Consider the following 229477-nt stretch of genomic DNA (forward strand, 5'->3'; position numbering starts at 1 on the left):
TAGGATTGTTTTTAACATCCCTGAAATTAGGATACTCCTTACAATCGACAGTGGTAAAGTAATTTGGTGAAGTGACAGAAAGCACTTCCCTTTTTACTGGTGCATTGGGAATTTTCTGGCAGTCTAGTGGTCAGGTGCTTTCACTGCAGAGGACCCAGGTTCAATCCCTGGTTGGGGAACTAACATCCGGCAAACCCCTTCATGTGGCTAAAAGAAGAGGAAAAAAGAACACTAGTGCATCTATCCTAGTCCCCAGAGAAACACATGCTCATTTTTCAAATTCTGTGATAAACTTTTACCCCTCTCACTCATTTCCCCGCCATTCATTCTTCAGTAAGAGCATCTGGGCCTCATGCCTGATTCTCCACACAATTGGGAGGAGATAAGAAGAGTGTTGAAAGGGCCCCTCCTTTTGAGAAAGTTATAATTTAGTTCCAGACATAAGTGCATACACAACCAACCATGCAAAGCGCTAAATCAGTGGTGTGGCCAGAAGTGGTGGAGAAAATCAAGATGGAGCCATGAAGTGGAACAGAGGAACAGAGCCGGGAGGCAGACAGCCTCGTTGCTGGTTTGGCACAATGACCCAAGGAAGTGCATTCCCACCTGCAGCATGAGGGGCCTGGGGTGCATCAGAGTGAGCCATGGTGTGCTCCAGAGCACCGAATCCAAGGGGAAGCTTCAAGAGAAAAGGGTTCCACAGCAGGAGGTGGAACGGGAAGCAGGGCATTGAGAAATGCCGCTATATTCCTTTCTCAAAGATTCCTAACACAGCTTAGAATATCATAGGGTAATGTAAAATTAGTTCACTGCAGAAACAGACTCCCAGACTTACGGAACAAACTTCTGGTTGCCCGGGGGTAGGAACAGGGGGAAGGGATAGGGAGTTTGGAATCGACATGTACGTACTGCTATATTTAAAATGAGTAACCAGCTAGGACCTACTGTACAGCGCAGGGAACTCTGCTCAAAGTTATGCAGCAGCCTGGATGGGAGAGGAGTTTGAGGGAGAAAGGATACATGTATATGTATGGCTGAGTCCCTTTGCAGCCCACCTGAAGCTATTACAACATTGTTAATCGGCTATGTTGTTGCTTAGTCGCGAAGCCGTGTCTGACTCTCGCGCGACTTTGTGGACGCTAGCCTGCCAGGCTGCTCTGTCCATGGGATTTCCCAGGCAAGAATACTGGAGTGGGTTGCTGTTTCCTTCTCCAGGTGATTTCCCTGGTCCAGGGTTTGAATCCGAGTCTCCTGCATTGGCAGGTAGATTCTTTACCACTAAACCACCAGGGAAGCATTAATTGGCTCTACACCAATATAAAAGTTTAAAAAAGAAGAAGTTCCCGACATAGAAGTTCTACAGTGAAGGAGTTACTCTGATCGTCTTTCGTTCAGTTTAGTTCAGTAGCTCAGTTGTGTCCAACTCTTTGAGACCCCATGGACTGCAGCATGGCAGGCTTAATAATAGTACATATAAAAATAGATAAGTAATAAGATAAAACTACTATGTATAAAAATAGATCTACAAGAAGGACTTCCTGCCTAGCGCAGGGAAGGGTAGTCATTATCTTATAATAACCTCAAATGGAGTATAATCTGCAGACACACTGAATCACAGTGCTGTACACCTGAAACAATGTTGTAAATCCTTCAATGAAACAAAACAAAACAAAAAACAAATGTTACTTATATAAAAAGAAACATTAAGTACCTTTAGTGTACTTAATAGAGGGTCATGTGCTGTGCTGTGCTTAGTCACTCAGTCATGCTGAACTCTTTGCTACCCCATGGACTGTAGCCCACCAAGCTCCTCTGACCATGGGGATTCTCCAGGCAAGAATTCTGGAGTGGGTTGCCATGCACTCCTCCAGGGGATCTTCCTAACCCAGGGGTTGAACCCAGGTCTCCCACATTGCAGGCAGATTCTTTACCATCTGAGCCACCAGGGAAGCCCGAGAATACTGGAGTGGGTAGCCTATCCCTTCTCCATGGGATCTACCGTTTGAGCTACTGGGAAGACCTACAGAGAAGACTGGGTGTTAACAAACAGATGCAGTAAAATGGCTGGTCACTGAGCTAGAGAAAAAGTACCCCAAGGAGACTGTGCATGGCATTGAAGGCTTCCCACAGAGGAACCATCAGAAACAGATCCTGAGTTTCACGTGCTGTGAAGGAGAGGTGTTTATATCCAAGTGCCTGGAACAGAAGCAGAAGGCAGGTGTGAATATCTAAGTGCCTGGAACAGAAGCAGAAGGCGAACATTCTGGAAAGGAAAAAGAGTATGAATAAAGGGGAAACAGCATGGGCGTGCATAAGGAGCTTGTAGCAGCTAGAGGGCAAGACACATCGTGATGAAGGGAGGAAACGAGGATTAATGAGTTAGGTTGGGACCAGACCATGAAGGGTCTAACTGCTGAGTTACACCCTAACAACAGCAACAATGGAAAGAGGTGACTTAATTATCTCTCGTGATAAGAAGTCGACTCCTCCTGTTCCTGCACTTGGCTATTCCTCGTCATTCTGGCTTCTCATCCTTAAGCTATTGCCTCATGTCAGTAGATGGCATCCATGAACCAGGCATCTTTCTCATGGGTGATATGCCTTATCCTTGAACAGGGGCATTTGAAGATATCCAATAAGCAAAGGAAGCCAGGCTTTTTTTCTTTTTTTACAGAAAGAAGTGATATGATCCATAGGTCTTTTTTATAAGGTCACTGGGCTGCAATGTAAAGGCAAGAATGGGATAAGAGAGACCAGAGGCAGCAGATGGTCTAGAATTAAAATTATCTAACAAGTATTGCACGCTGACACCAGTTTCCTAGCAAGACTTGGCAGAAAGAAGCTCTTCTCTTGAAAAAGTGCATTCCGTTCTTCATGGAAGACAATTCTCCCAGGCAGCCCCCAAAGACTTGCTTTCCCTCTAGTTGTAAGTTTAGTTACATGGCCACCCCCAGCACAAGCAAGGCAGAGACACTGAGTGTCCGGTGAAGAAGAATGCAATCATCTTAACACTACTCAGGATGTAGCCACTTCAGCTGGGCTGTGTCCTCAGTGGAATATTAGTCTTTTATGCCATTGAGCCGAGAGATATGGTGGTTTTTGATGGCCACAGTTGGATCCCTTTTCTGGTACATGTGGACACCAATGACCAGTAACAAGGGAAGACAAAATGGCCTCATGGGTGAGGAATGAGATTTAAGGCTCAACCATGGCAATTTTTGGAAGAGAGGGCGTATTGGCAATTACTGATGAAACTCAGCCTTTCATCTCTCCAGAGATTAATAATGACTTATATCTGCTCATATGTGATAAACTGTCAAAAGCACAGGAAAAAATGCTGAGTGTCTCATGAAATAAGTTAAAAAAACAAACAAACAAAATTTTCATCAAGGGTGGGGAAAAAAAAGACAATTCAGTGGAAAGATTTATTGAGAGACTTCCCACCCCACCCCTGCCCACTACCAAGAAGGATCACTCTCCCCTAAATATTTCACTCATGTTATACCCAGGAGGTCAACAGAAGATCATTTTTCTCCAAGAAAGGCTGTGATTGAAAGGCTGGGGAGTATTCAGCCCCCCAAAATGGATGCATGTGGAAGATGTTCCACTGGGGATACAAATTTGACAAAGAAAACATGGAAAGGTGGGGAACTGCCACTCTCTGGACATCTCCAGAAACTAATTTCATACCAAAGGAAGGCTGATAAAATGAAATTCATGAAAACCCAGGGAGAAAGTGTCTCTCCCACCCCAGAGCCCCTGAAAGCCAAGGGAACACTGGATTCTTGGGTGTTGGCAGTAGACGTTAGGAAGATAGTCGAGGAGCTCAGAGAAAAACAAATAGGATGCTGTGCCAAGAAGCTTCAAATGTGGACACAGCCCAGGAGGGATGAGAGAGCCTCAAAATTCCGAAAACATAATAAAAACAAGGGATAAAATGTTCCCACCTAAAGAAACCAACATGGCACAAGAAAGGCTGCAAATTTCCACGGAATAAAAGTAGGAGAACATTACTGAAGATGGCTGCTTAGGAGTGGGACCAGTTGGCTGGAATCCAGAAGACTAAGTCCCACCTGAGCTGAGCCTTTTGACATTCTAAAGCCATCATAAAGGGCTCTTTGGGGTCTCATCAGAAGAAGTCCTGATGTGGATTGGTCTGTGGTTCGGGGTGGTACCACATGACCAAAGGCAGCAGAGTCCCCAACGCCTCTCCCAGGCGCCGTCCATCACTCTAATGCTGCCCAAGCTTTAGCCTCAGCATCCAGGTCAGTAATGAAGGTGAACCCAGCGAGGACACTTGTCCATCCCCTCCGTGGCCCCTCCAAGAGGCCCCAGCTGATAACTGTGTCTGTCCTCCTCTGCCCAAGTCACACCTGCACAGACGCCTTTCATCAGCCCAGCTTCAGGTAGCAGTTTAAACCTTTTAAGGCCGCCTGTCAAGCACCCACTAAGTAGATTTCCTTTTATCACGGCTCACAGGGAGTGACTGGATAGTATAATTATGGGGCAGAAGAATGGTGCATCTTGATTTGTCTTTGAGGATTTGCCAAGGGCCCCACAAGGGCTAAATCTGTGATCCCCTGAAAGGAAATCTAAGGAAGAACCTGCCAAATAAATCTTCCAGGTGCTCTGCAGGCAAATGGATTTGAAATGGGTCTTTTCTGCCCTTTGTCATTGCAGAACTCAAGGGTATTTGGGGGTGGACAAAGCTGCAGGGTGCATCCTCATAGGAGGAGTTTGAGGGAAGCAAAGGAAGGCGTGTTTTCCAAATTGCCTGGAGTCAGGGCACAGCCAGGTTGGGAAGCCCTTTGGATGTGGGATGATGCATGAAATAACTGCATGGAGCCAGACCTCTGATCTCCTCAGACTTTCTGGGACATTACCAGTGCCCTGTTTATGCAGACACCTTCCAGTGCTTATAAGGTGGGTTCCAGCGAGGCGGTGCAAACAAGCCTTTTGGTCTCAGACTTCAGGGCACCAGATGCAAACCTATTTGATGCAGCAGATAGCCTCTCTGAAGATGCTTGAGTGATGCTTGAAAATGCTCTTAGCTGGTGCTTGAGATGCTTAAGTGGAATCCAGTGTTGGCTGGAATATGTGGAAACAGAAAGGGGCACAAGTAGGATGTGTTCAGAAATGAGCAAAGACACGATCTCTTCATGTCCTGGGGCTTCTGTAGTAAAGTACCACAGTCTGGGTGACTTCAAACAACAGAGGCCCCCTCAAAGTTCTGGGGGCCAGAAGTCCAAAGTCAAAGCCTTGGCAGGACCTTGCTTCTCCAGAGCCTATGGGAGAGGATCGTTCCTTGGCTCTTCCGGCTCCTGGTGGCTCCAGATGTCCCTTTGCTTGTGGCAGCATCTCTCCAGCTTCTGCCTCTGTCTTTCCACAACCGTGTTCCCAGTATGTTGGTCTGTGTTCAAATTTTCGTCTTCTTATAAGGTTGCTGGTCATCTTGCCTTAGGGTCCATCTTAATCCTCACCTTAATGACCTCACCTTAACCTGATTACATCTGCAAAGACCCCGTTTCCAAATAAAGTCACATTCACAGGCACTGGGGGTAGGACTCCAGCATGTCTCTTGGGGGAGCATAATTAACCCATACCTCATGGATCTGTGAAAAAGCAAAGTTGCTATTCACATGATTTATTGAATCTATTGTCATTTCAAGTTTGAGTTTATCCTCTAACAGAAGCAAAGACTTTTTTGTTTTCGGCTTTAATTCTAAAAGGAGATGATCTGGTATAATGTAATATAACGTATAGTAAACTCAGGCATAATGAAATTGTAATATAAGTTGAAAAGGCTGTCTGTCTAAGGGGCAGGGAAGCTGCTGAGGACCCCACTATCACAGAAAGTGTTCTGAGAAGTGGGAGAGGATTGGGAAGCAGGAGAAAACTAATCAGTGAAGCTTAGTGAATTGAAATTCCCCAATACCTTGGGCAGATCATAGCATGACTTGTTGATGAGGCAGTATGGTTGGAGGAAAATTAGCAAAGCAGCACAGGCTTATATTGCATGCGCGCTTCGTTGCTCAGTAGTGCCGACTCTTTCCCATCAGGCTGCTTTGTCGGTGGAATTCTCCAGGAAGAACACTGGAGTGGGTAACCATTCCCTTCTCCAGGGTATCTTCCCAGGGCTCAAACCCACATATCCTGCATTGCTGGTGGATTCTTTACCATCTGAGCCAGTTTAGAGTGTGTAGTCCTAACATTTCCAGAAGATCCTTGTGGTCGGAGAATGTTGGGTGCTTACAGAACTAGGGGTGCTGAGAAGAGAAATGAAGTGAGAGCAGGTCTGTGGGGTTCTCCCCAGGGGCACCCAGGGAGGGGCACTACCAAAGTAGTGCCTGGGTGCACATCACACATGGGCTAAGGGGGCAGGACCATGTAAACCAGGTTGCCCAGGGATTCATCACAGCCATGCATCCTCTCTTCACCTGCCCTTGGATCTGGTCTACATGTGATAAAGTTCTATTGATTACAATTCTTCATTGAACTCTGTAGAAGGCTCTCTTAGCTGGCATTTGTAATATTTCTAAGGTTTCAGGAAAAGCGGCTAATGCTAGCAGTATTGAATTAACCACCTGGAGGAGAAAGCACATGAAAATCAATACGGATGGTGATTCTGCAAGCCAGGTTGAGCACCAAGGGATGAATCTGGAAGAGAAGTATGATGGCTATCTATAAGCTTGCTTCAGGAGCCTAAAGATGCTGTGAATGGTCTGCTTTCAAAAATAAATCCTGTGAGCTCATCTGAACCTACCATAAACCGATTTTGACACATATTACATAATTTTCAAAATTGGTATTCAGCACTGTAGCATAGTCACATAATCCAATTAATACAACGTGAAAAGCTGTACAGAGAAAAAAATCTCCTTCCTACCTTTTCTCTTTCTGGTCAATTCTTATCCTTTCCAGCAAAGAACATTGTAGTAGTTTTTTATTTATTCCTCCATGGAATTCTTACAAATTTTCCAGCTAACATAGATATGCAATTCTGTTTTCCTTTATTTTTTTACATCAAAGTAGCATGCTATACGGGCTTCCCTGGTAGGCCAAATGGTAAAGAATCTCCTTGCAATGCAGGAGACCTGGGTTCGGTTCCTAGGTTGGGAAGATCCCCTGCAGAAGGGAATGGCTACTCACTCTAGTATTCTTGCCTGGAGAATTCCATGGACAGAGCTGCCTGGCGGGCTACAGTCTATGAGGTTGTGAAGAGTCGGACACGACTGACTAACACACCACGTAGCACGCGATATGCTTTTTCCTACCACCATTTGTACAGGTATAAAATGGGGTATATGGGATTTCCCAGGTGGCTCTAGTGGTAGAGAAACCACCTGCCAACGCAAGAAACATAACCGACATGGGTGCAATCCCAGGAAGATCCCCTAGAGAAAGGCATGGCAAACCACTCCAGTATTCTGGCTTGGAGAACCCCGGGAGAGGAGCCTGGCAGGCTGGCAAGGAGTCAGACACGACTAAAGTGACTTGGCAAAGTGGGCTATATACACGCTTATTCATTACGCTGTTGTCTGCAAAAGCAAAAATTTGGAAATAATTTTTGTATCCAACAAATGGGGACTAGTTAAATGATGGAATATCTCCATTATGAAGTAATGCATAGTAATGCAAAAAACATATGTATTTACATGGAAAGATCTATAGGATATATTAAGTAAATAATTTAAGATACAAACAATATATGTAGTATGTATTCAGGGTAAGAAAAAAGGAAACAAAAATATTTTGCATTTTTGCATCAGAATAAAAAATAATCTGGAAGGATTCACTAGAAACGAATAACGTCTTTACTCACAGATGCTGAAGGAAGTATAATGATCAGAGATGGGGAAGGGGATAAAACTTTCCAATATTTATTGTTACAGTATTTTAATTTTTGAATCATGCAAATGTGTTTTCTCTTTAAAATAAGAAATACAATTAAAAGAAATTAATTAGATGCACATCCCTAGCATCTGATAATTATACTACAAGGAATTACCCTACAAATATTTCTCACACGTGTTCAAAGATATCTGCAAAGAAGTTCACTATAGGATAATTTCAACAGCAAAAGGCTGGAAATGACCTAAATGGATATTAAATGTAAACTGGTTAAGTGAATTAAGTTACATTCAAATAATGAAATATTATGCAGATATCCCAGAGAATGTGGAACATTTATTGATATGGAAAACTCTCCAAGATATATAAATTAAAAAATGTGATATAAAAAAGCATTGTGCTCCAATTTTTGGTAAAATAAATTTGATATACACACATCCTCCCAGGTATCCTGTATTTTTATTCAAAGGAACTTGATGTTCTGTGTTGTGTGTGTGTGTGTGTTTACACATGGAAAATTCCTGGAAGCAGAAATATAAGAAGTTGCTCACGGCAGTGGCTTCTGGCACGGAAGTGAGAATATGTGAAGAAGGCAGATCACCTATTTTTCATTGTAATGATTTTGACCTACATGACTTCTACTATGTGCATTTTTAAATTAAAAATATTTTAAAATAAATCAACAAACAAAAGTATATTTGTAGAAAAAAACATTGCAACTATAAAACAAACCACTGAGAAAGCTTTTTATGTACTTATACAGAAGTTTCCAAGATACATTGTGAAACCATGTAGTTTTAATTTTAACTGCTTCAGGGTTTCCCATACTTTGTGTTACCTATCACTTCTACTTGGTGATCAACCCATACCAATGTTCATTACTTTGGGCTTGAACATGTCACATCCCTGCCTTTCAAATCGAGGGTGCCTGTTTTTTGTTCTGCTCTGTCTTTCCCCATCTTCCCTTGCGGCTCACCTAGTAAAAGAATCCACTGGCAGTGCGGGAGACTTGGGTTCAACCCCTGGGTTGGGAATATCCCCTGGTGAAGAAAATGGCAAGCCACTCTAGTGTTCTTGCCTGGAAAACCCCAAGGACAGAGAAGCCTGGAAAGCTACAGTTCCTGGGGTTGCAGGGTCAGACACGACTTTCTTTCCCCACCTCTAAGACTTGATATTAGTCTTTGGGGTTGAAATCCTAACTCCTACTGGCTTGTGAACATGAGCGACTTAACTGCTTTGGGCCTCAGATTCTCTACCCATAAAAGAAAAATCGAACACATTACAATGATGCTGTAAGAGTTTGAAATAACCAGCACATGCGGACCCAAGAGTAGGCATTTTTCAAGATGGTGGCTGTTACCATCATTCATAGTCCATGGGGTGTGGCAATGGGAACTGTAAACAGGAGGAACCACACCCTGGTTTTCCGCCAGGAGAAGCAAGCTTTGTGTGTCATGGCCAAGGCTATTCCAAGGACCCAAGATTCCCGTGGTGAGGTCCAGTGTCTGGCTGGTGTTTTGGGCCACAATAGCCTTGGGTCTATATTTCAGAGAAGCAGCTACCAACAATAGTTCAGAATTCAATATTCTCTGGGTGCAGCTCCTCTTAGGGAAGCTTATTTTCATTTTTAAGCATAAATTGTGTCTACTGATTCCCCCTCTCCCCACCAAGATGCCTCTTGTTGCCATCTGTTGCCCTCAGTCCACTAGGCTTATTTATGTTTATCTCTATTTATAACAATGTTTTTCAAAAGAGGAAGTGAGGACGCCCGTGTCTTTCTTCACTTTTCCAGTCTTTGAAAGGAAAAGCTGCCTCCCCGTGTTCTCTCTGTTTCATCAGCTCTGGGTTAATTGGTCTCACTGATTATCTAGTTGGCTTTCTGCCTTGATGCATTTATAGGGTCTTTTATTATTGACTTTGGAGATCCTTGTAAGGTACTCCAAAAGAGCATTTTAAAATAGTCTCTAGAGGGCAATTTACATTTTAACTGCTCTTTCATTACCCCCCTCAACACTCTCATATAGTTCCCTTTTCTAGAATTAAATAACCACATGATAGCTTTTGGGCTCCATGTCTCTTTCAGATGTTGAACTTGGCCCTGTTTTGGTCTTTATTTATATAGTGATTCAGTTAGAATTTCATGATCGTTCCCATTCTTCATCCTCATCTTTCTCCTAGTGTGTGTTTTCAGGTTATATGGCATCTTGATAAATCAAGGGCCAGATAGTGTCATCTTGGTCTTTTTTTTTTTTTTCTTTGAGAATTCCTCTGAGAATCACTGACACTGTGGTAAGAGACTGTGCTCAAGGAGTCGTGAGAATGTGGTAGGAGTGAAAGAGAAGTCTCCAATAACTAATCCAGGATTTAAGACCGAAGCTTTGTCTACCTCTTGGGTTTTATTTTAGAGGTCACAATGCTTTGGAGATCATTACCCTAGAGATACGACTTTCTAGGAGACTCAGTGGTAAAGAATTTGCCTGCCAATCCAGGAGACACAAGTTCAATCACTGGATCATGAAGATTCCCTGGAGGAGGAAATGGCAACTCACTCCAGTATTCTTATCTGGAAAATCCATGGACAGAAGAGCCTGGTGGGCTACAGTCCACAGGGTTGCAAAGAGCTGGACACGACTTAGTGACTGAGCATGCATGCATTATAGAAATACAGACTTGGATTTCAGGTTGTCTCTTGCCACTTTCCTATCATACTTTTATAAATCTCAGTGGGGGACCTGCCAACTTGCCTTTTTCTCTCTCTTCACTTTATCCACACTCATCTTCCCTAAGGATGGCCCCAACTTTATTCTGAAGCCAGAAATTCAATGAATAGCAAGAATTTCTGGTGAAATATTCCTAGTAGAAAATAGCACTTCACATGTCCAATATTAATGCTTCTGAAGCTGTAAGTAAAAGAGGACGCTGTCTTTACCCACCATCAACACACACACATTTTTCCATGTTATGTCCCCAATACCTTTAAGACTATTCTGGCAGAGTGTACACTAGGCTTAATCTTATGTGGCCTAAAGTAAAGATCTTTTCTTTTTTTAATTTTTGTGTGCTTTACTTAAAGGAGGAATTCTACACCCTTTTTCTCTTTCTACTTTAAAAATATACCAAGAAGTCCCAAGGGGATCTACAACTTCCCCAAGAACCAGCTTATACTCAACTCATTCCATGAAGGGGCAGCCTCATGGGTACACAGCAGATGAGTTGTAGCGGAGGAAATAAGCACATTTCCCACTGGAAGAGAGAAAACCTAATGTCAGTAAAGAAAGTGGAATTGTGCACTTAAGAGAGATCTTCAACAAGTGAATAAACAGATAGCAGTCAGGTATATTTCACCTCTCAAACTGAGAAATTGAAAAATGATATAACTCAATACTGGTGATGATGTAAAATTAGAAGCACTCACATTCTTCCCGTGAGAGAGTAAGTTGAAACAGTCTGAAGGCAAAGTTATCAGTAGTATATATCAGAAGCCTTAAGATCTGCAATCGAAACTTGATTTAGCAATTTCACCTTCAGAAATTTATTTTAAGAAAAAAAAAAAAAGAACTAACAGAGAATCTCCCCTTTTGGAATTTCATGATAGCAATGAGTATGAGTAAAAAAATTAGTGATACCTTAGAGACCGAATAATAGGAAACTGGTTAAATGGATTATGGTATGTAAGAATGATATTGTAGATGAAAGTGAAGTTGAAAGTGAAGTCGCTCAGTCGTGTCCGACTCTTTGCGACCCATGGACTCTTTGCGGCCCACCAAGCTCCTCTGTCCATGGGATTCTCCAGGCAAGAATAGTGGAGTGGGTTGCCATTTCCTTCTCCAGGGGATCTTCCCGACCCAGGGGTCGAACCCAGGTCTCCCACATTGCAGGCAGACGCTTTAACCTCTGCACCACCAGGGAAGCCCTTAAATACAAGAATACAGTCTCTCAGAAAACCTCCTATAAAGACACAGAACTTCAGATCCAAGTACTAACATCAAAGATTTCAAGGGAGGAAAGGAAGCCAGGTTGAAAGAAGAAGGGGGAGGAGGCAGGAAAGGGGGCGGAAAGGGGTGGCCTTACAGACGTCTCCTGCCACCTACAGATACCCAGGCATTATGGGACGTTTCCCTGGGCCTCCAGAGAAGGGAGGACTGGAACTTGGCCCTACCAGAAATCAGAACAGACCAGAACCAGAATTCGAGTTCTCTGCCAAGAGGAGGTGATCAGTCTCCAACCCTCAGCTCAGGCTGTGGGCCCTTCGACCAGATTCCTGCATCCAGGACCGGAGGACTAGAAAAACAGGGAAGAATAGAAAGGGAGAGGGAAGAGGAGGGAAGAGAAGAGAGGTCGATAAAGTCTCTTGTTCCTTACTGGTCGGGGCACTCTGGCCAGTTGTCCACATCAGGAGGAGACCAGGGACAAAACGGTCCCAGTTGCAGCTGCTGGGTCAGGCAAGCTGGCCCCTGAGTACCCCGAGTGGTCAGGATGTCAGTCTCAGAGAACAAGAGTCCCCGCCAGAGTCGCCATTTGTTGCAGGAAGGCGGAGCCCTTCCAGGGCCTGAAACTGGGCTTTTGTCTAACACTCAGAAATGAATTGTCCAAGGAGACACATGTGCTGACAAAGCAAGAGATTTTATTGGGAAAGAGCACCCGGGTGGAGAGCAGCAGGGTAAGGAAACCCAGGAGAATTGCTCTGTTGCGTGGCTTGTAATGTCGGGTTTTATGGTGATGGGCTGGTAGATGAAAAGGGGCTTAGAAAGATGTTCTTGATATATAAGAAACATTGAAAAAACTTTATAAAGAGTCAGTTCAGTTCAGTCACTCAGTCGTGTCCGACTCTTTGTGACTCCATGAATTGCAGCACGCCAGGCTTCCCTGTCCATCACCAGCTCCCAAAATTTACTCAAACTCATGTCCATTGAGTCGGTGATGCCATCCAGCTATCTCATCCTCTGTTGTCCCCTTCTCCTCCTGCCCCCAATCCCTCCCAGCATCAGGGTCTTTTCCAGTGAGTCAACTCTTCACGTGAGGTGGCCAAAGTATTGGAGTTTCAGCTTTAGCATCAGTCCTTATAAAGAATATTAGCTGACAGTTATCACAATCCCCACCCCCACCCCCCAGAAAAAAAAGGCAAAGTACCTTCCAGGTAGTGTTCGTGGTAAAGAACTTGCCTGCCAATACAGCAGACAAAAGAGATGTGGGTTCAATCCCTGGATCGGAAAGATCCCCTGGAGGAAGGCATGGCAACCCACTCCAGTATTGTTGCCTGGAGAATCACTTGGACAGAGGAGACTAGCAGGCTATAGTCCATACCACACGCTAAAAAGCAAGCCAAAACAAACACTGGAGAAACTTGTTGATCAGGAAAAGCCAAGTTTATTAGATTTATTTCAATAAGGATGAATACAGAGTCTTGGTAATATAGCAGGAAGGGGAAGCTAGAGGAGGAAATGTAAGTGCTTTATGTCAGAGCTGAGTGATTGATTACAAGATGGGTCTTACCAGGTAGGGAGCTGGTGGGGACTGAATGATTTATAACAGCTTTGGATTGATGGGCACAGTAAGTTCTTGAAGCAAACATTGTTGAGCAAACTGTTGATCTTGATAAGTAAGCCAGTATTTTCTGGAGCAAATAGCAGTTTATTTTTGCCTAGTCCCAGTATGGTTTGGCACAGAAACAGGAAAATATGTTGTACCCATCATTGTTTATCCTAGAGACAAGAAAGTACATTAGTTTCAGCTGTCAATAGCAGCTCTCTTTTTGTTAGAAATGTTATTCATTATTTATGTTTCAATCTCACTAGAAAAAGTCTAGGAAGATAATTACATATAAACTAAAGGTGGTTGTCTCTGGGTGGAGGAGTTACAGGTGTTCTTCTAGTTTCTTTTATTTTGTTTATCTGTATTTTCTAGATTTTATCAATGAACATAGACTCAGAAAAAAAGTATATGTTTAATTCATATTGAGCCAGGTAATTGAGGACTAGAGTATCCAGTATTGCCTTCATGTCAAAACTTCTAAGGTATTTCTAGACACAACACCAAATCAAGGCAGAATTTTGTTGCCAAGTTGAGAAAATTGGCTAAATCACTATCTAATCACAACCATGCAATTCAATACGCATTAGACAACTTTTAATCTTTTCAAACAGACAGAATAGCACTATACAGACTGTATTAGAAGGATCCATTTTCCAGATGTATATTGAAAGCATATTTTAACAAACCCAGACATGCGTTTCTGACCTAGACTCTGCTATCACTCCATTTTCAGGAGGATGACAAAGTGAGGGGTCAGGGGCTCCAAGGAATTGAAAAGTAAGATCCAAGGTGAACCAGAAGGCTAGAATATGTCTCATGCGTCTCCAGTCAACCACTGATAAATTTTTAAAAAAGTTATTGGCGTATAGTTGATTTTTTGGCACGTCTAATACTTGCTGAGTGCTGGACAGGAGAGGCATGGCATAAAAATTGAATAACCTATGTTCCAGTCCCTGAAAGAGCTTAGTTTTCAGTGGGAGCTACGAGGAGTGATTGACACACAGGGAGCAATTTCAAGTAGCTACAAAATGGCATATAAGCAAGCCCCAGGTGGACCAGGGCTTGATTTTACACTTGTCTATTATATTTGTGTTATGCATCTTATATGATCTAGACTCCAAGTCCTATAACAAATTTATTGATTTGAAGGCTTGGATATTGAGGTATTCGAGTTAAAGATGGGTTAAGCTCAAACTTTAAAAAATTTCCATACTTTCTATTGAAAATCTTTTCAAAACTTCAGTCTACTTTACTTTCTGAGTAGATAAATGCAGCTCAATGAAGCTAACTGCAGGGCCCACAATAATTTACTCTGCATTTAGAAGGAGATTTCATTCAATACAGATAAGAAAGATAGGAGACTGGTATGGATAGGAACTCCTGGATAGCCTGAAATTTCCCTGGTGGCTCAAATGGTAAAGAATCTGCCTGCAACGTGGGAGACCCAGGTTTGATCCCTGGGTTGAGAAGATCCCCTGGAGAAGGGAATGGCAACCCACTTCAGTATCCTTGCCTGGAGAATCCCGTGGACAGAGGATCCTGGTGAACTTCAGTCCATGGGGTTGAAAATGAGCAACACACACACACAACTTTCTTTAAAGGAGCCCTACCTTCTCGACTCCACACATGAATTCCTAGTATCTGTGTGCTTTCTGGTGATCATCTCTTTCTATTAACAACCACAGTGAAAGCTTCCAAGAGACTGAAGATACCAACTGGCTGAAATGTCATTCCACTTGAAATAGCACTTTATTATTCATAAATACTCTTCACCAGGGATTCCATCCTCTTGTAACAGAGCAGGACCCTATGGCCCTTGCCCAGGACAAGCCTTTCCTTGTATCCTCTGCTTTAGCTCCTTTCTGAAGTATCTGTTGTGTTGTCGCTGTTGTTGCTTCTTAGTCACTAAGTCACGTCCAACTCTTTTGTGACCCCATGAACTGTAGCCTGCCAGGCTCCTCTGTCCATGGGATTTCCCAGGCATGAAAATTGGTGTGGGTTGCCATTTCCTTCTTCAGGAGGTCTTCCCAACCCAGCGATCAAACCTGGCTTTCCTGCATTGGCCGGTGGATTCTTTACCACTGAGCCACTGGGGAAGAACCTATTGAATAGTTACTAGTATTTGATGCAAATTTCCTGAGTTGTTCTGCAGATGTGAAACCTGCCCCCGCCCCACCCCCCACCAAATGGAAGATATTAACTACTTGATGACCCTGAGCACAGAACTCCAAGCCTCCTGAAGCCTAAGGGTTGATAAAGTTAGCCCTGTGACCCCGCCCTGTAAACTCACCATCAGCCAATCAGAGAACTGGACACAAGTTGATCACACACCCTGCTACCCTCCCTCTACCACCTGCCACCACCTGGCTTTTAAAAATGCTTTGCCCCTGCAATGAACCTTTCTCTGCTCCAAGCTTCATCATTTGGATTTGTTTAGTCTCATAGGCAAGTGGACTTAGTAACCTACTCCCAATCCCACCAAGAGGAAATTGAGACTCAAAAGGGGCCTTGCATCAAATCACATAGTAAACTAGTGATGGACCTATGATTCAAATTCTGACTTTGGTTTTTAATCCTCAGCTTCTTACCTCTCCAAACTGACACCCATGTCTTTCCCCACAAGGCGAAACTTACTGAGGACTCCGGGGGCCTTAGCTACTAGACATAAAAGTAAAACAGACACAGCGCACATCTTTGAAGTGTACGAGATGCTCTCGTTTCAAGTCCGCCTTCTGGAAATCTCTCTGGAGCAGGGCTCCATTCTCCTCAATGCCAAGCACAGTGATTGCCACTTGCATGCCCCTTGGTCTCATCATAGCAAATGGGGAAGGAAACAGGTACAGAGAGGTGAAGACCCAAGCGCCCAGCTCTTGGTCAACCTGCACAGTAGACCCTCTGCTTTCAAACAATGGGTGAGCCAGCTATTGATCTAACTGGCTATGAGCAACAACAACAAACTTGGCTAATGTATCGTGTAGGTTGTTTTTGGCTACTCAACACAATAAACAATAAACACCCTCAGACAGTCTCAAATGTGTTATAGGACAGGAAATGTAAGATCAGAACCAACTTTAGGGTTTGACAGCTCAGCAGCTCTGGACCCATCAAGGACCCGGGCTCCCTCCACTCTTGCCACATTTCAGTGTACTATTGCCTTTGCCTGAGGCTTGCCCCTCATGGTCACCAGAGAGCAGCAGCCCTTCCAGACTGCACACCCACATCCCAGCACCAGAGGCAGTGACTTGGGGAGTCACTTCCTATAGAATGTTTCTAAGAATCTCCTGAACAAACCTCCTCACAGTACTGGGGGAAACTTGGTCAACAGCCCATTCTGAAACCAACCACAGCCAGGAGGACAGGCTTAGACCATTTATGATTCACCCTTGAACCTGAGGTTAGAACCATTCTCACCTGAGTCACAGGAAGATGAGGAGGGAGTGGGTGGGTGGGGAGGAGGGAGTGGATGGGTGCGGAGGAGGGAGGGATGGGGAAGTAGACTCCTGAGCCCATCAGATCGGCCAGAGGAAGACAGGGGTGGTCAGGATGGAGAGATGACCCCCAACAGCATCTTCTCTGAGCTCCAAGCTGCTTCTCCTGCCAAGACTCCCCTGGGGCAAGGGTCTGATCTCTTCCAAAGTGAAGATAAGACTTTGGGTAGCACAGAGAGCTCAGGGTACTGCTAAGAACGCTGCACCATTCAGCAACGCGAATGCTCACAGAGGCACTCCTCGGGTGCTGTGTTGACCCCAGGTCAATCTTCCTGAGGATTCTGGAGACCTTAATCCAGAGTCAGTGACATGATGGTAAGGGTGGGAGTTTCAGGTCAGGAAGGCTGATAGGGTGAGGCCATTGAGAGCCAAGAGTCTTTTCAGTGCAGGGGAGCCAGTATTCTAAGGTGCTAATCACACCTGCGCTGTCACTGCTGACCCACCCCAGGTACAATACAGGTAGGAAACTGAAATGAGACCCAGGAAGGAACATCAGTATATTTTTTTTCACCTGACTCATGGACTACGATAGGATTTCTAGCCTTGCTAAAATAAAAATCCATTTTTTAGATGGCTGGGTCAAATGCTTTTTGCTTTTCCTTCTGTTATTCCTCTATTATTTTTTCTTTTCTCTTTTTTTAATTGAAATGTAGTTGATTATGGGCTTCCCCAGAGGCTCAGTGGGTAACGAATCTGCCTGCCAATGCAGGAGAGGCAAGAGGTGATGGTTCAATCCCTGTATTGCAAAGATCCCCTGGGGAAGGAAATAGAACCCACTCCAGTATTCTTGCCTAGAAAATCCCATGGACAGAGGAGTCTGGTGGGGTACAATCCACAGGGTCACAAAGAGTCGGACGCGACCGAGTGCTCACACCATTCCACGCCTAGTTGATTTACAACATTGTGTTAGTTTCAAGTGTTCAGCACAGTACTTCAGTTATATGTACATTCTTTTTCAGATTCTTTTCCATTATAGGTTGTTACAATATACTGAGTAGAGTTTCCTGTGCTATGCATAGGTGCTGGCTGGTAATCTATTACACTAGTGTGTCTGCTCCCTGGAGGAGGGCATGGCAACCCATTACAGTATTCTTGCCTGCAGAAGCCCCATGGACAGAGGAGCCAGTGGAGCATCAGACTAAGCACGGCACAGCACAGTATATCTGCTAATCCCATCCTTCTAATTTATACCTCTTCCCTACACTTTCGGTAATCATAACTTGTTTTCTGTGGGTCTTTTTCTATGCCTGTGGGTCTATTTCTGTTTTGTAAATAATGTCATTTGCATCTTTACTTTTTTTTTCAGAGTCCATATATAAGTGATATCACATGACATTTGTCTTTGACTGGGCTTACTTCACTTAGTATAATCATTTCTGGTCTACCCATGTTGCTGCAAATGGCATTGTTTTAATCTTTTTATTACATGTTTTTTGGCTGTGCCATGTGGCTTGTGGGACCTTCATTCCCCAACAAGGGATTGAACACGGACCACGGCAGTGAAAGCGCCAAGGCTTAACACCTGGACAGCCAGAGAATTCCCTATTTCATTTTTTAAAAAATTATATTTGCTTTTGATTTTTAAGAAGAATGAACATATTTTCTTTTGTAATGGGAAAATCAAATGACGTTTGGAAAAAAGAAGTATTTCATACTCATTTCAAACAGCATAGGAAATCCCCACCTTCAATAAGATGTCTGATGATCGATTTTGTACTATTTGAAAATAAACCAGCTTTATTTGAATTAGTCAATACCAATCAAGACCAGAAAACAAATTTATAACTAGTTCAGATGCATGAGGAAAACACTCAGAAATGTCTTCATTAAAAAGGAATTTTACATTATTAAGGCTTGAAAGCAAGTCCTGCTATTTTATCACCACAATTAAAGGTCTTGAGAAAAATCAAGTGACCATCATTGGGAGTGTTTTTATAAAGTGAAATGTTTGATCTTTTATAAAAGCTAGGCTTCTTTGCTAAATTAGTTAACTCTCCAGCTTATAAAATGGGATAGCCAGGTGGTCAGGAAAGAAAGACAAGTTCAAACATCAGTCAGATATTTTATATTTTAAGCATATACATAGTCAATATTGCAAATCTCTATACATAAATACCATAGATGACTGTATCCTTAAAATTATATTTTGCCAAAAAACAGATTGCTTGTATAGCAATAGATTAACCCAAGCTCTACAGTGAGGCAATTTTTAATTTTCTTTTTGGTTGAGGAGGGGAACGTTGGATCCATTTCCTTAAGGAACATTAAGTAAGACTATGCACACTTTGGGTCATACCAAATCACAAAATGAAAGGATCCTGAAACTAAGCTGGGAGGAGAATATTGACAAAGAGGGAGGATGATGCATTCATAGGAGGGCATGTGTTGTTTGGATTACATGCCAAGAGCTGTGGATAGAAACCAATGGGCTGCATGTGCTGGGAGGGTCCCAGAGCCAAGATGTGAACACTTCAGTCCTCACATCAGAACCACTGGGCTGCATGTGCTGGGAGGGTCCCAGAGCCAAGATGTGAACACTTCAGTCCTCACATCAGAACCAGGATGCTTCCCATGCACACTTTTTCTAATGTTCCAGAGGCTTTTAAATGTTATTCTTAAAAATAAGGAAGTGATCCCTTGGGAATCATTGAACTTACTTTTAACCATGAGTTAATTCTGCTCATTCCAAGAAGTCACCAGCGTCTTGGTTCCCTCTGCTGCTGAACCGGCCTCCTGGCCCTTGGATATAGGAGCCACAGACCTACCTACTGGATGTCCCCTGCCCCTAGACCAACTTAATTTCAGACACCAACTCTCACTGTTTTCTCCTGATGGAAAACTGGACACGACTGAGCGACTGAACTGAACTGAGACCTGTATCTTCCTGACACTGCCTCCTTTTTCATTCTGTTTGTCCAGACCTTGCTGATTTCTAGGATCTTAGATCTTCAGGGTCCATTCCAGATGTGATCCATTCTACGACCATTCTAAGATGCTTGGTCTTGTCTTTCTGCAGAGTGGCCAGTGGGTACAGGTGTTATGAAGAGCTTCCGTTGTTTCATTTGACAAATGCTAGGAAATTCAGCCCAGGAAAACTCATTCTTGGCCTGGCCTCTTTCTAATGAAAAGATCAAGCATTTCCATGGCCCCACCAGCAAGATAAGTGAACACTGAAGACAGTATCATTTCTTGGGAAGATGAAACTAGTTTGAGATCTGTGATCAAATAACCCAATGGAGTGTGGGTTTCACTTTTCAACTCATGAGCTTGGTGCCAGGTAACTGTATCGTTTGTTCAAAACAAGACAGCCATACTCATACTGGTAACTCTGAAGTGTCAGGGAATGAAGGTGTGCAATAGAAGGAACTCTATGCTGGACCAATCTAGATTTTACTGATCCAGCTCATCTTTTATAGCTGTTAAAATCTTATCCAATACACTCTCAGGGCAACCTGAGAGGCCGGCAGGACTGAGAAGATGGGTAAATTCAACACAGTTGTTCTGAATGTGATTCTTATTTCTCCCACTGCCTCACATTATGCTAACCCACCAAAAAAAAAGCGATGTGAAAACCAAAGGAAAGAAATAAATCTAGAGTAAAATAGAATCTCAACCTAAGTAAATCCCCTCTTACTGCCACTGAGATGCTTTTTGAGGTATTGATATGCATGCCAGACCAATAACAAGGGTCACTTCCCATCCCAACACTCTGGAGTTCAGGGTCAAACTGCAGACCTTCAATACTCCCTGAGTTGATTCTGAGGACACCTGAGGACCTTTCCACACTGTGGCTGGGAGACGAAAGGCTGTGTACAGGACAAGGTTATGGCCAAAACCCAGGGAGACTGAAGCACGTGGAGAAAAATCTCTTTGGAAAAGAATCATCATAAGGCAATATTATTTTAAAATACTCCGATAAACCTCATCATAGATGTTAAAGCTTTAAATCAATAGTCGGTTGCATCATATGATAATCTGCTGCTGCAGTAAAAAGATATCCCTGGGTTGAGTACCAGGAAATGCATCCATCTAGAACTCCCTCCCTCTGTTAAATGGTTACGGTGGGGTCATATAACTGCTCCAACCCCACCCCTGTGCCCTAATATGGTTATTGATATAAAACTAAGTCAACCACAGAAGGAACAGCTGGAACCAACAATATTGATTTAGTTTGGCTTGTTTGTTTTTAAAGGCTGTGTTTAAAGACTTGTCAATTGCTGGATTCTGAATATCCAGTGTCCTCAGGGTTCAAAACCTCTTCTGTGGGGGGTACTCTGCCTGGGAAGCTACTCCACCTGGGGGAGCTTCTCTGCCAGGGCATCCTGCCATTTTCACTGTGGCTCACCGGCTGTGCTTCTCAGGTATACCTCAAGAACAGGACATCTCTGGGTCTCGGGAAGGTAAACGGCTTCTTAGATCATTGTACTTATGCTGTGATGTGCAGGGAAGGATCTCTGAGGATAACAGAATTTCACACTAATGAAAAGGCCTTTGGGATCATTTAAGCTTTCATCTCCCAAGAGACCAGCATAGCGCTTTTCCCTATTGTCAGAAGGATTGTTTCCTCATTAGTTCGCCTTTTCAAACATCTCCAGGGACAAAGTTAGCAGGGAGTCCTGCAAAGGTTCCCTTAGAGGAGGAAATGAATCCATTCTTCCTGCTTTTGAATGAAAGGTCTCAGGCTTATAAGATGCCCCACTGAGAAATGGCATCTTCCTCTCTGGGCTAAAGGGGACCCCCTGCTTCTTCCCCTCTGCTCTGATCACTGGGTCCCCTTTCTCTCCAGAGATCCCTGGAGGCAGGTAGGTCCAGATATTGCTTGAGTTAGAACCTCATGATGTTTCTACAGGAAAGCCCCGTGCTGTCCTGCCCTCACTGAGCAGCGAGCCAAGTCCTGGGGCTTTTGGGCACTTGGGAGCCTCAGCCTCCATCAACAGGCAACACAGAAGGGAGGATTGTTGAAGGTGAGGGTCTGCGGTGGGTGGACTTTCTCCCAGGGCATTCATGGCAAGAGGGAGCTGACGACTAGTTCATTTTTCTTCATTTCCTCTGCACAGTTCCCTGTGCTCAGGCAGGGTAAGCTTTTAAGGAGGTGAAACTCAAGGAGAATGACTACAGAGTGAAATATTAGGTAAAAAACAGCTTCCTCTTTTTCACTGGGCATTTGAATCAGACGGTAGGAAAATTTACCCAGATGCACGTGTATTTTTTCTTCGAGTTTAAACCACATGGTTTCCCAATCAGAAAGGCCCATGGACTTTCTTCCTAAGGTTCCACGATCAAGCCACCTCCTAAATGTATCTCTCGTGCATCAGAGGCTGCAGCTGAATCAGAGAGCACCCGGCTCACAGACCCACATCCGGGAACAACTTGAAGAAACTGGAGAGTCATTTTTGGTCAGCTGTTGGTATTTTGCTATGAAGATGGCAGCTACGTGACATCACTGGTTCGAGACTTAGATCGTAAGAGGAAAGATCTATCTAGAAGATTCCCAGGGAACACTGAGCCTCATACAAAGTTCTTCTTAGCCTTGTGCATCCATCCCCCCACCCCACCCCCTACTCCCATCTGCTTTCTCAGAGACCAAAATTCAATTGTGGATAAACATAGTCAAACCCAGGCATGTAATCCCCAATGAAACCACTCCCACAAGCAAGCAAACCCCATGGCTGGTAGACCCCGCGGGCCTTTTGGCATCAACACTCCACCTCTCCCCTCCCCTTCCCAGTCACCCCAGTTTGAAATGGCATGCCAATTTCCCTTCCTGGCAAGGCCTAGACAAATCAGCATCAAGCCAGGTATGTGATCACATCAGACTGTGCCCAGCTGTCTGAAATAGTTTTCCAATCTGGCCTTCAGTGCCCGAAGTGACAAAAGTGCCAGAAAGTGGTGAGTGACTGGAGGTGTGTCTGCCAGGTGCCCAGACCCACATCTGCCCCACCCACTCTCTGTCCCCCCTAACACAGCTGTGCACCTCTTTCTAATAAGAACTAAGATGGCGTTTGGCCTTGGAGTTACTGACAGAGAAGGGTGGACAAGAACAGTGTGTTGCAGAATTCTAATGCATCTGAGGAGATATTTCAATATTGGCAAAAGGGGCCAGTGACAATCCCACAGACGGGGTTCCCGGGGCACCAACCCCAAACACACGGACCCCAGTCCAGGTCGGAAAGGCTGACAGCTTGACCGTTTCTCTCATTTCTGCTTGCGGGATTCCTGCCTGACCAGAGGGGGATGGCGCTGACTCTGGTCAACGCCAGCAGGCTGGGGGTTCCAAGGATGGCCTGATGGAGACAGAAGTTTCCAGAGGCGGCGTGGAAGAGGAGTGTGTGAAGCCGGAGTCCTTGGGGCGACGGTGGAGTCCTTCTGCAGCGGCGATGGGGCGAGACGGCCAAGCTCAGGATCGGCTGAGGCGTTTGGCCACGTCCGCGTAGGCCAGCTCGATCTCGCTGTCGGCCGCGCAGGTGTTGGTGAACTCATCCCGGGCGTAGGCGTTCTTGAGGTACCGCCACAGACCCGTCATCTCAGCCGGGAAATCGTAGTTGCGGTACTTCTTGGCCACAATCTGCAAGAGAGATGGTGTTAAAGCGTGAAATAGATCACCGGGAAGTGTCGGTGATGTGGCAGCGTGAAATAGATCACCGGAAAGTGTTGGTCATGTGGCCCCGTGTGTGCACAGCGGGAAGACCCTCCATGTGTCCCCAGGGGCCAGCAGCAAGACACTTGTGGGGCAAGGTGACTGTGCGGCCTTTTTAATGCAACACTGTTTTAATTACCATGTGCTATTTATTTGTGTTGTATTATATTTTACCAAGCAACTATAATTTGTCCTCTGATCTAGTAATTCCTCTTGTAGGTATTCCTTTTCTTAGGAAATATCATGAGTGTACAAGAAGATTTAGTTTCTTGTAAATAGGACTGCAGGACTATTTGGAAATAGCAAAAAAAAATTTAAAAAGGTATACAATACAAATGTCCAACAACACACGAAGGGATAAATACGTTGCCATATATACATGCAGTGGTGTACTGGAGAGCCATGAAAAATGAGGTTGCAGAGGAAATTCCAGGGACTTGAAAAACGCTTCAAGAGACTATTCAGTTGGAAGTACAATATAAAGCATTAGGAGAAATATGTATGATGAACAGAAGTATAGACACCAATCTGTTAGCAGAAGATACATCTGACATAATTATAGACAACTTTTTTCTTCCCCCATCCAGCCTTATCTACAGAAGGGAATACAAAGCAAAAAACATGCAAGTTAGATGCCAGAATGCATATGGAGCTTCAGGGTATGTGGAGGTGAACAGACGGTGATTCCTGTTCTCTCCCTGGTCTGCCCCACTCGGGGCTATGGACCTGAGCCTTCTGGGGAAGTGGTGTTTGTATTGAAAGACAATAGCATAGTGGTTAAAAGTGTGGGCTCTGGATCCCAGATGACTGGATCTGTAATCGTGACCCCATTACTTGACAATGGTGTGATCTTGGACGAGCTGCTTAACTTCTCTGAGCCCCAAATTCTTTTTCTCTAAAATGGAGATAATAAGATGACCTATCTGGGAGTAGTGAATTAGTTAATATACATAAAAGTGATCTGGGGGAGGTGCTGGCTTTAAGTGCTCAAGAAACATTATCTAATGTCAGAATTCATTGAGACCCATCACATCTTCTTTATCCATTCATCTGTCAATGGACATTTAGTTTGTTTCCATGTCTTGGCTATCGTATAGTTAGAGTTTTGACCGTTCCAAACTCTTCCCTTTGCCCCCTGCCCTGAAGAAGGAACTACAAGGTACATATTGCCTCCCTAGTTCTTAGGTACTTAGCACTTCTTTATATTAAATTCTCTCGGTTAATATAACTGGTTTGGGCAGGTCAGTACTGAAGCCACCTGGCAGTGTCTGTCCATCTAGGATAGGTGTGGCCAGTGAGCACAAGTGATGGGTTCAGGGTCCTTGGACAGAGCCCTCTCTTCACTGCAAGATGAAGGGGCCTTGGGCTTGCCCACAGCCTTAAGAAGAGGTTGTCTTGGGTCAGGAGAAAAATCTATGCAGGGGTGGAGGCTCCAATGAGGGAAGCAGCTTGAAACTGCCAGAGAGAATGAAAAAACCCCACAGAATATAAATTGGTGCAGCCACTGTGGAAAACATATGAAAGTTTCTCAAAAAACTAAAAACAAAACCACCATATGATTTGGTAATTCCACTCCTGAGTACATATCTTAAAAAAAAAGAGAGAATACAAATTTGAAAAGATACATGCACCCCAATGTTCACAGAAGTACTGTTTACAATAGCCAAGACATGGGAGCAACCTAAATGTCTACCAACAGGGGAATGGATAAAGAAGATGTGATACCTATACACAAGGGAATACTACTCGGGCATGAAAAAGAATGAAATTCTGCCATTTGCAACAACGTGGGTGGACTTACAGAGCATTATGCTAAGTGAAATAAGTCAGACAGAGAGAGACAGATAACGTATGTTACAATTTATATGTGGAATCTAAAAAAGAAAACTAAACACAGAGAACAGACTAGTGGTTACCAGAAGGGAAGGGCACAACAGAGGTAGGAGATTAAGAGGCACAAAAAACTGCTAGGTATAACATAAGCTCTAAGTGTGTATTGTATAATACAGAGAATATAGTCGGTATTTTACAGTAACTATACATGGAGTATGGACTTCCCTGGTGGTTCAGATGGTAAAGAATCTGCCTGCAATGCAGGTTTGATCCCTGGGTAGGGAAGATACCTTGGAGAAGGGAATGGCAACCCACTTCAGTATTCTTGCCTGGAGAATTCCATGGGCAGAGAGAGGAGCCTGGTGGGCTCCTCCTCCTTCGTGGGGTCACAAAGAGTTGGACACGACTGAGTCACTTCCATACCACCATACATGGAGTATAGCCTTTAAAAATTGTGAATTACTGTTGTACCCCTGTAACTTATATTGTACATGAACTATACTCCAATTTTTAAGATGGAGAAAAGGAAAGAAAAAGAGCCATAATAAGGTCAAGACATCTATTTAAAAAAACTGATCCCTGGGGTGGCCTTGAGTGTCTCGGTGCTGGAATTTATTTTCAGGTTTTTAAAGGATATAATTTGAACTGGGAAACAACAGAGACTCAACATATGAATTTATATTTGTGTTTATATGTATAGCTCCCTTCCTGTTAGCTTCAGGGGCTGAACAGGTCCCTGTGCCACGTGAGGCTCTGGGGGTGGTGGGGAACAAGGGTCTTGGGGGAGACGACAAGAGTCCCACATGCCCCTCCCTGCCCAGATCCATACACCCTGAGCTTGACCAGAGCTGGTTCTTTCCTCACATGTTGGCTCGAGGCGGGAGATGAGAATAGGAGGCAGCCAGACAATGAAAGTTCAAACCAGGCTGTCAGCGAGCAGCAGGGCCAGAGCAACTTGGCCTGCAAGGATGCAGATAATGCTGAAGGAAAGCCAATGAAAGAGAGAGAGGGAACGCGCGCAGGAGAAGCTCTGACGTCTGCAGGAACCTCCATGCTCATGTTCTGAATTTGCTTTCATATGAAAACAGTTAGCTCCCCCAGCCCAGATTAAGTCTTGGCATCTGCAGCCAAACTGGAGGTCTGACTTGGCTCTCCTTTCATGCTTTCTGCACTTTAGAGGCTTGCCAGGGCTCTGGGCTCTGATAAGCTGGATCAGCAGAAATCCAAGGAGATGGGAAGCGAGGCCCAGCCTTTGTCCCTTTGTAGGTCATCCTCCCTCTGATCTCCAGCTCCTCCAAGTGAATGACGCACTGAACATCATCCAAGGATGGGCGTAACTGGGAGTCTAGGGCTGGAAGGAACTGGAGGAACCGGAGGATGAAGCATGGGGCCTGGGAGGTCCATTTGTCCACCTAATTGGACACATGATTCTTGAGTGGGTGGTCCAACCATGTGTGACTGAGAGACGGGGAGGAAGAGAGGGGAAGAGGTGAGAAGGAAAATAATCATCCACACCTCTTTTTTCAGACATAAGAAAAATTACTTCCCCAAAGAGTAAACAACTTGTCCCAGCTCCTCCTGGTGCTGTCTCTTGGACAGCAAGGAGATCAAACCAGTAGGTCCTAAAGGAAATCAATCCTGAATATTCATTGGAAGGACTGATGCTGAAGCACCAATGATTTGGTCACTTGATTCGAACAGCCGACCCATTGGAAAAGACCCTGGTGCTGGGAAAGATCGAGGGCAGGAGGAGAAGGGGACAACAGAGGATGGGATGGTTGGATGGCACCACTGACTTAATGGACAGGACTTTGAGCAAACACCGGGAGATAGTAAAGGACAGGGAAGTCCGGCATGCTGCAGTCCATGGGGTTGCAAAGAGTCAAACATGACTGAGTGGCTCATCAACAGCAGAACTTGAGTCTCTGGACTTCTAGAATGGTGTTCTTCCCATGACTTCTGATAGTGTTACTGATAAAATCATATCACCCATAATGGTGCCACTTCGTCCTCAGGAAAAGAGAATAAAGGATGTTTTGAAGGTGGGGTGAGTGTGCGATTATTAGTAACTTCAAAGACATACAGCTTGGCCAGACTTAGCAATCACTATCGGCTTGGCCCTGAACCCCAAAGTGTCTTCGTATGAATGGATTGCATTTGCTCTGCCCATCAGCCCTGGCAAGCATGATTCCCTCCCAGGCTCCAGCCCTGATGCATCCCTTGGGAGCACCAGGGCAAGCACAGCTTATGTTTCAACTTCAACTGGTATGTGCTCTGAATGAAGGGTTCTGATTTCCAGCTCAGGACATCAGCCGAAAACCAACAGGCAGATATCCAACTGATAAATGACTGCATCTGATTCTCCTTAGTGACAGGTGGAAAGAAACTGAGCCTCACAAGCTAGGTGATCAAATGGTCAACCAATGAGTGTTAATTAAAGAGCCACCATGTACCCACCATTATGCTTGGAGAAGATCTATCATCACAGAGCTTTTTGTCTAACTGAGACAGTAAGATATCACCAGATGTAGAAATATAGAGCAGTCTAGCTCTATGATCCCACTGTCTTCTTCTCTGGATTGATGAGGGTCAGAAAAGGATGTGCTAGAAAACAAACTTATGGTTATCAAAGGGGAGAGTGGGGGCAGGGGAGATAAATTAGGAGTTTGGAATTAACATATACACACTACTATATATATATATTAATAAAATATCTAAACAACAAGGCCCTACTGTATAGCACAGGGAACTGTATTCTAATATCTTATACTAACCTATAATGGAAAAGAATCTGAAAAACAACATATATACATGTATATGTTATAGTTGCTGTTATTTAGTTGCTCAGTCATGTCTGACTCTTTGTGACCCCATGGACTGTAGCCCACCAGGCTCCTCTGTCCATGGGATTTCCCAGGCAAGAATATTGGAGTGGGTGGTCATCTCCTTCTCCAGAGGATCTTCCCAACCCAGGGATCGAACCCAGGTCTCCTTCATTGCCACCAGGGAAGCCCAGTTTAGAGAAATTCAGGGTACAAAACTGCTGTCTTCAAATGAGATGAAGAGAGCAGCCCTGTTCTGTGTTGCTCCAGAGAACCAAGCAAGCAGGGAGGCAGGTTTAGGCTCCATGTAAGGTAGGATGGCTCTTAATAACTAGAGCCGTCAAAAATGGTAGGGCTGGCTTAATAGGCAGAGGGCTCTGTGTCATCAGAAACATGCAGTCACAGCTGCACTGAAGCCTGTCACAGACACACAGGAAGGGGTCCACTTTGGGATGAGAGATTGGGATGACTCAGAATTCCCCTCTTTTTTCCATTTCTTGGATCCTAAGGCTGGATAGGAAAGATTACGCTCTGTGTCAGCCACGATTGGGAAGTGCAATGGTAGCAAAAATGATTATCATTTCTTGCAACCTCCGGCTTTTTAACTAGTAGAAGAGGAAGATGCTGTCTGCCTGCCCCAAGGAATGGTTATAGGAAATCAGAAGGTGGGTCTGCCCACAAAGAAAACACGTATATGAGATCACACTTAATAGAGGTCATGAGGTAGTGGGTAGCCAGTGAAAACCTATGATGAAAAGGTAAGGAAGAGGTCTTTGGAGTGACAAGACTATATGTAACTACATATAATAGGATTGCTGTTGTTTCGTCGCTAAGTCATATCCCACTCTTTTGTGACTCCAAGGACTGTAGCCCACCAGGGTCCTCTGTCCGTGGGATTTCCCAGGCAAGAGTACTGGAGTGGGTTGCCATTTCCTTCTCCAGGGGATCTTCCGGTCCCAGGGTTGAACTCATGTCTCCTGCACTGGCAGCAGATTCTCTACCACTGAGCCACCAGAGAAGCCTTTACAACATGGCAGGCATCTTCAGGCCACATTTAGTCTCCCAACAGCCCTGGTTCAGCAACACATGCCTGTGTTACTGGAGCTCAGAGGGGCCAGCATGCAGCAGAGGTTGACTTTGTGTCCCTGTTCACGAGATTTTCAAACTCCGATTCTCCATCAGCAGGCGGCCCTGTCCTTGTCTCATCCTCGCAAGAGACCCGGGCCTTCGATGGAACCGGATCTGGGGGGCACCCGCAGGTAGAGCGCTCTTACCTTGACCACATGGAGCTTGGGCAACAGGTTGCAGTCGGCCAGGGTCAGTTCGTCCCCATCCAGGAACTTGCGCCGGGAGCCCTTTTCATCATCCCCGCGAGTGTCCGCATCGATCTCTTCCGGCAGAGGGGTGTTCAGGTAGTCGTCCAGCTTCTTCAGAGCCTTGGTCAGGCCTCGCTCAAGGGCTGGCATGGAACAGCAAGGGGAGTGTCTTTAGTCAGCCTCCTTGCCACTGGATGCAGCCACGGGGACTTCAGGGTAAAGGAGCTTATCCAGAACCCTGTCTTATTAGTGCCCCACACACTAAAGAGCCTCTTGATGAAAGTGAAAGAGGAGAGTGAAAAGTTTGGCTTAAAACTCAACAGTCAGAAAACTAAGATCATGGCATCCGGTCCCATCACTTCATGGCAAATAGATGGGGAAACAATGGAAACAGTGAGAGACTTTATTTTGGAGGGGCTTCAAAATCACTGCAGATGGTGACTGCAGCCATGAAATTAAAAGATGCTTGCTCCCTGGAAGAAAAGTTATGACCAACCTAGACAGCATATTCAAAAGCAGAGACATTACTTTGCCAACAAACGTCCATCTAGTCAAGGCTATGGTTTTTCCAGTAGTCATGTATGGATGTGAGACTTGGCCTATCTTTAAAGCTGAGCACCGAAGAATTGATGCTTTTGAACTGTGCTATTGGAGAAGACTCTTGAGAGTCCCTTGGACTGCAAGGAGATCCAACCAATCCATCCTAAAGGAAATCAGTCCTGAATATTCATTGGAAAGACTCATGCTGAAGCTGAAACTCCAACACTTTCGTCACCTGATGGGAATAACTGACTCATTTGAAAAAACCTTGATGCTGGGAATGATTGAAGGCAGTTGAAGAAGGGGACGACAGAGGATGAGATGGTTGGATGGCATCACTGACTCAATGGACATGAGTTTGAGCAAGCTCCGAGAGTTGGTAATGGACAGGGAAGCCTGGCATGCTGCAGTCCATGGGGTCACAAAGAGTCAGACACGACTGAGCGACTGAACTGAACTGAACACACACCAAAGAGATCTGACAGCCAGTACACGATGCCATAGGGGAGCATTAAACAGCCTGAAAAAGCGAACCTTAAACAAACAGTGAAAGTGAAAGTGAAGCCGCTCAGTCCTGTCTGACTCTTTGTGACCCCATGGACTGTCGCCCACCAAGCTCCTCCATCCATGGGATTCTCCAGGCAAGAATACTGGAGTAGGTTGCCATTTCCTTCTCCAGGGGATCTTCCCAACCCAGGGATCGAACCCAGGTCTCCTGCATTGCAGGCAGACGCTTTAACCTCTGAGCCACCAGGGAAGCCCAGTGGGAGTATTAAACAGCCTGAAAAAGCGAACCTTAACCAAACAGTAAACACTTGCTAGTCCATTTTAAAAAAAGATAACATAAATACAGAAATACAACCATCAGGATATCAATCAAAGCCTTTATAGTTCTCATCTCCAGCAGATACTGCAGTAATTATCAATTTTCATTTTCTTATCTTGCTTAACCAAATTTTGCCAATATTCTGCAATTAATCCACATACTAATTTTGTAGGAAGAAAAGGCTATCAAATAAGGAAATAACAGCTATATAGACATCCTAGAACAGAGATAGGCACCAGATTTGTGGGAAGACTTAGCCTTGGCTAACCCAATCTAAGAAAGAGAGGGGTCAAGGCTTCCAGGAAGACAGGACATAGGACAGTGAGTACTCATGTCCAGGGTTGCCCCAGAGAGCCAGTGGATATTAAGGAGGCATCCTTGAGTTTAATTTAGAGGAGCTGTTCTAAAGTGTTAGCCTCTGAGTTGTGCCTGACTCGTTGCAATGCCATGGACTGTAGCTCTCCAGGCTTCTCTGTCCATGGAATTCTCCAAGCAAGTATACTGGAATGGGGAGCCATTCCCTTCTCCAAGGGATTTTCCTGACCCAGGGATGGAACCCAGGCCTCCTGCATTGCAGGCAGATTCTTTACTGCCTGAGCCATCAGGGAAGCCCACAGCAGTCTAAAATGGAAGGGCAAATAAAACAGGCAGTGGGCTCCCCCAGAAATGTGCAACCCTGGATGCATGGAAACCTGCCCCTCAAGGAGGGAACATCCAAGGGAAGATAATACAGCAGAAGACTTTTCCAGCCTTGCCCCAGTGATTATCTGGCCAATAATTCATTTACATATAACAGCAGAAGAGAGACTTCCCTGGAAGAAAATTTCTTGAACTGAATAAAAAGGAAAACACAATGTATATATATTAAAGAACAGAACAAAATACTCAAAGGAGCAGCGATAGGATGTCACCATCACTCAGAGTCATTCTCTAGCCTGGAAACTGTCTACCTAGGCTCCGAGAACCAAGCCAGAGGAGACGGCTAGCCAAGTCACTGGCCACCGCATCTGCGTTATCAGTCCCAGCACTCCACCCGCCCCCCCCCCCCCACCCCACCCCCAGGGCTGCTTTTCCAGACTCTGGTTTAGAGCATGACACTGAGATGATGGCAATCAGTTCGGATGTTAATTCCAGCAGATGAAAGGGAGGAGTTGCCCCCAAAGGAAGAGCCCAGAGGGTTGTGCTCTTGTTCAGATTTTTCCCAAATGTGCCTTCTGTCAGCCCCTCCTCACATAATCCACGTCTGTCTTTTCATAGCGAGCCTTTGTCTGAGACAATGAAATGACACCAGCCCAAGATACGGCCACTGAACACTTGCTGGAATGTTTGAAAACAGGCTGGAGGTTGGACGTGGTTTCTCAACACTTCCTTCTCCCTGGTGTGGCACTTGAACTTGGACTTCACCATCTGCTTTGTGTTTCCAGTTTGGGAGAAAAGACTGAGTGGGGCTGGGAAAAATGCTTGTAGTCCCCTTAGTAATTGTCTAGACTGGGATGGGACTGCAGGCCTATTCAGCGCACCAGCAGAGGGCGGATGCTCAACAGTACTTCTTAGCACCCCACCCAACCCCCACCCAAAAAGCTGTGATTTATATTGTGCCTGTTTGCTTCCACAAATCCTGCTGCCCCTTTCAGTTATGGAGATGATAACAAAATCTTGCTTCTAATGGAGAAAGGAACAATCTGATTGAATTCCTGTTGAAGTGTGATGAGCTGATACCATCTGAGGAAAAGAGACATGGATGGGGTAGGAGGCATTGCAAGTTTTAACTCCAAAAGCCCCCTGTCCTCCTGAGCTGGTACCTGCCTGAGTGCCCAGTCTTGGAAACATCGTGAAATTTGGTAAGAGAGTCTTAAAACAGCAACTGAAGCTCATTAGGGAGATGATTCTGGAGAAATTTAAACTCTCTCTCCAGCAATTTCTCAAGGTGGATGGGTTAAGTTTGAGAATGGCCAAGGTCATTGCCTCAGTCACTCAGTCGTGTCCGACTCTTTGCGACCCCATGGACTGAAGCACGCCAGGCTACCCTGTCCATCACCAACTCCCAGAGCTTGCTCAAACTCATGTGCATCGAGTCGGTAATACCATCCAACCATCTCATCCTCTGTCGTCCCCTTCTCCTCCTTACGTCACAACTATGACCTCATTGCCTAAGTCACAACCATGACCCACCAAGTAATACACCACGTCCGGATGCTCTGAGGACGCCCTGTGTGTGTCAGCTGCATCACTCCTGTTTGTGGGTTTTCGATCAGGAATGTGAAGGTCAGAAATGGAGATAATCATGGTAGAGAGGAGATGAAGCAGCAGAGAGGGCCCACGTGACAGAACTAATCTTGTGTTTAAATTCTGAGCCCACCCAGGGGTAAGTCTTAGGGCTTCCCAGGTAGCACAGTGGTAAAGAATCCTCCTGCCAATGCAGGAGACACAAGAGAGGTGGGTTCAATCCTTGGGTCCAGAAGATCCCCTGCAGTAGAAAATGGCAATCCACTCTAGTACTCCTGCTTGGAGAATTCCATGGACAGAGCAGCCTGGCGGGCTTCACGTTTGTGCGGGGTTGCACAAAGTCAGATAAATGACTGAACACACACACATACTTGAGGATGAATTTACTGTGATGCTGCTGAGGCTAACGCTCCAAGGCCTTGAACATGACTTTTCAAATTCTCTATTTATTGTATTGACTTTCTACTCCACAAACTCTGGAAATGTCCCTGATGCTGGCACTTTTGAAGTGTGAGCGTGGGCAAGTTCCTCAACCCCTCTGAGTATCACTTTTCTCATCTCAACTATGGGACTAAAGATCTCTTATAAGGCCAGTGGGAGGAGTAACTCAGCCAATGCAAGGAAATGAAAGTGCGTCATACGATACCTGGCTCCTATCAGGATATCAGTTAATGACGTTGCTGCCATTGTGTTAGCAAACCGGGCAATCATCCTGCTCTCCATCCCTCAGTCCACACCCTTGGTCAGTATGACACGAAGTGGTGAAGTGAAAGTCACTCGGTCATGTCCGACTCTTTGCAACCCCATGGACTATGCAGTCCATGGATTTCTCCAGGCCAGAATACTGGAGTGGGCAGCCTATCCCTTCTCCAGAGGATCTTCCTGACCCAGAAATTGGAGGCAGATTCTTTACCAACTGAGCTATTGGTCAGTATATCCCTCAATAATCCAAGGTACAGCAGACCACGAGACAGCCTAAGCTCCAATTCTGAGCCCCAGTACCTAGAGGAAGAAATTAACAGCTTGGAGCCTGGCTTCTCTCACTGACTGAATGTCCAGCCACAGTCCTGTCCCCTAGCCTCCCTTGGGATCCTTCTCGGTGACAAGCCGTGTTGAGAGGCAGGGCCGGGGGGAGCTAGACACACATGCTTGCATGCCAACACGGTGCTGTGTTACCGAATGACAAAGGCCAGTACCGATATGCTCTCTGCCAGTTCTTTGCCCTTCTATCTGCCAACTCATTCATTCCCCTGACTCTGGCTCAATCTGGCCTCTATAGAGTTTAATGATCTTTTTTGGCTGACGGCACCCAGGTTGTGAAACCATTGCTGCTGAACTTTCTGCTCTAGTGAGAGTGAAGGGGATGTGAAAGAAAGCAGAGCGACAAGATGATGTTAATTCCTTCCGTGTTGGCATCTGAAACTCTCCTTCCAAAAGACTTCCTTTGAGAGGAGGAAAGGGGGAGCAGAAGGGAGGAGGGAGGGATCCCTTCCACAGCAGCAAGCCAGCCTGAAGCCAGGAGGAGACCCCAAAACCCCCCGACCACTAACGTCCCAGGCACTTGATGGATCTCCAATCCTTGAACGGCTTTCTTCCCCTCTCCACCCCGCCCTTCCTGTAAAGATTTATTCCGTACCACACACAAACGCACTGGGTAAAATATGTGATGAGGAAACAAGGGGAATAGTTCATAAATATTCTCAGCCATATGCAAACAATCTCAAATTTATTTTTCTCTTTCTTAAGGAGGGGAAAAAAAAATCCACCCATTCCATGATCACTTCCAGATTCATTGAGGTTGATATTACATAAGACCCAATATTGTTTTCTCGTTGTAGAGAAATAATGACTTGGAAACTGCAATTTGAGCTAAGAAAATAATATACTCTTACCCGGGCATGGAGGCTGAATGGAGACCAGGGAGCCAAGACTCAGCCTCCAATGAGCTCTTGCAAGCGCAGCTCAGCCCTGCCTTGAGGCGTGCTTTGCTGACATGCTTTATGCAGCAGGGGTACCGAGGAGCAAAAAGGGTTGTGCAGACCCCTGGGGGCTCAAAATTCACTTGGAGCCACGCAGATGTCACAGGTGAAAGGACTGTGGGCCCAAATTCCTCTGTCCTCAGTCTCTCATATGCGGATTTTCTCTGGCATGTGAGCTTGCAGACAGAGGAGAGCCAGGGGTCCACCTCTGACTGTCGTCTGCAGCCTGAATGGGGGTCTGTTCACCTCTGCCGTGGAGAAGACGGTGGTCACTGGAAGCTGGTCCCACGCCCCCGTACCTGCGCCCTGCTGCGCTTCCTTCACCGCTCGAAGCCTATTCCCCAGCAACAGTAAGAAAAACGCTGCTGTTCTGAAGTGGACCAGGGGTGTTTACACCACCGATCATATGAGCACACAGCGAAGCTACCGAGATGAGAGCTATCATTCATTTCCATTGAACAGATAAAGAAATTGAGTCTCAGTCTCACCCAAGGCACACTGGCCTGTGCCAGCAGGTTGTTCAAACGACTCCTGGGATGTACCACAAAGAACATACCTGGTTTTGTTTTTAACCACTCTGGTCTTCCTTACAAGCTCCCAACCCCCTTGGGTAATGGGAAAACCACAGCATTAATTTAGTCCATTCTGGATTAGAACCTAGTTGATGTAATAATCAAAATAGTCCCTCTAGAGCATTCTCAGTCTCTTTTGCATAAAAATGCTCAGTTTCTCAGACAGCCTCCCTCTCCCTGGCTCTTCCCCCTGAGTTAATGCGGAGGGTGGGGGAGGAGACAGAAGTTCTGGGGTCTGCTGGGTGGAAGGCTGGGGCTACCTACCACAGGGGCTGTCTCTTCTCAGTGATGCTGCCCCTTCGCGTCCTTCCAGACTTAGTGGGGATAGTGACCTTCCAGTGGCGGTAACAGATGAGATGCTAGCCTCTATCCAGAACTTTCCTTGAGATGGATACCCGAGCATAGCACCCTGAGAGGCTCTCTAGACACATCTCTAGCTCCCTCTCCTCCTTCATCCCCCAAACGTCTCTCTCATTTCCATTTCCTATGTCAGAGATTTCACCAACCACAGAGCAGCAAGCCCCTCCGAGAGTTGATTCCTCCAGGCCTAGTTCTTAACGTGCTAACTTTGAGAAATAAAGGCCATTTAGAACATTTTAAGACAATAGCTTGGCTTACAAGGCTACTCTCTTTTGCAAATGCTATTTTGAGTAACAGAAGCTAAATACTGAATTTTTTTTCTCTTTCTTAGAATTCCTTCTATAGAACCCTAATCTCTCTTGAAGCTGATACCTAGGACATATTAAAATCATGTACCCAGGAAGACAAAGAGAAAAATGTTTTCAAAATAGCAGTCCTATTATATGACTTAGGAGCAAAACCAGGATTTAAAACAGGGGCTGTCGGATTCCAAAACTTAAACTTCTACTATGCAAGGCCATCTCTGGGTGCCAAGGATGGGCCCACGGCTGCTTGGGGGTCCATTCAGACTTCCATCTTCCCACTATGCTGGGGATATTCTCATATCCCCTTATCCTCTGACAAGCGAGTGGCTGTCAGGGTACCATTCCTCATGTCCTAGCTTCAGCAGTGTGTGTATGCTCAGTCATGTCCAACTCTCATGCGACCCCATGGACTGTAGCCCGCCAGTCCATGGAATTCTCCAGGCCCGAATACTGGAGTAGGTAGCCATTCCCTTCTCCAGGGGATCTTCCCAAGCCAGGGGTTGACCCCGTATCTCCCACACTGCGGGCAGATTCTTTACCATCTGAGCCTGAATGAAGGTTTTACTTCTCATCTTGTCATTTGAGAGCATGTTGATATAAAGGATGAAAAAAGAAATATGCAGCTGTGGTCTGAGGCACACCACAGCAGAGATGCTTCTGACTATCACATACTCTTGGAGAGAAAATACAAAGATGGCAACACCTTGTTGATAGTTTTAAGCATGAATGAAAACGTGGTGGGAATAAGAAAAAAATAAAATAGACTGTTCTATCGCTTCTCCCTTGCCTTTTGGAGGAAGCAGGTTTTCTTTAGAAACTAAGAGAGGTCAGATTGCTCCTGCGAGATGCCCAAGGGCCAAAGATCAAGGAGAGAGGAGGGGGCTGGAACAGCAGAATGGTCCAGGAGAGTTGTGAGGGGTGGGGCAAGAGGAGGTACAGGCCAGATGGGCAGAAACGTGGATGCTATCATAAAGAATGCAACTTTGAGGAGAGACAAAGATATTCTAAGGGGTGTTTAGGACTTTCAGCTTTTGATGGACAGTGTAATTCCTTCCCGCTAAAAATATCCTACGTAAGGATCCACATTCATACCTGGAAGATCCATACTCTTCCAGGTTTGGGGATTAGAGTCGTGTAGCTTGTTTCTGTTGCAAAAGTCCTTAAAGAGAGTAAGATTGCCCAGTTATACTGGGGTTACATGAGTATGGATGACCCCACAGAGGTAAAATTATAAAACAGGCAGAAACTGGGGGCCATACGCTCTGATCCACAGTGACCTTTCTAGAACACAGAGAAGGTAAGAGGTGGCTGATCCCCACGCTCTCTTGTCTCTTAAAGCTGTATCAATGGGACTTCCCTGGTGGTCCTGTGGCTAAGACTCTGCATTCCCAACGCAGGGGTCCTGGTTCCATCCTTGGTCGAGAAATAGATCCCACATGCCACAGCAAAGACTGAAGGTCCCCTGTGCCACAACTGTGACCTGGCACAGTCACACACACATACCTACATGCATATTCATCATAGGTGTATATGTATGAGGCTTTCCAGGCGGTGCTAGTGGCAGAGAACTCGCCGGCCAATGCAGGAGACTGAAGAGACACGAGTTCAATCCCTGGGTTGGGAAGATCCCCTAGAGGAGGGCAAGGCAGCCCACTCCAGTATTCTTGCTTGGAGAATCCCACGGACAGAGGAGCCTGGTGGGCTGCATTCCATAGTGTCCCAAAGAGTCAGACACGACTGAAGTGGCTTGGCACTGGCATGTATATATCAGTTGTATCTATGGAGGGTCCTTAGGCCACACTGAGCTGGAAATGGCATCAGGGCTGGCTTTCCTTCATGCTTGGTGGGCCCTCTCTGCTGTGCCTGGGCTGTCTGTTGGCAGGTCACTGGTATCATCAGGGAAGGGACAGACAGAGTATGGGTCAGAGGGTGTCAGACAACCCCATACCAGGCTCCCCGAGAAGGCTTGCCATAACAGGCAGAAGCAGGATGCCCAGCATTCTAGTGTTCAGGAGACCTGAGCAGGTTCGCATCCTGCCACTGGTTCTACAGAATCCAATGCATGGTGGGACTTAGAGATCATCATTATTATTATTATCATTATTACAGCTGTAGAATGTAAGTTCATGAAAACGTGGAGCAAGGAGAGACTGAGTGAAACATTAAGAGCAACAGATCAACTCGAGGCTGAAGCGGGGTGTCTGAAGTGATGCTCATCCAATCACCCCAGAACTTCCCAGGTCCAAGGAGAGTTAGGGGAGCTCAGAGGGCGAAGCCCACTCCCGCATTCCCCTACATGCTCAGGACCCCAAGTCGCCTGGGATCATCTCCTTGGGTTTAGCCTTGTTCTCTCCGGGTGTGAAATTTTCTTGGCCTGATAGTCTGGGGAATCCACATTTACTTTGGCATCAGACCAGGGAAGAGTGGACTTGGCCTCACGGAGAGGAAGATGCTGTCAAATCGGCTCCATCTGCAACAGGCTCATAGGTGGGAAACAGTTCCCGGGCCCTCGTCTCTAGGTGCTGGTGACAACAGGTAGAAAGATAGTGGTTTATGGGAAAGCACCGGCAACTTCAGCAGACCCCTGCCGTTCCCTTGTGTGGCATCAGCTGGGCTTGCGAAGAGTCTGCGGCTCAGGCTGCCAGGAGTATTATTTCCCAGTTCTAGGAAGGACTGGGGCCTTGAATGGGAGAGGTGAAATGACAGACTCCTATGGTTCTTCCAATAAAAGGCCAGTGAATAACTGTCTACCCCCAAGGCAGGATTCAGCTCTAACCACGATGGTGGACTGGGATCCAGGACATCATTGCAGGCTTCCTACCTCCCTTTGGCGGAGAGAATCACCTAGTGAATGGGGCATTTTTTGATAGATTTCTAAAGAATGCCAAAGGCTTGTCCTTGAGAAGAGACAGACCCTCCATATAGCTTCCTCCTCAAGCTCTGTAGGGGATCATTGTGAGTTATACAGCTCCACAAATCAACTTTATGTTTGCCCTTTGTTCCGAAGTATTATTCCCAATAACAATAAACAAAGACAACAAATACTTTTCTTTAAGAAATACAAGTCTTTGCCAATTACTGTTCATTGTTCAGTTGCTAAGTCGTATTCGACTCTTAGAGACCTCATGGACTGCAGCAAGCCAGGCTTCCCTGTCTTTCACTATCTCCTCGAGTTAGCTCAAACAAATTATTTATTAGGGTGTGTTTAAAACATAGGCATGGTAGAGCATTTAGGACAATCCAACATGCCTTTCATAAGCTATGATTTAAAAGTATGAAGGGAGGTATGGATCACAGAGACAATTCCAGATTCAAATCATCTGCTGCGTCTCCTAAAAGCCACCGTAAATTTGAAGAGAAGGATTATCACTTAGCTCTTCACATATAGGTTTCCTTGTGTGAACACAGTCTGTACCATGTAAACATCCCAGATGTTTATTTATGAACAGGAGGAGAGAGACAGAGAAACACTGAATGGAGAGAGAGCCAGCCGAAGAGGAGAACTGCGGGAATTCACCAGGGAGGGGGAAAAACTAGCTGGAGCCGCCCGCAGAGAATGTGGTCCCCATTAGGGAGCCTGGCCCAGACGTTTGTGATGGGGATGTGGCGCCCCCTTCTGGCCGCTCCTTCAGCAAAGAAAACTCCCGCAACTTGTAAAGCGAACTTTGTATGTGTGTTTTCTATTAGGCTTTCCAGAAACTCATAAATGGTTGTAAACCCCATTGTGCTAATAGGAAGAGCAACATAAATGCTGACTGAAGCTATTAATGCTGGTTGTAGTTTATGCGGTGGACTGAATCAGGCTGAAAACGGGGAGTATTTTTACGGTGACTTTTCTAACAGGTTATTTTTAAGTATCAGCCCACAGCTTCGGTGGGGTGCTGATGTTCAGACATTTGGAATGAACTCCTCAAGGGGGAGTCAACTTTATCGGTCATCTGTTCATCTTTAGACCTAGAGACTTTGTTTTTCAACTTTCAAACCTCTCCAAACAGGCTGAAATTATTTAACCGCCCTCTGCCTTCTTCATCCTCAAATAGCAACATCTTTTACATAAGATCCATTAGCAATTTAAAAACGGCCAGAGTGCCATCATAGCTCTCTATTTAAATATTTGTTGGTTCTAGTCATTTTGTGACTATCCTATAATAGGTTACATAGTTGGTCGAGTCTTCGATTTGTCAAATAGGTTTCTATGGAGCGCCCTCTATGGGCAAGGTTTGGAACTCTTAGCCCCCCAAGGATTGCTGAATTAGGACTTCAGCAGTGAAGCTGGGATTGTTGGGCATTTACAGCGACATATACGCGGTAGTTGTTCAATCAGTATCTGCCGTTTTATGAGTTGATTTGATCCCAGTTTCCTAAATGACCTACCCAACCCTTATTCAACAACTCAGTCTGAAAAAAGTGGAAACCCTTGTTCAACAACCCAGTTGAACATTTTCCATAACGGACTATATTAAAGATAGTGTGCGCAGACCACAGGACCGGTTGCCTAGGTTGGTATCCCGGATAGGCCACGTACTAGCTTAACCTCTTGTGTCTCAGTTTCCTCATCTGCAAAACAGATCACAGCACGGTATACCTTACAGGGTGGCCGTGAATAACACCTGCAGAAGTCTCGGGCTGGTGCTTGGCATGTAGTCAGTGGTTGTTACGTTCCACGTGTGATAATGCTGACATATAAGGGCCAAAGCTACAAAACACCTAATAAATTCTTAGAGTTGGGAGGAAAAGGACTGCCAGATAAATGCTGTGCTTGACCGGTCCTTTGCCCTGAGGAAGTCACACCGGATGAACGAGGTAGAGCTCCTTTCTGCGTGTTCAGCTGGTCCTTTCACTCTGACTCGGCTGCCATCACCACAGCTGCAGAAGAGAAAGCCTTCTCCTTAGCAGTCATGCAACGAGGCAAACTTAAGAGGTTAAGCTGAGGCGGGGGTTGTGGATGACTGACACTTTTGCAGAAGTTCCCAGATTCTGCACAGTTATACCCTCCCCTCCCTTAACTCAGAGCAGATCTCTGGGTGCCCACTGCTGTCCCCCAATATGGATTACATTAGGGGAAGAAACTCTCCCCTGGGTATTATAACTTTTACTAAACAGCTTTTACTACACGAAGTACAGTACACTACAAGAAGTCTTACATCTTCTAAAGTTTGAACCAAGAGTGTCTCAGATTAAGTGTGCAATTTTATACTTCTGTTTCCTAAAATCTAAGTGGGGTAATGATTCAGATTTAGTCAAGCCCAAGGGAGAATTTGAAATAGTATGCCTTTTTTTTTTTTGGCATGGCTAGATCAGATATTTTCACTGCAGTTTTTTTTGTTTTTTAATCATCTTAAGTTGAAAGTAGATTATATGCAAGAGTTCACTTTTACCGTCTTTGTTACCAAGAGAACCCAGATTTGTTCAGAGTAGCAACAAGCTGGGTCACAATTATTTTTTTTCCAGACCCCCAGACTAGGGGAAGCCAAATGATCAAGTTCTTCCCAATGATATACAAGTGGAAATTGACGGATATGCTTCGAGAAAGAAAAGACAAGACACTGCTGGCACTGCCTGGAACTCAGATGTAACGTCTGAAAGTGGAGCAACTATCTCGTGACACGCGGATGCGAGTCACACACTCAAGATTGAGAATCAGATGCTCCAAGGAGCTGGACCCATGACTTCTTAAAGAACTACAACTGCCTGGAACTCTCTCCTCTCTGGATTTTTTGTGATGTGAGAAAGGCAAACACCTATTAAAAAGTAAACATTTATACAAATTGCTTATATTAGAGCAGAGCATGGCATATAGGAAAATGCTACATAGGTTTTTCACTATGTAAACATGGCATAAATATTTGATTAGCTTCTGTGATCAGGTTTCTATTATATGCAGCCAAATACAACCATTGCCAGTATACATATTGCCAATATTTCATTATTACATTATTATTTTAGCACCTGGGCAGTGCCTGGTACTGAACATGTGTTCGTTGTAAGAACGAACTATTCAGTGGGGTTTGAGGAAAGATGAGAGGCCCTAAAACGTAACTCTATACATCTCCTATGCTTATGCAACAGGCCTCCTGTCCTCAGAGAACCTATGACGGTTGCTTTCTCTGCGTGATGAGAGAGCTTGGTTTCTGGAGGATGGATGCCGGGATTCCATTTGTTTGGCCTGGCGGGCCCTCCGGCAACATCATCAGAGCCAAACGAGAAGCAGAGGCCACCACCAACCTGCACCCCTCTGCCAAGTGACACAGGCAGAATGGAGACCAGGGCCAGACCTGGGCAGAGTGCTGAGAAAGCTCGCTTTGCCATCCCCACCACGGAAACAAAACACGGATAACTGTGGACGCAAATGCCAATGGGCATGTGACCATCAGAGTCAGACCTGGGTGCAGGGGCCTGAGAAATCATGAAGTGGGATGCTCTCCCCTGGAACTTTCAGGAGTGGAAGGGGTTCTGGACAGGGGCACAGGTAAACCCATGACTTACTATGATCCAGGTCACTAAATGCTTCCTTGACTAGGGGTTCCTAGAAAAATAAGGTGTCCCCTGGTTTCTGGCTGGAAGAACACTAGAATTCAGTCTGGTGTGTTTACTCTTCTGATTCTTCATGATGTTTCACCTTTAACACCAAATATAATGTTCCTTGAATGTAGTTACAAAATTGAGAGTGACAAGAAAAATATCATTTAAGCCAACACTGCCACCGCCACCACACTGATAGTCTTCGTGCGGGGAACTGTTCAGATTTTTACACTCTTATTGATTGGTTTTAAATGAACTTCTCTCTTTTTTCCTACTATGAGACTGGATTTAATATAACAGAGGTTATATAAGCCTTACATGTTCTCAGCTGAGCGACAGTTCTAGCCACAGAGCATCATGACATTTAAACGGAAACTGGGAAGAGTCGGGGTGATCAGGAGAATAGGACAGGCTTTCAAGGTGAGTGTTGGGTGGGCTGGGGCAGGAAGCAGCCTGGAGGAGATGCTCCTGACACGGGAAGGCAGGGTCAGCCCTTTCATCCTCTCTCAGTAAACAAGCAGGCAGGGTCAGAGCATCTCAGGGTGCTTAAGATACAGTTTATTGATTCATTCAGCGAGTGTTTATTGAGCATCTGCTCTGGGCTAGAGGCTGAGCTGGGCTCTGGGGATAATGATGATGAATGAAGTACAGGCAGCCCATCTCCATGGAGACTGCTGCCTAGACAGACCCTACTTCTCAAAGCTCCCTCCTGGACCAGCGGCATCAGGACCACAGCGGCATCAGGACCACCTGGGAGTTCTCAGGCCCCACCCTAGACCTGCTGCATCAATACCTGTGCTGTCACAAGACCCCTGGGGGATTCAGATGTCCATTCAGCTCAGAAGATGGTCTGGGTAATGAGGCAAACAAAATGAAGTGCTGTTTGTCTCTTAGGTCTTAAACACATGCATCTATTTAGCTGATGAGGCGTCTCAGGATAAATTCACCAATAGGCTGGAGTTGGGCTGGGATATCTTCTGGAAAGACAGTTCAAGAGCAGAGTTTTCGAGAAAGCTAAAGGTTTTAAAGTCAAATTTTTATGTGGAAACACTGTTTTGTTTTAATAAATTATCCTATCTAACTACTGATAAATACCACACTGAATTTCACCTCTGGCTTCAATTCTTATGTTTTAGTATCACTCGTTTATAGCAAAAGCATTTAAAGCTGAGAAATGCCAGATCCTGCCTCTGTCCCTGGCTCCATCATGTCTTCTGAACAGTTTATCCACCCTTCAGCCTTCTTTGCGAGAAATGGATAGAATGATGCCCAGAATCCTGCCTGGATAAGACTGAGACAGATTTGACAAGCAGGGTTCATAGTTGGGGTGTTTGAAGTTTTGGTTAGAAGGTCTGGCCCACCACCTGGATTTTACATCTTATCATTTTCAGCCCCAGCTCTACCACAAATGGGGAACCCATTCTGCAAGTTCACCTCCCCAGGGCCATTCCCCACCAAGAGTGAACAGAGAAGACGGGGACTTTTCTCTCAAAGCCATGTTCTAACCACAGAGAGGGGACTATGAGTGAAGTCACTGTATAAACCTACTACAACGCCCCCGACCGGTATGCTGGGAGACCCCCACCATGTCTTGCGGCCAATACAACTTTACATGCAAGCACATTCTTTTTCAGGTTAATTGATCTGTGACCCTGTGTATTTAAGGTGCTATGTACAGTAAGTCCCCTACATAAAAAAAGCTCCATTCGGAGTCTGCCAGTCAGTTCAGTCTCTCAGTCGTGTCTGACTCTTTGTGACCCCATGGACTGCAGCACACCAGGCTTCCCTGTCCATGACCAACTCCTGGAGCTTGCTCAAACTCATGTCCATCAAGTCAGTGATGCCATCCAACCATCTCATCCTCTGTCATCCCCTCCTCCTCCTGTCTTCAGTGTTTTCCAGCATCAGGGTCATTTTCAGTGAGTCGGTTCTTCACATCAGGTGGCCAAAGTATTGGAGCTTCAGCTTCAGTATCAGTCCTTCCAATGAATATTCAGAGCTGATTTCCTTTAGGATTGACTGGTTTGACCACCTTGCAGTCCAAGGGACTCTCAAGACTCTTCTCCAACACCACAGCTCAAAAGCACCAATTCTTCAGTGCTCAGCTTACTTTACAGTCCAACTCTCACATCCATACATGACTACTGGGGAAACTATAGCTTTGACTAGATGGACCTTTGTCAGCAAAGTAATGTCTCTGCTTTTTAATATGCTGTCTAGGTTAGTCATAGCTCTTGTTCCAGAGAACAAACATCTTTTAATTTCATGGCTGCAGTCACCATCTGCAGTATTTTGGAGCACAAGAAAATAAAGTCTCACTGTTTCCATCGTTTCCCCATCTATTTACCATGAAGTGATGGGACTGGATGCCATGATCTCAGTTTTTTGAATGTTGAGGTTTAAGCCAGGTTTTTCACTCCACTCTCCTCTTTCACTTTCATCAAGAGGCTCTTCAGTTCCTCTTCGATTTCTGGCAGAACAGTGGTGTCATCTGCGTATCTGAGGTTATTGATATCTCTCCTGGCAATCTTGATTCCAGCTTGTGCTTCATCCAGCCCGGCATCTCACATAATGTACTTTGCATATAAGTTATATAAACAGGGTAACAATATACAGCCTTGACACACTCCTTTCCCAATTTGGAACCAGTCTGTTGTTCCATGTCTGGTTCTAACTGTTGCTTCTTGACCTGTATGCAGATTTCTCAGGAAGCAGGTAAGCTGGTCTGGTATTCCCATCTCTTCGGAGAGTGCTTCGTTTAAGTCCGAGTTGCCTAGGTACTTAACTAACACAACGGGCTGTCTACCGCTGCTTTTATGCTTGCTTCCTGACATCCTGGGCTTGAAATAAAGATACTGTAAGCTATACAGTACTGTACAGCAAAGTGCACAGAAGCACAGCCGCTGTAGAGGATGCATGTGTTACCATGTATGCCCAATACATGAACTAACTTCCGTGGCTGGACATGCAAACGCAGATTCACGTCTTTGAAAGTTCGTTAAGTTGAAGGTTTCTATGTAGGGGACTTCCTGTAATGGCTTCTACTAGTGCACAGAGACATAAGAACACACACAAGCTGGCTGTGTGTGTGCACACACGTGTGTGTGCACACACGTGTGTGTGTATACATGGAGGGGGAGAGACAGAGGGGCAGCTTGAGTTCCCACGTGCAGACCGCACAGGAGGCGTCCACCGCACAGGATAAAGTAACCGTAGCCAGAGGTGAAAGAGCACTGAACTCATGTTCGAATTAGTCATTTAATGTTCCTTTATTCCCCGGGCCTTGATCCGCGGCCAGGCCAGGCCAGGCGAGCTCATTCTGGTCAGACGGCGGGAAATTCCAGCACATGGAATGGTGTTGGTGGTCTCGGGTCTGCTGCCGAGAGCCCACACAGCTAACACGCTCCCTCTACTAATGAATGCGCCCACCCACGCAGGACCCTCCCCTCCCGCCCCCTTCACCCTTCCTCCCTCCCTCCCTCCTCAGGCCTGCCTGCTTCAACAGCCCGACACCCCAACGGCCTTCCTGATGACTGGCTAAGGATTTGTTTGGGGAGCAGCATCTCTGAAATTAGACGTGGCCACATCAGCCTTGATCATGAGCCAAGTCCGAGACCGTCTCTGGAGGGGATGCTCTGGGCAAGGGTCCGCAGGAGCTCCTCGCCTTCTCCCCGCCCTCCAGCTCTTAGCTTCTAGGACTCCCCCCTCACCCGCCCCCCATGGGTAAGAAGACAGCTGAGCACCTCTGCAGAGCGCTCCACATCTCGGAGGTGAGTCCCACAGAGCCTAGGTTGTTTTTCCTTGTAAGAATGTTTATCAAAGCAAAACGTTAACCCAACAAACAAACAAACAAAAGACCCCTAGTTGGCCCTGTGCATTCAAGGGCGGCCAGGGAAGGCAGCCTGAAGGGTTCCTTTATGACCAGAGGCGTTTTTTTGAAATGAGACAGCAGAGACTGCTTTGTGAGGAAGTGGGGAGACAGCCCCTTCCTTATCCTAGCCCTGCGGTGGTCCGGGGACCACCCCGGAGCTGCCCTGTGATAACAACCTGGGCTCAGGCCTTCTTCCCAGTAACCGTCTGTCCTGAGTTGGACCCAGCTATCTTCCTCCAAAAGAACAGCTCAGGGTCCCCTATAGAATAGATCTGGGAGCCCGTGGCCACCTCAAGACCTCTGTCTTGCAGCAGGCTGATTACGACGCACGTTCCTACTCCCAATACTGCTGACATATTGCCTTCTCTTTCACCTCCGAACGGGAGAGCGGGAGGCTGAATGCGGGAGGTCGTGCCCATCCCTCGGGAAGGCCTGGCCTCCAGCCTGGGCCCGCCGTGACCTGGGGCCGAGGGCGGGAGGGAGGAAGAGGCGCAGGAAGGAAGGGCCCGCGCTGGAAATGGCTGGTTGGGAATAATAAATGCACACACTGGCTTCTGAACGCGGCTCACCACATCCTGGGGAATCTGGAAAAACGCTCCACCCCGCCTCCTGCCACCCCCTCCACCCCCACCCCCGACAGAAGCTGGCTTTCACGAGGCTGCGGAGACAGCACGGGGGCTTTGATAGTGACGGGCTTGTTAGTTCTGGGCTGACAGCCCTCCCGGGCCGCTCGACTCCTTGCAAACACTTTCCTATTTTAGGTCAAGGAAGTTCATAAAAGCAAAGACTAGAGGTGATGGGAGGGGGAGAGGCAAGGGAGAAAGAAGCAGTGGATGGCGAAGAACTTATCAGCAGGCAGCCAGCGACCTCTGGAGGATCCGTGGGGTCTGGGGCACTTGCCCAACTCTGGGTGCGGGGCACAGATAAAGCAAGGTGGCTTCGAGCCTCTCGTGGAAACCCCAGCTAAAGCTGAGGCTTAACGGAGTCCTGGGACACAGAGAAGATGCTTGGAAGTCCACCAGTCTCCTTATACTGAAGCATGATTATCCGTCTCTAGGGTGGATTCCTCCACCGGCCAGAAGAGGGCAGCACATACTTCTGCATTACCCGAAAAGCTGGGCTAGAGGGAGGGTACCCCTGAATCTGGGGTGAACTCTTGAAATGAATAACAGAAGCAGTAACAGCCACGGCATATTGGTGCCTACTGTCTGAAGGGGCTTCCCAGGCGGCGCTGGTGGTAAAGAACCCACCTGCCAATGCAGGAGACTTAACAAACAAGGGTTTGATCCCTGGATAGGGAAGATCCCCTGGAGGAGGGCATGACAACCTACTCCAGTGAACAGAGGAGCTGATGGACAGAGGAGCCAGGTGGGCTATGGTCCATAGGGCCGCAAAGAGTTAGACACAACTGAAGCGACTTAGCAGTATTGTCTGAAGTGCGTCAATGTGTTCATTCATTTAATCAATATGACAGTGCAAGATAACACACTGTCACAAGCTCCATATTAGAGACAAGGCAGCTGAGAGGTATAGAAATTAAGAGGACTTGCTATTGTAGCCTGAGACTACCTAAAACAGAGCTTGGACTGTTATAAAGTTATAATTTTAGTCCAAACTTTTTGGACTAAAAAATTATAGTCCAAGGACCAAATCAAGACCCAGCGCATTGCCTATTTCTGCACTGCCCTCAGGCTAGGAATGAGTTTTACGTTTTTGGATGGTTGGGGAAAAAAAGTCAAAAGAGAATAATATTTTGTGACCCTGAAAATGGTGTGAAATTGAAATTTCAGTGTCCATAAATGAAGTGTATTGGAACACAGCCATGCCCATGTGTTTCCATATTGTCTGTGGCTGCTATAGTGTTCCAGCAGGGGAGCTGAGCAGTAGTGACATCTTAGATAGCCCAAAAGGTCTAAAAGTTTGCCAACCCCTGAGCTAAGAAAAACAGCGTTAGTTGCTCAGTTGCGTCCGACTCTTTGCAGACCCCACGGTCTGTAGCCCACCAGGCTCCTCTGTCCGTGGGATTCTCCAGGCAATAATACTGGAGTGGGTTGCCATTTCCTTTACCAGGGGATCTTCCCAACCCAGGGATCGAACCCAGGTCTCCTGCACTGCAAGTAGATTCTTTACTGTCTGAACCACCAGGGAAGCCCTCAAGTGAAGAGATGAGCACTATTTGTTTCCAGGCAGGAAAGACAGAGGGCAGAACTGACCCTTTATTGGATATGGGGTTAGGACGGCCATCCCAGAGGGATCTGGAAACAGTATTGACCTCAATTCACTTTCTTTCCAATAGGGTAGCCCAAGGTCAAGCAGAAAGAGGGGTTTGACATTTCTCATACACAGCCTCTAGGAAGTAACAGAATGTTAGATTTTAAAAGAACTATGGGAACCACCTTCCATATTTCATCAAGACTAAGATACATACTTTTTTCACACTTGACATCTTTGAAATCAGACTGTGTCTTACCATCAAAATCTTAACAAGAGTTTAAGTGAAAGCGTATTTTGTTTACTTGAAGGCATTTTTTTGTTTCTTATTGGAAAATGCAGCTATTATACTTACAACTAATGAAGGGCAAAAGCTACAGAGACAACTCAGTCCAAGCGTGGGACTCTAAACACACAGCCCTGGGGCCAGCACATCATAGGTACCCAAGGGAGGGATCTTAGGACTCTACTTAGGAAGTTAGAATTATCTTATCAGGGCAAATATTTTAGTAGGAGTATGTTAGGCTATCCCACTGTCTTCCATAGTTAGGAAGGAGTACATCTTTGCAAACTCAGCGGAGAGGCCCATCAGTCTTCATTAAAAAGGGATAAGCAGGATCCAGCAATTCCACTCCTGAGTATTTATCCAAAGAAAACAAAAATACTAACTCAAAAAGATATCTTCATCCTCCTGTGTATTGCAGCATGATCCATAAGAGCCAAGACATGGACTATGTCCATGGGCTTCCCTCATAGCTCAGTTGGTAAAGGATCTGCCTGCAACGCAGGAGACCCCAGTTCAATTCCTGGGTTGGGAAGATCTGCTGGAGAAGGGATAGGCTACCCATTCCAGTATTCTTGGGCTTCCCTTGTGGCTCAGTTGGTAAAGAATCTGCCTGCAATGCAGGAGACCCCAGTTCGATTCCTGGGTTGGGAAGATCTGCTGGAGAAGGGATAGGCTACCCATTCCAGTATTCTTGGGCTCCCCTTGTGGCTCAGTTGGTAAAGAATCTGCCTGCAATGCAGGAGACCCCAGTTCAATTCCTGGGTTGGGAAGATCTGCTGGAGAAGGGATAGGCTACCCATTCCAGTATTCTTGGGCTTCCCTTGTGGCTCAGTTGGTAAAGAATCTGCCCGCAATGCAGGAGACCTGGGTCTGATTCTGGGGTTGGGTAGATCCCCTGGTGAAAGAAAAGGCTACCCACTCCAGTATTCTGGCCTGGAGAATTCCATGGACAGTCCATGGGGTCACAAAGAGTCAGACATGACCGAGTGACTTTTGCTTTCACTTTGGACACAACCTAGGTGTCCATCAATGGATAAATGGATAAAGAAAATGTGATATATGTGTTTGCAAGACACACTCACTCTGGAATATTATTCAGTGGTAAAAAGAAGGAAATGCAACAACGTCGATGGACCTGGAGGGCATTGTGCTAAGTGAAATGTCAGAGACAGACGAACACCATATGATCTCACTTATATGTGGAATCTAAACACAAAACCAAACCGAAAAAAGAAGAGCTCATAAATAACAGAAATTAGATTGGTGCTGCCCCAGGCCGGGGTAGGGAGCAAGCAAAATGGGCAGAGGAGGTCAAAAGCTATAAACTTCTGGTTTAAAACAAATAAGCCCTGGGGATATAACGTACAGCATGGCAACTGTACTTAATAATGCTGTCCTGCATATTTGCAAGTTGCTAACAGAGTAAATCTTAAAGGTTCTCATCACAAGAAAAAAATCTAATTCGAAATGTATAATGGTGGATGTTAACTAGGCTTATTGTGATGATCATTTTGCAGTGAATACAAATATTGTGTTCCACAAAACCATGTTGTCCACCTGAAACCAATATGAGGTTATGTGTCAAAGATAGCGTTAGTCGCTCAGTCGTGTCTGACTCTTTGTGACCCCATGGACTGTAGTCTGCCAGGCTCCTCTATCCATGGAATTCTCCGGGCAAGAATACTGGCGTGGGTTACCATGCCCTCCTCCAGGGGATCTTCCAGACCCAGAGATCAAACCTGGATCTTCTGCATTGCAGGCACATTCTTTACCATTTGAGCCACCAGGGAAGCCCCAATTACCCCTCAATTTAAAAAAGAAGGGGAGAGGGATAAATTGGGAGTTCAGGATTAACAGATACATACTGCTATATATACAGTAGATAAAACAGCAAGACCTACTGTATAGCACAGGGAACTATAGTCAGTATCTTGATAATAACCTTATGATGGAAAAGAAGAATAACCTATAATGAAAAAGGATCTGAAAAAGAATCTATACATATATTCTTTATGTATATATATAATATATATATATGTCTGAATCACTTTGCTATATGCCTGAAACTAACACAACATTGTAAATCAACTCTATTAAACAATAAACTATTAAATTATGAGTGAATTAATTAAATGCCTATTTCATTTAACCCCATGTTCACCGCTGATGACATTTATGAAGGTTGGTCTAGGCCATGCTTGATTAGGTTGCATGGAAACTGCACAAATGGAGACACAGAGTGACTTAAAAATCTGTCTATGGGACTTCCTTGGTGGTCCAAGGGTTAAGACTCTGCCCCTCCAATGCAGGGGTTCAGTACCTGGTTGAGGCACTAAGATCCCACATGCCCCACAGTGTGGCCAAGGGGGAAAAAGAGAGAGAGAGAATCCATCTGGGAAGAAGACTAAAAAGAGAGAGAGTGACAGGCATCAGCAGGACACTCCAAGTCTTGGAAGTAATGGAGAGAAGTAAGAAAGTTGGTGGCATGAGCCAGAGGCTGCAGGGTGCTCTCCCGGGTCTTCTAGAGAAGATGATGAAGAAAACAAGGATGGACATCGGTGCAGCAAGGGCAGGTGAAGAGGAGACTCGTGAGCGCGGTGCCGCCAAAGGGAGGGCTGAGGACAGAGAGGTCAAACTGCCACGCCGCCACCCGGCCTGGACTCCAGGAGAGCGTGAAGGGGAGTCACAGAGATGAATGGACGAAGGGAAGGACAGCAACAGCTTCTGTGACTGCAGCTCCAGCCCCACGTCACTTGTCATTCTCCTGGGGGGCAGCCTTGCCTTCATCTCGCCCAGGGGCTGTGGTCTGTCATCCGCTTCCAGCACAGGGCTCTAGGAGCTGATTTTCCTGTCTCTCTTGCCCTGAGCTTGTTTCGTGGCCCCCCTCCTCCAGCCTTGTTTTTCTTTCTCACCTCCTTCTAGAATATGCTGCTTTGCAGAGCTTTTCGTCCCCCTGTGAGTGGCTATAAAGCCTGTCTGGTTTGAGTGGAGTATACATTTTAAAATACAAAGCAAGCCCCCAGGATAGATGGAAACAGAGACGGAAATAAGAGGAAGCCAGACTTGAGGCAGCAGGAGGTGAGGGAATTCCAAGGCAGTCTTGAAAGACCAAAATCATCTAAGCTGGAAAAACAGCACTTAGCAGAGAAAGAGGTGGGGTCTGCAGTCTGCGTCAGATATGTGAAAAAGGAATAGGCAAAGGTGGGAAGGAAAAGCAGGTAGGCTGCATAGGATCTGCTTGGATTAGACACAAACAGGTAGGTTTGGGACTCTTAGACCTCTTAGCAGAGGAAGAGAGCCCCGTGGATGTGGACTTGTGCGCAAGGATAAAGGAGAAATGACGGCGGGAGTTTTGTCCTTAGTCCACAGGTACGTATACGTCCACTTACTCTCCAACCAAGAAGGAAATGGAGAAAAGTACATGAGGATGCGCCACAAGCCAAAAATGAGACAGTCATAGGGGCACGGATATTAATATATCTAGGGACACATGATAGGGCTGGAGGAATTAACAAAGGACTTTAACAAGAGTGAAGAGGAATAAAGAACGCAAGACACATAAGAGATCCCTTTGTTGATTGTCTGGGACTTGCGGTATGTACGAAAAGTGAAATAAACCGGTAGATGGATAGGACTAAAGCACAAAGGAAAAGAGCTGGGTGGGGGGGGGGGGCGGGGGGAAGAAAGTAAAATGCAGTAGTTATGCCTGGATTACAATAAATAGCTAAAATGATTTCCTTGATAGCCAAGGGGTTTGGCAGAGTATGTTCAAACAGCAGTTTGATGGTAAGAAATGCAAAATGCAAGATGGATATTCAAAGAAAGAAGCCCAGGTCCTCCTATGAGATAACAGATAAGAGTACGGGTGAGCAGGTAAAGCAAGGTGTCATAGAAACCCCTCAAGGGAGGGGATACACCCAAGAAGCCAAACTGACATCCCAGTGGGCAGAACGCTGAGCCAGAGCGGGGTCCAGGGGAGAGGGGACTTGGAGCTGCCGAGTCTGAGGGTTGCCACCCAGTCTTGGGTCACCGAGGTCGGTGTGCAATGGCTGTATCTATGAGGAAGGTGAACAGAGAAGGGCCAGGAGGGGGACTCGCAGAGAGGGAAGGACACTAGGCACAGAATCAGCAGTGTGGATGGAAGTGGCCTTTGCCGGGCAGAGGCAGCATGCAGGGTGAGGACGGAGCTGAGTGCGGGGAAAGCCAGGCTTGTTACCGGGCTTGCCAAAGCTGAGACGGACAAAGCTTGTGCCTTCCCCACCCTTCCCCACCATCCTTCTGCTGCAGAACTCCATAAACTTTCAAGGCTGAACAAATCACATAACTTTTCCCTGCAAGGTTGAAAGACAAATGTGTGGGGCCCAGAGCAGGGACTCCCACGACCAAATCTCAATGCAGAGCGGCTCTCTCCTGTCTCAAAGACGCCCTTCCTTGGGCCACGTGGGTTCTCAATCTCCTGCTGCAGCTCCACTTTCCAAGGGAGAAGGGCCCGTGCTCCTGGTCAGCCTGGCCAGTCTGTTGAGTAGGGTCTGAATAACGGGCTGATGCAGATGAGAGAAACAGTCAGAGAAGGGCGCCTGAGGACGCGTCCAGAAAACTGAACACAAGAAGCAAAGTCTACCATGAGCTGTGCGGTGTTTCATATCACAGATCAAACTTTTTCATAACATTTTTCTTCCTCATCTTCATGATCCCCCCCACTGCCGGGCCCTCTTCCTCACTCGCTAGTCCTTCTTAATCGTCCTCCCTGGCTCCTTCTTCCTCCAGTCCCTCTGATCACACTTATGTGGGTGATCCTTGGATGCTGTCCCTAAAGTGCTCCTCTCCTCACTCACGGACTCCCTGGGGTACCAGAAATCCACAGACACTCAAGTCCCTTCACATCTGCAGGCTGCACCTTTGTGGACCAAGAGAGCAACTGTCTACCTTGGAGAGGAAGCAAATGTACCCAGGAAATGGGAAACAGAATTAAACAAGTCAAAAAGAGACTAAATGGTTGGGAGATGTGGAAGTGCTCGTTAGGGCTCATGAAGTAAGAGCTGAAGCAGCAGTTTTTGATGCCAATATTCATGTTTATCTCATTTTTGCTCTAGGAATAATCAAAGTTAACATTTAAAGAGCATTTACAATGGGTCAGGCAGTGTGCTAAAGGGTTTACAAGCATCTAATTATAAATAACGTGACTCTGCATGACAGACCTTGGATATGCTCTTCATGACCCTGTTTGGCAGATGATGAAATTGAAAGCATCACTAAGTATATTTTAACAGATGCAGAAAGAGGCAGGCTCTGTACTCCCTGTCTGTCTTCACACGTTCCCCGCTCCCTCCCCTCGCCTGTCGCCGATCTCTGTGTCCTCTTTTCTTCATACAAGGAAGGACCCCATCATTGGATTTAGGGACCACACTAAATCAAAGACTCTATTTCCAAATAAGGTCACCCTCTGAGGTCCCGGGTGCACATGGATTGTGGGGACAACACTCAACACATTACAGGCTCCAAATAGCAACAAAGAAAGAGCACTGAGCATATTTAAACTATTTCCCACGTTTCTCCTTTTTCTTGTCCCTAAAAGGCCTCCCTCCCTAGGGTACCTCTTCTGTACCTCTAACGACCACCTTGCCCACAGGGTAAAATCCAACGCCCTCCCACCTGCCCTCCTACCCCGGCTGTCTCTGGAGTTGGTGGTCTCTGGATTCCAGATGGCCTCTGTCACTGGAGTCTTCTCACCCTCCCCACATCCTCCACCCTGTGTTCCCGGTCAAATGACCCTGAATCTTTATGACCCGGTTGAAATCCCTTAGGAAACTTTCCCAGATGACCCAGAGGTGAATCTTTGCTGCTCCGACTCCCTTTCTGTGTTCACAGGCTAGCTAATCAGCCCTTCAAACTCCCTTTGATGAACTCATCACTCACCTCTTGTCTTGTTATCTTTGTGAACGTAAGCCTTTCCTTCTGCACAAGTCAAGCCTCGAAGACTCGGTTAGTGCCTTTTTCTAGAACCTAGTTTTGTGCTTGGCACCCCCAGGTCTGCAGGAGCTGTTACTGAATCCTTTACTTTCCCACTGCACCAAGAGTTCCTGCCAAAAGTTCTTCTCTGTCATCTCGTGAATGGCTGTCTTTCCTGGTGACCTGGTCCAAAGAGGTGCCTTTCTCCTCGGGGCTCCTGGAGCAGTTAACTCCAAGGTGGTCCAAGCCAATGGGCCACCTGGTTTCGGGATCCACTGTATGATCACCTGTTGTATATTCAATTTCTCACTCATTCGTGAAGATGCCGGGAGTGCTGTTCAACCAATCACTATTCAGTCACTCATCCATTTACAAAGTTTTCGTGACACCCTTGCTCTGCCTGGCTCAGGGCTAGGCTCCATCCTCCTATTCAGGGGGCCAGCAAACTTCCTCATCCTTCTTCCTTCTCCTCCCAGCGACTAACACAGTTCTTCAAGGGACACACATATTCTCAATGGGACAGTGCTATTCAAATCACTTTAACTCATGCTAAAGGACCAGGTCAAATGAGGGACTAAAAATGCTATCAACTTATGCGACTTCCCTGGCAGTCCAGTGGTTAAGAACGTGCCTTCCAATGCAGCAGATGAAGGTTCGATGACTGGTTGGGGAGCTAAGACCCCACATGCCTCGGGGCAACTAAACCGGAGAGTTGCAACTACTGAACTAGAGAAAAGCCTGTGCACTGCCATGAAGATCCCACATGCCACAGCAAGGCCTGATGCAACCATAAATAAATCTCTCTCCATATATATAGAAACACTGCCAACTTAGGACTTCCCCAGTGGCGCAGTAGGTAAGAATCTGCCTGCCAGTGCAGAGGACATGGATTCGATCCCTGATCTGGGAAGATTTCACATGCTGCAGAGCAGCTAAACCCAGGGGCCACAACCACTGAACCTGTGTGCCTAGAGCCTGGGCTCCTCCACAAGAGAAGCCACCACTCTGAGAGGCTTGAGGGCTGCAACAGAGTATCCCCTGCTGGTCATAACTAGAGAAAGCCCTTGAGAAGCAACAAAGATCCAGTACAGCCAAAAATAAATAAGTAAATCCCATCAACTTAAACGAGGGGCTCAAAGCCCTCTGAGAAGGCACTGGAGGCCACCAAGCCTGAGCTCTGTGGCCAGTGCCCGGAGTTAAGGGACGAGTGGAGGATGAGCCCTTCCCTGGTGGCTGGTGGCTCGGACAGCACACAATCTGCCTGCGATGTGGGAGACCTGGGTTCGATCCCTGGGTTGGGAAGATGCCCTGGAGGAGGGAATGGTAACCCACTCCAGTATTCTTGCCTGGAGAATCCCCATGGACAGAGGTGCCTGATGGGCTACAGTCCATGGGATCACAAAGAGTCAGACCCTGTCCCACCATGGCCCCTGGTCAACCCCCTGAGAAGTCTTTCAAGGACCAGAAGGCAGCTGCAATGTGTTCCAACCAGGACTTCCTGTGAACAGAGCAGGGTTGTGAACTGGGGATAAACGGGCATTAGGCTTCTTAGGTAGTGCCGAGGTAAAGAATCCGCCTACCAATGCAGGAGATGCAAGAGATACCAGTTTGATCCCTGGGTCAGGAAGATATCTCGGAGGAAGAAATGGCAACCCACTCCAGTATTCTTGCCTGGGAAATCTCATGGACAGAGGAGCCTGGCAGGCTACAGTCCACAGGGCGACAAAGAGCCAGACACAACTTAGTGACCGAGCCACGCCTGGCCAAGGCAGGACCCTGTGGGCAGTATATCATGATGCGCACTAAGGCAGGCTCAGAACGCAAACACATCCCTTTTCTGATTCCACCATAAGCACCACTGGCCTCTTTTCCTGCACTGGCCAGAAAGCAACATCTGTCACCCTCTCCCCCGCATCAAAGGGCCTCAGGATGAACAAATAAAAGCACTGGTTCCAGGCGCTTCTCTGCTGAGTATCTGAAGATGCCCTGGGCAGGGGGCAGCACCAGGGCTCGGGGCCTGGGTGGAAGGGGGCCACTCACCAGCGTTGCTCTGCTGCTTCGTGTTTTTGATGTAGGCGGAGAACTTGGCGAAGATGTCGATGCCTGCCGTGTTGGATTCCCGATGTTTCGCAGCCAGTCTGGGGTACCTGGAAGGCAAGACATGTTCTCAGGTGAGTGAGAACGCGGAGGCCCTTTAAGGGAGAGCCTCTTTCAGTCACCTCATGACGAACAACATTCTTGTCTCCAGCAAGATCTGTGAGTCTTTTGAGGTTTCCCCAACAGGATCCCCAACAGATTCCCAACAGGATCCATAAGGAGGGTGGGCACTTGTACCCCTAGTTCAACGATAGTGCCAGTGAGGGGGCTGGATTTTATCCCATGGGCAAGGCAGTCGTTAGAGGTACGTGAAGAGGCCCATAGGAAGGGTGGCCTTTTAGGGACAAGAAAGAGGAGAAGCACACGGGAAATATTTAAACCTACTCAGTGACCTTGCTTACTTGCTATGTGGAGCCTGTAATGTGCTGAGTGTTATCTCTACAATCCATGTCCACCGAGGACCTCAGAAGGTGACCTTATTTGGAAATAGAGTCTTTGCAGATATAATTAGTTTTAAGAGTCTCAAGGTGAGATAGTATTGATTTAGCGTGGTCCCTAAATCCAATGATTGGTGTCGTCATAAAAAAAAAAAGTGGACACACAGAGTTGGGGTAGGAGGAGGGGGCATGTGAGACCGAAGAAGGCAAACTTGTTTGTAGAGGAATCCATGGCTTTGACCCCCGATGGTGCCATCCAAACAAGCCATTCCAATTTTCAAAAGATATTATTTCATGAACATTTTACATGAACCGCCAGGCAAGGGTGGATGGAACTGGGGGGAGATGCTTGACCATCATCATCACTAAGTATGTGGACCTTTATGATCTTCGGGTGAAGAGTGGATTGCCAGCTGTTTGGCTACTTTATGTTTAAAAGGCAAAATTCCTTTTTTTTTTTTTTTTGGTTTAATGTTTTAAATAACTTGAAGCAAAACACCTTTGACAAGTAATTGTTTTTGTTTTTTTTTTGTTGTTGTTCCTTCACTGACCCATTAGCTAGGGCCACCTACTCCTGGACCATGTTGAATGGCTGTTTAATTTCAGATACTGCCATTGGACGAGTCTTCCAAAAGTCACTGGGTCCAGCCCTCTGCCCTTGGGCAGATATGAGGCATTATCATCTAATTTTACAGGGAAGCAATTGGAGACCAGAGAAGTTCAATGACCATTTGAAGTCATTTATTATTTAGGCCATTTGGGGTCATTATTTATTATCATGGATAATAAATGGTGGAGGGGCCATGAGACCCTGGTTTCTGGGCGCTGGAGCAGCGACCCTCTCACTTCCCCTCTTCTCTGATATCAGTAAAACCTTCCTTGTACTGAGTGTCCACTCTGCACCAGGCACCATCCTAAAGCCTTGCCAGATTCGTCATTTACTCCTCACAATTCCACTGTTATTGTCATTAGCTTTCTTTCCCACAGGAGACAAAAAGGTGCAGAGAAGCTAAGCAGTTTGTCTAAGCTCAGGAGACCAGGCGTCAGAGGCAAGAATCCAACCAGGCAGTTTCTCTTTGGAAGCCCAGCTCTCGAGTTCCATGTCCTGTTGCCTCTCCTCTACTCTGCTGTTTACCCTCCAAGCCACCAAACACTCCCGGGAGCTGGGCTGAGCACCATGAAGGAACTGCCGTCAGCCACCAGGGGGCGCTCTGCGCAGGTTCTGCACACATATCTCCCCGAATACACTGGGAATTGTCAATTCATCTGCTCTGACTGCGGACACAAAGCGATTGTCCCTACAAGATGCTAGGGAACCTTCCAAGATGAGGGAATTTAGAATCATCCGTCCCTATTTTGGCTTTCCCACATAGAATCTGACGTGCTGTTAAAACTGAGTGTCTTAAATTATTATCAATACATATAAAGTACTCCTTGTTTTTGCCAGATAAATAATAAAAACAGAAGGGACCAGATAACGCATTTTATATTTGGGTCTGTTGGGTTTTTTTTTTTTTTCTGCCATCGTTTGATCAGACTTCCACTCATCCAACCATTTCTTCACGATCAGGGTGGGCCAAACATGAGTGGGCGGTACCGAATCCAGGTCGGGTGACAGAGGACCATGCGTCCAGGGAGACTATGCTAGTTCCACCCTGTGTTCTAAATAGTGTGAGTCATTGAGATTCGACTGTATAGCATAATGTCCCACTTGAAGGTTGTCCTGGTAGGAAACGTGTCTTCAAATATTAACCTCACAGATTTTGGTAACTAGACTCGGGGCAACTACTGTTCAGGATGTTAAGTGCTTTTATTTTAGCTCCATATTTACACTGTATTTTAAATATGCAGATGAGTGGGTTCCAGGGTACCTTTTGTTTCTCTAAAAGGCTAACAAATAGTGCTTTATCTATAGAAACATCTTTGAAATAAGACTGTGGTGTGATCTGGTGACAGTCAGAGAGACGGGCAATCTCTCTAACTCAGGGGTGAGCCAACCATGGCCTGCGGGCCAAATCCAGCCCAACATTTGTTTATGTGGCTCCCAGGAGCTAAAAATAGTTTATATACTTTTAAATGATTGGAAAAAAATCGAAAGAAGGATATTATTTTGTGATGTGTGAAAATAATAAGAAACTCCAATTTCAGCATTCACAAATAAAACACAGCCACATCCATTTATGTATATATTGTCAATGGCTGCTTTTGGCTCCCCTGGTGGCTCAGCTGGTAAAGAATCCACCTGCCAGTGCAGGAGACTGAGGTTCAATCCCTGGGTCAGGAAGAATTCCCTGGAGAAGGAAATGGCAGCCCACTCCAGTATTTTTTCCAGAAAGGTTGGGCAACCTCACTCATGGAAATTTCTCTCCACTCTGTTTTTAAGATATCTTATTTCCAATGCATGCATTTCAGATACACACTTAAGCTTCATTCTGGGAAGCGAAACAGTTGGCCATTCATCAAAACAATTTTCTTTTTTTTATAAATAGTGGCAAAAGAAAAGATATGATTGCAGATGGAAATGCTCTGATTGGCTGAGAGTTCCAACTGACGTCTCACTGACTCGCCATAGGCCACCATGCCCCCGAACAAAAGAACAGCATGCAACTAAACCAACATGCAGTCATGCTAGGGGTTAGGCCCTGTCCCTGGCATTGGGGATACACTGGAGAAAAAGAGAAGACAGTCATCCCATCCTCATGGTGACCTCTGCTGATTGCAGGGCCTCTCCAGGCAGCCTGAGTGTTGACCTTGCATTTCCTAATGAGCTGAAAAGTGGAAGGATGTCCCCTCTCTCCCTGACTTCAAAGTTCATACAGTAAGCCCCCTACATACGAACCTGCCAGTTGCAAACTTTCAAAGATGCAAAATTGTGTTCACATATCCAATCATGTAAGTTAGTTCACAGCCATGAAATTAAAAGACGCTTACTCCTTGGAAGGAAAGTTATGGCCAACCTAGCCACCATATTGAAAAGCAGAGACATTACTTTGCCAACAAAGGTCCGTCTAGTTAAGGTTCTGTCTGGTTTTTCCAGTAGTCATGTATGGATGTGAGAGTTGGACTATAAAGAAAGCTGAGCACCAAAGAACTGATGCTTTTGAACTGTGGTGTTGGAGAATTAAGAGTCCCTTGGACTGCAAGGAGATCCAACCAGTCCACCCTTGCTTGCTTGCTTGCTAAGTTGCGTCAGTCATGTCCGACTCTTAGCGACCCCATGGACTGTAGCCTACCAGGCTCCTCCGTCCATGGGATTCTCCAGGCAAGAATACTGGAGTGGGTTGCCATTGCCTTCTCCAAGCCCATCCTTAAAGGAGATCAATCCTGAGTGTTCATTGGAAAGACTGATGTTGAAGCTGAAAGTCCAATACTTTGGCTACCTGATGCAATGCTCTGACTCATTTTGAAAGGACCCTGATGCTGGGAAAGATTGAAGGCAGGAGGAGAAGGGGACAACAGAGGATGAGATGGATGGATGGCATCTCCAACTAAATGGACATGAGTTTGGGTAAACTCCGGGAGTTGATGTTGGACAGGGAGGCCTGGCATGCTGCAGTCCATGGGGTTGCAAAGAGGCCAACAGGCCTGAGTGACTGAACTGAACTGAAATTAGTTCACACGTCCGGCACAAACAGTCATGTGCATGCGTCCTCTATAAGTGGTTGTGCTTTTGTTACTTTACTCTACAGCAGTGTATAGAGGAGAGTATCTTTATTTAAAGCCCAGAATGTCTGGAAGTAAGCATAAAAGCAGCAGTGATATAGCTGGTACTGCTAGCGAGTGCCAGCTGTTGTATCGTACTACTGTACTTTTCAAGGTCCTGTATTGTAAGAATAAAGATGTTTTATTATTTTGTATTTTTTTTAAGCATTATTTGTGTATAAAGCATTATAGACCTTCTACGGAGAAGACAATGGCACCCCACTCCAGTACTCTTGCCTGGAAAATCCTATGGACGGAGGAGCCTGGTAGGCTGCAGTCCATGGGGTTGTGAAGAGTTGGACACGACTGAGCAACATCCCTTTCACTTCTCACTTTCATGCATTGGAGAAGGAAATGGCAGCCCACTCCAGTGTTCTTGCCTGGAGAATCCTCAGGGACAGGGGAGCCTGGTGGGCTGCCGTCTCTGCGGTCGCACAGAGTCGGACACGACTGAGTGACTCAGCAGCAGCAGCAGGCTTTCTACAGTACAGTACTATGTTGCCAGTTGTGTCGGTTTCATTCCTAGGCTAACTTTGTCCGACTTACGAACAAACTGGACTTGTGCAGAACACTCTCAGAAAGCAACTCATTCATATGTAGGGAACCTACTGTACTTTCAACCACTATGCCATCCCACCCTTGGTACTGAGGCTGCTCCACCTCCCAAAGAACCAACAAGAACCTTCGTGATTATTACTACTGTGGAATATCCGTAGACATGTCTTAAAAGAATGAACTCAAAGTGTGTTCCACTGTGGCTCTGAGCCCTGTTAATATTTGCGTGATAGCTGACTGACTAAAGGACAAGACATGTAACCAGTCCACTAGTTCACGCTCCTGAATTTTTACCTCTGTTTGTTTCAAACAACAACCAGCTCCAGGAAAGTGCTGTGAAAAACTCATGGAATCACAGAACTTCTGCTGAAAGGCATCTTCAGAGATGAAGGAATGGGGAAGGTCTGAGAGGGGGCGAGGCTCGCCCAGGGTCATACAACAAGCACCGTGTAGAAGGGTGGCCGGACTCTGGCGTCCTGACTCTCCCTTAAGGATCCCGTTAACTCGGGCCATTCTACCAGGATGAAAGGCAAAGGCCAGCGCGTCAACTATAATCCCGACGCTTCCCTGTGGAGCATTAACTGGGTCAGTCTAACCAGGCAGATGGAAGCGAGTCTCATTTAGAAACTACTTGAGACCTCCTGGATTCCTCATTTTGACACCAAATGCTTTGTGGGACCAAATGTAATCTTTTAAAAAGATTGTTGGAGTGTTTGTATGTGGTTTTTTCTCTTTTTTTTCAAACATAAAACTAAGGGGAAAAAGGCTCCCACAATTTCTTGGCTCTCTGGCAGCTTTAACAAACAGTGGTGTGATGAGAAACACATGCCGACCTGCGTTTGCGGAACAGAAAAGGGGGGTTTGCTGCCCCCCAGAGAACCAGAAGGCCAGACTACCCTCCTCCAGGGCCTTGGGACACGGGCCGCCCAACCGACCTCCCAGTTAGAGGCAGTGGGAAGGCAGCTGAGGCGGGTGACTTTGCTGCAGGCCGAACAGCCGTTCTCTCCTTGTGAGGCTGAACGACTAGCTTGCTGACATTTCTGGGCAGTAATTAAGGCACCTGCCCCAGTCTGACCCACTCAAAGGCACCTAAGGGACACTCTGGGGGGCTCCACGATGGTTGATGGTCTCACCCCTAGGGCCCCACCTTGGTAGCCTTCCAGAGCTGTGCATTTTAACAGTTTTGAGACTCTGCTGCTCAGGCTTGGTGGATTATAGGGTCTCTGATATGTCAGGAAGGGACTTAGTAAAAAGCTTCTCCATACACTGCAGTTGGGGGGCACCTGGACCAGATGAAGCAGAGCTCAGGACAGGTGGAGAGGAAAGGGAGGAGGCAGCGTCTGTGTCCTGCACTGCTTAGCCTGATTTGGACCATGGAAAATTTCCAGTAGCTGATGATACGGTGATGAATCTGATGATGGCCCTCCTCTGGAAGAATCTGCCTGTACACACAGGCATGTGATTCTCGTGTGGTCTCATGGGCCCCCTTGGTCCTGTTGGGGATGTAGACTGGGGAGCCCCTCCAAAGGCACGGCTGGATAGGGGTGGAGGGAGCCTGGCTAAGATGGGCGTGAGGGTCATCCTTTCCTAGGGGATAGAATGGACACTGAGAGGGAGGGGTCACAGGGCATGACTGGAGAGCCAGGAGTGGACCTCGCCCTCCAGACTCAGCCGGGCCCCGCACACTTCCTTCCACTGGGCTGGCTATCCATCCTCTGAACCGTTCCAATTCCCCATTCTCTACTGGCCTTGACGGAAGCAGGCACTCCTAAGAGCAGGTGTTACTTCTAGAAGGGAAAATGCTAACTTCATGGTGGACATTCCCCTCTGGGTCTCCCGGGCAAAGTCAAAACTATGTAGTTATCGAAAACAGCATTTATTTTCTGTTGTTGCATTTCAAACCAGCACCAGCCATGAAGTTAAGTCCCAAGGGATGGAAGATGGAACCTGAACCCTTTGGGGGTCCTTTCAGCACAGTGGCTGGCTGGTGTCCCATTCAGAGATGTGTGTGGCTAAGCTGGGTGTTCCAGGTGGGGCTGACGGGCTGATTTAATCAATCCGTTTCTTTTTCAAGACATTTGGACTTGAGGCAGCTTTCCATGCTCAGTATGGAAATAAATTGTCCTAACGGGGATAACCAAAAATACACTTTCAGGAAGAATGTACAAATGGTTGAGGCTTAATTAGATCACAGTGGTTGAAAGTGTTAAGTCACTCAGTCATGTCCAGCTCTTTGGGATATCATGGACTGTAGCCTGCCAGGCTCCTCTGTCCATGGGATTCTCCAGGCAAGAATACTGAGTAGGTTGTCATTTCCTTCTCCAGGGGATCTTCCTGACCCAGGGATTGAACCCAGGTCTCCTGCATTGCAGGCAGATTCCTTACCATCTGGTCCACTAGAGGAGATCCTCAATGTGGATGACAAAGAAAACACTTTTAGGAAGGATGTGCAAATGGTCGAGGCTTAATGAGATCACAATGAGGAGTTAAAATTTAACAGTGATTTGATAGATGTGTGACCTTGGGCATGTTACTTAACCTCTCCAAGCCTCAGCTTCTCCAGCTGTAAAATTAGGATATTGACAGTACCTACCTTCTAGGGCACAGCAACTGAGGGCTATAGCAGCCCCAGTGGCCTCATGGATAAGGCACTAGCCTTCTAAGCCAGGGATTGCTGGTTCTGGTGGCTCAGATGGTAAAGAATCTGACCACAGTGGAGGAGACCCAGGTCCGCTCCCTGGGTCTGGAAGATGCCCTGGAGGAGGGCATGGCTACCCACTCCAGTGTTCTTGCCTGGAGAATCCCATGGACCGAGGAGCCTGGCGGGCTATAGTCCATGGGGTCGCAAAGAGTAGGACACGACTGAGAGAAAGTTTCAGTTTCAAGTGAGGGCTATATCTGTAAAAAATAAAATTTTAAAATCAATGCAAGGTGGTCATCTTTCTTGTCAGTCCACTTATTTCCCCTATTAAAGTGAGAATCGCTCAATCATGTCCAACTCTGTGTGACCCCATGGACTTTACAGTCCGTGGAATTCTCCTGGCCAGAATTTCACCTACTAAGTATGTTCTAACATCCTTCCTGCCCCTCTGCTCCCATCTCACTGTCACTGCCTGAGCCCAGCCCTCTAGTCTGTCTGACCTGGAATGTCACCAGCTGGCTCCTCCTAGTTGATTTCTAGGAGTTTCCATCCTCTGCTCTCCCTATATTCCCACATCCCCCAAAGAACCTGAAAATGGACTCTACAACATCTTTGCTTAAAGCTTTTCAGGGACAAGCCTGCAGGATTGTTTCTGCACGTCTTCCTCTGTGTGTATTAATACTATTATTGCTCTAGTTTTTCTTTTTTCTAAAGGTGATTGTTTGAATCTCTAACTTCCATCTAGGTACAATGCACACGTCTAGTTTCCAGCAGCTTTTAGGATTTCAGGGCTCTTCTCTCCTCTTTCCCATTAGGAGCAACTTATCTATAGAACCAGCGCTCTGGTTTCTCCCCTTACTGACCTCGTTTTCAGAAGTCAAACTGCTTTCAGTCCATTTTTTTTTTTCATGTTTAATTATGGGTTCCGACCAGACGGGGTCAGATTTGTGGATCTTATTCATACGCTGGTGTGGTTTTAAGTCATGGGATTACCTCTCTCCTGGCTGACTTTTCACTTCACTTCGTTGACCTTTCAGCTCTTGTTCTGCCATGAAGGAGCCTCTGCCCCTACTCAGGCAGAGGGGCTGGGAGAGAGGACGTGTTTAGGGGGCATCAGCTCTTGGGGGCTGAGCTTTGTGGAGCAGGCTGGAGACAAACAGCCCTTTGGGGGTGAGGAGGGCCGTACGAGACTCTCTCTTTGCAAAGAGGGTCCTGAGCTCTGAGTCAATGAGGCTCTTTCGGAAATCTACTCCCAGGTTCTAGAGAAGTACATGGAACCCTCCCCATCATTAGCTCTGGAAAGAAGCAGCTCATTACTTTTCAGGGGTCAAAGTCTCCTCCAGGAACTCCTCGATCTTATTGACGTCTGTCTTCACATCCCCGTTGAACGTCAGGAAGGGTGGATGGGTACCAGGGGCAAGGTTGTGCAGGTCAGCTGGCTTTCTGTGGAGAGGAGAGAGCAAGGTTCAGGAGGTGGCTTACACCAGGGCGCTTCATGGACATGGAGACCTGGGGTGGATCGTTCATTATATGCCCGTTAGCAAAAACAGACTTGGAATGGGACATAGGGCAGAGAAGGGTGGAGGTTCTGGATGAACATGGTGTGATACAGGAAATCCAGCTGGTAGAATTCAGTAATAGGAGCAAGACAGGATGGACTGTGAAAAAAGCAGAGCCTGATCACAGGTGACTATCTAAGCTAGAGCCAAGAGTCCAATACCCAGGGCAGAAGTTGGGGTTTGCTTTCAAAAGGTCCTTCACTTATTCGCTTAACAAAAATGTATTAGGCAGAATCCTGAACTTTGAATATTCACGAATTCAGTCATGCTTCTCTAAGAACGATCTTCTGTGTTCTTCAAGGTATGCACAGGAGGAAGGAAGTGACGTTGTGTTTGACATGGGTCCTTATTCAAGGCGGGAGCGGGGATGGAGTAAAGAAGGGGGAGAAGGGCCAGCAGACGGATGGAGGACCTGTGGAGGGAGAAGACTACACGGAGCACAGAGGGAGCACAACGGAAACTTCCCGGGGCAGGGCTTCGACATCAGAGTCACCCCAAACCCTCTCTCTGAGAATGCACACTCCTTGTGGGAGGCAGGCGAGGCGGGAAACAGTAGAGAGAGGAACCAACAGAGTAAACAAGGGGGAAGAGGAGTCTGTAATGAAACACATTCCTGGCGTAATCAGCCTGGGAGGGGAAGACAGGAATTTCTATTAAGGTGTCCCTCCCGCGTCCATGCCCAAACACACACACTCTCCAGCTGCCTTCTGGGGCACTTGGAACTCCTCAGACATTGACCCTGAAAGCACTTCTAAAATCTAATTTCCTTAGTCCCTGTGTCTACTTCATATGTGTTCCTCCTTTCAGACAACGGAAGGCCATTCTTTACCTTCTCTTCCTGTGTTCTAAGGGCTTCCCTGGCGGCTCATAAGAGCTCACCTAAGGCAGTGATGGGCTTCCCAGTGGCTCAGTGGTAAGGAATCCACCTGCCAGTGTAAGAGACACAAGAGATGTTGGTTCAGTCCTTGGGTTGGGAAGATCCCCTGGAGTAGAACATGGCAACCCACTCCAGAACTCCTGCCTGGGAAATCCCACGGATAGAGGAGCCTGGAGGGCTACAGTCTAGGCGGATCACAAAGAGTCAGACATGACTGAGCCTGCATACACACACACACACACACACACACACACACACACACGCACGCACACACGCACAAGGCAGTGAAGCTTGGGTTCCCAGCAGGGTGGGAAAAATACACACTGATTTTATATTTCAGCAATGACCTCTCTGTGGCTTAAAGATCTGGAAATTATGAGAGTGTTAGTTGCTCAGTTATGTCTGACTCTTTGTGACCTCATGGACTGCAGCCCGCCAGGCTCCTCTGCCCATGGGGATTCTCCAGGCAAGAATACTGGAGTGGGTTGCCATTTCTTCCTTCAGGGGACCTTCCCGACCCAGGGATTGAACCTGGGTCTCCTGCATTGCAGGCAGATTCTTTACCATCTGAGCCACCAGGGAAGCCCTGGCGTAATTATTAAGGATGATTTTTTTTCTTCCTAAGACTCAGCAGAACAAGCCTCTGGAGTCTGGCATCCTTCTGAGGTACTGCCTGCGGCTGCTGGAGCCCAGCTTATGTTGCCCAGGGACGCTGGTCAGGGCAGGGCCCATCTCTTTGTTGACTCTCTTCAGCAGTTATGAAATTATATAGTTAGGACTTAAGTACCTACTGCCAAGTCTAACTTACGGATCATTTAATATACATCAGTCCTCCTTCCCTGACTGGAGGTCAAGATGATGCTAAGAAGAGCCAACACAGGTGGTGTTCTTGCTACCAGCCAGCACAACAGTGAGTGAATGCAAGTGGTCCATGGCCTGCCTCCCCAGATCCTCACACAGAAACAACCACTGCTATGCCCATCGCACCCATAAGGAAGCAGGCTCTGGAAAGAGAGGGTAACTTGTTCAAGGACACTCAACTCATGGTGGAGCCAGGATAGGAAATTAGTTTTGCTGGGAATTGCTAAACTTCACTATGATCAAGCATTTTAAAAGTTCCTTAATTCATATATATATATATATATATTTTTTTTTTTTTTCAGTAAGAAAGTCCCCTTATCTATAAAACTAGAGTCCTGATACTTGACTGGCCTACTTGAAGGGCGTTGGCAGGATCAGATGTGATAACAGAAAGGAAAGAGCCTCGTAAGGATCTGAGGAATGCTGGGGTGGCTGATCCACAGCCAAACACGAGTCCATGTTCAACAGATGATACTCCAAAGACCTCCTCTTCTCCACTAAAGGAAGCCAATCGTCCCAACTGTACGAAAGTCAGCTCTTGCAGACACTGTATTGCATGGGTGTGTTCATTCATTTGTCAAAGGTTAGCTGGGCCCCTGAATGAATGAATGAGCTGCTATGATGGATACAAAGAAACTTAAACATGATCTCAACCTGCCCTTGAGGGATTCAAGGTCTTCCGTGAATGACAAAACAAACTTCATAACTGATGAGTCCTGAAGAGCATGGTATCTGAACCGAGGAGATGGGGTTTTTGGTGATAGCCCCTCCAACCGTAGATGGGCACCTTAAACAAGCCATTTAACTGTGTGTCTAGGTTTCCTTGAATAGAAGGAATAAAAAAACTCACACTTTCTGTGATTTTTATAGGAAAGCAAGGCTAATTGTAAAGTATCAGGACTGTAGATATCATAACCTGGTGAGATGCAAATTGATGGAGCTGGGCAGCAGGGACCACAGACGCTGGGTGAGTCTGGGGGAGGCTGAGGGATAGATGTGCCTGAAAGTGGTGGGGTAGGAGGGGGAGGCTTCCCAGGAGATGGGGCTGGTCCTGGGAACTGGGCACCATCTCTCCACATGGTTAAAGGATTATTTTAGGGAAAATATCCTAAAGGATTGTTTTAGGAAGAATATCCTTATGGTAATATAAAGGATGAGGAGAGAAAGACAGAGAGAACCCGGATGGAAGAAGACCAGCTTGAAGAACAAAGAGACTGTCTAACTACCAGTGGTGGGACCTGGACCAAAAATGGGCTTTGAGAATAGATGAGAGAGCTCGGAAGTAAGAAACAGCATGGAGAGAGGATGCTTGGCTACTGATGGACAATGAGGGCAGCAAGAGGAGGAAGCTGGAAATGCTTCAGTGCCCATAAAAATGAAAGAACAAAGGAATTCAGGGTGTTTTTTTTTGTGGTGGGGACTCAACTCAAAGGGAAAATGAAGGTACAAGTTTCAAAAAAGATATTTTAAAGTGATAACAGAAAATGCAAGTGGAAACAGCAAGAGGAGAGCAGGGGTCTAGGTGCAGGATAACTGACATGAAGGTGTCAGGGAGAGTGTGCTAAGCTCACCGAGGAGGAGGATGAACACCGGGAAAATGCGTCTGAGCCAGTCCCCATTTAAAGGGGAAGCAGAGGAGAGAGGAGAGAAGCAAGAAGGAAAGCACGTGGCTCGTGGTGGTGAACGATGCCAGAATTTTAAACAGTCATTAAAACTGCACTTTAGAAGCAGGATATAGTAACACTCCACCCCAGTCTCTAATCCAGAGCTTTCACACTAACGACTTCTAAAGATGGGAACATAGTGGGAGAAACGGTCTGGATCTCAGCTCTTTGGAAACTCAACCTCTCACACCTGGAGTCTGGCTGGGGTTCCCCAGGACGAGGGCATTGGGAATGGCTCACTCTGGATTTTCAGATGTCCATGCCCATCTCTGTGCCAGACACTCAGTCGCGATACCCAGTGCCCAGTCCCTCCTTCTTCCTTGCAAATTGGGACTTGCTCTGTCCCAGGGGTGATGCTTGTTTTCTCAGCCTCCCTTTTAACTAGGGGTCTGGCCCAAGAGGTGTGAGCAGGAGGCAGCTAGGAACTGAGAGAAGGTTTTCGCCCTCCTTCATGGACAATCATCTGTTCCTACAGCGAAACCTACTGCTCACGAATGCACCATCCTTTACCTTTTCAGATCCACCGTGGTGACATTGAACACAACTCCTTTCAGCCAGAGGATCATAAAGAGACGCTGAGAGAAGGGACAGTTGCCAATGCTTTCCCCATCGATTCCAGCCTAAAAAGAAAAGCACAAGAGTCCTGAGTCGGCTTGTGCACGTTAGCAAGAAGGCATATAGGATTCTAACAGTTAGACACCAGTTTGAGGAGACCTAAGTCCATGCTCCAGCCTTCCTTTAAAGCTGCCTTTTATTATTTATCATTGTCTTCCTAATGTAGGGTGACGCTTGGCAGAGAGAAAGGGCTCAATAAACTCTGTGGAACTGAATGTGAGTTTCCAGCATGGTGATTATGCAGACCCATAACTTTCTGAAACCATTGAGAAAAAGAGACCTTTAACATCACAGGGAAGTGTTGTGAAAGTGTTAGTTGCTCAGTCGTGTCTGACTGTGAGACCTGGACTGTAGCCTGCCAGGCTGCTCTGTCCATGGAATTCTCCAGGCAAGAATACTGGAGTGGGTTGCCATTCCCTTCTCTGAAGGATCTTCTCGATCCAGGGATTGAACCCGGGTCTTCCACAATGCAGGCAGATTCTTTACCATCTGAGCCACCAGGAAATCCCTTAATATCACATAATCTGACACCAAGAATGCTGGACCAACTTCTGTACTCCTGAGTAATCATCTTGTCTATGCTTGAATAGCTCCGCTCACCAGCAATTTATCTCTCTCAAACCAGTCCATTCTGAGGACAGTTCTAACCATCTGAAATGCTTTCCTTCGGTTATATCAATAACCTCACCAAAGCATATTCCTCTATCGCTTATCCTCTACCCTTTAGTCCTTGCTTCATGAGGATGTCAAGAGTACAGATCCTCAGATTTTGACCTCTTTCTATCTAATCTGCAGGCTCAAGACTTTAATCAATGTCCCACTTAGTTCTGACTACTACTTGACCTTGTGTCAATAACCTATTCATTTGTTAAATTATTCTTTCGAACAGTGAATACATATTGATCATGTGCAAAGCACTGTACACAGGGGATTCAAAACAGCATTTACTCAGGCGCTTAGGACCCTCCTAGGTGTGGACCAGGGCATGAGACAGGTACACACAGATAATCACGGCATTATTGAGGACCTGCACACTCCTGCTCCCCGACTTTCCCCTTCTCAGTACCCTCCTCAAAACAGAATTTTTTTTCTCTGAAAGGCAAGTCCACTTTTACCTCTGAATGGGCTGCAGAGATGTGAATTTTATAGAGTATATTTTCAGCAAACACAGGAAGAAAAAGGTTGAAGAACTGATTTCTGTGTGATTTATTTCCACTGAGTGGTTTATTGGCTCCAAAATGGTACCTGGAGGGAGAAATCACCTACTAACTCTGAGGCTTCTCTGGTGGCGCAGATGGTAAAAAATCCACCTGCAATGCAGGAGACCCGGGTTCAATTCCTGGGTTGAGACGATCCCCTGGAGAAGGAAATGGCAACCCACTCCAGTATTCTTGCCTGGAGAATTCCATGGACAAAGGAGCCTGGTTTACTGGCCCCGAAATGGTACTTGGAGGGAGAAATCACCCAATCACTCTAGTTTTTGTTGTTGCTGTTTTAAGGTGGTTTTTTTGTTTTGCAAATGTCTTTGTTTGTACTGGCCTCAAGGCATGTGGGATCTTAGTTCCCTGACCGGGGATCGAACCTGTGCCTCCTGCAGTGGAAGCTCAGCCTTAACTTCTTGACCGCCAGGGAATTCCCACCCACTCACTCTAGTTTGCCCTTGGCTACCCTGGCAACTGTGGCCTCATCAGGACCAGGCTCCAATCACAAGGAGGATCCCTGGAGAAAAGGCCCATAGTGTGGCTTGAAAAGCTGACAACAATCCCACCAACATCCTGTAATGGGCGCTTACTAAGACTTCTTTTCTTTCTTCCTTTTTTTGAAAGAGAAGGAGAAAAAATTGCCCTCCAAGCTCAGCACATTATTTTCCCCCTGCAACTTTTTTTGCTGTGGGCTTGGGGTGGGGAGGGGTGTGGATGTCTTCTTTCATACAGGAGAGCCTCAGTGTGTGCTTATTTCTACCTGGCCCATCACTCCCAGCAGAGATTCAGGTTTATAATGGAAAACTGGTGCCTTTGCTGGTGTTGCTTGTAGGTAATTGCTATGAAATTACAGTTATTTCACCTTTCTCTTAACTCTACCTGGAACTCCATCCTTATTCAGTTCTCACTTTCCTTGGTGCTGGAAACAGATCCACTCTGAGTTTCAGACACCACAGGCTTGGTTATAGAAAATCAGAAAGGCGGAGGGCATAGGGCAGGCGCCACCCTGACCACAGGGCTAACGTTACCGATAAAGCCACACTCAGACAGGCAACTATGGATTTAATAATGACTGGTGCAAAACTTGGGTTGATGACATCAGTTCCTAAAAGTATCTTTCTCAAGAAGCACCCTTTTGACAGGTTCTTGGTCCCTTAATACATCCTGACAAAGGAATTTTTCCCAGGGTCGGTTATGATGTAAGTGACAAGCCGAGAATTCAAAAACAGAAGCCACACACTCTTATCTGTCTTTACCTCTGGTGGTGAGGGTGGGAGTGGGGATACTCATAACATACTCGAAGTAGGAACTACAGAAATATTGGCATTCTTATTAGCTGGGCCCAAAATTCATATAATAATGTTAATAATACCAATGAATATCAATATTGTCAGGCATTGTTCTAAGTGCTTTCCATATACTGCTTTTTATTTAATTGCATTATCATGAATAACAAGCTCTCTGTTCAATTCAAATCTTTTATTCTTACTTATTTATTTTTGGTCACATCACCTGGCATGTGGGATTAGTTCCCCAACCAGGGATTGAACCTGAAGCCCCTGGATTGGAGGCACAGAGTCTTAACCACTAGACTGCCAGGCAACTGCTGCTTTACATAACATTATTAATGCATTTATTCCTCATGTGAAACCTGGGTAGTGAGATAGTGTCATCCTTTTACAGACGTGGGAGCTGAGGGTAAATTACAGAGAGGGGACATCACTGGCCTGAGAGCCCCTAGGATGAACTCAGGCAATCTGGTTCCAGACCCAGAGTTCTTAACTGCCATGCACAGACTCCATCCTGCGGACCCAGCCCAGACAGGTAGCACGGTCACCCAAAGTCATGGAGCAGGAGGTGAGGGCGCTGGGGATGTCTGGATGCTTCCCAGACTGCAGCCCATATGCCACAGCTCTGTGGGCTGTAGAGGCTGGTGGCAGTCACCGTTCCCCATGTCCACTCTTGTCTTGTTAGGATTCTAGATGTGGCAAACAAAAATTGCCAAAAGGCCAAGAGAAACACGACACCAGGGGTCTGTCTTACTGTCTCTGCATCTCTCTTGCAGTTTCACAGTCCCTTCCCTTCCGTTTTCTTGTGCTGGGAACAATTAACATGAGATCTACCCTCTTAAGACATGTTTCACTGTCCAAGGCAGTATTGTCGGCTCTCCAGCGCTTACTCACTTTGCTCAAATGAAACTATATTTCTGTATTAGGAACTCCCCACTTTCCCCTCTCTTTGCCCCTGACAACCACCTTTCCACTTTTTGATATTATGACTTTCGCTATTTTTCAGTTCAGTTCAGTCGCTATTTTAGTTACTTCATATAAGTGGGATCATGCGGTATTTGTCTTTCTGTGATCAGTCTAATTCTTTCACTGTCATGTCCTTGAGATTCATCCATGTTGTTACATATTTTAGAATTTCCTTCTTTTTTAAGTCTGCATAATATTCCACTGTGTGTATACATCAGTTTTTAATCCACTCATCTATCAATGAACATTTGGCCGTTTTCATATCTCAGCTATTTAAATAGTGCTATAATGAACACAGGGCTTCCAGGTAGTGCTAGTGGTAAAGAACCCCCCGCCAATGCAAAAGATATAAGAGACATGGGTTTGAGTCCTAGGTCAGGAAGATCCCCTGGAGGAGGGTATGGCAACCCACTCCAGTATTCTTGCCTGGAGAAACCCATGGACAGAGAAGCCTGGCGGACTACTATCCATAGGGCCACAAATAGTTGGACACAATTGAAGCAACTTAGGACATACAGTCATAATGAACACAGGAGTGCTAATATCTCTTTCAGATTCTGATTTGTTATTTTAGCTGACTCCCCAGAAGTCGGATTACTGGGTTATATGGTAGTTCTATTTTTTATTTTTTTGAGGATCCACGACACTATTTTCCATAGTCACTGCTCCACTTAGTATTTTCACCAACAGTGTGTGAGGGTGCTAATTTCATTCTGGCCAAGACTTGTCATTTGTTTTTTCTAGAATAGCTTTCCTGAGGTGAGATCTCATTGTGGTTTTGATTTGCATTCCTCTCATAATTACTGATATTGAGAATTCTTTTTTTGTTGGATGTTTGCATGTCTTCTTTGGAAAAACATCTATTCAAGTCCTTAGCCCGTATTTTAATTGGGTTATTATTTCTTTAGTATTGAGTTGTTCATTTTCCTCTTTTCCTCCTTCCCAACTAACCAGTCCTGTGCCCCATATAAACCATTTGATAAACTCATGGGTTAAATGTGGTATGCTTGTGGCAGTCACTTGAAATATCAACCAAGAACTTCGGGGGACTCAGGGGGACCCCAGGCCTTGGAAGGTAGGAGGAAAAATCCAGATGGACTGTGGTCCAAAGAGGCTCTGAGCAATGGGACCTGGGATAGTCAAAGACATGGTGAACTGGGTTGAATAACATTCCCTCCCAAATTCATGTCCACGCAGAACTGGTGAGTGTGATCTTATTGGAAGCAAAATTTTACAGATAAAATTGAGTCAAGATGAGGTCATGTTGGATTCAAGTGGGCCCTAAACATTTGTGCACAGACAAAAATGTCGTATTGAGACGGAGGCAGAGATTGGATGGATATATCGGCAAACCAAGGACACCAAAGATGGTCAGCAGACCCCAGAAGCTGGAGGAGATTAGGGCAAGGTCTTCTCTAGAGATTTCAGAGAGAGCATGGCCCTGCTGCCAACTTGATTGCAAACTGCCAGCCTCCAGAACTGTGAGAGAATACATTTCTGTTGTTATAAGCCGCCCAGTTTATGGTCATTTATTTTGGCAGCACTAGGAAACGAATGCCAACAGTGGGGTCAAAGGAGAATGATGTACAGCGGCTGGCAAACTCCCCAAGTTCATCATTCCACTTTTTCACGGGCCTCATGTGCATGCAACTGCCAGCCAGCTCTGACCCCAAAGTACTGTCTCTTCCCTGCTGCTGCTGCTAAGTCGCTTTGGTCATGTCTGACTCTGTGCGACCCCATAGACGGCAGCCCACCAGGTTCCCCCATCCCTAGGATTCTCCAGGCAAGAACGCTGGAGTGGGTTGCCATTTCCTTCTCCAATGCATGAAAGTGAAAAGTCAAAGTGAAGTCGCTCAGTCGTGTCCGACTCTTCGCGACCCCATGGACTGCAGCCCACCAGGCTCCTCCGTCCATGGGATTTTCCAGGCGAGAGTACTGGAGTGGGGTGCCATTGCCTTCTCCAGTCTCTTCCCTAGGTATAGTAAATTTATTTACTAGAACATGTATATGCGATACTATACTTTGCTATATTATACTATATTATTAACACATTCTATATCATCTAAGCTGTAATAACACATAAACACATAAACTTTGTACCCCAGTGGCTAAGACTCAGCACTGTTAATGCAGGAGGCCTGGGTTCAATCCCTGATCAGGGAACTAGATCCCACATTGCACAACTAAAGATCCTGCATGCCGTAAAGAAGACAGAAGCGTGCCGCAACCAAGACCCAGTGCAAACAAATAAAAATAAATATTTTTTAAAAACATAAACCATTATACACTATGTAATAGTACATATAATAGTAATGGCAGGATGCAATAATATAGGTTGTATGATTATACATTATATGTTGTGTGCCAACTAAGTCATATTATATGCTATGACGTAGTCTCTCATGCTATATGGTAAGCTTGGCTAATGTTTTATTTACATTGCCTTCAGCGGCAACAAGCCCAGGTACCTAAAACTGAGTTCCTGTTAGAAAGCATGCATGTGGAGGGAAGGATGACATTGCTCCATTTTTATGACTTGAGTATCTCAAAATTTTGGTGTTGGCCCTCGAAAGAGCATCCTGAGAAAGAAACTTGGGTTGCTGAAGGCATTATAGCAGAAGACTATGGTACTAGACCCACCTCTGCCTCTGATTCACCCTGTGACCTTAAGTCTCAATCTTTGCACTCATAACTTTCAGCAATTTTCTAAAATCAAGCAGCTAATGGAAAATTATCAGCTTAAGACAGCCGTTTTCCAACTCTTTTGGTTTCAGAATCCTTTTGTGCCTTTTAAGATTGTTGGGAATACGAAAGAGCTTTTGTTCATGTGGGTTATAGCTATCGATATTTACTGTATTATAATTAAAGCTAAAACATATTTATTTCCTCATTCATCAAAATATAACAATAATGACAAATATATTACATGTTAACAGAAACAGCATATTTTAATATAAAGAAACCATATATTTAGAAAAAATTTAGTAAGAAGAGTGGCATTGTTATAGTTTTACAAAATCTTTGACTGACTTAAGAGAAGTCAGCTTCTGCATTCAGTATTTTCCTATTTGTTTGGAGTCTGTGAAAAAAATCTGGCCTTACCCAGATACATAGTTGGAAAAGGAAGGAGTAATTTAATAGCCTTTTCAGATAATTTCAGATAGTTGCAAGTATTTTTCTTTTATACCATACCGAAACTCAACAAGTGGTAGTTTCTTAAAAGTTGGTTGATAGGTGGAATTTGAAACCCTATCAATGAAATTCTTCCATTCGACTAAAAAGAAAAAAAATCCATCTATCTCGCACTTTGAATGGATCTTTTACTCATGAATGGTTTTGTCATATCACAAATTCATCATTTTGAAAATAATATTTCACAGACTTGAATCTTCCAAATGGTCATACACTTTCTCATATGATAGCAAAATATCTCATTCAGTGTATCACCACCAAGATCATCAGAAAATTTTAAGCAAGGAGAAGCTGTCAAATTCCTAGTGGCAAATACCTATTTTCCAATATTCTCATTTTCTCTTCAAAGTTTGTCTTTTATTATTGGCAATGGATACCGCCAGCTGTTAGTCTTGAAATGACAAGCTCATTTCCTTCATTTTCCAGGAAATGTCTGGAAAAACCATGGTTTGTCTGCTGGTTGCCTTTCAGCTAAAAACTGTTCTATGAGAGAAACTATTGGTCAGCTCAATTGCACAAGCAGTTCTCCTGAGACAATCACTGTGCTTGGCAATGCGGCCAAAGAGCTAAATATGCATTTCCCATTTAATCCACCAGAATGTTTAAAAGATACGTACTCACGGGCTGAGATTTTAATTACATTAGATAACTTTAACAGCTTCGTCAAAATCATTCATAAATGAGATCAGCTCTTTTTTTTTTTTCTCTTCGTGTATGACAACTCTATACCACTTCCTTTATTTGCACTAAAACCCCAGTAAATTTTACCCACAAAATAGCAACCTGAGGGAGAAATGATGACTTTGAAAATAGTGTGAACTCCCAGGATCTCTGAAAGGACCTCAGGAACCCAGGAGTCAGTGAACAACAGACACTCCACAAACAAACCAAGGTACATAGAGCTTCGTCTCCAGACAATAAAGGGAAGCTGAGAATTGCCCAAAAGTCATTTGCGGGCACCAAGATCCAGAAGAGAGAAGAATGATTCAAAGAGGACCCCAAAAGAAATAGCAGGATGAGGAGAGATGCCATTTAAGCTGGACAGATGTCGTGTCACTTATCAAGTTATTGTTTCCCAGCTCCAAAGGCACCCTTCAATAAATGTTGGGTGAGAAACGGTGGGAATTCCTTTCAGCATTTCTAAAGTGAGCATGGAGGTAGGGTTTCTCAGGAGAGAGCATGGAAGGGACCCTGCAGAAAGAAGGGCTCTCCTGATGCTCTGGTGTGGGCTGGGGGGTCAGGTCTCCAGCCTCAAGCCAAAAAAAGTGATCCCTCTGGCCTCTGCAGGCTCACCTGCTGATAACCTTTCTGCAGCCCTCTGAACACAGAAGTGAAAGGCCCCATGTCGCCTGCATACAGCCTGCCTGTGGTCTAGGTGGCCTCACAGATCTGCTACTCACTCAGCAAGCCCCGTGTGGCCTGAGGGTCCCCTGTACCCACCAGTCCTTGGATCCTTCTGCTCACCTAGGCTCCCAGCGCTGATCATCTGCTTTCCTCTTGAATCCAGGAGGGTGGCCCATTGCTTGGCTAGCAATTCCAAAACAGCTCTGGCCTCGCCAGAAGAGTGAACTTCGATGCTTTCTGCGGGCCTGACCACATCTTCTCCAGTGAGATTTGCACCCCTTCCAAGTCTGCCACCCCTTGGCTATTCTCCTTCAGCTCTAGAGTATACCATATAGACTGTCCTTATATGTAATGGTTACTCTGGTATCATAATTAATAATTACACTTCTCCCGCTAAAACCAATGTGTGGCTTCTCTCTTCTGATTGGACCCAGACTACAACAGATGCTTAAACGTTTGATAGCTCAAATTGGAGGATTTTTAGGCTATTTAACTCTTCCTTAAAAAGAAAATCCCACAAAATTAAGTTATAAATGAGGTCAAGAAAGAAGCCTGAATTTTCTCCAAAGAAATTAAATGTCACACTTCAACTTTCTGTTGCTTTAGCCTATGAAATCTGTCCCTCAGGACTTAAGTGGTCAAACATTCTTTTCAAGTTTCAGATAAAAATTCTACAGCACTCGGGTTGGAGTTGACTTCAGACACAATATGATCTAGCTCTTTCTTTTTAGTAGTAAGGAAATAGGCCCAGAAAGGCTAGATGTCTTGCCCATGGTTGCACAGCCTGGGCCCATGGCAGAATCAAGGATATAATTTTTTTTTGCTGTGCCATTCGACTTGCAAGATCTGTTTCTTGACCAGGGATTGAACCCAGGCCACAGCAGTAAAAGCCTGGAATCCTAACCACTAGGCCACCAGAGAACTCCTGGGGATATAATTCTTGATTCCTAACTTTTCCCTAGGCTAGTTATTCTCTTACAGGAAAGAATGTTGAAGTGACAAAGACGACAAGAAGAGGACTTTCTTTGGATAAAACAATCCATCTATATAGCACTAAAATGATTCATATCAAATGGAAGAGAAAGAATTTTTCTTTATAGTATTTACTCTCTATAGTATTTGGATCTGCCCACTTTCTTCATGTAAGTCAGATGATATGGCTTAGTGTGATCATCTTTTTAATACCAAATGATCTTTCGTTCCAATCATTTGGTTGGTCAGTCTCTCATGAATAGAGACGAGACTTGGTGATTTGTGGTCCACTTGAAGAAGGTAAGTTCTATCCTTAAAGAAACAACATTCTTTTTCTCAGCAGTCATAGGGCATAACTCACTGGGGTCACTCTAGGCATTTTTCATTCAATTGTTGTTCTGGGTTTAGTCACTAAGTCATGTCTGACTCTTTGCAACCGCATGGACTACATCACGCCAGGCTTCCCTGTCCTTCAGTATCTCTCAGAATTTGCTCAAACTCATGTCCTTGAGTTGGTGATGACATCCAACCATCTCATTCTCTGTTGTCCCCGTCTCCTCCTGCCCTCAATCTTTCCCAGCATCAGGGCCTTTTCCAATGAGTCATCTCTTCACATCAGGTGGCCAAAGTATTGGAGCTTCAGCTTCAGAATCTGTCCTTCCAAGAAATAGTCAAGGTTGATTTCCTTTAAGATTGATTGGTTTGATCTCCTAAACAGGTAATAAGTATACATTTGAGGCTTCAGAGACTGTCAGCATTTATCTGAAGTTGATTACAAAGGCTGAATAAGCTCTACGCAGAAGGCTGCCTGTACAATGTCATATGAAGAATTTCAGGTGTATTGGTCAGAGTTCTGCAGAGAAATAAAACCAACAGGACTTGTGTGTGGATAGGAGAAGGCAGTGGCACCCCACTCCAGTGCTCTTGCCTGGAAAACCCCATGGACAGAGGAGCCTGGTAGGCTGCAGTCCATGGGGTAGCGAAGAGTCGGACACGACTGAGCGACTTCACTTTCACTTTTCACTTTCATGCAGTGGAGAAGGAAATGGCAACCCACTCCAGTGTTCTTGCCTGGAGAATCCCAGGGATGGGGAGCCTGGTGGGCTGCCGTCTATGGGGTCGCACAGAGTCGGACACGACTGAAGCGACTTAGCAGCAGCAGCAGCGGCGGCAGAGCTAAAGATAGAGATAGAGATAGGATTGTCTCCATCTGATTGTGGAAGGTGAGTCTAAAACCTTATGGGCTATGTCATCAAGTTGGAGACTTAGGGAAAAGTCACAGTTCAAGTTCAAAGACAATCTGTTGGCAGAATTCCCTCTTCTTCAGACATTGTCAGCCATATTTCTATTGAGGACTTCTACTGACTGGATGAGGCCCGCACACAAGATAGAAGGTCATCTGCTTTACTCAAAGTCTACTCATTTAAATGCACATCTTATCAAAAAAAAAAAAAATCTGCCTGGAAGCAGTCAGCATAATATTTGCCCAAATACCTGGGCATGACAGCCTAGCCAAATGACACATACAAATTAAACATCACAACAGGTGAATTTAAAAATATTACTTGAGACAGGTAACCCATCAATTTAGTATGTGTCATCAACACCTTAGCTCACCAGATGGTTTTTATAAACAGCTGAACATAGTTATGTAAATATCCCCTCCCAAAGGAACTTGTAGGCTCCATGCCCAGAAGGCTACTTGGCTCAAGTGTCTGACTAAGAGAGCAGGGTCCAGAGATACCCTGAACCTGAGTTACCAGCTTGTTCTGATAATGGCTTTGGGCCCAAGGCTGCCTATAATTCAAGGAGCTGAGTAATATTACTGGGCTCAAGGCCTCTTGGGAGCGACCTTCAGCCTGCCCTGAGCTTTATGGCTTCGTCACAGAGCCTGTACTCACCCTCCTGTTTGTCCACACACCCTCCAAGAAAGAACCGCCCCCTCCAGCCCAACACCATGCCAATGCCCCCTTTTTCCAGCCCCTTCTTTCCATTTCTATGTGTTTTCCTTCCTATTGTTTCATGTCCAAACTGTTCGTACAAGTGACGTGGTTTCTCAAAATTCTTGCCAGTCCTGCTTCTACTTAACATCCTCTTTTCTTTTTTAAAAATGTATGTGGCTGCATCAGGTTTGAGCTGCAGCATGCAGGCTCTAGTTTCCTGACCAGGGATCAAACCTGGACCAGCTGCATTGGGAGCGTGGAATCTTAGCCTCTGGACCACTAGGGAAGTCCTTTAACACCTTCCTATAAAACAGGTCTCTTTCAGTCACTTTCTGGGACTAAGCACTCTCCCTCCTTCCCGTGTTTCCTCCTCTCCTTCCGCCCTCCTTCCCTTCCTCTTTCCGTTCCTCTCTCCGTGCGTTCCTTCCTTCTTGCCTCTCTGTCTTAGCCCTACTTGACTATTCTCGTCACTAGAACTGTTGTCTATCTCCTCCTCTTAAAACTCAGCCCTCTGCCACCCGCCTTGTCACCTGCTGTTGGTAAAGGTGCGCAAGACCCTGTGCTCAGAAGAGCCCCACACTTGGCTTAACACACTGTGCTTGCTGTCTCGAAATCCTTTTAATCATTTTGAACGAAGGATGCCACCCCTTCACTTTGCAGTGACCCCACAAGTTGACAGCCGGTCCTATACGTGACTCTGCTGTTCCTTTGCTGACACCCTCCTCTTGCTAACTTTTGCCCTCTCAGCTAAGAGTTCATCCCCTACATCAAAAGTGTACTACATTTGTACACTTTTGAGAACTCATCTAGTCCTGAGAACATGATTATCCTTCCCGAGACAGCAAGAACTCTGGCTTTTAGGCCCATAAACATACAGTTTACTCTGAACTTTTAAAAAAGGAAAAGGAAAGAAAAGGAAGAATGTTGAAATGCTGCAGAGCTTGCTTGGTTTAATCCTTCCTTGTTACTTCTGTCTCTTGTCCCGTCTCAGTCCATTGTTAACGTATTACCATAGAATTCACCTCATTTCAATTAAATAGTTCCCCAGTTATTAGATACCTGAGCTTTTCTTATTAGTAAATCAGACTCACTAATTAGTAAGCATTTAATAATATTCTTATTATTGTTTTTTAATATCAAATGATCTGTCCTTCCAATAATCTAACTGCTAAGCCTTCAACTAGCATGGATGTAACTTGGTGACTTGATTTATTTGGGGCTCTCATTTTATGAAACCCTAGGAACCCAGGAAGGACACAAGAAATCTAAGTTTGATGGGAAGGAAATCCAAAAAAACAGAGGAGATATATGTATATATATATATAGCTGGTTCACTTTGTTGTACAGTAGAAACTAATACAACATTGTAAAGCAACTATACTCCAATAAAAATTAATTAAAAAAAAAAAAGAAATGCAAGCTTGATTGCCCTGATAAGTCTTCCAAGTGACTCCAGCATGCTTCAGAAGACAGAACAATTCTCATTCATATCATAAACCTACACCAAGCCTTGGAAGGTCCCAAAGTCCAAATCCTCTATTTCTGAGTTTGACTCTTTCTGCTACATTGACCCCAGGTGTAATATCTAACACAACTACATTCTACTGCCCTGGAGGCAGGCTTGTGTCCTTCACTTCACAGAGTTCTGTGGTGCAGTGTGCAGATCTGGGTTCAGATTCCAGCCCTGATATCAAACAGCTACTGTGGCAGATTTTATTTTTCCAAAGTGGCTATAGTACAATTTTCAGTCCCATGGGCTCTCCAGTGGAAAAGTCTGTATTTTCCTTCTTGAAATTGGGTGGACCTTTGTGCCAGCTTAGATGAAAAGAAGACTGTCACAGTATGTGACTTCTGAGACTGGGTCATTAAAGGCGACACAGACTCTGCCTGGCTCTCTGTGTCTTCTTTGGGAACTCAGCCCCCATGTTGTGAGGAAGCCCAGAGCCCATGAAGAGGCAGCATGGAGTGTTCCGGCTGACATCCCCAGCTAAGTTTTCAGCTGACAAGTGCCCTCAACCACCAAACACGTGAATGAGTGAGATTTCAGATAGTTCTAGTTCCCAGGCTTTGAACTGTCCCAAATGACAACCAGTGGGTCATTCCCACCAAGCCCTGGCCAAACTGCAAGTTCATGAACAAAATAAATGCTTTCATTGTTTAAAGGCACTGAGTTAGGGTGGCTTACTATCCAGCAGATAACTCACATACACGCTTACCCTCAGGTTCCTTCTGTACAAACTGGGGGCAAGAAACATCTACCTTGCAGGGCTGTTTCATGACTCGATGACAATATGTAAAAAACATGATGTTTGCTATTGTCATGAGCACAGAAGACAAACATTTAGGAAGAGCTTATCAAACATCGCTATTTGTGAAACACTATGCCTTAGTAAAGAGTCAGGAGATCTCTCTTTGATGCCACAAAAATTCAACAATACCTCCGTGTCCAGGGTTTTGGGTGTGGAGCAATACATTCAATGGAGAAAGCAAACACAGGAAGAACTGTCCATTGGCTGGAGATGAGTATTCCTAAGCCAGGGAAGGATCACATTGACCATGAAGGGGAAAACAGAAAGTGATTCGTATTTGGTTAGCTGTTGGTACAATCATGAACAAATGCACAGCAACGTTCCACCACCAAACAATGTATTCAAGTAGCTCAGGAACCAGACTCAAAGGTTTGTAACTCCAGGAAGATGGATGGATGAAGCTGAGGGATCAGGTCTGTGACAGATTTCTGGCAGTTTTCTGTTGAAGCCCAGTGGAAGCCCTTGTGTTCTCTGAATATCCGGGAATCTTGGCCACAAATATTGATGGAACTCTTATGCTATTCTTTAGGCCTGATTATGGCTCTCCGTGCTTGGATCAGGAGATCTTAACACTGGAATTCTTCCACCTCAGAAATGCACCACAGCGCAGAAAACCAGAGAGCAATACAAATCCACAGTCTCAAATAAACAGAACTCCTTCCCACATGGGTTTAATTTGAAGACGACGTCTTCTTACTTAAGCCTCCTCCAGAGGATACCAGTCCTAATGGAGGAAACATGCCTTCAACTTAATTAGCCCACTGTCAAAGTTTTGCTTTCCTCCCTTGACATTTTTTAAATTACTATTCAAGATGCTCTAGGAATTAGTTCCAGCTTTTGATCATGCATCCATTCCCCCTTCATTCATGGAATGAGCCCACAATACCTATAATCGTCATGCAGAACGAGGGTATATCTCAATACTGATTCTCTGACAAAAAGAATGCTGTTTGGAATCCTGTGACAATAGAGATTCTGCCACTGTTCTACATCCTGCCCTCTGCTCTGGCTGTCTGCATGTTGTTTTTTTAAAAAATTTGTTTTAAATTTCAATTATTTTGCCAATTATCTTTTTAAAATATTATTTACTTATTTATTTGGCCATGCTGTGTGGCATGGGGACTGAATCAGGGCTCCCTTCAGTGGAAGCATGGAGTCTTAATCACTGGACCACCAGGGAAGTCCCTGAGTGAAGGTTTTAAATTGAGCATCTTCATATCACAAAACTTAGAGAAATCACAAAATCTGTCACCAGGCCTCTCAGTTGGGTTCAGTGAGCTCTCATCTATCCAAACCTCTCAAATAAGACAGGTTAAAAGCCTTGTGGCACTAAAATAAAATCTGAATTATGAGATTTACTAAACAGGGTCATGTAAATCCAGGACCCTTCTGGGACATTCTTTGCAAAATTAGTGTTTTATGTCAGTGAATTACGATTTATAAAGCTTGAAAAGTCTATCCTAAAATTCATTTAATCATGCCACAACCAGGTCCCACACTCAGATATTCTGATTCATTAATCTGGGATAGAACTCAAGTCCGGCAACCCACTCCAGTCTTCTTGCCTGGAGAATCCCATGGACAGAGGAGCCTGGCAGGCTAGACACAGACACGAACTGAAGTGACTTAGTATACATGGAGAACTCAAGTGATTTTTTTTTTTTAACTCTCAAAGTGATTCTAATGTTTAACCAGGGCTGGCTTGTTGGTGCTTAAAATTAGGGACAGACAATACTCCTCTAAGAAACATGGTAAAACAGAAAACTGACTAAAGAGCTCCCTGAACCCACATGAGATGCAGGGAACCAGAGTCTCAGGAGACACTTGAGGTGCCCTCCCTGCTCTGCTGGCTCCCTGTTTGCTTAACTAACCTGGAAACTCCTTAGGATCAGAGCCACCCTCTCCCCCTCACCCCATTGCTACTGTCCCTCCCCATCGTCAGTCCTTGTCCTGGAAGAAGGGCACCATCTTGAGTCATTCAAGGAATGCGGAACACATTTTGGATGAGGATGTCTGCAGAATCTAAAGTCAACATAGACACAAACGGGAGATTCACTCGCCAACTGATGTCTTCCCAGTTGCCCGTCCACACAAAGCTCTGCAGGTAGGTCCTCCCTGAAGGAGACAGCACTCTGACTGGGTCCAGAAATCCTGCCTCTCGGCGGAAGCTCTCCCATGATCAGATGTGCTCAGCTACCTTCCTCGCCCCAGGCACCATTCTCTACCATCCTCTAGCCAACAGTGGCTGGAAACTTCACTTCTTCTGCAACACAGGATTCCATCAATCCCATGTCTGGCTTTCCCAGCTTTCCTGACCACGTAGGAGGCTTTAGCTCCATCTCCAAGCAAGTGCAGTGACCTGGCCGTGTGGGGAGCGGGACCAGCATCTTCACTGGGGGCCTCTTGGGTGCTGGGTCTGGCAGGGCAGTGCTGAACGAGACCCTGTCCCACATGGAGGTAGCAAAAGTTCAAGAGACAATGCCCTGGTCATATGCGGAGTGCAAGAATGACAGAACCTGGGTGGAGTGGAAGCAGGAAGGAGCGATGGCCCCAGATGGAGGGTCTTCTCTGCCACCATGCTGGAGAAAAACGTTCTATTTACCAAGTACCTTCTGTCCCATAAGCTCCCAGCTCCCGCAGAACTTATTGTAAAGACTGTCATTCTAGATGATTGTATTTCCTGCTTCAAAGCAGGGCCGGGGGCAGTTTACAAACAGCCTTCCAGCTACAGACACAGAAACTGAGCCAGGTTTTGCATCGAGGAGACCTCATTCCATTGTCTCTGCCTTGAAAATTGTCTGTCTGAGCTCGCTGACGGCAGAGCTACACATTCAAGCTCAGGCCAAGCTATAATTGAAAAGAAGTCTGTCTTTTGTAATCCCTGAGGCCCAAAGGGAAAATGAAAAGCTTTTCCAAATGGCAGCCTAAGGCAGGAAATGTTCTATTTATTGTACTTCCATAAAAAAAACAAATTGACCCCAGTAATTATACCACACACACAAGAGTCCAGGTCATCACCCAGGAAGCCACAATCTGAGATGGGGGTCTGCATTTCTCCCCTAAAAGGGAACCGTTCCAAGACCCATCATATTTTCCATCACAGATTCTAGCTACAACAGATTGCCCATCCTACCTTCTGCCTGGCCAATGGGAGTCACAAGAATCCCTGGGCTGGTGCCAGATGTTCTGCAGGGTAACATGCCTTTGAGAACGTCATTGCCTTGGTGTCACCTTCTGCAACCTCGCCCATTAGCTGAAGGGATAACTGGACAATGTCTAGTCCTGAATTCTTTGTCACCTTCTGCAACCTCGCCCATTAGCTGAAGGGATAACTGGACAATGTCTAGTCCTGAATTCTTTGTTTCTCTCCATGCTCACTTGTTCAGCAGTATTAATTGGGCACCAAGAAATTATAAATGACCTTTGCTTGTGAAGAACTGTAATGCAAATTCTCCACTACGTGCCTAGGAGAAAATATTGATAGTGGCCATCATAAAGATACAAAACTGCTTCCAAATAACTCTGAAATAAGTGAGGTGCAGAAGCTTTTCTTTTCTTTACAGATGTTTTTCTTCTCCTTTACTGGATCTTTTCTGTACATCTCAGAATTGGGTGTGATGCTTCTTCGTACTCAAATCCACAAGTACCACAAAACCCCAGTTTTTGGCTTCTGCATCCTAACACTGAGACCTGACTTATTGGAAAAGGCCCTGATTCTAGGAAAGATTGAGGACAAAAGGAGAAGAGGGCGACAGGATGAGATGGCTGGATGGCATCACCGACTCAATGGACATGAGTTTGAGCAAACTCCAGGAGATGGTGAAAGATAGGGAAGCCTGGAGTGCCACAGTCCATGGGGTCACTAAGAGTCAGACACAACTTAGCAACTGAACAACAACAACAACAACTAAGATCCACAGAGACACTCTTTCAAATCAGCCATCTGGACGTGAAGAAGCATTTTCAGCTCTAACAGAGATCACTCAATCCATGGACTTTTATGTCACTGTAGACAGTCACCAAAGCATATCATTTGTATTTCCATTTAATTTGAAGGTATCACATAGAACTGTTGTACCTGTGTGTTAAAAATTGTAGTAATGCCATGTCCTCCACACCCCAACCCCCAATATCCATTATAAGCCAAGATAAGCTAAAGTTACAATAGCTTCCCTTTACTTGTAAAACCTATCTAAGGAAGGAAACCTGCTATTGTTGGGCTATGTTTAGACTAGATGATGCTAAGCAATGGCCTGCAACCATTTACAGCAGATAGACTGCTGGATCTTATCTAATGTTTAGAATCAACCCCTTCAAATAACTTTTTGATGGAGAGGTAGAAGAAATGGGGCAAAGTTAAAATGTGCTCAGTCGCTTCAGTCAGGTTCGACTCTTTAAAATCCTTTGGACTGTAGCCCATCAGACTTCTTTGTCCATGGGGTTTTCCCAGAAAGAATACTGGAATGGCTTGCCGTGCCCTTCTCCAGAGGATCTTTCTGACCCAAGGATCGAACTGGCATCTCCTGCATTGTAGGCAGATTTTTTACTGTTGAGTCACCGACAGGGGAAGCCCAAAGCTAAAATAAGAAGCATCACTTTCCTCTGTGTTCTCCCAAGTGGCTTTTATCACATCTCTCTTTAACAGGATTTCTTTTTACTAAGTCATAGTAGAATGACTATTTTTCTCTTCTGTTTCATGACATAGTTCAGGGCCAGATATAACATTCTAGTTGTTCAAAAATATAGTTTATCTGCAAAGACCACAGTCTTGGAGACATAAGGTGGGGCTGAAGAGAAACAAGATCTTAGGAACAATGTGATGTGAGCAGAGGATGTGATTATCCAAGACTTTCTTGCTCTGTCGAATTTGCAGCTCTGGAATTAGCTCTGAGCATGCCATTTCCTCTCTCAGTTGTTTCACCCAAAGGGGAATAAAAGATGGCTTGAACTGGCCTCAAAGGTCTCTCTTCCTCAAGTGTAACTTGGGAAAATAACAGCTGCTCACCTGATTCAAGTTCTCTGTGAAGATCAAATGAGGTACTGTACATGCAAGTGCCCTGAAAAGATGGATAATAAGACTAACGTTATGACTCCACATCTGGTCCTTCTCCAGAAATTGTTAATGGAAGTTCATGTGCCCCATGTACATGGGGCCCCATTTGCCCCATGTTCATGAAGCCAAACAAACTGAGACGATAGAGTCTGGAGCAGAGAAAGGTTTACTGCAGGGCCACACAAGGAGGCGAAGTGACTCAGGCCCTAAACAGCTCTGAGCCCCCTAAGGGTTTTAGCAAAGCACTTCTAAGGGCCAGGTGGGGGCAGGGACTGTCGCAGGGTCTGTGATCAGCTCGTGCACACTTCTCTAACCGGCTGATGGTGAGGTAACAGAGTGGTGTAACAAGGGTGAACATTATCAGTCCTTAGGTTCTAGGAGGCCTGGGGCTATGTGGTCGTGGTTATCAACTAGTTAACCTCTTCCATTTGTTGGTGGGGAGGCTGTTTTCACATCCGCAAGACTACTCAGGAAATGTGCCTCAAGTACTGCCATCTAGGTACTTCAGGGAGGTAAAGCAGAGGATGTGAGGGAAGGCCTGTCCTGGGAAGGCCCCATCGGGTCCTGTTCAGTTACAAAATTACAGCTAGAATACGGTGCTGGTAAAGAATTTGCCAGCAATGCAGGAGACCTGGGTTCAATCCCTGGGCTGGGAAGATATCCTGGAGAAAGGAATGGCAACCCACTCCATCACTCGTGCCTGGAGAGTTCCATGGACAGAGGCTACAGTCCATGGGGTAGGAAAGAGCTGGACATGATTGAGTGACTTTCACTTTCACGGCGCCAACCCTCAGGGGAATGAACGTGCACCCAACCCTCAACCGAGTCCCATTAAGAATGGCTTGTCTTTCCCACAGCATTCCAGCAGTGGCCCTCAAGGGAACAACTGTCTTCACAGGAGGAAATTCTAGGTTGTCTGCAGCCTAACTCACAGTTAGTTAGGCCCACGGACCAGCAACATCAGCTTCCTCTGGGAGCTTGGGAGGCATGTAGATTCTGAGAAACTACCCCAGACCTCCTAACCCTAGACTCCATTTCCAGCAAAAACTCCAGGTGATTCATGTCTACCAGTGTTGGAGAAGGCTGGTCTTCAGAATCTTTGGATGTACAAAGGCCTCGCACAGCAACAGTGCAAAGACCTTCACGGTCCACGCTCTAGAACAGTGATGTCCAGCTTTCCTTTTTGGGTTTAAAAAAAGTACATTTTTGCACACCTAGATTTCCCATAACTCCTCTTACCAAACAAAACAAAACAAAACTCTACTCTTGTACCTAGGAATCTGGCCCTACTGGGTTCTAGAAATGTGAGTGAATCTCAGCCAAATTTCCAGACCCTGAGCAGAGGAGAGGGACCTGTATGCATACAACAAAGGCAGCCTGGAGCTGAAAGCAAACCTTGCAGCTGAAACTGGAGCCAGGCTTAAATTATTGATTGAAATTCCATGATGCGGCTTGCCCAGCAGGAGCCGGCAGAGCCGAGAGTCACTGAAAGTATCATCCCGTGCAGGCCTCATTCCCCTAGAGCCCCCTGCCTCTTTGCCTGGAGTGGGGCAGGTGCTGGTCAGAGGTTGGACCCTCTCCTGAGAGGTGAAGTTATGGAAGCCTAACAAGTCTTGGGGACGTGACCTCAGCTTTCTGAAGGTGCCACATTGGTGCCCATTGCTGTGTAGAGCAGGCCACCTGCCTGCCTGCAATGCTTGGGACATGGAAAGCTTACACAGAGAAGTACAGAAAAACAAGAAAGCCAACATGCTGAAGCTTTAAAAACTATATCAAAAGTGTTTTTTTTTAAACCAAACAAACACAGTTTTCTTCCTGAAAGTCCCCTGGAGAAGGGAATAGCAACCCACTCCAGTATTCTTGCCTGGAAAATCCCATGGATGGAGGAGCCTGGTGGGTCCCAATCCATGGAATTGCAAAGAGTTGGACACGACTGAACCACTAGCAAGGTTTCTACCGCATAGTGGAAAGAAAAGGTTTCTTGGCCAACCAACATGTCAGTGTAGGGAAAATGAATTAATTTCTGTCGGTAAGTTGTCCTTTTATAATCATAAATACTTATCGCCAAAAGCAAACTACTGCTAACAACATGCCCATTGAAAGCAGAATGGTTGACTAGAGGGCAATACGATCAAATTTAATGCCACAGTCTACAGCTAGTAAAGAGAGTGAATTGGAGTCTTATGTCTTATCCTGCAAAGAATTTCATGGTGGGAAAAAAATGCAAGTCACAAAGTGACATGAGTAGTATGATCCCTTTTTATTAAAAAAAAAAAAAAAGCCCTGTGATACATAAAAACACATATACAGGGCTTTGTTTTTGAAAGACAAATGTGTGTGTGTGTATGTGTGAGGCGGGGGGTGGGGGGGGGGGGCGGGGCGGCAGCACTTAACACTGATATTTGCAATCTGTGCTCAGTCGCTTCAGTCATGTCCAACTCTTTGAGACCCTATGGACTATATATAGCCCCCCGGGCTCCTCTGTCCATGGGATTCTCCAGGCAAGAATACTGGAGTAAGTTGCCATGCCCTCCTCCAGGCGATCTTGCCAATCCAAGGATCAAACCTGTGTCTCTTACGCCTCCTGCATTGGCAAGCAGGTTCTTTACCCCTAGCGTCACCTGGGAAGTCCCACCTTAACACTGATAATATCAGTTTTTCTCCAGTAGGAGGCATAGGAGGGATAAGGAAAGTGGAGTCTTCATAGTTTCTTTATATATGGTTCTCAGACGGAAATATCTGAAACCCTTTGGCCAGGTATGTTTTAAAATCTTTAGTATTCTGGCATGTAGAAAGGTGACAGGACACATCCCATCCCATCCTCAGCAGCCTCTCGGCACCACCCTGTAATCAAGCCCACTAACCCTTCTGCAGCAAAAAGTGGGACACATAGAGACCACCAACAGCCTCCAAAAATTTAGGTCAGTTCTGCCTCCAAATTAATTAGCCACAAATTTACAAAGGAACCTTCAGGTGTCAGAGATTTTTGAATTTCAGGATTCTGGCCAAAAGATCTGGATCTATATATATCTTCAGGGTCTGACTTGTCACACCGATCATCTATTTATAATTTAAGCCAACAGGGTAAAATAAAAGAGAAGGGACAAAAGAGAAAGGAAAAATCAAGGGAACCCCTCTGATGTACCTTGGATACTTGCACTTGTGCCTCCAAAAGGCTCTGACTTGGGACTTAAGGATGACCAAGAAAACAGCTTTGGTGACACATATGCAGAGAGCAGGTTGACTTGTGCATCTGAGACGTTAGCAAACTCAAGCCCACTGGCCTGTTGCGAAGCAGACACAGGAGAACACGAAAGATGAAAGAAAACAGTTTTAACAAAACAGAAAACAACTTAGGTGCTAGGGACGAACCAGCTTCTAAGATGTGGTTCCTGTTATTCCATGTGCAACTCAAACCAAAGGCTTTGTGTCAAAGTTAAGATGCAATCTGTGTGAGGTCAACGGGGAATGGCCAACACACATCAATGGCAGCCCCAGTGCACCATCAGCTTCTTCGGTGATGATCTTGGATTCTCACTGGACAGGTAAGCTTTTGCTTTTTGTGGGTCTCCAGAAATCTAGACATTTAATTTACTTATTTATTAGGCTGTGCCCAGTCTTTGTTGTCACATGTGGGATCTAGTTCCCTGGTTAGGCATTGAACCCAGGCTGCCTGATTGGGAGCATGGAGTCTCAGCCACTGGGAAGTCTCACCACTAGGGCAGTCCCTAGACATTTCTTTTACATATATACAGAGTCATGCTGTTGATCTATAAAATATCTTCAAAGGTACCAAACATCCAATTATGCCAAATCAAAAAGAACAAGAAGTATTTTAACTGTCAGTCTCCAAGTTGTAAGTGCTGGATAACCTAAACCAGGGGAGCTGGAGCCTTCATTTCTCTTCCTGTGAAATGGGGATTAGTACCATTAACACCCTCACCCAGAAGGTAATCAGTAAAACTAAAAGGTGTTTCAAAGTATTTGGATTAATGTATGTTGTAAGTGATAAATGACCTATTTCTCTACATTATGGAAGTGAAGGAAGGATCAGTGCCTGGATGTCCCAAAGGGAATAAAAATGACCAGTGGAAATCAGTGGACAGGGAATCAGAAATTCTAGACTCTGGTCTAGGTGCTCCCTTAAAAGCGGGAGCTGCCTTCGTACCCGACCTCTGCCCCCTGCCCTGTCCACCTTTCAGAGTGACGACTAGAGTTCAAATGAGATCGTGTGTGTGGGAAGGGGTCTAATCAACAGAAGTGTTTCCAGCTTCTAGCTACCAATGAATAAATGAATATAATAATCATAATCACTACTATGTTTAATATATAATAAATTGCTATTGTTAAAAAAATGATAAATTATATATAAGGAAGAATGAATAAACGATAAATACTGTGCCACTGATGTGTTCTATGTGTCCAGGGAAACAGTGTTTACTTCTGGGTGGGAGATTAGGACAGCATCCTTCCATTCTCACCATCTCCCATCTGGATTTATTTTTTGTACACTTGCTTATTGAATGTGTAGGGTGACCAGCCATCCCAGCTTGCCCATCACTGAGGGTATTCCAGAGCCTTCACAGCTTAAAACCGGCAAAGCCCTGGGCAAACTCAGATAAGTAGGTAACACTATATATGCCATTTCTACTTTCAAAATAGGATTTAAAGGAACATGTAAACATAGATGCTTGCATTTAAGAAACTCATGTGTGTGGATGTGCCCCAGTGTTCACTGTAGCACCATTTACAATAGCTAAGACACGGAAGCAACCTAGATGTCCATCAACAGATGAGTGGATAAAGAAGCTATGGTACACACATATGATAGAATACTACTCAGCCATAAAAAGGAACACTTTTGAGTCAGTTCTAATGAGGTGGATAAACCTAGAGTCTATTATACAGAGTGAAGTAAGTCAGAAAGAAAAAGACAAGTATAGTATATTAAATAATATATACAGAACCTAGAAAGATGGTACTGATGAACCTATTTGCAGGGCAGAAACACCAGAGAAGGCGATCACACCCCACTCCAGTGCTCTTGCCTGGGAAATCCCATGGACGGAGCAGCCTGGTGGGCTGCAGTCCATGGGGTTACAAACAGTCGGACACAACTGAGCGACTTCCTTTCACTTTTCACTTTCATGCATTGGAGAAGGAAATGGCAACCCACTGCAGTGTTCTCGCCTGGAGAATCCCAGGGACGGGGGAGCCTGGTGGGCTGCCATCTATGGGGTTGCACAGAGTCGGACATGACTGAAGCGACTTAGCAGCAGCAGCAGCATCGACACAGATGTAGAGAATAGATTTGTGGACAAGGGCAGTGGGGAGGAAGACAAGGGTCAGATGAGCGGAGACTGCAGCGCAGAAGCATATATATTACCATATGTAAAAGAGAGAGCCAATGGAAATTTGCTGTATGACTCAGGAACCTCAAGCCAGGGCTCTGCAACAACCTAGAGGGGTGGGGAAGGGTGGCGAGTGGGAGGGAAGCACACGAGGGAGGGGGCATGTGTACACCTACGGCTGATTCATGCCATGTATGGCAGAAATCAAACGAATATTGTAAAGCAATTATCCTTCAATTAAAATAAATAAACTTTAAAACATTAAAAAATTTAAAAAAATTCATGTATGTGTAAAGAGTTCATTCATATCAAGCAGCTTGGAAATTTCAAATAATCCCTCCTTAGTACTTTTGGTTCATCATCTTACAATTTTACCTTTCATGGGATCAAGTCTAGTGACTCTCAGTATTGAGATTGGGAGTTTGGGACTGATGCGTACACACTGCTATATTTAAAACAGACAACCGGGACTCCCCTGGTGGTTCAGTGGTTAACACTCTGTGCTTCCAATGCAGGGGGTACAGGTTTGATCCCTGGTTGGGGAACTAAGATCCCACATGCCACACGGCATGACCAAAAAAATAAATGAAATAGATAACCAACAGGGTCTACTGCATAGCACAGGGAACTCCGCTCCATGTTCCATAATAACCTAAATGGGAAAAGAACTTGAATAGATACATGTAAAGGTACGGCTGAATTACTTTGCTGTACACCTGAAACTAACACAATGTTGTTAATCAACTATACTCCAAAATAAAACAGAAATTGAAAATATAAAAATGAAAATAAGAATCACTTTTTAAGTGACTCCATTTAAATGAATGATGGACATTGTAGTGGCTCAGACCTATGAGTTTTCCTAAAATAACTAGAAGAAATGAAAGGCAGTTAGGAAAACAGCAATAACAAGGGGCTTTAATTATAAGCGTGCCATGTGCATGCAAGGTACATATGGTACTGCCATGCTCACTTAACTTTTGACTGAATGGGCAGTGTCATTTAAATACATCTGCCCACATATCAAAAGAGGAAGCTACTTCCTCTCAGAGCTTTGTCTTTTGCAAGGAAGCTGTGCTTAAGCAATACGATGATTGATAATAAATATCTGTAATAAATATTTATTTCAAATAAACAGGTTGGGTAATTGCTTTTATTCTACCCTTGAATAGCAGGGGTTAGAGCATTGTCTCCATTCTTCATTTCTGACCCTGTGGGTTTTTGGATTTTGCATGCCTCTTTTCTGGGACAGCCTTTCAGGCTTCATCAATGAACTATAAACCTCATTTTTATCAAACGCCACTGCAAGTTTTACGGACCGGCATACGGTCATTGCTATCGCTGCATGCAAGCTATAATGAATCACAGTGGCTATGTGACTTTCAGAAAGATGACTTTCTTGCTGCCAAGCCAGCAAACTCCCCCAGATCTGCAGTCCAGCTGTGGTTCATTTCTTCTGTCACCTGTAATATTAAAAACGGACAGATATATTGGAATGTTCTAAGTTGTTCCCTTGGCCCTTCAGAAGCCGTATTCAAACCCCCTGATGACCTTTCACTGACAATAGGACAAAATCTACTGGGTTGCTTTTCAGGGGCCCCACTCTCTCCCCTTAGTGTGTTTTTTTTTTAAGGGAATTCTTTTTTTGTTGTTGTTTAAATTTTCTGGATTTTTCTCTCTAGTACTTTTACAACTTTATTTTTTGCATTTGCTTTTGTATAAGGTAGGGATTTAACCTACTTTTTTTTTTTTTCTTCTATTTTTGGGCTGTGCCTTGCAGCATGCAGGATCTTAATTCCTGGACCAGGGATCAAACCCATGCACTCTGCAATGGAAGTCTCAACCACTGGACTGCCAAAGAAGGCCCTCTCTTCTCAGATTTATCAATAGTCCCCTTTCAGGACCTTTCCTTGCCTCCTCACTCCTTCAGGCAAATCACTTGCCCACCAAGTGACTTGTTTTGCTATATCTGTCCTGTTATCTGTACCCTTTGTGTTTTCTAGATGGCATTTTCCCTAGGTCTTCACTCTCAAATACCAACTCAGATCCCACCCTCCCTGGAAACCCTTTTATGTCATTCTCATTAGAATTATTTTGTGCGTAGTTCATTTCATTCACTCACTAGACACATATTAAGTATTAATAATGTATTAGGTACTGTTCTGGGTACAAGACTTGCCCTCTGAGTCTCCACTCAGCATCTCTCCCCGGGATTTGCCACAGCTCTGATGTTTTCAGGAAGATGCAGAGCGTGGGAAGGTTACATACAAAAGAAGGTCAGCTCTTGGTCTTAGGAATATTACTTGGCTTTGCCAGTTACTAGCTTTGTAATCTTGGGCAAACGTTTGAGGGTCCTCAAGAAACTAAAAATAGAACTATCCAGCAATCCCATTCCTGGGGGGAAAAGGAAAACACTAATTTTAAAAAATGCACCTCAATGTTTATGGAAGCATTATTTAACAATTGACAAGACAGGGAAGCAATCTAAGTGCCCATCAGCAGATGACTGGATTAAAAAGATGTGGTGTGTATATACAACGGAATACTACTCAGCCATAAAAAGAAATGCAATTTGGCCATTTGCAACGACATGGCTGGACTTGGAGGAGAGGGCATTAAGTGAAATTAGTCAGAGAAAAACAAATGCAGTATGATATCTCTTACATGTGCAATCTACAAAATACAACAAACTAGTGACCATTACAAGAAGGAAGCGGACTCACAGAGAATAAAGTAGTGGTTACCAGTAAGGAGGAGAAAGGGGGAGGGGGGCTAAAAGTTGGGGAGAGGGAGGTACGAACTACTGGGTGTAAGACAGACTACAAGGATGCATGGTATGTACGACATGGGGAATATAGCCAATATTTTGAGGAGTTGTATTCACCCCTTTTCCTAGTCCAAAATGACCCTTTGAATAGAAGAGATCCCTCTAAGCAAGTCACATTCCTTCTCAGTTCACTGAAGCATTATTTAGTATCTTAAAGACCCAACTCCCTGACTCAAAACCTTAAAGAAGCTTTGAATCGAGAGTCCCTCTGGAAAGGGGTATTTAGGGAAGACATGCTCAGGGCTGTATGCAATCTGTCTACCCCTCCAGCTTTCTGCCTGGTCTGGAATCACCGTGCATTGCCAAGAGTTAATTAAACACTTCTACCACACTAGATTAGCAGTGGTAAAAATCACCCTCACTAAATTCTATTTTAATGTCATGGCCTCAGTCTTTGCCAGCTGTCACTGGAAGAAATCATCACACAAAGCTTTCAACTGCATTTACTATTTTTAAACAGTTGGTGATATTATTATATTCCTCAGTGTTTCCCCACACACCACATAAAGTATCATTTGAGAAATGGCCTTAGGACCCAGTGCCACTAAAGATACTTAATGTTCAGGGAAAATTCGAGTGATATAACGCTGTGACTAAAGCACACTGTTAAATGCATAGGCTATATCAAGGGTCCCTAACCTCCAGGGCTTTCCCGAGGGCTCAGCAGTAAAGAATCTCCCTGCAGTGCAGGAGATGCAGGAGAGGAGGCTTCCATCCCTGGGTTGAGAAGATCCCCTGGAGGAGGAAATCACAATCCACTCCAGTATTCCTGCCTGGAAAATACCATGGACAGAGGAGCCTAGCAGGCTATAGTCCACGGGGTCACAGAAGAGCTGGACACAACTGAGCAACTAAACAACAACCTCCAGAATCTAATGCCTGGTCATCTGAGGGGGAGCTGATGTAATAATAACAGATATAAAGTACACAAAAAAGGTAATGCACTTGAATCATCCCCAAACCATCTCCACTTCCTGCCCTGGTCCCTGGAAAAATGTCTTTCACAAAATTCATCCCTGGTGTCAAAAATGGTGGGGAACACTGGGCTATATGATCCAAATATTTTAAAAAAAAGAGAGAGAGAAAGAAAAAAAAGCTATCAGAAATTATCTTTGGGTGGTGGATTGTTAGTGATAGTCTATATATTTAACTGTTCCAAATTTTCTACATGCATTACTTTCATAAATAGAAAAAAGCTAAATTATTTTTCAAGGTAATTCAGTGTTAGGGAATTTTGTTTAGGTGGCTTCTTCCACTTTCAAAAAGAGAATTCTATAACTGATGTTGCTTTCTTTTTTCCCCCTTAATTCCAAGAATCTCACACTCATATTTGAAACACACACTCCTTGATCTTATATTCTTGAGAGTCCTTATTTTCATTTTTAATTTTATTGCAATTTCCTACTGTAAGCTTTTACTTATTAGACAAGTAGAACCTTTTTGTCCTATGCAATTTCTGAAATTTCTAAAAATACTCTGGACTTCAAAAAATGCAGTAGGGAGCCACAGCAGGTGAAACATTTAATTCAACAAATTAAATACTGCAGCTTCTATTATAAACACTCATTTCTTAAAGGCTTATGTTTACAACCAGGGAGAATCTGAAGCAGTGGGCAAATCTGAGTCGATGTTTTTGTTTGCAGAGGCCACACCATGTAGGACATTTGTCTTCTGAATGCAGGTGACACCAGACACAATACAGTGAGGCTTCTCTGGCCATGGGCCGTTGCGGGGTGGGGGGGTTGTACCTCACTATAGCTGTTCAGCTTTTTTATTTTAAAGTATTTATTTATTTACTTGGCTTTGCTGAGCCTTAGTTGCAGCATGCGGAAGGAAGCTTTTGTTGCAGCTTGTGGGACCTAGTTTCCTGACCAGGTATCAAACCCAGGCCCCCTGCATTGGGAGCTCAGAGTCTTAGCCACGGGACCACAGGGAAGGCCTGCCTGTTCAGCTTTGATGGGTGTCAGGAAAGGGGACCACTCTGATGGAAGCCTTGCTGTCTGATGGAACACTGAGAGCAATCAAGGGTGAGTCTGAGGCTCTGATCTAGGACCCTGGGAGATGGGGCCAACGAGAGGGAGTGTAAGGGGAAAAGTTCAAATCTGAGATGAGGTGGCCACACAAGTAGCAGCTTGGAACAATGAAAGCCAGACCACAGACCCAGCAGCGGCTTTGGTTCTTGTCCCAGCCCCATTCTATCTGTCTGGGTGGCTTGGGGGAAGCCCCTCCTGCCCCCGCCCAGGACTCAGTTTCCTTATGAGCTGAGCTAGTCCATCTCTAAGGCTTTTCCAGTTCTTTCAGTGGATGAGTGTATGACATTATATCCACAAAAGCTCAGGAGAGATTTCACATGTGGAGACGCAGACCCAGGTCCACTCTGTCTCAGGTTGCCTGGCCATGTAGATTGAGTGGTTTTAATAAGGGACATTTAAGACATCAATGATTAGCTTTCTGCACTGATTAACACTTTTATCTCTCATCTGGGAGTTGGTCTGAGTGACAAGCCATTGGAGTTGGGAAGAACTCCAAAGGATAAGGACACGTCCAGAAATGGAATCAGCCTTGGGAAAAATTGAGAAATAATTTGAGGATAAAGTGAATTACTGAGGCTGGCTGGCTAATTTTATGGACTATCCAGGGGAAAGCCTGCACATTCTGGGACAGAGAGAAATATGGGAAAGCAATACAAGAGAGGATCTGAGCATATATTCAGTGAGAGCCCATAATTCTCGATAAATCTGTTAAATCCTCAGACCTCTACCCAGGGACTCTCTCAGCCCAGCCTCACCTAGTGGAAAATTCCTATAGCAGCGCAGGTAGGGAGGAGTGAAAGGAATCGCTGGGTAGGGCTTTAGTGGCATTCTTACTGAGAAGCTGTAAAAGGCCATATCTCCTGGTAAAGGGGACATAGTCATGCTCCAAGCCACCTAAGTGTTACTGATAGAGTGATGTCCCTTATACTTCTGAGTAGGGGTGGAGTTGATACATGAGGTCAAGTCAGGAAGCATTCATGCACAGCACGTGGTCCTGTCCAGGTAACTTTCATCACAGCCTGCTGGGAGGGTGATAGTGGCATCCCCCAGAGGTAGCTGGGGGTCACACTGCTCCCACACTCAGCTCTCCACGGGGAGTTAGGGGATGACAGGGCAGAGGGAGGGCGAAGAGCCACATGGAAGAGTTAGGTATAGACCAGCTGGGGCCAAGAGGCAATGGGGAGGTCAAGGTGGGCTGAGGGCATGTCTTATTTAAAAGAGAATACACTTATTCAGTTTCACTTATATGCACACATATACATTCATTCACCAAATGTTTCCTCAGCACCTAATAAGGGCTAAGCCCTCTGTTCAGAGCTAAAATATCGCCTTTCCTAGATGCTCCTCTATGCCCCTGCTTCCTCTAAATTAGTCCCCTGCTTTTTCCTCCATAGCACTTTATATTTTTAAAAAAATTTTTATTGAAGTATTAGTTGATGTACAATATCATGTAAATAACAGGTGTACAATATAGTGATTCACAACTTTTAAAGGTTATACTCCATTTCTAGGAGAAAGAAGGGGGGGGGATATAGGAGTCTGGGATTAACAGATACAAGCTGTTAGGTATAAAATAAATAAGCTACAAGGATGTTTTGTACAACACGGGGAATATAGCAAGTATTCTGCAATAATATAAATGGACTATAGCTTTTAATCTCTTTCTTTCTGTCTTGTCTCATTCACTAGAACATAAGCCTCGTGAAGCCTGGAACCCTGCCTACTTTGCTCACTGCCAGTCATATCCCAGGCCCCCAAAAAACTGTTTTTTGAATGACTAACTCACAGAAAGGAACAAAATCTTGTCCTTCAAGAAGAGATTCTAAAAGAGTGTGGACCAGCAGTACAGGAAAGGAAAACTAGTACAGAAACTGAATGGCACAGCCCTCACCAAATTTAATTTTTTTTTTCTTGGCATCAACCCCAAAATAGATGAATCATTAATGTATTGGTTCCTTACCTTCCAGGCCTCCTGGCCTGTGATTCTACCATCTTCCGCTACAGGATGCTAACACTCTTTCGCATGGCCCAGCCTGTCCTTAGTCTCACTGTACTCAAGCAGAAAGGACACTGGGGAGAAATCAAGGAGCCCAGCCCTGCCTCCACTGGTAACCGGTTGTGTGACTCTGGGCAAGATGTGTGACTCTGGAGTTTTCCTCTGTCAGATAAATGGAGATAATGACATTTGGACTAAGTGCCCCCCGCTCAAACACACACAGTTTTGTGTCAAGGCTACATATTAGATAAAGAAGTGTGTGTGCTCCATAAACTGTGACGTCATGTGTAGCCAATCACAATTCGACTGTCACCAAGAGGCCTCCCCCTGGGACTCACTACAGGTGAGGCTTTCAGGGGCCTGTTGCCTTCACTGGGGCTGGTTACCCACACAATGGGATTCTAAGAATGGACTTTTAAGGAAACAAATCATGAGGTGAGTGCCTCTGTTTCCAGTCATCACTCAAAGCCGCTTATGAAGAATTCAATGAGTTTCTCGTGATACCTTGCTTTCAATGATGAGAAGACTGGGGTGCAATAAATCCTTTCCTTCTAATTCCTACAAATGTTCCCTGCAGCTGTGGCTCAGGCATTGTCATAATACGAGGGCAGTAAGGTCAGTAATCACCACCCTTGACCCCACGACTGTCTCAAGGGCAGACACAGAGCGCTCAGTCTTTGTGAGCATTGGACAAAGCCACCCAGAGGATGAAGAGCACTGGCTGGGAGTCAGGAAACCCAGGTTCCAGTCTCATCTTGGCCCATGAGTTGCTGTGTGACCTCAGGCAAGTACAGATCCTGCTCAGCATCCATTTTGATGAAAGGACTTTGCTGCCTTCAAGGGCAATGGTATCTGCAATGAGAAAGAGTAGGCACTAAACTGAAGATTTTGGCTCATGGTCCCTGGAGTTTGAGTGTTCTATGCATGTGCTTCAGAGACCCTTGCGGTTGGGGGTGAGTCAGAGCTCCCTTCCTTTTATCTTTTTTATAGGTATGAGGTTCCACATATGATTTAGTGAATTCCAAAAAATAGAATCCAAAAACGAATTCCTTGCTACCTGAAAATACTTGAAGCCATGAGGTCTTTTCTGAATTTTAGAGCTGAGATTTTCCCCCTCTGCTCACTCATTGTGTACAGAACCTTGTAAGGACACTGTCTCCTCTACAGTCCACAGGTATGGTGGCCAGGAGCTCAAGCATGGGTGGCATCCCTTAATTGTGCCGATTTCAAAGAGATAGTAATTGTGAGCGCCCCCAACATAAGGACGCCTGTGCAGAGACAGACAGTCTGGAGCCATGTTGTGGTGCACGATTCCAGAACAGTGTTAACTTGAGTCATTTTCCATGAACTACTCATTCATATCAGTGGCAGTCGTGGCTTATGTGAAAGTCAGTGTGGTTCCAGTGATGCCATGAAACTGGAGACCTGATACTCCTCCACTGGCAGCCAGTGGCAGATGCTGAAAATAGCAACATGAGTGGTACTGTGGACTTCACCCAGGCATTTGACCCCATTAACCGAGCCGGTACGTAGGAAGCGCTGCAAAAAGTTTGCTTCCTGAAGACCTTTACTAACATCACTTCTCAGTCTACAAAACTTGTCCTGATAATGCCCCTGACAGACAGCAGTCATTGTTCATCCATCTGCATTCAACAGTTAGCATCATCGTCTGCTGCCCTGTAAAGTCAGATGCTGTGGATGTACGTGTCCACACTTACCTCTTCTGCTGAGCTGAGTCTCCACTGGAGAAAGCAACATGTTGTACACATTCCTATAGTCTCTGCAGGATTTACTGATTTATTAGATGATGGTAAAAGTTGACCCGAAGAGGATTCACAGAATGCTTTTGCTTTGTTTGGGCTGTTATACAAAAGACCATAGACTGTGTGGTGTGAACAAAAGAAACCTGTTTCTCATAGTTCTGGAGTTTGAGAAGCCCAAGATGAAGATGCCAGCTGATCCAGTTCCTGGTGACGGCTCTTTTCTTGGCTTGTAGGTGGCTGTCTTCTAACTGTGTCCTTATATGGTGGAGAGATCTCTTTCTCGTTTTGTAAGGCTACCAATTCTATTGGACTTGTGACCCGCACTTATGACCTCACTTCACCATAATTACCTCCTAACAGTCCTATCTCCAATTACAGTCATGTTAGGGGTTAGTGCTTCACACTATGAATTGAGGAGGGGCAGCACAATTCAGTCCATAACACTCTACCCCTGGCTTTCCAAAATGCATGTTCTTCTCACACGCAAAATACATTCATTCCACCCCAACAGCTCCAAAAGTCTTAACTTTTTGCAGCATCAACTCTGAAGTTTAAAGACCAAAGTCTCATCTGAATATCATCTAAATCAGATATGAGAGCAACTCCAGGTAGGATTCATTCTAAGGCAAAACTTTATCCAGCTGTGAATCTGTGAAATCAGGAAAATTATGTGCTTCCAACCTACAGGAGTGGGGCAGGCATAGGATAGACATTCCCGTGTCAGAAAGAGAGAAATATAAAAGAAGAAAGGGTGATGGGTCCCCAAAATATCCCCAACGTAGCAAAGAAAATTCAACTAGATCTGAAGTCTCAAAAATAAACCTCTTGGCTTGATGTCCTGCCTTCCAGACCTACTGGGGCCACAGTCTTGCTGCCAAAGCTCTGGGCCCTCCCTTCCAAGGCTCTACAGGGTGCTTTCACCCCTCAGCTCTGGTCAGAGGCTGTCTGACCTGCAGTGACTTGGGGAGAAAGCTAAAGGCCAGTCTCAGTCTACGGGGCCCCAGCTGTGAGTTCAGGGGGTTGGTAGTGAGGGCTGAGGCTCCCCCTCCCAGGCAGCAATGTTAATCTCTTGCCCACCTGGTTAGAAATGCTCTGCCATCTGGAAGTATTGATGTAGGTGCGGGACTTGGTCTGCCTTCCTAGGCTACACTTGACATCCATTTGAACTTGTTTCTTTCTTGTGAAAATCTTGGGAGGAAGAGGCAATACAAGGATGATTGGGAGAATTCCCTGGCAGTCCAATGGTTAAGACTCTGCATGTTCACTGCTGAGGGCCTGGGTTTGATCCCTGGTAGAAGAACTAAGATCCCACATACCTCGAGAAGTATAATTAGCTTGAACTCTGAATACTCTTCCTTCCACCAAGGATGATTTCCAGGTGTCATTATATGTGGACTGTGTTCCCCCTCCTGCTTGTAATCATAAGTCCCCAGAGACCCCCTTCCAGGTTCTCCTATACTTAGCCCCCAACATCCTGCTGAATCCTGTTGAAGGTGTATTGTTCTGTAAATATCCTAATTCCTGATACTGCCTCTATGAAAAATGAATGATTTTGGCTGGAAAAAGTCAGGGCTCCTTTGAGACTTTGGAAACTGTATTAGAAAAAACCGCCTGATTAAGCTGTAGATCAATGGAAGTAGTTTTCTAGATTCATCCCTTTTCTGTGCCTAACATCACTGTTGGACCAGTATCTTGGGTGCTGCCTTCAGTGAATAAGAATATGAGAAAGGTCATTCTTGCTCTCTACAAGGATTCTCTGCCCTGGCCCTGTTCTGTAAGTGATGGATATTAAATACACAAAAAAACTTGAGCAAGCTAAGCATCTCATTAAAGAAACCCAAATTCTCCAAGTATCCCCCAGGGCAAGTCACAACAGCCTTCAGGATTGGAGCCAGTAGCAAAGTACCTGCCCTTGGCTAGTGTTTGAGGAGTTTCACCAAGAAGATGATGGCTGAGCTCTGGGGTCAAGTCTTGGGTGTTTCTGTGGATCCGGAAGGGATTTATTTCACATCTGCAAGCTTTCATCAATGACATTTCCCCCCTCCCAATATATCCATCTTTGCTCTTGAGAGGGGAGTGGAGGTGGGGAACTTGGCTGTAAATGCCTAGGCAGGAAACCCAGTTCTCCTTTGTACATACACTGTGATCTTGGCCAAGACCCAGAGTTTCTTCCTGAACACATCCCCCATCTGGAAAGTTGGGGGTTGGAAACAGAGTTGTTAGGACAATTCAATGATAAAATAATACAAACATCCTTTATAGACCGCAGTCTGTTTTACAAACAAAAGGTATGATGAAGATCAAGCAAAACCAGGAAGAGTCTTTGCACCCCTCTAAAAACCTCACCCTCTTGTGTCCCTGCAGGTGGCACCAGTGTTGGGCTATTATTTTTTAAAGTGGTTTCCACTGATGCTTAAGTTACCAGTTTCCATTCCAGCAAATGGGTCAGCAAGTTAAAGAAGTGGCTAAAAATATAACTGTAAAGCAAACAAAAGGAAACTTCCATCTTGACTGTTGTTCCCTTTTTGTTTTAGAAAACCATGTGAGTTGGTCCATGGGTGTTCGATGGAATGAAGTTTGATAGAATAATGGCGGGTTTAATATCTCTCTCCCAACTACTGTAAGTGGAGCATAACAGAACCCCCCTGAGACTGCAGGGCAGTTTCCTCATGGGGAAAATTTGAATAACAACATTTACACTATACTACACATCAAAAGAGACTCGAAGCAGACCTCACTTAATCAGGAAAAAAATCTCATGGAAGAGAGACTGTCTTGCTGGCCTTGGAGGAGCAGGCTGTTGTGAAGTGAAGTGCCTACGTGGACCCCATGTGGCAGGGAACCATGAGGAGCCCCAAGGGGCTGGGAGCTTCAGTCCTATTTCTGTCAACCCCCGTGAGGGCTTGGGAAGGACTCTGAGCCCCAGGTGAGATGCTGAAAAGAGGATCCAGTGAAGCAGCCAGACTCCTGATCCACAGAAACTAAAAAAATGAATTGGTTTAAACCACTTACGTTCATGGTAACTTGTTACACAGCAATAGAAAACGAATATACCACTACTTCTGGAAGTCACTGCTAGAGACTGATTTGGATGGAAGGAGGAAAGCGTTTACTTTTCTCCATCTGTAGAACTGTTGGGTACAGAGATGAAGGAAAGAAAAGGAAGCTTCCCCAGACACATCAGTTCCTTTTTCAAGGGCTGTGTCTGGTATAGCCTCTGGGAAGACTTCAACACTCCGGACCCTCACCTGGCCCCTGGCCCCCTGGCCACACCCAGGTCGCCATCAAGCTGCCCAGTGGCCACCTGGCTCTGGTTTGCTGACCTGCCCTATCAAGCTGGGCTAATTCTCAGCTGTGTGGGGGAAGTCTTAGTTTCTACATCTGCAAAATGGATCAGAAGGATGTTGTAAGGATAACATAAAGTAGTCACTGTAGAAATGGGTTCTGTAAAATTAAAATTAAAAAAGAACGACAGCATCATCCTTCAGAAGAAGGGGGAGGGACAACTCTGACCCCTTAAAGGATGGGCTTCTAATGCAACCTGCAAGCAGCCCCTGCTCCCATCCACAGGGGAGAGTCAGGGTCAACAGCTCTGAGGTCTCCGTAATTCAAAGCTAAGCAGAGATAGTAGCTGTTAATTGTTTAGAAAGGCTTTTAAAATGAGCCCTTAATTTCATATTATTGAGTTTGTTCCCACCAACTCCCCCCAAAAGTTTTAAGGACACTCAAAACGAGTGATGATTATAACAAAAATAACAAAAATAATAACTCTTTCTTATATTCAAGAACTATCGTGACTTGATTGCAAACAGAGCAGATATTCAGGCCACACCAGTTATTCAAGTATTGACATGTCTGCGCTGGTGGGTCAGGCATCGTTGTAGAGTGCCTCGCCACCACCCCACCACCCAACTCAGAACCCTCCTGATTCCCCAGCCCCCAGCATGAATGGATTAATGGCCGACATGGCATGGGGTAGCCCACATCTTGCCCAAGCACTGTAAGTGACTCCAAACCTTAGAACATCTATTATCTAGACAACCAAGCTTTCTAAGTGGAGATGTTCCTCATCTCCCGGGCATAAGCAAAATGTTCCTCCCTGGGCACCCCCACCCTCACCCCACACCCTACACTCTCACGCCTTGTCACATTGCCCGCCGCTCCCTCTGCCTGGAAGGTCTTCTCCATCCCTCACTGCTCTCTGCAGACCATACAGGAATATGGCTCTGAGATACTGAGGGTTGGCAACCAACCTCTCTAAGCCTCAGTGTCCCCCTCCATAAAGTGGGGCTTCTAAGAGGACCCACAGTGCAGGTGATGCCTGAGCGTAGATCTAGGTGCAAAGAGATAGAGCGTGGCCTGTTGGTGTTAATATAACCAGCCCTGCTCTTCCCATGCTGCTGCTGCTGCTGCTAAGTCGCTTCAGTCATGTCCAACTCTGTGCGAGCCCATAGACGGCAGCCCACCAGGCCCTGCCATCCCTGGGATTCTCCAGGCAAGAACACTGGAGTGGGGTGCCATTGCCTTCTCCTGCTCTTCCCATGACTTCTCCTCAAATACAGGCATCCATGAAGCCTTCCCCCAACCCCCTTTGGCTTGAAGGAGTGGCTCTCCCCTTAGAGGCTCTGTGATCCGCTCCTTCAGCCTTCCTTCTGGCTCCGGCTCCCTCCATCTCCCAGCGTCCTGCAGATATGGAAGGAGTCTAGCATTTTCCATCTGATCAAGGGCAGATACCCTGATTCATTTTGTTATTTCTGAGCCCAGTGTGGCGACCACCTGGAGGCTGAAAGTGCTCAGTGAAGCTTTGTTGACATAAGATGAAACGTAGAGAGAAGTGTCTGTTGAAGGAGTAAAGGCCGGATGATTTCAGTGAGAAATGCCACGGGGCTTTGCAGACGGGAGAGCGGCACAGGGTCATGGACAAAGCCACACACTAATAATAGTCCAGCTCTGTTCAGCATTCACCACGTGCCAGACACTGTTTGAAGCACTTGGCAAACTTGAACTCATGTAATCCTTGCAGCAGCCCCGTGAGGGGGTTGCTGAAATTGCGGCTCATCTGCTAAACACCTCACAGGGAGCAAGCAGGGACCATGCCCTTCACCCCCTGTTCCATCCCAGCGCAGGGCAGCCGCTCAGCAACCCAGCACAGGCACGTCTGTTTCACCATCATGGCACCTCCCTCATCCCACCTTTGGGGTCCTGTCTTCTTCTGCTTCTCCCCCACCCTCCCCCCACATCTGACTCAGATGCTTCACTCACACTAAAGTATGAAAACCATTTAAGTCTCCCAGGGGCAGCGGCACCACTTGGAAAAACGCAAAGATTTTTCTTTGTGTCCCTGAAATCACACCTGTTTTAATCACACATAAAGCTAGTACTGCAAATCCATATTCTATTAAATGAGAAAGAGGCCACAAGAGCCCATGGGATGCAGGAGAGTCTGTGTCAATCAAAAGGGGGTTTCTTTAAAATAACATAATCCTGAGCTGGTTTCTAAGAAGGGGAAGGGGAAAGAAGAAGAAGAGCATTTCAAGCAAAGAACAGGGTGCATCGGGGGCTGAGAAAGTCTAGCATGAAGGCAACAATAAATACAGATTTATTCCAACACCAGAGTTCCTGGGTGGAGCCTAGGGGCTTGTATTTTTCAGAAGCTCTCTGGAAGGTTCCCACGTGCAGTCATTTGAGGATTCACTGGATTAAACCAGGGATGCCCAGTTTGGAATCTCCCAGGAAGCATGAAAGCAACACTGAAGCTCAAGCCCCAGCCACAGAGATTCTGATTTAATTAGTCCAGAGCGAGGCCAGGCACTGGGATTTGTTGCGGCCTCCCAGAGGTTTTCTAAGGAGAGTTAGGAATACAGTATCCAGGTAGCAGGCAGGGATGAAGATGAACAGAGGGTCAGGATAATGGCAAAGGAGGTTCATGAGATGGAGTATGAGGGATTGAACACAGACACTTGACAGTCTGGTCAAATATAAGTATTAACTGAAATTGTGCGATTTTTTAAACAAGATTTTTAAAAATTTGACTTTTATTTTATGGATTTTGCATATATCACCTACTTCCAAAAAAAGTATGATCATAACAAAAATAATTAACAAGAGGGAAGACAGACCTCATTACAAGGTTGATAAAATGTACTGATGGAAGAGAAAATTGGATTCAGGGTTTCAGAGGATGTGAGGCAAGCCTCTTCCCCTGTCTTGGGCTATTCAAGTCATTAGCCATCCTTCCACAGGATCTAGGGTGCTTACACTTGTAAGTTCCATCCCTCACTCTGACCCTGACTTGGGGGTCCCTGACTCAGGGCCCTGGTTGGTTCTCCATCTTTGCACTCCCCATGGGAGATGCTGCCACCCTCCCACCGAGGAGGGGCTCAGCAGATCCTGGTGAAATGAATTGTTGACCCAGCTCATCCCTAACAGGCAGCTTTTCCAGAGAATGACAGAGAATATGGATTATCTGCATGTGAAGATTGTATGCCGTGTTAACTGCAGTGTCTGCCAGTTAAAATGAGAATGGCCATTCAGGCAGGAAGACTCTTAGTTGCAGAAAGTGTCACAAAGAACACAGAATTCAGTCCTGCTCCTGCCACCAAGCCAGATTTCTGGGTGAATCTGCTATAGCATCTGTTACCCCTAACAGTCACATGTGTATGTGTAGTATACGTGTGGACGTCCACGTCCGTGTGTCAGTAAATCTGCTCTGTCTCCGTGTTTCTCAACTCTGCTTTTCATTGTCACCTCCTCTAAGGAGACTTCTTAGAAATGTTTTCCTCACTAACCTCCTCCCCATGAATATTTAATACCACAGATATACAATCTGTTTATATGCTGCGTGTATCTGTGCTTTACATAAGAGGGGGAAGATTTTTCACCCCTGAAGAACCAATTTTATACTCCTTGGGGAGATATTGCCCTCACTAAGAATGCATGGCCTATACGTCCATCTGTGCGCACGCGCGCACACACACACACACACACACACACACACACATGCACACACCACAAGATAGCTGGTTCCTGGGGGAGAAACCTGCAGAGCATTTTGAGCACTTAGAGAGAACGCTTCTAACCAATCACAGCCAAAGCAGACAGCAGCGCTGGTGCAGGGGTTCTCATAGGAAACGGACACCAGCCATCAGAAAACCAGGGAACCCTAGCAAGTTCTGAAGCTCCCTGGGCATGATCTGATTTCTAGATCTCCAAATCTTCAGAGCTGGAAGAGATTTTACAGACCACACGAGCAGAAAATATCTGTGTGTGTTTGTTGCTTGGTCATGTCTGACTCTTTGTGGCCCCACAGACTGTAGCCTGCCAGGCTCCCCTGTCTATGGAATTCTCCAGGCAAGAATACTGGAGTGGGTTGCCATTGCTTTCTCCAAATCTGATTGTTTATAAAAAGAAAATACCTAAAATTCAAATTTTTGCATTGCCATTGCAAACCACTATATTCACACATCTACTTTAAAGGGAAACAAAACACATTTGGGACAAAAAAGACCATTAGTATATTTATTGTTTTATAGGTATGGTCACCAGAGAAGGCAAGATTTTACTGAACAATAAATCAGTCTTTAAGTATCTATCTAACATTTTAATTCTGTGCAAAGACTTGCAGGGGGTGTGGAAGTAAAGGTCAATGACTCTGCCTTCAAATGTCTTATAGTCCAGTTTTGTTGTAACGTAAACCACGTGTTGGCATCACTGACTCAATGGATGTGCATTTGAGCAAATTCCTGGAGAAAGTGAAGGACAGGGAAGCCTGGCGTGCTGCAGTCTATGGGATCACAAAGAATCAGATACAACTGAGCAACTGAACAACAACAACAAAACCACATATAATATCTGAGGAGTAAGAAGGCTCTCAGGAATTACTGTAACCTGATTCTGCTCAGTGAAAAGGCTTTACTTTGGTAGTACAAAGAGGGATGAGGAGGGAGGAGGAAATCATAGCATGATTTACTTGATCCCCATCTTCTCCAGTGAGTCAGATGCTTCCACGCTCATGACAAGAACTCCATAGGATCCAGATCTAACATTTTTGTCAGACTCTATTAAAATCATCCCAAAGAAGTCACTGAACTTATCAAAGAATATTTGGTGTTAAATATCCTAACAGCAGAGTCTAAGCACTTAAACTGGGTATTATAAGTAATGTCATAAAATCATTAGGATATAAAAGAAGACTCTGTTGCACAACCTTTCCTAAGGAAATACTGATAAGGGCTCTTGGTAGCAAACCACAGGGCTCATTGTGGCTAATTTAAGCAGAAAAGGAAACAGGCTACAAAGTCAATTCCTGACTTCTGCCTTAAAGAACCAGGGCCCAGAAAAAGCATACTCAAATGGTGCAGAGTCACAGCAAAGTAAGACAAATGTCCCCTACACATGTCAATACTGAAATCATTGAAAATACTCTCCAAAATATAAACATAAGAATAGTGAGCAAAAGTAGCCTTTGTTATCACTTTGTTGGCATTCGAAAGAACCAATTTTCTGCCAAACCATGGTATCTGAAATTGTTGAAAAAGAAGTCCTTGAATTTGAGGAAATAAGGCATACACACAGAGATACACACAGATACACACACAGACATGCACAGACACACACACGGACACACAGATGCACACAGACACATATACAGACACATAAAGATACATACAGAGACATATACAGGCACGCACAGACACACAAGCACACATAATGAAACGGGCCAATGTGAAAGTTATCGAAACCAGTCAGCAGCAGCCAGAGACCATAAGTGGATTCCATGAATTTACACAGTCTGAACTGAGGCCAGGATCCAGCCAGCCCCGGAATGCGGTTCCATCTATTTCATAGTTGAAAAATTCCCCAGAGAGGCCAAGTGTCTTGGTCAAGGGCCCAGGGGAGTCAAGGGCAGAAACCATTCCAAGTGTTTACTGTTAGGAATGCTAGCCTTATAAAACAACATTCTCCTTCCTCAGGAGATTCACTTCCTCGAGCAGCGGTACGAGGCCTCGTCGATCAGCATGCCTGTTTGAACTGCTTACCTGTCTCACGTGGTGTGCAGAATTGGTTGGGAAATGCAGTCATGATTGTATTTTTACCTGGTGATGCGCCTGGGCAGACCCTGTAGCACCTGCTCATTGCCAAGTGGCTGTGTCCCAGCTCACAGACATCACAGCACTGCCCGGAGAAGACGCGTGTGTCAGCAGCACGGGGCTTGGTGGAAAGCAGGCCAAGTGGTAAACGTCAAGGGGATCATTTGACAGAACAACACCCCCAAAGCAGGACATGAGACACAATGCACACTGGCAGGAGGGGGAAAGGGCTCTCTTTCCACATTACTCTCCTGCACAAGGACTCAAGTCCACAACCACAGAAAACTCTTCCTGGGTCTGGAACCAAAGGCTAGAACCTCAGTTTCCAGGAATATTTCATCACAGGCAGAATAGATGAATTAATAATGCGGATTCACCCAGAAACATCCTCCAAGGAATTCACAACGTGTCATCTTACATCTCCACCCTAGATGGCCAGACCTCAAGGCTTAGTGGCAAGGAGAGTGACAGGTGAGCGTGGGCACCTCCCTGGAAGGCAGCCCCTCCAACCTCACCTTGTGACAGCAAAGGCCAAGACCTCTGCTCTGGACAATACACCTTGGGCAGTTCATTTCCTTGTCAGCCTGGCTCCTAGGTCAGGGGTCAGCCTACCACTTGTTTTTATAAATAAAGTTTTATTAAAACACAGGCATGCCCATCAACCACATATTGTCCATGGCCGCTTTCTTGCTACAGTGACAGAATTGCGTAGTTGTGATGGAGACTGCATGGACTTCAAGGCCAAAAATATTTACTATGTGACCCTTCATGGAAAAGGCTTGCTGACCTCAATCTAGGTTAAGGGAGCTCTAAGACCCCTCACCAAATAGACAGTAAACTGCTTGAGAGGGTCCCTTTGAAATCTTCCATCAGGCCTCCCACTGTGCTCAGTATACAGAGAATCTATCTAAGAATCGATCTATCCAAGAATCTTTCAAGAATCACTGAGCTGAAAGGGACCTTGACTATCATGCCATCCAATCCTCTTAGAGATGAAAAAACCCTAATGACCAGGCCAAAAGCCTAGAGGGACAGGAAGCAGAAGCAAACAGAACCCTTCCTGAATTCCACTGTATTGCTGAAACTCAGTATATATCCAGTAAATATGGAATAAGTGCAAAGATACACACAGCTCTATATAGCAGTATCAGTAATTGAGCATATGGTGTATGTCAAACACCATATGGATATACACATTTCAGTCTTGGACCTCAAACCTTGGGAGAAAAGTGGATATATAAAAATGTGTATGTACATTATATATTATGTATAAATATTATGATAATGTATGCACATGTGTATACGTGTGTGTGTATAAAGTGAAAGGAAAGTGAAGTCGCTCAGTCATGTCCAACTCTGCAACCCTACCAGGCTCCTCTGTCCGTGGGATTGTCCAGGCAAGAGTACTAGAGTGGGTTGCCATTCCCTTCTCCGGGGGATCTTCCTGATCCAGGGATCAAACCCAGGTCTCCCGCATTGCAGGCAGACGCTTTACCATCTGAGCCACCAGGGAACCCTGTGTGTGTGTGTGTGTGTGTGTGTAAAGCAATAATAAAATGATGGTGCACACACTCCTTTGTAGGAAACAGCCAGCTATGAGGAAAGGCTCTATCTAATCTGTGACTTCAAGGTAACCATGCCAGTTGGATACTGTCCTCCTTGTTTGAACCCAACTGAAGGAAATCAGCACCAGCTCAGGGGACAGCCATGTCATGTGTGATAGCTGTCTTCCATCCCTGGCTTCTTTTCCTAGCTCTTTGCAGACCATCCTCTCCCCATGTCACAAGCCCTTCATCCATGAGGTGCATCTGATAACTGCTCCTTTGTCATCCTCAGCTGATGTCCGATCACATATCGGGAGGTACTCCTTCACCCCAAACTGTTAACCAGCCAGGCGTTCCCTCCGAGGACCTTTTATCTCCACAATGGAATGAAAGGTGCCTCACCCTTGATAATGTGGTTCTTGGCACACAAGTCAAAAAATGTTTTCTGAAGAGCATCAGGCCTCGATAAGCTCCAATTGCCCTTTACAGTGACCTAAAGTGGGAGCAGGGCCAGAGGGATAGGCCTTGGGCTCTCTCCAGTGTGCCCTTGTTCTCCTGGTCAAGAGAAGCTCCTGGGGTCCGGATGGGGAGGAAAACACAGGCCTTTCATCACCAGCTCCTCAGAATCTGCCCTGGAAACAGGTCTGCTGGAAGCAGAAGTGGATGGCTTCTCCTTCTCCACCTCATTATCCAGCCCTGAACTTAAACCCAAGCCCTTATCTGCTTGTGCCCCAAAACTCAGCTCAGTGCCTTCAAGCCCCCTTGATTCCAGCTCCCAGTAGCCTTGTACTTGCCCTTGGTCCCAGCTCTCCTGCACGTCCAGTGGCTGCCCTGCCCGCCCTTCTCTCCCAGACTTCAAGTTCTGTCTGTGCCTGATGGTATCTGCCTTGTGTATCTTACTCTCTTCCAGACTCGGGGCCAGGCACCTGGTCAACCTCACTCAACAGCTGCCACATGGAAAAGTGCATTGTGAGCGTGTTTGACTTTAGTTTTGTTACTTTTCATTACTAATATACAAGATGTGGTTTTGTAGTCAGTCAGACCTGGGTCTGAATTTCAACTCTACAACTTTCCATGGGACCCCAAGTTAAGCCTTAACATTTCCAACCCCTAGGCTTCCCACTGGTAAATCAGTCACCATGTACCTACCCCATGGCTTTGCTGCATTAGGGATACTGAAATAAATGGAGTGGTGAGCACAATGTCTGGAGCACAAGAGATGCTCAGACAGTCGAGTTTATTATCAAAGATTCCCACCATCTTGCTGCTTTTGACTATGCCATGTGTCTCAGAATGACTGGGCCCCCATGGAGTAAACTGCAGCCAGTAGCTCATTTCTTCCTCCTCATTTCACACTGCTATGTGGCAATATAACAGCCTAGCCTCTCTGGGCCTTAGTGTCCTCTTATCAAAAGCACCATCAAGCTCCTCAGAAGCTGCTGGAATCTCATGAGGACTCAGTGGAACCCACTGAATGCCAAGAGAAACACTGTTTTCTTTTGATGTAGCATTGTTCATGTTTGGAGTGCCCTGGCAAATTGTCTGCAATTATTTTCATTCTAGGACTCTACTGTAGCTCTATAAATGAGTCTAGTTTAGTTGCTAAGTCATGTCTGACTCTTTGTGACCCCACGAACTGCAGCTTGCTAGGCATCTCTGTCCCTGGGATTCTCCAGGCAAGAATACTGGACTGGGTTGCCATTTCCTTCTCCAATAAGTGAGTCTAGTTCTTAGTAATGGAATAAGGGCAGAGTAACTGGGATAAACATAGGTTTATCTCAAGACAAGGGGGTCCCTCCTTGCAGAGATGAGTTTCAAAGCTTACCCTAGAATCCTGAGGCACTTTGGCCAATGGCCGTCTGTTGGCAAGGTGGGCAGAGTCTGCCTTGGGTAGCCACCGACACGTTTCACACAGCAGGTACTACCTCTCCTCCCAGCCTGATGGGTAACAAGCTTAGCCCACATGCTGCTCTCTCTCTGCCCCTCCTTCTGATCCTCTTCCTCCTGCCTCCTGATCTGATTAAGCAATGAGAACCAAGGTGGCAGCAAGGGCTACAGTGTCCAGATATAGGCCATGCAGGGTAACACATTTTAAATAGGACCTCTGGGGACAGACCTTAAAGCAAAGAGGTCAATGGGAGGGTGGGAACTGATTGACATCAAAAGGTAGGAGTTGATTGACAGCAGAAACAGGAAGATTTGAGAACCAGTGGGTCTCTAGACAGCTCTGACTTCCCTGTGTGATCACTGCCTGGCTTCTAATGTTGAGATCTGACTTGGCTTTGGACTATTCATTGTGACCTACGGAGAGTTGAGGGAAGGCAAGGTCATGGGCATCCGACTCCAGCTGCCATTAACACATGTACACCCATGGCGGATTCATGTTGATGTATGGCAAAACCAATACAATATTGTAAAGTAAAATGTAAAAAAATAAAAATTTTAAAAAAAAGCATCTCTTGACTCAGCACAAGCACATTCTCTTCACACAGCTGAGAGGGTCTGAGTGCGATGAGGCAGCAGGGAGCACAAGTCCCATTGCTTCAGGATGGGTCCTAGCTCTGAGGCCTTGGACAGGGGATCAGTGTCTCTGAGCTTCACTTTCCTCATCTCTAACTTGACAGTAATAATAGCAATAATAGCGCCCCCTTCCCCACAGAATTCAAGGAGCTAAATTAACAAGGGCTTCAGAGCGGCATGGCCTTCCTTGGTGGCTCAGAGAGAAAAGGATCTACCCGTAATGTGGGAGGCCCAGGTTCAACGCTCAGGTCGAGAAAATCCCCAGGAGAAGGAAATGGTAGCCCACTCGAATATTCTTGCCTGGGGAATTCCACGGACATAGGAGCCTGATGGGCTACAGTCCATGGGGTCGCAGAGTCGGACATGACTGAGTGACCGACACTGTCACTACACAATCAGAACACTGCACAGCCGTGGCTGTTATTATCCGGTTTCCAAACTTATTCTCTGACTTTTGAAAATGCAGACACAACCATGGGACCAAAGAGAACTGGGGAATGAGGGTTGGTTTTTCTCCTTCATAAGTCAAGTCAGCTCCCCTCTGTTTCTCCCACTCCACCCCCCACCCCCCACCTACTGACATCTGGCCCCCCATGAATTCCTGACATTTTCCACTTCAAGTGCATTATATTCTGGGCATGGGGATGAACAGCTGTACCAAAAAACAAAAACAAAACAAAACAAAGCCACAAACCCATGACTGCTTTTAATTCCATAGGCCATGGAGCAGGTTTAAAGTCAAAGGTCAACATTTAAGATGACTGGAATATAATGTACATTGAGGTGACCTAGGCATAGCTGGTAGACTCACTTGCCCCTCAGATTTCTCTCCAGTGCCTATCCCAATCCTTCACATTCCCACCGTTAGACTCCCTTCTCTGGATCCGGGGTGTCCATAGGGACCCTTGTTAGGTCATGGGCAATGCTCACATAATGGACTATGCATTGGAATCCTGGGGCACCAGCCAACTACAGATGTCCAGGACCTCCACTTCTGAAGACCCTGATTCATAAGCGTGTGCTGGAATTTGAAAAGTGTCCCAAGTGAACTATGTAATCATGCAAGGCTGGGACACCCTGTTCTGGTCAAGATCACTCCAGCCTGGGGTCAGGACCTCAGCTCCTGCAGAAGAATGTGGAGTACAGGCCCCAGGAAGTCACCTTGTCTCTCATGGGGATTAAATCTCTTCCTTTCTCCAAGGGACTGCTTGAGGATAAAATCATATACTGTTCTTGTTCAGGCTCTCAGTCATGTCTGACTCTTTGCGACCCCATGGACTGCAGCACGCCAGGCTTCTCTGTCCTTTACTATCTCCCAGAGTTTACTCAAACTCATGTCCATTGAGTCAGTGACACTATCCAACTATCTCATCCTTTGTTACCGCCTTCTCCTCCTGCCCTCAATCTTTCCCAGCATCAGGGTCTTTTCCAATGAGTCGGCTCTTAAGCATCAGATGGCCAAAGTATTAGAGCTTCAGTTTCAGCATCAGCCCTTCCAATGAATATTCAGGGTTGATTTCCTTTAGGATCAACTGGTTTGATCTCCTTACTGTTCAAGGGACTCTCAAGAGTCTTCTCCAGCACCACAGTTCGAAAGCATCAGTTCTTCAGCACTCAGCCTTCATTATGGTCCAACTCTCACATCCGTACATGACTACTGGAAAAACCATAGCTTTGACTATATGGACCTTTGTCAGCAAAGTGATGTCACTGCTTCTTAACACCATCTCTAGGTTTGTCATAGCTTTTCTTCCAAGGAGCATGTGTCTTTTAATTTCAAGGCTGCAGTCACCATCTGCAGTGATTTTGGAGCCTACAAAAAGAAATCTGCCACTGTTTCCACTTTTTCCCTGTCTATCTGCTCTGAAGTGATGGGACTGGATGCCATGATCTTAGTTTTTTGAATGTTGAGTTTTAAGCCAGCTTTTCCACCCTCCTTTTTCACTCTCATCAAGAGGCTCTTTAGTTCCTCTTCGCCTTTCTGCAATTAGAGTGACATCATCTGCATCTCTGAGATATCAGATGAGAGACTCAAAAATGCTTCTGAAACTGTATGGACACAAAAGGAACCATTTTAGGACAGTCTAGGAAATCAAGCCAGGAGAGGGAACAAAGGCTTGGTTGGAATATCGTCAATGTCAGGCAGAAGGAGGTGAACTTGATATAGCTGGAAGAGGAGTAGATATGACAGAGAGAGTATTCCAGGAAGAGTAAGCTCAGTGTATCAGACATGGTGGGCTTAGCACGTGGCTCAGTGGTAAAGAATCCACCTGCCAATGCAGAGGACACGGGTTCAATCCCTGGGTGAGGAAGATCCTCTGGAGAAGGAAATGGCAACCTATGACAGTATTCTTGCCTGGGAAATCCCATGGACAGAGGAGCCTGGCAGGCTTCAGTCCATGGGGTTGCAAAAGAGTCAGACATGACTTAGAGACTAAAAAACAACAAGAATCAACCATGGTGGGCAGGAGGAGAGAGAGGCTGCTGACAGGATGCCATCTTTAGGGGCTGATGAGATGATGTAGCTGTAGGAAATGAGGCAACAAATAATTTCTACGGTAGAGATGGGTTTGTTGTTTGTCAAACCTACTTCACCTTTTCCTGAAAACACAGTGGATAACACTCACGCTCCAGCCTACGGAAAGTGGGTGGAAGTGATTCGGCCACTTCTAGGCAGGGACCATGCAAACTCTGCGTGGGATCCTCCATTCTTCCCTGTGATGTTCCATCCTTTCCTCTGTTGATCCAGTGCAGAGTCCAGCAGAGGAGCTGGCAGCCTTAGTGGAGGGCAGGACCACAGAGAAGAAGGGGCCAGAGGAGGGGAGGTCATTCACCAAACTCTGCACTGAGCTATTCTGTGAACAAGGTGATGAGTGCATACTGACTAATAATACAATATGTTAAACAATGAAAGCTCTAATTTACAAAAGGAGTTCATGTTCTGATTTTATTTGATCCTTACAGAAATCCCATCAGACAGATCGTATCTCTGCTGTACTCCTACAGTACTCCTGGGAGAAGAGGTCACATGACCCTCCCCATGTGGCATCTCTCTCTCCTCAAAGTCCTGTGGTCCAGCCCTGCCCAGAACCCTTTATCTCCACAGGAAAAATCTGAGGCATTTGTGATAAAGGACCACAGACATATGGCTCCTTTGGTTTCCAAGGCAAAAAAACAAAGACACAGTGGATGCCAGATTTTATGATATGACTATGAAATGACAAGGACTCAAAAGTGAAAATGAATAAAAGGCAGGTGAGGTTGTCCTTCCCCCCAACCACCCACCTGCTGTGTTTCCTGGCCCTCTGCTCCCTGTCAGCATTAGGAAGCAGAGGTGGGCAGGGAAGGGAGGGGAGCTTTGGCTGAGTCAAGAAGTCTTTATCAGTTGCCATGCCAACCTCCCAAACTGAGTTTTTAAGCAATAGTAACTGGGACATGGTTTTCACTTCCTCTGTGTTCTAGCTAATGGGTTCCCAGTTGGAGTCCATTCACTACACACACTCCCTCTTACATTTTCTGGGTTATCTCTAGTCTTATACTTGATTCTTACCCGCTTACTGCAGAATAATGATAAATAGAAGTGGAAAACATTACCTTGAGCTCCAGAGAATACCTCTCTGGGGGCAGCCATGCCACCTACAGAAAATTAAGTACTTCCTCTTTTAAAATACAGTTGTCCCACAAGCAGGAGGTTAACACATGCAATCTTTTGCATTTTAAATAAAAACCCAAATCACTCAGTTTGCCCCATGATCCAACTCGAACTGTCCACCCTCCCCGCATCTCTTCACAGGCTTTGCCACAGCCCAGCAGAACACTGAATTCTTCTAGACACTTCCTAACCCCTTCTTGCCTCTACAGCCATCATTGATGTGGTTTCCTCCATCTGAGATGTCATGTTTATTTCCTCTCTGCTTTGTCATCATCTTTGCTAAATCCTCCTGTGTCTCGTTTTTCCCTCTCACACGGGCATTTGCTAAAGCACAGCCTTTACCCACTTCCCCAAGCTCCCACCTTCAAGGAACCCATTCTTTCAACATTAGGAAGGAAGCACAAGTTCAAGTCCGACCTTTATCTCATTCTTAGCTCTCGTTTTCCAGCACTCCAATGGCCATGCGCCCTCCACTCTGGCCTGCTGTCATCTCAAACAGAACAGTTCTAAAACCTGAAGACTGCTCTCAGCTCCACTCCTCACGGCTCTATTTCCACCCTAGATCCTTCGGGTTTCCGAGTTCAAGGGAACCGTGAAGCTCAATTCGTTCATCTGCACTCAATCCACTTATAACAACTTAGACAATAACGGTCAAGCCCACCACTAGGATCCATCATTCCAGACACGGAAATCGGCCTCTCCAGAGGAGAACTGACCATGAATCTAAAGCTTGAGCCTCCCTCCTGTGTTTGCACAGGCTTCTTCCAGGGCCTGTACTCATTCTGTAGCCACATCACACTTCCCCAGCATGCTCCTCCTTTTAGCCCTGGCTTGGGTTCATGATGGTCTCCCCGCAAGCAACACTGGAGAAGCCTCCTCCTGGCCTCTCAAGGCTCTCCTTATTCACAACAACCTTGAACACAGTCATACAAGCAAAGGCAAAAAGAGCAGCAGCTCATGTGTCTTCTCACGGCTTTTCCTTAAGCCCATAAAGCACATGTAACCCAAAATGTTAGACAGTGAATTTATCTGATAAGAGGGCATCGGACCAGATGACTCCACAGAGGTTTTTCCCAATCAAAAATTCTGTGATTTTATGATCGTTGAGCCCATCTTACAGAAGAGGAAGTTTGGCCTTAAAGAAAGTCACACAACCAGCACATAGTGCAGCCGGAACTAGAATCCAGATATTCTAACTTTAAACTCATTAGTCTTCCCACCACATTGTGCAAAGCAGTATAGGACGCATTCTAACAAAGCAGGGGCCAAATCAAGCTCCTATTCTGGGTAGAACCCTCTGGTGACTCCGCATTACTCACAAGGGGTCAAAAATCACTTAGCTGTCATTCAAAGCCCTTTCTCACCATTGTGTTTCTTTCTCTTATTTCCAACTGTGTCCTTCCCTATGCCACTGTTTTTGGCCAGCCTTGAATACCCCACTCCCAGGCACTCAGCGACTCCTCATCACTCTTCAGAGCACAACCCAGGGACTTCCCTGGTGGTTCAGGGGCTAAGAATCCACCTTGCAATGCAGGGGATGGGGGTTTGACCCCTGGTCGGGGAACTAAGATCCCACAAGCTGTGGTACAATTAAGCCTTCGAGCCACAACTAGAGAGTCCATGTGTCACAATGAAGATCCTGCATGCCATAACTAAGACCCCACGCAGCCAAATAAATAAATAAACGTATATATATTTTTTAGAAAGTTCAACTCAGGTCCTACCTCCCCGAGACTAGACCTGGAGACCTCATTTGAGCCACATGCATCCCTCATTTCATTGCCTACCACGTATGTGGCATGATGTTGGCATTTTTACTCCTCAGCTTCAAGTTCACGGGCTGCTAAGACACCATCATCTCTGATCTCCCCTCCCAGCTTTCAGCTGTCACAGAGCCTGGCACAGAGTAGGTGGCTCCACAAACATGTTTGTTAATTGGTTAATTGATTGATGGATTGTTTTCAGTCTCTTAACTCCCCACATTCTTTATCTTACTAATATTTCCTTCACATCCAGCTTTTTAAATGACCTGTCACTCCCATATCATAAAAAAAAAAAAATTACAGAGGAAGAGAAGCAAGTTTAAAAGAGAGGTCAAAAGCACTCCTTTCCTCCCTTTTCTGGTTTATTTAGGGTCAATCCTGGATGACTCATGCGAATAAGCATATTTGCCTCAACCGCCTCCATCCCAAGAAATGCATACTTGCAGTAGGGAGTCAACTTTCTCTTGCCCTTTGGATCCTCCCCCAGGTAGGTTCAACCCTATTTACCCACAAGCTGGGCCAGCTGTTCTCAATCTTTGATGAATCTGAGGATCGCCGTGGGGAGATATCTAGGATTCACCCCAACCTCTTGAATCTGAATCCCTAAGGACAGGGCTGGGCAAACCTGTATGAAAAAGCTTTGCAGTGACTTTTTTATGCCCCAAAGGTTGGGTGCCAGTGGCCTAGCCATTGTTCACCATGAGCACTGCAATAAATATAACTCAAAGAACCTCTCCGTGCTAACGGAGCCAGAGGGGACCTCTTTCCAGAGGTTAATAACTCCATTGCTTTTTACCAGAAAGAGTTCATTTTAGTTCTGACAGCAGATTATCTATCTTATTTACCCTTAAGTATTTCACATCTCAGATCTAAGACATTCCTTGAATAAATCTATGAATTTCCAAAGTAGGTTGTCACTCAGGGAGCTGGCAGACACTTCCCTGGTAGTTGGAGCTGACCCCTCAGAATGCCAGCAGGGTCAGATCTAAGATGCCCTGGGTGGAGACTCACCTTCAGGAAACCCATGATTAATCACTTTGTATCTTCATAAAAAAGACAACTGGGGATGGCTCCTGGGTAAGTTTTTAAAGGTACCAGATACTGAGAGTCTATTACGTTTTCCCAATAGTCTAGATAGGTAATACGTATACGTGTGAATGTGTTTTCTAGGACAGTAGCCATGGCTAGGCAGAGCTTGAAGGCTGCAAGCAAATGGGAATGCTGCATAGAGCTTTCAGGGGTCCTCTTGGAACTAAAGGACCTGAAACTCCAGAAGCTGCCTTCCTACTGAAGGGTCAAAATTGTAGCACCTGCAGATGAGCCCGGGAGGCTCCACCTGGAACCTAGTGACAACCTAGTGACTTCTGGGATGAAACCCCAGAAGTAACACCCCCATGGAGCCAAAAAGGGAGGGGCCAGGGTAGCACTCCCAGTGATTTGATACATCCTAGTCCAGCCCCTCGAGCTGTGTGGGAGCAGCTAACAGAGGAATCAACACCCCTTGAGCTGGAAAAATCTGACCACTGGTCAGCGATCTACACTCTCCTGGGGTTACATTCCTCCCGACAGTGGTTGGTGGGGGCCTCCAGCTCTTGGAGCAGCAGCCCCGTCAGAGGTGATCAGATCCACAGACCACTGTGCTCTGGCTCCCATCGCGCTGTGTCTCTGCACCAGCGACTTCTGGGACACATTAAGGAAGGAACGTGCTAGGGGCTTGGCTTCTCACTTTTTGGGCTATCCTAGGCCTGCAGAGGAGGCCTTCCCCAGATTACACGTCTCGTTCAATGCTCACAGCAACCCCAGGAAACAGGTATTGCCATTATCAGCATTCCACAGGCAAGACAACTGTGGCCCAGAGATGTCAGGCAGCCTGTCCTAGCTCACACAGCAGGTGACCCTCAGGGGCACCGGAAACTGCATTCTTCTACTGCCTCTTCTGTTACCACTACCATGGGCTCAGCATCTGAATTTCAAAAGAAACCAAGAATTAAAAGCTTTTGACTTATCTGAACCCATGGGCTCTTTGCCCTCGGTGGAGAAAGCTACCAAACAGTCCAGAGAAACAGCTCAGGTAAGCAGGGAGGCAGGGGCTGACACCACTGGCCATGGGCTTTAACATCTTCAGACCCCCAACCCTCACTGTCACCACCTGCCAGGGTACCTGAGACTTGTATGAGCCGACCTTTGACATCGGTACTCCCAGGGGTGTTACCAGGTAAGGATGCACCGCTGACACAGCAGGGCAGATGGATTTGCGTGTTGCATTACTGACCAAAGAGCAAAACCAGGAGAAAACAGTGGCATAATGTGATAAAAGGAACTTCAAAACCTGATAACCCCATGACTGGCCAGGTGACCAGGCAGCCAGTGGGGAGCTGGGGTCTGAGAGGTAACACAACAAAATTTGATCCCGTCTGTTCTGGAAATCAGATGACCACGCCACGGGTCGCCATGACTTGACTTGTGCTCTGCACCCCTGTCAGAGCCTTCTGGATCACTCCATAAATGAAATGACTAGTCATTTCCATCAGACAATCAGCAGGCCTCCGTTCTGTTTCCCCCAGGGACTGAATTGATCATTATTTGCTAGACCGACCCCACACACAGACTGTTCTGGAGTCCTGCAGATAAGGGCTTTATGGGCCGTCAGCATCTGTTCACTGCAGCACTGTTGGCTGTGAGCTTTCTGTCAACAGCACTCCTGATGAGAATGAGTAGGATGACCTGAGGCTGTTAGACGTTCTAGGCATTCATCCACGCCAGCAAAGCCACCGAGCTCAGTAGCGGCAAAGCTGCCTGCCGAGAGACCTGCCTCTGATCAGGACTCAGTGGCTCTGCACAAGAGCTCCACAACAGAGTTGCCTAGGGGTGGGGGTAAAAACACCACTTTTGGGTCCCGCCTACAGAAATTGTGATGTAACCGACCAGGGAGCAGCCTGACATCAGAAGCTTTAAAAATCTCCCCTAAATTGTTAGATTCTGTAGCCAAATTTGAGAACCACTGGTTTCTGTTGAAACTCAAGAGACATTTGTTTCCAGTTGAGTGGCTCTGGCAACTTTCTACCTCTGGGGTCTAGGGCGGGGACTGAAGGTGGAGGTGTCGATAGGGAAGGAGGAATGCCTTGATCTAACTACACGGCAGCACATCCTGTGTTTGTCTTCCCAAATCACTTTCTGTTTTGCTTTTATTTCCTTGTTCTTTTTTCTTTCAATAAACCACGCTCACTGCCTCTATCAACTCTAACCTGTTGTCCTCCCTTTGTGATCAAAGTCCCAGCTGCGTATGATCTCATTTATTCTCAAAATAGCCCTGCGAGTGAGGAAGCAGCCAGGCCATTGTTCCCTAAGGCAAATCAGGGACCTGCAGATCAAGAAAGGTTCTATCTGCCACGGGACTCATATCCTTATCGAAGTCAATGTGTTCTCAGCAATTTTCAACTTACACAATGTTTTCCTCTATTTGTTCCCGTGGCATCCTCGCAGCCAGTCTGTGGTGACAGTATTTTCATAACCAGGGTGACCACACATTCTCATCAACCCCAGGTGACACCTGCTGTCCCAGCCTAACTATTGGAAGTACCTCCTTTCTCTCTCAGGAGTTTGGACAATAAAAGAGAAGGGCACTTTATTTATAATCACCCTCTTGTTTTAAGAGGGGGGATGCTGAGATTCATAGAAGTTATGGAACTTGTTCAGAGTCATTTGGCCAACAAGAGGCAGAGACAAGATTTGAACCCATTTCTCTGTCTCCTCTGCCACATTCACATTTGTTGGGAAATGAGAATGAGAGCTGACAGATTCAAACCTTTCTTCTTATAGATGAAGAAATTAAAAACGTTGGGTCAATGATCTCTTACACATCCCCATGAGACGGCTTCCCTGGTGGTCGGTCCAGTGACTGGGAATCCGCCTTGCAGCACAGGGGACATCAGTTCAATCCCTGGTCCAGGAGGATCCCATGTGCTCACATGCCTCAGAGCAGCTAGATCCATGTGCCGCAACTACTGAGCCTGTGCTCTAGAGCCTGGGAACCACAACTTCTGAGCCCGCGTGCTGCAACTACTGGAGCCTGTGCTCTGAAACAAGAGAAGCCACTGCAATGAGAAGCCCTCGCGTGGCAATGAAGAGTGGCCCCCACTCCCGAAGCTAGAGAAAGCCCTCGTGCAGCAACAAAGACACACCAAAGCCAAAAAAAAAAAAAAAAGCTTTTTAATTAAATAAATAAATCTTTTTAAAAAATCCCCATTAGAATGTTCCCTGGAAGGGAAAGACTTAGAGTACAGAGGAGGGATGGGTGGGAGCCTTGATAGTGTTCCATGACCATATTAGAATGGACTGGAAATGGAAATGGCAACCCACTCCGGTATTCTTGCCTGGAAAAATCCCATGGATGGAGGTCTACAAAATCCCTGGTGGGCTACAGTCACAAAGAGCTGGACATGACTGAGTGACTAACACATTAGAATGGATTCGTAAGTGGCCAGTAAGTGTCATCTTAGAAACACTTGAAAGGCTGACTTGGCAAAAGAAGGTACAAGGCCTGACATATGGGTATTCGAGAAAGAGTAAAAAAATTTAGAGTCTAAACTGCTAGTTGATGGCTGGATCTGAATGTTATTTACTGCTATCTACTTCTGAACATTTCACGGATGCTCTTTGAGCACCTGAGTTTTTCAACCATAAAATGGGATGAACCATCATCCTTAGTTCCTGAGGTTGTTACAGGGAGAGCAAAGTGCTCTCTCAGCATTATATCTCAAGAGGACCTTGGGAACCACACGTCATTTGTTTTCATCACTTTATACCTGTGAATCAAGGCTCATGGATCCATGAAGCTGGGGAGCTAATGAGATAAGGTATTTGAATGTGCTTCCTAAGTCCTAAAATGCCACCATTTAGTATGATTAATAAGCAGCAGAGGTAACAGATAATGATCACCAATCGGTGTGGCGTAGAATCTATTGTATGTCCTTGAAACTCTCACGATAATGAAGGTTTTGAATGACACACAGGAGGCTTTCCTGGTGGCTCAGTCAGTAAAGAGTCTGCCCACAATGTGGGTGACCTGGGTTTGATCCCTGGGTTGGGAAGATCCTCTGGGGAAGGAAATGGCAACCCACTCCAAAATTCTTGCCTGGAGAATTCCATGGACAGAGGAGACTGGGGGGCTACAGTCCATGGGGTCACAAAGAGTCGGACACAAGTGAGTGACTAACTTTCGCTTTCACATTTCCCAGGGGACAGGCCAGGTTTGGAGGGGGGTGGGTCTCTTCGAGGGAGTGTTGAAGATGACCACATCACAACACTTACTGGGTGAGGAGAGCCTGCCTGGAAGGCTTCCTAGAAACCAACCTTGCTGGGCCTGCAGAAATCACCTCGGATACCTGAGACCTTCCACAAGGCCTTTCTTCTGATGGGAATCCTACAGCTACAAGACACGATAAACCATGGAAATACCTGATTCTATAAATCAGGACATGGCTGGCTGCCTGGGCAGTGTCTTTATTTCACAATTATTTTTAGCCTTTACTTGCCCTTGTAACTGATCACTACTAACCAGAAGCTCAAAAAGGGGGTGGGAGGATCAAAAGAGCTTTCCTATCTGATTTTTTGTTCTCCATCAGCTTGATTTCTGTGCTGACCAAGAAGGCCTGCCTGGCTCTCATGGATTGCTTTCTTTTAGGAAGAAAAAAAAAAATGACAACACGGGTACTTTAGAATTCTTGTGGGCACTGGGGGCTGCTAAGTGAGCTTTTTATACAAATGGAGAAAACCTCCAAGTTGCCAACCTGAAACTCAGAAGGTATGGGTAGAATGAGCTTCTCACTTAGGAGCAGGGCAAAGGGCTCTTTTGGTTCTAAAAGAGTCAATTTGTGTTTCAAATAGCTTTCAGGAACTTGACACTGTGAAACTACCTGCTCCCAGGGAATCTGAGAAAGTCCTAGAATAGCTTTCTTCAAGAAGAACAGCAATACTCCTTGCTCTGTGAAAGCTCTCCGTATTTGCTCCCTAGACCGCAGGCCTGGATGCCGGGGGTCAGGGCAGCCCCGGCCAGCTCTGAGTCTGACCCTACCCAGTCTGGGAGGATATGACCTCTTTCATTACCTGGGTCTGCCAGAGAGCCTGAAAATCCTTCCCTGAGAAGTCCCAGAAACCAAATGAGGGTGACGGTGATGGAAGCCACATTTGGGGGAAGAGAAATAGGTCCAGGAAAGTTGTCTTACTAAAAACCAAATGTAATGTCTATGCATAATTTTGCAAAATAACCCCCCCAAATGTGAAGCACAGCCGAAATATTTAACAAAACTTTGTGGTAGGCTGGGCCAACTGAGAGTATTTTTCAAGTGTAAGATAAGTCACAGCTCATTTGTTATTTTTTAATAAAATAAATAAAAATTACCGAAGACCAAAAGGTTGCTATCATTGTCATATAGATCTTACACTTCCTGCGAAAATCTATTTGTGTATTTAGTTTGTAGATAAGGATTGTTTGACCAAACAAATTTAAAAGGCATGTATATTTCCATACATTTCCCCATGTATAAAGGGAAATATACATGTCTTTTAAATTCAGCCAGAACAGGCACCAAGTTCTCTTCCCTTCTCAGTTACCTGTATATTTCTAGGGAAACTGCATTCTAAGATGTTTGGGTTTTTTTGTTTTTTTTTCCCCCTTTTGTGAAAGTTCTCAGCGCTCAGGCAGCCTGCCGGCGGCTGCCCCTCCCCCAAGTCCTGGCGACTCTGCACCGCCCTGGAGACAACTCTTCTGCGCTCAGGTTTCTCGGCTTCTGGAGGACCTATCAAATGTTTCTTTCTTATTACACTGGAGGACCGGGAAACGGTGCATCAGCCTTCATCCTTCCTCCTCCAGGTTGCAAAGGAAGAGTAGCAGCTTTTGACGTTAGACTGTTTCGGCGCAGGGAGCGAGGGGACTTAATGAATTCCCCCCGCCCCGTGTCCCCTCCTCCCAGTCTGCCTCAGGTCACCCTTTGCATTTCCTGATACAACCCCGCGGAAACACGCTTATGGCACTAATAATAATGTGGGCGAGTGGAGTGTTTGCTTTCCGCCTTGCAGATCACAGAACAAGAACACATCTTTGTTCCCTTTTGCTTTTCTTTTAATAGAGTAAAAGAGAGAAAGGAGGTTTTAAGAAATGTTATTTCTACTTTGCCAAAGATCATATTATTAGTAATGCTTTCTTTTCCCCCTCTTCCTTCCCCCCGCCTTTTTAGAAGAAATCGTCATGGGTCCAGCCAGGTTCCTGCCCTCACCCTGCACCCGAAGATGCCCCTTCAGGACAAACCAAAATTGCGCCTAGGCAGGGTGACCGCCAGTCCTGCGGCAGGTTTGACAAACTCTCGGAGAAGACAGCCACCTGCCAGAATGCACCTGACTCCATCCCGCCCGGGAGCCCCGAAGCGAGGCTCGGGTTTGCAGAAAGGCCACCCCAGGGACCGCCAGGGCTAGGCTGCGCTCCCTGGGGAAGGTCGGGCGTCCCAGAGCGCTCGGCGCCGGGGCACGTGAGCCTCGATCCCGGCTGGAGGCGCAGCAGGTGCGGCGGCGCTGGGACGCCGACCTACCTTCACGAAGAGCTCGATCTCGGGGTCCCGGTCGTCCCCGTTAGCCGTCGCCGCGTCCGTCATGCCGTCGGCGCCCGGGGCCAGCGTCCCGGGCCGGGGAGGCGCCACCTCTGCGGCGCCCGGGCCAGCGCTCCTGCCGCCGCCGCTGCTGCTGCTGCCCGGGGAAGGCAGGGGGGGCCTACGGAGGGCGTTTATTTTTCTAGTTTCTTTTATCTGTTTCCCCAGCCGGTGACAGCGGTGCCTGAGGGATCGATGTTCCGGGCGATCGCACGGAAAGAGAGAAGCCAGGAGAGGGCAGAGGACGAGGCGGACAAGGTGGGCTCGAGGATGGGCGGCAGGTCCCGGGAGCAACAAGTGCGCGCGCTTGGAGGTGTCACAGGATCCGCGCCGGGCGGCGATCCTGCGGCCGCCGCCCGCGCCCAAAATAGCCGGCGCCGCGGGGCGGGGTCAACCCGCCGGGCGGGAGGGGCTCCGGGCGAGCGCGGCCCCCGCCCCGCATCCCGGGCCCCGCGGGCGCGCCGCGGACCAGCGCCGCTACACCACCGCTGGGATAGGAGGATGTTCTGGGAAAGATAAAGGGGGAGGAAGTGTGAGAGGAGGCGGGGGAGGATGAGACAGAAAAAGAGATGGCTTTAAGCCTTACGGTTCATTTAACGAAGCATCAGCTCCTCCAAGTTAACTCTCCTACCAGCCCTTTCCACTAGGAAACCCCCTTCCTGCCTTAGGGATGCTCAGAGCCGGGAGGAGCTATGGGGAGCCGGGAAGAGAACGGAAGGACCCTGAAAACTGCATTTGCCATCCTCGTGCGGGATAGGTTAGAGTAGGGCTGGGAGAGGAGGAGGCAGGGAAGGGCAGGGTGCTGTGTAAGGTAGAGAGGCGAGCCAGCCAGGTCAGGATCCGTGTCCTTTAACCTCTGGGGTGTTTTGCTTTCCCCTTCTTTCGTTTTGTTTTATTCTTTGGCTTTCTCCTTTTTTTTTTTTTTTGGTTTTCTATTTTTATTTTATTTCTGTTCTCCTTTTTTAATGGCATATAATACCCATATAGGCTTCCCTTGTGGCTCAGCTGGTAAAGAATCCTCCTGCAATGCAGGAGACCTGTGTTCGATCCTCAGGTTGGGAAGATCCCTTAAGAAGGGAAAGGCTACCCACTCCAGTATTCTGGCCTGGAGAATTCCATGGACTATACTGTCCATATACTTTGGCCAGGTGATGCAAAGAACTGACTCACTGAAAAAGACCCTGATGCTAGGAAAGATTGAAGGCAGGAGGAGAAGGGGATGACAGAGGACGAGATAGTTGGATGGCATCACCAACTCGATGGGCATGAGTTTGAGTAAGCTCCAGGAGTTAGTGATGGACAGGGAAGCCTGGAGTGCTGCAGTCCATGGGGTCGCAGAGTCAGACACAACTGAGCAACTGAACTGAACTGAATATGCCTATGGAAAAATATGCATATCAAAAGTGGACAGTTCAATATATTTTCACAGTCTGAACTCATCCATGACACCAGCACCAGAGAAAGAGGTAAAATGTTAGCTGCTCACCCAGAAGCTCATCCTGGTCTCTCCTCTCTAGCTCTCCTCCCTCTCACGGCTGTCACCCACCTGGGGTTAACTCACTATCCCGACTTGTAATAACAGCACAGGTTAGTTTTGCCTGGAATCTTACAATAAGCATAGTATACACTCCTTGGTGTCTGGCTTCCTTTGTGTTCACCACTGCACTGGTGAGATTTATCCATCCTGCAGTGTGTAGTTGGAAACCACCCATTTTTGTTGCCACAAGTTATTTATCCATTCTCCCTCTGATGGATATTTGCATAGCTTTCAGTTAATGACTTCCATGGGGCTACTATGAACATTCTATCAAACATCCTTTCACAATACATGGACACTTTTTGTTGGCTGTATACTCAGGAGTGGGATTGCTTGTTTCTAGAGCATTAGAATGTTCTTCTTGAATAAGCGCTGCCAGCAGGTTTTCCAATGCAGCTGTACCAATTTACATTCCCATCCTCCGTTTCTTTTAAAAACAGGTGTTAAGTCTTTTGTATCTGGAATCTGGTCAACTTCTGTTTGTGTTCTTTGCCTTTTCTAGCTGATCCTATCTGTGCTCTGTCCTGCCTGACTTATAAATACATATTTGTTCCATGACTTTCTAAGAAAAAAATTAACCACTTATTAAAAATAAGTAACAGTACTTATTAGGTACCAGGCAAAAAATGCTAAATACTCTACATGTCTTAACTTATTTCATCTTTATGGATAGTGTTATTGTCCCAATTTTACAAGTGGGAAAACTGAGGCATATTTATTAATATTTAAGTAATTTGCCCCTAGTCATTCAGCTAAGAAATGATGGAATCAGGCTCAACTATTCTCATCACCTCTCTCAAACTTCGTGCACACTGGGTAAGGCACTTTGGGAACCAAAGGCACTGTGCTGGTCTTAATGGAGATTAAAATCTGTTTCAGGATAATATGCCCATGTAAAGAAAAACTCAGACTGCCACATGAATTGGGTAGATGAAAGGGCTATGTAAGTCAGCTTGCCGAGAGATTATTCATCATCATTGGAGTGGCCAGAAAGAAAGAGCTCATAGAGCAGAAGCAACTTCCTGAATGGCAGGCATCTGATCGGCAGAGAAGATGGCAAGGTGTCCTGACCACCATTTATGACAGGTTGTTTCCCCATAAACTCCAAGTGCAAATGTCTCCTGCTCACCAAAGGAAACAGTCGCCAGCCCGACTTGCAACTCTTATGGTACCCTGCAGCTTAATCAAGGTGGGGCTTAATTGCTCTCCTCCCCGGTTTCAGGCTTACATCACTGAAGCCTTTAGCTGTCACCTTCACAGCTGTGCATTCCAAGCCAGTGACTGCATACTCTGGGAAAGACAAGGTTACAGAGGGAGACGGCTACCTTCACTGCGTGCCGCACAGACTCATCACTTCCCTGTTCTGGACCGTGGACAATATTTGCAATAGTAATTGACAGAGGTAAATGACATTTTATGCCAAAGTGCCTTTGAGGGCTTTTTATTTTTTTTTTCCTGAGTGAAGATGCTTTACACATGTGATTATTTTCTTGGCTATGAGCTTAACAATATGTGGTATGACCTCTATTTCCCCCTAATCCCAAACCTAGCAGAGTTAAATTTAAAAAAAAAACAACATTCTTTACTTATTTTATTTTTGGCTGCACTGGGTCTTTGTTGCTGCACACGGGCTTCCTCTAGCTGTGAACGGGAGTTACCCTTCCTTGCGCTGCTTGAGCTGCTCATTGTGGTGGCTTCTCTTGTTGCAGAGCACAGGCTCTAGGCCTATGGGCCTCAGTAGTTGCAGCATGCGGGCTCAGAAGTTGTGACCCACGGGCTTAGTTGCGCCGAGACAGGTGGGACCTTCTCGGGCCAGGGATTGAACTTGTGGCCCCCTGCATTGGCAGGCGAATTCTCTTCCGCTGGGCCACCAAGGAAGTCTGAGAGTTAGCTTTTATTTCATCTTCTCCAAATATCTACCACCTCCTGAAAAATGGAACAATTCCCTTTATGGACATCCCTGTAGATAACTGATAGTTTTGATATTATAAGCTTTCATTTAATAAAAAAAAAATTCTTCTCTGGTTATAAAATACTTCTGGCCTATTTCTAGTTTTTAACTCCACATTCTGCTTCATTTCACAATAAAAAGACTTCTTTTTTTTTTTTAAATAAAATGACTACCCTTTTACATTAAAGTATAATTGGTTAGGCAATTCTAACTTTTTTCAGAAAAAAGCACTTCTCTGACCATATAGACTGTACTTCTAGTAATCATAGTTTCACAAACTTGTTGCAAGTTTTGGATAAATCATTATTAGGCAAGCACTTCAAAAACATATTCAGTGCTCACTTTAGCAGCACGAATACTAAAACTGGAGTAACACAATGAAGATGAGAATGGCCCCAATGAAAGGATGATGTGCACATCTGTGTAACACTCATATTTTTGTATGATTGTTGAAATAAAAAATTTAATCTGACTGGGTTTTCAATATATTCATATTCAATTATATGACATAAACGTGAAGGCAAAGGAATTTATATAGCTGTAATATCTCTATACATCACTTGAAGTGGCAAACTATGAACTCTAAGCAGATTAAGAAAAGTCAGGTATGCATATGGTAACCACTCCTAAACAACAGCTATAAAATGTACATGAAGAGATATGGTTTTAAAAAAATATGTAAGTTAAAGTGTAATGGCAAGAAATACTCAAATAATCTAAGAGGAAAGAAAAAGAAAGCAAACAGAAAACTAAGCATCCAATGGCACGCTTAAATCTAACCATTTCGATACTTAAATTTAAATGGTCTAAACGCAGCTAAAAGTTGGAGATCGGGGATTTCCCTGGTGGTCCAGAGGTTAAGAGTCTGCCTTGCAAGTCGGGGGATATGGGTTTGATCCTTTGTCTGGAAGGATCCCATGTGCCACAGGCAGCTGGGCACATGTATGGCAGCACATGGACCCCGGGGCCCACACACCACAACTAGAGAATCTGTACTACAAGGAAAGATCCCACATGACCCAAGAAAGATCCCACATGCTGCAACTAAAACTTGACAACACAGCCAAATAAATAAATACTTTTAAAAGCTGGAGATTTTTGCATTGGATTAAAAACCAACCAACCAAGATCCAACTATGTGCTGTCACAGAATCTCACTTCAAATGTAAGCAGATGGGAAAAAAATACCACGCAACTGCTAATCAAAAGAAAGTCACTATATGAACACCAAACAAAATAGACTCCAGAAAAAGAAACTCATCATGGATAAAGAGGAATATTACATAATGATAAAAGAGTCAAGTCATCAAAAGCTATAACAACCCTAAGTGTGTATGTACCTAATAACAGACCTTCAAGATACATAAAGCAAAAGTGATAAAACTGAAAGAGGAAAAAGACAAACATGCAATTGCACTGGAGACCAAAACCCTCCTCTGTTAGAAACTGATAGCAGAAGAAGACAAAAAGTCAGCAAGAGTATGGAAGACATAAGAGTAACACTATCCAACAATTTGACCTAATAAACATTCCCACACAACAGAATACAAGCCATTTGCAAGTACACATGGAATAGTCACCCTAATAGACCATATTCTGGGTTACAAAACAAACCTTAATCTTTTAAAAAAGAATGAAATCTTACCACATGTATTCTCTGGCCATAAAATAATCCATTAGACCAGTACTGATGGACCTGAGTTTGAGTGAACTCCGGGAGTTGGTGATGGACAGGGAGGCTTGGCGTGCTGCGATTCATGGGGTCGCAAAGAGTTGGACACGACTGAGCGACTGAACTGAACTGAACTGAAGATATATGGAAAGCCCTTAAATGTTTGAAAATTAAGCCTCAAAAATAATTAGAAAATATTTTGAACTAACTGCAAATGAACACTGCAGTTGCTTGTCAGGTCAGCCTCTTTGTGACTCTATGGACTGTAGCCCACCAGGCTTCTCTGCCCATGGGATTTTCCAGGCAAGAGTAATGGAGTGGCTTGCCATCTCCTCCTCCAGGGGATCTTCCCGACCCAGGAATTGAACCTGGGTCTCCTGCATTGGGAGGTGTGTTCTTCACCACTGTGCCACCAGGGAAGCTCACAAATGAACACAGAATCTGTCAAAATTTGTGAGATTCAGGTAATTCAGTACTTAGGAAGAAACTTATATGAGAAGTGTTCTTTTTAGAAAAGAATAAAGGTTTCAAATCAATAATCTAAACTTCTATCTTAAAAAATTAGAAAAAGAATAGCCAGCTAAACACAAAGCAAGAAAATCAGGGAACCCCACCTCTACCCCTGGTCCATGGAAAAATTGTCCTCCATAAAGCTGGTCCCTGGTGCCAAAAATGTTATAAAAGATCAACACAATTTATAAACTTCTAGCTATATTTACAAGATAAAAAGTGTATTAAATTATTATGAAACAACGATCATCTTTACAAGGATATCAATATCTTACCCAATGCCAGGGTATATCATTAGTTTCAAGCTCAAACCTTTAGGTACCTAATGATATTTAGTTGAATCCACTCTTTCTGCCCAAGGTAGCTATTTACATAGGAATCGGTTTCTTTCATCTTTGCATTCTCTACAGAGGATCTTTTGGACAATCTCAAACTGAGGGGACTGGCAGATTTTGATGACAGTTGCCAAAAGCACCAGTCATATTGTGTCTTTGTGGGAGGACCAAGTGAGTGTAGCCAGAGAGAGGTGAGTCCTTCCACTTGCATGAGGTCACAGGTTGGGCTGTGCGGAGGATGGGGTAGGTCCTAGTTCTGTTCCTTTATAAACTAACATTTGGGTGTGCCCCGCATTGCCAGTGACCTTTGTCCTCACAGCAGTCTGCCTACCTGTGCTCAGCAATGGGAGAGGCCAGGGAGTAGGCTGGGCTGAAGCCAAGAGTTCTTGTCAACAACTATCATTTATCCCATTGGTTGACTCATTACTCATCCTTCCACCAGGGTTTTGGGGATGCCATGCCCTTTCTAGAATCCTTTGAGAAAATGCAGCGTAGGTGAGCAATGGACAGTCTTAGCGCTTGCACTATCCCTCCATGGAATTCCTTCAAGGGTTGAGTCATGTCTTTCTCACAACAATTAAAGCTCCTTGAAGACAAGAATCCTCTTTTGCACTACCCACAGAACATAATGGCCCCTTGTTATCAACTTGCAAACAAACTGATAATATTCCCAGTACAGTGTACATGCTCATTAAATAATGGTCGATGGAATCAATTAATAAACAACTGTGTGTTGTTCTTTTAGCTGCTCAGTTGTGTCTGACTCTTTGTGACCAAATGGACTGTAGTTTGCCAGGCTCCTCTGTCCATGGGATTCTCCAGACAAGAATACTAGAGTGGGTTGCCATTCCCTTCTCCAAGGGATCTTCCCAACCCAGGGATCAAATCTGGGTCTCCTGCATTGCAGACAGATTCTTTACCACCTGAGCCACCAGGGAAGCCCAAATAAACAACTGGCACCTCTTTTATTCATATCCTCCTCGTTTTGGACTTCTGTTCATATCATGCAAAGGCTAACTTTAGTGAAATGGGCCTTCCTGCGTGGAGACTTTATAATTGTTCTAAATTTTAGGTGAAAAACAGGAAAGGATTCTGTAACAGTGATACTAGTTAACATTTACTAAGAGACCACCATGTGTGAGAATGCTAAATCTCTTATCAGCTCACTTTATCTTCATAATAACCCAAGGCAGTGCTATTAGTCTCATTTCACAAATGAGGAAGCAAAGACTTAAAGAGGTGAGGAACTTGTCCAAGATCACATAAATAATTATAAACAACATAGCTGGTACTCTGACCCCGTTCTCTCCATCATTAAAGCCTATTTTCTTAACCACCAGGATTTACTAAGTATGTGAAGTATGATGTTGTTGGACGAGATTGAAACGCTGATAGAGATTTAGAAATGGCTTATTGAAATGGTAGGATCAGTGACTGGCTGATCTTAGATAAGGAATGACTGGATTTGGGGTCTCTGGAACCATAAGAGACACACAGACACAAGCTGAAAAAAGAAATAGGGACCAAGAGGTAATCAAGAATAAAAAATACCCATTCATTGGAAGGACTGATGCTGAAACTCCAATATTTTGACCACCTGATGCAAAGCACCAACTCCTTGGAAAAGACCCTGATGCAAAGTTTAAATAATACTATTTATGAATATACATAATGCAACCAACATACTGACCAATGCATAAACAAAGGACAAAGAGCCCTTTTGTCTATAAGGCAGTGCTACATTTCAGTCAATTTCTCACTTGATCTTTCACTTAACAAGATAGCTACTATCAGTAAGGAGACGAGGAAGCAGATACACATAGGTTAGTCAGGAAACCAACCACAAACCTCTAGAGCTGGGGTTTGAATCCAGATCTGCTTGACTCCCAAAAGTCTACTTTTAGTGACCTCGATAACTAAGCACTATTTAATTATTTCATTATTGTATTTAAATGCACAGAAACATGAGAGAGAAAGAGAGAAACAGAGACAGAAAGAGGAAGTAAATGCCCAATTTAGAAGTGAAGGCTGAAGATTAGCTACTAGAGCATTCAAAAAGCAATGCTCCCAGATAAAGAATGGAATCTGTACCCTGTGATTACCCTGACCCATGTTCGATGGCCTTCATCCTTTGTCTGATTGTCTCCTTGTCATCGTATCAGCTCTTTAAGCTACATAAAGAACTATTTTCTGAAAGGCAAAGTATATTATTGGGGACATTATCAATTCTTTCTTGGAAATAGGCAGAATTGATCAAAATGAGTTGCTATTATTATCTTTAAGGATTTCCCTGATGGCTTTGCAGGTAAAGAATTTGCCGGCAATGCAGAAGAAGCAGGAGTTGTGGGCTCTATCCCTGGGTTGGGAAGATGCCTCGGAGGCAGAAATGGCAACCCACTCCAGTATTCTTGGGAGATCCAGGTTTGATCCCTGGGTCGTGACGATCCCCTGGAGAAGGGCATGGCAACCCATTCCAGTATTCTTACCTGGAAAATCCCATGGACAGAGGACCCTGGGGGCTATAATCTATTGAGTCACAAAGAGTCAGACATGATTGAACAAATAACACTATTATTTCAAACATCAGCTGTCTTAAAAGTGGGAGCAGCAATAAAAGTCAGTTCCTCTCCTAGAACTCTGGGAATGTATGTGTATGTGAGTATTTTGTTTCTTCCCATATATTTCCTTGTATATCTCTTTCTCTACTTGAGGAACTCAGAGAAATAGAACATAATATTTCTGTGCATAATTACCTGGTCACAGCTAAGCAGGTACAGAAGAAATTTATTTCTGCAGCACAGTAATAAGTGATTCTCTTTAATCTATATTTAGAGGGGAAGATTTAATTCTATTTTTGTCATATATTTTCTCCAATCTTGTGCAACCTTTTATAATCTGCCAGGAAGATTAACCCTACTCCCACAAAGCTTGGACAGAAAAATCCTAGAGTATTACCTTGAATTGTTTCAATTTCCTTCTTCCAGGGAGAAGACAGAAAGCACTTCAAATATCTCACTTTAGTTAAATTCAGCAAATACGCCCTTGTTGGCCTTTCTGTGCCAGGCACTGCCTTTAATACTGAGGATGAATTTTTGAAAAACACCCAGCCTCTGTCCCAGAGAACTCACAGCGCCTAACACAAGTGCATGTGTGCATAGGGGATGCTCCCATTCTTCAGCCCTTCTAGTTGAGTAGATATAATGTGTTTGTTGTTGTTGTTGTTCAGTTGCTAAGTTTGTGTCTGACTCTTTTGTGACTACTGGCTAGGTTTCTTTGTCCGTGAGATTTTCCAGGCAAGAATACTGGAGTGGATTGTCATTTCCTCCTCCAGGAGATCTTCCTGACCCAGGGATCGGACCCATGTCTTCTTCACTGGCTGGTGGATTCTTTACTGTTGAGTCACCAGGGACCCCAAGGAACATAGAATTGAAGTAGATCTGATAATATTAAGAAAAGATGCTCATTTCCTACATTTTCGTGACCAGACAGCACTTGAATCTTTACCAGTTGATTCATAAATGCGTCCTCTTCCATTGAAATAGTCACAGCCAGGGTTACTTCATGTTCATGTTCCTTTATCTATTGACTGCTTATTAGACACCAAATACTCTTGGAAACACTGGATGTACCTTGGGGAACAGAACAGTTGATCATAGCCCTCGCGTGCTGGGTCTTGCAATTCATGGTGGGAAATAGAATAAACATATAAACAATAAATAGGTGTATAGTTATAAAAAATGATCAATATTATTTGGGTTACAATGCTGAAGAATCAGTGAGGAATAAGGGGGTCTCTTTTGTAAGGTGTCCCTGAGGTAGGCCTCTATGGGAGGTGACATTTAAGCCCAGATGTGATTGATAAAAAGGGACCAGTCATGTGAAGACTGAAGGGAAGAGAGAAAGGAACAGAATGTGTGAGGGCCCTGAGGTAGAGAGAACAAAGCATTTAATGTTGAGGAACTGAAGGTCTAGCTTGAAATTCTCCATGCTATCCCCTGTGTAATATGGTAGGGTCACATTTTTATCTTTTCCTAGTAACTACATTATGCAACCATTGTAATTTCAATGCCTTGCAGTAGAAACTCTGCCCAGAGATTTTCATTCAGTACAAAGTTCTAGCATGAAGAAATAATGACAACTCCATTGACTGTATATAGAATTTGCAGCCAATCACTGTCTGTATTGCTCTGTAAAGATGCATAATTTCCTCAGTTAAATATACTTTGGAAAGGTTTGAAATACAGCTCTATATGAAAGACAGACATAAATTTAAGACTCTTTTGCAATATCCATTTTTCACCTCAAGATCCCTCCTGCTTGGTTCTGCTCACTGGCTGCATCTATACTAAGCTAGTGGGCTTCTCAGGTGGCCCTAGTGGTAAAGAACCCAAGTGCCAACAAAAGAGGTATAAGAGACACGGGTTCGATCCCTGGGTCTCAGAGATCCCTTGGAGGAGGACATGGCAACCTACTCCAGTATTCTTGCCTGGAGAATCTCATGGACAGAGAAGCCTGGTGGGCTATATCGATTTTGCAGTCACAATCGAAGGGACTTAGCATGCACGTATGCACACCATGGAGAAGATGGTAAACCCACTTCTAAAGGCTGATATTTTATCTGATTCTATGTTTTTAAAAAAATGCATTGAAATTGATTTAATTACAGTGAAACTCATTCTGGGTTTTTTTTTTTTTTTTTTTTTTTACCTTGCTCTTTTGGAATCTTGTAAACTCAACCATTGTTACTTCTTCCTCTCATAAAATCAAGTCTCTGAGTAAACAGAGCTGAATATGGACCCAATCACTGGTCCTCCATCAACACAGCACAGGGTTATTACGTCACTAGACACCAGACTTATTGCCCTTAACTGAGCCTCTCAATGTTTAGGGCCCAAAGGGACAAATGCTGACCTAACTTCTGTCTTCCTCACCGCACCCAGCTCCCCATGGGAAGTCATCAAATTAAAGGGCAGAGGGATGCAAAACAGCCACACCAAAATGGTCTGGCCACGTTCACCAGACAAGGCCAACTCCTCTGCTCCTTCCGTCTGGTCTCAGGGATGGTGTGGATCCAGCCAAGTGGATGCTGAAACCGCTCAGCACCCCTCACCCCCATCCTGGGAGGCTCCTGGCAGGCGGAGCTGCTCACCACTGGGTGATCATTTACCCTGCGGTGAATAAGGCCGAAGGGGGTTCTGTCTGCATAATGAACAGTACCGACGTTCTGCATGCACCTGTCACTGATGAAGACAAAATATCAGAACAATATAAAGGGAAGAAACTTGCTCACACTGTGCACACATATCCACAGCTCTCATTTGCTGACATTTGAAGATCTGTTTGCAAATAGATGGGAAAACAATGGAAACAGTGACAGACTTTATTTTGGGGGGCTCCATAATCACTGCAGGTGATGACTGCAGTGATGAAATTAAAAGATGCTTGCTCCTTGGAAGAAAAGTTATGATCGGCCTAGACAGCATATTAAAATGCAGAGACAATACTTAGCCAACAAAGGTTCGTCTAGTCAAGGCTATGGTTTTTCCATTAGTCATGTATGGATGTGAAAGTTGGACTATAAAGAAAGCTGAGCACCAAAGAATTGATGCTTTTGAACTGTGGTGTTGGAGAAGACTCTTGAGAGTCCCTTGGACCACAAGGAGATCCAACCAGTCCATCCTAAAAGAAATCAATCCTGAATATTCATTGGAAGGATTGATGCTGGAGCTGAAACTCCAATTCTTTGGCCTCCTGATGTGAAGAGCTGACTCATTGGAAAAGACCCTGATTCTGGGAAAGATTGATGGCAGGAGAAGGGGATGACAAAGGATGAGATGTTTGGATGGCATGAGCTTGAGTAGGCTGTGGGAGTTGGTGATGGACAGGGAAGCATGGCTTGCTGCAGTCCATGGGGTCACAAAGAGTCAAACACAACTGAGTGGCTGAACTGACTTTTAAAAAACACTTTTATTTTCACTAAAAAACTGAGCACTAAGTATAGAGTTTCCATATACTCCCTGCCCCAACTCACACACAGCCTTCCCCATTGTCAGCATTCAGTGCCAGAGCACTGCATTTGTTACAATCAGAGACGCTACGTGGATCATCGTTATCACCCAGAGCCCATAGCTGCCATTAGGGTGCATTCCTGGTGTGGTACATTCTATTGGTTTTAACAAGTATATGAAGACATGTATCCACCACTGTAATATCATACAGAATCGTCTCATTGCCCTAAGCATCCTCTGTGCTCCGCCTATTCATCCCTTCCTCCTCCTGAGCCTCTGGATCTTTTGACTGTCTCCATCATTTTTCATTTTTCATTTTCCAGAAAAGTCATGTAGATGGAATCTCACAATATACAGCAGCTTTTTCAGACTGGCTTCTTATACTGAATGTTATCCATATCTTCACACGGCGTTCATTCTCTTTTCACCAGCAATGAGCACAGAGCCTCACAGAGAACAGGTACTCCAATGGCATTTGTTGAGTAAATGAATTGATTAAGGAGCAAATGAATGAGTGTAATTCCTGCAGCTTATTTGATGACTGTGGATAGAGACCTACTCAGTGCTGGCTGTCCCTCAGGCATCGTCAAACAGTGATAACATTTGCATGGGTCCTCCAAAAGCATTTCTTATTTTATCATACCAGCAGTCAGGAACAGTAGAATAGGTACTTTTCTTATTATCCCTGTTTTAACATGATCAGGAAACTCAGATCCAGACAGGTAAGATAAGTCGTGCAAATTGCTTGCACTGCACAGTGCCCGAGACACCACTGGCCCCTGGAACTCTCTGATGTACTTTGATGTCTTCATCCCGTACAATGTCTCCCCTGAAGTCAGGCTCTGGGTCATTCAAACTAGCAAATATTCAACAAGAAATTAATTCATGTGGATACAGTTGACAGGCGAGGGCTAAAGGCCATCCATTTCCAATCTTGTTACTCAAGGGAGCCCATCTTCTCACAAAAAAGAGAACCCCAATTTTCCTTTCACCAGGAGCAACCTGCTGCTGGGCTGCAGAATTGAGCTCTGAGGAAGGAAACTTGAAAAAGGATCCATGAGCAGCTCACTCTCTTTCAACAGCAAAGAATGAGCCACTAAGCTTCCTCCACTCTTTTTAGAAAGGAAAAGAGCTTCAAGGATCTGGAACCAAATTCACTTTAGATCTGCAGTGTGATGGGCTGTCAGAGGGACAATGAACTTCCAGGAGTGATGCCTGGTTATGGGTGAATCATGGGTGAAGGTCATGAAGGTCTCTAGTGTGTACCCCAAGGCTACCCATCCTATCCATCCAGGGTTCCTTCTTTTATTCCCAGATCTGAGCTCTCTGCTTTTATCTCATCACTGACAGCCTCGTGCTAACATGTAACTGTGCTGCGTAAATCCCATGGGCGTCCCAGTTTCCTTAAAGTCAACATTTCCAAAACACCACACAAATAATCTTCCCCCAAGCCTCTCCTTATCCTGTATTTTCTTTCCCCGCTGGTGACATCATCATCTGTCCAGTCACCCGAACCAGAAACCAAACCCATATTTTTGTTTAATTCCTCCATTATCCCAAATCCAATTAGTCACCAAATCCCTACTCTCAAATCTCTCCACTTTTCATTTACACGGCCACAGTCGCATTGCCACCTGCCTGAACAGCTACAGAATATTCCTAATTGCACTCCACCTTGGCCAGCCACCTGCCTTGCCATCAAGTCCACCCTCCTTCCAGTGCTGGAGTGAGCCATCTACAAGGCCTATAGGGTCACACCAGCCTTTGCTCCAAACCCTCCAGGGGCTCAGTGTGGACCACAATGTGATGGATTATGACCTGCCTGCCCATCTGGACTCAACGGGTCTCAGGCCCTAAAGATTCTGGGAAGCCTACGATAGTTGATTTCCCACATACACACCCTGTTATTTCCTGTCTCCCATTCCTTAACACTTTTGTACATTTCTTCACTCAGCAAACTCTTTCTCATCCTTAAACTTGTGCTTCTGTGACCCATTATTTAAATCTCTCTTCTTGGTCTACTCCATTGAAACTATTTATGCATCTGTTGCCCCCTAGAGCTAAGATCTTCAAGTACAGGAAAAATCTCATCCCTTTTTGTATTGTTCTCATCATCTTACTTAGCACCTTACACATGCATAGTCCCAACAAATCTTCAGGATTTCAGAAAGCAGGGTGATGTTTCGTATCTCTGTTTGCTCATGCCCAGCATGTGGCTTATGTCTGGATCTATCCGTCCATTCATTCAACAAACCCTCATTAGACTGTAATTTCTGGCATCACTGCGCTCTGCAGAATATAAGATGCTCCTCTGGTTCTTAACGGCCTTACACCTTAAGTAATATAAACAGCGCTTTTTAAGTACTGAGCTGTTGGTTCTGATTGTGCTCTGCTCTGGGCCTCTGTTGCTGCGCACAGGTTTTCTGTAGTTGCAGTGCGAGCAGAGGCTACTCTCTAGTTGTGGTGTGCAGATTTCTCAACGCAGAGGCTTCTCTGGTTGTGGAGCGTGGGTTCTAGAGCGAAGCCTCAGTAGTTGTAGTGCACAGACCTAGCTGTTCCCTCGCATGTGGAATCTTTCCGCACCAGGGACTGAACCCATGTCCCCTGCATTGGCAGGTGGATTCTTTCCCACTGGACTTCCAGGGAAGTCCCTGATATCTTGATTAAGTGGAAAAGGGCTCCCTTGCCCCTCACCTTTCCCATGACATTTACTCTTTTCAACACACGAGTATTTACTCTTTGCTCACAGATGCAATAGTGAGAATAAGAAAACACAATGTGTGAAAACAGAGGTGAGCCTTGACTCTGGGTAGAAAATATGAATAGTTAGCTCATAAAGACAGGAACCCAGGAGCTAATAAATACAAGAAAAGGCCTACAACTTAGCTGAGCAATGGAAATTGCACCGAGTGATTTTTTTCTCTTATTCAGTTAATAAAATGTTTCAAAGACTCACAATAAAAATTGTTGATAAATATGCAATCTGAGTAGGGGGTATAAACTGATACAGTCTTTTTGGTGGGCCTGTTATCCATCAAACTTGAAAACAAATTTGAGTCATATAAAGACCCAACAGGGCCACTGATGGGAAATTCTTATGTGAGTAAACGGTGTTGAGTCAAAGATGTTCATTGCATCATTATCTGAAATAAGGAAAAACTGGAAACAAACTAAATGTCCACCAGAAGGAGATTGGATACATTTAGCTGCATCCACATAATGAAGGCTATCACAGGAAAGATGTAGATAGTGTGACAGGGAATGATATCCAGGATATGTTGTTAAACAGAAAAAGATAACAAACTGTGGAACAGTAATGTATTTGTTTTGTTTCTATAAAAATATATGTCATTTGTATTGCATTATTGTCTGGAAGGCTACACACAAAACTAAAGTGATTATTTCAGAACAGTGGAATGAGGGAGAAATTTTTCATTTTCACTTTTTACAGTTTTTGCTTTGTACGTTGCTTGAATTTTTTTTTTCTTTTCACGCATGTCAGGAGACTGTCAGAGCTCCCTTTGGCCATGTGGGTCCCTCGTCCCTCACGTTTGTCTTTCGGAAGCCAATTCCCTCTTCTACAACCTTGCCCTGGATTCGCGACCCTCGTCCCCCACAGACACCGTCACACTGGCCGATTCCACTTTCCTTTGGTCGCTGGATAAACACATCTGGAGACTCTCCCACTGCCCTTCTTAGCACATCAGCACACAGCACAAAGGAGCTTAGCCAACGGCCCGGTCCCATCACATTTGCATTTTCAAGGACAATGCAGGTTGATGGCAATAAATAGCACAAAGGCTCGGCTTCCAAGAAGGGCATAGGGCCAACAGAGTTTCTTAGGACAGCCTGTTCCAGAATCACTCAGGGAGCTTCTGGGGAAAAAAGGGGGGGTTCCTCTGAGCCCTTCCCGCAAACACTGAATTCAAGGGTAGGACCTGGAAATCTCTGTTTTATAAGCTCCCCCCATCTCACTTTGTGATTCTCCTGCCCACTGAAGCACCAGAGTCCCCACAGCAGAAGGGGAGAGGACAGGAGAGTGTGGGGACTGGAACTTTCCAGCTCCCCTCCCAGCTTCCTGTCTTTATTCTGAACACGCAGGAAGACCCACCCTGTGTCCTGACAGTGTCAGCCCAGGAAGCTTCAAGTCTGGACTCTGAGAGTCCCACACAGACCCTGGAGAGAGAAGAGAAAAGAAATGCCAAAGCGTAGAAAACTAGCATCACTTTGTAAATTTAAATTTCTATCCATGGATGCATTACTCTTTAGATTTACCCACATCTAGGGACACCTTGCCTGAATGGTCCTTCCTGTGCTGAATTCCATCACAATAGCCAGAAAGACTGATCACCACCAAATACTTAATAAGAATAAACTTTTAAACAATCAACATTTGACCCTTAAATGGCATCTGAAGAGCCAGCTTTGAGAATAAGCCCAGTGGATGATCATAAAATGCTAGGCTAACGAAGATCATGGCATCCAGTCCCATCACTTCATGGGAAATAGATGGGGAAACAGTAGAAACAGTGTCAGACTTTATTTTTGGGGGCTCCAAAATCACTGCAGATGGTGACTGCAGCCATGAAATTAAAAGATGCTTACTCCTTAGAAGAAAAGTTATGACCAACCTAGATAGTATATTCAAAAGCAGAGACATTACTTTGCCGACTAAGGTCCGTCTAGTCAAGGCTATGGTTTTTCCTGTGGTCACGTATGGTTGTGAGACTTGGACTGTGAAGAAGGCTGAGCACCGAAGAATTGATGCGTTTGAACTGTGGTGTTGGAGAAGACTCTTGCGAGTCCCTTGGACTGCAAGGAGATCCAACCAGTCCATTCTGAAGGAGATCAACCCTGGGATTTCTTTGGAAGGAATGATGCTAAAGCTGAAACTCCAGTACTTTGGCCACCTCATGCGAAGAGTTGACTCATTGGAAAAGACTCTGATGCTGGGAGGGATTGGGGGCAGGAGGAGAAAGGGACGACCGAGGATGAGATAGCTGGATGGCATCACGGACTCGATGGACGTGAGTCTGGGTGAACTCCGGGAGATGGTGATGGACAGGGAGGCCTGGCGTGCTGTGATTCATGGGGTCACAAAGAGTCAGACACGACTGAGAGACTGAACTGAACTGAACTGAACTGAACACATCACTTTGCTGACAAAGGTCCGTCTAGTCAAAGCTATGTTTTTTCCAGTGGTCATGTAAGGATGTGAGAATTGGACCATAAAGAAGTCTGAACACCAAAGAATTGATGCCTTTGAACTGTGATGCTGGAGATGACTCTTGAGGGTCCCTTGAAAAGCAAGGAGATCAAATCAGTCAATCCTAAAGGAAATATTCAGTCCTGAATATTCATTGGAAGGACTGAGGCTGTAGCTGAAGCTCCAATACTTGGGCCACCTGATGCAAAAAGCCAACTCATTGGAAAAGACCCTGATGCTGGGAAAGACTGAAAGCAAAAGGATAGGGGGGCAGCAGAGAATGAGATAGTTAGATAGCACCATTGACTCAATGGTCCTGAATTTGAGCAAACTCTGGGAGACGGTGGAGAACAGAGAAGCCTGGAGTACTGCAGTCCATGACAAAGAGTCAGACAGGACTTCGAAGTTGAATAATGACAACAACAATACAAGAGGCTATGTGTTAGTTTTTAAAGGTAACAGCGGCATCTTAGAGTAAGAAGACCCAAGGATAGGGCCCTGGGACTGCAACTCTCCACTTGCTAATATGACAGAAACAAGCAAATAATCAAATGTACTAATGGAGATGGTGCCAGAGCAACTTCTCCCTGTTCTGGGGAATCTGGATCATAAAATACTAGAAGCTCAAGTTTGCCCTTGGGGAGAGCCTTCTTCTGTTCTCTGGCTCAGTGGTTCTAAAACTTGGCTGCATTCAGGGCCTGTCAAAATATTTATTCCCATTTCCTATCACTGGAGACTCTGATGTCCTTGATATAGGTTGTGGTCTGGGGCACTGGGATTATTCTTAAAGCTCCTCAGCTGATCTAACATGCAGCCAAAGTCGTCGTCGTTTTAGTCACTAAGTCGTATCTGACCCTCTGTGATCCCACGGACCGTAGTTCACCGGACTCCTCTGTCCATGGGATCCAGGAATTGAACCCACGTCTCTTATGTCTCCTGCATTGGCAGGCAGGTTCTTTATCACTGAGCCACCTGGGAAGACTCTGCAGCTAAAGCTGAAGCAACTGCTTTTAAGAGAATCTTTTTAGTCCCACAGAATGAAGGTAAGACCTCCCGGCCAGGTATCCCTGAGTCAGGGGACAATTCTAACATGGGTGTTTCAAGCTGAGCTGGTGAACATATTGGGGAATTAAAAAAAGGTAGCTGTAGCCCATCCTGGAGGCACTGCATGTCACAGCCTAGAAACCCACCCCCATTTTCTACTGTAGCTTCATCAGACAGTTCAGTGTGAAGACAATCCCACCTCAAGGACTGTCTCATTCCGTCTCAGATCTTCTTGGAACAAGAGGAATTCCCAGCTGTGCGGCATGCTGTGCGGGCTCAAATTGTGTCCTTTGGGTTAAAGGGAAGAGTGACCAGTAAAGTTGGAAGAATTGTGGTTGCAATGGCTATGAGGCTTTGCAAGAATCATTTAACCTTTCCAGTTTGTAGTTTGCTTATCTATGAGTAGGGCTAGTCATGTTTAAGGTGGACTCTTGTCCTTCAGCATTAAATGACATAAAGAATGTAAAAGTACTTGATTAGAAGTAGGTCCTCAACACATTAAAAAATTTACTTCAAATTTATCTGACTTCAAACCCAAATAACCCTGGAAGATAGCTAAAGCGGTCCATGTTGTCACCATCTTGTGGGGTATAAAGCAAATCCAGAAAGTGACAGGTCTCAAATTTCAAAGGGCGCCCATGGCAAAACCAGGTCAAGAACTCGGATCTTGTGGCTCCTAGCAGTCACTTCCTTTTTCCTGGTTTGTATTGAGCTGTGACCTTTTCCTCAAAAGCCAGCAGGAATTTTCAACTTATTGGCTAATATTGGAAGAAGAAAAAACAAAGACAAGCTAATGAAACAGAATATTTTCCTTCAAGTAAAAGGCACTTTAAGTGACAAGTACAGTCATTTGGTTTAAGATGTATTATTTAAATAATGCACTGTTTAAGGACCACCTGGCTGATGCTTCAGTTCCTTTTAAATGATGTAACTCGGCCTCAACTCCCCTCTCAGCGCCTCCAGCTTTACCATTCTTTGGGTCTATTTGCCTCTGGACGTTGAATCTCTCAGACTTGTGTTTGAAAAACTAGTATTGATTTACCTTACATCAAGCCTGTGCTCCGTCTGTGTCTACCTGGGATTCTCACTTAGGCTGACATAACTGGTCAGTTTGCACAATTAGTCAAGTCACTCTAAGGGTCACTTGTCTGATGGGGGCACCAACCAACCCGGTGACTGCATCACAGTCAGAGTCAGCTCCTTTTTCAGCCCTTTATTTGGGCTTCCCTAGTGGCTCAGCCAGTAAAGAATCTGCCTGCAGTGCGGGTCGATCACTGGGTTGGGAAGATCTCCTAGAGAAGGGAATGGCTATCCGCTCCAGTATTCTTGCCTGGAGAATTCCATGGACAGAAGAGCCTGGCGAGCTACATTCCATGGGGCTGCAAAGAGTCAGACATGACTGAGGAACTAACACTTTCACTTTCACAAGTCCTTTCTACTCAAACAGCCTTGCCTATGTCCTCCCTGAGTTCAAAAGCTCCAGTTCCACCTCATCAGGAAGCCTTTCTGACCCTTTCAGTCTACGGTGATTTACGCTTTATGAAACTCAGAGTTACTTTTATTGTTTCATTTGGCATTTATTTAGTATTTGGTGATTTATTTATTTTTACCCTTATTGTTTAATCCTAAACTGTGTTCTATTATTAGTTTTCCTTTAGCTCTGTAAATCTCCCTCCCCAGCAAGATTGCCATGTTGTTGAGTTTAGAGTGATGTCTTACAGATCCTTTTATTTCCCCATGGAGCACCCCCAGTGCTAGAATCATACTCAGGAAGTAGTTATTACATAAATGAATGGATGTTGATTGAATTCAGTGGCATCGCAGAAAACCAAGTATTTTATTGATGGATTCCAAAAGGTTTATAAACTATATGTGTTTTGCAGTACAAGAGTTATGATAACTTGTTTTGAAAATAACACAGGAAGTCATATTCTTAGGAACCCCTGCCCTCCAAATTTTGCCTACCCTTTAAAATTAAAAATAAGACAACAGTTGAAGTCTCTACAGTATACTCTATAAAAGCAGAAAAAGTGATTTTAAGATTCCTACAGAAGAACAAGTGGGGAGGGAATATAAAAAAATTTCCATTCTTAGTATAACAACTTTAACCTCAGGTCTTAACATTAAAAAATTATTGAGATATAGTTTACACATAACATATATCATCTTAATTTTGATATACAACACAATGATTCAATATTTGTGTATACCAGGAAGGTCTTAATATATTTTTCAGATGTTATATTTTATCTCCTTTGTTTCCCTCATGGATATTTAAGGGACTCCCCCAAAAGAAGAACAGCGCTGTCATTCTGATTAACAACTATTAATTATTCCTCCCAATTCCTTACTCACAGCAGTGCTAAAAAGCCCTATTGCAAATGGACATCCAAACCTCAGTTTGGTTCTAAAATCAAAAACACAAGCTTTTTGATCACACGTTTATTAGACGTGTGTGTGTGTATGTGTGTGTGTGTGTGTGTGTGTGCGTGCACGCGCGCTTAGTCACTCGGTTATGTCTGATTCTTTGTGACTCCATGGACTGTAGCCCACCAGGCTCCTCTGTCCAGGGAATATTTTCAGGCAAGAATACTGGAGTGAGTTGCTATTTCCTCCTCCAGGAATGAAGTTAGATATCAGACATGCTAATTCTAAAGTGAACGGGACCAGGAACTTACCTGGTGAAATTCCTTCATTTTCCCCCTGTCAGTTTTACCAATGACAAAAAAAAAAATTGAAGCCCAGATATTTGATCCATAGTTAAGAAATATTAGACTCAAAGTATTTTTTGACTACATGAATGGATGTTGAACTCATCTATTTTTGCTGTGACTGCAAAATCTAGTCTCCAAACTTAATGACCCTACCTTTAGGAAAGGTGCTGCCCACCCAGGTGGGACGTCATACTGCCAGGTTCCTTTAGTACTCAGGAACAGTACTCCATCTTTGAGAGAAAGGGGGCAGACAAGGGTGGTGTGGGTTGACTCCTCAGAAGCCCTTCTCTGGAACCATTTTTCCAACTTACAGCCCAGTCTTGCTTGCTACTCCTTGCCAAAGGAGGCAATCCCGGACAATGCAAAAGAAGGGAGCTTGGAGAAAGGGAAATTTACTGGCATCAAAATTCCCATTCACATCACTGTGGGCTTCCCTGGTGGTTCAGACAGTACAGAATCCGCCTGCAATGCGGGAGACCTGGGTTTGATCCCTGGGTTGGGAAGATCCTCTGGAGAAGGGAACGGTTACCCACTCCAGTATTCTGGCCTGGAGAATTCCATCGATAGAGGAGTGTAGCAGGCTACAGTCCTTGGGGTCGCAAAGAGTTGGACATGGCTGAGTGACTTTCACTTACTTTCGCATCACTGTGTTATAAAAACGTGGCTACGGCGGGCTGAGCTGTTTACCTGAGTGAGAAGCCATGTGCTAGGAGTCTCTTTCTCTCCCTCTCCCAGAATGGCTCATCTAGGGGTCTTGCCTTTCTGAAATATTTTGGCTTTAAACAAGATGTCATTGTTTTTACTAATTTGAATGCTGTTTTTCAAGTAATACAGAAAACTGTTTCAGAATCTGAACCATTTACCTCCTTAGATTTTGCAGTTACAGCAAAAGTTGATGAGTTGGGAAAAGGAAAATTCACCAAAATTAGTTGTATCCTGATACTTAGGTGACGAATATAACAAGGCTATAAAGTAGGTACTCTGGCGATCTCTGGAGAAGGGAATGGCAATCCACTCCAGTATTCTTGCCTGGAGAATACCACGGACAGAGAAGCCTGGTGGGCTACAGTCCATGGGGTCACAAAGAGTTGGACACGACTGATTGACTAACACACACACACACACACTCACTCTGGTGATAAAAATACCACTTAATGTTTAGATAATAATTTCACTCCAGATGAGAAAATTTCTTTGAAAGGAAAAAATCTTATAAGAGAAAAAAGAATATTATGAATAAATAAGAAATTAAAGCTTATTCATGGATGGAAAGCCAAATATCCTTAAGATAACAAACTCTATTCATATGATAACAATTTAAGTCTTCATAACATTTTTTATTTTGTTTTAGATTTTATAAAATCTGAAATACTGGTTTTAAGATTCCTCCAGAAGAAAAATGAGGAAAAATAACAAAATATTTTATTTTTTCCTAAAGGATTGATAAAGGATTTAGTTTTTAGATTATAAAACAAGTGAAAATTACCAAAACTATATGATATTGCATTAAAAGCAACAAAAATATAGTATAGAATAAATATTTCAAAAAGTAGATAACATTATAAGAATTTATTCTATGGATAAATGGAATACATAAATGCAAGGAATAATTATTATTTACTACATGGGGCAACCAAGTCACAGTGAGGAGAACACAATAGATTCCCGCCTTATAATAAATTTTGGTTGAAGTAAAATGATTAACATAAAAAGAAAAATAGAAGAAAATAAGCATATTCTTTCCAATTGAAAAAGGAAGAAATATTTTTGACTCTTTTATATAATTAGACAGCTAAAGAATTGATACTTTCGAACCATGGTGCTGGAGAAGACTCTTGAGAGTCCCTTGGACAGCAAGGAGTTCAAATCAGTCAATCCCAAAGGAAATCAATCCTGAATATTCATTGGAAAGACTGATGCTGAAGCTGAAGCTCCAAAACTTTGGCCACCTGATTCGAAGAGCCAACTCATTGGAAAAGATCCTGATGAAGCCAGGAGGAGAAGGGGACAACAGAGGATGAGATGGTTGGGTGGCATAACTGATTCAATGGACATGAGTCTGAGCAAGCTCCAGGAGATTGAGAAGGACAGCCTGTCCTGCTGCAGTTGGCGTGGTTGCAGAGTTGGACATGACTGAGTGACCAGTCAACAACAAGAACATAAAAAAACAAAAGGGCTTAAAAGATAAAAGATGTAAGTGAGAAAATTATACATTATAAATTTTGAAGGAAAATCCTTACCATAGAAAAATAGAAAACTGATTTAATTATTTAAGATCAGTATTCAGCTTTCATTCAAAATTAAGTCACAGGAAATAAATGGAGGGTTTACACACAATGAAATGCAGACAATAAATCACAACAAGGAAAAATGTTTAGACTTAACAGCAACTGAAGAAATGAAAGCAAAAGAACTTTGAAACACCGCAGTACATGGACTAAGCAAAGCACAGGCATTGGCTGTTCAGAGAATGGGCTTTGGAGTCAGACAGATGCAGACATGGATCCTGATCTTGTCACTTTTCAGCTGTGTCTTTGATCAAGGGTCCTAAACTGTCAACAACAGTTTTCTAATCAGTAACAAGAGGCTATCATATACTTACAAGAGTTACTGTGGGACAAAACCATTGTAGCTGATGATAGTAATGGTTCTGCTTTTGCTTGTGTTGGTTATCGTGATGATGATGGTAGTGGTTGAGATGTTGGGGATAGTGGTCATAATGGTGGTATGGTCAAAAACATGTTAAAATTACCATTTTCTGTGCATAAACCAGAAAAATTAAGTATTAAAATTTCAACGCTATTAGCCTTGTAATTTATTTTGCAGTCTTTCTAGGAAGCAATCTAGCAATATATAGTAGGAGATATGATATATGGTACACTTTGATACAGAAATTAAACTCTTGGGAATATACATCAGAAAAGTATCTCCCAAATTAAAAATGATCTGGAAATGGTGTGAAAGTGAAAGGCACTCAGTCAGGGCAGACTCTTTGCAACCCCTGGACTATACAGTCCATGGAATTCTCCAGGCCAGAATACTGGAGTGGGTATCCTTTCCCTTCTCCAGGAGATCTTCCCAACCCAGGATTGAACCCAGGTCTCCCACATTGCAGGCGAATTCTTTACCAGCTGAGCCACAAGGAAGTGGTGTAGCAGTGCTATTTAAAACTATGAACAACCCAAAGCCTCAACAACAGAAAAATGACTAAACAAATAATGATACATCAAGATGATGGAATAATATTATGCAACTATTTAAAGTGAAACATAAAAAAATCAATATTAGACCCACACAAAACTATGTGTTTAGTCAGTGTGCTTCTAAAACAGAAAGGAAAAAAGTATAAATACATGTGCGTAGGCTCAATAAAGGTTTATGAATTATGCTTTTCCCTTTTTACATTCTTGCTCAACAGACTTAATTTAGTAAGGGTCATGATTGAACTCAAGGTATACCTCACTCCAAATAACTGGTCCCTAACTGGCTGATTCTGGAGTCCATTTACCACCTCTCTTTCAGTCTTCATCCCAACTCTCATTTTATTCTCACAGTGGTTAGAAAGAGCTTGCAAAGCCAAACAATATTTTGTTTCAACCACCCCCACCACCATTGCCAAAAGAGAGATTGTAAAAAACCTAGTAGTATTGATCTAAATGGGCTTGCCTGGTGGCTCAGATGGTAAAGAATCTGCCTGCTGTGCAGGAGACCCAGATTCAGTCCCTGGGTTGGGAAGATCCCCTAGAGAAGGAAATGGCAACCACTCCAGTACTCTTGCCTGGAGAATTCCATGGACAGAGGAGCCTGGCGGTTCTCTACAGTCCAGGGTTCTCAAAGAGTTGGACACAACTGAGCGACTAACACACACACATTGATCTAAGTATGTATCTATTTATTTGAATTCATTCAAACCTAAAGTTAGGTTTCTGATTGAATGTAAAAAGCCCACAGATGTTGCCAAGTTGTGAGACTGGGGGGTACTTATTTCTCTGTGCCTCCATTTCTCCACTTATAAAATAATGACAATATTAGCAAACTGGTAATAGTAACAAATGGTAAAGAGCAGCAAATTCATTGAGCTGTTGCAAGGATTGTGAGGGGTTCCATGTAAAACATGGCAGAGTGCCTGGCACAGAGTGTTAATGCTCACTGTTATTTGTATTGAATGCAATCATTGCTATTCCAATTGTATGTACTCTTCCAGAAAGTGTGGAAATCTCTAGACCAGAAACAGAAGCATTGAGCAACCAGCTAATTTATACAATGAGAGGGTTAGTTCAGGTCTATGATTCTGTGGTTTGGGAAAGAACGTTTTCTTTCTTTTTGCCTCATGTCAGGAAGAGTAATAAACTCAAGAAATATAAATGAAAATGGACTTGCCCTAAACTCTTACTTTTAAAAAATTAAATATTGCTTTCATAGAGTACTAAAGTTTACCTTAGAGAAATATTAATAATCTCAGAAACACAGATGACACCACCCTTATGACAGAAAGCAAAGAACTAAAGAGCTGCCTGATGAAAGTGAAAAAGTTGGCTTAAAACTCAACAGTCAGACAACTAAGATCATGGCATCTGGTCCCATCACTTCATGGCAAATAGATGGAGAAACAGCGGAAACAGTGAGAGACTTTATTTTTTTGGACTCCAAAACCACTGCAGATGGTGACTGCAGCCATGAAATTAAAACACGCTTGCTCCTTGGAAGAAAAGCTATGAGCAACCTAGATGGCATATTAAAATGCAGAGACATTTGCCAACAAAGGTCTGTCTAGTCAAAGCTATGGTTTTTCCTGCGGTCATGTACAGATGTGAGAGTTGGACTATAAGGAAAGCTGAGGGCTAAAGAATTGATGCTTTTGATTTGTAGTGTTACAGAAGACTCTTGAGAGTGCCTGGGACTGCAAGTCCAACCAGTCAATCCTAAAGGAAATCAATCCTGAATATTCATGGGAAAGATTGATGCTGAAGCTGAAACTCCAATACTTTGGCCAACTGATGCAAAGAACTGACTCATTGGAAAAGACCCTGATGCTAGAAAAGATTGAAGACGGGAGGAGAAGGGGACGACAGAGGATGAGATGGTTGGATGGTATCGCTGACTCGGTAGACATGAGCTTGAGTAATCTCCAGGAGTTGGTGATGGCCAGGGAGGCCTGGTGTACTGCAGTCCATGGGGACACAAAGAATCAGACACATCTGATCGACTGAACTGAACTAAAAGTTTACCTTGCTTAAATATTCTGAATATTTTCTTAGCTGACTCAATGGTAACATGAAAAAGACTGTATTTCCTCTTGAAATGTTACTTATCTTTGAAATAAATTATATTTTCTTTTTCCAAGTTAGACTTCATACTTTTTTCCCAATAATTTCCTGCTTAACTTGAGTTTCTATACCTCCTATTTTTATCTAGGGTTTTTGTATACGGTTTTAATTTTTTTTAATTTTTCAAATTTTTCAAAACAAATTCAGTTTCGGTTCCATCAAGATAGAAACAAGAATGCAATGAGCACTTAAGAAGCAGGCAGATAACAAAGGCCTTAGGAACGACAGAGCCTGAATATCCACCCAGGTGTTTTTCCTACTTTCCATCGGAAAAGGCAACCCACTCTGGTACTCTTGCCTGGAAAATCCCATGGACGGAGGAACCTGGTGGGCTGCAGTCCATGGGGTCGCTGAGTCGGACACGACTGAGCGACTTCACTTTCACTTTTCATTTCATGTATTGGAGAAGGAAATGGCAACCCACTCCAGTGTTCTTGCCTGGAGAATCCCAGGGACGGGGGAGCCTGGTGGGCTGTTGTCGATGGGGTTGCACAGAGTCGGACACGACTGAAGCGACTTAGCAGCAGCAGCAGCAGCATCCTCAATACAGACATCTGAAAACCCCTAGAGGGCGCTGTTCTCTTGTTTGTTATCACAAATAGGAAAGAGTGAAGTATCGAATAGATAGTGCATCATAAAACAGTCTGTTCACGCCCAAGGGGAATGAGTGTGTGGAGTCTAAGTTCTGTTTCCCGGCTAAGGATGCAGAAGTCCCAGAGGAACAAGGTGCTTGGCCAAGGTCACTCTGCTATTTGTTAGTTGTTCAGTCTCAAAGTTGTTAGCAGCAGAGACAAAGCTAGAATCCAGACCTCAATCCCAGACCTTTTCAGCTCCAGAACCTGCCTCTTTCGATGGGAACAACATATTATCTATCAGGCGGGAACCTGCACACACAATTCTGGTTGCACATCTCTCTTGCCTTATAGTTTTCCTTTCCAAGGAGCACAGTTTCTGATTGATAGGCAGGAATATATTTTTAAAGGTATAATTCACTGGGATTTTTCTGCCCTGTGACTCTACCTGGCCAGCCCCAAAATCGCTCCCATTGATTTTCCTCATTAGCACTAACAGAGCTGGTTGCTGTTTACTGGGTGGGATGGTGATGGTGATGGGAACATCAGTGATGGTGGTGAGGGCTTACATATACTGGGCACCTTCTGTGTGCCAGTTACCAGGCTAGATGCTTTATATACCTCTCTAGAAATGTACATAAATTTGGAAATTTCATGCCATGATTCTGAATTCTTTGCCTTCATTATTGTTATGAACTTTCAGGGCACAGGTAAAATGTAAATGGAGACATACTGCACACCTGGAGAACAGACCTATTTGTCGGTGCTAGGAATCTAGATCCCTTCGGGTGACCTGAGTGAGCATGTTTTGGATTCGAGATTCTCTCATTAAACAGTCATCTATATATCCTACAGGGTTTGTCTTTGAGGGACCATAAAGGTACTGAAGGTGTAAAAGAACATCTCTAGCCATTCCTAGGGTTACAACACAATGCATAGAAGCTATGATCTAAGTTTTATCCTATTGAAGCTAAAGAAACTGTGAGACCTTCAGCTGGAATTCAAAATGGATCTGGAAACAAAATCACTGGACAATGAAAATCAAATGCAAAGCTCTCTCCTAAATCATCAAGGTTGTGGGAATTCATCTGCTGAGTTTGACGGCTTCACTCTGGGGCACTCAGCTTCCCCAGAAGTCACTCCCTGGTAGCTCACTCAGTGAAGAGTCTACTCACAACACAGGAGACCTGGGTTCAATCCCTGGGTCAGGAAGATCCCCTGGAGAAGGAAATGGCAACCTGCTCCACTATTCTTCCCTGGAAAACTCCATGGACAGAGGAGCCTGGTGGGCTACAGTCCCTGGGGTCCCAGAGAGTCAGACACTACTGAGCGACTCACTTTCATTTTTCAGCTTCCCCAGAACCCCACTGGCACCTAGCACACTTCCCATAAATAAGTAACTCCGAGGTTGCTGACCTAGAGCAGTAGGGAGGCAGCTGCCTGCCCTCTCCGGCCACCCCTGCTCTCCTCAGAGCAAAATGCCCTCTTACATTATTAATGCTACTCCCAAGACTCTGTGTCAAGTTTCCACAATGTTTGCCAGAGTAATTAGCTGCCTCTTTTTAATAGGCAGTTTCAAGAGGTCAGAAAATAAACAATTTTGACAACAATATTATTAAAATGTTGCAAAAATCTTGATTCAGCATTCTTCCTTTTCAGGAAGTATTGGTTTCTATAATTTTACCACCTGGTCTGACACCCTGAAATTTATTTAATACAATAACAATCATGTTATTATTATTTCTCTTGCTTCCTTTCCTTCCTTCCACTCACAGATGTGAAACATGACTCACCCTGGACTGACTCAGAGTGAGTGTGACCTCATGAAGTACGCACAGAGTTGGGGTCTCCAGGGGACCATTTTCCATGACTCTGGGCACCAAGAAACCAGTAGTCTTCTAGGCAACAAGATAGTCTACCACTCAATGTTGGGATCTTTTGTGTCCATTTACTTAATGCCATTGGGTCCATGGTTCTCTGTTTATCAAACAAGATAACTTAAATAAAAAACATTAAGCCAAATAAAATGTATTTCATTTCATTATTACTTAAATTTAAGGTAATCCTATTTTCTTTTTCAAAGAATATATCTAATATTTAAAAGTTAGTAAGCAAGCTATACATTGCAAAAAATCTAAAAAGTAGAGATATAAAGAAGAAAAAACTGGCAAGTGCTTATAAGTTGACTATGCAAATAAAATCCCTGTGAACAATTCTCTTCCTTCTCTGTGTTCTACACCAAGTTTTTTTTTTTTTACCTTTTTACATGTTGCAAAATTGAAATCATACTGTATTACCAACTGGTATGTATCAAGATCCCACTATCGTCCACATCTTCTTCTTCCCTATTAAATAATATCCATGAAATTTCTTCCATGGCCTAGTCATTAGAAGCTCTGAATAATTGTGCAATAAATATAAATGTTTGGTATTAGTACTATTATACCTTAACTGTATACAGACAGGTATAGACACTATGGGATAGGTACATGGCAGTAGGGAATGGGGGATAGGGCTGAGAAGATGATGCTAGAATCACTCCTTAGTCTCCTGAATTGTCTTCTCTATAAAGACTTTGAGTGAACTTCAGTTTGCATCGAATGTAAAGAAACAAAGTGGACTTGATTTCCAGAGAGGACTCTTGCCTCACTTCCTAAGAAGGGTACCAATTTTCTTCACTCTGACTTGTAATTTTGCCCGTTGGGACTGTGATTCCCTCCACTGTGCCGTGAGGACTATCTCCAAGGCTCCTTTCTCTCTGATAGCCTCTGCTGCCATCTTGTCTGTCTCACTTACAGACCTTCCTAGTCAAGATAAAGTTAGCAGCAAGACAAGCTTATAAATTTTACCCCTGGAACAAAGGAAACAAGATGAAAGATTAATACAAAACAACCTGTGACCCTTGCGTAAACATTGCCAAAAGAGTGAAAGGTCAGAAGCCTCTTTACTGTCTGACCACCTGGGATTGACTGCCTGGCCCAACATTAGACATTTTACATTAGCCCATGTGGTCAAAAGTGTGATCACCAGAGACTCTCACTACTCACCAGAAAACGTGTCTTCTGTTTTCAGTTGAGTGTATTGCCCAGGCAAGGCCATTTGGAGCAAAATCCGATTGGCACGGTGGTAAAGAATCCGCCTGCCAGTGTAGGAGGTGCAGAGACAATGTTCCATCCTTGGGTGGGGAAAATCCCCTGGAGAAGGAAATGGCAACCCACTACAGTATTCCTGCCTGGAAAATTCCATGGCCAGAGGAGCTTGACAGCCTGACCGTTCATGGGATCACAAAGAGTCGGACACAACTGAGCGCACACACACACACACACACACACCATTTAGGGCAGCTTTAGTAACAGTGATTTTCTTTAAAATGGATAATCAACAAGGTCCTACTGTGCAGCACAGGGAACTCTGCTCCATGTTACGTGACAGCCTGGATGAGAGGGGCGTGACGGCAGTGAGATCTCTCATAGAGGAGGCTTTGCTTCCTAACTGACAGCAGGGATTCGGGTGGGAGGCCCCCGTCCTTACCGAGTGTCTGGAGCAAGTGTGGAGTCCGTGATGGCCAGCTGTCTTGGATGTGACTGTTGAAAGATCGGGGCGGAGACAATGTGGGTCTATATATTTGGTTGGTATAGGAAGAACCTTAGCAACCTGTGACCTAACCCACAGTTTTTATTGCGTTGTTGTTTAGTAGCTAAGTCATGCCCTACTCTTGGGTGACCCCACTGACCATAGCCCACCAGGATTCTCCATCCATGGGATTTTTCCAGGCAAGAATGCTGGGGAGGGTTGCCACTTCCTTCTTCAGGGGATCTTCCTGATCCAGGGATTGAGCTTGCATCTCCTGAGTCTCCTGCACTGACAGGTAGATTCTTTACCACCAACCCACCAGTGAAGCCCATATTGTGACACTAACAAAACTCAAAATCCTTGACACCCTCCCTGCCACCTTGCATTACTTTCTTCCAAGGCTCTGAAAAGACCTACCGGAGTGTTCACCTGCTCTTGTTTTGTTTTGTTTTTTAATTTGCAAACATAAGATGTTAATTTGAGCTGCAGTTGGGTGAGACCAGTGTTTTGCCATGACAGCTTGGCCTCTGTTACATTTTCTCCAGTACCAGGTGATACTGAAGTGGCCATGGGCATTTTGAGGACTTCACTCAGTGGAAAGTTAAATTGGGGAGGCATCAGAGGTACATGGGTGACGGAGGAGAATCAAGGTTTGAGGTACACAGACTTACAAGCTCGTCTCTGGTAAGTTCTCCCAGTTATCACTTGTGTAAATTTGCAAACAGTGAACTTCGTTCTCACCGATGCCTGGTCAAACAGAAGTTCTCTCCCGCCAGGAATGTACTCAAGAAAGCAGCAGATGCAATAATTCACTATACATGTTTAAAGGTGAAATAGCCAAAATAGACTTCATGTATTTGTCGCATGTAAGCCTGTAGTAACTCTACAACTAGTTGCATCTTTGCATCCGAACTATCAATACCAAAAATCAAATATTGATTGATTGTGCTGGTGGAGGGATTAGATTATATTTTTTCCTTGCCATAAAAAAGGATATTTACAAAGTCGTTATCAAAGGAAGAAGGAAGCAAAGTATATGTACTCAGCAAAATGCAAAGAAAAAAGTATTGCAGATGTGTGTTAAGGACTTACTAAAGCACAATTACTTTTCTGAATTTTTTTTAATGTTAGTGGTATTTGACAGCTTCTTTTTTTAAAAATGTTTATTTCGTGTTACGGTATAGCCAATTAACAACATTGTGATAGTTTCAGGTGTACAGAGAAGGGACTCAGCTATACATGTACACGGATCCATTCTCCCCCAAACTCCCCCTCTCATCCAGGCTGTCACATAACATTGAGCAGAGTTCCCTGTGCTGTACAGTAGGACCTTGTTGATTATCTGTTTTAAATATAGCAGGGTGTACACGCCCATCCCAAACTCCCTAACTCTCCCTTCCCCTATTCTTCCGCCTGGCAACCATAGGTTTGTTTTTGAAGTCTGAGTCTCTTTCTGATAGCTTCTTTTAAATTTCTCATTTCTTTGAATTCCTTTCTCATTGTAAATAAATACTTCTGTGTCTAGTTTTATATTTGTAAACGTGAATCTGTTTGTTGACGAGGCTCACTGAAGGTCTCACAAACCCTGGATCTATCCTTGCTCCTAACCTAACCCTTGGTGCAGGAATATTTTCCTTGCAACAGCAAGAAAAATGGACTCTTCTTGGTTGGCAAATGATGCTAAAAGTCATACAAAATTTAATCTGAGAATTTGAAAACCAGAGGGGTCAGAGGCAAGGGAGGAAAACAAAGAAGCTGGTTGTTCAAAGGCATTTTCCTAAAGGCCTCCTGTATTAATAATCCCTGCAAGTCCTAGGGTAAGGTCGCTTTGATAAAGGTAAGAGGCTGATTACATTAATACCATTTTGCTTTGCAAATGAAGGCTGAGAGGAATGATTTAGGGGCTGCTCCACAGGACAATCTTTCAAGAGTCACCGTAGACCATTTCAGTTCATAATCATCTTTGCCTTCCTGGGGATGTTTTCTAATGATGTTTTTAACTTATGTCCAAGCCTAACATCTCCCAGGGAGTTTTGATAGTTGCTGGAAAGTGTGATAAAGAAATATATGTTACAAGCTCTTAGAGGCAATCCTGTGGCAAAGTCCTACCCATGCTCCGGTAAGAACTTAACCCTCCCTCCCTCCCGTCTTTCCTTCCTTCCTCTCTTCTTTTTCCATTTCTAGCAGGGAAGTTGGGTGATATAGGAGAAATAAAGTGCCCAACTATTACATGGTCTTCTGAGAGAAGAGGTTTAAATGCACCCACATATCTAGTAGAATAACACACAGTTAAAAGCATGGGTTTTGGAAGCCAACAGACCCGGGGATGAGACCCACTTTCAGCAGAGCCTTCAGATCCAGGCAAAAGCTGACATAGGAATAGGCATAACTAATTTCATCAAGAGACAAGACATTGGGTTGACTAAATCATCTCAAGTAGATTTCATGGAGACTAAGTGTTCTTTTCTTTGTCATCAATTAGTTTTGGTGTGCTGTATCAATAGCTTTAGTCAGAAAGATTAAGATGTATTGATTCCACTATATGGGATGTTATAGTTTCTATTTCCAAAATATTGGAAAATGCTGGATTAAACAAGGTTCAAGTTTTCTTGACTGATTTTTTTTCCTGCTTTTATAGACTGTTGTGCACTGTGGATTTGCAAGAGGAGGAAGGAGTAGGTCCTGTTCCTCAAACTTCTTTAGCCAGAGGATCTGTTTTTGGGTGGAGTATGTCAAGGATGTGTGTTCTGTGGGATATAATTTCAGAAAGAATCCCCAGTCTTAGGAGATCACACACTGACTCTCGCTCACACATATCACAACAGCAAACCATCTTTGAACCACATAGATGTCAGCAGGCTGTTCATTTAGTTGCCCTTTAATCTGTCTCCATATTTCTTTGGGTCCCTGTGAGTCCCTGTACCACACCTCCATGCAGAGGCCCTGTTCCAGTTGGCATCCTGAGATGTTCAACCATGTCATGTCATCATGCCTCCTAATGGGAGAGAGGGCCCACTAATTGCTGAGATTGAATCATCTCATTTTAAGGCAGAGTTAGTAACCGATCCCAAACCAATTTGCCGCTCTGTTAACTTTAGAATTAAAACACTAATAGATGCATGGGCTTTCCAAACACAGGGATAGTATTTCAATACTAAATAAACGTTGTTGCCAGGGAAAGGGGTGTTTTTTTTCTATTTCTTTGCCACTAAAGGAACATGGGCTCTAGGGCTCTTTGGTTCAGGTGGAAACAAACATATTTTAGGGAGAATGGATTCCACCAGCAGGTCCCCATTTCTCTTGGAATTTTTTAAGGTCAAGAAAGTTCTCTTGACATTTACAACAGATTCTTCAACTTGCAGCTGTATCCATCTCAAACTATTCTGGGTGTGTGAGTCGCTCAGACATGTCTGACTCTTTGCGACCCCATGGGCTGTAGCCTGCCAGGTTCCTCTGTCTATGGAGTTCTCCAGGCCAGAATAGTGGAGTGGGTTGCCATTCCCTTCTCCAGGGGATCTTTCCGACCTGGGGATTGAACCTGGGCAGATTCTTTACCATCTGAGCCACAAAGGAACTTTTCTAAAGATAACCAAAAATGGAAAAATAAGAAGAATAGCCTTCCCAAATCACATATATTATATATGTACATGAAATTAAAATGTGTATCTATATTTGTATACATATAAAATAAAAGCATATGTATGCATGTGTGTGTGTATATACACATAATCCCCCCATTAAGGAATCTTTGAGGTAGGGAGTAGAATTTCTGAAAATAGAAAATACTAACTACAAAAAAATGTGTCTCTCCCAGCCATCAACAATGGCCCTTTTTCTGAACTCCTAGAACACTTGACTGAACAGCCCTCCTCTGCTCTAGTGTTTGCTGTTACTCTCTCCGCTGAGCACTTATGAGCTCCTTCAGGGTGGAAACCTTGCTCCCACTTGTGGGTCCCTCAGCCCTTGGGGCAGCAGCAAGCTTGTACCAGAGGCTGGGTAAATGTTTGTCAGATTAAGTTATGTTGAACTTGGAGACCAGCTTGCTAGCACTCACTATTATTATCTTCATGAGATTGGAGACAAATTCTTTAACCTCTCTGGATCACAGTTTCTATGCATCCCAAACAAGCAAGTTAAATCAAATGACATCCATGATCTTCCCTAGATCTAAATATCCCCAAGACTATTTCTCTACCTCAAGGTCTTCACCAGCAAAGTGAGGATAAACTCTGATTTAGCTCTGAGAAATCTGTATGCAGGTCAGGAAGCAACAGTTAGAACTGGACATGGAACAACAGACTGGTTCCAAATAGGAAAAGGAGTCCATCAAGGCTGTATATTGTCACCCTGCTTATTTAACTTATATCCAGAGTACATCATGAGAAACGCTGGACTGGAAGAAACACAAGCTTGAATCAAGATTGCCAGGAGAAATATCAATAACCTCAGATATGCAGATGACACCACCCTTATGGCAGAAAGTGAAGAGGAACTAAAAAGCCTCTTGATGAAAGTAAAAGAGGAGAGCGAAAAAGTTGGCTTAAAGCTCAACATTCAGAAAATGAAGATCATGGCATCTGGTCCCATCACTTCATGGGAAATAGATGGGGAAACAGTAGAAACAGTGTCAGACTTTATTTTTTGGGGCTCCAAAATCACTGCAGATGCTGACTGCAGCCATGAAATTAAGAGATGCTTACTCCTTGGAAGAAAAGTTATGACCAACCTAGATAGCATATTCAAAAGCAGAGACATTACTTTGCCGACTAAGGTCCGTCTAGTCAAGGCTATGGATTTTGCTGTGGTCACGTATGGATGTGAGAGTTGGACTGTGAAGAAACTGAGCGCCGAAGAATTGATGCTTTTGAACTGTGGTGTTGGAGAAGACTCTTGCGAGTCCCTTGGACTGCAAGGAGATCCAACCAGTCCATTCTGAAGGAGATCAACCCTGGGATTTCTTTGGAAGGAATGATGCTAAAGCTGAAGCTCCAGTACTTTGGCCACCTCATGCGAAGGGTTAACTCATTGGAAAAGACTCTGATGCTGGGAGGGATTGGGGGCAGGACGAGAAGGGGACAACCGAGGATGAGATGGCTGAATGGCATCACGGACTCGATGGATGTGAGTCTGAGTGAACTCCGGGATTTGGTGATGGACAGGGAGGCCTGGCGTGCTGCGACTCATGGGGTCGCAAAGAGTCGGACATGACTGAGTGACTGAACTGAATTGAACTGAACAGACAGAGAAGGGGCTTCCCTGGTAGCTCAGCTGATAAAGAGTCCACCTACAACGCAGGAGACCCCGGTTTTTTCAATTCCTGGGTCCAGAAGATCCCCTGGAGAAGGGAGAGGCTGCCCACTCCAGTATTCTTGGATGTTCCTGGTGGCTCAGCTGCTAAAGAATCCTCCTGCAATGCGGGAGACTGGGGTTTGATCCCTGGGTTGGGAAGATCCCCTGAAGGAGGGCATGGCCAACCCACTCCAGGATTCTTGCCTGGAGAATCATGGAAGGACAGAGGAGCCTGGCAGCCTGCAGTTCATGGGGCCACAAAGAGTCAGACACCACTGAGCACCTAAGCACAGCACAGACGAGAAAGGGTTTCTCTCCTCTTTTCCTAAGGGTTCCCTGCTGTGACCCGTGACTGTAAATGTAGGATGAGGTCACCAGCCCTAGGATATGTTCAGAGAATGTGCAAATGCTCCTTTTCATGTTCTGCCCTCGTGGCTTCCCTGGTGGGTCAGTTATACGAGCCAGGTAGCATGGTGGCTCAGATGGTAAAGAATCCTGCAATGCAGGAGACCCAGGTTCGATCCCTGGGTCAGGAAGACCCCTGAAGGAGGGAATGGCTAACCCACTCTGGTATTCTTGCCTGGGGAATTTCACAGACAGAGGAGCCTTGCAGATCACAAAGAGTTGGACGCAACTGAGGGACTAACATTTTCACTTTTTTTTTTTCCCAGCATTCTAATCCTTGTGACATGGTGACTGAATTTCACCACCACAACAGTAATTCCTGTAGTTGTTTTGTGTTTTATATTTTATAAATACTGTCTCGTGTATTTTATCTTTTGATACTCACAACTGCCTCACAAAGTAGGAAGAGAAGATATTATTCCAAGATATGGAAATGCATCTCAGAGAAGTTAATTTGACTAAAGGCATGCAGTAGTTATGCTGGTCTGAATTGACCCTGGGGGTTCTTTTTCCCTGGACTCAGTCTCTGAATTGAGGCATCATGACCAGAAAGTAAATCTGTAACTTGGGGGAGAGGGGTGAGGGTGATACTTAGGACTCATCCTCTCACCCCTTCTGCAGAAGCAATCAGCAAACATTGTTCTTGTCTCATGTATTTCAGTCCCAGAGCTGGTATAATGCCAGTACATTAATCCAGTATTTTCCACAGTGTATTTCATGAAGCATGGTGTGATTTCCCTGAAAAAAAGAAAATCTTGCAATCAAATAATTGGGAAATACTCCATCTACACCCTCTCTTAGAGCTTTTCCAGTATGTATTTGCAAATGAAAAGGCTGAGAAGTTCTGCAGTAAAGAGCCCTAGTCAAACACTTGTAAATTCAATAGTTTCAAAGCTATATTTAGAACCTTTGTGCATGAAATATTATTGACAGGCTTCTGCCCACAGACCTCCCTGAGATCCTGCTGAAATAACAGTATAGATCCACTGAAGGGATCATCTCAAAAGGATAAGGAAAATGAGACAAGACTACCAAGGGACATGGAATTTTGACAAACTTCTGGAGGTGAGAAGGCAGCTGGGAGCACAGTGACTGATGGCACAGAACAGAACAAATTATTGCACAGAAGAAACTCTGAGGAGGGCTGCAGAGGAGGTGGGGGCCATACGCTCTGCCAGGACCCCAGAGAAGCCGTAGGCTTGAACTTGGCCAAATCCACAGGGATCAGGAGGTGCGATGTGGGGCTCAACTGGAGTGACTCACTAAAAGTCTATCTTAGAACAGCTGTCTCAGTGGAGTTTGCCTCCAGGCTGAAGATGGAAGATCCTTGAGGCTTCTGGGTCAAAGTCCTCAGAAAGTCCATGGAATAAAACATAATTCTCAATTTCTAGGTTGTGCTTTTTTCATTTGACAAAACTTAGAAAAAGAGAGAGAGAGATAACATGAGGGAAGTAACAAGAAGCAGAGGTCAAATCCAGAAGGACAGCACCCAACTAAGATACAGAAAAAAAATAGAGGGCAGGGCCATGCCTGACACGTGATGTACTCAGCACAAACATTGACAAACCAGACCCTGTCCTGGGAGCCAGTCAACTTTCTGTTAATAATAGGGACTCTTTGCGACCCCGTGGACAGTAGCCCACCAGGCTCCTCCGCCCATGGGATTCTCCAGGCAAGAATACTGGAGTGAGCTGCCGTTTCCTTCTCCATGATAATAGGGCCGACCAGCTGTAACAAAGTGCAATGGCAGGAGCATAATGCAAACAGGGGATAAGGAAAGAGAGCAGGAGAGTTCTGTCGTGTAGAGTGAACATGATATCTGAGAAGCAACACCACAGAAAGTAAGGAATTGAGCCTCATTTAATCTATGTTTGCTGAATGAAGGAAAGAATGAAAAGAATGTGGATGGGCAAGTGATAACAGCCCTGAGAAAGGCAGCCCTCACTGTTCTCACCTACAACTGAGCAGTTCCACTCAGTAATCCCAGAGCCCTGTCCATCATAATTAGAAAGCAGGCTTCGATCGCACCCAGAAGAGCCACTGCCATTGTTGAGACCAGGCATTTGTGACTTTGGGGGACATCCCATCTGTCCGATGATGTGTTAGGAGACCGAGGCAATGCTTTATCACAGGCTGGATTGCTTCTCTCAGCAAATGGTCTTCCCAGAGGTCCTGAGAGCTGGGGTTTTATACTGGGGCTATTTTTAGTTGTCCGCAGAGGCTGCTGGGACCTATTGCTTCAGGAAGGGCTGGTGAAAACTTTACCCAGGGGAGAGACACTGCCTTCTGTAATCTTAGCCTGAAGAACTCTCTAATGAGATGTGAGGATTTACAGCCTCTGAGAACTGGATGCCTCTTTCATGAAATATAAGATGAGGTAGCCCTGCTGTGTACCCAGCAGTCAGCAAGAAACAGGCCAAAGTTATTTTGGTCAATGGGGTGGTAATAGTTCCCATTCAAAGTCTTTTGCTAAATAAAAGGGACTATTTTGCTTGGAGACTGATTGATACTTGGAAAGTCTTGGCTGGGGGCAGGTCCGGAGAGGATGCCCCTCAGATTGAGTTTTCATGAGCACATCCCAGGGAGGGTGTATGTTCCAAACTGCATGTCCTTTTCTTATCAGTAAAACAAGGCACCAATGGGCATTCAGGAAAGCAGTTTGTAAGGTCTGGTTGGGAGATTCTGAGCTTGGTATTTAATCTGCCAATGTTTCCACCTCCTTCTCTGCTCCAGGATAATAAGGGCAAGGTTGCCTGTAAAACCTACTGCTGTTGAAATCATCTTCCCAAAGCACAGCTCTGACCTTGCAAGTTCCTAGTTTTAAAACCCTAGATACTCCCTGCTACAGATGAAATACTATCTAAAAGTCCCAGGTGTCACTTTAGACCTTCTATATTCCAGGATAATCCCAAGATTTAATTTCGCTTCTCCTGTGCCTCCACCTTCAGCTCCTCTTGTGCTCCAATCAAACTATATCACTGAATGTTCCCTATAAAGGTATTTTCCACCTCCATGCCTGTGATGGACTCCATATTTGTATACTTCCCACATTCATATGTTGAAACCCTCGGTTTTACGCATATGAACCTATTTCATCCTCATAATAATCCAGTGAAAGATTAAATTGCCTACGTCTACATAGCTAATAAGAGACAGGATCAGGATGTGAATCACACAGTCTAGCTCCAGGGTTTCTGCTGTAGCCACTAAGCAAACTGCCTCCCAGTGACATAGGATTGAGAAGGATGATGTGATTGCTGAGGCCTAGCATCTCATCGTTGGTCCCAGGTCCCATCTGCCACCTGCGTGCCTACATTTCCTTCAGAGTTTGAAGTCTTCCCTTCCATGCAGCCCTCGCTGATAAGTCCAGCCCTCTTCCATTTCTGAATGCCTTCAGTGCTTCTTTGATAACGTGTATCATGTATTCTTGCAACTGATTCTCTCTCAACTCTCACGTTAGTTCTAAATACTTTACAGTGGGTGTTAATCCTTCCTTCTAGCCAGCAGGTCAGAACCTCACCAGTGAAGGTCCCCAGCTTAGACTGCTTTTCTATTGCTCACAACACCTGCACACCAAGTGCACAGTACAGGCTTCATAAAAGACTCATCAGCCTGTTTGTTTGGAGATGGATTAAAGGAATGTACAAGGAGGAACAGGCAATTGGCCTGAGCTCATTCTTGCAATTACACATTGTTTATGATGGATCAAGAGCTCACCACACTTACAAGAAAATCACTCAACCTTCACCCTCATATCTTCTCAGTACAGCACAGATACTATTGGTTCATATGAACTTACAGCACAGATACTATTTATCGAGGAGAATAATTTTCACTGGTGATTTCTTTATTTTTTGGGTAGGACCACTCCTCTTTTTCACTAAACCCGATCACTGAACCTTTTATTTTTAGACAAGGGAATAAAGACCAAGGCAGGGCCTGTGACCACATAGCTGATGAGTCTTCATGCTGCATCTGAACCCAGATCACCCTACAGTAGTACTGTTTTATAGAACTTTCTGAGATGCTAGAAATATTCTCTAGGTGTACTTTTCAATATAGTGGCCAGTAGCCACAGATGTCTGACTGGCACTTGAAATGTGGATAGCATGACTAAGGAACTGAATTTTTAAGATTTTTTGTTTTCACTTAATTTAAATTTAAATGCCACATGGAGCTAATGGCTAGTGTTTTGAACCGCACAGTTCTAGAAGAACCAAGACAGTTAACAGAGGGTTGCTATTGTAAATACAAAAAGGCTATCCACCAAATCCTTTCCTTTCTTGGCTCCATAAGAGAACAGGACACAAATACTTCTGTAGATGGGAAAAAACATGCAGTCGTACTCCAATTAACACAAGGCCCTCATGTCAGTTACTCATTACCACCTTACATATTTGCCCTGCAATTGTTATCACTGAAACCTCAGAACATTAGTGGTTTCGTAAACAATGCGTCCTCTTGTTTATGTTAGCTGTTGCTGTGTTACTGTTTGCACCAAGCTGGGCAATAATGAGGAGCTGGCACTTTTGCAAACCCACAGGCTCATGAAAGGATGCAGAGAGCTCTGCTCATAACACATAAACATGGGACATGGCTTTAAGCCCAGGTTTCTAATCTTTATCCTCACAAAATTACACAGAATACTTGGTTTCAGGGCTGAAAACATGTTCCACGCACCGGGAGTCATCTCATATTTTTAAGGGAGTGTCATTTGGTAGAAGACCTGCCAGTCAGTGAATTTTCCTATGGACACAATACAATTTATACACAAAATCAACCTGGATTCTTCAGGCCTGGGTATTGGAAGATAGCTTAAAAATAGCATTCCCTTTTAATAGTAGTGAAGTCCTCTTTTCCTATGGGTTTTCAAGGGAACTCATGGAATCACCAGAGGCTTGAATGGTAAGAAGTTAAAAGATGAGAAGATAGCATTGTATTTTGACTTTTGTTGATGAATGATTAGCTGGGACATCTATTTCCCTGTCCCCTCATTACTCAGAACTTAAAGTGCAAAATAAAGACAACATAGTCTTAAAAGAAAATGGAAAGATGGAAGGTCAGCAAGCAGCTTTCGACTGAAGGCCAACATATCTGCAATAGCTAACTCCCATATCACTTTAATGTCATTATCATTAGACTTTAATCTAGTTGAGCTTTATGACTATATTCCAAACTCCAATTCAGACTTGACTTCAAGGGGCCAATATTTGAAAGAAAGGAGAAGCAACTCAAGTGAAATGAGGATCTTAAAGTCAATTTTGACAATCTCCATTTTGGACAAGATGGAAGAAAGGAAACAGATTACCACTTAACAGTAGAAACTTTCTTTAAACAACAGGTAAAGCAGACAAACTATGTGCAGTGATGGTTTTCAGACACTGGAGACAGGTAACATAGAACCCCGATAGAGGCTGATTCTCTGAGTTGAGGAGACAGCAGAGTCTGATATTTCAGAAGGTCAAGGCAGCTAGAATTCACAGATCTAAACAACAGACAGGATGGAGGTACCAAGAGAGAGACAGTGATAGAATTAGAGTTAGATAGATAGGTAGATAGATGCAATCCATATTTTTAACCTGATGGAAATTTAGCTCAAAAATGGATCTTAGAGTTAAATATAAAACCCCAAACTGAAAAACTTCTAGAAGAAAATATAGGAGAAAATCTTTGTGACCTTGGAGTAAACAAACATTTCTTAGAACAGAAAAAGCACAAACCATAGAAGAAAGAAATCAATACATGGACTTCATCATAATCACAACCTTCAGTCTTCAAAACACACTTATGAAAAGGAAAAGTCTCTCTAAACTATGTGATAAATACTTATCTGATAAAGAAATTGTACCTTGACTATATAAGAAACTCTTAAAATTCAATAATATTAATATAACAATGCTAAAATAACAATAATAAGCAAAATATTTGAGCAGATACTTCATCAGAGAAGATGCAACAATGGCTAATAACCACAGGAAAAGATGTTTAATATAAGTCATTAAAAAAAAGTAAATCAAAGCTGCCACAAAAGATCACTATACATTTATCAGTACGCCTACAACTTAAAAGATTGACAGTACCAAGTACTAGAAAAGAAGCAATTAGAAATCTTTCATAAATTCTCCCAGCCACTTTGCAAAGAACTTGAAAGATTTTTTAAATAAGGTTAAACATTCACTGACCATATGCCCCAATAATTCCACCCTTAGGTATTTGACCAAGAGAAATGAAAATACAATCAACACAAAAGCTTATATATGAACACTTATAGCCATTTTATTAATAATAGTCAAAACCTGGGAAAGAACCCAAGTATCCGTCAACTGCTGAATGAATGATCAAATTGTACAGTCAGACAATGGAATATTCCTTAGCAACAAAAGGAACCACCTACTGATGTATGTAGTGATATGGATGAATTCAGAAACATTATGCTAAGTGAAAGAAACCACACACAAAAGGTTACAGAGATTAATTCAATTTATATAACACTTTTGAAAAGGCAAAACTATGATGATAGAAAGATATGTGGTTTCCAGGATTCAGGGCGCGGCTGGGAGGGGACCTGCAGTGAAGGGTCAAGAGGGAATTTTCTTAGATTATGGAGATATAGCTTATCATGATTGTGATGACTGTTATACAGCTGTATATATTTGTTCAAAATTCAAAGAAGAGCGCACTTAAAATTGCTGAATTTAGTGTATGTAAATTATGTCCCAACAAAACTGACACTCAAAAAAGAAAGGTACACACTAGGATATATAGTACCATCTGTATTAAACAAAAGGGAAAAAAGATAATTTCAAATATATGAACACACATATATTTGACAGGATTGTGTAAAGTGTTTCAGGAAGTAAGAAGAATCACGAGATTCTCCAGGCAAGAATACTGGAGTGGGTTGCCATGCTCTCTTCCAGGGGATCTTCTGCACCCAGGTATCAAAGAGATCCAGCATCTCTTATGTCTCCTGCGTTGGCAGGTGAGTTCTTTACCACTAGTGCCACCTGGGAAGTGCTGTGCAAATGGTAAATGTATTCAAAAGGGAAGAACAGTCAGTTGGGCTCCAAAACCTGTTATTCAACATGAGTTGAGTCAAAGTCCTGTTTTTATGTGAGAAAGAGAGGTAAAAAGATAACTATCACATTGTTTTGGGTTGAATTACGTCTCCCCAAAATTCGTATGTTGAATCCTAATCCCCAGGGCCTCAGAATGGGACGACATCGGAGACAGAGTCTTTACTGAAGTAATCCAGTCAAAACATGATCATTAGGGTGATCCTAACCACCGAAGAATTGATGCTTTCGAACTGTGGTGTTGGAGAAGACTCTTGAGGGTCCCTTGGACTGCAAGGAGATCCAACCAGTCCATTCTGAAGGAGATCAGCCCTGGGATTTCTTTGGAAGGAATGATGCTAAAGCTGAAGCTCCAGTACTTTGGCCACCTCATGCGAAGAGTTGACTCACTGGAAAAGACTCTGATGCTGGGAGGGATTGGGGGCAGGAGGAGAAGGGGACGACTGAGGATGAGATGGCTGGATGGCATCACTGACTCAATGGACGTGAGTCTGAGTGTACTCTAGGAGTTGGTGATGGACAGGGAGGCCTGGCGTGCTGTGATTCATGGGGTCGCAAAGAGTCGGACACGACTGAGTGACTGAACTGAACTGAACTGAATGGGGTCATTATGGCAGACCCCCTAATCCAATATGACTTGTGCCCTTATAAGAAGAAAGTAAGACTCAGACACACACAGAGGAAGGCGTAGGAGGCGGACAGCATCTCCCAATCAAGGAGAGAGGCCTCCGTAGAAACCAACCCTGCCACAGCTTGATTCTTGCCTTCCAGCGCCCTGGAGAATGCTGGAGACTTCTGACCTCCAGAATTGTGAGAAAATGCATATCTATGTACCACCACTCTGTGGTACTTTGTTCTGGCAGCATTAGCCGACTGGCACACAGAGGTAAGATCCAACCTTGAGGGGCCAAGAAAAGCTTGGGCGAGGGCCCAGGGTCATGCAATGGCATGAAGTGTGTAGGGAAATAGGGCTTTCAGGTGGCTCAGTGGTGAAAAATCCGCTTGCCAATGAAGCAGCTGCTGCAGGAGACTTGGGTTCGATCCCTGAGTTGGGAAGATGCCCCTGGAGAAGGAAATGGCAACCCACACCAGTATTCTTGCCGAGATAATCTCACGGACAGAAAAGCCTGGAGGGCTACAGTCCATGGGGTTGCAAAGAGTCAGATGTGACCGAGCACGCAGGTGCAGGGTAAAACAAGTCAAGGCAAAGTGCGAGTGGAGAGTAGTCGGTGATGAGGTCTTGGCTAAAAGCCTGATGGGGCATGAAGACCTTCAGATACATTCTCTCATGCCAGCCTTTTTCCTGGGGGCAGTGTGGAGCCACTCCATAGCCAGAAGCAGGGAATGGTGTGGTCAGATGCCAATCTGATGACTGTACAGGGCTTCTTAGGAGGAAGATGGGTTTGGAGGCAGAGTGACCAGTTGAATAACTGTGGCCAAGATAACTGTGGCCAGTCGTGGCCACGATGGAGAGGAGAGAACAATTTAGGCAGTGAAACTGACTGGACTGTTGGGTGGTCAAGAAGCAGAAATCTCAGTTACTCAGAAGTTTTAGTTCATACAGTTGGTGACATGGCTCACAATGTGGTGGGATGAGGGGTGCATGCAGGGACTGCCATTAACTTTGCAGTCCCTTTGGAGAAAAAAATGTCCAAAATTTTTCTTGGGAAACAGATGGGTCCTAATTTCGGGATATTTATTTCAGAATATCACATCACTTTCCTTTTCAGAGCTAATATGATCCCTCCATGATGACCCAGGTAATACACATTTATAACTCTTTAGCAAGTGTTTCTTCCCATGATTTCTTGAGATGCTATTATAAAAGGCTTAGGGCAAGAAGCCAACTCCACAGAATGGACAGAGTCAGCCGGCCCACTCAAAGTCATTCTCCCCCTCCCACATAGAGATACACAGTGTGAGGACCCAGACAGGGAAGCAGAATGCATCACAGAGACAGACAACATCAAGGGACCCTCCTCAGATCACCTTTCACAAAATCATGCATGGAGTTTTAGAATGCTCCTGAACCCCCTGTGTTAGTTGCTCAGTTCAGTTCAGTCACTCAGTCGTGTCCAACTCTTTGCGACCCCATGAACTGCAGCACACCAGGCCTCCCTGTCCATCACCAACTCCTGGAGTTCACCCAAACCCATGTCCACTGAGTCAGTGATGCCATCCAGCCATCTCATCCTCTGTCGTCCCCTTCTCCTCCTGCCCTCAATCTTTCCCAGCATCAGGATCTTTTCCAATGAGTCAGTTCTTTGCATCAGGTAGCCAAAGTATTGGAGTTTCAGCTTCAACATCAGTCCTTCCAATGAACACCCAGGACTGATCTCCTTTAGGATGGACTGGTTGGATCTCCTTGCAGTCCAAGGGACTCTCAAGAGTTTTCTCCAACACCACAGTTCAAAAGCATCAATTCCTCAGTGCTCAGCTTGCTTTATAGTCCAACTTTCACATCCATACATGTTCACTGGAAAAACCATAGCCTTGACTAAACGGACGTTTGTTGACAAAGCAATGTCTCTGCTTTTTAATATGCTATCTAGCTTGGTCATAACTTTCCTTCCAAGAAATAAGCGTCTTTTAATTTCATGGCTGCAATCACCATCTGCAGTGATTTTGGAGCCCAGAAAAATAAAGTCAGCCACTATTTCCACTGTTTCCTCATCTATTTGCCATGAAGTGATGGGACCGGATACCATGATCTTCGTTTTCTGAATGTTGAGCTTTAAGCCAACTTTTTCACCCTCCTTTTTAACTTTCAGCAAGAGGCTCTTTAGTTCTTCTTCACTTTCCACCATTGCTAAGTCATGTCCAACTCTTTGCAACCCCATGGACTGTAGCCCACAAGGCTCCTCTGTCCGTGGAATTCTCCAGGCAAAAATACTGGATTGGTTAGCCATTCCCTTCTCCAGCAGATCTTCCCAACCTAGAGATCAAACCTGGGTCTCCTGCACTGTAGGCAGACTCTTTCCCAACTGAGCCACCTCACCAATTCAACAGACACAAACTTGGTCAAACTCTGGGATATGGTTAGGTACAGGAGAGCCTGGTGTGCTGCAGTCCATGGGGTCGCGGACAGTTGGACATGACTTGGCAACTGACCAACAACAGCAGAACCTCCTCCAGCATGTTCAAAATATCTAGCACCCCAGGTTAGGAACGCCAGTAAGAAGGAAATGCCCTGGATGGGAGTGGGGGAGGGCGGGGGTCAAAGCCCTGGCTTTGCTATTCATTTGCCACCAGGCTTGGGTAAGTTATTTAGCTGCTCTGGTTTTCAATATTCCTGTCATAGTACTAGGATTCTGTTCCCTCTTTGATTGATGCCATTGATTCACAGAGGAAACTAGTTCCAACGATCACCTAGAAGATGATATTTGATAAAACTAGGACTTGAGTATGTCCCCAGAACTCTTATTAAGACATTGCAACAAGAATAGACATTTTTATTCAAATCTGCCCCTTGTTCCATATTCATGTTTCAAGGGTTCCATAAAAGGACAGCTGGGCATATGCAACAGGTTCGGACTTGCACAGATGTTTCCAAGGACATATCTGATGGGTCCTGATTACTGACGTTAGAGCAGGCCCTCCCTGGGGGTGGTGAACAGGAAGCCTCTTGCAGGGTTCTAAATATAAAACTTCCGAGTAGTTTAGCCACGCTAAGACAGATCTCACAAACACATTTTTTTTAAAAAATTAAAATTATACTAAAACACCATCAATCAAAACTTTGTGCTGAATCCATGTTATACTTTCCCCTAACAAAACATAAAGTACCAAGATACACATTTAGATAATACATAAATCAGCAACACGCTTGGTCGCTTTTCTCAGAAATTCAACTGGATGAAATCAAGGATATAAATATTTGGATATACCCAGACTCTCAGCTGAATGAATAAATAACTAAAAATGAAGGCAGTCATTATACAGAATATATTTACATTTAAAAGTTTCACCTAATCTTCAAAACGTAGATGTTTGTTTGGGCCTATCCTACACGGTTAAGTGGAAATGCTTTTTAATTTGCTTATCCATCACTCTGAACATTGCTTTGCCCATGATGTTCTCCTCCAATATCATGCTACTCTCAGCTGCCTTCAGGATAAAATCCAAGCTGCCCAGGGTGCCATGTGAGACCACGCCTAATATTTTGTAATAGCTTATAAGGGAAAAGAATCTGGGGGGGGTGGGAAACAGATATATATGAATCACTTTGCTGTATACCTGAAACTAACACAACATTGTAAGTCAACTACACTCCAATGAAATAAACAAACAACAACAGAAAGACAGAAGGAGAATAAAAGATATAATTAAGAAATGAAAAGAGTGTACTCCTGGTTCTTCAGCCTCAGCATCTGCACTGCCTCGATGGGCTTCTTCCCTCCACTCCAGCCTCACAGAGCTCCTCGCACACCCATGTGTATCTGCTGTGCCCTTGTGTCTGCGGAGTCCGTGGCCTGACACATCCCCAGGGCACCTCACCTGAGTCACATCTCAGTAAGCAAATCCAGCTGCATGTCCCTCATTTCCTCAGTGGCATTTCTTAATTCCTCGACTCTGATGGGGAATTTTTGTTTGCCTCCAAGGCAAATGGACTCAGTGTGTTGCTTATGAAAACTGCCAGGAAGGAACCGGAAGGTGAGGGGAACTATTTTCCCCGATCTTGGCCGAGGAAAGAGTCTCAAACCCCAGACGGTGACAGAAAAGAAAGGAAACCCTGTGAGTCAAAAAGATTGTAAAAACTGAGCATATCTATCAATGCAGAACTTAACCATTTATCCACAACGTACATGCATTTATTCATTTACGAATTATAGTCATTATAATTATAGTACCGTATAATATACAACTACAAGAATACACTGTGCACATGATGAAATACATAGAAATACACAAAATAACATTGAAGAAAACTAGGTTACCTGCAATAGAAATACGGCTTAACACTTTTTATCCTAATTACAGGATTCTAACAGCCTGTGGAGTAGGTTGAATACTCTATTTTGGATACCAGGCTACGAGTTTGAGAAACATTTACTAGGGCCTGTATGTTGCCTGACTCCAGAAGGACACCATTACTATTTTCTGTGAATGGTCTCCCCAACTTCGCTCCGTGCACAAGATGTGCCACACTGCGTGGGGACCCTGTGAGAGCCTCGTCAGAGACAGACCCTGAGGACGCACTTTCCGAGGAACAGATTTCACGTGAGCTGAGTGAAACAGCATGTTGATTTCTTGCTGGCCCTCCCAGTCACACCCAAATCGGGAGATCCTAATCATTATCAAACAGTCTCCTTGAGAGGATAACACATGTGCCAGACACGTGACGCTGATACAGAGCTGGAGCCACATGCCCTGGTCTAAGACTGTAAGAGTTGGAAGGGCCTGCATTTCAGAGGTGAGGAAACTGGGGCGCAGGAATGTTTCACAGTGAATCATTGACCAAAAAGTGTTAGAATTACCTGACCAGTGCTCTTTCCACAATATTAACACTGTCACCTTAAGATCAGCGAACAGAATATTTATGATGTCTACTAACTATAAGGCTTTGTGCCTAAAATAGAAGTTATTATTTTATGATGGTTCAAATTCATCACAATAAATGATAATAACTCAGGCAACCAGTCCATTCTAAAGGAGATCAGTGCTGGGTGTTCATTGGAAGGACTGATGCTGAAGCTGAAACTCCAGTACTTTGGCCACCTGATGTGAAGAGCTGACTCATTTGAAAAGACCCTGATGCTGGGAAAGATTGAGGGCAGGAGGAGAAGGGGACAACAGAGGATGAGATGGTTGGATGGCATCACTGACACAATGGACATGGGTTTGGGTGAACTCCAGGAGTTGGTGATGGACAGGGAGGCTTGGCGTGCTGCGGTTCATGGGGTTGCAAAGAGTTGGACATGACTGAGTGACTGAACTGAAGCGAACTGAGCATTTACTATATGTCAGATAGTATTCTAAATGACTTACATGGATTCCCTCATTCAATCTTCATAACTACTCTATTAGGAACATAACATTATGACATCAATTTTACCAAACAGAAAACTGATAACCAGCTTAACAGAAATTAATTTGCTAAGCCAGGGTTCAAACCACGCAACCTGACTTCAAACCCTGCTCTACAATATATATATATATATATATACACTACTTTCCATGATCAATGACATCAATAATGTGCAGGACAAATGGTGTTCATTTGTACCCTTTCTCTTTGCAACTGTCATAATCAGAATACTTTTTTTCTTTTGCATTAAATATAATTTTTTCTCTCTTTCCTTCTCTATCTTCCTGTCTATCTCTTATCTCCATCTATATCTCTATTTCTTTCCTCCCCCAGTCTCTGTCCCTCTTGTCCCTCTATTTCTTTCTCTTTCACACACACACACACACACACACACAGAGTTAGGACAATGTCTATGAGGTCTTCTAATTTTAGCAGAAAGCAGCAGACAATTCTTACAATCCTATCAGCAAATTCTGAACTGACAGTCTCTCTTGATTGCCTATGACATGGATTGCAGCTCTCACTAGAGACCTTTCTTTCACTGGATCTCAGTCAGTGACCATGAAGAAATTATTTCTTTCCTCTTATTTTCAAGAACTGTGTTTCTCTGCACTTCCTTGATGGCCCATTGTTTTAAGACTCCAGGCTTACTCTGCAGGGGGCATGAGTTCTGTCCCTGTTCAAGGGACTAAAGTCCCACATGCTGAGTTGTCCAGACCGGAGGGGTGGGGGTGGGAGGGGGGAAACAATTGTATTTCTCTGTCTTCCCCAGAGAACAGAGAGTTGCACTTGGGATGTGCTGCTTTCATCTCTTATATCCAGTGTCCAGCATGCAGTATGTTGTAAATATAGGAAGGAAGGCAGGAGGGAGACAGGAAGAAAGGGAAGGAGGGAGGAAGAGAGGGAGGAATGTATTAAAGACTGCATGATCCCCGTTTTCTGGATCACATGTCCCTGGAGGAGGAGTTCACAGGTGAAATGGAAATAACATCTCCATTCACCCAGTGGCTCTGGTCTAACTCCCTAGGGTCACCCCTGGCACCTTCCTTTCTTCACGCTACACATCAGACCCACCAGCAAAACCTCTGGGCTCTCTCTTCCCAACCATCTCAACCCTGCCCTGCAGTGACCATTGTCCACTCCACCATCTTTCCTTGCCTAGTTTTCCAACTGCCTCCAGCCTGTCCTCCCTGCTTCTACTCTTTCTCTGCTCTAGTCTATCATTGAAGAGGCAGTCAGAATATTCCTTGCAGAACCCTTTGATGCCAACCCCCTTCCCTCCCCTCCTCCTGCACTTATCACTCAGAGTAGAAGTGAAAGTTCTTTCTATGGCTCATCAGGCCTCGAGGGGACCTGTGCCCACTCCCACCTCTCTTTTCCTTCCTCACTTACCCCACCCTGGCCACGTTGCCTCCTCCCTCCCTTACTCAGCATCATTCACGGTCCCACTGTGGGAAGCTAAACAACAGTTCCCAAACACGCCCCTGTTCTAATTCCCAGAAACGTCTGTAGCAAAAGGGACTTAGCAAAAGTGATTAATTAAAGGATCCTTCATATGAGGAGATTATCCTGGATTATCCTGCAGGCCCAAACTAACAATTTTCCTTATAAGAGAGATCAGAAGAGTCAGATTGCAAGGCAAGGGGAAGCTGGAGACTCCATGCTTCCATTGCAAGGGGCGAGGGTTCCATCTCTGGTCAGAGAACTAAGAACCTGCATGCTGCACAGCCTGGCCAGGAAAGAAAAAAATAAAGGTGGAGCTGGAAGCTGGGGAGAAAGGGAGATGCGACGTGGGCCATGAGTGAGAGAACACTGCCCCTAGAAGAGTACTGAGCTGTGCTCAGATACTCAGTCCTGTTGGACTCTTTCTGACCCCGTGGACTGTAGTCTACCTGGCTCTTCTGTCCTTGGGATTTTCCAGCAAGAATACTGGGGTGGGTTGCCATTTCCTCCTCGGGGATCTTCTGGACCCATGGGTCAAACCCACGTCTTCTGCATCTCTGCCTTGCAGGAGGATTCCTTACCACTGAGCCACCAGGGAAGCCCTCTCTAGGAGCAAGGGCAGGTGGCAGGTAGGGGGGGGAAGGAGGTGGGGTGGTGGGGAGGGCGGTGGGAACAAACTCTCCCTGGAATCTCCAAAGGGAACACAGCTCTGATGACCCCTTGTTTCAGCCCCCTAAGACTCACTCCAGATTCTGATCTCCAGAATGTTGGAGAATAAATCCGTGTGGTTTGGAGCCACTGTGTTTCCAGCAGTTTGTTAGGGCAGCTGCAGGAAACTAACATACCCGTTATTCTGTTCTATGTCTCTTTATGGCACTATCACCACCGGGCACATTTCATGTTTACTTCTTTATGTGTCCATCTGTTGTCTCTCCTGCTACGAAGCAAAGTGCAGGGGAGCCTGGACTTTGTTTTCTTCCCTGTTGTACACCCAGAACCCAGACCAATAACTATCTGTTGAATGAATAAATAAATGAGATATTTTAATTCATTGATCAACACCCGGACGTGGCTGAGCCTCAATACGAGGTTGGTTGAACACACAGTTATTAACTTGCATTCCATTTTCTCTGATCTGTCCAGACAGGTAGAGACATACACAAATGAGTGCAGGTATAGCCGCAGCCCAAGCTGTTCAGTTGCTAAGTGACTCTTTGCGACCCCATGGACGGTAGCCCACCAGGCTTAGACTTTGTCCATGGGATTTCCTAGGCAAGAATACTGGAGTGGGCTGCTATTTCCCTCTCCACGGTATCTTTCTGACACAGGGATGGAACCCATGTCTGCTGTATTCTTTACCACTGAGCCACCTGGGAAGTCCAAGAAGAATTCACACAGGGAGTCAAAAGAGGGGGAAAAGCCTTTTGGGTTCACAGTAGCTGGAACATTAATGGAACATCAGCAGCCCAAGTGGTCCAGCCCAAAGCAGCCCAGGAGGAGCACCCCACCTGGGTGCACCCCACCTCCTTCCCCCCCCTACCTGCCACCTGCCCTTGCTCCTAGAGAGGGCTTCCCTGGTGGCTCAGTGGTAAGGAATCCTCCTGCAAGGCAGAGATGCAGAAGACGTGGGTTTGACCCATGGGTCCAGAAGATCCCCGAGGAGGAAATGGCAACCCACCCCAGTATTCTTGCTGGAAAATCCCAAGGACAGAAGAGCCAGGTAGACTACAGTCCACGGGGTCAGAAAGAGTCCAACAGGACTGAGTATCTGAGCACAGCTCAGTACTCTTCTAGGGGCAGTACTCTTCTGGCCCACAACCCCAGAACCCCAGCAACAAACCCTCTAGGAAAATGGTGACCCCCATCAAATGCAGGGGTTCTAGCACCCACTCCTTGGAGCTGGGAGGAGCATGGAGCTTGAGCTGGTCACCCTCATGCCCTCCACTCCCGGGCAGGACCAGTCACTTGTCCTCATGTTATGCATTTCCATTTTCCATGGAATAAAGAACTGCAGTGGGGGTGGGGTGGGGGTTGAGAAGCTGAGATTAAGCCTGTCCTTCTCACTGAATGATGCTGAGTATCATCTCTTAAAAGGAGTTCACACACAGGAGCTGAGGTTGATTTTATATTGTATGACCCCTTAGCAAACTTAAGAGTTAATTAGATCCAATATTTGCTTAGGGAACTACGGATCTCAAGAACTTAGAAACCATATTTACTATCAAACAGTTTTTCCTGTGGCTGGCACCAGTTGGAGATGCCAATACTTCTATTTCCTCCTACTTCTGTTTGGTTCAATGGCGGTGGCAGGCTAATTTCTGATGAAATCAACACTTTGCCAAATATACAAATAATGGTCTGATGGGCCTGGAATGATGGTGATCATGTCAATGAGAGTTCATCTTCAATGATCAGGACGACAATGATTCAGGATGCTGATGGTTGCAGGGAGTTACATGGATGCCTCGGTCTTGAGGAAAATATACCCAGTCCTCACTTTTGAAACGTTGCTTCTTTCTTTTTTGAAACTAACACAGTGGTAAGTGGATATAAATGCTGGAAGGTGACTTGAATGCCCCTGTTTGAACTTTGCCTCCTCCGTAGAGCCTCTCTTGACTCTTTCGCACACCCTCGGGCACTCCCAGGATACCCACAGCACGTTACTTGCTCACTCCTCTATTTCACCAAAATTCACAACTTGCAAGTCTGTCTCCTGTACCACATCGTTATTTCTTGAGAGAAAGGGCTCTGTTTACAGACCCATGTCCCTCCCAAATGCTCAACACAATCCCAGGCAAGGTTTGCCAGGTAGTTAAATACAAATCTAACACTCTGCTTGGTGCTTTTGAAAAAGGACCTGTGTGGTCGAATAAAAGGGACACGATTTATACACCAAAAACAACTAGGAAAAAATACAGAGTAGTAAATAATTATATATTAAATTAGCAATACATACAATTAGTGCATTTCATTAGAGGAGTTAATTGGAAACCAGAAAGGGGAGAAATGAGTGTAAACTGGGGTTTTCATAGGTTCATAGAGTAACCAATTTTGTTAGCCAGGAGTAGCAGGATTTACGAATATGATGTCTTCACATTAAAGAAGTGTGTCAGTATGGATTTGGGTGGGGGGATGTTGGGAAAAAAATAATCTTGATCCATAAAGATGACCTGTTTAGCCCTGAAATGCTTTTTATGTCTTGATAATATTCATAACCACAATCTTTATTAGATTACAGTCTAATACAAAGATCATCAAAGTTCTTTGTTTAAATATCCCAAGGGTTAAACATTAACCCTGACACTAAGTGTCTTACTACCAGTGAAATCGTTTTATCTCATCAGATATTTCAGTTATATTGGTGTCAAAAGGGCAAACTGGGTAACAGAGGTAACATTTATTGACCATATACATGAAGGACTATCTGTGAACTCAGAAACACCCAGGAGGAAACACTGGTGCCCGACTGTAGTCTTGACTTTCACAAACCGTAGTTTTTGTTTACAAAATCACAATGATGAAGGAAATTTAACCAGACAGGAAAATGGTACTTGACACCTGTCACAAAGGAAAGGATCTGAGCAACAATTTCTGCTCACACATAAGCGAACTTTTTTTCTAAATTTTGATTTTTTGCTCATCATGGATGTTTTCTGGCATCCATTTTTAAAATTTTTATTTATTTTTTGGCCAAGCCCCACGGCATGTAGAGTAGTAGTTCCCCAACCTGGGATTGAATCCATGCCCTCTGCGGTGGAAGGGTGGAGTCCCAACCCCTGGACCACCAGGGAAGTACCCTCAAAAGGGAACTCTGAAAAAATGCTTTGCCCATGGTACAGAGAAGTGATCACAAGACACACGCTTTAAATGTACTTTCCAGTTCTCGTAATTTTGAGCCGTTCTGGGTAAACCGTGGAATGACTCATTTCATCAGCCCTACTCTTGAATAGATCCTGACATCCAAGGACCGTGACACCACGCACCTTTCCCTGGTCTCTCAGAGCAAAATAAAGCACCAGTTAGGCCATCTGCACGGGCAGGTGTGCCTGTTTCAGGGCATTCCTTACCTTCACAAAGAGGTTAATCTCGGGGCTTGCGGAAGCCGATTCGTTTCCTTCTGAAACCTCTTCAGCAGAATCGCTGGTAGGGGAGATCTCGCGGGTGGAGAAGGCTCTGCTATTCTGGATGGTGAAGCTCGAAGGAGAAGGCAGGTCTGCCTCCATCTCACTTCCATTCTCCTGGGGCTCCTCTGGGTCAGACTCCTGGTCCTTGGTTGGTGAGAACAATTCTCCCAAGGAGATGTCCTCGTTCTCTGTGGCTTCCCCTGGGTGGGGGTCCTGAGCCTTAGAATATGCTTCATCAGTCAGGACGTATTCTCCTGTTTCTGGCTGTAAAGAAGCCGAGGTTCTCCCATGACGCCCAACAGTGTACACGGCCACAGAGTCATATTCTGGGCTTTCCAGCTCATTGACATATAAGTTGTCTTCCCTCTTTGCATCTTCATGGACGTCATCATAAAGGGGACCTCCGTTTTCTGCTGGGTCTGAATCCTCATACACCCTCTCTGTTTGGACTCTGTTGTAGATGGTGGTGCTGTAGTTTTCGTCATTCATGTTTATTGATCTGATAGATCCTTTCGCAAGCAGACCCGAGTAGGTCTGAGATGAGGAAAGGGCTGGAGGATGCTGCACTGCCTCGCAGAGGAATCAACAGACTTTTGAAACACAGCAACCACCCACAGCTATCAATGACAGGTCTCTAACAATCATTTACCGGAGACTTTAGTCGGCAAACCACAAGTCCATTGGACAGAAGATAAAGCTTACACAGTCAGTTAACTCCTTCACGCCTGAGGGTATTTTCAAGCACACTCTGTGGTTTTTCTCATTGCCAGCAACTCCAAGATTCTTTGGATCAACTAGAGGTTGAATTATCTTCCCAGTACACATTGAAATTCTGAATAGTTAGCCATTTGTCATTAAATAGGGCTCCTTCTTCCAACTACCTCCAAATGCTGACAGCATTCAAGAAGTCCCTGCTGTTCAGTGGAAAACAATTCTGTGCAATCATAACTCATCCATGAAGAGCTGAATTTGTTACTCAAAACAACTGTTTGAGAATTGATGCCCCGTGATAAATGAGCTGTATAGGTTCCAGTTAGGTAATGCATGCGATTTATGTTTCTTATCTGGAAACACAATGAGGGGATTCAACGGCAGAAGGAAAAGAAGATAAGGGCTCTGTTCCATGGTCACATCAGTACAGATCACCCAAGCTAAGGCACTCAAAGATTTATGGCTTGGGTTTTATTTTTTTTCTCTTCAACTTGCATGTGATCATCACAGTCAACACACCTTCACAACAACCCTTCTAGGTACAGGATACTAGTGGAGCACTAAACGCTTGAGTTGGAAGATACTCTCTCTATCCTCAAAGGACTTCCAAAGCAAAGAACTGTATGCACAAGCTGTCTAGTTGATGTCGTCTACAGATGCCACGAACACAGAGGCTCTTTGTTTTTTAACCTGGTACTCTAGTCTGCTAATTCCTGCTTCCCTTCAGCACACCATGTACATCATTCTCTTCCAAATAATAACCCAGGTGGATTGTAAAGGGACTTTTAATGTCCAGAAATCATGTGAAATTTGAGAAGTAACCTGCCTGGTTGACAGGTTTCAAAGCACCTGATGAGCATCTTATTGACAAAACTTCATTGTACCCTTGCCTCCAGTGCTGAGTTCAAGAATCTTCTGGAGTGAACTAGAGCAGGATTTCTAGAAATCTAGCTTTGCGGATAGCTTAAAGAATAGATCAAAGGAAAGATGCCAGAGACAGACCTTAAAGTCTATCGATGCTACCCCTTTATTTTATTAAAAAGTGAAGTTTGTTTAGGTCCAAATACTGGACTGATTACCATAGTTCCCATAGTCAGGTGTTTATAACTCAGTGGAGCCCCAGTTCAAATCCTTCTCACAATCTTAGCACTGGAGAAAACCTAAACGGTCATTCATTCTAAATGGTTTTACATGTGAAGGCAGCCTGGAACCTAGAAAGGGGAAGCAAGTGGTCCAAGTTCTCACAGTGAGTTAATACGAAGCTGATTTTGATTGTGATTTCTTAACCTCCAGCTCAGTGATCTTCCTGCCACTCACTCCCTTCCTAAGTCAGTATTTTCCAACCTTTTCTCCTGATCATACAACCTCCCAACCCACCCGGTCCCTAAAAGATTCTTTTTAGATATTTCTCCCATGTAATTAAAATACTGCCGATATCCTACATATCTGTTTACCTACTGTATATACATTTGTGCTTTATATATCCAAAAAAAAAAAGTAGGATTTTTTTTCACTGAAGAACTAGTTTTCACTCTTCTGGATGCAGTATTGCTTCTTTTGAGAATTATGTGCTTCCGCTGCTAGAACCTTTCTAGATTCTGTGCCATCCTGCATCAAAAATATGTGCCATCCGGCATCATTTCCAAATAACAATGTCCTACAACCTGAGTTTATGTACTTCGCATGCTACCAGGTCCTTACCAAGATGACTCAGTGTGTCCAAGGAGGCTGGTTAAACTTAGGGCCCAATATCACACAGGTATTTTATACATTCAGCCCCCTTGTCAGCCCATCTCAGGACATATCTATCATGATTTAGTTATAGGTTGCAATATGGAACCGGTAATCCTGTTACAGCATAAATCAGATCCTCTCTCTCTCTGCTCAAACTCATATAATGGCTCCTCAAAGTCCTTACAGTGACCCACATGCGTTCATGCATGCTCAGTCATGTCTGGCTCTTCGTGACTCCATGGACTGTAGCCCACCAGACTCCTCTGTCCATGAGATTCTCCAGGCAAGAATACTGGAAGGGGTTGCCATTTCCCCCTCCAGGAGATCTTCCAGACCCAGAGATCAAACCCAAGTCTCCTGTGCCTCCTGCATTGGCAGGTGGGTTCTTTACCACTAAGTCACCTGGGAATCCCTACAGTGACCCACAAAGCCCTGGAAAATCTACACCAGCTTTCCTATGCCCACTCTTCTCCCCCTGGCTTACCCTGCTGCAGAGGATGTGACCTCGTTGCTGTGCCTGGAACACTCTGGATCTTTATGCTGGCTGTTCCCTCTGCCTGGAACACATTCCCCTTGGATATCGGCATAATCAACTCTCCTAACTCTTAAAAGTTCCTGCTTACACGTCCCTTTCTCAATGAGGCCACTCCAACTGTCTTAGGTAAAATGATGACCCATCCCAACTCCTATCTCTGCCCTCTCCCCATTACTGAAAGCCTTTACCTGACTTTCTATTTCTTTTTTCCATAATACATATCACCTTCTAATAAGATATATGCATTACTTATTTATTGCATGTCTTGAGTTTGTTTTCTGTCTTCTTCCACTGGAGTATAAGTCCTGTGTGGGCACAGATCTGTTTCTGCTTTTTCACTATGGTTTCAAGCACCTAGAATAGAGCCTGGCACATATTATTCAACACATTATTTGTTGAATCAATTTTTGTGATTGTTTGATATCTTTATCCTCTACTGGACACACAAAGCCCATGACTATTTTTCTCATCAGTGCATACCTAAAGTCTAACAGATATCTGACACATAATAGGTGCTTATTAAATATTTGTTTTATAAATAACTGAGGTGGAGAAGATGAATTTACAATTAAAGCCATTTTACTCCTGGCCCATTTTCTTCCTGTTTTATCTCATTCAGTTCAGTTCAGTTCAGTTCAGTTGCTCAGTCATGTCCAGCTCTTTGCGACCCTATGAACCGCAGCACACCAGGCCTCCCTGTCCATCACCAACTCCCAGAGTTCACCCAAACTCATGTTCATCAAGTCGGTGATGCCATCCAACCATCTCATCCTCTGTCGTCCCCTTCTCCTCCTGCCCCCAATCGCCCCCAGCATCAGGGTCTTTTCCAATGAGTCAACTCTTCGCATGAGGTGGCCAAAGTACTGGAGTTTCAGCTTCAGCATCAGTCCTTCCAATGAACACCCAGGACTGATCTCCTTCAGAATGGACTGGTTGGATCTCCTTGCAGTCCAAGGGACTCTCAAGAGTCTTCTCCAATACCACAGTTCAAAAGCATCAATTCTTTTACTATAGTATAAACTCCTGCAGGAAGAAGCTGGGTCTCCCATAGCACTTTGTATAAAACAAGTTGGCTTGTTTGTGTGCAACAGGAAGAGTCCCTCAGTCAATCAATCAATCAGAAAGTATTCTGAGGGCCCCTATGACTGTGACATATAACCTAGGGAAGGAAACAAGACATACATTCATTTTCTCGAGACGTTCTAAGACAGAACCTGTGTGCTTTCTGAAATACAGGTTTGCTTATATCACACCCATGTTTGGAAATCTTCAGTGAAAACATGTTCAGGAAGTTGTCTGTTCCAATATTTTTCACAAATGGAACCAAGTCTATCTGTCCAGCCAGCGTCTCCATCAGCACTCCCCTGAATGTCCTACTCTGCAGCAGAAACATTGCTCTTCCCTGAATACACTATCCCATGTCCTGCCCCTATGCTTTTACACATAATGGTGCCTCCACTGGGCAAAATGCTACTCATTCCACTAGTTGTAGGATATAAACATACATAAGACATGATCGGATGTGCACACACAACTGAGGAAATTTACAAATTAGCTATTCCACAGAAAGGATCCAACTGGGACTACAGCAGCCCTGCCCATTGTCTTAGATAACTGTGGGGCTAAGTGTCTAGTCTTCTGCATTGCATGTACAAAGACTCAATTTGGTAAGTTTATACAGGGCTTTTCAAACATTGTAGAACTGAGTCACCTTAACCAAACTAAAAAACAAAACAATGAATATCAGTTTATCAACATAAAGGCCAATTTATTAATGTACCCCTCAAAGCATAACTGCCCCATCGACCTGAATATTTGCTCAAAATAATAAGCATGATCTCTTCACAGTAGCAAAGTCTACACAGAGAATCAGTCAAGGTAATATCCTCACATTATGTTTATATGATGTCTCTAGGATCTGAGACAATACCCTTAATTTAAAAACCCAAATCAGTGATTTTTGCCTTTTCTTATCCTGATCAGTCTTATTAGGAATTTTTCAATTCTATTTCTTTCTAAAAAATGTTTGACTTTATTAATAGTCTCTATTGTTTATTTCTTTGTAATTTCATTAATTTCTGCTCCTATCTTTATTATTTCCTTTCTTATCCCCTTTTCGGTTTTACTTTTTTTGTTGCTGTTTGGTTTATACTCCAAGATAATTGTGATGGACACATACCACTGGCATTTAACTTTTCTTCTTTTCTAATATATGCATTAAAAATTTTTTTCCTCTAAGGACAGTTTTATCTACATCGCACAGGTTTTGATATGATTTAGTTTCCTTATCATCCAGTTCAAAATACTTCCCATCTTCTGTTTAGATTGTTTTCCTTTATCCATGAGTTACTTATAAATGTTTCGATCTATTTTAGAACAGTTGAAGATTTTCTAGTTATATTTTTCCCATTGATTTTTAGCTTAATTTCACTGTAGTCAGACAAAACCTTTGATTATGATTTTAATCAAAGTTGTTATGATTTAAATCTACTGAAATTTGTTTTGAGATAAGTGGGAGTGATCTCAGGGCTGCAGGATTTCAGAAGAGGGCAAGGTCCCCTGGGTTGAGCATAAGGAAAAGGGAAAGTGAGTATCTTAGATGGTAGAAGAGGCCCAGACAATGAAGTGGAGAAGGGTGATTAAGGTATGAAATGTGATGCTGAATCAAGAATTCACAGTGGTGGAGATAAACCAGACTGGCTGGAGTATGTGGATTCTGGGGGAAAAAAATAAGAGAAGTTGGCAATACTGGGGTTGATTGTGGATAACTTTGAATGCCAAAACCAGAAATCTGAGTTTTATGTTCACAGGATGATACGGAGGATGAGCAGACACATAACATAGAAAGTCATTCCATTCCACGATGATTTACACTCCACCTGCCTTTACGACAGAGACTTGTGCTCAGAGAAAACCACTCCCCAGTAGCTGGTGTTGCTTATTAGAGCAATGTGGTCTACTGACACTTCCCAATATAACCACCACATTTCAGTATGGGCACCAGGAGTGAGTAGAAGGCATCTGAGAACTTGGGATGGTTGTGCTAACTGTGAACGTGCCCCACTCCCCTGGCACCCTCGCCTCCTTGGAGTTCCATCTAACACCATTCCCAACTGGTCACTGAATAGCTTTATTTCTGGAACCTATCTAGTTGTTCCAATATTCTGAATTTCATTCCTCACGATTCTGACTCTGCCGCCATAGCCCGCCATAGGTATCTCTTAAATTTTCACCAAACTTTCTTACTTCTCAAATTGTGAAGTCTTCGTGTCTTGACTTGTCATTACATTAGTTGGTCTACCTTAGTGCTACTTTAGATCATACAGTCTGAGAGAAGACCTAAAGGTCCTAGAAGCCTGAGTAAGAGCCATTTATGATGTTTTATTACTTAGAGGAAATGACAAAGAAAACAGAAAGAAGGATAATATTCAGTATCAGGAAGATGAGAGATGGAATGCTCTTTGCTCAAACTTGAATTTAACTTGAATGGAAGGGACAAGGTTGTTTAAATAAATTTGATAAAGAAATTGAACACAGAGAAATGACATCATTTTTTAAAGAGAATGAACCACACACCCTCAAGCCCTCTGGCAGGGCACCCCTGCTTCATCCTCGCCCTGCTCTGGCCATGCTGACTTACCCAGGCTGGGAATACACCCTGAACCCCAGAGCGCCTCAGTGATGCCCCCCGGTCCTCCTCTTGCCCTTCCTCTTTATTCTGACTGAGTCTTGTTTTCTCCCTCCGCTTCCTCCCTCTGCTGCCTCCAACATGACCAAAGCCTGACCCCTTAGTAGCTGTCTGTCACTTCTCTAGAACCTTCTATCACTTCTCTAGAACCTTTGGTACAAAAGAAGAGCAACTGGAAGCAGATGGACTTGCAGCTGCCCAAAGAACTGCCCAGACAGCCAGCTTCAGAGAGAGGCGAGGAGAGACGGGAATGCCCTTCGCTGGGCTTTGGCAGACAAGGGTAAAGGCGCACTGCCTCCGTGTTGAAGGGACTTGAGGAAATACCAAGTTTACTCAGCATTTAATGGAGCATTACTGGGCTGCTTTGCATTCTTCAGCCTGAAGGGAATGTGCATTCTTTCCACCATAGACAACTTGACTGCACTGACCCCACCTTCTTCCAGTACATTTCTCCATCTTCGGGGATTTTACTTTGTGGTGTGAAGGGTTCCAGGGTTTTAATATTTGGGTTTTTTTTTTTTTTCCTCCAAAGACATTGGGAAGTTTGGCCGGGTATTATAAAACTAAAAGTAACCTATCTCAGTCATGCTGAGCCATCACTCTGTACGTTGGGTACTTCTCCAGATAGCCTACACTCAGAAGCTGAGGGGCACTGGTTCCAGGACGTCCCAGGGAGACCCCAATCCACGGATGCTCAATCTCTTACGTAAAACAGAGTACAAGTGCCCTCCTCATCCTTGCATTCTGTATAGCAAATACAGAGCAGACTTTGTAACAACTATAATGCAAACTGTAACTTTGAACCATCCAGAAAAGGTGAAGAGAGGGCTGTGGGCTTTGAGGATGAAACATGAGGAATGATTCCACTGGGTTGGGGATCAAAGCCTGAGTAAACCGTCCGTTCATGCTTCAATTTTACATGTTCCAAACTGTATCACCCAAGGCCACTGTCTTCAGGTTATTCCACAAGAAACACACTTACCTAGAAATAAGTACACAGCCATCATTTTGAGCTTCTTAGGTTCCTGCTGTGGCATCAAAGATGTCTGTGCTTTTATATTAAGAAGATTTCTTTCCTTTATAAGTGTAGTTCATTCTTATTATAAAAAAGATATTAAGGATCAGCTGTAATTCCACTATCCAAAGGTAATTATGTTAATTTTCTCTTACTCCTTTTCTATCCATATATTGTTATTTGGAATTATGGTTATCTTTGTATTCTGCTTTAAAAATATTGACATTATACAATATATATACATGGAATTTAAGTGCATTTATATAAGAGCATTATTTTTCAGTCTATTCAAATATTAGTTGATATAATTTGTCAATGTAGAAGATTCAATGACATTTTTTCTTTGTTAAGCCAAACGACTTTTTAAAAGGGAAAGGATTTTGTTTAAATAAGTGATGGGCCCAACTAACCAGACAATAAAATGGGAAGCTCTTTCATCATTCCTGCCTCTGTGCACTTTCCAGGTTGTGACATGGTGACTCTGTAGCAACATCAGGTGATATTCACAGCAGCGCAGAGCTCACTGAATCTAAGGGATCTCAAGACTGCCTATGATTTCCTTTAAATATCCCTACCTACAGATAATATACTCAATTTATCTACACACTTAAATTCTCTTTTGGTTTTAATTTACATTTGGGTGAGGAGTGGGCAGACCTGGGAAGCAGAAAAATGAAACTATGGAACTGTGGGGTGAAAAAAAAAACAACTTAAGGTTTATTGAACTGTTTCTTGTTTACAAAAATTATGAAGATGAAGGGGGAATGTTTCAGCAATGTGGGGTAAGGGAAACATTGTTGCCAAATAGACCCTACTCTTCCCACTTACCTTTTCTGAAGCTTGGTTTCCTTATTTGTAAAAATGGAAATAACACCTTCTTCAAAGTGTGGGTGGAAAGTTTAAATGAAAAAAGTATGTGTGAAGCCTCAATGCCTGGCAGATTGGACAGTGTGTTCAGTGTTAAGTTTCCAATCCTTCTCCCACAACTAAGCTGCACTGGTTTGAGAGCTCATAATGAAGAGGTTCTGGAGGGGGGAAAATCAGTAAAAGTAACATCATGACATGTTAGTATGTTAATGGAACTTAGTTCTACTCCGAACTGCATTTATTATTATGCATTTGGGGAGTTCTGTTCTTTCCATAACCCTGATACCTCCTTTAAAACATAATTGTATTTTGCATCTTTGTATTAAGTGCAACCTGGAAGACATTTACAGACAGTATTTTGCACGATTGGCCAAGTATGCAGTAAGGCAGGTGTTACCAAGTCCACTGTACAGGTTTGAAAGTCAAGGATCAGGCTGCTTTTCTGGTGTGTGTTTATAACACTAAGATCAGGGCCTGGGTCCCCTCACAGCTGATGCTGAACTTTTTCCACAGCTCAAGATGGCTGTGATCACTAAAAGAAAAAAGTTGAAAATGTAAACTCTGTAAATGCGTCTCTGTAGAGTCAGGGAAAATATCAGATGTCTGTAACTGAACCAGAATGACAGGTCATGCAATAAAAATGAGTATGTTTTCACTAAAGGCAAGCCCAGTATGTAAGAAGGATCAAGTTCAGAAACAAGCAGCAGGGTTTAGGGCTCTGACTGTTTCCTTTCACTCATTCCACCAGGGGGCACTCTTACCCGCTCTCAGCACCGACCTGGCTCCACCTCAAGAGCTGTTTGCGTCTTCAAGGCTAAAAATTTAGATAATCCTTATAGTTGGCAGAATTCCTGGTCTGATGGCTTTTTCCCACTTCTTAATTATTTTTCGTTGAGGATAAGGTGCCTCAAATTCAAAATATGTTTAAAGTATTTTATCTATATATGTCATATTAGAGGTGAAGTCACTCCCTTTTTAAAATTCCTTACAATTCATTTCATGAGTGTTAAATTTTTAAATAAAGGAGAAAGGAGATCATGAAGACCATTTGACCTTCATATCAACCCGAGGGCAGCTCATCTTTCTATTTTACACCCGTGGAAACAATTTCAGAGAAAGCAATTTGTCCAAGGTCAGGCAGACAGTTAAGCAGAGAAGCCAAATCCAAGTTCTTTTCAGTTTCCTAGTTGAGACTATTGGAGAAGGCAATGGCATCCCACTCCAGTACTCTTGCCTGGAAAATCCCATAGATGGAAGAGCCTGGTGGGCTGCAGTCCATGGGGTCGCTCAGAGTCGGACACGACTGAGCAACTTCACTTTCACTTTCCACTTTCATGCATTGGAGAAAGAAATGGCAACCCACTCCAGTGTTCTTGCCTGGAGAATCCCAGGGACGGGGGAGCCTGGTGGGCTGCCGTCTCAGGGGTCGCACAGAGTTGGACACGACTGAAGCGACTTAGCAGCAGCAGCAGCAGCTGAGACTATTAGTAAATTCAAATGATGCCTTCCTAGACTTGTTAGACAAACAAAACAAATGGGATAGCATTTTAAAACGATATCAATTACAAAAATTCTTTGCATCCCCTTTAAAATTTTTCTCTCTTTAGTGATTCTTTTTTCCTAGAGTCAATCTACAAACTAATTTTGTTTTACTCCAAGTAGCTAGTACTTTACCCCGTCTTAGCTCCTAACATGGACAATGCTCAAATTGAATAGAAAAAAAGTGTTAATCGATCTAAATCCTGGATCGTTCACAACAAAATCTGATTTCATTTTGTGTATGTGTATACACATCTGTCTATATACACGTAAAATTCTATTTGTACCCAACTTCCATACCAATATTCTGTGGCGCTTTCAGTGTCCTGAATTTCTGATGTTTGCAATTTCCTTACCATCATTCAAGAAAATCTACTGTCGCTAATAATCATGGCATATAGTATCTGTACTAGCAGTTCTACATTCTAAGGTCTCAGATTAAAAGCTAAGAAGTCTCCTTGAATGAATAAACATGTACACACGACCTTGTACATGTACAGCTTACAGGATTAGGAATCATGGGGTCACTGCAGTTTCCATCTTCCTTATTTGGACCGTCATTCTAGTCCAAAGGTTGCTCTCTCTCCCACCACTATCTCTCAATCTTACTCCTGCTTTTACCAGGGTAACTAACCTACAGGGCAGCTAAGGATACATGTCTTCCTGTCTCTTTCTTATCTATCGCTCATGACCCAGATAGGTGATGCCTTCCCCATGAAACCGACCCATCTCTCCAGACTTGTTTTCATGTCTGCTGCTGTGAGCATCATATTCTGCCTATTGTAACAGCCTCGTCTTACTTCCTTCCCCAACACCCTTTCTTTAAATCCTTTGGCCATGCCACACAGCAAGTGGGATCTAGTTCCTCAACCAGGAATCTAACCTGTGCCCCCTGCCATGGCAGCATGGAGTCTTATCCACAGGACTGCCAACACCTTTTTTATCTTGCCCCATTTCTTGAGGAAGATAACAGTATTTTATTTATCTTTACATCCCCTAATGTTTTGCTTCTTAAACTTGATTATGTGTAAGAATTTTACAGGGATCTTGTTGAAATACAGATTCTGACACAACAGGCCTGGGGTGGGGCCTGAGACTCTGCATTTCCCAGAGAATCAATCTAATAGTGTGGGTTCATGGACCACGCTTTCAGGAGCTAGGCACTTGTACACCTTGCATAATATGTTGCACATGGCCGGTGTTAACTCCTGTGCACTAGAAAATCTAAAGTTAGAACGTAAGTACAAATACAGTGAGATAGGGCTACACAACCAACACCATGGCGACACCAGTGTTGGCAAGAATGTCTGAGCGCCTCGATTCTCACAAAACCATCTTCAAGGATGTAAAATAGTATACCTACTTTAAGGAAAGATCGGATTGTCTTTTTTTAAACAAAATTAATATATACTTACCCTATATCTAGCAGTTCCTCTCCTATCTATTTACCAAAGAGAAATGAAAACACAAAAATATCTGCACAAGAATGCTCAAAACAGCTTTATTCACAACAGGCCCACACTGAAAATTTTCCTGGTGTCCATTAGCTGGTAAATGAATAAATCAATCTCAGTATATCTACCCTGTGCAGCATGTGTGTGTGTGTGCGTGTGTGTGCTCAGCTGCTGAGTTGTATCCGACTCTTTGTGACCCCATGGACTGTAGCCTGCCAGGCTCCTTCATTGTTGGAATTTTCCTGGTAAGAATACTGGGGTGGGTTACCATTTCATTCTCCAGGGGAAACTTCCAGACCCAAGGATTGAACCCAAGCCTCCTGCATCTACTGCATTGGCAGAGGGATTCTTTACCCCTGAGCCACCTGGGAAGCCTGCCCTGTGCAGTGCTGGCCACTATTTCAATGTCATGGAATACTGGCTCGGGCTCTCCCATGAGGCTGCCGCTACTGCTAAGTCACTTCAGTCGTGTCCAACTCTGTGCAACCCCATCGACGACAGCCCACCAGGCTCCTGTCCCTGGAATTCTCCAGGCAGGAACACTGGAGTGGGTTGCCATTTCCTTCTCCAGTGCATGAAAGTGAAAAGTGAAAGTGAAGTCGCTCAATCGTGTCTGACTCTGAGCGACCCCATGGACTGTAGCCTACCAGGCTCCTCCATCCATGGGATTTCCCTGGCAAGAGTACCAGAGTGGGGTGCCGTTGCCTTCTCCTCCCATGAGGCCACAGTTACATCAGGCAGAGTTGTAACCATCAGAAGACTTCTCTAGGGCTGCAGAAGCTGCTTCCAAGACGGCTCCCTCGTCTGACTGTTGGCAGGAGGCCCCAGTTCCTTCTCGCGAGGTGCCACTCAGGGAGCTGCATGAGTGTCCTCCTGACACGGCCGCTGAGTTCTGTCACTGGGCGATCCATGAGAGAGGCCCGCTGTGGCCTTGCCTGGCTCCAAGCTGCGGCCAGGCCTGTCTTGAGGCTTCTGTGGTCAAAGCTGGGCCAAAGGCTCCTAATAAAAAGGGATGAACCGATACTCACAACAACAGAAGTAAATCTTGCGTGCGTCATGTTAGTGAACCAACCAGATACAAAAGAGTACTTGCTATGTGACTTTATTCCTTTTATTAATATATGATGTTGCAGAGGGCAAAGCAATCTATAACTTTTTAAAAGTTGAACAATGGTTGCCTGGGGATGGGGGAGACAGGAAAGGTTACCAGGCAATTTTTCCAGAGGAACGGAACATTGTATGTTGTGACAGGACTCTAAACGACAGAGGTGTGTGTATCTGTCAAAGCTCAGAACCGCATACTTGGGATCTGTACATTTTCGTCTTTGTAGTTTTTATTTGAAAAGGAAAACAACCCTAAACAAATTCTGTACTACCATTATGGATATGCTGCTGCTAAAATTTTCTAAGTGAAGTGTGCTAATGACAACTGACACTGAAATGCATCCAAAAAATAAGATGAGCTGATGGATGAACAGACGGCTAGATGTGAGGGTAAAGCCAGTGCGGAGATGTCTACAGCTGACTCTTGAACAATCCCAGCGTTAGGGACGCCAACCTTCCGCGCAGTCAAAAATCCGATTATAATCCGATTATTCATGGGTTCAGTCAACTGCAGACAATGTAGTACCATAGTGCTATTTTCTGAAAAGGAGTCTGTGTATAAGCAGATCCATGTAGATCAAAGCTGCACTGCTGAAGGATGACTATACCACAGAATCAAGACAATGGGCATATGGGTGTTTTTAAGTTTTCTGAATGCTTGAAACTTTTCATGAAAAAATGTTTAAAAGAAAACAACCAACAACAGTGAGGAGAAATGTCTGCTTCTATCTGTACCCCTGACCCCAGCTCAGAGTCGATGCTTCTAACATCCACTTAGGCCCTGACAGCACTGCGCAGCTTACCACCTGTGTAGAGAGAAAAAACTCAGGTGTGTGCTCAGACGGACAGAAGGCATCATGGCAAAGGCCTAGAAATATCAGTCTACATGGGACCTTCAGTCACATACAGAGGCTCTAAGCCTCCTGAGAAACAAAGTCTAACAAGAGACTGAAGCTGCCAGGGCAACCAGAGTGGCTGGGAAAACCGGAAAGGAAAAATCTGAGACCTGAATTTCATCATTCCAGGCCATCCATGATTAACAAGTACCCTAATGAAATGTCTCGGTGGCTAAGATCCAACGTATGCTGACACGGTTTACTTAGAAATGTTTGTGATTCTGTGTATAAATGTCCCTTTAGTACTTTTTGTTCATTTAAGCCATAATCTTTCCTCTGAGTTAATCTGAAATGGTAACCTTCTTTGTTCATTGATTTCGGGTGATATCACTCATTGTCTTTGTTCATTGCTATTAGTGATGTCATTCATTGCTGGACCATCCAGTGGGGTGTAGGCACCTCTTCTTATTGACTGCAACACTGGTCCTTAAAGCTGGCTGCCTCCTAGGATCACCTGGGGAGCTTTTAAAGCCATAGGGATGCCGGTTTCCCCTAGGATAGTTGGATCCAAATAGGATGATGGGTAGGAGGGTGGCCTAGACATCTGTACTTTTTATTAATTATTTATTGATTTTGGCTGTACTGTGTGTCTTACAGGGCCTTAGTACTCTGACCAGGGATCGAACCTAAGCCTCCTGCAGTGGAAGTGCAAGTCTTAACCACTGGCCCGCCAGGGAAATCCCTCATCTGTACTTTTTTAAAGCTCTCCTAGCGAGTTTAATATGGGTCACATAACTAGACCATAAATTTTCAAAGTTAAAAAGCCTTCACAGGGACTGCAAAGAAAATGTAATTTTACTTGAAAAAATGGTTTGGGGGCAAAGGTTTTTAAGGTTTGTGGGTATCTTCTTCTCCCACCACTTAGAGACATATATCAAAGTGTGATAGGTTGATCAGTTCACATTAAAACAGAATAAACTTCAGCTTCAAGTTTCCAGAATTAATAAGATTTCATTGGCAGAAACTATTTTAATTTTATGGAAACTGCCATCTAGGAGAACGCTACCAGTGGATTATCTTAAAGGTGGGCTAAGTGTGGGTTTAGAGCAGATGCCAAAACGCATGCTTGCAAAATATTCACATGTGAGATTTCAAATGCAGTATGGAAGGAGTCATTATGGTAAAAAAGAAACAATTAGAACAATATTAGCCTTCGTTACAGTTCTTCTATCTGCTAGAGGCTGGGAGAATCCATGGCCTCTGTCAGGATTATGGACGAGGAGGCTGCTCCCAGCCTGGCTGAGCTGGTGGAAGGCACTGCTGCATGGGGGATGGATGAGCCTGCTCCCCGCCTCCACCCTCCCTCAGTCCCCAGCCAGGAGTCAGCACCAGACAACGAGAAAGTCCAAGTGCCAGGAGAGGGGGGCGGAGGGAGCTTGTGCCTGGCCCAGAAGGTTTTACGCTGTGAACTAGATGGAGAACAATGTGCTAACTGTTCTTTGTTTGCTGAGCAGGGCTGGGTGCCAGCGTGGAGCCGGCCCTGAGAAGCTTCCAGAGCCTGGTGACCAGGTGTGGGGAACTAGCACTGGCTGCCTGAGGCTCGGGGAGTGGGGGGTGCAGGGTCTGTAACAGGGGAGGTAGACAGGCATTCTGTGGAACTGACAGATTTCAGAGTTTCTCTTATTAGAGGAAGAGACAGAAAATGGTTAAAAAGTCAGGCCAGTAACAGTCAAGCCAGAACACTGAGCTCCAGGAAGAAGGTGGAGAGTCTGTCCCGCTGAACTAAATGGGCACTCACTCCCCTAGAGCTGGGGTCTTGTCCCAACGTCAATTCTTGGCCTTCAGGGTGTCCAACTGACAGCAAGTAGATCGAGCAGAAAAATGACCAGACCCAGTTCTCCAAGCTCTCCCTCCCGGACACTGTGGAATAACCCCTTCAACTGCAGGGCAGCAGCCCCAGGGTTGTGAGTAAGAGACAGCGAACAGGACTTCCCTGAAGGTCCAGTGTTTAGGATTCCACGTTCCCAATGCAGGGAATGCAGGTTCAATCCCCGACTGGGGAACTAAGATCTCACATGCAATGCAGCAAAAGAAAAAAACCTTTTTTTAATTAAAAAGAGAGAGAGTGAATGAGGCCACCTCCCTCGGAAGCTGGACTTTCTGGGAAGCAGAACAGAGGCTTTGCTCCAATATCACTGCACACTGAAAGGGTGAAGACTGTACAGCTATCATCTTGCTTTTGGTCTTTCTGATGTATCGACACAGGAAAAAAATTGAAACGTATACAAAAGAAAACAAACACACACACACACAAAACTGTCACAAGTGATTGTTTCTGGGTGGTACGATTATGGAAGAATTGTACTCTTTTTTCTACATTTCTAGAACACCTTACTTACTTTATGTGTGTACATATGTGTGTGTGCATTTATTTATTTATACAAAGACCATGCACACCTAAAACTCAGGAAAACCATGAAGTTAATTCTACAGTAAAATCAGTGTAAAAATTGCAAGTATATTTACAAGAGCCAAGACGGGAAAATAAAGTGTCCATTGACAGATGAATGGATAAAAATGTGGTGTATATACTCAATGGAATATTACTCAGCCATAAAAAGAATGAAATAATGCTATTTGCAGCACCATGGATGGACCTAGAGATTGTCACACTCAGTAAAGTGAGACAGAGAAAAACAAATATCACATGATATCACTTAGTGCAATCTAAAAAGGTAATACAAAGGAACTTATTTATAAAACAGAAACAGGCACAGAAAACAAACTTAAGGTTAGCAGGGGAGGGTTAAGTTAGCAGTTTGGGATTAACAAACACACACTACTGCTGCTGCTGCTGCTGCTGCTAAGTCGCTTCAGTCGTGTCCGACTCAATGCAACTACGTAGAAAATAAACAACAAAGACCTACTATATAGCACAGGGAACTATACTCAATATTTTATTATAACCTATAAGGAAAAAGAATCTGAAAAAATATATATGTATGTATATATATATATATATAATATATATATTATGTGTTGTATGCTGCTGCTGCTGCTAATTCGCTTCAGTCGTGTCCGACTCTGTGAGACCCGAGACGGCAGCCCACCAGGCTCCCCCGTCCCTGGGATTCTCCAGGCAAGAACACTGGAGTAGGTTGCCATTTCCTTCTCCAATGCATGAAAGCGAAAAGTGAAAGTGAAGTCGCTCAGTCGTGTCCGACTCTTCGCGATCCCATGGACTGCAGCCTACCAGGCTCCTCCGTCCATGGGATTTTCCAGCCAAGAGTACTGGAGTGGGGTGCCATTGCCTTCTCCGAACGTGTTGTATACCTGGAACTAAAAAAGCACTGTAAATCAACTATATTTCAATAACAACTTGCAGATGTATGCTTTTGTTCAGGCATTTAATTATGGACGCATGTATGGATAATTTGGCCTTTGAGCTGGCATTCCCTGGGCCTATCTTGATGAGAAGAGGGAACGGAAAATTTTTTAATGCACATTTCCTCATTAACATGACTGGCAGAATAACGATTATTTTGATAGTATTTTGTTTATGGGACTTTTTCAAAGGAGAAGAAGAGATTTATTCCTCAAGAAAAGTCTCCAAGGCTTTCCTGAGGTTATTTAAAACTCCTAAGACCATCAAAAACATGGCTGATCCCTCTCTTCTGCCACCGACAACAGGCCACTAGTTGTCTTTTTTGGGAAACATGGTGTTTATTAGGTCCTGTTTCTAGCTCTCCAGAGATGGCAGGCGGAAGTAGTCCTTATGATATGTATCAGGTCATCAACTCATCCCAACGTGCCTCTAGTCATTTTTGTCTGCCTTTGATCCTCCCCTTGTTTCAGTATCTAATCACTACATCACACCTACAAGGCATGGAAATACCAAGTCACTAGGAAGGAGCAAAACAAAACAACAGAACCCAAATCCTGCTGAGTTGGTTAGGACTAACCTCATCGCCCATACACTGGTTTTAAAGATGAGGAAACAGGCGTGGCAAGGTTCTGGGTTTGCCCAGCGTTAAGAGCTCCCTGACTCGATGGATGTGAGTCTGAGTGAACTCCGGGAGTTGGTGATGGACAGGGAGGCCTGGTGTGCTGTGATTCATGGGGTCGCAAGGAATTGGACACGACTGAGCGACTGAACTGAACTGAGGAGCTCCCTGCCTCTGCTCTCGTGCTGTCTGCCTTGTGGTGCGACCGGAGGCTGGCCCATGACACCATCTGCCCTGGCACAGGCTGCAGCTCTGAACCCCCTTCTCTCCTGCCTCGCCCTTCCTTGTGGTCCAGCTCCACAGCTCTTTCCTGGGGCCCAAGCAGACTGGTGCCGTTCATAGCTCCATCTTATTCTAATTTTTACAAGTCATTTTATATACTTCTAATTCATATAAGAATTATACAAAAGCAGACACAGGATAAAGGAATTCAAAGCTATCAAAGAATATAAAATAAAGTGAAAAATCCTTCTTCACCATCTTGTGCTCATCTACCTCCAGCCTCAAGACACATACTTGAAGAATCCCTCGCTTACCAGAGGTGACCACAAGGTCATTGGTGCACACTGGCCAGCAAAACCACCATCAAAACACCTGCTGTGGAGATTGCTACATGCCTCCCACTCTAGTTCTTTCCAGTTTCACATTCCCTAGGCACGAGGCCTGGGGATAGCTCCTAGGGATGGGATAAGTCAAGGTAAGCAAGCAGTGCTGCAGGTCTGGCCAAGAGCAGCAGCCAGGCAGGGGAACGGACCTGAAGGCACAGGTGTGAACAGAGTTCATTCAGGCTCCGCATGTCCGGGATCACGTCATTCCTGCCTCATCTCCCTCCTCTCGTCTCTCCTTTCACCGCCTGGAACACACCTCCGTTCTCAGTCTCTAGAACGAAAGCTGGCTTAAGAAGCAGGGTTGTAATGAGCTCTTTCCCAGCCCTGTTTTAAACCTTGGCGTCAACTCTGCTTTTTGGTCTGGGTCTGACCAGAGCTCAACCCTGGTTGTGTTACCACAGACCTGGTCGGTGGGCCCATGCTACATCACATGCCCAGCATGTCAGATCCTCTTAATTTGGGGGCTTGCCCTTGCCCTCACATGTCCCCCCCTCTTGAGTTCCAGCCCAACAGCAGAGCCAGAAAGCCTGCAGCGGCCCTCCCCAGGACAGGGCTCTGTGTGCCAGTACGAACTTCCTCCTGACATCCGCAGCCTGGCTCATCTCTTTAGTACCTTGCTCCCCTTTGTGAAGGGGTCCATTTAATGAGTTATAATCTAAGATATATAACGCTTTATATTGTGTGTGTATATATATATACACACAAAGGATGTAAAGATACATATATATATATGTAATGGTCACAAAAGCAAGACAAAGATAGGTGGCAAAGATATGTGCTTCCAGGTACCTTGGCCACATCAAAGGGCATCACAAGGCAGGGGTGGCAGGGAAGAACTATCCAGAACGCTTGTAGGAAAGCTGGCATGGAGCTTAGGTCACTGGCCACTCTCAGCTCTTTCTGTGTGCACACCCTGCAGGCATCGGCATCAGGACAGAGGCAGTGCCGGCTGACCACCGATGCGGCTTCTTGGTACTTTTCTTCTCCATCCACCTGAACCCTGCAGTCCAGCACAGTACTGTGAAACAAGTAGGGTGTGGGATTCTAGGATCACAGTGAGCTATCAGCTCAGGAGCAAGTTCAGAGTGCCTCCATCCTAAACTCTGCCTTAAGATGAATCAAACCAGGAGACGTGCCCTACACCTTCCCAGCATGCCTGCATGTTGGTAAGAATCCCCCACAGGTCTGCCCTCTGGACCTCAACGTTAGCTGCGTCAGCACAATTGCCCTAGGGCACCATGCTATTGCTTAAAGACAGAGCTCATCCTGAGGATGTGGACAGAAGAGGGCTCAGGATTTGCAGTGAGAACTGAGGCGGAGATTCTGGGTTGAAGAGTAAGGGACTGTGATCTTGAACCTGCCCCTCTTGGCCTCAGCCTCCCCACCTGAACAGCAAGCAGGATGGACTCACAGATCAACTTTCACACTTTGAGTCTATGCTTGCCTCCTTTACTGAAACAGGAGAAGCCACTTAAGTTTCATTCTCACTAAAGCCATTCTGCCACATTATTAAGACCCGGAAGTGGCCTATTTCCATGTTTAACCAAGATGGTGCACCTGACCACCATCCAGGCATTTGCTCGGTGACAGTCTCCTAACTGGACTGATGAGTAAAGTGAAAGTGTTAGTTGCTCAGTCATGTCCGACTCTTCGCAACCCCATAGACTGTAGCCCAGTACTCTCCTCTGTCCATGGGATTCTCCAGGCAAGAATACTGGAATGGGTTGCCATGGCCTCCTCCAAGGGATCTTTCTAACCCAGGGATCAAACCTGAGTCTTCCACATTGCAGGCAGATTCTTTACCGTCTGAGCCACTAGGGAAGATGAGATTGATAAGTAACTAGATGATAAGGTCCTACAACAAAGCAAATGCTTCGTTATTCTTGCCTAGGCTAACAGAGAGGATACACACAGTAGGCCCTCAAAGATGCACTGAGTGAAAAGAGTTGAACTGAGAGCTTCTACCTTTCCCACCTAATCCTCCATAAAATAAAGAATGCCCCATGGAGGCCTTGGATTTGAAATGCATCTGTAGAGGTGAAACGTCTCTGCGCTCAAATAACTGACCCAGGGCTGCCATGCATCCCATGTGAGTCTGCTCACTGAACAGCTACAGACACATGAATCTGTCCATGTGGAAGACAGTCAGGTTACAGGACTCCTCCACTGCTCAGGGAGCTTCTAAAATACCCAAACCAGGTATGAACATGCCTGAGAAGACTGTTAAAGTGAGTACAATATACTCTGACAGCTTTATAATGTCCTCAGGGAAGATATGAGCAAATATCAAATTTGCTATTCAGAACTAAGTAGATAATTAAAGCTTCTTACATGTAAATCGCTGGCTTGATTCAATAGTCTCTGAGGTCCTTTTTGGCTTTAACTTTCTGTAGTCATTCATAAACTTAAACAGCCTAGAAATAATCATTTCGTATATTACATACCATGCTCAGGGAAGAAATATTTCTAGGTTCCTTCCAGGTGTGTTCTATACACATGGAAAAAAAATTTTTTTTAATGTGTGTGGAATTGGGGTGAAGAATGAAGCAACAATAGACTCACATCCTAGGTTTTTGCTTCTTGATTTTCAGAATGACTCCTTCAAAGTGTAGGTTGGAAAGGGCTAATACAACACAGAGCTCAAAGTGTAGCTGAATTTTTCAATTAATTTTTTAAAAGCCTGATTCCAGTATACAAGGAATAAGTGTTGCTGTAAAATGTCTTTATATGTAACTTCACCTTATTCCACAAAGGACCTGCGGTGGCATAATATAAATTAAAAGTAAAAAAGGCTGGCTATCCAGGCATGGGGTGGCTTCTATCACAAGCAGGTGGGTGATGTTAGTGGACCCCCATGTGACCCTGGCCAGCAAGCGTGGGACACTGACCAGCTGGGGTGGCAGGCACACCTGCCAGCAGGTAAATCACACTGGACCAGCCACCTCTTTGAGTGGGTTGTGAATTGTGTCTCTTGCAAGTTCAGAGGTGGAAGCCCCAATCCCCAGTATTTCAGAAAGTGACTGTCTATGGAGATAGGACCTTAAAGACATCATGAAAGTCAAACACAGTCCTAAGGGTGAGCCAAATCCAAATATGACTGGTGTCCTTACAAGAAGGGGAGGATCATGTGAAGACTCAGAGAAGGGGGTCATTAACAAGTCAAACACAGAGGCCCTCCTAAGAAATCAACCCTGCTGACAGCCACTGAATCATCAGAAAATAAATTTCTGTTGTTTAAGCCACCTAGTCTGTGGTACCTTGTAAAGGCAGCCCAGTAAACTAATACAGGTTTGACATCCCTGAAATTCTGGGAGAGATTCAGACAAGGGTCTGAGTCCTGTCTGAGTACACGGAAGACGTAGAAGAGCAATCTGAAGTTCATGAGCTGCAAACATTGTGTGACCCTGGCAAACATCCAGGATGAGAGCAAAACAGCTCAGTGGCATCAAGAACATATGAGGGCTGCAGACGAGTAACATGGAGGGGGAAAAATAAGAAGATACGGGATTTTGGTGAGCAGGTTGGTGACTCTACTGAATCCCAAGAGGCTGGACCACAGAAGGTGATCCTTGAGGACACGGGGCCTGTGGCTGGGAAGCTTGAGCGGGTGGTTGGAAACCATGATGCTGAGTGTCCTGGGGAAGGAGGTGGGTCTGGGTGCCCTGGGTGGGGTCAGCGATGGTACCATTATCACCTGCAGCAGCAGAAGCAGTAAGGAGTCAGGACTCCATGGGCTCTGGAAAAGGGGCCAGAAACCCACCAACTTCTTCTCTGAGGTGGTATGTTGGCACTGAGCACAGAAGTGACTTTCTCTTCTTCCCAAGTATTTAGCTCTTGCTGGCTCCCTCGCCCGTTTCTGTGTCTGCAGAATCGGTCTGGACTCAGGCTCGGCCTGGGCACACAGCACAGAGGAGCTGCTCTGGGTGTGCATCCAGCCCTATGGCTTAGAAAAGGCCTTTTCTCTTTTTAAACTTCCAAGTTTTACAATAGTGACATTTCTTACAAGATCCCATTTTGTTGTGTTGGTATGATTTGACCTTCAAGAAGCAATAACCCAACACAGGTTTGTTCACCAATTTTGTACTCCCAGAAAAGTGACTTCTAGGAAACAGAAGCAGGCTTCTGTTTATTTCTGATAAACTGTGCCAACCAAACATGTACATCTTTTATTTTAAGGGGAGCCAGTAAAGCAACATAATATCCAGGGCTCCCGTACTCTCTGGTACGTATTCACCTCTGTCCAACAAGCCCAACTACACAAGTGATCCAGATGCCTTAGGTTAAACAAGAAGGATTATTAAATGCATTCACGACTGGTCAGAAATAAGAAAGGGCCCAGCCAGTTTTGCCCATGGCAAAGAAGAAAGGATAGATATTTTCAGGAATGAAAACTAGCCTGAAACAATCCAAAGTATCTCAAAGCAAATATGAAATTATATGGAAATCTTGGGTATAATTGTAAAAAGTCTTGCTATTTTTTCCATCCTCCTCTGTAAAACACCTGAACTGTTTTGTTACAGCATGTGCCTCAGCATTTAAGAGAGCTGGGCCCTGACCCCACGGATCTGAGCTTTAGTGTATAGCCATTAACAAAACCCAAGAGTGGAGAAGCTGCAGAGACAGTCTGGGGCTAAATATAGTCTGTTGATTACTAGTTTGTACCTTCAGAAATTAATTCCAGTTTCACACCCAAGGGCCGGCCTGTGCACTAGTGAACTGAGACATCTCAGGTCCATGGGCTACAAGAGCCGAAAGGAATGGCAGAGGCCATATTGACCAGGTCTGCCAGACCTGAGTGTGAGTCCTCACTCAGTAACTGAGCAATCTTGGGCCAATGTCTCAACCTATTTGAGCTTGCACGTTCTCATCTGCAAAATGGGCCCTCTTACAATGCCAGCTTCTTAAGGTCATTGTCAAATACATGAGATAAAGCAAGTAAAGTACTCAGCACGTGTGCTGAGTGTCAGTGATTGTTATCGCTGTGACCAGAACAATGTTTCTCAACTTGAACAATGGTCGAGGGAGGCTGAGCTCTGGGGAAATTACATGTTGTCCAACTGAGTTGAATTTCAACATGCTGGCACTTAAAGCATAAGATTACGCATGTCTTATGTGTTCGGTCACGGCATTACTGCTTAGAGTAGGCAGAATGGCCTTCTGTATAGGTCAGATGGAGACGGAGATAGTGGCTGGATTGGCATCAGGAGAGAAGGGCTCCCTTCATCTACTGCATTACCAATAGTAGGAATATTTTGAAAGAAATATTTTTTTCTGAGCAGTGGTTCTCAACAATATTGACTTAAGATACTCAGTAAACCACATTTTAAAACAGATGTGCTATCCTCCAATTCTTGTTGCTGCATTTATAGAGAACAGGCAGAGTAGAATTTGCATAATCCTGAAGGGCCCTCCGATTTCTGGAATGCTGAATATTGGCTTCAACCTAAAGTCACCAGCAGCATTAGCCCCTAGCAAGAAAGTCAGCCTGTCCTCTGAGGCTCTGAAGCCAGGCACTGACTTCTCTCTAGTTACGGAAGTCCTAGATGGCACCTTCTTCCAAAAGAAGGCCGTATTGTCTACACTGAAAATCTGTTGTTTAGTGTAGCCGCCTTTATTACTTATCTCCACTATAGCTTCTGGGTAATTTGCTGTAATGTCTATCAGCACTTGCTGCTTTACCTTGCACTTCTATGTTATGGAAACATTTTCTCTCCTTAAACCTCATGAGCCAGCCTTGCTAGCCTCAAATATTGTCGGTGTAGGTTGCTTACTTCTCTTAGCTTTCAAGGACTCGAAGAGGGTTACAGCCTTGCTCTGGATCAGGCTTTAGTTTAAGGGGATATTATGGCCGCTTTGGTCTTCTATCCAGACCACTCCAACTTTCTCCATATCGGCAATAAAGGCTGTTTCACTTTCTTATCATTCATGCGCTCACTGGAGCAGCACTTTTCATCTCCTTCAAGAACTTTTCCTTTGCTTTCACAACCTGGCTGTTTGTAAGCACCTAGCTTTTAGCCTATCTTGGTTTTGACCTGCCTTCCTCGTTGGGTTTAATCATTTCTTAGCTTCTGACTTAAAGTGAGAGAAGTGAGAATTTTCCTTTCATTTGAACACTTAGTGAGGCTATTGTGGGGTTACTATTTAGCCTAATTTCAACACTGTTGTATCTCAGGGAACAGGGAGGCCCAAGGAGAGGGAGAGAGATGGGAGAACAGCTGGTGGGCAGGGCAGTCAGAACACACACAGCTTTTGACCACTGAATGCGCAGTCTCACATGGGAGTGGTCCTGCAGTGCCCCCACATAATTACAATGGTAACATCAAAGGTCACTGATCACAGATCACCGTAACAAGCATAATCATGATTTTAAAATTTGAAATACCGTGAGACACAGAGACATGAAGCGAGCAAATGCTGTTGGAAAAATGGTGCCCATAGACTTGCTCAACACAGGGCTGCCACCAACCTTCAATTTGCTTTAAAAAAGTAATACCTGTGATGGGCAATAGAACAAGAGATGCTTGTATTCTACTTATTTAGCTGCTCCTGCTGAAAAACTAACTCTTTCTCAATTGCTTCAACAAATGTGTCATGATTGAATCTTTTTAGTCTGCCCCAAGGCATGTCCCCATTCTGTCCCCATTACAGAACAGAAGTGGCTCTAATAGGCTAGGCTTGGGTCAGAGTAGGTGTGACCAGCTCATCCCAATTTGCCTGGGACTTTCCTGGTTTCAGGGCTAGAAGGCTCATGCTCCAGGAAACCCCTGGATTTAGGGCACACTGGGATAGCTGGTCATCCTAGAAGTCCATGCTGGAGAAGAAGGGAGTGTCATCAGCTCCGGTAAGACTAAGAGTGAAGATGGTATGGTTTCCCAGAGGAATGACCAGAAGGGGAAATGGACTGTGGACAGCCAAAAAGTCACATCCTCTCCACGTGCCTTTCTGGATTAGAGTCACCCTGACAACAGGGACCAAATCTAACTTATTTTTGCATCTTTTCTAAAATTTAGCACATTGCCTTCCATTCAATAGACATGGGTTTGGGTAAACTCCAGCAGTTGGTGATGGACAAGGAGGCCTGGTATGTTGTGGTTCATGGGGTCACAAAGAGTCAGACACGACTGAGTGACTGAACTGAACTGAACTTCCACATAGGAAGGCCTCAAAAGAATTTATATTATTTCTTGCATAACTCTAAAAAATTCCTGAAGCATGAAGAATGCCTAATACTAAGTAGTTCATGATGGATAAGACAGAATCACTTTTAACAGGAGCATTCAAAATAGTTTACAATCTTACTTGATTGAGATTATTCAAATGCAATCCTGCAGAAGATGGAGTAGGTATGGAGTTTCCGTTAAACGATTTCTTTTGCTATAATCAGTCATATTTTATATAGGCCTGTGTCCCACTTCCTTTTGTTATAGCCATAGAAAATTTACAATTTAATAAGACTTTTATGTTCTGTAACTTGTATTAATTGCAAACTATATACTTGTATTAACTCCTCTATTTCTTTAAGCTACTCAATTTTGTGTTATTCCTGTTCAATTCCATCATAGTGCCTACAACTGGGAACAAATCAAATTTCATTTACAAAATATACATGCTAATGCCTCTCTGAATGTATAACCACTGCAAAAGAAAATCTTTAAAACTTTTTCAAAAATCTGCCGTATTCCCCTAATTTGGAAACTTTAGCTGAACAAATTATCCGGGCTAGACCCACGAGGATGGTTTCAAAGTATTACCCACAGTATCGGGTCTGGAACTGGAACTGGTCTTGATAATTATATTTGTTGTTTACCGTTGCCTTTCTACAAGGTTGGTTAATACTAACCAAACTCATTTGGTCAAGAGCTTTTTTACAAATATAATAAAATAGGGGGAATTGTCAGGAAGCATTTAACAGGAGGCTTCCTGTGTGCTGTTTTGGATCTGTGAGGAATTCTCTGCTCCTTATTAATTCCTGAATACTCAGGAATTAAGAGGAGAGGCAAGCCTCTCCTGGGGCTGAAGAATCCAGGCATTTCCTTCATTAGTTTTTCTATACAGTGATAAGCATCCTCTTCCTCCTTGTGAACCTTACAGTAAAAGTGATTGTTTACAAATCTCTCTCTTTAATATGGATTGTCTATGTTTTGTAAGTCTGGAATTTTAATCTTTATCTTTGCTAAGAATAACAACTTTGTAAGACAGTATATATACACACATACCACGTTAATTAAAACACCTTTGCTCCATCAAAAACAAACAAACAAACAAACAAAATTTCAAAATTACTAAAGTACTATGATTCCTGAGGTCCTTTCCTCCTCATATTTAAGAGAAAACTGCATTATGTTTTCTTTACATTAACATCTAAAGTATTTTAAAAAGTGAAACTTAAAATAGTGACTTCCTAGTGACTTGAAATTTGATTCATCAGTTTCAGCTTTGTCATTAAATCAGACCGAGCAGTGGACAGGAACTGTTTTTCTTGGGGGATGGTATGGTTTTTCTTCTGAAACTTTTTTCCCTGTAACTTCTGACCCCTTCCTGCCAGCAGGGAGTGATGCATCATTATTAGGAACTTAAAAGAGAAATAACTGCATGAAGAGCTATGTCTTTGATTTTGAAAACAGGGTAAATTATTTTAAATAGTCTGCATTAATGAATAAAGGAAATCAAACATTTATTGGAAGGAATGATGCTGAAGCTCCAGTACTTTGGCCACCTCTTGAGAAGAGCCAACTCACTGGAAAAGACACTGATGCTGGGAAAGATTGAAGGCAGGAGGAGAAGAGGGCAACAGAGGATAAGATGGTTGGATGGCATCTTGGACTCCACAGGCATGAATTTGGGCAAGCTCTGGGAGATGCTGAAGGACAGAGAAGCCCGGCGTGCTGAAGTCCATGGGGTTACAAAGAGTCGGATATGACTGAGAGAATGAACAGCAATGAATAAACAATAAATCTTGAGTCTAGTTAATGGGGGTTGGGGGAGAGATACTGCCTCTAACAGGCTGCTTCCAAACCTGTCATTGGCCATGGAGGCAAAGACTGTAGCTGTAATTGCTTTGTGTGTATTGAGCCACGTCAGTTCTCTTTGGGGCACCACATTTATTTGCACATGATGGATTTAGACTGTAGCTCCTAGCTCATTTCAGTCTCCAACATAAAAAGGGTCTAAACTGTATCCCTATTGCTAAGATTTATATAAAATTCTTTTTTCAAAAGGTGAGCTGAAAGAATTTTATACATGTGTTTTCAGTTGCTTTAGTGGTGTCCAACCCTCTGCAACCCCACAGACTAGCCCACCAGGCTCCTCTGTCCATGGAATTCTCTAGATAAGAATACTGGAGGAGGTTGCCTTTTTCTCCTTTGTGGATCTTCCAGATCCAGAGATGGAACCCAAGCCTCCTACATCTCCTGCATTGGCAGGTGGATTCTTCACCACTGAGCCACCTGGGAAGCCCGGAAGTACATTATAAATGAATGCTATTATTTTGCCTACCTAAATAAAGTAATATGTTAAAAAAAATCACACTGGAAATGGAAAATTTGTTGCTGCTGTGCTTCCTGTTATTATCATAAATGACCTTCAACTTTCCTATAGCGGCCTCTTTTGGTGGCCTTTCCAACACCCACTCCACCTCACTCCCGTTGACAGAAGTGGTGCAGACCGGGAAAGAACTCGGTTCATAAGTGCAGACTGAATTGCTCTGCTGGGAATTTCATATTCCTTGCTGGCCTAGGTTTGGGCAAATAAAACAATTCTAGTCAAAGTGATCGAAGGAGATGGTTGCCGGAGCCAAAAACAATAACAAAAAAAAACCCCTAGAAGTCACTTCTGTTGCTTGGCAGAAGTGAAAAATGAACCATATGATCCCTGCTGCCACTGTTATCTTTACCACTAGAGGAACCAGAAGCCAAGTCTGTTAATAGGCACGTGAGGAAGGAACTCAAGATACGGTGACGTTGCTGAGCTGCTAATTCAACTGGTTCTGAGCCCTGTCCTACCTCTGAACTTCCTGTTTTGTGAGATCAGGAATATCCTTTTTAAGCCCAACTGACATAGGCTTTCATTTGCAGTTCAAATAGTAAATATTTGTAGGATAACAGATGCTTGGTACCAAAACACCATTACGAGTCATTTTGTCCCTGTTCTTGACCACATTATCTTACAGAGGAGACCAGACTGCACAGGGCTCCCTGATCTGACCCAGTCACAAAGGCAGGGGTGGTGGTAGGGGCAGTGGATGAAGGGAGTCCTTCTCTCCTGAAGCTCTTCCAGCTGCTGTCTCCATAACCATCTGATCTTTAAGGCAGGCAGTTTGGTTTACTCCTTAAGCAGTCAAGCACCCAGTCAATGAACAAGCAGGACCATACACCCCAAACGACAGAGCACTGAATTCAGCTCAGTTGGCCATCATGTCATTTCCTCCAGAGCTCAGGCTTCCCTGAATATTGTTCTGGTCACAGCATTAACAATCACTGACACCATGTGTGTTGAGTACTTTACTTACTTTATCTCAGTTATCTGACAATGACCCTAAGAGGCTGGTACTGTAGAAGGGCCCATTTCAGAGATGAGGACATAGAAGGTCAAACAGGTTGAGACACTGGCCCAAGATTGCTCAGCTACTGAGTGAGGATTCAAACTCTGGTCTGGCAGGTTGTAGGGACTCGTCAACAAGGCCTCTGCCATTCCTTCCAGCTCCGACAGCCCAGGGATCTGAGATGCTTCCATTCAGAGGTGCACAGGCCAGCCTTGAGGTTTGAAACTGGAATTAACTTTTGAAATTACAAACTAATAATCAACAGAATATATCTAGCCCCAAACTGTCTCTGCAGCTGCTTCTGAACTCTGGAGTCTGGGTAATGGTTGTAAATGAAAGCTCAGACCCACATGTATCTGTCAAAAAGAAATGCCCATTCCTCAGTTGGTAGCCATTCCTAGGTCCCTACTGCACGGACTGTTTTTCTGTGTTTCTTGCAACCTTACTCATAAACTGCCTAGTATTCAGTTCACCTGTTAAGGTGCTTACTTCCTCAGTAACACAGAACTATACTGTTTTGTATCACACTGTATTTATCCCAACTCACAGGAACTGGCTAAAGCTGCTCTAGACTTGTGTTGAGCCCTAAGGCCGCCAAAGTCGTTTTTCCAGTAGACACCTAAGCCTGCAGAAGCCTGGAGTTAACTGGGAGTGAACTGCAAGGGCTGTAAGCCTGACGCAGGCAATAGCCAGAGGCCCTTTCCAGGACTCACTGCGTTTCAGGTCCCCTGAAGGGCACCCAAGCCTTGGGACGCTTAGGGAAAGGGCTTGGGAGGAGAGAACGAAACACTCCTTCCGGACCCAATTCAGCCTCACCAAAGCCTCTGTCTCCAGGTGGTACCTGAATCCAACCAATCGGAAAGGAAGTTACATCGACCGCGGCTGCGGCATCCAATCCGAGGACCTGTCTCACTCTCCGTCGCCGGCTGGGTTCCCGCAGGCTGGAAACCTGTTCCGCAGTCGCGCGCGGGACGGCCGCGAACCCTAGGAGCGCCCCTGGCAGCGCGGGTGTCGGGGAGGAAGGGGCTGTTAATTGTGGTGGGGGGAGGGCGCCCCTCTATTGCGCAGGCGCTTCAGGAAGAACTCGGTCGGGCTCCTGCGCCTTCAGGTCTCCGTCGCTCTCCAGACCCACGAGCGTCGGGTTCCGCGCGCGCCCAGTTCCGCGCGCTGCAGAGAAGCGGCGGCAGCGGGTGAGTGTGAGCCTCGCGCGCCCGGCGTTCCGGACGGAAATGCCGCACCCTCCCCCGCCCGCCGCGGTGGGGGGGTGCTTTGAAAATAGTGGTCGTGAGATCCCCTAGCCCTGATACCCCCACACCTGCCCCGAGGGGACAGCCGCGAGGGACCCCGGAGCGGCCGGGAGGTGCCTGGCTGGCTGGGGGCGGCGGAGGGCGGGGTGGAAAGCGGAAAGGAAATTGAGCGAGTGGGCGCGGCCTGGGCGGGCGGGCAGCGGGGAGAGGTGAAGCAGGGTCGGTGTAGAGAGAGGCGGAGGGGGTCGGCCTGACAGCCGTGGAGGCCGAGGGGGCGGGCGGGGCGGGCGGGGCGGGCGTTTCATTGAAAACCCGAACGCGGTCCAGGGCACAGATAACCTGCAATGGCCTGAGTATTCGTTGAGAGTCAGTGGTCGTGACACAGCCAAATTGAAAAAACGAATTTCCTAGAAAACCTAACAAGAAAGATCACATCGAAGTGCTTTTTCTCGGCCGGGCACCGTGTTAAGCATTTTACAGTTAAGCTTCCTTTTCCGGGCACAGCATCTCAATGTACAGATGGAGACAGTCCTGCTCTGAGACTTGAAGCGCAGCTAGTGACCACGAACAGATTCAGGTTTATACCAGCTCTGACCCCACTAGGGATTTTTGTTTAACCACCCGACCCTCTGGTGGACCCAAGCCGGAAACCTTGCCAGTACTAAGTCAACTGCTCCTTTTAATATCCGGTTTTCTTTTCTTTTTTCTTTTCCCCTAGAGGTTGTTCTGAGCCCTTTTAAGGAAATTAAATGAATTTAAAAGCAGGGAGAAGATATTTTATAGCTAAAATATATAAAATACAAATGTTATGAGCCCCTTAGGGTCCACAAGGAGCTCATAACAATAAATATATCCTCCTCGCTTTTAAATTAGCTACAAAATACAATTTGGAAGAAATTTTGATGAATACACAGGGGGAGTTATTATGTAGAAGGTAAAATTAAGTGGAGCTGTTTTGAAGATCTAACTTCTCCCAGCTTCCCTTCTCCAGGGGATCTCCCCAACCTAGGAATCGAACCCAGGTCTTCTGCATTGCAGGCAGATTCTTTACTGTCTGAACCACCAGGGAAGCCATTCCCAGCTTCAGTTAGGGAAAAACTGTGTGTGTATGTGTGTGTGTGTGTGTTGGAAAATTGAAGACTACTTTAGAAGCCTAGAGTTTCTAAGAAAGTCTTTTAGTGAGTAGCTTTAGTTTTTCTTTAGAATATCAAGAAAATAACTGATAATAGGGAAAACCAGCTAAGTTATCTATGTGCATAGACTATACTATTTTCATTGTATTTTAAAACTGATTATAAATAGTATTTGTGAAGTGTTTAGAATAAGGCTTTTGTATTAGGAAGCAGATGGCAGGCTAATAGTGGTTTTCATCATATCCTTTAACTGTCACACTCCCCCAGTTTCAAGCAGCGAAGAATGCCAGTGAGAATGGCCTGAGATGCATTCCATCCAAGTAGTAAGGTCATCCCAGATGAAGTAAAATGTGTTTTGGCCCCTGAATTGAAGAAAACTGCATACAACTTGCATTGCTATTGGGATATCTGGATGTGTAGTTCAATGATTCTGCTTTTTTCCTTCCCTTTGGTATTTTTTTGGTTTGAAAAATTACAGACTTTATCCCAATGCTTTAAAATATAACAATTAGTGATTTTTTAAAATTCCTTGAAAATACTTGAGAAGTTCTTACTGGTGTTTTGTTTACAGTTTAATACCCCCACCCCCCTTCCCCATTGTAATGAAACAGAACGCAGTAGGCATTAGTTTGGAGATTAATCCTAGACTTGTAAACTTGCTGCTACCAGACTTGTAAACTTGTTAAGAACCTGAAATTAGTAAGCACACAGACGGTAAAGCTACTCGTTACTTCCTGAGTGTGACCAGTCACAGAACTTCAGCTGTATCTTGTGTAAAAAGAAGTGGTTAGGCTAAATTATTTCAAATGACTTTATAGTTTTACAGTAATAGTCTGCCTGTCATTCTCCAGACTTTTTCCCTAACATAACAGCTTTGTAACTAGGATGGATAAAAAGAGACTAAATTTGAGTACCTATTGTTTAAAACTGCATGCATCCCCATTTTACAAACATGGAAACTGAACCTGGGAAGGGCTTCCCTGGTGGTTCAGACAGTAAAGAATCTGCCTGCAATGCAGAAGACCTGGGTTCGATTCCTAGGTTGGGGAGATCCCCTGGAGAAGGGAAGCTGGGAGAAGTTAGATCTGCCCATAGTCACCTGCCTGCTACATGAGGGTTCAAGTTCCAGGATCCTTTTGATTTCAGAGCCTACTTCTAAGTCTAAGACAGGGATCCAGCAGAAGGGGTTATTGAACCTCAGGATAAACAGCACATGTGCCTTGACCCGCCTATTCACTCAAGATTTGAAGAAGAAAGCTTTTGATTTGTGTGTGTTTTGTGAGAGAGGGGCAGACACGGGTTTTTGTTGTTTTGCGTGTAGGAAATGCAGTAAAACATTTTATGTTAAAACACCCAGATATGTATTATAGAGTACACATTTCACATAATTAACACCATGTATGCTGTGCTTATTCAGTCAGTCTTATCCAACTCTTTGCAGCCCCATGGACTGGAGCCTGCTGCTGCTAAGTCACTTTAGTCGTGTCCGACTCTGTGCGACCCCATAGAACACTGGAGTGGGTTGCCATTTCCTTCTCCAATGCATGAAAGTGAAAAGTGAAAGTGAAGTCGCTCAGTCGTGTCCGACTCTTAGTGACCTCATGGACTGCAGCCTACCAGGCTCCTCCGTCCATGGGATTTTCCAAGCAAGAGTACTGGAGTGGACTGGAGCCTACCAGGCTCTTTTGTCCATGGGATTCTCCAGGCAAGAGTACTGGAGTGGACTGGAGCCTACCAGGCTCTTTTGTCCATGGGATTCTCCAGGCAAGAGTACTGGAGTGGGTTGCCATTTCTTACTCCAGGAGATCTTCCCAACCCAGGGACTGAACCCAGGTCTCCCACATTGCAAGCCAATTCTTTGCTGTCTGAGTCACCGGGGAAGCCAAAAATAACACCATACTCGTTAGCATTTACTCTTCATGTCTCCTCACCCGCTTGCTCCAGGCAAATCTACTTTACATCTGTATAGATTTGCATATCTAGGCTTTTCATCTAAATAGAATCATACAATAAATGATCTTTTGTGACTGCTTCTTTCACTTAGCACAGAGTTTCAAAGGTTTATCCAAATTGTCACATGTGTTATCACTCCATTCCTTTTCATTGCCAAAAAGCATTCCATCCTGTGGATATACCACTTCTTATCTGTTTATCACTTATGGACACTTGAGATGTTTCCACTTTGTGGCTCTTACAAATAATGCTGCTGTGACCGTTTGTGTACAAGTTTTATTGTAGACATATATTTTCATTTCTCATAGGCGTATGCCTAGTAGTAGATTTTCCGGGTCATATGGTAACTGTTAAAACTTTTGAGGAACTACCAGAATGTTTTGTAAGTGCCTGGACCATTTCCATTCTCATCAGCAGTGTATAAAATTCTAGTTTCTGTATTTCTTCACCATTACTTGTTATTATCTGTCTGTCTGTCTGTTTTTTATATCCATCCTAGTGGGTATGAAGGGGTATCTCATGGTGTTTTGCTTTGTATTTCCCTGATTACTGTTGATGTTGAACATACTCATGTGCTTATTTGTTATTTCTGTATCTTTGGAAAAAAGTCTTTTCAGCTCCTTTGCTCATTTAAAAAATTAGATCATTTAACTTTTATTGTTGAGTTGTTACAGTTCTTTATATATTCTAGATGCACATTATTTATCAGACATATGGTTTGCAGATATTTCCTCTTATCCTTTAGGTTGTCATTTCTTCATAGTATCCTTCCAGATGTAAAAGTTTTTAATTTTGGTGAAGTTCAATTTATTTATTTTTTTATTATCACTTGTGCTTTTGGTGCTGTATCTAAAATGGCTTTGCCTAATTCAAGGTCATGAAGATTTATCCCTGTATTCTAAGAGTTTTATAGTTTTAGCTCTTAACTGTGGTCTGTGATCCATGTTGAGTCAGTTCTGTGCAGGGTATGAACTGAGGGATACAAAGTTATTCTTTTGCATGTGGATATCCAGTCATCTCAGCACCATTTGTTGAATTGTTTTAGCATCCCTCTACTCTTAGAAGCAACCCTACTGGAAAAGTTTTAGACATCCTCTGATATTCCATTTGTAGTGATTCTTCAAAGGGCTTAGCTTTCAAAACAATACTTGATGTATGGGTCTCAAGCACACCATTACAGGAAGCTGTGGTGGTGTAGAACAGAAGTCACTCAAGCTCCTTGTCGGTCTTCCAAGATGACAGCCAAGTTCATTGTTTTGTTATTTTGTCCCTATTTTGAGTGTTTTGTATTTGAGAAGTATAAAGCTCTTGTGTTGTTGGTGTTTAGTTGCAAAGTCATATCCAACTCTTCTTGCAACCTGTGGTCTGTAGCCCACCAGGCTCCTTCTGTCCATGGGGTTTCTCAGGTGAGAATATTGGAGTGGGTTGCCATTTCCTCCTTCAGGGGATCTTCCCCAGCCAGGAATGGAACTCATGTCTCCGACATTGGCAGGCAGATTCTTTACCCTGAGCCACACGGAGAAGCTCTTGTCCTCTGATATGTGGCACATTCATGAATTTTGGTGGTGTTGACTTTAGTTATATTAGATATTTATTGAATGCTTTTTTTAATTACCTAAAAGAGTGTTTGGGCAAAGACTTAATGTGTAGAAAGTAGCTTTAAGAGGTTTGGAAACACAGGTTATTACTGAAGAACTGTTATAAGTCACCTACATAAATGATTATTGTCTCTATATTAAATCTCAGACAGATTGTGATAGCATTGTGCAGGGAGTAAAAGGGAGTTAAGGTTGGCAACCCACTCCAGTGTTGTTGCCTGGGAAATTCCATGGACAGAGGAGTCTGGCAGGCTACGGTCCACGGGGTTGCAAAAGAGTCAAACACGACTTAATGACTAACCAACAACAACAATGATTTCTGTTAAGTCTTTCATAGTAATTTGCATGTAGGTTGGGCCTGGATAGTGGAAGGACTTGAATGCCCGGCAGAAGTGAGTGTTGGGACATTCTGTATAGGCAGGGGGACTTTGAATACTGATTTTATTAGGGAAATGTCATGAACAGAGCTACAGGGAAGGTTACATTGGGAGCAGATGTTGGATGAGTAAGAGGAAGATGATTGAGGTAGGAAGATCAGTTAAGAGGCAGAAGGGCTCCAGACGAGAGGCGTTGAGGACTTGAAGAAGTACAGCAGCTGTGGAGAGTCACTCTGCGTCACATATCCTATTTTCTTAGGACCAAAGAAGAGAGAGACTGAAGGCAGGGAGATTTGTTTGGGGAGAGCTGTTTTTGTAATTAGTAGATTATTAAAAAAGAGTAAAAAGTCAGGGAGTTCTCTGAGCCTGGGGAATGAGGTAAGGCAGTTAAGTGGCCTCTTGGTGTCTGCAGGGGATTGGTTCTAGGAGCCCCAGTGGGTACCAGAATCCACAGATGCTCAAGTCTCTTATATAAAAGGGCTTGGTGCAGTGAATACAGTTGGCCCTCTGGGTTTTCCATCCACGACTGGTTGGATGGAAAAACCTGTGAATACGGAGGGCCAGCTGTTAAGTCTTTGACAGTAGAAAGGAAGTCTGAAAGGGATGTGGTGATGAAATGCATTTCAACAGCTATTGCTTTTCTTCCGAAGTTGCTGTGGCATCCAAGGGCCTGTAGACTTTGTCTCTTCGCCTCCTGTGAATACTGAGCAGGTTCAGAGGGAGGTGGGGCCTTTTTTTCTCAAATAATATTTATTTCTTACTCCCCTTTGGAAAGTGTTAGTTGTTCAGTCATGTCCAACTCTTTGTGACCTCAGGGCCTGTAGCCCACCAGGCTCTTTTGTCCATCAAATTCTCCAGGCAAGAATACTGGAGTGGGTTGCCATTTCCTTCTCCAGGGGATCTTCCCAACCCAGGGGTCAAACCTGGGTCTCCTGCCTTGCAGGCAGATTCTTTACCATCTGAGCTACCATGGAAACCCCCTACTCCCCTTTTGCGTGCCAGTATTTTTCAGTAGGAACTGATGTTGAGCCAGTATGGTAGAATTTCCACACCCTAATTTCTGAAGATTAAAAGGAACGATAGGGTACCAGCCATTAAACTAGAAAAATAATCTTCTTCTCTGGAGCTTCTGAACGCTTGGCGTTATTTCTGTTTTGTGTAAAAGGATTGTTTTTATTTCCTCATTTGTTCTTATTAAGCCTTTAGAATAACTTTTGCTCTTGCAGACAAGCAAGGCAGTCAGATTTGTGTGGAGTATAAGAATGGCCCATACCCCCTTCAGAGCATGAAAATGAGGCAGGACATATAATTCAACAAGTAAAGGTAATTTTGTTTCTCCCACTTTAGCTTTATTCAGTTACCTTTCAGTAAGTGACAGCATTTGATTTTTAAGTTGATGTAGGTAAAGCTGGCATATAAACAGTTTTTAAATGTTGGTTTTCGTTTCCTGATGGCTCAGCTTTGGAAATCGAATCCAAATCAAGCAGCATGACTATTCAGGAATTGTTTGTTTTTTATCTTAGGAACCCTGACTACCCCCTTTAGCACGTTCACTATGAAGTTACTGTTGATGCTTTTGTTTTCGGGACTTATGACTGGTTGCAGAGGGAACTCTTCCTCCGCTTCACCACCTAAGTTACTGCTGGTATCCTTTGATGGCTTCAGAGCTGACTATCTGCAGAACTATGAATTTCCTCATCTCCAGAATTTTATCAAAGAAGGTGTCTTGGTAGACCAGGTTAAAAATGTCTTTATCACGAAAACGTTTCCAAACCACTACAGCATCGTGACGGGCCTGTATGAAGAAAGCCATGGCATTGTGGCTAATTCCATGTATGATGTCAACACAAAGAAGCATTTTTCTGACCACAATGACAAGGACCCGTTTTGGTGGAATGAGGCCATCCCCATCTGGGTGACCAATCAGCTTCAGGACAACAGATCGAGTGCTGCTGCTATGTGGCCCGGTACCGACGTGCCCATTCACAATACCACGCCTTCCTATTTCATGAACTACAGTCCCTCGGTGTCCTTTAGGGAAAGGCTCAGTAATGTCACCACATGGCTGAGCAGTTCGAACCCACCGGTGACCTTTGCGACACTCTACTGGGAGGAACCAGACGCTAGCGGCCACAAATACGGCCCCGACGATAAAGAAAACATGCGCCGAGTGCTGGAAGAAATAGATGAACACATTGGTGAGCTGGTTCACAGACTCAAGGTGTTAGGACTGTGGGAGAGTCTTAATGTGATCATCACAAGTGATCACGGGATGACCCAGTGTTCCAAGGACAGGGTGATAAACTTGGATGGCTGCCTCGACCCCTCGTACTACACTCTTATAGACTTGACCCCAGTTGCTGCGATACTTCCCAAAATAAGTAAGTAAACTTTTAACCAAGGAATATTTCAATGGATTGGTTGATTGAGGAGGGAGGGTTTTATAAAAAGAATGAAGCTTGGACTTCAGGTGGTTCACCACCATACACTGTTATACTCACTCGGAGTTAGGACTGTGTTTTTCCTGTGATGTTTTTCTTAGGCCGTTTAGGTTCAAAAGGATAATTTCTTTGCTTTTTGATATATTTCGTTTATGTTTATCTTTTTATTGAAGTGTAAGTGTACATCAAAGTGACTCATATATATATATATATATATATATATATGCTTTTGTGTGAGATATACCTAATAATTTTCATCTACTGATCTTAGAATTAATTGTTATAGTAATATGTAATTAGTTTATATTTACTTAGGAAGCTAGATGTGAAATTTGCCCCCTTTGTATAAAAGTCCACCGGGGATAATCACAGAATGAAAAGAGAGATATGTGAATGCGCAAAAGGGGTGTGTGTGTGTGCGCGCACTCAACACTGTTACATTAGTATTATTGCCCTGTTTTTTTTTTTAAATGATTAATAGGATTTAATAGATAACATTGTTCAGGGCTTATTTCCAGTTATTCTAGTTAGAAATATTTTTTCCTGATCAGTCAACATGACCTTTTTCCTTTGCTGTTTCCTTTTCTTCCAGATAAAACAAAGGTTTATAGCAAACTGAAAGCCTGTAACCCTCACATGAATGTTTATCTCAAAGAAGACATTCCTGCCAGGTTTCACTATCAACATAGTGATCGAATTCAGCCTATTATTTTGGTTGCTGATGAAGGCTGGACAATTGTGCTAAATAAATCATCACTAAAATGTAAGTATTTATTTAGGATTTTTCTTCTCTGTCCGTGGGATAAATCACATGTTGTGACATTCTTATATTAACAAGGTACTTTGATTTAGAGATGTTAACACAGTAGAATTAGTTTGATTTTCAACTGGATGATTCTCAGGTTTCCATTTGAGAGCAATTTTTAGAAACCACAGTTTGATCCTTATTGGGTGATCTTAAGGGTGAAGGAGCAGTTTTACTTTTTTGTTACCAAAATTGCAGTGACTGTCAGTAACTTTCAGGAATTGTTCTCTTGATTTGTAAAAATAAGAGAGTAGGAAGAAGCAAAGAAAATAAAAGAGAAGTCAAGAAACAAAATAAAGGGAGAGAGATTAGCTAGTTCAAATTCCTTTTTCTTTTTTCCTGTTAAAAAAAATGTGTCCAAGTATTCCCCCATAATGAAATAATATACCCGAGTGCTACTGCTATTTAGAACCCTGAGCAAGAACCAGAAAGTATGCAAACAAAAATCTACCAAGTAAACAAAGCAGAATCTTGCCTCAAACTGAGGAAATGTGTAAGGGAGAATTAAGAGGTCTCCCCTGAACTGAAGCTTATTTGCCTGTTTGTTAAGTTCAGTTTGAATACATGTTTTTAAAATCTGATTTTATAGACCATAGCAGGGGTCAGAAAATTCTTCTGTAAAGGGCCGGATAGTAAATATTTTAGTCTTTGCGGGCCAGCTGGTCTCTGTCTCAACTACTCAGTCCTGCCTTACCGTGGGAAAGCAGCCGCAGACAATACCTAAACAAACTGATGTGGGGTGTCCCAGCGAAACTCCCTTTACAGAAACCGGCAGAGGGCTGCATTTGACCAGCCTCTGTCATCTGCCAGTCTCTGATCTATAGCAGTTCAGATGCATCAGGCAAGGGTAAAGCTCAAGGCCGTTCACCTTGAAAGTGAAAGTCACTCAGTCGTCTCTGACTCTTTGTGACCCCATGGACTGTAGCCCGCCAGATTCCTCTGTCCATGGAATTCTCCAGGCAAGAAGACTGGAGTGAGTAGCCATTCCCTTCTCCAGGGGATCTTCCTCACCCAGGGATGGAACCCAGGTCTCCTGCGTTGGAGGCGGATTCTTTACCAGCTGGGTCACCAGGGAAGCCCACAAATACTGGAGTGGGTAGCCTATTCCTTCTCCAGGGGATCTTCCCAACCCAGGAATTGAACCCGGGTCTCCCGCATTGTAGGCAGATTCTTTACTAACTGAACCATCAGGGAAGCCCAAGGGTAGCCTATCTGTTCTCCAGGGGATCTTCCCAACCCAGAAATTGAACCCGGGTCTCCTGTGTTGCAGGCAGATTCTTTACCAGCTGAGCCACCAGGGAAGCCCATAATATTTACCTTATGTACTCATTATTGAAAACTTGTAAAATACAGAAAAGTTCAGACAAGGAAACAAAAACTATTCATAATTCTTCAATACAGAAGCATAGACAGATGTTAATTGTGGGAGTTTCCCCCCCTCTAATCTTTTTCTGTTACATACACATGCATATTTTTATTATTAAATCGTATGTTTTATGGTATTCATTTACAATCATACTCATTTGTATCATTTAAATCACAATATCTATATATATCATTATATTCTGCTATTTATTGTACTGCTCACAGCAATTTTTATTATGAAATATTTCAAACATAGAATTAAAGAATGATACATTAAATAAAGAAGTAAAGAATGATATAGCAAGCACCGGTAGACTCATCATTCAGTCACCTGAACTTACCTGGAAGCGGGAGCTTGTTAAATGTGTGCTTTGTTGTTCAGTCGTGTCCAACTCTCTGTGACCCCGTGGAATGTAGCCCACCAGGTACCACTGTCCATGGGGATTCTCCGGGCAAGAGTACTGGAGTGGGCTGCCATGCACTTCTCCAGGGAATTCCAGGGAATCGTCCCAACCCAGGGATCAAACCCAGGTCTCCCGCATTGTAGGCGGATTCTTTACCACTGCTAAGTCATGTCCCACTCTTGTGACCCCATGGACTATGCCTGCCATGCTCCTCTGTCCATGGGATTCTCCAGGCGAGAATACTGGAGTAGGTTGCCATTCCTTTCTCCTTGTTAAATATAACTGATGCATATTAAAAGGCAGTATTTTTTAAAATAAAGCTGATTGTTGAGAGTATCGTTTTGGAGTGATATCCGGGACCATCAGGTTTTTCTTTGACTTTTACTGGAATTACACATTGGAGTCATCTGCTTAGATGTCACATTCAAGGCAGGGATCCCTCCTGTAATGTTTTCAGTCCCCTGACCCTCTGGACATTGAGGCGTCCTTTAGCTGTTCCTTTGACTGTGTGGATCACAAATTAACTGTGGAAAATTCTGAAAGAGATGGGAATACCAGACCACCTGACCTGCCTTTTGAGAAATCTGTATGCAGGCCAGGAAGCAACAGTTAGAACTGGACATGGAACAACAGACTGGTTCCAAATAGGAAAAGGAGTACGTCAAGGCTGTATATTGTCACCCTGGTTATTGAACTTCTATGCAGAGTACATCATGAGAAACGCTGGACTAGAAGAAACACAAGCTGGAATCAAGATTGCCGGGAGAAATATCAATCACCTCAGATATGCAGATGACACCACCCTTATGGCAGAAAGTGAAGAGGAACTAAAAAGCCTCTTGATGAAAGTAAAAGAGGAGAGTGAAAAAGTTGGCTTAAAGCTCAACATTCAGAAAACAAAGATCATGGCATCTGGTCCCATCACTTCATGGGAAATAGATGGGGAAACAGTGGAAATAGTGTCAGACTTTATTTTGGGGGGGCTCCAAAATCACTGCAGATGGCAACGGCAGCCATGAAATTAAAAGACGCTTACTCCTTGGAAGAAAAGTTATGACCAACCTAGATAGCATATTCAAAAGCAGAGACATTACTTTGCCAATAAAGGTCCATCTAGTCAAGGCTATGGTCTTTCCAGCGGTCATATATGGATGTGAGAGTTGGACTGTGAAGAAGGCTGAGCACCGAAGAATTGATGCCTTTGAACTGCGGTGTTGGAGAAGACTCTTGCGAGTCCCTTGGACTGCAAGGAGATCCAAACAGTCCATTCTGAAGGAGATCAACCCTGGGATTTCTTTGGAAGGAATGATGCTAAAGCTGAAACTCCAGTACTTTGGCCACCTCATGCGAAGAGTTGACTCATTAGAAAAGACTGATGCTGGGAGGGATTGGGGGCAGGAGAAGAAGGGGATGACAGAGGATGAGATGGCTGGATGGCATCACTGACTCGATGGACGTGAGTCTGAGTGAACTCCGGGAGTTGGTGATGGACAGGGAGGCCTGGTGTGCTGCGATTCATGGGGTTGCAAAGAGTTGGACACGACTGAGCGACTGAACTGAACTGAAACCAATGGTGTGGGCTTCCCAGGTGGTGCTAGTGGTAAAGAACCCGCCTGCCAATGCAGGAGACGTAAGAGGCATAGGTTCAATCCCTGGATGGGGAAGATCCCTTGGAGGAGGGCATGGCAATCCACTCCAGTACTCTTGCCTGAAGAATCCCATGGGCAGAGGAGCCTGGTGCGCAGCATTCCATAGGGTTGCAAAGAGTCGGATACAGCTAAAGTGACTTAGCACGCATGCACCCATGGTGCATTCTGCATCTTGTCCAGGGGCAGCTGACAGAGGTCAAGGCCGCTGGCTCACTTCCTCCCCACTCACTGGTTTACTCACTTCTGCTCCCCCCGGTTACACAGAACCTTCAACCCAACCACTCTCTTAATCACTGGTGCTCTTTGCAGGGGCTTTTTGCAAACAGTGTTGGATGCTGACAGGTGAAATGCTTGGGGCTAGGACTGAGAAACCCATCAGTCTGAGAGAAGGTTTTAAAACATGAGGTCATGACTAGTTGGGAAAAAGGAGGGGTGTATGTGTAAAATACAGGAGGTGGCTGAATTGAAGAAAATAGATCATTTTTTTTTTCTAGCCCCTGTTTGGCCCAAGTGATCAGAATTTCAAAGGATGGGAATTAAACTGACAATTTACACTAGAAACAGGTTATTTCATGATAGCAAGGCTGATCTTGTTTACTAACATCATCTTCTTCTTTTCCAGTAGGTGACCACGGTTACGATAATTCTCTGCCTAGTATGAATCCGTTTCTAGCTGCCCATGGTCCTGCATTTCACAAAGGCTACAAACACAGCACCATTAATACGGTGGATATTTATCCGATGATGTGCCATATCCTGGGATTGAAGCCACGTCCCAACAATGGGACCTTTGGTCACACCAAGTGTCTGTTAGTGGACCAGTGGTGCATTAACCTCCCAGAAGCCATCGGAATTGTTATCGGGGCGCTGCTGGTCTTGACCACTCTGACCTGCCTCATCATTATCATGCAGAACAGAGTCTCCGGGCCCCGGCCGTTTTCCCGACTTCAGCTCCAAGAAGATGATGACGATCCGTTGATTGGGTAACATGTGCTGGGGTTTATACAAGGTGGCTTTAAGTAGGGCACACCCAAGGAATGGTGTTAGAGCTATGAAAACATATACTTCCAAAGAACTTGGACCAGGCATGCTACAGTTATTTTGTCTTTCCTTGTGTTTTGCTGCATTAGCTAATACAAAAAAAATTCTGATTGTAGGGAAAATTGCTAGTAAATCATTAGTTAGCACCAACTGTTTCTCTGACAAGAAACTTTTTTTGAGAATAATACTGCCTTTGCTCCCCCGTCCCTTTTTTTTTTTTTTTGGCAATGAAGATTAGACACATCTTGAGATGAAAATATTAAATTTAGTGCGTGTGCATCTCAAATAAATTTTTATATTTGTAAATTATACAACAAAAATCTTTGTAAAGTGTGTGGATTTTGTGTATAAGGAAAGAAAAATTTCCTATATTTTTATATGTACCTAATAGAGTTTGTATCCCAAGTAAACCCTTGAGGTAGGAAAATTCTCTGTGATGGTTAATAAAATGGATTACGAGGCAGGAAAGATCTAGCATATGAAGAAACTATTTCAAGAAAAGCTACTGTAAAAAACAAGTAAAAGCCCCATGATAACAAGACTGAGTCTTTGTCTGTGTCTCTGTTAAGACCCTTAAGCTATTAAAACCTCAAAATGTTTATCTTTTGCAGAGCATTACTAAGAGGAAATTAAGAAAATAGAAGAAAGTGCTTTTCTCACTTTATGCTTAATGCCTTTGTGTAGGTTATTTGTGTGTGTGTGTGTGTGTGTGTGTGTGTGCGCGCGCGCGCACATGCGAGTGTGCCAGGGTGTTGCATGCTTGGGTGTACAGACTTCATGTAACTTACAGGAGGTGGTGAGATGTGAGTGACCTGGAGGCAGACCCTCACAAACCCGTAAAGCACAGCTCTCAGGAAAGGTTATAATTGCACTTCACATTCGTGTAGTTACTTCTAACTCACAAGTTAAATTCATAATTTTTAAAACCTTGTGAATTTTTGTTACCATTTTTAACATTCTTATGCTGTTACAACCAGAGGTCTCTAAGTACTGCAGAGAAATTAATGACCTGACTACAAATCTGGTTCTGATTGGGTCAGAATAAGAGATTTTTCTATTTGCCTTTGGGAATTTTATGCCTTACTTTTTAGGCAATGCTGCTGCTACTGCTGCTGCTGAAGAGTAGCTAAATTTAAAATGAAATTTAATATCTTTTGATCTTCTATATTAATCATGTGTTAAGTAACTGAATAAACTCTCAGAACTCTGTTAACCTTTAGTAGCCTGAATTCTGCCTTTGCTTTTTTCTCCCATACCTGATTCAGAAAAGTAACCACTCTGCTCATAAATTTTTTTAGCATACTTTTTCAGAGCCAATGATACGTTGTTATAACTGTCATCCTAGCTTTGCAAAGTGTACCTTCTAAGAATCAAAATCAATAGGAAGAAACTGAATTGTAGCAGATGGGATTTTATACATTAGAGGAAAAATTGGGTTCAAGAACCATTTTCATCAGGAGCTGAGGCAAGCAATTAATATTACTAGTGTGATCTTTAAAGTTTTGACGACAGAAAATAAGCTGGATAACAGTTTTACAGATACAAAAATAATGGAGAGTAAATATGCAGCCCAGTGAAATGTTGGTTATCTGCGGTGGTCAGGAACAATCTGTGGTGGTGCCAGTCGTCAGACCCAGAATTCATCCTTTGGTCACTGCTTGCTAATCTCCTGATCCTAGTATTTGGTGCCTATTGTTCTAGGGGTTCTTGAGAATCATTCCACACCCTGCGTGAATAGTTTGGGTGAGCAGTCATAAAGTGCCTGTGTTAGAAACAGCATAGTAAATAAACCAAACTACAAGGACTTATTTTGCTTTTTGACAGATTTTTATTTCTGATGTTTTTTGCTCACATAAAAGTTATCCTAAAGGTTAATAGTTGATCTGGACAAATAATAGAAAAATTTCTTTCTACTTCAATTCCCATTAAAAAAAAAAAAAGCACAGAAGAACTGTCACATTTAAAGCAGTGAGGATTTTTTAAAATGTATCACATGCTAAGTGAGTTGAGCTTGGTCCTTGCAGTGGTGTGAGCTTTATTGGCTGTATTGGTGTGATTGGTGGAAATCGATCCATCGCAACCAACATGTGAGGAGACTTTATAGAGGATGGAATAGGAAGGGGTGCCCTTCAGTGTCTCAACCCTTTGAACAAAAGACCTATTTGTCTTGTTCGTCATTCCATTCTGAAAATATGAACTAGAATTAAAATTGTAGATGTTTTATGTATATGTTGATGGGACAAAAAGTATTTATTTAATAATCAGATGTGTATAAATTATTGTATTGAACTTTATATTAATTCATTTGTATCTTTAAAAATGATCACTTAAAGCCGGTGATTCCTCTAGTACACTGAGAAATATTTCGGTAAAGCCAGCCTTCTTCACTTGTGCATCTTGTTAAATAATTGATAACATGCTTCTCTATTTTCTGAGTTGTAGGAAGTATTTGGCTCCAGGAAAGATTTAACTGTTTATGACAACCATACTCAAAAGTAATAGGAAAACTTCTTAATAAAAGTTTTTCAGTGAATGAATTCAGAATAAGGATGTCTACTTATAATGCAGGGACAGTTCTGCTGCTCTTATTCATGTGCAAGTACTTCTGGTAAACAGCAATAGCATAAAAATTATTTCAGTGCTCTGTACCACTGGTTTTGTGTTACTGTTCCATTAAGCTTGGTGTAAGGATTTAAAGATAAATTCTTGGAACATTAAATGATTAAAAAGGCCTTTGCCTTGTTCTTGGGTGTTTTTCCTTCTCTTGCCCATGTCTGGTAAACTTTAAGGATGGTTGTATTTAATTTATCTTATTTGAAGGATTTTACTTCATTGTGAATATATAAAGCTACAAATGAAGGATAAAGATGACATGAGAAGTCTGTAATTTATTGTAAATTCTTAAAATACTGTGTAAATAAAATGACATGAGTGTGTTTTAAAGAAGTTTATGTGTAGTGCCTTAAGTTAAAATATATTTTGACTATATTGTTTGAATTCAAAGCTATGACTTTATTATTTTAAAATTTTTATGTGAATAAAATAAAATGTTACCAAAACATTTTAATCGTAATTATTAAATATGTGATGTCCTTGATGATTTTTTAATTTGTCACCTTCTTTCAAAATATGCATAGTATGATAGATGTTAACATGACTTAGTGATACTGCAAAATCCACCTAGGCATTCATTACAATCTTTTTAAAACCAGGATTGTGTGTGTAACATTTAACCATATTTTAAAAGCAGTGTATAAATATACACTGTATAAATATAGTATAAATAAGGACATCATTGGAAAGATAGCCAAGATAAATTTTGCAGTTTCTAGAATTATAATTCACTGACTTGCAGTAGAAAGGAAGAAGTTTCAAAAGTTGGTTACAAAACACTAGGGGTGAGGGTCTTTTCTAATATATATTCAACAAAGCT

At 44.4% G+C, this 229477-nt stretch overlaps 2 protein-coding genes, 2 long non-coding RNA genes and 1 other non-coding gene across 8 annotated transcripts; 3 read left to right on the forward strand and 2 right to left on the reverse strand.

Annotated features, from left to right (window-relative positions):
* Nucleotides 1-18921: 18921 nt before the first annotated feature.
* Nucleotides 18922-184018, reverse strand: CLIC5 (chloride intracellular channel 5). Of its 2 annotated transcripts, none has more exons than XM_069563986.1 (6): nt 183340-184018; nt 70030-70139; nt 65876-66001; nt 57167-57273; nt 29438-29622; nt 18922-23436 (listed from the first exon to the last, which is right to left on the reverse strand). In XM_069563986.1, the coding sequence occupies exons 1-6, from the start codon at nt 183883-183885 to the stop codon at nt 23269-23271; spliced, it is 1242 nt and encodes a 413-aa protein (XP_069420087.1). In that variant the 5' UTR covers nt 183886-184018; the 3' UTR covers nt 18922-23268. The 2 variants fall into 2 exon arrangements, with proteins under 2 accessions (XP_069420087.1, XP_069420088.1); XM_069563987.1 differs by lacking the exon at nt 183340-184018 and adding an exon at nt 128526-129238.
* Nucleotides 124132-132542, forward strand: LOC138425725 (uncharacterized). The gene is made up of 2 exons (XR_011251351.1): nt 124132-130048; nt 130999-132542. It is a non-coding gene; the product is annotated as an uncharacterized lncRNA (long non-coding RNA).
* Nucleotides 132405-132511, forward strand: LOC138426083 (U6 spliceosomal RNA). The gene has a single exon (XR_011251509.1). It is a non-coding gene; the product is annotated as a U6 spliceosomal RNA (small nuclear RNA).
* Nucleotides 184019-194960: 10942 nt separating the features above from the next.
* On the reverse strand, nt 194961-213424 carry LOC138425717 (uncharacterized). The gene is made up of 3 exons (XR_011251349.1): nt 212873-213424; nt 211999-212242; nt 194961-195938 (listed from the first exon to the last, which is right to left on the reverse strand). It is a non-coding gene; the product is annotated as an uncharacterized lncRNA (long non-coding RNA).
* ENPP4 (ectonucleotide pyrophosphatase/phosphodiesterase 4) lies at nt 212645-229105 on the forward strand. Of its 3 annotated transcripts, XM_069563967.1 has the most exons (5): nt 213278-213391; nt 219566-219662; nt 219863-220720; nt 221373-221543; nt 225626-229105. In XM_069563967.1, the coding sequence occupies exons 3-5, from the start codon at nt 219895-219897 to the stop codon at nt 225988-225990; spliced, it is 1362 nt and encodes a 453-aa protein (XP_069420068.1). In that variant the 5' UTR covers nt 213278-213391; nt 219566-219662; nt 219863-219894; the 3' UTR covers nt 225991-229105. The 3 variants fall into 3 exon arrangements, with proteins under 3 accessions (XP_069420067.1, XP_069420069.1, XP_069420068.1); XM_069563966.1 differs by lacking the exons at nt 213278-213391; nt 219566-219662 and adding an exon at nt 212645-213221; XM_069563968.1 differs by lacking the exon at nt 219566-219662 and having other exon boundaries at nt 213184-213391.
* The last annotated feature ends 372 nt before the right edge of the window (nt 229106-229477 follow it).

Source organism: Ovis canadensis, chromosome 20, assembly GCF_042477335.2.
Source record: "Ovis canadensis isolate MfBH-ARS-UI-01 breed Bighorn chromosome 20, ARS-UI_OviCan_v2, whole genome shotgun sequence".
Classification (NCBI taxonomy): Eukaryota; Metazoa; Chordata; class Mammalia; order Artiodactyla; family Bovidae; genus Ovis; species Ovis canadensis.

Bases quoted from the DNA above. Each gene is read 5' to 3' on its own strand.
- CLIC5 (XM_069563986.1), bottom strand. From the start codon at position 183,885: ATGAATGACGAAAACTACAGCACCACCATCTACAACAGAGTCCAAACA. The intron at 70,140-183,339 runs GTAAGGAATGCC...TTTTCTTTTTAG, and splicing joins AGATTAACCTCTTTGTGAAG to GCTGGAATCGATGGGGAAAG. The intron at 29,623-57,166 runs GTGAGTGGCCCC...GTTCCATGCCAG, and splicing joins GAAGCAGCAGAGCAACGCTG to CCCTTGAGCGAGGCCTGACC.
- ENPP4 (XM_069563966.1), top strand. From the start codon at position 219,895: ATGAAGTTACTGTTGATGCTTTTGTTTTCGGGACTTATGACTGGTTGC. The intron at 220,721-221,372 runs GTAAGTAAACTT...CTTTTCTTCCAG, and splicing joins TGCGATACTTCCCAAAATAA to ATAAAACAAAGGTTTATAGC. The intron at 221,544-225,625 runs GTAAGTATTTAT...CTTCTTTTCCAG, and splicing joins AAATAAATCATCACTAAAAT to TAGGTGACCACGGTTACGAT.